At 45.1% G+C, this 288,358-nt stretch overlaps 1 protein-coding gene across 1 annotated transcript; it reads right to left on the reverse strand.

Moving 5' to 3' along the window:
- Window positions 1–148,519: 148,519 nt before the first annotated feature.
- LOC137376776 (5-hydroxytryptamine receptor 1B-like) lies at window positions 148,520–149,653 on the reverse strand. The gene has a single exon (XM_068045784.1). The coding sequence runs from the start codon at window positions 149,651–149,653 to the stop codon at window positions 148,520–148,522; it is 1,134 nt and encodes a 377-aa protein (XP_067901885.1).
- Between the last annotated feature and the right edge of the window lie 138,705 nt (window positions 149,654–288,358).

A 288,358-nucleotide genomic window follows, 5' to 3' on the forward strand; every position in this document is an offset into this window, starting at 1 on the left:
TTCATAAAACCATGTTGACTATGTTTGATTGCATTATGTTTTTCTAAATGTCCTGCTACTTCTTCCTTAATAATGGACTCTAGCATTTTCCCAATGACAGATGTTAAGCTAACTGGTCTGTAGTTTCCTGCTTTCTGTCTCCCTCCTTTCTTGAATAGGAGTGTCACATTAGCAGTTTTCCAATTCGCTGGTACCCTACCAGAATCCAGTGAGTTTTGGTATATTATGAACAATGCCTCCATTATCTCTGCAGCCACTTGTTTTAAAATTCTTGGATGCAGGCCATCCGGTCCTGGCGACTTGTTTGCCTTTCGTCCCATCAATTTATCTAGCACCTTTTCCCTCATGATAGAAATTGTTACAAGTTCCTCCCTCCCATTTACACCTTGTTCATCTATTATTGTCGGGATGTTTATAGTGTCCTCCACCATGAAGACCAATGGAAAATATTGGTTTAAATTAACTGCCATTTCCCTTTTCCCTGTTATTAATTCCCCAGTCTCATCCTCTAAGGGTCCCACACTTACTTTAGCTACTCTCTTCCTTTTAATATCCCCATAGAAGCTCTTACTGCTTGTTTTTATATTTCTTGCCAATTTACTCTCATAATCAATTTTCTCCCTCTTTATTAGTTTTTTAGTCATCCGCTGCTGATTTCTAAAAAATTCCCAATCTTTTGGACGACCACTCGTTTTCGCCGCATTTGATTTGATACTCTCCTTAATTTCCTTTGTTGTCCACGGGTGGTTCATCATTCTCTTCGAGTCCTTCCTTCTGACTGGAATAGATGTTTGTTGAGTGTTATGAAATATCTGCTTAAAAGTCTGCCACTACTCATCTACTGACTTTTCCTGTAGTCTATTTTCCCAGACTGCTTTAGACACCTTTTCTTCATACCTCTGTAATTGCCCTTGTTTAAGTTGAAGACACTGGTTTGAGACCCGAGTTGCTCACCCTCAAACTGAATTTGAAATTCTACCAGGTTATGATCGCTTCCCCCTAAAGGATCCTTAACTACAAGATCTCTTATTAATCCTACCTCATTATACATTACCAAATCTAAAATAGCCTGTTCCCGGGTAGGTTCTGCAATGTATTGCTCTAAGTAACAATCCCTGAGGCACTCTACAAATTCGTCTTCCATGCTACCCTTGCCAAGTTGATTTGCAGTCTATATGCATATTAAAATCACCCATGATAATTGCAGTGCCCTTCTTACAGGCTTCCATTATTTCCTGATTAATAGCTTGTACTACAGAGAGGCAACTTTTCGGGGACCTAAAGACGACTCCCACCCGTGATTTCCTTTCCTTGCTATTCCTTATTTCCACCCAAACTGATTCTACATCATGATCTATTACACCTATATCATTACTCACAACTGCACTGATCCCTTCCTTTAAAAGCAAAGCTACCCCACCTCCTTTTCCTTTCTGCCTATTCTTCCGGAACGTCGAATATCCTTGAAAATTTAGATTCCAGTCCTGGTCATCCTGCAACCACGTCTCAGTGATAGCTATCAAATCATATTCACTTATTTCTATCTGTGCCGTCAGCTCATCTATCTTGTTACAAATGCTACGTACATTCAGACAAAAAGCCTTAAGCTTTGACTTTTTGCCATTTTTACCTACACTGGTTCTAATTCTGCTGTACTCTTCTGCTTGTATTCTCCGTCCCGTCCTGTCACTCTCTGATTAATGTATGCTCCTTCACTATCTTGCATCTCTGCTCTCTCGTTATTTTTTGACTTTTTAAACTTCCTTTCAATTGAACCCTCCTCCCCACTATTTAATTTAAAGCCTTATCTAAAACCTTTGTTATATGATTCGCCAGGATACTGGTCCCAGCATGGTTCAAATGAAGCCCATCCCAACGGAAGAGCTCTCTCTTTCCCCAGCACTGGTTCTAGTGTCCCATGAATTGGAACTCATTTCTCCCACGCCAATCTTTGAGTCACACATTTACCTCTCTAATCTTATTTACCCTATGCCAATTTGTACGTGGCTCAGGTAGTGGAGGATATCCACCTTTTCTGGGAAAGATCCAGGAACCAAGTGGAAGTTGCTGGAGTGCAGAAATTCTTGTCGAAGGAAACAAGACACATTTTAAAATGAATACTCGAGCAGCAGTTCCAGCTCTTTCCGATGCCGAACTGTGGTTAGAGAAGAACATTCTTCAGCCATCAGGCAACAAATTATATGGGCCAGGAGGATTGGAACTAAAAGTCATAGGGGAATTGAAGGCAGCCCTCAAATATCAGGAAAAAGAAATCACGGAAACATTATACATGATTCAAAATCAAAATTGCTCACTCTTGAGAAGGAAAGCTTGCACCAACTTGCATTTAATCTGCAGAATGGAGGAACTGGAAAGCAGAGAAGATCAGTCCAACAATTTTAAAGCTGAATTCCCAAAGCTGTTTGCAGGACTAGGGAAGCTGAAGACAGCATACCATATAACCCTACAGCTAGAAGCAAAGATTGGGTGCCTGTTTACACCCAGAAAAGTTCCTCACCTACTCTTGCCAAAGGTAAAGGAAGAAATTGATTCTATGGTGAAGCAAGGAGTTATTTCACCTGTGACCGAGCCTATAACTGGTGTTCAGCTATGGTCCCAGTGCAAAAACCAAATGGATTTATTAGAATTTATGTTGATCTCACACAGCTAAACAAAGCAGTGGAACGCAAAGTCCATCCAATGTCATCTGTAGATAAAAGCTTGGCTAAATTGAGGAAGAGCTCAATCTTCACAAAGCTGGATGCAAATGATGGTTTTTGGCAACCACCCCTAGATGACGAGTTTAAGTTGCTCACAACCTTCATCACTCCATTTAGAAGGTTTTGTTTCAACAGATTACCCTTTAGTATCATGTCAGCGCCTGAAATTTTCCAAAGGACAATGTCAAGAATTCTAGAAGGACTAGATGGAGTCGTATGTCATATGGGTAATGTCCTGATCCATGGATCCACTCAGACAGAACATGACACTAGTGTGAGAGCAGGACTGCAACACTTAGAGAAAGCAAGACTTACACTCAATAACAAATGTGAGTTCTCACAACCAATTGTCAAATTCCTTGGACATATTATAGATGGATATAGTGCAAGAGTTGATCCACAGAAAACAAAAGCAATCAAGGAGTTGCCAGCTCCTGGGAATGGACTGAACTACAGAGATTTATGGGAATGATGAATCAAGTGAGAACCGAGCTGTAGTCAATGAGCCACTATGTCAATTGTTAAGACAAGGCAATACATGGTGTTGGGAGGAAGCTCAACAGAGATCTTTTGAAAAAAATCAAAGAAATGCTGATATCACTGGATGTGATAGCTCACTTTGACCCTGAGCTACCCACTATCATCGTTGCAGATGCATCTTCTACAGGACTGGGAGCTGTACAGTTTTAGATACAGATAGAGGGAAAGTGCAGACCAGTTTACTACGTATCCCATTCTGACAGAGACAGAACAGAGATATGCAGCGATAGAGAAAGAAGCATTAGTGGTTACATGGGCATGTGAAAAGTTTGCAAACTATGTTATCGGTCTTAACTTCAAGATAGAGACAGACCACAAACCATTGGTAATTCTCCAAAATGCGAAGGAGTTAGCAAAGATGCCTCCACGAATACAAAGATTCAGACTGAGGACAATGAGGTTTGATGCAAAGACAGAGTGTGTTCCAGGAAAGTAGCAGATCACAGCAGATGCATTGTCTCATATCCTAGTTGCAAGACCTGAACAAGGTGATGTGTCCCTTATTGAAGAGGTAGAAACCTTTGCATTAACAACAGCCACAACTCTACCAGCCACAACTCAGAGACTGAATGAAATCAGAGATCCACAGAAATCTGATGAAGAATGTGTTCAAGTCAGAAAGTACTGCATCAAAGGATGGCCAGTATACATGCCACATACTCCTATTCTCAGACAGTACTATAAACAGAGAGGACATTGCAGTATAGTTGATGATTTACTCATTTATGACAAGAGATTGGTCATTCCGAGAGTTCTGAAATTCGACATATTACAAAGATTGCACCAAGGATATTTGGGGCATCACAAAATGTCGAGTCGGAGCAAGAAATGCTGTTTGGTGGCCAGTCTTTCAAAATCACTGAAAGAGATTATTTCAACATGTAACAATTGTGCTATTCATCACGGGAGACAAGAGAACCACTAATGCCATTTTCTTTTCCATCAAGACCATGGGAACGTCTTCAGATGGATCCTTTTGAATATAGAGGTAACATGTTCTTGATTGTAGTAGATTATTACTCAAAATGGATAGAAGTCAAGCAACTGCAGGGTCAAATTTCTGAAGCAGTGATTACATCGTTGAAGGAGATATTCGCAACACATGGAATCCCAGACATTGTAATTTCAGATGATGGGCCGCAATTTGCCAATGAATACTTCCAAGAGTTCACAGTATCATATGGATTTGTTTATACCACTAACTCACCAAAATACCCTCAAGTCAATGGTGAAGCTGAAAGAGGAGTGTGCAGGGTAAAATAATTGCTGAGAAAGAATGAGGATGTTCAAATTGCACTTTTGAGCTGTCATTCAACCCCCACTACAAAATGGGTTAATGCCATGTGAACTCCTAATCAGGAGACTGAAAACTCAGCTATCTACTCTCACACATACACTCATGCCACATGTAAGAGTTGAAGACTTGGAAAAAGTGAGGGCGAGAGAGGATAGCGATCATTCCAAACAAAGGCGGAATCATGACAGATGTTGCAGGGCACAAACCCAACCAGACATCCAACTAGGAGAGCCAGTTTGGATCAAAGATCAAAATCAATATGGAGAAGTGGTACAGAGACACCACATCAAAGGTCCTACATTGTCCAGACAGAGCATGGAAGAATGAGACAAAATCGCTTTGGTGGCAATACAGAAGCAGCCTCGATCCAGAGAAACCAGTTATCTCTAAAAACTAATGGATCAGAGATGCTGCATTCATCCCCCAATCCAGAGGACAACCCGAATGATGAACCTGAGTCATCTACCAATTCCACTCTTGTACAGCAGAGTCAGAGAGACCACTCAGAGGACTCAAAACCTCAATCCCCTTCAAAGGAAAAGAGGGCTCGTTATGGTAGACTTAAAGTGCCACAGCAATTGTCTATGTAAAAAGTGGACGGCAGAACCTTGGGGGAGATGGGACATTGAATTGTTACTGGGTAAAATGTGTTAATCATGCTGTGTACGTCATCACAGGAAGTGATGTAACACAACGTGTGTGGGACCCTCATGTTCAGACTTGGAATATGTAAAGCATAGCAGTAAGACGTGTTTAATGAAGTTCTTGTTTCTTTTAACCCATCTGACTCTTCAGATATTCTGTACTAGTCTAACAGTAAGCAGAATATTACAGTAGTCACATGGCAGCAGTTGTATGTGTCCTCTGCCTGTGTGTTGGGTTGTGTACAGGGGTCAGAAGCCGTGACTTCAGTGGATACCCCTTGTCCCCCAGGATCCAGCCACAAAGGCATTTTGTGGCCTGAACAGCTGAGACACCTGGGACTGTCTAAGGATGTAGGAGGCATGGCAGCTTCCCAGAAATTTCGCACACTCCTGCATGATTGGCTTACGGTGGTAGCAAATGACTTGAACATACAGGGAGTGGAATCTATTCCAATTCACAAAGGCACCTAGCTGCTCTGAGGGAGCCTTAGTGGCCACATGAGTATAGTCAATAACTCCTTGCAGCTTGGGAAATCCGGCTATGGCCCTGAAGCCAACTGCCCTCTCGTCTTAACTGGCCTGATCAGTTGTGAGCTTGATCTATTGGCCAGCCTGATGGCCCATGGTATCCATGACCTTCTTTATGCAGTGATGGGCCACTGACTGAGAGATGCCACATAGATCTCCATACAAACCCTGGAATGAACCACAACTCAAAAAGTTGAGCGCCAATGTCACCTTTAATACTGCTGGCATTGGGTTCTGGCATCAACTCCTGGTTCAGCATACCGCACAGCCCCGCCATCACCTGCCTGGAGAGACACAGTCTTCGTAGACATTGGTGCTCAGCCATCTCCATGAAGCTGAGCTTCTGACGGTAGCACCTTCTGCGACCATGAGACTGCCTGCTTTCGTCCATGCGCCCACCTCGACCACATCCAATAGCTTCCTCAACCCAATGGAGTTTCTCTGGTCACTGCACAGGCACTCCAAGTGGCTGCATATCCATCTCCTCACTGAAGAAGTCAAAGTCTGAAAGCAATGACCCATAGCCAAATGAAGCCTCTATGATGAGCCTCTCAAGAACCTTGTCTTGCCACCAGTGGCTGCTGTGGACCTGGGAGACAGCACTCCACTTTGGCCCCACCCTCTGCAGTGCCTCCAAACTTCTTCAAGATACAGCCTCCAGACAGCTTCAATCTATGCCAGCCAGTTCCCTCCACAACTCAATTGCCACTCAGATCTCGCCTCCTTTAAGGAGGTAAGACTCTGAGCCTCCATGCATCCCGTGCACTGTTCATAATATCAGAAAAAGGTAGGAAAATACCTGACAATTGGCTGTTTAATAGCATTAATTACCTGCCTGCCACCAATGTGTCTGCCACTGATCCATCCTGTTGTCTGCATCTCGTAAAATTGGTCAGGGAAGGGCGACATCGGGGAGACAGCCCAGCACTGGCTCATACCATTTTACTGGCCCCGCCCATCCCCTGCCACTGCCTCCATTCCCGTCCATCCCCTGCCACCGCCTTCATTCCCGCCCATCCCCTGCCACTGCCTCCATTCCCGCCCATCCCCTGCCACCACCTCCATTCCCGCCATCACGGGGCTGGTAAAATTCTGCACAACGAAAAGGTTTTTTAAAAATTAAAGGCTTCCATACTCAGTATAAAGCCTTATATTCCAAAACTCGCCTCCAGGGACCCTAACAATTTATTTGTACATGCAATTCTTTTCATGAAATAATAGACATCTGATTCCTTGAATTTATCCATATGATTTTCTTTCTCACCGGCATTTGTTTCAAGTCAGCAAGGTCAATCCATAATTTTTCTCACTCACTTTTTCAGAGTGTACATTATCCCACACTAAAAGAAAAAAAGTTAACAATTACCTACATAACATTCAATGGGTATATCGTCTTTGTAACCCCCATTGTACTGATGTCATTTAAGATTTTTGCCAAACAGATTACCATATCCACAGCCTACACAATAGACAGTGCTGTGGCAGCCACAGTACTTTTAATATTTTTTTATTTTCTTAGTTTCCCAAGATAAAGGTCAGCATTTCTCATTCTCACCCATCAATAATATTATGAAACGAGCTGCACTGGAATATCCATCAGGTAGATTAGCATGTGAAGTATCGCTAAAGATAACTAGCAACATATTCTTTGGGTCATCTGAGGATGGGGACCTAAGTACGTATTTCTTCAGATTTGATTTTCATGGAGCTAAAATCGGTTTTGTCTTATTTTCAGGTGCAGGGATAACGATGGAGATCTAGCCACGCCTGGTCCTGTCAAGACAGGGAACACACAAACTTTGTGCTGCCTGCTCACTCCCATAATTGCAGAGTTCAACTGAGCACAACTTGTGCTGCTGGATAGCTGAATGCTCAACAGGGGACCTAGTAGAGTAGGAGGCGAGCATGTGTTCCACCTCGTCTCCAGCTCTTAAAGGCAGCCAGCTCTTCTTAAAGGGAAGTTGCACTGACTGAAATGAAGCTGCTGCTGACTGCCTGTGCTGCAATTGTCTGCAAGTGAAAACATGAAAAATGGAGCACCTGGGAAGAGAGAGGGCTCCCAGATTCACAGATGGAGGTTGACAAGAGGAGAGAGGCCATGTTTCTGAGGATGGGAGCAGGTTGCCAGGGAAGTGAATTCCCAGAATCTCATCCCAAGGATCTGATGCCATGCCAAAAGAAGTTTAATGACCTCACACAGGTGATCAAGGTCAGTAAATGCATCTTCACAATCTTCACATGGCATTTCATGTCCACTGCACCACCAACCTCTGACGCTCCTCATTGCAACACACCCCATGACTGAGGGTGTCACCCCAGCAACAATCTCCGCACTCAGGACTCACATCTAACATTCAGATACTCTACCTCACCCTTACAATCTTTCAAATGCTGCCAGCCTCACACCAACCTCTTGCTGCCTCCACAAAGCTCCAGCTATTCAACTATGTCTGGCACATCACCCAAACACAGAGCATCACACTCACTGACATTGTTCCCTCCTTTTTGCAGGACAAGGTGGCACACAATAGAAGGGAGTAGAGCAATTCCAGCAGGGGACAGGCACTTCTGCACTCCTGATCCATATGGAGGAGATGGAGACAGAGCTCATTGCATCCGGTGTCGCTGAGAACATGAAGATGATGTATGTTACTGCCTTATGCCCCTTCTCAATTCCCACATCGCCCTCATCCTCATCCTGCTATCTGGTGTGAAGTGCAAGATTTTGTGACCATGGACCTCTTCCTTTCCACCAATTCCTTCCTTCAGCTCAACCCTCCCCTTCTGATTTTATACTTTCAGATACCCAAGACCTGCCACCTGCCCAGTCACAGCAGCCTCAGGAAGAAGAGAGAAAGAGCACCACTACGTATCTGATGAAGAAGCATCCTCACTTGATCTGATGCTCGCATCCACCAGCTCTGATACTGACTGCGCAAACTTTAGCAGCTAGTATAGAGTTGGGATCTGCACATAAGTCACCTGGCACAAATGGGCTGCAATCAGAACAGGGGGCAAGGATAGTTTATATGCCAGCTCACCGGAAGGTGAGCTCACAGACGAGTTCTGCTGCAGGGGACTCAGATGAGAATTTTGATGGGAGGGCATACAGGAGAACACTGATGATGTATGTTACTTTCTTATGCCCCTCCTCAATTCCCACATCACCCTCATCGTCATCCTGCTATCCTCATCCTGATGAGGATGCACACTGAGATGCTTGGTGCACAGGCAGGCCTCGCAAACAGCCTCCTGTCACTGTCAAAGAGAACGGAGGAGTCTGGCCCAATGTGGCAGAGGGCATCACACAGAGCTTAAAACATTCTCTACTTTAGGGTGTTTCATCGTACTGCTTAACTCCAACAGATCGAAACTAGCATCTGCTCTAGTCTGTGTGTAAAATCAGTTCAATTGCTTTGTCTCTTCCTTAGATATAACATCATCTTTCTGTATGATTAAATTTCTGTATGAAATTCTGTACAGAATGGGATGGGAGTAAATTTCACTTAAAAGGATAGTTGATTTAAAGTTATACCAGACCCACCTTGCTTAATATCTGAACTAATATATATAAAAGCCCCACAAGCCTGACTCCCAATTTTAAGTTTTACTCTAATCTTATTAATGATGCATTTCTAAAATTCCCACAAGAATCATCAACATGCACCATGAAGATGCCTGAAAGTTTTCTTTTATGGTACCAGTATAACATTGCGTGATCTACTTTTAGTTGAACATAATTTTCAGCAGAACAGATCTCACCAAAAAATACCACACCTTGGAAACATCATTCAGGCCACTGACTCATCTGTTTAGTTTCCTTCCACATCTGCTGCCTCGTTAGGCGGTATATAAAACACTTTTCTCTGAAAAGTATCGCCCTGTAGAAAAGCAGCTTTTATGTCAATTGACTACATGGCTGGTCCAGTTAATTTTGCTGTTGTGAGATTCAACGATGGTAATGCCATCGAATACCAAGGTAAGGCTGATGAAGGGTTGCAAAGCTGAAACGTTATCTCTGTTTCTCTCTCCACAGATACTGCTAGACATCCTGAGTATTTCCAGCAGTTTCTGTTCTCATTTCAGAGTTTCAGCATCCGCAGTATTTTGCTCTTATTTTGGTGAACAGGTTATTTGTGAGTAAGTGCTGGATGACAGCACTATTGATGACACTGTTGACGACACCATCCATCATTTTGCTGATGATTGAGAGTAGCTTAATGAGACGATAATTCACTGCATTGGATTTGTTGTGTTCTTTGTGGACAGGGCATACCTGGGCAATTTCCTACTTTGTTGGGTAGATACCAGTGGCCAGTGTTGTAGCTGTACTGGAACAGCTTGGCAAGAGGTATGGCTAGTTTTGAAGCACATGTCTTCGGCACTACAGCTGGAATGTTGTCAGAGCCCACAGCCTTTGCTGTATCTAGTGTGCTAAGCCATTTCTTAATATCATGTGGAGTGAATTGAATTGGTTGAAGACTGGCATCAGGAATGATGGAGACCTCAGGAGGAGTCCACATGGCATTTCTGGTAACACTCTGAGATTAAGCTAGTCTGTTCATAACCTTGATGTCACATTTGGCCCCGAGGTGAGCTTTCAACCTTACATTCGTGCCATCACTAAAACCGTCTATTTCTGCCTCCTTAACATTGCCTGACTTCACCCTAGCCTCAACTCATCTGCTGCTGAAACTCTCATTCATGCCTTTGTTACCTCTATACTTGACTAATCCAGTGCACTCCTGGCTGGTCTTCCACATTCTACTCTCTGTAATCTTGAGGTCACCCAAAACTCTGCTCCCTGTGTCTTATCTCGCAACAAGTCCCAGTTCCCGATCACCCCTGTGCTCGCTTAGCTACATTGGCTCCCGGTCAAGCAACATCTTGATTTTAAAATTCTTATCCTATTTTCAAATCCCTCCATGGCCTTGCCCCTCCCTATCTCTGTAATCTCCTCCAGCCCCATCATCCTTCAAGATATCGCAGCTCCTCTAATTCTGGCCTGTTTCATGTAGTATAAGGATCTGAAAGGGTTAATATTGAGACAGTGTAAGGAATACCTCCCACACGATGATGTAAGAGATCACATGTGAGAGAGACTTAGAGGGAGATGCAGCGTGGCCACAGAGGAGTCACACAGACTAGTGTGAAGCTGTACATAGTTAGAATGTAATAAAGAATTAATGTTCAAAGTACAGAAGACTCAGTAATCTCTCCATGCTCCACTAACTAGGTGTATTAAACTGGCAGCAGACAAACCAAACATACATAATGGTGAACAGTGGTGGTATGGTGACCAACGGTGGTTCTTACCATGCGACACCCAGAAGAAGAATTTGAAGAAATACTTTGAAGAGGGCTGATCTCGAAAAAAGCGCCAAAATTGCAGAACTCGAGTAAAGGCTGTGAAAAAGCTCTGCAGAGAGTCAGGGAAATCACCTTGGAGAGGCATTCAGGCTGCACCACAGAGGTGGGTATCTGTGAAAAATATCCAGTACAGCGATCGCAGGCTTCGAGTCAGAGAACCACGCAATGATTGGGGATCTGGTGAGCAACGGTAAAGAGGGTAAAAAATTTTTGTTCCTAACAGCACGAGACAGGCAGCACCAGGAAAACAAAAAGTCCTTAGTGAGGGCAGATCCGAGTTCGGCGCCATTACACGTGGCGACCGGAGTGAGCGAAAAGAAAAACAAAGGGGCTGCAAATAATCAATACTCTAAGACAAGCAAAAACACTACAAAACTGTGTTTAAAGAAAGAGATAAATACAGAGTCTTGTGGAGAGATTTCAAAAGGAGAAACGGTGACCATTGCACAGAGCCAGTGCGAGGCTGAAAAGCATGGGAAATGTCTGATACTGGAGGAAAATTTTTTAAAAAGAAAGTAAACTGCATAGAAAGCCATGGATCTTAAATTCACAATACCAGAGAGGTTTGGGCACATGGAAGGACCAAATGTAACACAAAATTGGTCACTGTGGAGAAAAAGATTTCTGAGATGCAGAATTGCTTCCAAATTAGACAGCCAGTATGAGGCAGAGCAAGTTAAAACATTGCTGTGTTCCACTGGGGCAATAGCAGACTGTGTTATTGCAGTACAAGGCATTAATGAGACAGAAGACAAATTTGATAAAGTTTTATAAGACTTTGGTAGTTACTTCAACCTGCAGAGCAATAAGATTCTGAAAAGGGCAAGATTTAACAGAAGGGTCCAGAAACCAGGTGATACTTTTATTAATGACCTTTAAAGACTAGCTGAAGGGTGTGAATATGGAGACCTAAAAGCAGAATTAATAAGAGACCACATTGTAGTAGGTATTACTGATGAATCCTTATCAGATTTATTGCAGTCTAAAGAAGACCTCATTGTGGACAAAGCAATTCAGCTTGTGAAACAAGCAGAGGTCTAGAAGAAGAACAGAGCAATCCTGAGTGGTGAAGAAAGGCCTTGGTTCAGGAATCCTCCAGCCACTGCACAATTTCTTAATCAGAGGGTTATAAAAAAAACACCAGGAAAGAAGGTAAACTGGGCAGGGTTGGGGGTGGGAGGGGGGGGGGGTGGTGCTGGTGGGTGGTGAAAGTGCAAGACACTAGGAAACCCTGCCAGTGCTGTGGCACCATAAAGACCCACAGGCATGAACAGTATCCTGCAAACAAAGCAGAATGCTTCCATTGTAACAAAATAGGCCGTTTTGGGAAGATGTGCCAAAGTAAAATCTCTACTCCCACAAGTTTGAAAGGAAAAGTCTTCAAGCATAGAGTTGTTAATAAAGTTGAACAATCTCAATCAGGAGAGAAAGCAGAAGACTTCCTTGGTGAGATCAATGATCCTAATCAGGCATTTTGGTCTGCAGATTTATATGTCAACGGGCATATCAGTAGTTTTAAACTAGACACCGGATCAAGTCTTATCAAAGAACTGTGGTTATTAAAGCATTACCTGCAACCACCAGAAACTCAATTACTTGGCCCAGGAGGGGTTGAACTGGAAGTTAAGGGTGCCAACACTCCAGTATAAGGGAAAGCAGATATTGGAAACACTGTAGTCCTAAGGAATCAAGAATTATCTCTCTTAAGTAGAAGAGCTTGTATTGATCTTCATCTTATAAGAAAAGTGGAAGTTAAACAACAAGAAACCAGGAGTCACTTCCAAAAATTATTTACTGGTCTAGGAAGACTGAAGACCGAATTTAGTATTAATTTGCAAAAAGATGCTAAACCAATATGTCGTTTCACACCTAGGAAGATACCACACCCACTAATGAAGCAAGTCCAACATCAACTGGAAGACATGACCAGGATGGGAATCATTTCTCCTGTCACTGAATCTACAGAGTGTTGTTCAGGAATGGTTCCAGTTCCTAAACCTAACATTAATCTTCGCATTTGTGTAGACTTAATTCACCTTGTGGCAAGAGAAGTTCAGTAGACAAAAGCTTGGCAAAGTTGTCCACAAGTATCGTGTTCACGAAGTTTGATGCGAATTGTAGCTTTTGGCAAGTTCCATTGGATAAGAAGTCAAGGTTATTGACAATCTTTATTACTCCATTTGGAAGATTTTGTTTTAATCGTCTACCATTTGGTATAACATCAGCACCAGAAATATTCCAAAAAACTATGTTGAATATTCTACAGGGCCTTAAAGGAGTAATGTGCCATATGGACGATATCTTAGTCCACGGTGAATCCATTGAAGAACATGACCTGAGGGTTAGAGTGGTTTTGAACCATCTACAAAAAGAAGGCCTCACCATTAATGAAAAGTGTGAATTTTCAAAATTGTTTACTCATTTGTTAGGGCACATTGTCAGTAGCAAAGACATAATGGCAGACTCGCAAAAGATGAGAGCCATTAGCGAATTCCCACTTCCTACTTCTGTCCAAGATCTTCAACGATTTCTTGCAGTGGTTAATCAGTTGGCAAAATTTTTACCAAATCCAGCACAAGTTACTGAGCCTTTACAACAACTATAAGGAAAGCTCAGGCATGGTGCTGGGATCCACATCAGGAGCAAGCATTTCAAAGGATCATGGAGATGCTGATATCGCAATTGCAGCAGAAGCCTCATCTACAGGGATAGGGGCAGTCCTTTTCCAAGAAGAGCCAGATGGAAGTCGAAGACCGGTTTACAATGTGTCACGAGCATTGTCTGACACTGAGACAAGGTACGCCATCACAGAGAAAGAAGCTCACAGTCACGTTGGCGTGTGAGAAGTTTTCAGGTTACATTATCAGCTTAAAGGTTGTCAGAGAGACAGACATCGAACCCCCTAGTTTCCTAACTTGATGAAAAGGAACTTGCTAGGATGCCTCCACGAATCCAGAGATTCCGATTGAGGCTAATGAGGTTCACGTATGAAATGGTATATATAGAAACATAGAAAATAGGAGCAGGAGTAGACCATTGGGCCCTTCGAGCCTGCAAATGCCACTGCGAGGACAGCAGTTCCAGTCCTGCTTGGGTGTAACCCATCCCACTTGTACAGGTCCCACCTTCCCCAAAACTGGCCTTGATGTCCCAGGAATCTAAATCCCTCCCTCCTGCACCATTTCTCCAGCCATGCATTCATCTGGTCTATTCTGCTGTTCCTATAGTCATTAACATGTGGCACAGGAAGTAATCCTGAGATTACAACCTTTGATGTCCTGCTTTTTAATTTAGCTCCTAACTCCTTAAATTCATCTTGCAGGACCTCATCTCTTTTTCTACCTATGTCGTTGGTACTGGCATGTACCACGACCACTGGCTGTTCATCTTCCCCCTTCAGAATGTCCTGCAGCAGCTTTGAGACATCCTTGACCCTAGAACGAGGGAGGCAACACACCATCCTGGAGTCTCATTTGCGGCCACAGAAACACCTGTCTGTTCCCCTTACAATTGAATCTCCTATCACTATGGCTCTCCCAGTCTTTTTCCTTCCCTCCTGTGCAGCAGAGCGATCCGTGGTGCCACGAACTTGGTTGTTGTTGCTTTTCCCTGGGAGGCCATCCCCCCAACAGTATCCAAAGTGGTATATCTGTTTGAGAGGAGGATGGCCAAAGGAGACTCCGGCACTACCTGCCTGCGCCTACTACTCCACCTGGTAGTTACCCATCCCTTTTCTGCTTGTGCAGCCATTACCTGTGGTGTGACCACCTCAGTAAATGTGCTACCCACGATGTCCTCAGCAACGCGGATGCTCCACAGTGAATCCACCCGCAGCTCCAGCTCCATAATGCAGGTAGTCAGTAGCTGCAGATGGATACACTTCCTGCACACATGGTCGTCAGGGATACTGGAAGCTTCCTTGATTTCCCACATAGCACAGGACGAGCATATCATGGGTGCGAGCAATACAGGGCAAGCAACAAACAACAGCAGATGCATTGTCCAGAGCTACTGTCAATCATCCTCCACAACAGGTTGTTAATTTTATTAATGAAATTGAGACATATTCTTAATTCACCACATCACAATGGCCAACAAGTTCAAAAAAGCTCAAAGAAATTCATCATGCTCAGATGCAAGATGAAGAATGTATCTATATCCATCAATATAGCCATCAAGGCTGGCTGCAGCAGCATCCCAGTGGTAAGGGGATGAAAATCTGCTTCAAACACAGAAGGCACTTTACTACTGTGGATGATTTGTTGGCATATGATGAGAGGCTGGTGATTCCAGAGTCACTCCGGATAGACATCTTGGATAAAATACACCAGGGTCATGTATGTATAATGAAATGTAGAGCGTGGGCTCAGGCATCTGTGTGATGGCCACGAGTATCGAGACATATAGGAGAAATGATTTCTAATTTCCAAGTATGTGCAGTGTACAGACAGGATCAGGGGTCAACCCCTTATCTCGACCCAATTCCCAAGCAGACCGTGGGAACGTCTATTCATATTTAATGGAAAATCCTACCTGATTATAATCGACCACTTTTCAAGGTGGATCATGGTCAAATGTTTGTACACAATGACAACTGAGATAGTCATTCGAGTGTTACAAGAAATCTTTGCAACACATGGTATACCTGACCAGATAGTTTCTGATAATGAACCACAATTTGCAAACGACTACTTAACGCACTTTGCGGAAAATTGTGGATTCGTACATCTTACAAGTTCCCCTAGTTTTCCACAATCTAATGGAGAAGCTGAGAGAGCAGTCAGAACTAACAAAACACCGTTAAAGAAAAATCAAAATTTTCAAACGGCATTTCTGAACTACAGAACTACAATACGAACATACGAATTAGGAACAGGAACAGGTCTCTTGACCCCTCAAGCCTGCTCCGCCATTCAATACGTTCATGGCTGAACTGATTACTCCATATTTTCACCTACCCCCAATAACATTCCATCCCCTTGCTTATCAAGAATCTATCTACCTCTGCCTAAAAATATTCAAAGACTCTGCTTCCACTGCCTTTTGAGGAAGAGAATTCGAAAGACTCATGACCCTCTGAAAGAAAAAAATTCTCCTCATCTCTGTCTTATTTTTAAGCAATGACCCCTAGTTCTAGCTTCTCCCACAAAGGGAAACATCCTTTCCACATCCACCCTGTCAAGACCCCTCAGGATCTTATATGTTTCAATCAAATTGCCTCTTACTCTTCTAAATTCCAGTAGATACAAGCCTAGCCTGTCCAATCTTTCCTCCTAAGACAGTCCACCAATTCCAGGTATTAGTCCTGTAAACCTTGGCTGTAGTGCCTCCAATGCATTTACATCATTCCTTAAATAAGGAGACCAGTCCTGTACACAGTACTCCAGATGTGGTCTCACCAATGCCCTGTATAGCTGAAGCATAACCTCCCTACTTTTGTATTCAATTCCCCTCACGATAAACGATAACATTGTATTAGCTTTCCTAATTACTTGCTGTACCTGCACACTAATCTTTCGCAATTCATGCACTAGGATACCCAGATCCCTCTGCATCTCAGAGCTCCACTGTCTCTCACCATTTAGATAATATGCTTCTTTTTTATTCTTCCTGCCAAAGTGGACAATTTCACACTTTCCCACATTATACTCCATTTGCCAGGTCTTTGCCCACTCACTGAACCTATCTATATCCCTTTGTAGCCTTCTTATGTCCGCTTCACAAGTTATTTTCCTACCTATCTTTGTGGCATCAGCAAATTTAGCAACCGTACCATCGGTCCCTTCATCTAAGTCATTTATATAAATTGTAAAAAGTTGAGGCCCCAGCACAGATCCCTGTGGCACACCACTTGTTACATCTTGCCAACCAGAAAATTACCCATTTATGTCTACTCTCTGTTTCCTGTTTGCTCGCCAATCTCTATCTATGCCAATATGTTACTCCCTACACCATGAGCTTTTATTTTCTGCAATAACCTTTGATGTGGCACCTTATCAAATGCCTTCTGGAAATCTAAATACCATACATCCACCGGTTCCCCTTTATCCACAGCACGTGTAACTCCCTCAAAGTACTCCAATAAATTAGTTGAACATGATTTCCCTTTTGCAAAGCCATGTTGACTCTGCCTGATTACCTCAAAGTTTTCTAAATGCCCTGCTATAATATCTTTAATAATAGCTTCTAATATTTTTCCTAAGACAGATGTTAAGCTAACTGGCCTGTAGATTCCTGCTTTCTGTCTCCCTCCCTTTTTGAATAAAGGAGTTACATTTGCTATTTTTCAATCTGAAGGAACCTTCCCCAAATCTAGGAACTTTTGGAAAATTAAAACTAACGCATCAGCTATCTCACTAGCCACTTCTTTGAATACCCTAGGATGAAATTATTCAGGACCTGGGGACTTGTCAGCCTGCAGCTCCAACAATTTGTTCAGTACTACTTCCCTGGTGATTGTAATTTTCTTGAGTTCATCCCTCCTTTTCATTTCCTGACTTACAGCTAATGCTGGGATGTTACTTGTATCCTCAATAGTAAAGACCGATGCAAAATATCTGTTCAATTCATCTGCCATTTCCTTATTATCCATTATTAATTCCCCAGACTCACTTTTTATAGGACCAATGCTCACTTTGTTAGCTCTTTTCTTTTTTAAATATCTATACAAACTTCTACTATCTGTCTTTATATTTCTAGCTAGCTCTCTCTCGTACTCTAATTTTACCTTCCTTATCAATCTTTTAGTCCTTCTTTGCTGTTTTTTATATTCTGTCCAATCTTCTGACCTGCCTCCCATCTTTGTGCAATTATAGGCTTTTTCTTTAAGTTTGATACTATCTTTAACTATCTTAGTTAATCACGGGTGGCGGGTCCCACCCTTGGAATTTTTCTTTCTTGTTGAAATGTATCTATTCTGTGTATTCTGAAATATCCCCTTAAATGTCTGCACTGCATCTCTGTTGACCTATACCTTAACCTGATTTGCCAGTTCACTTTAGCCAGCTCTGCTTTTATGCCCTCATAATTACCCATATTTAAGTTTAAAATACTTGTCTTGGACCCACTCTTCTCTCCCTCAATCTGAATGTAAAATTGAATCATATTATGATCACTGCTACCTAGGGGTGCCTTAACTATGAGGTTATTAATTATTCCTATCTCGTTACACAATACCAGGTCTAGTACAGCCAGCTCTCTGGTACACTCCAGAATGTATTGTTCCCAGAAGTTATCCCAAAAACATTCTATGTACTCCTTATCTAGGCTACCTCTGCCCATCTGATTTTTCCAGTCTCTATGTAGGTTAAAATCCCCCATAATTATTACTGTACATTTCTGACAAGCTGCCATTATTTCTTCCTTTATACCCCATCTCACAGTGTAGTTAATGTTAGGTGGCCTGTACACCACTCCCACAAGTGACTTCTTGCCTTTATGATTTCTCATCTCTACCCAAACTGCTTCTACATCCTGTTCTCCTGAACTTAGGTCATCCCTCTCTATTGCGCTGATACCATCATTAATTAACAGAGCTACCCCTCCACCTTTTCCTAGCTTCCTGTTTTTCCTAAATGGCATGTATCCTTCAATATTCAGGTCCCAATCTATGTCGTCCTGCAGCCAGGTCTCTGTACTGGCTATCAGATCCTTCTTATTTATTTCTATTTGTGCTCTCAATTCATCTGTTTTGTTTCGAATGTTACGTGCATTCAGATACAGCGCCTTTAGTTGTGTCCTTTTATCGCTTTTGCAACCTCTAGCCTTATCTGTTAATATACTCTTAGATTTGTATGCTCTGTTCCTTCTTGTCACAGTCTGTTTATCATTTCCCATATTAATACCTTTCTCTCTTGCCTTGTCTCGACTCCTTAATTTACTATATCTTCCCAAATTTGACTCCTTGCCCCCCATTACTCAGTTTAAAACCGTCTCTACTTTCCTAGTTATGCGGCTCGCTAAAACACCGGCCCCAACACGGTTTAGGAGTAGACCATCCCAACAGTACAGCTACCACTTTCCCCAGTACTGCTGCCAGTGCCCCACGAACTGGAACCCACTTCTACCACACCAATCTTTGAGCCATGCATTCATTTCTCTAATCTTATTTGCCCTATGCCAATTTGCACGTGACTCAGGTAATAATTCAGAGATTATTACCTTTGAGATTCTGCTTCTTAATTTGGCACCTAGTTCCTCATACTGACTATGCAGAATCTCTTTCCTGTCCTGCCTATGTCATTGGTACCTACATGGACCATGACAACTGGATCCGCCCCCTCACACTGTAAGTTTTTTTCTAGTCCTGAGCAGATGTCCCGAACCCTGGCACCGGGCAGGCAACGTAGCCTTCTGGACTCTTGCTCTTTGCTGCAGAGAACAGTGTCAATCCCCCTAACTATACTGTCCTTTACTACCACTACATTCCTTTTTTCTCCCTCCACTTGAATGGCTTCCTGTACCATGGTGCCATTTTCAGGTTGTTCATCCCCACTCTCATCCAAACAACCTGAAAGAACCTCAAACCAGTTGGACAATCGCAAAAGCTGAGTCTCCTGCACTCCTGACCACTGGGTCCCCTTAACTGCCTCAGCTGCAGCCACACTCTCCTGTCCCTGACCACTGACCAAATCAGAAGACCCTATCCTAAGGGGCGTGACCGCCTACTGGTACAAAATGTCCAGGTACTTTCCCCGTCCCTGATGTGTGGCACTGTCTGCAGCTCGGACTCCAGTTCAATGACTCTGAGCCGAAGCTCTTTCAGCCGCAAACACTTACTGCAGACCTGGATCACACTGGCATCCAGGAGCTCCCACATGCTGCAGCCATGACACATCACCTGTCCTGCCATCCTTAATGTGTTTTAATTGACTACTTAATTATTTTATTCAATTATTTATTTTATTTTCCACTTTTTAAATATATTTTATTAAGCTTACCACTAGTTCCTTTACTATTTTAAATGTTAGGATTAGAATAGACCTTAATCACTTACCAGATCCTCACCAAACAGGTCGCTTCTTCCCTGCTCTCTCTGTTGATTGTGACATCACTCTGATGTCACTTTTTGATCTTTCCCCTGCTCCCATTGTTTTGTGGATTAGCACCATCAGAACTGTTGATGGAAAGGAAGTTTAGAACACAACTTCCAATCCTGGGTCACTGACCCGAAACGTTAACTCTGCTTCTCTTTCCACAGATGCTGCCAGACCTGCTGAGTGATTCCAGCATTTCTTGTTTTTGTTCCAATCCTACCCATTGTTTTGTGGATTAGCACCATCAGAACTGTTGATGGGAAGGAAGTTTAGAACACAACTTCCAATCCTACCCATTGTTTTGTGGATTAGCACCATAAGAACTGTTGATGGAAAGGAAGTTTAGAACACAACTTCCAATCCTACCCATTGCTTTGTGGATTAGCACCATCAAAACTGTTGATGGGAACGAAGTTTAGAACACAACTTCCAATCCTACCCATTGTTTTGTGGATTAGCACCATCAAAACTGTTGATGGGAAGGAAGTTTAGAACACAACTTCCAATCCTACCCGAAAAGTTACTTCCAAGGCTAGACGTCCAGGAGTATCAAAGAGTTCAAGACAGAGAAAAGTCTTACCAAAAGCTACAAGCCTATAATTATAATAGGAAATACTACACCCGGAACCTACCTAAGTTGACAGAAGGACAAAAGCTATGGGTACGAGACCAATGCAGACAAGGAGTAATCGTCCAGTGAGATGAAAATCAACAGCCATCAGAAGGTACAATAAGAAGAAACAGAAGGAATCTTATTCGTATTCATCAAAGACATCAATCGGTCATACATTTGGATGAACCAGATGTTGAACCTGAAGTTCAGAAAACCCCGGAGACTACAAACTTCAATGAAGACTGTCCAAGTCAAGAAACAAGAAAGACTACTGATCTTCTGAGTCTGACAAAAACTGTTGACTTGGTTTCACACAATGACCACATCGGAGTTTAGTGCAATTCTATTTTTATTCGATTTGGATGCTCTCGTGAGACAGTTAAATTGATTTTGTACATGTACGAAACTTCACTTTCAATCCACATTAAACACACTTCACTTGAGTACTCTAAGTGCTAGCCTCTTGGCGTAGCTGATGCAAGTCCCTGATTTGTCACTTAAGCAATTCTAACTAAAAGCTCAAATATTACCCGTAACCGGAATGGCTGACCAGGCACGATATCCGATGGGCGATCCTCCTTCGATCCTTTGGCTCAAAGTCCGTAGTTCTTGTGCAATGGTTGGTCTGTACAGTTGTCGCTGAAGAGAGGTTCCGAACCTCCACTTTTATATGGTTTCCTTCAGTATCCAATATGTTCAAATATGCCCCCTCTAGTTATGAGGTCATCCGTGGGGCTCATTAACTGTTCGTTGTCACTTATCTGACTTTCTTTAAACAATTTAATGCTGTGTTTTCAAAAGATATCAGTTCTATGCAAAACAGGATAAACTGTTTACCACCTCCATTGTTTTAGTACCTCTCGTCTGTCCCTGAGCGGCTGAGTTCGTTATCCTTTGGCTACAGACATGATGTAAATCACCCATATCAGGCGTCTGCAGTTATCCACTGATTGATTTACACGGGAATAAGTTCAGACTTGTTTCAGACTGTTGGGTTCGCTTTGCTTAGCCATTCTCCTTCCCAGCATGCTTCAGAAACTTCCCTGACCAGCCATTTTAGGTTACAGAACACAATCAGGGAGAGTTGTGAAGCCTCCTGACAGATTGAATCTGTGATGTCAGAGACATGGGGGTAGATGGGGTAGTATGTGAAAATATAAAAAGTTAATGTATAAATATGTGAATATATAAATAAATATATATATATATATATCCATATATATATATTGATAAAGACTTGGAGGGGGGGGGGGAATATAGTATAAGGATCTGAAAGGATTAATATTGAGACAGTATCAAGAATACCTCCCACCATGGTGATGTAAGAGATCACATGTGAGAGAGACTTGGAGGGAGATGCAGCATGGCTTCAGAGGAGTCACACAGACTGGTGTGAAGCTGTACATAGTTAGAATGTAATAAAGACTTCATGTTCAAAGTACAGAAGACTCAGTAATCTCTCTAAGCTAGACTAACTAAGTATATTAAGGTGGCAACAGACAAACCAAACATATAACATTGTGCATCCCTGATTTTAATTGCTCCACCCATTGGTTGCGCCTTCAGTTGCCTAGGCCCCAAGCTCTGGAATACCCTCCCTACACCTCTCTGCCTCTCTACCCCCTTTCTTCCTTTAAGACACTTCTTGAAACCTAGCTCTTTGACCAAGCCTTTGGTCATGTTTAGTTTAGTTTAGAGATACAGCACTGAAACAGGCCCTTCAGCCCACCGAGTCTGTGCCGACCATCAACCACCCATATATACTAATCCTACACTAATCCCATATTCCTGCCACATCCCCACCTGTCACTATATTTCCCTACCACCTACCTATACTAGTGGCAATTTATAATGGCCAATTTACCTACCAACCTGCAAGTCTTTTGGCTTGTGGGAGGAAACCGGAGCACCCGGAGAAAACCCACGCAGACACAGGGAGAACTTGCAAACTCCACACAGGCAGTACCCAGAATTGAACCCGGGTCACTGGAGCTGTGAGGCTGCGGTGCTAACCACTGCGCCACTGTGCCGCCCAATCTGACCTAATATCGCCTTTCGGTGTCATACTTTGTCTTATAATGCTCCTGTGATGTGCCTTGGGACATTTTATTACAGGCACTATATAAATATAAGTTGTTGTTGGTGTTGAAAGTGCTTGCAAACACTTCAGTCTTGTCTTTTGCACTGGCATGCTGGGCTTTGCCATCATTGAGATTGTTTGTGGAGTCTCCTCCTCCCGTTAGTTGTTTAATTTTGCACCATCGTTCACAACTGGATGCGGCAGGACTTTGATCTGATCCATTGATTGTGGGATTGCTTAGCTCTATCTATCGCATGCTGCTTCTGCTGTTTAGCATGCATGTAATCCTGTGTTGTATCTTCACCAGGTTGATGCCTCACTTTCAAATATGCCTGGGTGTTGGTCCTGACATGCTCTTCTACTCCTCATTGAACTAAGGTTGATCTCCTAGCTTGATGGTAATGGCAGAGTAAATGATATGCCAGGTCATGTGGTTACAGAGCGTGGTTGAATACAATTCTTCTGCTGCTGATGGCCCACAGCACCTCATAGATGCCCAATTTTGAGCTGCTAGATATGTTCTGGATCTCTCACATTTAACACGGTGGTAGTGCCACACAGCACAATGGAGGGTGTTCTCAGTGTGAAGATGGGACTTTATCTCAACAAGGACTGTGCGTTGGTCACTTCTATCAATACTTTCATGGACCGAGGCACCTGTGACAGGTAGATTGGCCAGGCTGTGGTCAAGTAGGTTTTTTCCTCAGTTCTCTCACTACCTGCTGCAGGCCCAGTCAGGGAACTATGTCCTTCAGGATTCAATCAGTTTGGTCAGTTGTGGTGTTACTGAGCCACTCTCGGTGATGGACATTGAAGTCCCCCACTGACAGTACATTCTGTGCCCTTGCTACACTCAGTGCCTCTTCCAAGTGGTGTTCAACATGGAGGAGTACTGACTCATCAATTGAGGGATGGCAGTCGGTGTAATCAGCAGGTTTCCTTGCCCTGATTTGACCTGATGCCATGAGACTTCATGGGGTCCAGATTCAATGTTGAAGACTCCCAGGGCAACTCCCTCAGACAGTATACCACTGAGCTGCAAGTTCTGGTGGGTCTTTCCTGTCTGGGACATTGGCTGTAAGGTATGATTCTGTGAGTATGACTATGTCAGGCTGGATTAGGCAGGAAGAATAAAAAAGCAGAGTATTACTTAAACGGAGAATGCCTGAAGAACTCTGAGGTGAAGAGAGATCTAGGTGTTCTCGTGCATGAGTCACAAAAAGTTAGTATGCAGGTACAGCAAGTAATAAAGAAGGCTAATGGAATGCTATCTTTTATTCCGAGAGGAATTGAAAATAAAAGTAAGGATGTGATGCTTCAGTTATACAGGGCATTGGTGAGACCACATCTCGAATATTGTGTACAGTTTTGGTCTCCTTATTTAAGGAAGGATGTGAATGCGATGGAGGCGGTTCAGAGGAGGTTTACTAGATTGATACCTGGAATGAGCAGGTTGTCTTATGAGGAAAGGTTGGACAGACTGGGCTTGTTTTCACTGGAGTTTAGAAGAGTGAAGGGAGACTTGATTGAAGTATATAAGATCCTGAACAGTTTTGACAAGGTGGATGTGGAAAGGATGCTTCCTCTTGTGGGGGACTCCAGAATTAGGGGCACTGTTTTAAAATTAGGGATTGCCCTTTTAGGACAGAGATGAGGAGAAATTTTTTCTCAGAGGGTTGTGCGACTTTAGAACTCTCTGCCTCAGAAGGTGGTGGAGGCAGGGTCATTGAAAATTTTTAAGACGGAGGTAGATAGATTCTTGTTTGGCAAGGGATTCAAAGGGGTAGATAGGAGTGTGAAATTTGAGACACAAACAGATCAGCCATGATCTTATTGAATGGCGGAGCAGGTTAGAATGGCCTACTTCTGCTCCTAATTCGTATGTTCATATGTTCGTATTTATTGTATTCAGATTTTCAAAAAGCATTCAATAAGGTGCTCCACAAGAGGTTATCATACATTGGGGTAATATGGTTTGAGGATTGATTAATGGACAGAAAACAGAGAGAGTAGTAATAAACAGATCATTTTCAGGTTGGCAGGTTATAACGAGCCTGGTACCACAAGGATCAGTACTGGGATCTCAGCTGTTTACAACCTGTATTAATGGTTCAGATGAGGAGACCAAGAGTGATGTATCCAAGTTTGCTGGTAATACAAAGATAGTGGGAAATTAAGCTGTGAGGAGGATGCAAAAAGATTGCATAAGGATTTATCAAGGTTTTAAGTGAGTTGGAAAGAATGTGGCAGTTGGAGTACAATGTGGAGAAATGTGAAGTTATCTACCTTGCTGGGAACAATAGAAAAGCAAAATATGATTTAAAAGGTGAGAGACTGGGAAATGTTAGCATCCAAGAGGGACACGAATCACAGGATGTTAACATGCAGATACAGCAAGCAATTAGAAAAGCAATGGTATGTTAGTTTTATTGCAAAGGAATTGTAGTAGAAGGCTAAAGAAGTCATACTGCAATTGTAAATGGTCTTGGTGAGTTCACACCTGGAGTACTGTGTACATTTTTGGTCACCTTCTCTAAGGAAGAACATATGGAGATGAGGGGATTGTCGTCTGAGGAGAGATTGAGTAAACCTGACCTATATTCTCTAAAGTTTAGAAGAATGAGATGATCTCATTGAAATATATAAAAATCTTAAGAGGCTTGACCGGGTAGATGCTGGGAGGATGCTTCCCCTGGTGTGGAGTCTAAAACTAGGGGTCACAGTCTCAGAATAAGGAGTCAGACATTTAGGACTGAGATGAGGAGAATCAATGGATATGGGGACAGTGCAGGAAGGTGTAACCATGATCTTATTCAATGGCAGAGCAACCTCGAGGGGCTGAAAGGCCTACTACTGCTCCTATTTATGTTCTTAGGTTCTTGATCGACAGGCTTACAAAAGTCAAGCTTGACATTACCTGATCATTGAGATGGGGAGCAGTGCCATGAATGGAGAAAGTGCACATCCCATGTGGTCTTGCAGCTGGGGGAAGGTGGGGGTTAGTAGAAAGAAAGAGACTTTTGCAGTCTCTCAGCCTAGAACAGGACTGGAATAATTGGGATCCAATCTGAATCTCTCCTTCATTGTCTTCAGACTCAGTAAATATAATATTTGACCAAAGGTGTTATCACAGTTTTCCTCAGATTCAGAGCTTTAGATTCATAGTTATGTGCTTTTTTGATGGATGGATAGGCCTAGTCTGGGCGCTTGTGTTCTTTGAGATATTACCAGCTATTTATGAAGCGGTTGGGGAGGAGGAAAGAGGGAGCTGCCTTTGTCATCAAAGGATTTACAGCAATGAGGTCAGGTGGGCAAAGTCACTCAGGGCCATTTGTTTTTTTCATTTCTCTCATGTGCCATCTGCCTCCGCTATTGCTGGTGTTGTTAATTTGAGTTGATGGCTTTAACTGCCATGTTAGGGTTTGGTATTAAAATAAGAGGGTTGTTCTGTTTCCAAAATGGATAACGTGGGCCTGGAATTTTAGCCCAGTCCAACTGAGTGTGCAAAACGAGTCTGTAGTTAGCACTCCATTTGTTGCTCTTGTTCATTTCCCGTTAAAGTTCATGGGGTGGAGAAGAGCTTGGGCAGCAACTGGGCACATAATGTAAATTTAGCACTTAATACATTCTTTTTATAGGGTGTACTAGCTCTATTTCAGTGGGACCGAGAAAAGTTTGAAAGAGCAGGAAGAATTGTTAGAAACACATACAATAACTACCAGATATGGATAACTAGTTAATGTGACCTTTTAGATTCAAAACAACAAAATCCATAGAGTAATGATACAGAACTTTCTTCGTCAAGTTCAGCTGTAAGGGCTGAAGAACACTGCAGAGGTGGTGGTGTGAGTAAAATATATAAAGCTGCCATTAACCCTGCAAAAGGAAATACGAGGACTTGAAGTTCAGTTTTATTTGTACTGGAAGTGGAGATATAACTTAACCACAGTGTGTAATTTGTGCACAAGCACTGTCCAATGAATCTTTGAAAACCCCCAAATTACAGAAACATTTAATTATTTAGCATGAAATATATAATTTTTCTGAGTGAAAGGCGAAGGAACTGATCAGTAATGAAATCTACAACAATTACTCATAAAATGCTTGTAGACTCATCCGACATAATGGCACAGAAAATTGCTAAAGCAAAAAAATTGCATTTGATTGTTGAGGAGTTGATAATGCTGTATGCCATTGAAATCGTAAGGGAACTGTTTGGAGTGCAAAAGGTCAAGGAACTGGAAAAACTACCATTGTCAAATGACACTGTCAAACAACAGATGTATTTGATGTCAGAAGACATTATTTTGTAGTGCACTGATCAGCTGTGTGACAATGACTGCTATACAACTTGATGAATCCAGACATTTCGAAAATGTCTGTATGTGTGGAATAAGAAAATGAAAAACTTTTAATTTGCAAAGAGCTCAAGAAAACAAGTCAGACAATATTTTTGAATTATTGAATAGTTCATGGCTTCAGCAGAAATCAGCTGAACAAATTACACAGGAGTCCTGCACTGATAGTGCTGCAGCAAACAGTGACATTAATAGTGAGATTAAACAGCTGTTCCAGCTGATTTGATGCATATATTCCAAGCTTGGATCGCACAGGTCTATTGAATGCTTTCACTTGTCACTCAAAGGTGATCATGTGTTCAGCTGCAAGTGGGACACCCCACTGGCACTATTTAAAAGGGCCAGGCATCCAACTTGCAGGTGAGATGATCTTAAGTCACTTCTGATATTTGAATGTCTGTGGAAGTACTTTGCAGTGTTTTTGGAGGTGTTGCAGTGAGTTCCTGGATTTGGCAGGGAATGTTGCTGCGCCCTCACGGAGAATGCAGGGAAGCTCAGCACAGAGGGAGGAGGAGGAGGAGAGGAGAAAGCAATGAGGAGGCTTACAGAGCACCTTCACTCCAGATGGGCTGCCTGTGAGCTACCACTCAGACTCTGCTTCCCTTAGGACACAGTATCTCTTAAATTCATTGGTCCACTATACTCCACCTTCCCATTCATCTGTGGCGTCCAAACAGAGTGTCCTCTTGGTCAGAATCTTGCAATAAAAGCCACCAACAAAACCTTTGCCAAAACATCTTTATCAAACAACACATCCAATGATACAGGCAAAAATGAATTATTCAGCCTTGTGCATTCCTGTAGTGCCTGTCTTGTAGGTGACTTTGCCTGTCCTTGTTCTCCTACACAGTGCTGCACCAGTGGCGAGAGCATGGCTCGTGGAAGGCTGCTGACTTTTACTAGGGGAGACTGCAGATGCCATTTCAGGACACCCTCGAGCAGCTTTAGAACTTGAGGGCCTGGCTTTGGACTGCACCACCTTGGCACTGGCAGCAGCAAACTGGGCTGGCTGGCTAAGAAGCAACAGCAACGGCACTGGCAGAGTGGCAGTGCTGGGAGCATGAATGCTGTCATCTTGAGAGAGGACAGGAGGTTTGTGCTCTACCGTGGAATCCCACAGGGTGGCAGCTCAGCAATCCTAGCAATCTGCTGGAGAACAGATTGCTGAAGTGCAGGACAGCATGTTAGGAGCAGCAAAAACAAGAAATGCTGGAATCACTCAGCAGGTCTGGCAGCAGCTGTGGAAAGAGAAGCAGAGTTAACGTTTCGGGTCAGTGACCCTTCTTCGGAACTGAAAAATATTAGAAAAGTCACAGATTATAAGCAAGTAAGGTGGGGGTGGGGCAAGAGATAACAAAGGAGAAGGTGCAGATTGGACCAGGCCACATAGCTGACCAAAAGGTCACGGAGCAAAGGCAAACAAAACAGGTAGAGGGAGAATGCTGGAGGCGGGTGAATGGGTCTGCTGGTCGGGGGGAGGAGTCCTGGTCAAAGAAGTGAGCCCGGAGGCGGAGGCGACGGAAGAAGAGGTCAACGTCATGCCGAGCGTGAAATTCATTGAGGTGGGGGCGTAAGGGGATAAAACTGAGACCTTTGCTGAGTACAGAACGCTCAGCATCAGAGAGGGGGAGGTCAGAGGGTATAGTGAATACATGGCAAGGGGTCAGATCAGAAGGGGTGGGGTCAGAATTTCCTTCAAGTAAAAGGTGTCGCTATGGATACCCGCATGGGTCCTAGTTATGCCTGTCTTTTTGTGGGATATGTCGAGCATTCTTTGTTCCAGTCCTACTCAGGCCCCCTCCCCCAACTCTTTTTCCGGTACATTGATGACTGTATCGGCGCCGTTTCCTGCTCCCGCCCCGAACTAGAAAACGTTATCAACTTTGCTTCCAATTTCCACCCTTCTCTCACCTTTACATGGTCCATCTCTGACACTTCCCTTCCCTTCCTCGACTTCTCTGTCTCCATCTCTGGGGATAGGTTGTCTACCAATATCCATTATAAGCCCACCGACTCCCACAGTTACCTCGACTACACTTCTTCACACCCTACCTCCTGTAAGGACTCCATTCCATTCTCCCAGTTTCTCCATCTCCGACGCATCTGCTCTGATGATGCTACCTTCCATGACGGTGCTTCTGATATGACCTCCTTTTTCCTCAACCGAGGATTTTCCCCCCACTGTGGTTGACAGGGCCCTCAACCGTGTCTGACCCATTCCCCGCACCTCTACCCTCACCCCTTCCCCTCCCTCCCAGAACCGTGACAGTGTTCCCCTTGTCCTCACTTTTCATCCCACCAGCCTCCATATCCAAAGGATCATCCTTCGCCATTTTCGCCACCTCCAGCGTGATGCCACTACCAGTCGCATCTTCCCCTCCCTTCCCCTGTCAGCATTCCGAAGGGATCGTTCCCTCCGCGACACCCTGGTCCACTCCTCCATTACCCCCACCACCTCGTCCCCGTCCCAGGGCACCTTCCCCTGCAATCGCAGGAGGTGTAATACTTGACCATTTACCTCCTCTCTCCTCACTATCCCAGGCCCCAAACACTCCTTTCAGGTGAAGCAGCGATTTACTTGTACTTCTTTCAATGTAGTATACTGTATTCGCTGCTCACAGTGTGGTCTCCTCTACATTTGGGAGACCAAGCGCAGACTGGGTGACCGCTTTGCGGAACATCTCCGCTCAGTCCGCAAGCAGGACCCTGAGCTTCCGGTTGCTTGCCATTTCAACACTCCCCCCTGCTCTCATGCTCACATCTCTGTCCTGGGATTGCTGCAGTGTTCCAGTGAACATCAACGCAAGCTCGAGGAACAGCATCTCATCTACCGATTAGGCACACTACAGCCTGCCGGACTGAACATTGAGTTCAATAATTTCAGAGCTTGACAGCCCCCCATTTTACTTTCATTTTTAGTTATTTTTTCGTCCTTTTTTTTACATTCTTTTTTACATTTTTTACAATTTTTTTTGCATTTATTTCATTTCATCTTAGTTTGTTCAGTTTGCTTACCCACTGTTTTTTTCAGGTTTTTTTCAGGTTTGCACTTGCTGCTGTTCCATATTCAGTGTATTTACACCTAATCTGTACTAATGCTTTGTCTTTCAGCATACCATTAACATATTGTTTGCCTTTGCTCCGTGACCTTTTGGTCAGCTATGTGGCCTGGTCCAATCTGCACCTTCTCCTTTGTTATCTCTTGCCGCACCCCCACCTCACTTGCTTATAATCTGTGACTTTTCTAATATTTGTCAGTTCCGAAGAAGGGTCACTGACCCGAAACGTTAACTCTGCTTCTCTTTCCACAGATGCTGCCAGACCTGCTGAGTGATTCCAGCATTTCTTGTTTTTGTTTCAGATTTCCAGCATCCGCAGTATTTTGCTTTTATGTTAGGAGCAGCACCAGGCATACCTAAAAATGAGGTGCCAAAATAGTGAAGTTACAACACAGTACTAAATGCATGCTAAACAGTGGAAGCAGCATGCAATGAATAGATCTAAGCAACCACACAACCACCAGATCAGATCAAATCTCTGCAGTTCTGCCACATCGAGTTGGTCGACCATTAAACAATTAAACAACTAACAGGAGGAGGAGACTCCATAAATATCCCCATCCTCAATGATGGTGGAGCCCATCATGTCAGTGCAAAAGACAAGGCTGAAGCGTTTGCAACCATCTGCAGCCAGAAATGCTCAGTAGATGATCCTCCTCGGCCTCCTGCTGTGGTCCTGACCAACATAGATGCCAGTCTTCAGCCAATTCGATTCGCTCCACGTAATATCAAAAACTGCTGAGCACACTGGATATGTTAAATTTAAAACTGAGATAAATAGATTTTTGAGAACCAAAGTATTAAGGGATATGGGGCAAAGGTCGCAGATCACCCATGATCTCATTGAATGGTGGAACAGGTTCCTACGTTCAATCATCAGCAAAGTGATGGAAGGTATCATCAACAGTGATATCAAGCGATGCTTACTCACCCTTAACCTGCTAACAGATGCCCAGTTTGGATTCTGTCAGGGTCACTCAGCTCCAGATCTCATTACAGTCTTGGTCCAAACATGGACAAGAGCTGAATTCCAAAAGTGAGGTGAGAGTGACTGCCCTTGACATCAAGGCATATTTGACCAAGTGTGGCAGCAAGAAGCTGAATAAAATTGATGTCAGTGGGGATCAGGGGAAAAGTCTCCACTGGCTGGAGTCATATCTAGCACACAGAAAGATGGTTGCGGTTTTTGGAAGCCAATCATCTCAACCCCTTGTGGCAAGAGTTCCTCAGGGCAATGTCCTTGGCCCAACCACCTTCAGCCACTTCCTCAATGACATTCCCTCCAACATCATAATGTCAGAAGTGAGTATGTTTTCCAATGCTTGCATAGTATTCAGTTCCATTTGCAATTCATCAGCTAATGAAGCAGTCCATTCCCACATGCAGCAAGACCTGGACAACATTCAGATTTGGGCCGGTAATTGGCAAATAACATTTGTACCACACAAGTACCAGGCAATGACCATCTCCAAAAAGGGAGAGTCTATCTGCCTCCCCTTGACATTCAATAGCATTACCATTATTGAATTCTCCACCATTCACATCCCGGGGATCACCATTGACCAGAAATATAACTAGACTTATCATGTGGTTATAACAGTCAGTTAGAGACGGGGAATTCTGCAACAAGCGACTCATCCGCTGACTCCCCAAAGCCTTTCCACCCTTGACAAGGCACGATTCAGGAGTGTGATGGACTACTTTCCAGTTGCCTGGATGAGTGTAGCCCCAACAACACTCAAGAAGCTCAACACCATCCAGGCGAAAGCAGCCGGCTTGGTCGGCACCCCAACCACCACCTTAAACATTCACTCGCTCCACCATCGAAGCACAGTGACTGCAGTGTATACCATCCACCAGATGCACTGCCGCAACTCACCAAGGCTTCTTCAACAGCACTTCTTAAATTCATGACTTCTACCATCTAGAAGGACTAGGGAAGCTTGAGTAAGGGAACATTGCCACCTCCAAGTTCCCCTGCAAGTCACATCTTGCCCTGATTTGGAAATATATCAGCGTTCCTTTATTGTCGCATGGTCAAAATCCTGGAACTCCCTACTTAACAACAATCTGGGAATTCCTTCAGCACTTGGACTAGTGAGGTACAAGCAGGCGGCTCGCCAGCAACTTTTGAAGGCCAATTAGGGATTGACTATAAATGCTGACCTTGTCAGCGATGCCCACACCTCATGAATGAATAAAAAAGTGAATCAGGCACTGTGAAATTGGCAAAGCACCTCCAATTTTTTTTTATTTGGGATGTGGGCATCGCTGGCGAGGCCAGCATTTATTGCCCATCTTTAATTGCCCTTGAGAAGGTGGTGGTGAGCCGTCTTCTTGAACCACTACAGTTCTTTGTGTGTAGGTACACCAATAGTGATGTTAGGAATGTAGTTCTAGGATTTTGATCCAGCAACAGTAAAGGAATGGCGATATAGCTCCAAGTCAGAATGGTATATAGCTTGGAGGAAAACTTGCCGGTGGTGGTGTTCCCAGGCATCTGCTGCCCTTTTCCTTCTAGGTGGTGGAGGGCGCAGGTTTGGAAGGTGCTGTCAAAGGAGCCTTGGTGAGTTGTTGCAGTGCATCTTGGAGATGGTACACACTGCTGCCACTATGCAGCAATGGTGGTGGGAGTGAATGTTGAAGATTGTGGATGGGATGCGAATCAAGCAGGATTCTTTGTCCTGGATGGTGTTGAGCTCCTTGAATGTTGTTGGAGCTTCACCTATCCAAGTAATGGAGAGTATTCCACCACAATCCTGACTTGTGCCTTGTAGATGGTGGACAGGCATTGGGAAGACAGGAAGTGAGTTACTCGCTGCAGAATTCCTAGCCTCTGACCTGCTCTTGCAGCCACAGCATTTATGTGTCTGGTCCAGTTCAGTTTCTGGTCAATGGTGACCCCCAGGATGTTGATAGTGGGGGATTCAGTAATGGTAATGCCATTGAATGTCAAGGGGACATGGTGAGATTCTATCTTGTTTGAGATGGTCATTGCCTGGCACATGCGTGGCCCGAATGTTACTTGTCATTTATCAGCCCTAGCCTGAATGTTGTCAGAGTCTTGCAGCATTTGGACATGGACTATTTCAGTATCTGAGGAGTCAAGAATGGTGCTGAACATTGTGCAATCATCAGCGAACATTCCCACTTTTGGACCTTATGATGGGGGGAAGGTCATTGATGAAGAAGCTGAAGACAGTTGGGCCAAGCACACTGCCCTGAGGAGCTCCTGCAATGATGTCCTGGGACTGAGATGATTGACCTCCAACAACCACAACCATCTTCCTTTGTGTTAGGTATGACTCCAACCAGCAGAGAGTTTTCCCCCTGATTCCCATTGACTCCAGTTTTGCTAGGGCTCCCTAATGCCATACTTGGTCAAATGCTGCCTTGATGTCAAGGGCAGTGATTCTCACCTCACTTCTCGAGTTTCGCTTTTTTGTTCATGTTTGCACCAAGGCTGTATGAGGTCAGGAGCTGAGTGGCCCTGGTGGAACCCAAACTGTGCATCACTGAGCAGGTTATTGCTAAGCAAGTGCCGCTTGATAGCACTGTCGACGACCCCTTCCATCACTTTGCTGATGTTCGAGAGTAGACTGAAAGGGTAATAATTGGCCGGGTTGGATTTGTCCCGCCTTTTGTGCACAGGACATTCCTGGGCAATTTTCCACATTGTCGGGTAGATGGCAGTGATGTAGCTGTACTGAAACAGCTTGGCGAGGGGTGTGGCTAGTTCTGGAGCACAAGTCTTCAGTACTATTGATGAAATGCTGTCAGGGCCCATACTTTGCAGTATCCAGTGCCTTCAGCTGTTTCTTGATATCACGTGGAGTGAATCGGATTGGCTGAAGACTGGCATCTGTGATGCTGGGGACTCCAAGAGGAGGCCGAGATGGATCATCCACTCGGCACATCTGACTGAAGATGGATGCAAATGCTTCAGCCTTGTCTTTTGCATTGATGTGCTGCGCTCCCCCATCATTGAGGCTGCAGATATTTGTGGAGCCTCCTCCTCCTGTTACTTGTTTAATTGTCCACCACAATTCATGACTAGATGTTTTCAGCACTGCAGAGCTTAGATCTGATCCGTTGGTTGTAGGATCGCTTAGCCCTGTCTATTGCATGCTGCTTCCACTGTTTTGCATGCAAGTAGTCCTGTGTTGTAGCTTCACCCTGTCCGAGGAACCGAGGCGGAACACAGATGGGGAGGGGGTAGTAGGTAAGTTTGTCAGTGCGGAAGGTGGGGGAGCAAGTTCAAAGTCAAATTATTGCTGTTGGAGATAGTGGGAAGGGTTATAGTGTAAAGTTTATGCACTTTGGGGTGGGGGGGGGGGAAGGTCAGCTGGATAAGGTAAGTATTTTGGGTGGGGAGAGGGCAAGTATTTAATTCTATGGTTATTGGGAGGGGGTGGGAGAGAGGAAAGATAAATTAATTTAACTTTTTTACATCAATGTGCCTTTAAATATTTAAATAGAACGGTCGGGCTCGAAGCTGTTTAAAAATGGCATCAGTGCCTGCGCACAGGCAGCTGACGCTATTGCCGGAGACAGACAGCCTGTACCCCCACCCCCCTCCCATGTCACTGGGGGAGGCGGTCCGCCCTGGCTATTTAAATGAGCTGCCGTGCTTAATATCATTGTTTTCATCCACCACAATGTCAACAGCGGGACTATAAATTTCAGTCCATTGTATTAGAAATTAAGCAAAGTAGGTCAGGATAACTTTAAATTAACAATCCTGTTTAGAGAGAGTTATTCCCATCCCGGTTAATCATACTAGGTCATCACAGCCAAATGATATTATATCGACAGAAGAGACACAGCAAATGTGAAGCTAGATTGGTTATGTACTCAGACTAGACCAGATGCTAATTTTGATGTGTTGGAGTTAAGTACAACAATGAAACAACCCAAAGTCTCGAATGTTTTAAGGGCAAATAAAACATTAAAATAACTAAATCTGGATAAATGCATATTTAGGTTTCCATCCTTAGGTGACCCAAAGAACATGAAGCTATTCCTTTTTAGTGATGCTTCACCTACTAATCTTCCTTATGGGTATTCTAGTGCAGTTGGTTTCATAATATTTCTGATGGATGAAAATGGAAAACTTAGCTTTAGCTGAGGAAATTAAGAAAATTAAAAGGGTCGTTAAAAGTTATTTCGCTGCCAGAACACTGGCTTTTGTAGAGGTAGTGCGTATGGAATTTTACTTGTTAAATATTTCAAGTGTGATTCTGTACAATGGACATACTGAAGATAGTATATCCCTTGAATGAATCGAAAATCATTCCTTGTGGGATAACATAAAGTCCACGAAAAATGTGTGAGTGAAAAAAGGTTAGATTGACTTTGCTGGCATGAAACAAATGCTGGAGAGAAAGGAAATCTCTAAAATTAAATGGGTGGATGCAAGTTTTCAACTGTCAGACTGTTTTACAAAAAGAATTGCATGTACAAACAAATTGTTAAGGGCACTAGAGGAGGGACATCTCACAATATAATGCTTTGTACAGAATATGGAGGTCTTTGATTTAATTTGATTTGAAATTTTTGTTGTACATATAAACTCTAATTTTTATTTAAAGAGAGAGAAAGGAATCTGTTAATTGGATATAAATTGTATGCAAGAGGTGGGCATTAACCAGGGATTCACGTGTGCCATTATAGATAGGAACAGACTGACATTGTGTTTGTTGGATCAGGAAGTGCATGCTTGTAATGTGTATCTTCATAAATAAATGTGTGCAATGATTACCTCCAGTTCTATTCTTCGCCAGCTGGAGTATAACTCAGAAGACCATGTATCCTCCTTGCAAACAAGACACATGCCAACTGCAGTGGAAATCTAGATTATGCCACATCAAAACAAAAACTGCATAATACACAATGTGTCACCTCACTTGACTGCAGAATTGAGCCCATGTGCCCACCTCAGTACCCATATGAAGTTATATGAATCCAAAAATAATTTCCAAAGGGTCATTAAAACGTGGTTGCACATTTGAAGCAACATTGAAATGATTTTGACTCATTGAAAAATTCATTAGGTCATCCAGACTTTCACTGGCTTCCTTCTTAAATAGCAGTAAATTAGAATATATTAAGATGAATTAAGCTGTTGTGCCAAGCCTACAATATGAATCATTAATGAAAAAAAACTTATGGTAACAAGTTGCACAAAGAGGAATTTTTTTGATAATGCGAGTGTATCCTGAATCAAAAAGTGATAGAGGATTATGAAAGAAAAACAGAGATTTGTTGACAGTTTAAACACATCTGTTGCATTCTTCAACAGTCAGGAAAAAGGTCATAAAACTTCTTGAATATTTTGCACTACCAGTTCACTAAAAAGATAGAGCATGTTACAGCCATGTGATGAGGGGTGTGGGTGGGTCCCACTTTTCTATTCCCACCTGACCAAAGCAAGTGTTTGTTATTGGAGTTTTAACTCCTTCGTGTTTTATTTGTCAAATAAACAGACAGTGACATAGAACATAGAACATAGAACATTACAGCGCAGTACAGGCCCTTCGGCCCTCGATGTTGCGCCGACCTGTGAAACCATCTGACCTACACTATTCCATTTTCATCCATATGTCTATCCAATGACCACTTAAATGCCCCTAAAGTTGGCGAGTCTACTACTGTTGCAGGCAGGGCGTTCCACGCCCTTACTACTCTCTGAGTAAAGAAACTACCTCTAACATCTGTCCTATATCTATCACCCCTCAACTTAAAGCTATGTCCCCTCGTGTTTGCTATCACCATCCAAGGAAAAAGACTCTCACTATCCACCCTATCTAACCCTCTGATTATCTTATATGTCTCCATTAAGTCACCTCTCCTCCTCCTTCTCTCTAACGAAAACAACCTCAAGTCCCTCAGCCTTTCCTCGTAAGACCTTCCCTCCATACCAGGCAACATCCTAGTAAATCTCCTCTGCACCCTTTCCAAAGGTTCCACATCCTTCCTATAATGCGGTGACCAGAACTGCACGCAATACTCCAGGTGCGGCCGCACCAGAGTTTTGTACAGCTGCAGCATGACCTTGTGGCTCCGAAACTCGATCCCCCTACTAATAAAAGCTAACACACCATATGCCTTCTTAACAGCCCTATTAACCTGGGTGGCAACTTTCAGGGATTTATGTACCTGGACACCAAGATCTCTCTGCTCATCTACACTACCAAGAATCTTCCCATTAGCCCAGTACTCTGCATTCCTGTTACTCCTTCCAAAGTGAATCACCTCACACTTTTCCGCATTAAACTCCATTTGCCATCTCTCAGCCCAGCTGTGCAGCCTATCTATGTCCCTCTGTAACCTACAACATCCTTCGGCACTATCCACAACTCCACCGACCTTCGTGTCATCCGCAAATTTACTAACCCACCCTTCTACACCCTCATCCAGGTCATTTATAAAAATGACAAACAGCAGTGGCCCCAAAACAGATCCTTGCGGTACACCACTAGTAACTAAACTCCAGGATGAACATTTGCCATCAACCACCACCCTCTGTCTTCTTTCAGCTAGCCAATTTCTGATCCAAAGCACTAAATCACCTTCAATCCCATACTTCTGTATTTTCTGCAATAGCCTACCGTGGGGAACCTTATCAAACGCCTTACTGAAATCCATATACACCACATCCACGGCTTTACCCTCATCCACCTGTTTGGTCACCTTCTCAAAAAACTCAATAAGGTTTGTGAGGCACGACCTACCCTTCACAAAACCGTGCTGACTATCGCTAATGAACTTATTCTTTTCAAGATGATTATAAATCCTATCTCTTATAACCTTTTCCAACATTTTACCCACAACCGAAGTAAGGCTCACAGGTCTATAATTACCAGGGCTGTCTCTACTCCTCTTCTTGAACAAGGGGACAACATTTGCTATCCTCCAGTCTTCCGGCACTATTCCTGTCGACAATGATGACATAAAGATCAAGGACAAAGGCTCTGCAATCTCCTCCCTGGCTTCCCAGAGAATCCTAGGATAAATCCCATCTGGCCCAGGGGACTTATCTATTTTCACACTTTCCAAAATTGCTAACACCTCCTCCTTGTGAACCTCAATCCCATCTAGCCTAGTAGTCTGAATCTCAGTATTCTCCTCGACAACATTTTCTTTCTCTACTGTAAATACTGACGAAAAATATTCATTTAACGCTTCCCCTATCTCCTCTGATTCCACACACAACTTCCCACTACTATCCTTGATTGGCCCTAATCTAACTCTAGTCATTCTTTTATTCCTGATATACCTATAGAAAGCCTTAGGGTTTTTCTTGATCCTATCCGCCAATGACTTCTCGTGTCCTCTCCTCGCTCTTCTTAGCTCTCCCTTTAGATCCTTCCTGGCTAGCTTGTAACTCTCAAGCGCCCTAACTGAGCCTTCACGTCTCATCCTAACATAAGCCTTCTTCTTCCGCTTGACAAGTGCTTCAACTTCTTTAGTAAACCACGGCTCCCTCGCTCGACAACTTCCTCCCTGCCCGACAGGTACATACTTATCAAGGACACGCAGTAGCTGCTCCTTGAATAAGCTCCACATTTCGATTGTGCCCATCCCCTGCAGTTTCCTTCCCCATCCTACGCATCCTAAATCTTGCCTAATCGCATCATAATTTCCTTTCCCCCAGCTATAATTCTTGCCCTGCGGTATATACCTGTCCCTGCCCATCGCTAAGGTAAACCTAACCGAATTCTGATCAATATCACCAAAGTGCTCACCTACATCTAAATCTAACACCTGGCCGGGTTCATTACCCAGTACCAAATCCAATGTGGCATCGCCCCTGGTTGGACTGTCTACATACTGTGTCAGAAAACCCTCCTGCACACACTGGACAAAAACTGACCCATCTAAAGTACTCGAACTATAGTATTTCCAGTCAATATTTGGAAAGTTAAAGTCCCCCATAACAACTACCCTGTTACTCTCACTCAAGAAACATGGTTAGGCATATTGCTCAATCTTCTGTTTTAAACCTACAAGAAACATGGTTTCTTGTAGGTTTAAAACAGAAGATTGAGCAATATGCCTTATCCCGAAGTTATTGCAAACACACCCACTCACACATTCACTTGCATGCACATACACAAGAGACAGATAGACAGAAAAAGGGGTAAGTGGTTTGAAGTGAGGTAGGGTTTTGGGGTTCATGGTAAAACTGTTGAATTCTCTCCGAGGTCAAGTTTTCATTAGTTGCAGGCCTGAGGTGTTTGTAGATTTCTCTGTTTGTTGAAAGTTCAGTTTGAAGATAGGGGATCAGTTCCAATTCTCTGCTGCACATGTTGAAATATAGAATTCGCAGCAGGGCACCTTCCTTTTAGCTTGTTGGATCTTCTCCCAACTCTCAGCTGCGCAAGCTTTTGTGATGCTTCTTCTTGATTTTCTCTATCTCTCTCTCTCCAGAGAGCTACCTTTAAAGCTAAAAGTATCTCACATCTCATCTCTGCTGGGAGACAGGGATTTTTCTCCTGTGGTGGCCGACAATGGCCCAGGATGTGGCTACTTCACACCTTCTTTGTTTCAGAAGAACCCATCCAATTCAAGAATGTCTCTTGATGGATTCAGGATGGGTGTAATTAATACCTCTTAGCTTTGAATGTATTCCTTTGTCCTTGCCAGGCAGTTTGAATATACAAAGGCAAGGTCTTTGGACCTTCAGCAGCCATTTTTTAAGCATATTATCCACTTTTTATAAAAGAAAAGTCTATTTTTATAACTCTTTAGGTTGAGTTCTTGTAGTTTCAATCACTGCACTTCACATGAGCGTCACAAGCATAAGAACATAAGAAATAGGAGCAGGAGTAGACCATATGGCCCCTCAAGCCTGCTCTGCCATTCAATATGATTATGGCTGATCTTCTGCCTCAACTCCACTTTACTGCCCACTCCCCATATCCCTTGATTCCTTGAGAGACCAAACATCTGTCTATTTCAGCTTTAAATATATTCAATGACGGAGCATCCACAACCCTCTGGTGTAGAGAATTCCAATGATTCACAACCCTTTGAGTGAAGTAGTATTACCTCATCTCAGTCTTTAAATGATCAATCCCTTATCCTGAGACTGTGGCCCTGAGTTATAGATTCCCCAGCTGGAGAAAACAACCTCTCTGTGTCTACTCTGTCAAGCCCTGTCAGAATCTTGTATGTTTCAATGAGATCATCTCTCATTCTTCTAAACTCTGGAGAGTATAGCCCCAATTTACTTGGCCTCTCATCAGGAATGAATCTAGTGAACCTTTGTTGTACTGCCTCCAATGCAAGTATATACTTCTTTCAATATGGAGACAAAACATTATTTTAGGTATGGTCTCACCAAAGCTTTGTACAACTGTAGCAAGACTTCTTTATCCTTGCATTTCAATCCCCTTGCAATAAAGCCAACATGCCATTTGCCATCCTAATTGCTTGCGGTAACTGCTGGCTAGCTCTCTGTGTTCCTTGTATAAGCACACCCAAGTCTATCTGAACATCAATCTAGAAATTTCACACATTTTTGAAAATATTCTGCTTTTCTGTTCTTCCCACCAAAGTGAATAACCTCACACATCCCCACATTATAATCCATCTGCCACCTTGTTGCCCAGTCTATATCTCTTTGCAGCCTCTTTGTGTCCTCCTCACAGCTTGCATTCCCATCTAACTGTATCATCAGCAAACTTAGACACATTACTCAGTCTTTTCATCAAAATCATTAATATAGTTTGTAAATAGCTGAGGCTCCAGCACTGATCCTTGCAGCACTCCACTGGTTACAGCCTGCCAAGTTTGAAAATGCCCCATTTATCCCTATCTCTCTGCTTCCTGTCCTGGGTGGCACAGTGGTGCAGTGGCTAGCACTGCAGCCTCACAGCCCTAGTGACCTGGGTTTGATTCTGGGTACTGCCTTTGTGGAGTTTGCAAGTTCTCCCTGTGACTGTGTGGGTTTCCGCCGGATGCTCCGGTTTCCTCCCACAGCCAAAGACTTGCAGGTTGATAGGTAAATTGGCCATTGTAAAATGCCCCTTGTGTAGGTAGGTGGTCGGGAATATGGGATTAATGTAGGATTAGTATAAAATGGGTGGTTGATGGTCAGCACAGACTCGGTAGGCTGAAGGGCCTGTTTCAGTGCTGTATCTCTAAATAAATTAACCAATCCTCTATCCATGCTAATATATTACCCCCAACCATATTCACCTTTTGTGTGGCACCTTATTGTATGCTTTTTGGAAATCCAAGTATACTACATCTGCTGATTCCCCTTTATCTAGCCTGCTAGTTACATCCTCAAAAAACTCTAATAAATTTGTCCAATGATTGACGACTCAGCATTACAGAATCACTGAATTATTACAGCACAGAAGGAGGCTATTCAGCCCATCATGTCTGCGCTGGCTCTCCGAATGAGCAATTCACCGAGTACCATTCCTATAGCTCTTTGAGAGATGTTTTTGTGTGTAAAATGCCTTCCAAGATTCCTTACAAATTGCTGCACTTCAAAAAATGATTCACTATATTTGAAGCCCTTTGAACTATTTCTAAGAGAAGTCATTAGGTGTGATATAAATTCTCCTTTCTAACTGTTGTAATGTGATTTGCTATGCTGAAGTAGCTTAGTTTAGATAAAGATGCTTTGAACAACACAATGCAGTGTACAAGTTGGTAAATTATCTGGGGTGAATTATGGTGGTGAATTTGCTCAGTGCATTACAGAACTAATTAGAGGTATTTTTGACTTTAACCAATAATGTAAAACAGGTGATAGAGGATCAACAACCTGCAGATGACTTCGCTGAAAATAAAAATAGGGAGAGGTATAAAATGAGCTGCCAATTCATTATCATCCATTTTACATTATCGGCCAAAGTTAAATTTACCTGTATGGTGTGTTCAGATGCAACAATTTTGTGAATTATCGTTAGTTGCTAATGTTTGCCCAAATCTCTAATTTTGCTCCTGAAAGTAACAAGTAACAATGCACCAATCCTGGGCTAATGGTGTTTTTGATTGGAGCAATTGAAGGGTTTCTCCCTAAATTTAGCAAACTTGACTTTTAATAGAGAAGATACTGTTGATGCCTGTTCAGAGCAATGGGATGAATTAAAAGATATAGGAAATGCCCTGAAAGAAACAAGGCCAAATCATGTGGAAGAACAGGAATGCTGGAATAAATACATACAGCAGCACATTGATGTAGAAAGCCTTAGGACTGTCCTGCTGAGGCAGTGCTTGCAATTAAATATTGAGATGATCAAAGCCTTGTACAAGTTGTCCCCTTTAAGTTACCATGCAAGTACGGCCAGATAAAAAACTTGCACACTCCAAAAAATTTTTTAGAGGGAACATTGCCTCTGAAATATCTGTGGTCCTCTAATTCTGTATTGGCGAGGGAAAAACTAAAGAGAATTTGTGGAAAAATCCTTTAAAAATTGTGAACTTTCTGTTCTGAATGAATATGCATGGCAGATTAGTGTTGCTGTCAACGGAGCTATCAAAATTTATCATACCTACTTGACATTTCTCTTGGTGTTAACAAGGTCTGATTAAAATTGATTTATTTTTATACAATACAGGCATCAGAATTAGGGACCTGAAAAGGACACCTGAGTATTAGATGTCTTTCCAGGTTTTGATGTGTCAAAAGGACATTTTATGTACTGAATACAGAACCTGAAGACTGCTACTGGAAATTGGAAATTGTGAATTCATGCACGCTTTGACACTTTTCCATTACTTACAGTACAATACAAGAAGTTTACAAATTGTTGTTGTTGTACTTACCTAGCCTGGCCTACATGTGTCTCCTGTCTCACACCAACGTGGCTGACTCTTACATAAAAGAAAAATATTGCAGATGCTGGAAATCTGTAATAAAAACAGAAAGTGCTTGAAATACTCTTGAGGTCTAGCAGCATCTGTGGAGAGACAAACAGAGTTAATGTTTCAGATCTGTGACCTTTCATCAGACTGACCCTTAACAGCCCTTAACAAAGCCTAGAAAGCCAAACAGTTGTAGCAAATCATTACAAAGCCACACAGACATCAGCATTTTAAGGAGAAGTAACCAGGGATGGGCAATAAATGCATCCTGAGAATGAATATATATAGATCTATAAATTAACCCTGTATTTGCATATAGAACTGGCCATTTTCAAAGGTAGGGTGCAGGGCCTAAACCAGAAAAGAATAAATAAACTAACCTCGTTTTGGCAATACAGGGCCGGATTTTTAAAGTCGGGTGGGGGTGGGGGTGGGGGTGGGGGTGGGGGTGGGAGTGGATGTGCGCACGATTTAAAGATCGTGTTCTCAGAGGTTGGTACTGGGTCCTGCCGCCTCTGGAATGCAACGCCATTTTTAAAGGGATGCCAGGAGGGAGGGAATGATAACTCCACATGTCTCCAATTAAGTGCCTGTTGAGCTCATTGAGGAGCTCATTAACAGGCTTGTCAGCACTAGTTTACAATTTTCAAAGGAACGGAATGAGGAGAATGCCATGTCTGGAACACAGCAAGGTGTAGAAGATGTAAACAATGTGAGGGGCCATGTGGACTTTGGGAAGGGCTGATTAAAATAATGCAGATGTCCAAAATAAAGCTCAGTTACTCCAAAAATGTCACAGCATAGCCCTTGCTGGAGCTGTAAGACTTGCTTTTCTCAGTGGTGAGCGGTAGGAATCCAGAGAGGGACTTGAGCCTGCTGGCTTCACTGGGACACCTGGAAATTTTTTTTTATTGGTTCATGGGATGTGGGCATCACTGGCGAGGCCAGCCTTTATTGCCCATCCCTAATTGTCGTTGAACTGAGAGGCTTGCTCGGGCATTTAAGAGTCAACCACATTGCTGTGGGTCTGGAGCTACATGTAGGCCAGACCAGGTAAGGACAGCAGATTTCCTTCCCTAAAGGACATTAGTGAACCAGATGGGTTTTTACAACAATCGACAATGGTTTCATAGTCACCATTAGACTAGCTTTTAATTCCAGATTTTTAATAATTGAATTCAAATTTCACCATCTGCCATGGTGGGATTCGAACCCATGTCCCCAGAGCCTGGGTTGGTAGGGGAAGGCCTGGTGACTGCACAAAGCCCAGCTGAGGGAGTTCAGATGAGTACAGGCTGCTCTGACATTGGACACAGCATCTAGAAATAGCTTCAGCAGATGCAACCTTCTGAACAGCAGGAGGTCAGAGGAGCACAGTGGGGGCTGCAAGGGGCCAGCCCAGACATTGGGTCCACCATCCAAGAGTCAGCTACCTAAAAATGACAGAGTGCTAGTGCTGTAGGAGTCTGCGTCTATCCAGGCAGATGGTCTCGAACCTGAGTGCTCTGATCCACAATGACCTGAGGTCTCCTGGCCCTCACGGCAGTCCCTTCCTACAACCATCAAGGTCACCGTCACCCTGAATTTCTATGCATACAGGCCACTCCAGAGATCAGTTGCGGACCTAGGTGGCATCTCGCAGCCAGTAGCTCATCACGTCATCAGGCATCATGGATGTTGTACTCCAGAAGGCGGGGGACTACATCCACCTTGACACAGATGGGCCTGTGCAGGCACAGAGGGCATTGGGTTTTGCCTCCATCATTGGATTCCCCCAGCTGCAGGGCAATCATCGATTGCACTCATGTGGCCATCAAGGCACCCAGTCACCAACCAGTGAGATCCATCAACAGGAAGGTGTTCCACTCCCTCAATGTCCAGCTGGTCTGTGAGTACAATAGCTTTCTTGATGTGTGTACTCACTTTTCTGGCAGCTAAATTGACTCCTTCATCTTCCGCCAGTCCAGACTGCCTTGGATCATCACTCCATCCCCCAAAGTGCATGGGTGGATCCAAAGGGACAATGGAACTCTCCTGAAGAGATGGTTACCAACCCCTTTACGGGAGCCCCAGGCAGAGGCACAAAGGAGAAACAACCAATGCCACCTGCTCAGCAGGCCAACCATTGAGCTGGCCATCGGGTTTCTGAAGATGCAATTCCAGTGCTTGGATCAGTCAGGTGGCACCCTCCAACAACCTTCTGCAAGGGTCTTGATCATTGTAGTGCTCTGCTGCATTCTCCATAACATGGCCCTCCAGAGGGATATGGACCTTGAGGATAGTGAGGCCCTGGAAGGAGACAGCTCATCAGGGGAGGAGCAGGAGGTAAGAGAGGAGGAGGAAGAGGGGGCAGATGGGGATAACACTGAACAAAGTGATATCCCTACTGCACATCAAAGTGGCCTCCTCCTGCCACCCTCCAGGAAGATGACCTCTCTCCTCTCCTTCATAGCCTCCAGCATTAGATCCAAGTAGGCAGCGATTAAGCACTTGTGTATCAATTAAATATTATTTACATTACTCTGCACTGATGGACTATATTCCATTGACAGTATGATCCCAACAATCCTTATAACCTTTGATTCTGTCCTTCATACCACAGATGTTGAGCTGGATCTTGAAGTTAGATCATTGTCATTTTATCTGTGGAAAAAAGACCAGTTAAATCAGCTAGAATTTTTTTGAGATTATGAAAGTGAATAGCAGTCGAGCCAGGTGAATTGTTCATTACACTGAATGGTTCAATTATCAAGGGTCACAAGTCATTTACAAAATCAGGAATAAGAAGGGTAGTTCTGCTGAACTTTCTCATGAAAGTTAGTAGAAGTTAGCAAGTAAGGGTATTAAAGCAGCAGTATAAGTGGGTTCAGTATACAATTGATCTCTTTCTGGAATGAAAGGACGAGGCCTGCAATGAGATGGTTGGTAGTATGGTTACTATCTGTAAAGGATGAGGTTATTGGCTGGATGGTACATTCTGTTTTTGCCAAAAACTAATTCTGTTCTGTTCCCTGCCAAAGAAAGCTTTTTGTTAATTGCATTCTATCCCCAAAGTATGCATTAAACCAAGGTATCAATATCTTCTTTTTTCTTTGGCCTCCTTATCTCGAGAGACAATGGATACGCGCCTGGAGGTGGTCAGTGGTGTGTGAAGCAGCGCCTGGAGTGGCTATAAAGGCCAATTCTAGAGTGACAGGCTCTTCCACAGGTGCTGCAGAGAAATTTGTTTGTCGGGGCTGTTACACAGTTGGTTCTCCCCTTGCGCCTCTGTCTTTTTTCCCGCCAACTACTAAGTCTCTTCGGCTCGCCACACTTTAGCCCCGTCTTTATGGCTGCCCGCCAGCTCTGGCGAATGCTGGCAACTGACTCCCACGACTTGTGATCAATGTCACAGGATTTCATGTCGCGTTTGCAGACGTCTTTAAAGCGGAGACATGGACGGCCGGTGGGTCTGATACCAGTGGCGAGCTCGCTGTACAATGTGTCTTTGGGGATCCTGCCATCTTCCATGCGGCTCACATGACTAAGCCATCTCAAGCACCGCTGACTCAGTAGTGTGTATAAGCTGGGGATGTTGGCCGCCTCGAGGACTTCTGTGTTGGAGATACGGTCCTGCCACCTGATGCCAAGTATTCTCCGGAGGCAGCGAAGATGGAATGAATTGAGATGTCGCGCTTGGCTGACATACGTTGTCCAGGCCTCGCTGCCATAAAGCAAGGTACTGAGGACACAGGCCTGATACACTCGGACTTTTGTGTTCCGTGTCAGTGCGCCATTTTCCCACACTCTCTTGGCCAGTCTGGACATAGCAGTGGAAGCCTTTCCCATGCGCTTGTTGATTTCTGCATCTAGAGACAGGTTACTGATGATAGTTGAGCCTAGGTAGGTGAACTCTTGAATCACTTCCAGAGCGTGGTCGCCAATATTGATGGATGGAGCAATTCTGACGTCCTGCCCCATGATGTTCGTTTTCTTGAGGCTGATGGTTAGGCCAAATTCATTGCAGGCAGCCGCAAACCTGTCAATGAGACTCCGCAGGCACTCTTCAGTGTGAGATGTTAAAGCAGCATCGTCAGCAAAGAGGAGTTCCCTGATGAGGACTTTCCGTACTTTGGACTTATCTCTTAGATGGGCAAGGTTGAACAACCTGCCCCCTGATCTTGGGTGGAGGAAAATTTCTTCTTCAGAGGACTTGAACACATGTGAAAGCAGCAGGGAGAAGAAAATCCCAAAAAGTGTGGGTGCGAGAACACAGCCCTGTTTCACGCCACTCAGGATAGGAAAGGGCTCTGATGAGGAGCCACCATGTTGAATTGTGCCTTTCATATTGTCATGGAATGAGGTGATGATACTTAGTAGCTTTGGTGAGCATCCAATCTTTTCTAGTAGTCTGAAGAGACCATGTCTGCTGACGAGGTCAAAGGCTTTGGTGAGATCAATGAAAGCAATGTAGAGGGGCATCTGTCGTTCACGGCATTTCTCCTGTATCTGACGAAGGGAGAACAGCATGTCAACAGTTGATCTCTCTGCACGAAAGCCACACTGTGCCTCAGGGTAGACGCCCTCAGCCAGCTTCTGGAGCCTGTTTAGAGCGACTCGAGCAAAGACTTTCCCCCTATGCTGAGCAAGGAGATTTCACGGTAGTTGTTGCAGTCACCGCGGTCAACTTTGTTTTTATAGAGGGTGATGATATTGGCATCGCGCATGTCCTGGGGTACTGCTCCTCGCCCCAGCACAGGCATAGCAGTTCATGTATGGCTGAGAGTATAGCAGGCTTGGCACTCTTGATTATTTCAGGGGTAATGCTGTCCTTCCCAGGGGCTTTTCCGCTGGCTAGAGAATCAATGGCATCACTGAGTTCCAATTTGGTTGGCTGTATGTCCAGCTCATCCATGACTGGTAGAGGCTGGGCTGCATTGAGGGCAGTCTCAGTGACAACATTCTCCCTGGAGTACAGTTCTAGGTAGTGCTCAACCCAGCGGTCCATTTGTTTGCGTTGGTCAGTGATTATGTCCCGATTTAGATTTGAGGGGGGCGATCTTCTTGATGGTTGGCCCAAGAGCTCTCTTAATGCCATCATACATTCCTCTGATGTTTCCGGTGTCTGAGGCCAGCTGAATATGACTGCATAGGTGTTGCCAGTAGTCGTCTGCGCAGCGCCTGGCTGTTCTTTGTGCAGTGCTTCTGGCTGCTTTAAGTGCTGCGGATGTTAAGATAATGGGCTGAATTTAGTGTGGCCATTTCGAACAGGAATGGAGGTGTTGGGGGAGTGCGGGGGCTGGTGGCCGGAGAATTGTGTTGAAAGTTTCCGCCCAGAAATCCAGATTCGTGACGTCTGGATTTAGTCAGTGGCGGGAAAGCACCAAGGGAGCATCACCCCCCCGACACGACGGGAATGTCTCAGTGCCGCAACAAGTAGGAAGCTATGACCAACATCACATAGGGAGAGGGAGGGGAGCAGAGGCCATTGTCGACATATAGTGCTGTGCACTCTGCAAGGGGGGGTTGGGGTCTCAGCCGCTGTGCAAAGGGTAGTCAGGAACTCAGTTGCTGTGCAAGTGGGGGGTGTCGGGCATTTGGCTGCTCTGCAAGGGGCGGGGGGGTCAGGCTCTCAGTGGCTCTGCAAAGGGGAGCCGGGCTCTCGGGTGGGAGTGCCAGCTGACCAGGGTCTCGGATGGGAGTACCGGAGAAGAACTAGGAGTCTGGAGAGGCTGATCTTCACAGCTGGGAGTTTCCTCCGGCTGCTCCAAGTGTGAACACCGGCTCCTCAGCCCCTTTGTCAGTGAGCCCATCACCAGTAGCCGTGACACCAGAGGAGAGTCCTGTAACAGTGCAGGAAACTCTAAGGCAGCCGGGGCCCTCCTGGCCTGAGACAGCCAGAGGATGGCTGCCGAAGTCATCACAGGCAAGGGACAGTGTGAATCATCAGCCTGCCTCCAGCCCAGCTGCTAGCACAGAGGTTACACCTTGTGGAAGCACATGTAAACATATAAAGAAAACCAGCTAAAGACACTTGGGGGTTTCACGGGTGTTTGAAATTTGACATTTGCTTCATCATATGAAGTTCTTTTGTTGACCTTCGTTGTGTAAAAGTGATTATTCTATCATGCATTAATTGTGAGCCGCTGACCACCATTCCCCCTTAGTGGATGCCATTGTAGGCATAACCCTCATTTAATTATGATCTCCCTTGGGCTATAGCACATGGTTCAGCTGGGTGCTAGGCACAGAAGACAATTGGACAGGAGGTGACAGACTGCATACTTGAGGTGAGTCTTTATTGTTTTAACTTTGAGTAGCCATCAGGGTGGCTGGAAGTGGGTAAGTATGGCCTGTCACTCAATCTGCCTGGCCTGCGGTGCAAGGGCTTCAACATCCGGTGCCGCTTGCTCATCTCCCTCTTCCGCGTCCTCCTCATCGGAGGAGGAGTGCCGTTCAGTGATGTCAACGTCATGCAAGGCCCCCCGCCTTTACAGTGCTAGACCGTGCAGAGCATAGCAGACCACAATGATATGGGAGATTCTCACTGGGGCATACTGCAGGCCACCACCCAATCAACCCAGTCAATGGAATCGCATCTTCAGCAGCCCAAACCAGCTCAATGGTCACTTGGGTGCAGCCATGGCAAGTGTAGTACCTCTCCTCTGCTGCATTGTGAGGGTTTCTCATCGGCGTCAATAGCCAAGTCTTCATTGGGTAGACCTTGTCCCCATGAATATATCCCTGAAGGTGAGTGGGGGTTTGAAACGTTGTAGCACCTGTCATTGTCGAAGTATGTAAGCATCGCAGCTGCTTCCCGAGAAGTGGGCACAAACCTGCAGGAAATGCTTTCGGTTGTTGCAGACCAGTTGAATGTTGATTGAAACAAAGCCCTTCCGATTGATGAACAAAGAACAAAGAACAAAGAACAGTACAGCACAGGAACAGGCCATTCGGCCCTCCAAGCCTGCTCCGATCTTGATGCCTGCCTCAACTAAAACATTCTGCACTTCCGGTGACCATATCCCTCTATTCCCATCCTATTCATGTATTTGTCAAGATGCCTCTTAAACGTCGCTATCGTACCTGCTTCCACCACCTCCCCCGGCAGCAAGTTCCAGGCACTCACCACCCTCTGTATAAAGAACTTGCCTCGCACATCCCCTCTAAACTTTGCCCCTTGCACCTTAAACCTATGTCCCTTAGTGACTCTTCCACCCTGGGAAAAAGCTTCTGACTATCCACTCTGTCCATGCCGCTCATAACTTTGTAAACCTCTATCATGTCGCCCGTCCACCTCCATCGTTCCAGTGAAAACAATCAGAGTTTATCCAACCTCTCCTCATAGCTAATGCCCTCCAGACCAGGCAACATCCTGGTAAACCTCTTCTGTAGCCTCCACGTCCTGCTGGTAGTGTGGCGACCAGAAATGCACGCAATATTCGAAGTGTGGCCATCTAAAGTTCTGTACAGCTGCAGCATGACTTGCCAATTTTTATACTCTATGCCCCGACCGCTGAAGGCAAGCATGCCGTATGCCTTCTTGACTACCTTATTCACCTGCGTTGCCACTTTCAGTGACCTGTGGACCTGTACGTCCAGATCTCGCTGCCTGTCAATACTCATAAGGGTTCTGCCATTTACTGTATACTTCCCATCTGCATTAGACCTTCCAAAATGCATTACCTCACATTTGTCCGCATTAAACTCCATCTGCCATTTCTCCGCCCAAGTCTCCAACCGATCTATATCCTGCTGTATCCTCTGACAATCCTCATCACTAACCGTAACTCCACCAACCATTGTGTCGTCCGCAAACTTACTAATCAGACCAGCTACATTTTCCTCCAAATCATTTATATCTACTACAAACAGCAAAGGTCCCAGCACTGATCCCTGCGGAACACCACTAGTCACAGCCCTCCATTCAGAAAAGCACCCTTCCACTGCTACCCTCTGTCTTCTATGACGGAGCCAGTTCTGTATCCATCTTGCCAGCTCACCTCTGATCCCGGCTGGCTAGACCGTTAGTGCCTTGATGGCCACATGCCTACAGTCTATCACACCTTGTACCTGGGGAAATCCAGGGATGGTCCCAAATCCAATGGCCCTCTTGGCCTGACTCTCAGTGCCGATCCAATAGCATACATAATCGCCGGCCCTCTTGAACAGAGCATTGATCACGTCCTTGATGCAGCGGTGGGCTGTTGCCTGGGAAACCCCACACATGTCCCCGGTGGATCCTTGGAATGATCTTGACAGATAAAATTTGAGTGCCTAGGTGATCTTCAGGGCCACTGGCATGGGGTGAGCCCCAAATCCCATAGGTCACAACGCGTCCTGTAGCAGGGCTCATAAGTCGATGACAGCCCCCTGGAGAGCTGTAATCTTGACTGACAATGCTGCTCAGACATTTGGTGATCGCTGATTTGAGATGGTACACTCACTGGTGCAGGTGAGCCCTTCTTCGCATGGCTGGCTGCTGCTGCTCTTGTCGTAGAGTTTCATGGGCAGGCAAAGCTGCCTCCTGGCCCTCCCTCCATCCAAGGTGCTGCATCATGCCATGGGGTCCAAAAAGACAGGGTGTATGAGACCCATACCAGGTGATCAGTGGGCCTCCAGAGCACTGTCGGTGCAGGGACAACCCTGCCTTGGAAGCTGTGCTTATCTACTTCTCCTGGCAGACTCTCTGATGACCCTCAGTGCCCATCCTTGCTGATAGCCGACCCTCTCGACCATCTCAGCCAACAATTTGGTCACCTGATGCAGCCATCCAACCTCAAGACCCCCTTCAGACCACCAGAGCAGGTGTCCACACTTGGAACACCCTGAGGAAACCCCCAGCTGTGAAGATCAGCCCCTCCAGGCTCCTTGTCCTTCTCTTGCCTTGCCACTGCTGCGTTGAGCTCATAGCCAAGGTGATAGTGTGCAGGCCTGTGTGCATTTGTGGGATCTGGCTCTCCATGACGGTTGCCAACCTATCCAGGGAGGAAGCCATGTGCTCACATGCCTGAGACAGCAGTCATGGCATGGATGGACAGCTCCATCATCTGCTCATGGCTATGCATGGTCTCTGGCATTTCCGCCAGATGTTGCCTTACCTCTCTCTGCAACTACAGCATGCTCTGTGTTGTCGACATTAGAAACTCATCATCAGCCTGGGGCTCAGCTTGGGCCTGGCCACCCACAGTCCTCCGACTGTCAAAGGCCTTAGCTGTGTCAGCCTCAGCCAGCTGCTCGGGTGCGTGTACAGTGCTCTCATTAACTTGTTACCCTGATTCTACAAACAAGTGGAAACCCACCGAGGTGGAAGTGTCTGCACTGGTGGAAGATGCAGACTATGGGATGGTGCTTCCACTGACTGTGGTTCCTCCTCAGTGGTTGACGGCTGTCCCCCTTCTGCAGGAGTCTCCTGCAGACAGTGACCTGCATGAGAGAACACAAACATAGGATTAGGCTGCACAGATCTCGTCATGCCAACCATATGTGATTTGGGTATCCAGAAGTGAACTGTACGTCGATGGAAGACAATTTTTACTCTCTCCATCTGATATGGAGCGGCCACTTTGGGTCCCTCTGATTCTAATGCTGTGGAGAGAGGCCGAAGATCTGGATGCCTCCGCCAGTCCACGATGTCTCCCTGATGTTATGGGCCCTCTTATCCTACAAGTGGAAAGAAGGAGGTAGGCATACTTCACAGAGAGATCAACATGACAGTTCTGCTAGTGTCAGCACCTCGTCACTTACTGGGGTATCAGATACAGCTCATGCTCCCGCCCACTCTCAGGGGAGTTAATGGGGGTGAGCTGTGAAAGATAGTGGCCTGTGGCTAAGGTGCAACCATGCATCTATCAAGATGAGGTGATGCCTAACCCCCTCCGTCAGTGCTGTTGTGGTGCCTCCCTCCCCATGTCCCGCTTCCTCCTGTGTAGCCACTTGCAATCACTAAAAAGGAGAGAGTGCGGAGCACTCACCTTGGTAGAATGAAGGAGATGGTTAACTCTCTTGGAACAGTGTACCCAATTCCGGGGGCTGACCCCACAACTGCTGACCTCCTCAGCGATCTCTATCCATGTTTGCTTGGTCAGGCGGGAGGACCTCTGCTTGCCACCACTGGGGAAGAGGACCTCCCGCCTTTCCTTTGCAGTCTGGAGAAAAATCCAGAGGGAGGCATCACTAAACCATGGGGCCACCCTGTGTCTTGCGTCTGCCATCCGGCAGAGTCCACCTCAAGGAGGGGAGTGGTGCAGTGTCCAGGAGGCAGTCCAAAACCAGTCTCAGTAGTAAACAGCAAGCAGCAAATGAGTCCAAGGCAGCAATGCAAGCAGGGCTGGCTTGGACTTTAAATGTGGTACCAACATCTGCTCCAGAGTCTTCCGACACCATATTTGGCGTCTCACATCCCGCCCCTGCTGTGTGATTGGCCAGGCCCCGCGCTTCCATTATGGAACATGGCTGCCCGCCGCGTGATCGCCCACTTGACTAGCAGAAACAACGCCCACTTCCAGGTCCGCCGCCAGGACCCGTGACAGGCTCACTAAATTCAGCTCAATTCTTGCCTCATGTTTCTCTTGAATCTTGTTTACTCTTGTCCATTTAACACATCTGTCTCCTCGCCTAAGCAGGGCAGGCTCTTACCCCATTAACAACCTTGTACAATGACTTCAGTATTTTGTGCACACTATCCTATGCTTGCGCTATCCTGCTCTCTGTGCACATTTTGGAGTCCAAAGCATTAAATATACTTCATTTTTTTTTGTTTAGATATTGAGATTGATTCAATTTAACTGCATGCGTTTGTAATACTATATACTCTGTTTCAATATGGTTCCAGTGATCCTTTAAATCACAGACACTTTTGTTTTAAGATTTTTCTGTTTGCACTGAATCAGTTTCAGAATATGTGCTTTCAGAATCTTTATGCATGTCAAGTAGATCATTGCACATTTGGGAATTTTGGTATAGAGTGAGCTGGTTGGGAAAGTGGCAATCAGCCAAGGGACTAAGTAGGTTTGATTAACAGAATTGGAAATTACTGCTTGCTGAGGTATCATTTCAGAGTCCGCTTTGAGTTGGAAAGAAAGCTCATGTTGTGTAAAACTACAAATGGTTCGAACTAGTGAAGTGCTGCTAGAGTGAAAGTGAAGCCAGTCAGGTTCCGATCTTCAGAGATTCAATCAGGTACTGGTATGTTCCTCCCAAACAACGTCTCTTTGTTCCAGCTTTGAATGAGCCTGATTCTCCCAATTAACTAAAATAAAAGCAAAATACTGCGGCTGCTGGAAATCTGAAATAAAAACAGAAAGTGCTGGAAATATTCAGCAGGTCCAGCAACATCTGGGGAGAGAGAAGCAGTGTTAACGTTTCAGGTCTGTGACCTTTCATCAGAACTGGCAACAGTTAGAAATCTAATAAGTTTTAAACAAGTAATGTCGGGGGTGGGGGGAAAGAGAACAAAAGGGAAGGTGTGTGATCGTACAGAGGGCCGGAGAGATGAACTGACAAGGAGGTCATGGGGCGAAGGCAAAGAGAATGTGCAAATGGTATGGTGAAAGACAAAGTATTAGCGCAGAGAGAATGTTAATGACAGAATAATGAACAGCCCGAGCAAAAAGTACAAACATGAAAAACCCAGGTTAAGGCAGGCACATAGTAAAAAAAAAGTAATAAAAAAGGGCCAGTCATGCTCTGAAGTTATTGAACTCAGTGTTCATCCCAGAAGGCTGTAGAATGCCCAATCAGAAAATGAGGTGCTGTTCCTCGAGCTTGCGTTGACGTTCACTGGAACACAGCAGCAAGCCAAAGACAGAAATGTGGGCATGAAAGTGGTGGGGTGGGGGAGTGTGGGGGCCGTGTTGAAATGGCAAGCAACTGAAAGCTCGAGGTTATGCTATCGGACTGAGCAGAGGTGTTCTGCAAAGTGATCACCCAATTTGCGTTTGGTCTCTCCAGTGTAGAGGAGACCACAATGGGATCAGCGAATAGAGTATACTAAATTGAAAGAAGTACAAATAAATCGCTGCTTCACCTGAAAGAAGTGTTTGGGGCCTTGGATGGTGAGGAGAGAGGAGGTAAAAGGGCAGGTATTACACCTCCTGCGATTGCATGGGAAGGTGCCGTGGGAAGGGGACGAGGTGTTGGGGTTAATGGAGGAGTGGACCAGGGTGTCACAGAGGGAATGATCCCTTCAGAATGCTGACAGGGGAGGGGAAGATGCATTTGGTGATGGCATCACGCTGGAGGTGGTAGAAATGGCGGAGGATGATCCTTTGGATGTGGAGGCTGGTGGAGTGGAAAGTGAGGACAAGAGAAATCCTGTTGCAGTTCTGGGAGGGAGGGAAAGGCGTGAGGGCAGAAGTGTGGGAAATGGGTCAGACACGGTTGAGGGCCCTGTCAATCACAGTGCGGGGGGAGAATCCTCGGTTGAGGAAAAAGGAAGACATATCAGAGGTGCTGTTGTGGAAGGTTGCATCATCAGAACAGATGTGTCGGAGACAGAGAAATTGGGAGAATGGAATGGATTCCTTACAGGAAGCAGGATGTGAGGATGTTTATTTGTGGTAGCTGCAGGAGTCGCAGGGCTTATAATGAATATTATCCCAATTAACTGCTCCTATTACCTTATTTGTGATCAGGGACAGTTTAGAAAACTCCACGGACTGTTTCATTCACACACTTGCTCTTTAAAACACACAGGGACTAATTTTCAACATTTGAGTTATTATCTGGACAGTTACAAATTTTTTACTACTAAAACAAATGGTAGACAAAGAAAAGCTTTTCCCATTAGCTGATGGTACAAGAACTAGGGACACAAATTTAAGGTGGAGCTATGGGGAAGAACTTGTTTTACACAGTGAGTGGTAATGACCTGGAACTCACTGCCTACGTGGGTGGTTGAAGTAGAGACAATTAATGATGTCAAAAGGAAATTGAGTGGTCTCACTATGCGAGCCTATAATAAATTGAAAGGACATTGGGAACATTTCTGAGATTTGGAGCAGTGGATACAAAAGGAGGAGGAGACATTGCTTGACCTATGCTTTCAGAGAGAGGAATATAGCCTGCAAGTTTGTGAGCTGCTTCAAAGGTTTCTGAGTCAAATTGTAAAAGCTAGTCATGTTTTGGAATCCCTTTGCTGCTCGTATCAAGAACACTGTGCGAGAGATTCAAATGAAACTGATGACGTTCCAATGTAATAAGCAACTCAAGAGGGAGTTTTATTCAGTTGGCATTCTATGAATGCCTGACAGAGACATTTATAAGCCTGTGTTGTTAGGCCCAGAACATGCATTCGCTGTTGGGCAGCCCATGTGTGTGCAAGCTTGTCTTATCAAGAACCAATCTAGAGAAATCCTGTTCTATTCCAGCTGTTTAACATAAGGCTGACAACTTGAGTTAAGAAGCTAGAAAAACTAAAGCAAGCTGAGATCTCACGCTGGGAAACCGAAAACGTAAAATGTTGTGGAAGAAATGCTGCTCCAATAAATGTAAAATTTCTGTTGTCAGTGTGTTGTTGGATGTTTTAATCATGATTCCAGCTGATCCAAAAACAAATTAATCATACATGGCCCATTCACTAGTTGTGGCACATCGATCCTGCTCCCTACTCTGAACGATATTAATAACCTTGAGCTGGATTTTGTTCACCCCCAGGAGTCGGGTTCTGTAGTGAGGGGGCCTGAAAATGCCTCCAGGAGAGGGCCGCCATGCACCAAGGCCCTTATTACCATTGGCGGCAAGGCCTCGTGGCGGCCCCCTGCTGCTCGGCGACAGGAACCCATTTGAATATTTAAATAAATTAAAATGAATTAATTAATGAAATTCACATCGCCACCTGATGTCTCACTGTGATCTTCGGCCTGGTGGCCAGCACTCCGGCGCCTTCGGATCCCCGTCCAGGGAAGCAAGGCACCACACTGGTGGAGAGGAGGAGCAGGTAAGTTTATCAGTAATGGTGGGGGGGGGGGCAACAGGGTCAAATTAATGTCATAGGCGTAGGGGATGGTGGAAGGGTTGGAGTTCAAAGTTTGTGCAGGTTGGCGGGGGGGGGGAGGTCAGGTGGTAAAGCTAAGTGTTTTGGGGGGAAAAGGGCAAATAATTAATTTAATAGTTATGGGGTGGTTGGAGAGGGGAAAAAAATGTATTTATTTTTATTCACTTCACCTTTAAATATTTACATTTCCTGGGAGGGCTGATAACCCTTTAAAAATGGCGTCGGCACCTGCGCACAGACAGTTGACGCCATTGCTGGGGACAGACTGCTCACCCCCTCCAGGTGATCGGTGGGGGGACAGGGTGACCACCCCGCCCCCCCCCCCCCCCGGCTATTTAAATGACCGCTGCGCAGAAGATTGAGGCGGCTCTGCGGCATGCGGCCCACGCAGGCAGCCACTGGTTTATTCACCCGCCGCCAACATCGGCAATGAGCACATAAAATTCAGCCCCCTGTTGTGCGTGGTTGGAATTCCCTGACTCCAGCTGATAATCCTGCTTCCTTAGTACAATAGGCAGTAGTGGCAGTGGACCTAAGGCCACATTTTATCTGACTTTACCATCCGTGGAAGCAAGATTAAGCAGAAATATGGAGAATCATACCATGGCTCAACAGTTCCCTAACTTGCCTAATTCCTCCAGCCCTGGTGACGGCTCAGTAGAGCTGATGCCAGAAACAGGAGAAAGTTACATAAAATTATGTAGAATTTATAGCACAGAAAGACCATTTGGCCCAACTGGTCTACACTGGTATTTATGCTCCACACGAGCCTCCTCCCACCCTATTTTATCTAACTGTATCAGCATTTCCTCCAATTGAGTTGTGTCAGCCATGGGTCAGTTGGTAGAAGTTTTGACACTGAGTTACAACATTCTGTGATCAAGTCCCACTCCAGATCCTGAGCACAAAAATCAAGGCTGACACCCCAGTATAGCGCTGAGGGAGTGTTGTGATTCAGATAATACATTAAATTGAGGCCTACCTGCCATCTCAGGTGGCTGCAAATGATCCCATGGCACTGTTTTGAAGAAGAGCAGGGGATTTATCCCTAGTATCCTGGCCAATATTTATCTTTCCATTACAAAAAACAGATTATCTGATCATTATCACATTGCTGTTTGTGGGAGCTTGCTGTGCTCAAATTGGCCACCACATTTCTTACATTATTTATTTATTTAGAGATACAGCACTGAAACAGGCCCTTCGGCCCACTGAGTCTGTGCTGACCAACAACCACTCACTTATACTAACCCTACAGTAATCCCATATTCCCTGCCACCTACCCACACTAGGGGCAATTTACAACAGCCAATTTACCTATCACCTGCAAGTCTTTGGCTGCAGGAGGAAACCGGAGCACCCGGCGAAAACCCACGCGGTCACAGGGAGAACTTGCAAACTCCGCACAGGCAGTACCCAGAATCGAACCCGGGTCCCTGGAGCTGTGAGGCTGCGGTGCTAACCACTGCGCCACTGTGCCGCCCCTATCACGATGACAATAGTGATTACATTTCAAAAGTACTTCATTGGAAGTAAAGCGCTTTGAGACAGCCAGTAGTTGTGCAAAGCGCTATATAAATGCAAGTCTTTCTTTTTCTTTTTATTCCTTTCTCCCTCATGTACTTTATCTAGATTCCCATTAAATGCATCTATGATATTTGCCTTAACTACGCCGTGTGGTAGCAAGTTCCACATTGCAACCACTCTCCAAGTAACAAAGTTGGAGTCATGGCATTAATGGTTAAAGTAGACGACCACCTGCTAAAGAAAAATTCTGGCAGCTGTTACTGCCTCCTCCTCTTCTAAAACACCAATGGAAAAGCATAGCCATAGACTCTCACTTCTCCATTTTTTAACTAACTGAAAGGAAGTCTTGCATTAATAGTGCCACTTTCATGACCTCAGGACAACGCACAGTCACAGTGCTTTACAGCCAATTAAGTACTTTTCAAGTGAAGTTACAGTTGTAATGTAAGAAACATCAGATAATGTGACACAGTAAGTTCTATGACACTGGTTAGACACTGTTGCCCTTGAGAGGGTTCAGAGACATGCAGCAATGATAATTCTGGATATCAGCAATTCAAGTTATAAGGAAAGGTTAAGGAAGTTGGGTTGGTTTTCAGTTGAAATAGAATTTAAGATGATATAATTGAAGTGTTAAAAATATGCATGGACATGTCAATGCAAATAATTGTTCACTATGGCAAAGGGCACAAATGCTACAGAATTTGAGCTAAAAAATAGTTTAAAAGTAAGAAGGGAGTTGGTGAGAACTTTTTCACTGAACAGGGAATAAAATAATGGGACAAGTTACCAGGAGTGGCTATTTGGTTTATGTGACAATTAAATACTTCACTGGAAAGAGAAGGGATTTTAGTAGTATGGAGAGGAGATGGGTAGGTGGGACTAATCTTTGAAAAAGAGTTAGGCCTAATACTATGTTTTAAGAATGATGTTCTAGTTAAACCTGTGTTCCCAAACCATAGTGCAGGTGAAATTGGTCTTTGCTGGTAGAGAAATCAATATAAGTCAATGGAAAAGAAAATCGGTGCATTGGGTAAAACAAGTTGCTGGTTTGCTATGAGAACATTACTACTTTTTAAGGCTTTTTCATGGGATGTGGGCATCGCTGGCAAGGCCAGCATTAGTGGCAGATCCCTAATTGCCCTTGACAACTGAGTGGCTTGCCATGCCATTTCAGCAGGCAGTTAAGAGTCAAGCACATTGCTGTGGGCCTGGAGTCACATGTAAGCCAGAACAAGTAAGGACGGCAGATTTCCTTCCCTAAAGGACATTAGTGAACCAGATGGCTTTTTACAACAATCAATGATAGTTTCATGGCACAATTACTGAGACTAGCTTTCAATTCCAGATTTTTATTAATTAATTGAACACATCAATTAATTGAATTTAAATTCATCAGCTGATATTGTGGGATTTAAACCAAGCATTAGCCTGGGCCTCAATTACTAGTTCAGTGACATTACCACTACAACACACGCTACTAGCATAGACCAATTTCACCTCTGTATACCTTGTGATAGTCCCAATATCTTCTTGACATGTCAACCTGCAATCATGTTATAATGTTGAATTTGAGACAAAATACCTTGAAGAGTTAATGCCAATTCTAACTAGTCATTGCTATGAGATGCTGGCGCTTTCAAAAATGTAATTGCTATAGTGTTACAATTCCAGAAGGTGTAAGCTGGTTAAGTAAGATTCTGAAAGTGCTGCTCTTTCTAAGAACAAAGTTTGAAAATAATTGGTTCACATTTAGTTACAATGAATGGAGGTTAGTTTCAGGTCTTCCATCAAAAAGCCAATTGAAGATAAAAATGAGCAGCAGAAGAGGGAAAGGATAACAGAAAAGCAGACTGCAGCTATTAGAATTAGAACATTACAGCGCAGTACAGGCCCTTCGGCCCTCGATGTTGCGCTGACCTGTGAAACCATCTGACCTACACTATTCCATTTTCATCCATATATCTATCCAATGACCACTTAAATGCCCCTAAAGTTGGCGAATCTACTACTGCTGCAGGCAGGGCGTTCCACGCCCTTACTACTCTCTGAGTAAAGAAACTACCTCTCACATCTGTCCTATATCTATCACCCCTCAACTTGAAGCTATGTCCCCTCGTGTTTGCCATCACCATCCGAGGAAAAAGACTCTCACTATCCACCCTATCTAACCCTCTGATTATCTTATATGTCTCCATTAAGTCACCTCTCCTCCTCCTTCTCTCCAACGAAAACAACCTCAAGTCCCTCAGCCTTTCCTCGTAAGACCTTCCCTCCATACCAGGCAACATCCTAGTAAATCTCCTCTGCACCCTTTCCATAGCTTCCACATCCTTCCTATAATGCGGTGACCAGAACTGCACGCAATACTTCAGGTGCGGTCTCACCAGAGTTTTGTACAGCTGCAGCATGACCTCTTGGCTCCGAAACTCGATCCCCCTACTAATAAAAGCTAACACACCATATGCCTTCTTAACAGCCCTATTAACCTTGTTAGCAACCTTCAGGGATTTATGTACCTGGACACCAAGATCTCTCTGTTCATCTACACTACCAAGAATCTTCCCATTAGCCCAGTACTCTGCATTCCTGTTACTCCTTCCAAAGTGAATCACCTCACACTTTTCCGCATTAAACTCCATTTGCCATCTCTCAGCCCAGCTCTGCAGCCTATCTATGTCCCTCTGTACCCTACAACATCCTTCGGCACTATCCACAACTCCACCGACCTTAGTGTCATCTGCAAATTTACTAACACACCCTTCTACACCCTCTTCCAGGTCATTTATAAAAATGACAAACAGCAGTGGCCCCAAAACCCTCTGATCCTTGCAGGACACCACTAGTAACTAAATTCCAGGATGAACATTTGCCATCAACCACCACCCTCTGTCTTCTTTCAGCTAGCAAATTTCTGATCCAAAGCTCTAAATCACCTTCAACCCCATACTTCCGTATTTTCTGCAATAGCCTACCGTGGGGAACCTTATCAAACGCCTTACTGAAATCCATATACACCACATCCACTGCTTTACCCTCATCCACCTGTTTGGTCACCTTCTCGAAAACTCAATAAGGTTTGTGAGGCACGACCTACCTGTCACAAAACCGTGCTGACTATCTCTAATGAACTTATTCTTTTCAAGATGATTATAAATCCTGTCTCTTATAACCTTTTCCAACATTTTACCCACAACCGAAGTAAGGCTCACAGGTCTATAATTACCAGGGCTGTCTCTACTCCCCTTCTTGAACAAGGAACAAGCTAGCAATGAGAGGAATCCAAAGAATTTATTCAATGAGGTAACAGTTGGTTTACTAAAGACCAAATGAGTCCCTTAATGAGGACTGTTATAGAAAATAAGTTAAATGAAGTCTTCATATTAGGTTTCAAAAATTGAGTCATGTTAGCTTAAGAATTTTAAAAACAGACATCAGTGAAGGTATGTTAGCGATAAACTGTAAGAATTAATGTCAGACAGGCAGTTAATCAAGGTGAATGACCCCTAGATTTCTCAAGAAAATTAGCAAAGAAAAAGGTGAGGCTCTGGGTGGTATTTTTGGAGCTCCAAAAAATTCAGCTGTGTCTGAGAACAATGATAATAAATATGTTCCAATCGTCAAAATAAGCTTACTCCTCTTTTTGGCAACATTATTAGCCTCTTACTTTGATCTAATACTATCTTTAACTCCTCTTGTTAGCTATTTGGTTGGACCACTTCTTCTGAGCAGTTTTTGTGCCTTAAAAGTAATGTAAACTTGTTGGAAATTATTTATTAATTATTTAAATTGCTTGTCTACCATCACATCTTTTAATGTACCCGAATCTACCTTAGCCAATACACCCTTCATAGCTAGGTAGCTTGCTTTGTATAAAGGCCCCCTTAGTTTTGGACTTAACTAAATTACTTTCAAACTCAATATAAAATTCCCTCAGGACCCCTTTGCTACAAGTTTATTAAATAACATGCATGCGTGCTAAACAGTGAAAGCAGCATGCAATAGACAGATTTAAGCAATCCCACAACTGACAGATCAGATCAAAGCTTTGTAGTACTGCCACATTCAGTCGTGAATGGGGGTGAACAATTAAACAACTAACAGAAGTTGGAGGCTCCACAAACATCCTCATCCTGTATGATGGCAGAACCCAGCATCTGAGTACAAGAGACAAGGCTGAAACTTTCGCAACCACCTTCAGCCACAAGTGCCAAATGGATGATCCATCTCAGCCTCCTCCTAAGGTCTCCAACATCACAGATGCCAGTTTTCAGATGGTTCAACTCACTCCACATTATATCAAGAAACAGTTGAGTGCACTAGATACAGCAAAGGCTATGGGCAACAAAAACCACCCAGCCGGTCTTGACATCAAAGCATTTTTGACTGGGTGTGGCATCAAGGTGCCCTAGTAAAATTGAAGTTAATGGGAATCAGGAGGAGTCATACCTAGCACAAAGGAAGATGGTTGTGGTTGTTGGAGACCAATCATCTCAGCCCCAGGACATTGCTGCAGAAGTTCCTCAGGATAGTGTCCTAGGCCCAATTATCTTCAACTGCTTGACCTTCCCACCATCATAAGGTGAGAAGTGGGGATGTTTGATGTTGATTGCACAATGTTCAGTTCCGTTCGCAACTCCTCAGATAATGAAGCACTACATGGCTACATGCAGCAAAATCTGGACAACGTTCAGGCTTGGGCTGATTAGTGGCAAGTAACATTCATGCCACCCCAGTGCCAGGCAATGACCATCTCCAACAGGACAGAATCTAACCATCTCCCCTTCAGAATCAATGGCATTACTCTCGCTGAATCTCACACTATCAACATCCTAGGAGTTGCTATTGACAGGAAATGTAACAGCATCAGCTACATAGATAGTCTGGCAGCAAAAGCCGGTCAGAAGCTGAGAGTTCTGCGATGAGTAACTCACTTCCTGACTCCTCAAAGCCTGTCCACCAACTACAAGGCACAAGTGCAATGGAATACTCTCCATTTGCCTGCATGAGTGCAGCTCCAACAACATTCAAGAAGCTATACACTATTCAGGGCAAAGCAGTCCACTTGATCGGCACCCTATCCACCACCTTAAACATTCATCACCCCCACGTACAGTGATAACAGTGTGTATGAGCTACAAAATGCACTGCAGCAACTCACCAAGGCTCCTTTGACAGCACTTTCCAAACTAGCGAACTCCAGCACCTAGGAGGACAAAGACAACATGCATATGGGAACACCACCACCTGCAAGTTCCCCTTTCAAGTCACACCTCATCCAAACTTGAAAATATATTGTCATTCCTTCACTGTCACTGGGTCAAAAACCTGAAACTCCCTCCATAGCCTCACCGTGGGCGGACCTACATCAAAATGGACTACAGCAATTTAAGAAGGCAGCTCACCACCACCTTCTCAAAGGCAATTAGGAATGGGCAAGAAATGCCGGCCTTGCCATTATCAATGAAAGAAAAGTGTCTTTGACAAGTTATACAACAGAACTCTTCCTCATCAGTTAAGGCATTTGAACCTATACTTAAATATGTCAATGGTGTATTCAACCAAGACCCAGTAACTATTTGTGCCTATTCATAATTTTATTCAGCTCTTATCGTTTGGTTTCTCAATTGATAAGCAGCCATTACTGTACTGATTTTGATCCCAGAATGGGTTATCAGCCATGGTTTAGTCTCCCAGTAGCATCCATCCAGTTCTCTCAGCCCTTGAAATACGATGAAACCATGAATTAGCCAATGATGAAAAATCCCTTCCTCCTCCAGAACCGATGAAAGGGATACCCATAGATTCTCTCAAAGCAACACAGAATGACTGCTTGATTCAGAAACTGGCTCAATAACAGATTTCAGAGTAGATCTAAGAAGCCTTCAGTAAGTTTAAGAAACTTACATTCTTTCACAACAGCAATGTAGACAGAAACAGAGAAGAGCACAAAGCTACACAGAAATAAGGAAAATAAAACCTTCATTAGCAACAATTCAATGAACCATCATTTTGTGTGGGTGTTGAGCATTTGTAATGATCTTCTGGCACTCTGAACATCTAATGAAGCCCAGTTGAAAGTACTTTTTCTTGAAGTAGCATAGCACAGAACAAATGCACAGGCTTTGATGCCACAAGCACTAATGGAACCAAGTAACAAGAGTCAATGCCAATGGTCACGCACATCTGAAATGATGCAACATTCACATGGGCATGTCCAGGCCAATTGTTGGTAAACCAAAAAACCAACACGAGGTGCTGCAGTCAAGCCTGTGTCTGTGGCTTTGAAAGAGGTAAGCCTGTGTTCTATTATAACACAAGAGCACATATCAGAACTTTTTGCACCAAAGAAAATGATGCCTTTTGTGTCCTAGGCACCAGACAAAGAGATAACCATCCTCAAGCATACCGGTTGTTTTCAAACTCTACTGGCAGCCAAACTGACAGAAATGCCACCGGAAAGCAAAACAAATACCACGGTATTGGTAAAAGGGCTTACTGGCAAATGCTTGAAAATTCCCTTATTTAAAAGTTACCTACAGAGTAAGTTGGTCACTGGGATAGTGACAGTCGGAATCATTCCGAGTTTACCCATGCAGGGGGTAGACCTATTGCTGGGCAATGACTTGGCAGGCAGCACAGTATTATCCCAGAGGGTCTAGAGCAGTCCATGGAGACTGGAGAAACTGAGGGAAGCAAACAAAACTCTGTACAACTGCAGAGAGCTGGGCAAGTCCCAAAAATCCCACAGGGGAGGTGATAGAGCCATATGAATTTAGAAGGGCCCAGATAGAGCCAAAAAGATTTAAAGAAGCTCAAATAAAGCTGGAAAAACTGAAAGAAAAGCATTCGAGATCTGGTTAGCTGAAACCTTTTTTAAAGATTTAAATAGGGATGAGGAAAGTTCCCAAACAGGAAAGCCAAGAGTGAGGGAGATGCCACACCTAGGTGAAGTGCCACAGGGGACTGCAATGGAAGTTGGACAGCCACCTGTGAGCAGTAGTGTCCCTGAGGACATGGGGCAGATTAGGCAAACATCTATCTCTGATGTAAAGGGAAAAGGGAAGGTAACATACCCGAAAGTGAACTACACTTGTGAAAATCACAAGAGAACTAAAAGTAAGGTCAGCATGGATCTATCCACCACAGAGTCACCCAATCAGGTTCCAAATCCATAACTAATCAAACCCAACAATTTAGAGGCAGAACCAAGCCAGATCAAGGGGCAGGAAGAAATCCCAGATGCCTCACAGGGAATAAAAAACAATGTATCACCTACTATCACCCTAGAAATAAAAACCATCAATGTGCCATGTATTGTGGAAACAGTAGTCAAGGGGTTGAAGCTTGTGCAAAAAGAGAACCTTGCCACAAGCAGTAACAGAAATTTGCATACTATAAGCTTCACCAATAATCACATGGTCCTGGAGATTAACATTCCTAAAGCAGTACAAACTGGTGTGAAAGAAACTACAACCCCATCTGACAACACCTGACCAAAAGAAATGCATTTTTTTGATGGTACTTCATCCAAAGGAAAGATAATGGAAAAAAAACATAGGCTGGAAGCCTGAAGAGTGAAGTGTAAATGTGTAAAGTGGTGTGACCCTAAACTGTCTTACTGTTTCTTTTTCCCTCTTTCTAAAACCAAAAAACAATCAACATAAAAATGAAATCCAAGGAATTTCATTTTTTTCCCTTTTGGGGAAGATATCACATACATTGGAAGTGCAATGATACAACATTCACAGACTAATTCTGAAGAGTTATGAAACAATGAACTTTGTCTTTAAAAAATTAGCCTTTATTTTAAAAAATGAACAATGGTCCAAAATGGCCACCGAAGCAAACGAGGATTAGTCTTTTGTGTATCCAAACAGCCTGACAGAGACAAAAGACAAATCTTCAAAGCCAAAAAGTATTAATGAAACCCATCTTACAGCTATCCTAAAACATACCAGAATTGAATATCTTCTTCTAAAATAAAGGAGGTGTGAAGTAGCCACATCCTGGGTCATTGTGCGATCACCATGGGGAAGAAACCAGAATGTCTCCTAACAGGAGGTGAGAAGTGACACAGTTTTACTTTTAAACAAATGCAGCCAGAGAGAGAGAGTCTGACCCAGAAGGTGAAGCTGCTTGTAACAGGTGGCATTCCAGCACGCCAGAAAGCACATGGCCTGCTGAAAAATCCAACATCGACATTATACAGCAGAGAGAGCTGGAGGTGACCCACCATCTTCAACAGAACCTTCAATCGAGAGAGAAAGCTACAATCATTTCAGGTCTGCAACCTTCTAGAACTTGAGTCCTGAGAATTTAACAGGTTTATCGTAACCTTTCTCCCCCACTAAAAAAACATCTTCCTCTTTCCCTTCTAGATTAGATTAGAGATACAGCACTGAAACAGGCCCTTCGGCCCACCGAGTCTGTGCCGAACATCAACCACCCATTTATACTAATCCTACACTAATCCCATACTCCTACCAAACATCCCCACCTGTCCCTATATTTCCCTACCACCTACCTATACTAGTGACAATTTATAATGGCCAATTTACCTATCAACCTGCAAGTCTTTTGGCTTGTGGGAGGAAACTGGAGCACCCGGAGAAAACCCACACAGACACAGGGAGAACTTGCAAACTCCACACAGGCAGTACCCGGAATCGAACCCGGGTCCCTGGAGCTGTGAGGCTGCGGTGCTAACCACTGTGCCGCCGTGTGTGTGTGTGTGTGTGTGTGTGTGTGTGTGTGTGTGTGTGTGTGTGAGTGATAAAGCATATTGATCAATAAACAATTGACTTTCTGTTTTTAAACCTTGAAGAAAACTTGTCACTGTGCAGATATTTTAAGAAGAAAACACCAAGGGGCTAAACTCTAAAACAAATACACTTGCTGTGGTCAGGTGGGGAGTTGAACAGTGGGAAGCCCCCATGTCACACTACGTGGCCGTAACACAACCTTTCCCTTTGTTTTGCCTCTCATATTAATTTATTAATATTAATTTATCCTCAAGTTTATTGGCAGCCACCAAAATGTCACAATCATGAAAACTTCTGTTGCTGGTCCTTTTCTGTGGCCTTTATTTGTCTATTCAGGTTACGACCTCTACTTGCACTTTTATGTCCGTCAGGACTACTATGGTGAGATCACCCTCTTGCATTATTGAAGGGTCATTATGTGAGAATTCTCTGACAGAACAGTCACTTATGGACCCATTATCAGTACTTGCACTGCACTTTCTTACTCTCCACTCTTTCACTCCATTCTGCCAGTCCATGGACTTGGCTTCGTGGCCATCATTCTGAACGTTTGAATATTTAAACTTGCCAATAGCTCTTCCTGCACATTCTATAATTGTTGCATCCCTCCATACGCTAGCCTCCTCTGGAATATATGTTATTTGAGTCCCCATTCTGTTGGATAATTGGCCTTTGGATATCATGATCACTCACATTACCACTATCTAGCCTTTGATCAACCATATTCTGTTCCTCAGGACCTTCATCGCAAAACACATGAGCACTTGAGGTACAATGTGCCTCATTTACTTCGATCAGCTGCCCAGAGTCTGAGATTTTGTAATTAATTCTGATTAATCGTAAGGAATGAACCTGAACAGTTTGATTGCCGTGTTTGATATCAGTAAGGCCTATTACCTTACCAGGACCTTTCCATTCCCTAAGCCCTCTCTTTTATAATACACCAAATCTCCTGAATCATATTCTGTCTCAGATGGTTTGATACTATTCTTCGAATTCTCCGAATTTTCTCCGAGACCTCAGCCTTGATGAAAGCTCCCTGCATGTAAGGCATTCAACTGCACAGAATAAAAATGCAACTAATTGTAGTACCTTCTAAAGCAGGAGGACTATCGAATAGCCCAGAAGGCAATTTGGGATTTCGCCCATAGATCAGTTAATAGGGACTATGTCCTCCAACCATCTGGAGTGAATACCTTGCATGAACCACGCAAGTCAGGGAGGTTGTCAACTTGAAATCTGGTTCATCAACTAAATTTTTATGCAGTGATCATTGAAATGCTGCATGATTCCTTTCATCTAGTCCATTGCTGAAAGGACTCTCAGCTGCTGTTTTCCTGAAAATGAGATCCCTATCTTCACAAATGTCTCTAAACATGTCATTGGCAAATGCCCTCCATTATCAGTCAGAATGTTCGCTGGTGCCGAAAGCACAGTCCCTATCCATTTCTCCATGATTTTGTCTGTGAAAACCCTCTTGTCCTTACTAAGTATTATTGTAGAAAGATGAAATCTGTTTGCCAGGTCTACAAAATGTAGAATGAAAATATTTCTGTCTTTATTTGATACATTTAGATCTGTGGTAATGACCTTGTTATAGTCAGGTGCCAATAGAAGGCTTACAATAGGATGTGGTGGAGTCCTCTGATACTTTTTACAGTGCGGGGGGGATGAGCACACAGAGACAGTGGGGGGGGGTGGTGAGCACAAAGAAACATTGGAGGGGCGAGAGCACACAGAGACAGTGGGGGGGTGGGTGAGCACACATGACAGTGGGGGGGGGGGTGGTGAGCACACATGACAGTGGGGGGGGGTGAGCACAAAGAGACAGTAGGTGGGGTGAGCACATAGAGGCAGTGGAGGGGTGAGCAAATAGACAGTGGGAGGGGAGCACAGAGAGACAGTGGGGGGGGGGTGAGCACAAAGAGACAGTGGGGGAGTTCGAGCACACAGAGACAGGTTGGGGGTGCATGAGGACTCAGAGACAGTGGGGCGGTGAGCACACAGTGTGTGTGGGGGGGTGTGAGTACACAGAGACAGTGGGGGGGGGTGAGTACACAGAGACAGTGGGGGAGGTGAGCACAGAGAGACAGTGGGGGAGGGGGTGAGCAAACAGAGACATTGGGGGGGTGAGCACACAGAGACAGTGGGGGGGTGAGCACACAGAGACAGTGGGGGGGGGTGAGCACACAGAGACAGTGGGGGGGGGTGAGCACACAGAGACAGTGCGGGGGGGTGGTGAGCACAAAGATACGGCGGGGGTTGAGCACACAGATACAGTGGGTGGGGAGCACAGAGAGACAGTGGGTGGGGGGGGTTGAGCACACAGAGACATTGGGGGGAAGCACAGAGGGACAGTGGGGGAGGGGTGAGCACAAGGAGACAGTGGGGGGGGGCGTGAGCACACAGAGACAGGGTGGGGGGTGAGCACACAGAGACAGTGGGGGGGGGGTGAGCACACAGAGACGGTGTGGGGGGGTGCGCACAGAGAGACAGTGTGGGGGGGTGAGCACACAGAGACAGTGGGGGGGGGGGGTGGTGAGTACACAGAGACAATGGGGGGGGTGAGTACACAGAGACAGTGGGGGGTGGTGAGCACACAGAGACAGTGGGGAGGGGGGTGAGCACACAGAGACAGTGGGGGAGGGTGAGCACACAGAGACAGTGTGGGGGGAGGTTAAGCACACAGAAACAGTGGGGGGGGTGAGCACACAGAGACAGTGGGGGGGGTTCGCACAGAGAGACAGTGTGGGGGGGTGAGCACACAGAGACAGTGGAGGGGGGTGAGCACACAGAGACAGTGTGGGGGGGTGAGCACACAGAGACAGTGGGGGGGGTGAGCACACAGAGAGTGTGGGGGGGGTGAGCACACAGAGATAGTGGGGGGGGGGTGAGCACACAGAGACAGTGTGGGGGGGTGAGCACACAGAGAGTGTGGGGGGGTGATGAGCACACAGAGACAGTGGGGGGGTGAGCACACAGAGACAGTGGGGGGGGGGGGTGAGCACACAGAGACAGTGGGGGGGGCGGTGAGCACACAGAGACAGTGTGGGGGGTGAGCACACAGAGACAGTGGGGGGGGGGGGCGGTGAGCACACAGAGACAGTGTGGGCGGGTGAGCACACAGAGACAGTTGGGGTGTTTGAGCACACAGTGTGTGTGGGGGGGCATGAGCACACAGAGTCAGTGGGGGGTGGGGTGAGGACACAGAGACAGTGGGGGCAATGATTACACAGAGACAGTGGGGCAGGGGGTTGATCACACAGAGACAGTGGCGGGGGGGGTGAGCACACAGAGGCAGTGGGGGGGGGGGTGAGCAAGCAGGGATGGGGGCAGTACTGGTGGAGGGAGGTGATGCGTGATTCAGAGTGCAGGGCTGCGCCCAGCAGCAGTGTGTTTCCGCTCCTGGTGCATGGTGGGCGAAGGGAGGGATTCTTGGAAAAGAAAGGTTAGTAATTTTTTTACCCAGTATGCCCTATTTCTAATGCATTTATGTTTCCGAAAATTTGCTCACCGCTCCCCTATGTAGGACAACAAATGTAATGTGGCCCCTCACATGAAAAGGTTGGACATCCTTGGTCTATACTATTTACCTCAACTTATCCCTGTGTTAGCGAGTTCCACATTCTCGCCACTTTCTGGATAAAGACATTTCTTCTGAATTCCCTATTCAATTTCTTAGTGATTAGTTAATATTGATGGCCTCGAGTTTTGCTCTTCCCGACAACTGCCAATACTCTCTGTGGGGACTAAATTATCTTGTGTCATGCCACTTGCAGCTACAGAGGCCTTCCACCGCTCTATCTGTCCTGCTCCACCTGCCACTTTCTGCAGGGCCCATGCTGTGTGGCTGTATAAGAAAGCTGCACGTTGGTGCGTCCCCATCAAGTGCTGGAAGACCTTGAATGGGCGCTATCCAGATGTCACAGAGCCCAACAGACTGATGTGATGCCAGGATTATAAGTTTGGTCAATGTATGTGCAGGTAGCCTCTTGATTATTCATTCTGCAATCAACAAGCATGAAGCTGCAAGATGGGCCCTGTACTTGCATTATTTAAAGGGCCACACACCCAAGTTGCAGGTAAAGGAAGATTTTGGAATTTTTCCTATTGCAGAGTGTCTGGAAGTACACCAGTGTGTTCTGGAAGGTGTTTTGGTGAGTTCCTGGATTTAATAGACAGTATTGCTGCATTCGCAGGGGGCCAAAGGTGTAGGTGACCTTTTCACACAAAGGCTGTAACAGCTTATGGGGGCAGCAGTGGCAATGCCTCTGGGTCTGCAGCACCATAGGGAAATACAGCAGAAGCTGCAGAGAAGACAAGCTCTGCGCCATCCCCTTTCCCACAGTGGAGCCGGACTCCTCCATACTTCTCGACAGTGACAGGAGGCTGTCTGACAGGCCAGCCAAAGCACACAGTATCTCAGTACGCATGTCCATCAGCATCTCCTGTAATCTGCCTCATCAAGATCCTCATCTGAGTCCTCCACAGCTGTATTCGTCTGCCACCTCACCTTCCAGTGAACTGGAAAGCAAACTATCCTTTATCCCTAGCCTGGCTGCATGCCACTCATGCACAATGACTCACCACATGCTGATCCCAACTCTATATTAGCCTTCAAGGTACATGCAGTGCAGGATATGAGATGGTGACTGTGAACATCAGATGAAGTGACAGGGCCTCTTCATTAGTTCTGTGCTGTTGCTCTCTTTCCACCTCCTGGGACTGCTGTGGTTGAGCTGACAGCAATTCTTAGGTGTCTGAAAGCAGGAATTCAGAATAGAAAGGTTGGTGTGAAGAAAGCGGATTGGGCTGTGAAGCAAGAGGTCCATGGTCACGAGATCAGCAGCTTGCTCATCAAGCCAGAAAACAGAATGAGGTTGTGCTGGATGCTGTGGTATGACATTAAGAGCGGACCACCTTCAGGAGCTGTAAGTGAAGATCACCAGAGGAAGTGATGTTGTGTCACACATGATCAGTCAGTTGTGGGTGGAGCCCGACAGAGCAAGATGTGTTTAGATGTGGCTCGTACAGTAACTGTTTGTATATATATATATAGATATACAGATATATATGTATATAATTCCAGTTAAGTTATAATAAAACCCACATTTTCTTCGGATATTACTTGTAGACCTGTGAGTCTTACAATAGATCACACACATAAGGAACAAATAATATTACACTGGGAGCTGAGAAAGGCCATTAGGCAGGAATATGCCATCATCCTCAATGTTCTCAGTAACATTGGATGCCACGTTGCACCAGCCCCAGAAAGCAGACAACTAACTCCTTCAGAGATTCAGGTGTCTTTATCCTGTGCTCTGCTTCCATTTATTGTGCACCACCTTGTCCTGCAAGAAAGAGGACAGAATGTCAGTGGTTGTGTAGCACTGTGTTTGGGTGATGTGCCTACCATAGCTGAATAGCCAGCAAGAGCTGAGTGTGAGGCAGGCAGCATTGGTAGGTGTGTGAGGGTAAAGTGGAGCTACTGGATGTTAGGAGTAAGTCCTGAGTGCCAGGGAATGCTGCTGGGGGGGTGAGGTGCATTGAGCAGCGTGAGAGACTGACGTTGTGGTGGATAGGAAATGTCATGTGATTCACTGACTAACATTCACTGAAGTGACCGGAAATCAGCAGGTTCCTGAAGATTCCTGGCACTTTGGAATTTTTTACTCTTTTAACCTGCTACTCACAGAGACATCAGCCCACCCTGGCAGGATAAAATTTCTCCCACAGTGTCAGCTGCCAACTCCAACTCCTTCCACAGGAACTCCCACTGATGGTGTGTAACCAATAGTGTAACCTGTCTCCAGGTGACATCACAAGAAGCCAGCAGACAATCACAACAGCTGCCTGGAACTATGTCACAAAGCAGCCCAAACACTTCCAATCAAGGATGCAGAGTTTTAACCTGTTTGGGGTGTGCGGGGGGTCAGGTGATGGTGTATGTTAAAACATCAAAAATGCCAACATGTTGGAAATCCAACGTAATCTCATTCAGTTTCACATTTAACTGATGCGCATCTGAACGCACACAGGAAATCCTCATGAAAATGGTGGGTCTGAGAATTAAATATGTAAAAAGGCAACTGAAAGCAGATTTAACCCCATATTCTGGCTGTAACTGCCAGCACACGGGTTTCCCCGACTGTCAAAAACTTGCCAGGTTTAACAAGGGGAGAGCACAGCGGGGATAGACAGGACTATGAAATTGACAGGCTGCAAAGCCTTTAAATACTAAACCAGGACAGTTGCTTCCTTGCCTAAGTGAAAGGCTTTTACTCAGAGGACTTGTTCTGATAGTATGCCTTCACTGCTTTAGAAATGATTTCAAACACTTTGGATGTTATTTCTACTACCTTGGACATTTTTGATTTTGATCTACACTTCCCTGCTGTCAGTCTTCACAGTGGCACAGGAACAGCTTATGCAGCACTACCTTGGACCTCTGATCAGATACAAGAGGAGCAGCAACACCAGCAGCACCAGCTGTCTTCTCCTCAGCCACCTTCCACTCAACAGGATGAACACAGAGTTCCAGCTTGTAGCAGTGTCCAGACTAGTAGTGGTGTGCTGTGCCTTGCTCAATATTGCACTGCAGAGAGGATTGGAGCTGCACCAGGAGGAAGGTGATGATCGCTCTGCATCCTCAGAGGAAGAACAGGAGGAGGATGAGCCTGATGTGGCCAGGATCGCTGCAGCCTCTCCTCTAGCTGCCAGTGAAGGCCGCAATGGATTGATACATGCACAATTCAGCTAGCCTGAGTGTGTGAAGCCATATGGCACACCAATGCTTAACCAACTGCCCCACCCCACAGCTCCAATGCCCCCATAACCTCCTCCAACACAAAGCATTCCCACAGTCAATAATCCTTCCATCTTATAAGCACCCTCAAGGCTAATGGCTTTTTGGCAGGCAAGAGGCAACAATGGAGACTTCAAATAAGGTTTATGGTTCATTAACATTCACAATAAAATTAACACAGTGACAGACTTGTAAATGCCCAAGTGATTCCCTGAGCAAAACTACAAATTCTTTTTCTCCTTTTCCTATTACCTCTACATGTTGCTACCCCTATGGCTTAAGCAGGGCTAGAGGCAGGCTGCTTATTCTTATGCTTTAATAATTAAGATGTTCATGGAAAACGTTCTTTGGATTTTATGACCCATCAGGGCCCTGCCAAAGACTGCCCCACCTAAATCTGTGCATGGGCAGACTCAGTCATAGGGCAGGAGGTGAGGCTCTGACTGAGGAGTGGGGCAAGGGAGGAGAAATGGGAGCACCTTGAGCAGAGTCCATCTTCCCTCTTATGGTCGACCTGCACTTCCCTGCCAGCCGAGAGCTGGACAGCACTTTGCTGCAGTTTATTGAGGCACTGATTGGCCAGGGCAAGGCTTTTCTCCATCCTATTTAAACCAGCAGACTGAGTGTGCAGCTCATTGGTCAGGGTCAGCATGCACTTGGTTCCCTGTCACATCTGATGTTCCTGCAGGTGGACAGCAGTGCAAATGCCTGAGACATCATGGCACTCATGCTAGAAATGGATTTCTCTAATCTTTTTCCAGTGGTATGCAGTGCATCTAGAAACACTGGCAGAAGATCACACATTTTCTGCTGCTGCTCCCAAATAGTCTTCTTCGTGGATGACTCCCGAGGCTCAATATCTGTGCCCAGCTGAGCAGAGCTTGGAGTATCCTATGCCCTCCAACAGGAACTCGCCACTGCTCTCCCTATCTCCAACACCTGCTGCCTGCTCAGTTGTGATGTGTAGCTGATCATGTGTCAATGTAGCTACCTACCTTGGAGGCCCCACCGAGGTGCATTTATGTGAGTTGGTGGAAAGTGCGCATGAATTCAGTGACTGTGCTTCCTTGGATTGCATGACCTCCTCTGAGGGCTGCTCCATCTCTTCATGTACAAGCTCCATCGTTACACTCGAATGGCCTGTAGGAGATGAAAGACATGAATTTGTACTGGCAAGGGGGAAAAAGTTCAAAGCTACCATTGTACAGATGATCACTTAGCAGTGACATCAATTCAACATGAGTGAATGGTGTCTGCCATGTGGCTGTATGATATTGTATCTCTCATTAGGTATGTTGGAGATGCCCATCTCTCCATCTAATGCATCAAATGATCATGCACTCTGCCACACTGCTGATCTCCATAGTTTCCTCCTCTGCAGTGGTCAAGTTGACCTATACTGGAGGACCATACCCACTTCTCTGCCTCTGCCTGACATTCTAAGCTCTCTTCTGCAAGGGGAGAAAGCAGAGAGTTCTGCGTGTAAGAAATGTAATGTTTTGAGAGGATGGAACAACAACATTTGTGCAGTCTGACTGTGAGGGAATGGGTGTGAGATGGCAATAAGATGAAGGTGAGTGTCAGTGGTGGCTGTTTAAATGGGGAGGTAAGGCATTCCCTCGAGAGAGAGGAATGGGTTAAGCTGCAAGGTATGTTGTTCTGAGGAGTGCTGTGCAGGAGAATGCTGGTGAAATCAGAGTGGGGGGGGGTTGGCACTTGATTGTGGGATGCCAGTCACCTTTCCTGCCCTGATGATGTCATTGAATCTGTTTTACCACACTCCTGCTGCTCACCTCCTCAACCACTTCCAGCCATGCCTGCTTCATTTCAGAGACTGGCCTCTTCCTCCTGTCTGCAGGGAACAGTGTTTCTCTGTAGGTCTTTATAGCCTGTAGCATGACTTCCAGGGATTCCTCAGAGATCCAGGGAGCAGTTTTCCCTCGTTGAGCCTTCAACAGTATGCTTGCTCTCTTTTTCCTCTGGCAATGGAGCCATTCTGGCCTCTGGCGGTGTCCCTTTAAATAGGGAGCCTTCAACTATTATGTATGGGTTGTCGTCACACCCACCTGCTCTGATTGGTTGTGAAACCTGGAAGCTGGATGCTAATTCTGTAGCTGAGTTAAAAAGCCACAGCAAAATCTGCTCCACAAAATTCCTGTTTCCAGACCTGTTGCCAATTTCCCCACCACTGTGAGTAGGTCCAAAGGTAAAAATTCTGCCCAAGGTATTGTAGGGTCACTTGGCCAGGCTTTGCTCTTGATGTGTATTCTCACTGACACAATCAGTCCTGTCACTAACCCCACACCCATGTATTGAGAATTCAGGCAGGGTGTACAGCCTCCCAAATTATGAATTCTCTCTCCCATCCTCTAAATGTGAGGTACAACTATTCAATGGCACCCATTGAATTATTGACTCAGTTAGGAAATTGACTCGCAGCAGAGACAAAGAATGGGGATAACAGGCGGGTACTCCAATTGGCAGGGTGTGACTAGTGGTTTCCTGCAAGGTCCTGTTTTGGGGCCTCAACAATTCATTGTGTTATGAACAACTTACATGATGGGATAGAAAGTCACATATCCAAACTTGCCAGTGACACAAAGGCAGGCAACATTATCAGCAGTATAGATGGGAGCATAAAATTACAAAGAAATATGAATGGATTAAGTGAATTGGCAAAACTGTGACAAATGGATTTCAATGCAGGTGACTCTTACCTTCTGGGAGTGGAGTGGAGCTGAGCGGAGTGGACCTGTGGGGAGAACGCCGAGAGCAGATCCTATAAATCAAACCCGAGGATCGAGGCCCAGTCTCTTACCTTCCGGGAGCGGAGAGGACCTGTGGGGAGAAGGCTGAGAGCGGAGCGGAGAGGAGCTCGTCTAGCACGCCGGAGTTTTGAAAAAGAAAAGCCAACAGTGACGTCAGAGGAGAGCTGTAAGGTGATTGGTTGGGTGAGTCACTGCTGTTAGTGCATTTAAATATCTTTAAAAAAATAAGGGGAAAGTTTTTGTTTGAAAAAAATCCTCTGGTGATAAGGTGAGTACTACTAAAGTGTTTTTTTTTTAATTCAGTGTAGCTTACTAAGTACTTTAGATTGGAGTGGGTAGAACAAGTGTAATTAGTATTTTTTAATTCAGGGAGTAACCAATTAATCTAAGGGTAAGTCATGACAGGAGAGCTCAGCCCCATGATATGCTCCTCCTGCGCTATGTGGGAGTTCAGGGATGCTTCCAGTGCCCCTGATGACCAAGTGTGTAGGAAGTGTATCCATCTGCAGCTACTGGCTACCCGGATTACCGAGCTGGAGCTGCAGGTGGATTCACTGTGGAGCATCCGCGATGCTGAGGACGTCGTGGATAGCACGTTTAGTGAGGTGGTCACACCACAGGTAATGACTGCACAGGCAGAAAAGGGATGGGTGACTACCAGACGGAGTAGCAGGTGCAGGCAGGTAGTGCAGCAGTCCCCTGTGGTCATCCCCCTCTCAAACAGATATACCGCTTTGGATACTGTTGGGGGAATGACCTCCCAGGGGAAAGCAGCAACAGCCAAGTTCGTGACACCACGGAGGGCTCTGCTGCACAGCAGGGGAGGAAAAGGGGTGGAAGAGCAATAGTGATAGGGGATTCTATCGTAAGGGGTGCAGACAGGCGTTTCTGTGGCCGCAAACAAGACTCCAGAATGGTATGTTGCCTCCCTGGTGCTAGGGTCAAGAATGTCTCAGAGTGGCTGCAGGACATTCTGAAAGGGGAGGGTGAGCAGCCAGAGGTCGTGGTCCATATTGGTACTAACGAAATAGGCAGGAAGATAGGGAGTTAGGCAGAAGGTTAAAAAGCAGGACCTCTAGGGTTGTAATCTCAGGATTACTCCCTGTGCCACGTGCTAGTGAGGGGAGGAATAGGAGGATAAGGCAAATGAATGCGTGGCTGAAGAGCTGGTGTAGGCGGGAGGGCTTCAGCTACTCGGATCATTGGGATCTCTTCTGGTGCAGAGGTGACCTGTACAAGGGCGGGTTGCATCTAAACTGGAGGGGGACCAATATCTTTGCGGGGAGGTTTGCTAGTACTACTCGGGACGGTTTAATAGAATAGAATAGAATAGAATAGAACATTACAGCGCAGTACAGGCCCTTCGGCCCTCGATGTTGCGCCGACCTGTGAAACCATCTGACCTACACTATTCCATTTTCATCCATATGTCTAACCAATGACCACTTAAATGCCCTTAAAGTTGGCGCGTCTACTACTGTCGCAGGCAGGGCGTTCCATGCCCCTACTACTCTGAGTAAAGAAACTACCTCTGACATATGTCCTATATCTATCACCCCTCAACTTAAAGCTATGTCCCCTCGTGTTTGCCATCACCATCCGAGGAAAAAGACTCTCACTATCCACCCTATCTAACCCTCTGATTATCTTATATGTCTCTATTAAGTCACCTCTCCTCCTCCTTCTCTCTAACAAAAACAACCTCAAGTCCCTCAGCCTTTCCTCTTTAAACTAGTCTTGCAGGGGGGTGGGACCCAAAGTAGTAGTTTCTCCGGTGAGATAGTTGAGGCAAATGTAGAGGTTAAAGCAAGCAAGTCCAGTAGGCAGGCCGGGCAGGGGCAGGACAGGGAGCGTGGAAGGTCTGGTAGGCTAAACTACTTTAATGCAAGAAGCCTTGCAGGTAAGGCAGATGAACTCAGAGCATGGATCGATACATGGGATTGTGATATTATAGCTATTACGGAAACGTGGTTGAGGGATGGGCAGAACTGGCAGTTCAATGTTCCGGGGTACCGATGCTTCCGGCGTGACAGAGGTGGAGGTAAGAGAGGATGGGGAGTTGCACTATTGATTAGGGAGGACATCACGGCAGTACTTAGAGAGGATATCGCGGGGGGAATGTCCAGCGAGGCCATATGGGTAGAATGAAGAAATAAGAAAGGGCTGATCACTTTGATGGGATTATACTGTAGACCTCCCAATAGTCAAGAGGGAATTGGAGGAGCATATATGTAGGGAAATCACAGATAGGTGTAGGAATTATAGGGTTGTAATAGTAGGTGATTTTAACTTCCCTAATATTGACTGGGAGTGCCTTAGTGCTAAGGGATCAGATGGGGAAGAATTTGTTAAGTGTGTCCAGGATAGTTTTCTGAAGCAGTATGTGGGTGGCCCTACTAGAGAAGGAGCTGCACTCGACCTCCTCTTAGGAAATGAGGCTGGGCAGGTGGTTAATCTGTCAGTGGGGGAGCACTTTGGGACCAGTGACCATACCTTCATTAGCTTCAAGATAGTTATGGAAAAGGATATTACTGGTCCTCAGGTTGAAGTCCTAAATCGGGGGAAGGCTAATTTCGATGGCATCAGACAGGAACTCTCAAAAGTTGAATGGGAGAGGCTGTTTACAGGTAAAGGGACATCTGGCAAGTGGGAGGCTTTTAAAAGTGAGATAGGAAGAGTTCAGGGCCGGCATGATCCTGTTAGATGGAAGGGCAAGGCTGGCAAGTTTAGGGAACCTTGGTTGACGAGCGATATTGAGGGTCTGGTCAGGACAAAGAAAGAAGCATATGTCAGGTATAGGCAGCTGGGATCAAGCGAGTCCCTCAAGGAGTATAGGGGATGTAAGAATACACATAAGGAGGAAATTAGGAGGGCGAAAAGGGGCCATGACATTTCCCTGGCAGATAAGATAAAGGAGAATTCTGAAAGATTCAATAAGTATATTGAGAGTAAAAGGGTAGCAAGGGAGAGAGTAGGTCCTCTTGAGGATCAGTGTGGTAATCTATGTGTGGACCCACGGGAAATGGGCAAGGTCTTAAATGAATACTTCTCGACTGTACTTACCGTGGAGAAGGTCATGGAAGCCAGTGAGTTCAAGGGAGGGAACAGCGATATCCTGGAGCATATCAACATTACAAAGGAGGAGGTGTTGGAGGTATTGAAGCACTTTAAGATGGATAAATCCCCAGGGGCTGACCAGGTGTATCCTAGGATGCTATGGGAAGCAAGGGAGGAAATTGCAGAGATTTTTGTATCATCGTTAGCCACGGGTGAGGTACCGGAAGACTGGAGGATAGCTAATGTTGTGCCTTTATTTAAGAAGGGCAGCAGGGATAAGCAAAGGAACTACAGGCTGGTGAGCCTTACATCAGTGATGGGAAAGGTATTGGAAGGGATTCTGAGAGACAGGATTTATATGCACTTGGAAAGGCAAGGTCTGATTAGGGATAGTCAGCATGGCTTTGTGCGTGGGAAATCATGTCTCACGAATTTGATTGAGTTTTTTGAGGAGGTGACCAAGAGGATTGACGAGGGAAGGGCGATGGACGTTGTCTACATGGACTTTAGCAAGGCCTTTGACAAGGTCCCGCATGGTAGGCTGGTCCAGAAGGTTCAAACACATGGGATCTAGGGTGAGCTAGCAAATTGGATACAAAATTGGCTTGGTGATAGGAGGCAGAGGGTGGTAGTGGAGGGTTGTTTTTCAGATTGGAGGCCGGTGACCAGTGGTGTGCCGCAGGGATCGGTGCTGGGCCCTCTGTTGTTTGTCATATATATTAATGACTTGGATGTGAATGTAGGGGGCATGATTAGTAAGTTTGCAGATGACACCAAAATTTTTGGTATAGTGGACAGTGAAGAAGGTTGTCTAAGGTTACAACAGGATATAGATAAACTGGGAAAGTGGGCAAGGGATTGACAAATGGAATTTAACATGGACAAGTGCGAAGTGATGCATTTTGGGAAGTTAAACCAGGGCAGGACATATACAGTGAATGGCAGGGCCCTGGAGAGTGTTGTTCAGCAGAGAGACCTTGGGGTGCAAGTACATAGTTCCCTGAAAGTGGCAACACAGGTAGACAGGGTGGTGAAGAAGGCATATGGCATGCTTGCTTTCATCGGCCGAGGCATTGAGTGCAAGAGTTGGGACGTCATGTTACAGTTGTACATAACGTTGGTTAGGCCGCATTTGGAGTACTGTGTGCAGTTCTGGTCGCCGCACTACAGGAAAGATGTGATTAAGCTAGAGAGGGTGCAGAAAAGATTCACAAGGATGTTGCCTGGTTTGGAGGGCTTGAGTTATAAAGAGAGATTGGATAGACTGGTTCTGTTTTCCCTGGAGCGAAAGAGGCTGAGAGGGGACATGATAGAAGTATATAAAATTATGAGAGGCATAGATTGGGTAGATAGCCAGAGTCTGTTTCCCATGGTGGGGGTGACTAAAACTGGAGGGCATCGAGTTAAGGTGAGAGGGAGGAGGTTTAAAGCGGATCAAAGGGGTAAATTTTCACACAAAGAATAATGGGTATCTGGAATGAGCTGCCAGAGGAGGTGGTGGAGGCAGGAACAGTAGCAACATTTAAGAGGCATCTGGACAGGTACTTGAATGAGCAAAGCATAGAGGGATATGGAATTAATGCAGGCAGGTGGGATTAGTATAGATAGGCATTACGGTCGGCATGGACACAGTGGGCCGAAGGGCCTGTTTCTATGCTGTTTGACTCTATGACTCTATGACTGTGAAGTAATCAACTTTGGACCTAAAAGGATAGAACAGAGTACTGTCTAAATTGTGAATGATTGCAGGCAGTGGAGCTCCGAAGAGACTTGGGAGTTCAGGTACATCGATCATTAAAATGTCACAAACAGTTACAGTAAATAACCAAAAAGATTAATTGAATGCTGGCTTTTATATCTAGAGGACTAGAATACAAGTGGGTAGGAGTCATGCTTCAGCTATACAAAGTCCTTGTTCGACCACACCTGGAGTACTGTGAGCATTTCTGGGCACACACCTTAGGAAGAATATATTGTCCTTGGAGGGAGTGCAGCATAGATTTACTGGAATAATACCCGGACTCCAAGGGTCCAAATTCAAGGAGAGTTTACACAAGATAGGGTTGTATTCCCTGGAACCTAGAAGGTTTAGGGTGTAATTTGACTGAAGTTTTGAAGATATTAAGAGGAACAGATAGGGTAAATAGAGAGAAATTATTTCTGCTGGTTGGGGAATCTAGCACTAGGGAACATCGGCTAAAAATTAGAGCCACTTCTACACATAAACGGTACTCGAAGTTTTGAACTCTCCTCCAGAAATAGCAATTGATGCAAAATCAATTGTTAATTTTAAATCTGAGATTCAGAGATTTGTTAACCAAAGGTATTAAAAGATATAGTGCAAAGATGGGAGGTGATGACGTAGTGGTATTGTCACTGGACTAAACCCAGAGACCTAGGGTATTGCTCAGGGGACATGGGTTTGAACCCCACCATGGCAAAAAGGTGGAATTTGAATTCAATTGCTAAAAAAGATCTGGAATTAAAACAGCTAGTTTAACGATTTTCATCAAACCATTGTGGATTGTTGTAAAAAACCATCTGGTTCACAAATGTCCTTTAGGGAGGGAAATCTGCTGTCCTTACCTGGTCTAGCCTACATGTGACTCCAGACCCACAACAACGTGGTTGATTCTTAAATGCCCTCTGAAATGGCCTCGCAAGCCACTCAATTGTATCAAACTGCTACAAAGTCAATAAGGAATGAAACCAGACGGGCCAGCTGACAATGACCTCGGCACTGGAAATGACAACGGCAAACTCAGCCCTGTCGACCCTGCAACATCTGGGGGCCTGTGCCAAAGTTGGGAGAGCTATCCCACAAACTAGTCAAGCAACAACCTGACATAGTCATACTCACCGAATCATACCTTACAAACAATGTCCCAGACACCGCCATCACCATCCCCGGATATGTCCTGTCCCACCAGCAGGACAGACCCAGCAGAGTTGGAAGCGTAGTGGTATACAGTCAGGAGGGAGTTGCCCTGGGAGTCCTCAAAATCGACTCTGGAGTTGCCCTGGGAGTCCTCAAAATCGACTCTGGAGTTGCCCTGGGAGTCCTCAACATCGACTCATGAATTCACATGGCATCAGCTCAAACATGGGCAAGGAAACCTTCTGCTGATTACCACCTACTGCTCCCTCTCAGCTGATGAATCAGTACTTCTCCATATTGAACACCATTTGGAGGAAGTGCTGAGGGTGGCAAGGGTGCAGAAAGTACTCTGGGTGGGGGACGTAAATGTCCATCACCAAGAGTGGCTCAGTAGCACCACTACTGACTGTACTGGCCGAGTCCTAAAGGACATATCTGCGAGGCTGGGTCTGTGGCAGGTGGTGAGGGAACCAACAAGGGGGAAAAATATACTTGACCCCGTTCTCACCAATCTGCCTGCCACAGATGCAGGTCCTTGACAGTATTGGTAGGAGTGACCACCACAGTCATTGTGGAGACAAAGTCCCATTTTCACATTGAGGATACCCTCCATCATGTTGTGAGGCACTACCACCGTGCTAAATGGGATACATTTCGAACAGATCTAGCAATGCAAAACTGGGCATCCATGAGATGCTGTGGGCCATCAGCAGCAGCAGAACTATACTCAACCACAATCTGTAACATTACCATCAAGTCAGGGGAACCAATCCTGGTTCAATGAAGAGTGCAGGAGGGCATGCCAGGAGCAGCACCAGGCATACCTCAAAATGAGGTGTCAACCTGGTGAAGCTACAACCCAGGACTACTTGAGTGCCAAACAGAGGAAGCAGCATGTGAAAGACAGAGCTAAGCGATCCCATAGCTAACAGATCAGATCTAAGTCCTGCCACATCCAGTCGGGAATGGTGGTGGACAATTAAACAACTAACTGGAGAAGGTGGCACCAAAAATATCCTCATCCTCAATGATGGGGCAGCACAGCCCATCAGTGCAAAAGATAAGGCTGAAGCATTTGCAACACTCTTCAGCCAGAAGTGCCAAGTGCATGTTCCAACTCGGCCTCCTCCTGAAGTCCCCGGCATCGCAGATGCCAGTCTTCAGCTATTTCGATTCACTCTGCGTGATATCAAGAAATGAGTAAAGGCACTGAATACTGCAAAGGCTATGGGCCCTGACAGCATTTCGTCAATAGTACTGAAGACCTGTGCTCCAGAACTTGCCGCACCCCTAGCCAAGCTGTTCCAGTACGGCTACAACACTGGCGTCTACCCAGGAATGTGAAAAATTGCCCAGGTATATCCTGTACACAAAAAGCAGGACAAGTCCAACCCAGTCATTTACCACCCCATCAGTCTGCTCTCAAACATTAGTAAAGTGATGGAAGATGTTGTCAAGTGCTATCAAGTGGCACTTGCTTCACAATAACCTGCTCAGTGAAACTCAGTTTGGGTTCCACCAGGGCCACTCAGCTCCAGACCTCATTACTGGAGTGCTGACTTGGGGCTGCATTAGTGTGCTAAAGTGGGAGTTTTGCGACTGAGGGAGTTCGGTGAGGAGGGAACGAGGAGCTCCTTTCATTTTCTACCTGTCCTCAAAGAGCGTGAGGGGTGCCGAGAGTTTCCAAAGAGCACAGCCGACTGGTGAGTAAGTCCTGGTGGTTATTTTTCAAACTGGATTGTATTGTAAGTCATTGTTTTAGCAAGACTTAGTTGATTTTTTTTATTATAATAGTCTTCTAAAGTTCTAAATTTAAAGGGTTTAGTCATGGCAGGAGAGCTTAAAGCCATGGTTTGCTCCTCTTGCTGCATGTGGGAATCCGGGAACATTTCCAGTCCCGGGACCAGCATATGTGCAAGAAGTGTGCTGCAGCTCCTGGAAGCTCGGGTTTCAGAGCTGAAATGGCGGCTGGAAACATTGTGGAGCATCCACGAGTCTGAGAGCATCGTGGATAGCACGTTTAGAGAGGTGGTCACACTGCAGCTGAAGGGACTTGAGGAAGGAAGGGAATGGGTGACCACCAGGCAGTCCAAGAGAAACAGGCAGGTAGTTCAGGAGTCCCCTGGGGTCTTGCTTGTAAATCGGTATTCCATTTTTTTTTAGAGATACAGCACTGAAATAGGCCCTTCGGCCCACCGAGACTGTGCCGACCAACAACAACCCACTTATACTAACCCGACAGTAATCCCATATTCCCTACCACCTACCTACATTAGAGGCAATTTACAATGGCCAATTTACCTATCACCTGCAAGTCTTTGGCTGTGGGAGGAAACCGGAGCACCCGACGAAAACCCACGCGGTCACAGGGAGAACTTGCAAACTCCGCACAGGCAGTACCCAGAATCGAACCCGGGTCCCTGGAGCTGTGAGGCTACGGTGCTAACCACTGCGCCACTGTGCCGCCCTGATGAGGCTGGTTCCTCCAGGGAGTGCGGACACAGCCAAGCTTCTGGCACCACAGGCAGCCTGTCTGCACAGGAACGGGAAAGAGAGGGAGAGCAACAGTAAGAGGGGATTCTATAGTCAGGGGAACAGATAGACGCTACTGTGGCCGTCAATGTGACTCCAGGATGGTGTGTTGCCTCCCTGGTGCCAGGTTCCGGGATGTCACTGAATGGCTGCAGGGCGTCCTGAAGGCGGAGGGTGATAAGGCAGAGGTCATGGTACATGTTGGTACCAATGACATAGGTAGAAAGAGGGATGAGGTCTTGCATCAAGAATTCAGGGAGTTAGGCAGCAGACTGAAAAGCAGGACCTGTCAGGTTGGAATCTTTGAATTACACCCAGTACCACGTGCTAGCAAGTATAGAACAAAGAACAAAGAACAAAAAACAGTACAGCACAGGAACAGGCCATTCGGCCCTCCAAGCCTGCGCCGATCTTGATGCCTGCCAAAACTAACACCTTCTGCACTTCCGGGGCCCATATCCCTCTACTCCCTTCCTATTCATATATTTGTCAAGATGTCTCTTAAACATCACTATCGTATCTGCTTCCACCACCTCCCCTGGCAGCAAGTTCCAGGCACTCACCACCCTCTGTGTAAAAAACTTGCCTCGCACATCCCCTCTAAACTTTGCCCCTCGCACCTTAAACCTATGTCCCCTAGTAACTGACTCTTCCACTCTGGGAAAAAGCTTCTGACTATCCACTCTGTCCATGCCGCTCATAACTTTGTAAACCTCTATCATGTCGCCCCTCCACCTCCGTCGTTCCAGTGAAAACAATCTGAGTTTTTCCAACCTCTCCTCATAGCTAATGCCCTTCAGACCAGGCAACATCCTGGTAAACCTCCTCTGTACCATCTCCAAAGCCTCCACGTCCTTCTGGTAGTGTGGCGGCCACAATTGCACGCAATATTCTAAGTGTGGCCGAACTAAGTTTCTGTACAGCTGCAACATGACTTGCCAATTTTTATACTCTGTGCCCCGACCGATGAAGGCAAACATGCCGAATGCCTTCTTGACTACCTTATCCACCTGCGTTGCCACTTTCAGTGACCTGTGGACCTGTACGCCCAGATCTCTCTGCCTGTCAATACTCCTAAGGGTTCTGCCATTTACTGTATACCTCCCATCTGCATTAGACCTTCCAAAATGCATTACCTCACATTTGTCCGGATTAAACTCCATCTGCCATTTCTCCGCCCAAGTCTCCAACCGATCTATATGCTGCTGTATCATCTGACAATCCTCATCATTATCCGCAACTCCACCAACCTTTGTGTCGTCCGCAAACTTACTAATCAGACCAGCTACATTTTCCTCCAAATCATTTATATATACTACAAACAGCAAAGGTCCCAGCACTGATCCCTGCGGAACACCACTAGTCACATCCCTCCATTCAGAAGAACACCCATTCACTGTTACCCTCTGTCTTCTGTGACCGAGCCAGTTCTGTATCCATCTTGCCAGCTCACCTCTGATCCCGTGTGACTTCACCTTTTGCACCAGTCTGCCATGAGGGACCTTGTCAAAGGCTTTACTGAAGTCCATATAGACAACATCCACTGCCCTTCCCTCATCAATCATCTTCGTCACTTCCTCAAAAAACTGAATCAAATTAGTAAGACACGACCTCCCCTTCACAAAACCATGCTGTCTCTCGCTAATAAGTTGGTTTGTTTCCAAATGGGAGTAAATCCTGTCCCGAAGAATCCTCTCCAATAGTTTCCCTACCACTGACGTAAGGCTCACAGGCCTATAATTTCCTGGATTATCCTTGCCACCCTTCTTAAACAAAGGAACAACATTGGCTATTCTCCAGTCCTCTGGGACCTCACCTGTAGCCAATGAGAATGCAAAGATTTCTGTCAAGGCCCCAGCAATTTCTTCCCTTGCCTCCCTCAGTATTCTAGGGTAGATCCCATCAGGCCCTGGGGACTTATCTACCTTATAGAAATAGGAGAATAGCACAGATGAATGTGTGGCTTAAGAGTTGGTGCAGGAGGGAGGATTTTAGATTCCTGGACCACTGGGACCGTTTCTGGGGAAGGTGGGACCTGTACAAGTGGGACGGTCTACATCTGAACCAGAGGGGGACTAACATCCTTGCTGGTGGGTTTGCTAATGCTGTTGGGAGGAGTTTAAACTAATTTGGCAGGGGGAGGGGCCGCAGACTCCTAGCAGAATAGGGACACAGCTAAACATAGGAAAGCAAACAAGTCAGAGGGGATACAGCGGAAGTAAGTTTCAAGGGAGTAAGACCAGGATGGATGGCCTCAACTTTAATGCCAGGAATATTACAGGTAAAACGGATGAGTTAAGGGCAAGGATTGACACGTGGAATTGTGATATAGTAATCATCACGGAGACATGGTTGAGGGAGGGGCAGGATTGGCAGCTCAATATCCCGGGATATAGAATCTTCAGGCGAGACAGAGGAGGGGGTAAAAGAGGAGGGGACATTGGAGTCAGTTACTGCAGTAGGGAGAGATGATATCTTGGAGGGGGCATCAAATGAAGCTTTATGGGTAGAGTTTAGGAATAAAAAAGGGACAGCCACATTGCTAGGTGTTTATTATAGACCCCCAGATAGTCAGCGGGAAATTGAGGAGCAAATATGTGCGCAATTTGAAGAGGTGTGTAAAAATAATAATAGAACAAATAACAAAGAACAAAGAAAATTACAGCACAGGAACAGGCCCTTCGGCCCTCCAAGCCTGCGCCGATCCAGATCCTCTATCTAAACATGTCACCTATTTTCTAAGGGTCTGTATCTCTTTACTTCCTGCCCATACATGTATCTGTCTAGATACATCTTAAAAGACGCTATCGTGCCCGCGTCTACCACCTCCGCTGGCAACGCGTTCCAGGCACCCACCACCCTCTGTGTAAAGAACTTTCCACACATATCCCCCCTAAACTTTTCCCCTCTCACTTTGAACTCGTGACCCCTGGTAATTGAATCCCCCACTCTGGGAAAAAGCTTCTTGCTATCCACCCTGTCTATACCTCTCATGATTTTGTACACCTCAATCAGGTCCCCCCTCAACCTCCGTCTTTCTAATGAAAATAATCCTAATCTACTCAACCTCTCTTCATAGCTAGCGCCCTCCATACCAGGCAACATCCTGGTGAACCTCCTCTGCACCCTCTCCAAAGCATCTACACCCTTTTGGTAATGTGGCGACCAGAACTGCACGCAGTATTCCAAATGTGGCCAACCCAAAGTCCTATACAACTGTAACATGGCCTGCCAACCCTTGTACTCAATACCCCATCCGATGAAGGAAAGCATGCCGTATGCCTTCTTGACCACTCTATTGACCTGCGTTGCCACCTTCAGGGAACAATGGACCTGAACACCCAAATCTCTCTGTACATCAATTTTCCCCAGGACATTTCCATTTACTGTATAGTTCACTCTTGAATTGGATCTTCCAAAATGCATCACCTCGCATTTGCCCTGATTGTACTCCATCTGCCATTTCTCTGCCCAACTCTCCAATCTATCTATATTCTGCTGTATTCTCTGACAGTCCCCTTCACTATCTACTACTCTACCAATCTTAGTGTCATCTGCAAACTTGCTAATCAGACCACCTATACTTTCCTCCAAATCATTTATGTATATCACAAACAACAGTGGTCCCAGCACGGATCCCTGTGGAACACCACTGGTCACACGTCTCCATTTTGAGAAACTCCCTTCCACTGCTACTCTCTGTCTCCTGTTGCCCAGCCAGTTCTTTATCCATCCAGCTAGTACACCCTGGACCCCATGCGACTTCACTTTCTCCATCAGCCTACCATGGGGAACCTTATCAAACGCCTTACTGAAGTCCATGGAGATGACATCTACAGCCCTTCCCTCATCAATCAACTTTGTCACTTCCTCAAAGAATTCTATTAAGTTGGTAAGACATGACCTTCCCTGCACAAAACCATGTTGCCTATCACTGATAAGCCCATTTTCTTCCAAATGGGAATAGATCCTATCCCTCAGTATCTTCTCCAGCAGCTTCCCTACCACTGACGTCAGGCTCACCGGTCTATAATTACCTGGATTATCCCTGCTACCCCTCTTAAACAAGGGGACAACACTAGCAATTCTCCAGTCCTCCGGGACCTCACCCGTGTTTAAGGATGCTGCAAAGATATCTGTTAAGGCCCCAGCTATTTCCTCTCTCGCTTCCCTCAGTAACCTGGGATAGATCCCATCCGGACCTGGGGACTTGTCCACCTTCATGCCTTTTAGAATACCCAACACTTCCTCCCTCCTTATGCCGACTTGACCGAGTGTAATCAAACATCTGTCCCTAACCTCAACATCCGTCATGTCCCTCTCCTCGGTGAATGCCGATGCAAAGTACTCGTTTAGAATCTCACCCATTTTCTCTGACTCCACGCATAACTTTCCTCCTTTGTCCTTGAGTGGGCCAATCCTTTCTCTAGTTACCCTCTTGCTCCTTATATATGAATAAAAGGCTTTGGGATTTTCCTTAACCCTGTTTGCTAAAGATATTTCATGACCCCTTTTAGCCCTCTTAATTCCTCGTTTCAGATTGCGCCTACATTCCCGATATTCTTTCAAAGCTTCGTCTTTCTTCAGCCTCCTAGACCTTATGTATGCTTCCGTTTTCCTCTTAGCTAGTCTCACAATTTCACCTGTCATCCATGGTTCCCTAATCTTGCCATTTCTGTCCCTCATTTTCACAGGAACATGTCTCTCCTGCACGCTAATCAACCTCTCTTTAAAAGCCTCCCACATATCAAATGTGGATTTACCTTCAAACAGCTGCTCCCAATCTACATTCCCCAGCTCCTGCCGAATTTTGGTATAGTTGGCCTTCCCCCAATTTAGCACTCTTCCTTTAGGACCACTCTCGTCTTTGTCCATGAGTATTCTAAAACTTACGGAATTGTGATCACTATTCCCAAAGTAGTCCCCTGCTGAGAATTCAACCACCTGGCCGGGCTCATTCCCCAACACCAGGTCCAGTATGGCCCCTTCCCGAGTTGGACTATTTACATACTGCTCTAGAAAACCCTCCTGGATGCTCCTTACAAATTCTGCTCCATCTCGACCTCTAACACTAAGTGAATCCCAGTCAATGTTGGGAAAATTAAAATCTCCTATCACCACCACCCTGTTGCTCCTACATTTTTCCATAATCTGTTTACATATTTGTACCTCCATCTCACGCTCGCTGTTGGGAGGCCTGTAGTACAGCCCCAACATTGTTACCGCACCCTTCCTATTTCTGAGTTCTGCCCATATTGCCTCACTGCTCGAGTCCTCCATAGTGCCCTCCTTCAGCACAGCTGTGATATCCTCTTTGACCAGTAATGCAACTCCTCCACCCCTTTTACCTCCCTCTCTATCCTGCCTGAAGCATCGATATCCTGGGATATTTAGTTGCCAATCATGCCCTTCCCTCAACCAAGTCTCAGTAATAGCAATAACATCATACTCCCAGGTACTAATCCAAGACCTAAGTTCATCTGCCTTACCTACTACACTTCTTGCATTAAAACAAATGCACCTCAGACCACCAGTCCCTTTGCGTTCATCATCTGCTCCCTGTCTACTCTTTCCCTTAGTCACGCTGACTTCATTATCTAGTTCCTTACAGGCTTTAGTTACTACCTCCTTACTGTCTGTCCACTGACCTCCTCATTTGGTTCCCATCCCCCTGCCACATTAGTTTAAACCCTCCCCAACAGCGTTAGCAAAAGCACCCCCAAGGACATTGGTTCCAGTCCGGCCCAGGTGTAGACCGTCCAATTTGTAATAGTCCCACGTCCCCCAGAACCGGTCCCAATGTCCCAAAAATCTGAACCGCTCCCTCCTGCACCATCTCTCAAGCCACGCATTCATCCTGACTATTCTTTCATTTCTACTCTGACTATCACGTGGCACTGGTAGCAATCCTGAGATTACTACCTCTGAGGTCCTACTTTTTAACTTGGCTCCTAACTCCCTAAATTCTGCTTGTAGGACCTCATCCCGTTTTTTACCTATATCATTGGTGCCTATGTGCACAACGACAACTGGCTGTTCACCCTCCCCTTTCAGAATGTTCTGCAGCCGATCCAACTTTCCCCACATTAATTGGGATAGTCACCGTGTTAAGGACTTAGATGGAGTGGAGTTCTTAAAATGTATACAGGAGAACTTTTTAGCTCAAATTGTGGAGGATCCAACACGGGAGGGTGCGTGCTGGACCTAATTCTGGCGAATGAAGCCGGACAGGTGGTTGATGTGTTCGTGGGGGTGCATTTTGGTGATAGCGACCACAACATGGTACAATTTAAGCTTGTTATGGAGAAAGAAATAGACAAGTTGCAAAAAAAGGTTTTGGATTGGGGGAGAGCGAATTTTAGTAAAATAAGGCAGGATCTGGCCAAGGTAGACTGGAAAGAGTTACTTGTCGGGAAATCTACAGAAGAGCAGTGGGGGGCATTCAAAAAGGAAATGGGGAGGGTACAGGCCCAACATGTTCCCTCTAGGGTAATAGGTAGGAGCAACAAGCCCAGAGAACCATGGATGACCAGAAACATTCAGGGTACGATGAGAAGGAAAAGAGAGGCTTTTAGCAAATACAAGGAGAGCAAATCAACGGAAGCATTAGTGGAGCACAGAAAGTGTAGGATGGAGCTTAAGAAAGCAATTAGGAGAGCAAAGAGGGAATATGAGAAAGCTCTGGCTGGTAAAAGTAGGGAAAATCCCAAGATATTCCATAAGTATATCAATGGGAAGAGGATAACCAGGGAAAGAGTAGGACCCATCAGGGACCATGGGGGAAATCTGTGGGTGGAGCCAGAGGACATTGGTAGGGTGTTGAATGAATACTTCACATATGTCTTCACCCAAGAGAATGAGGATGTAGATATGGAACTCAGAGAGAGAGACTGTGAGGTTCTTGAGCAAATTGTCATAGGGAGTGACAAGGTATTGGAGGTTTCGGCAGGCCTAAAAGTGGACAAATCTCCAGGTCCAGATGATTTGTGCCCCAGGATGCTGTGGGAGGCGAGGGTGGAGATTGCAGGGGCACTGACCCAAATTTTTAATTCCTCTCTGGCCACGGTGGAGGTGCCAGAGGATTGGAGAACAGCTAATGTGGTCCCACTATTTAACAAAGGTTGTAGAGATAAGCCAGGGAACTACAGACCAGTGAGTCTCGCGTCAGTGGTAGGGAAACTATTGGAGAAAATTCTGAAGGAGAGAATCTATCTCCACTTGGAGAGGCAAAATTTGATTAGGAATAGTCAGCATGGCTTTGTCAGAGGGAGGTCATGCCTAACAAATTTGATTGAATTTTTTGAGCATGTGACCAGGTGTGTAGATGAGGGTAGTGCAGTTGATGTAGTTTACATGGATTTCAGCAAAGCCTTTGACAAGGTCCCACATGGGAGACTTATCAAGAAAGCAAATGCACATGGGATACAGGGTAACTTGATAAGGTGGATTCAAAATTGGCTTCGCTGTAGGAGACAGAGAGTGATGACAGACGGCTGTTTTAGTGACTGGAAGCCAGTATCCAGTGGCGTAGCACAGGGATCTGTGCTGGGACCCCTATTGTTTGTCATTTATATAAACAACAAAGATGACTATGTGGTTGGTAGGATCAGTACGTTCGCGGATTACACAAAGATTGGCCGAGTGGTTAACAGTGAGGTTGAGTGTCTTGGGTTACAGGAAGATATAGACGGGATGGTCAAATGGGAAGAAAAGTGGCAGATGGAATTTAACCCTGAAAAGTGTGAGGTGATACACTTTGGAAGGATTAATATGACACGGAATGTTTCAATGAATGGCCTGACACTGGGAAGTTCCGAGGAACAAAGGGACCTTGGCGTGTTTGTCCATAGATCTCTGAAAGCGGAAGGGCAGGTTAGTAGGGTGGTGAAAAAGGCAATTGGGACACTTGCCTTTATCAATCGAGGCATAGATTACAAAAGCAGGGAGGTCATGTTGGAGTTGTACAGAACTTTGGTAAGGCCACAGCTGGAGTACTGTGTTGCCTGGGATGGAACATTTAAGCTATGAAGAGCGGTTGGATAGGCTTGGGTTATTTTAACTGGAGCAGAGAAGACTGAGGGGTGACCTGATCGAGGTGTACAAGATTATAAGGGGCATGGACAGGGTGGATAGGGAGCAGCTGTTCCCCTTAGTTGAAGGGTCAGTTATGAGGGGACACAAGTTTAAGGTGAGGGGCAGGAGGTTTAAGGGGGATTTGAGGAATAACTTATTTACCCAGAGGGTGGTGACGGTCTGGAATGCACTGCCTGGGAGGGTGGTAGAGGCGGGTTGCATAACATCCTTTAAAAAGTACCTGGATGAGCACTTTGCACGTCATAATATTCAAGTCGATGAGCCAAGTGCTGGCAAATGGGATTAGGTAGACAGATCAGGTGTCTTTAATGCATCGGTGCAGACTCGATGGGCTGAAGGGCCTTTCTGCACTGTATTATTCTGTGATTCTGTGATACAGCCTTGGCTCAAACATGGACAAAAGAGCAGACCTCAAGAGTGAGGTGAGAGTGACTGCCCTTGTCATCAAGGCAGCATTTGACAGAGTCAAAGGAGCCCTAGCAAAACTGGAGTCAATGGGAATCAGGGGGAAAACTCCCGCAAAGGAAGATGGTTGTGGTTGTTGGAGGTCAATTATCTCAGCTCCAGGACATCACTGCAGGAGTTCCTCAGGGTAGTGTCCAAGGCCTAACCATCTTCAGCTGCTTCATCAATGACCTTCCTTCAATCATAAGGTCAGAAGTGGGGATGTTCACTGATGATTGCACAATGTTCAGCATCGTTCATGACTCATCAGATACTGAAGCAGTCCATGTAGAAATGTAGCAAGACCTGAACAATATCCTGGCTTGGGTTGTTAAGTGGCAAGTAACATTCGTGCCACACAAGTGCCAGGCAATGTCCATATCCAACAAGAGAGAATCTAACCATCTCCCCTTGACATTCAATGGCGTTATGATTTCTGAAACCTCTACTATCAAGATCCTGGGGGTTACCATTGGCCAGAAACTGAACTGGAATAGCCATATAAATACTATGGCGACAAGAGTTGGTCAGAGGCTAGGAATTTTGCAGCGAATAACTCACCTCCTGACTCCCCAGAGCCTGTCCACAATCTACAAGGTACAAATCAGGAGTGTGATGGAATACTCTCCACTTGCCTGGATGGGTGCAGCTCCAGCAACACTCAAGAAGCTCGACACTATCCAGGACAAAGCAGCCCGTTTGACTGGCACCCCATCCACAAACATTCAACATTCTCTCCACCACCAATGCACAGTGGCAGCAGTGTGTACCATCTACCAGATGCACTGCAACAATGCATCAAGGCTCCTTAGACAGTGCATTCCAAACCCGCAACCTCCAGCACCTAGAAGGACAAGGGCAGTAGATGTCTGGGAACACCACCTCGAAGCCACACACCTTCCTGACTTGGAACTATATCACCATTCCTTCAGTGCTACTGGGTCTATATCCTGGAACTTCCTTCCTAACACCACTGTAGGTGTACCTACCCCATTTGGACTGCAGCAGTTCAAGAAGGCAGCTCACCACCACCTTCTCAAGGGCAATTAGGGATGGGCAATAAATACTGGCCTGGCCAGAAATAACCACATCCCAGGAAAGAATAAAAAAAATCGAATCAGGTTGCAGATTAGCCAAGGATTGGAAAGTAGCAAATATAACCTCGCTATTTAAGAAAGGAGAAAGAGAGACAAAGAGGGACTATAAATCCATTCGCCTAACATCAGATTAGATTAGATTAGATTAGAGATACAGCACTGAAACAGGCCCTTCGGCCCACCGAGTCTGTGCCGACCATCAGCCACCCATTTATACTAATCCTACACTAATCCCATATTCCTACCAAACATCCCCACCTGTCCCTATATTTCCCTACCACCTACCTATACTAGTGACAATTTATAATGGCCAATTTACCAATCAACCTGCAAGTCTTTTGGCTTGTGGGAGGAAACCGGAGCACCCGGAGAAAACCCACGCAGACACAGGGAGAACTTGCAAACTCCACACAGGCAGTACCCAGAATCGAACCCGGGTCCCTGGAGCTGTGAGGCTGCAGTGCTAACCACTGCGCCACTGTGCCGCCCGTAATCATCAAAATGCTAAAATCTATTAGGGATGTGGTAGCAGGACAGAAATCTTTGTATCTTCATTGGCTACAGGTGAGGTCCCAGAGGACTGGAGAATAACCAATGTTGTTCCTTTGTTTAAGAAGGGTAGCAAGGATAATCCAGGAAATTACAGGCCGGTGAGCCTTACGTCAGTGGTAGGGAAACTATTAGAGAGGATTCTTCGGGAGAGGATTTACTCCCATTTGGAAACAAACGAACTTATTAGCGAGAGACAGCATGGTTTTGTGAAGGGGAGGTCGTGTCTTACTAATTTGATTCAGTTTTTTGAGGAAGTGACGAAGATGATTGATGAGGGAAGGGATGTTGTCTATATGGACTTTAGTAAAGCCTTTGATAAGGTCCCGCATGGCAGACTGGTGCAAAAGGTGAAGTCACACGGGATCAGAGATGAGCTGGCAAGATGGATACAGAACTGGCTGGTCATAGAAGACAGAGGGTAGCAGTGGAAGGGTGCTTTTCTGAATGGAGAGCTGTGACTAGTGGTGTTCCGCAGGGATCAGTGCTGGGTCCTTTGCTGTTTTTAGTATATATAAATGATTTGGAGGAAAATGTAGCTGGTCTGATTAGTAAGTTTGCGGACGACATAAAGGTTGGTGGAGTTGTGGATAATGATGAGGATTGTCAGAGGATACAGCAGCATATAGATCGGTTGGAGACTTGGGCGGAAAAATGGCAGATGGAGTTTGATCCGGACAAATGTGAAGTAATACATTTTGGAAAATCTAATGCAGGTGGGAAGTATACAGTAAATGGCAGAACCCTTAGGAGTATTGATAGGCAGAGGGATCTGGACGTATAGGTCCACAGATCACTGAAAGTGACAACGCAGGTGGATAAGGTAGTCAAGAAGGCATACGGCATGCTTGCCTTCATCGTTCGGGGCACAGAGTATAAAAATTGGCAAGTCATGCTGCAGCTGTACAGAACCTTAGTTAGGCCACACTTGGAATATTGCGTACAATTCTGGTCGCCACACTACCAGAAGGATGTGGCGGCTTTGGAGAGAGTACAGAGGAGGTTTACCAGGATGTTGCCTGGTCTGGAGGGCATTAGCTATGAGGACAGGTTGGATAAACTCAGATTGTTTTCACTGGAATGACGGAGGTGGAGGGGCGACATGATACAGAAGTTATGATTGGCATGGACAGAGTGGATCGTCAGAAGCTTTTTCCCAGGGTGGAAGGGTCAGTTACCAGGGGACATAGGTTTAAGGTGAGAGGGGATGTGTGAGGCAAGTTTTTTACACAGAGAGAGGGTGGTGAGTGCCTGGAACTCGCTGCCGGGGGAGGTGGTGGAAGCAGATACGATCGCGACGTTTAAGAGGCATCTTGACAAATACATGAATAGGATGGGAATAGAGGGATACGGACCCCGGAAGTGCAGAAGGTTTTCGTTTAGACAGGCATCAAGATCAGCGCAGGCTTGGAGGGCCGAATGGCCTGTTCCTGTGCTATACTGTTCTTTGTTCTTTGACACTTAGAAAATCACAATATGACAAAGTTGAATCAACCCCGTTTTATAAATGGGAAACCATGTTTGACAAATTTGTTCGAGTTTTTTGAGGATGTTATTAGAAAGATGAATAAGGGGCAACCAGTGGACGTAGTGCAAGTGAATTTTCAAAAAGCATCCAATAAGGTGCTGCGCAAGAGATTATTACATAAAATTAGGACTCATGGGCTTGGAGGTGACATATTAGCATAGATTGTGGATTGGTTAATGGACAGAAAGCAGAGTAGGAATAAATGGTACATTTTCAGGTTGGCAGGCTGTTACTAGCAGGGTATCTCATGGATCAGTACTTGGACCTGAGCTATTTACAATCTATACTAATGACTTAGATGAGAGGACTATATCCAAGTTTGCTGATGATGCAAAGTTAGGTAAAGGTGAATGGTAAGGAGAATACAAAACGGCTGCAGAGGGATATTGACACATTTGGTGAATGAGAAAAAAACATGACTTGTAAAGGTATACACCTTGGTAGGAAATGTAAAAAGCAGAATGTCTTTTGAATGGTGAGAGCCTGGGAAATGTTTGCATTCAGAGGGACCTGGGTGTCCTTGTACATGAAGCACAGAAAGTTCATAGGCAAATACAGCAAGCAATTAAGAAGGCAAATAGTATGTCATATTTTGTTACAAAAGGATTGGAGTATAAGATAAAGAAGTCTTTGTACAATTATACAGGTCTTTGGTGAGGCCATACCTGAAGTTCTGTGTGCAGTTTTGGTCTCAGTATCTAAAGAAGGACTTACTTGCTCCAGAGGAATTGCAACAAAGTTTCACTGGACTGGTTCCTGCGATGAGGGATTGTCCTATGAGGAGAGATTGTGTAGACTCGGCCTATATTCCCTGGTGTTTAGAAGAATGAGAGGGTATCTAATTGAAACATATAAAATTCTTAAAGGGTTTGACAGGGTAGACACTGACAAAAGGTTTCCCCTGCCTGGGGAATCTAGAACACCATTCACAGTCTTAGAATAAAGGATCAGACATTTAGGACTGAGATGACGAGAAATTTCGTCACTCAAAGGCTTGTGAATCTTTGGAATTCTCTACCCCAGAGAGCTCTGGATGCTCAGTCACTGAGTAAAATCAGGACAGAGGTCAATTGATTATTGAGTACTGAGGGAATTAAGGGATATGGGGATAAAGATGGAAGGTAGAGTTGGGGTAGATCAGCCATAATCTTGTTGAATGGCGGAGCAGGCTCAAAGGGCCAAATGTCTTACTCCAGCTCCTACTTCTCCTGACTGGTGCTGCTCCTGTCATGCTCTCCTTCACACATCAGTCAACCAAGGTTGGTCCCCTGGTTTGATGGTAATAGGGGTACAGTGAGCAATATGCTGGGCCATGAGGTTCCAGATTATGGTGCAATACAATTCTGCTGCTACTGATGACCCACTGTGTCGCATGAATGCTCAGTTTTAAGCTGGCAGATCTTGTCTATATATTTAGTACAGTTCTAGTACCACACAACATGATAGAGGGTGTCCTCAGTGTGAAGACGGAACTTTGCCTCCACAGTACTGTGCGGTGGTCACTCCTACCAGTACTGTAATGGATGGATGCATCTGCGACAGAGAGATTGGTGAGGACGAGGTCAAGTAGGCTTTTCCCTATTGTTGATTACCCTCACTGCCTGCAACAGGCCCCATCTAGCAGTTAAGTCCTTCAGGACTCAGCCAGCTTGGTCAGTAGTGGTAAGAGGGTTCTAGGTGGCTGCTGATATGAAACCTACATGACATGAAATGCAGTACTGAGGGAGTCCTGCACTGTTGGAGGTATTGTCTTTCAGATGAGATGTTAAACCGAGCTCCATCTGCTAGCTCGGGTGGATGTAAAAGATCCCAAGGCACTAACTTGAAGAAGAGCATGGGAATTATCCCCAGTGTCCAGGCCAATATTTATTCCTCAATCAACATGATAAAAACAGATTATCAGTTCATTATCACATTGCTGTTTGTGGGAATTTGCCATGCACGTACAGGCTGCCGTTTTCCTGCATTACAACAGTGACGACACTTCAAAAGTACAATAATTTCAGAGCATGACAGCCCCCCATTTTACTTTCATTTTTAGTTATTTTTTTCTTCCTTTTTTTTTACATTCTTTTTTACATTTTTTACAATCTTTTTTTGCATTTATTTCATTTCATCTTAGTTTGTTCAGTTTGCTTACCCACTGTTTTTTTCAGGTTTTTTTTCAGGTTTGCACTTGCTGCTGTTCAATATTCAGTGTATTTACACCTAATCTGTACTAATGCTTTGTCTTTCAACACACCATTAACATATTGTTTGCCTTTGCTCCGTGACCTTTTGGTCAGCTATGTGGCCTGGTCCAATCTGCACCTTCTCCTTTGTTATCTCTTGCCCCACCCCCACCTCACTTGCTTATAATCTGTGACTTTTCTAATATTTGTCAGTTCCGAAGAAGGGTCACTGACCCGAAACGTTAACTCTGCTTCTCTTTCCACAGATGCTGCCAGACCTGCTGAGTGATTCCAGCATTTCTTGTTTTTGCTTCAAAAGTACTTCTTGGCTGTAAAGTGCTTTGAGATGTCCAGTGGTTGTGAAATGCAGCATAAAAATGCAAGTCTTTTTTTTAATGAGTGAGTGTTGTCTGCCATGACATTTAATTCTGTCACCATGTACTTGGGAGACGCCCATCTCTCTATTGCCAACGGCCAGCATGCTGAGACTCTGCTGATGTCCAGTGCACCCTGCTCCGTAGCTGTGAAGGTGGGGATGACTGGATGACTACCCCAGGTTCTCTGCCTCTCCCTGGTGTTCTGTGCTCTCTTCTCTTGCAAGGAGTGAAAGAAGATGCCTATGAATGTGAGAAGTAGAATGTTCGGAGAGGATGGAAGGACAACATTTGTGGATGGTCACCATGAGGGTTGGGTAGGACATTGCAGTAAGGTGAGCGTGAGTGTCAGTGGTGGCTGGTCAGATGGGGATGCAAGGTGGTGCCTTGAAAGACTGGGATGGGTGAACCTGCAAAGTGTTTTGATCTGAGGAGTGATGTGTAGGAGAAGGCTGGGAACGTCAGAGTGAGGGGGTTTGCACTTGAATGTCGGATGCCTCTCGACTTTCCTGCCTTGATGAGGTCATTGATCCTCTTGCCGCACTGCATCCAGGAGTGGGAGACCACGCTCCTGCTGCTTACCTCCTCTGATACTTTCAGCCATAACTGCTTGTTCTGTGGGGCAGGCTTCTTCCTGATGTCTGCTGGGAACAGAATCTCACTGAAGGCCCTTAGCCCACAGCATGATGCCCAGAGATGCAGCTGAAAATCATGGTGCAGCCTTCCCTCGTTGATACTCCATCTGTCAAGTAGCTGGATCTGTTTTGAAACTTGTAGAATGCTGAAAGGGTCCCTTTAAAATAATGGATCTTCAACAGTCAACTGTCATCATCACACCTGCCCGCTCTAACTGGTTGGGAAACTCAGCAAGCAAATGCAAATACTGTGGCTGAGTTAAAAAGCCACTGACAAGTACACTGCTCAAACCTCCAGGTTACTGACATGCAGCCGACCTCCCCTGCTGCGAGCAGGTCTGACAGTTAAAGTACAGTCCTGTGAGTGAGTTTAGCTCCTATAAATAGGACAAAGGAAATTAAAGAACAAGTTCGTATTAATTAAGTAATTCAAATGGCATTAATTGAAAATATGGTTAAATTAAATATAATAGCTAGGGAGAGAGTAGGTCCCCTTAAGGATCAGTGTGGTAATCTATGTGTGGAGCCACGGGAAATGGGCAAGGTCTTAAATAAATACTTCTCGTCTGTATTTACCGTGGAGAAGGTCATGGAAGCTAGTGAGTTCAAGGGAGGGAACAGCAATATCCTGGAGCATATCAACATTACAAAGGAGGAGGTGTTGGAGGTTTTGAAGTGCATTAAGGTGGATAAATCCCCAGGGCCTGACCAGGTGTATCCTAGAATGCTATGGGAAGCAAGGGAGGAAATTGCTGGGGCCCTGGCAGAGATTTTTGTATCATCGTTAGCCACGGGTGAGGTACCGGAAGACTGGAGGATAGCTAATGTTGTGCCTTTATTTAAGAAGGGCAGCAGGGATAAGCCAGGGAGCTACAAGCAGGTGAGCCTTACATCAGTGCTGGGAAAGTTACTGGAAGGGATTCTGAGAGACAGGATTTATATGCATTTGGAAAGGCACTGTCTGATTAGGGATAGTCAGCATGGCTTTGTGTGTGGCAAATCATGTCATGAATTTGATTGAGTTTTTTCGAGGAGGTGACCAAGAGGATTGACGAGGGCAATGGATGGTGTCTACATGGACTTTAGCAAGGCCTTTGACAAGGTCCCGCATGGTAGGCTGGTTCAAACACATGGGATCCAGGATGAGCGAGCCAATTGGATACAAAATTGGCGTGGTGATGGGAGGCAGAGGGTGGTAGTGGAGGGTTGTTTTTCAGATTGGAGGTCGTTGACCAGTGGTGTGCCGCAGGGATTGGTGCTGGACCCTCTGTTGTTTGTCATATATATTAATGACTTGGATGTGAATGTAGGGGGCATGATTAGTAAGTTTGCAGATGACACCAAAATTGGTGGTATAGTGAAGAAGGTTGTCTAAGGTTACAACAGGATATAGATCAACTGGGAAAGTGGGCAGCTGGAAAGCTATTCTGTGACCTTGTCCTATCTCCACCTTCTCCTTTGTTATCTCTGCCCCACCCCCACTTTACTTGCTTATAACCCTTTACATTTCTAATATTTGCCAGTTCTGAAGAAGGGTCACTGACCTGAAATGTTAACTCTGCTTCTCTCTCCACAGATGCTGCCAGACCTGCTGAGTATTTCTTGTTTTTATTACTGAATTAAATGATCAGCCATAATCTTTTTTGAATGATGGAGCAGGCCCAAAGGGCCGAATGGCCTACTCCTTCTCCTATTTTCTATGTTTCTATGTCACTGGCAGAGGATGGATCAGCCTGATGCTTCTCTTCCCTTTGAAAACACAATTGGACCTCCCTGCTCACCTAAGGGGCTCGAGGACCTGGCAGCCAATCCAGGCACTTCTCCCCACTCTTGCCCATGGAGCAAATGGCGATGTTGATCAGGTCCGAGTGCATCTCCTGCATCCACACAGTGACCTGCTATATTTGACTTTCCCTCAGAGTCACCACCTCTGAATGGGGGATGCCCAGCTCATGCACTCAAGTTAAGGCTGCACTCAAGGCTTGGATGGACTCCTCAACTGTCCATGCCAGGGTGCACATAGCCTCTGGCAGCTCTGCCAGAAATCCTCCGACCTCACACTGCAGATCCAGCAGCTGGCACCTTGCGTATGGCTCCAGGAGCATGTCACCAACCTGTGGCCCAGCATTGCCCTGGCTTCCCGTAGTCCTCCAAGTGTCAGTGTCCTGGGCTGTCACAGCTTCTGTCATCTGCTCTGGTGTGTGTGTGCTGTGCTCACCAGGTTGTGATCCCACATCTAAATGCGCAGGCCTACCCACTGAAATGAGAGTGCCTGTGCTGGTGAAGAGTGCAGGGGAATGGTGTGACGGTGCACCCTCTGAGGTCCCCTCCTCCTCCTCAGAAGTGGACGGCTGTCCCCAGGTCATGGCTGGTGACTGCTCTTGACTTTGACCTGCATGAGAAAGAAGAGTAATTAGTAAGTTACAGGAATACCAATGCCCCCTAGAGACTGCCCTGTTGTGGTGCTCAGTACCACCAGTGGTGGACAGAGGAGCACCATTCCTCCCCTAATTCAGACATGATATCCTGCCAGTCCCTGTGCCATTCACTCCCCCCTCCCCACTGACTCCTGTCTCCCCATCGGCAATGGAACAGCCCCCCTGTCGCCCTCCAAACTCCAGGATCTCCTCCATCAGTGTCAGGATCTGCAGAAAAAGGATACCATCACCCGTCTTTGCCCTTTCTCTGGAGTTATGCAAGTTTTCTTTCCTTCAAGCATAGAGAAGAGCATAGAAAAGCACAATGCCTGTGCAGATAGTAGCATCCCTCGACAGGATGGAGGCAGCAGCATGCATCGTGCATGTTGCCACTCAGCAGCCACTGCACAGTTGTCAGCTGTGTCTGCCTGGGGCCTTTCACAGAAAGACTGCCATGCCTCTCGCAGCCAGTGCTGCTGCCAGGGCATTGATAGTGCCTGACTGGGCAAACTATTGTTGGCAATCTCACTTGAACCCCATAACACTTGTAAGACTGAAGGGTTCACGCTGTGTTCGGCCCTCACCTTGGCAGCGCCCAACAGGTTGTCTATCCTCCGGCACTGGAGCCAGGTGCGGAGGGGGAATTCGTGGCTGCTGACCTCCTCTGCAATCTCCAGCCAGGCTTGCTTGGTTTGGGAGTCTGGTCTCCTCCTGTCCCTGGGAAAGAGGACTCCCTCTCATGCTCACAAAGCCTGGAGAAGAACCTGCAGGGAGGCATCACTAAAGCATGGTGCCACATTGGATGCTGCTCAGCCATCCTTGGTGCTGCTGCTGTGGCTGGAACCTCTTGCTTACCTCTCCAGTTGTTATTTCATCTTTTCAACAAGTGCTGGCAGCTCTTTAAAGATGTCACTAGCATTTCCTGTGGTGTGACCTGATGCTGCATGGGTTGCTAGGGACGCTGGCTTTCACACCTGCCAGCAGTTCATTGGCCAGCACCGATGTAATTTGATTCATCCGGCCACCACCACCACCACCACACCCCGCCCACTCACAAAGGCCTCCCGCTTCTGGGCCCAACATCGGGACCTAGGGCGGGAGGGAAAAGTTCAGGCCCTTGTGTCCATCATGGCTATTACATCAATCCTATTAATTTTTAATTATGCTATTAATTCATCAGATTTAGTTTAGTTTAGTTTAGAGATACAGCACTGAAACAGGCCCTTCGGCCCACTGAGTCTGTGCCGACCATCAACCACCCATTTATACTAATCCTACACTAATCCCGTATTCCTACCACATCCCCACCTGTCCCTATATTTCCCTACCACCTACCTATACTAGGGACAATTTATAATGGCCAATTTACCTACCAACCTGCAAGTCTTTTGGCTTGTGGGAGGAAACCGGAGCACCCGGAGGAAACCCACGCAGACACAGGCAGTACCCAGAATTGAACCCAGGTCGCTGGAGCTGTGAGGCTGCAGTGCTAACCACTGCGCCACTGTGCTGCCTTGTGAATCCTTCATGCATTCAGATATAGTGCCTTTAGTTTTGACTTTTTTCTGATTTTCCTTGACACTATCTTAGTCACTGTATTTTTATTTTTACCCAACTCGCTGCCTTGCTCGAGAGCCTTAACATTTCTCTTTCTGCTTTTGAATTTACCTTTAACTGGACTTTGGGGAGTATGGGGAAGGAACCCCAATCCCACAGACAATAATACTGTGAATGAGCCAAACCTCAACACAAAGCAGACAGAGGCAAACTGCATTCCGATGGGTCAATTTCAAACATTCCAACATCACAACAGAACCGATACTGTTAAAGGACTGGAATTTGGTACATTATCATAACAGTGGCACAGGATAACTGCCATCATGATAAGTAATTGGGGAGGCCATTTTTACAATGAACCGGCCCCACATCACAGCATTCAATCCTGTCGAGACAGGAGAGAAACCTTTGTCGTGTATATCAGCTCTGGAGCCTGGGCTACCTCACCTTGGTGGCGTTCCTTATTCTCGGTCATGAAAATAACATCAGCACTAAATGGATCTGTCTGGACCAGGCAGGTAACAGAGGAGAGATTAAAAGGTGCTAAACGCTGACCATCCAGCAGGATGGCTTCAGGAGATGTGTTTATGATACTTAATAAGGATCATCATAAAAATGACAAGATCGAAGGGTTTGACGCTGCAGTTATGTGAAGAAGGACGGGGACTGGTCATCTCAGGTCCAGGCCTACATACAACATTGGTAATGACCAGCCATGTGGGTGATTGTAAGTTTTTCAGTCAAATCATAGTGATCTTGGTCTGAGGGATTAGGACAAAAGCGTAGTGTTTTTGCCTGAAATTTGTAAGTTTGAGCCAAGTCGTAGTGACTTTGTTTTGGGTAACTGGGAACAGTGGGCAAATCGCTGAAGGGTTCAGCTGGGAATGGGGGTGTCAATTTTAAGTCACTGCAGGAGGCTTTGGACTGAGGACAGTTTTGTTTTATATCTGTTTCAATTAACCATAGAGGTGTCAGTATTAGGGATATTATTGGATTCAATAAAACAACAATTCATGGTTAAGCCAAACCCTGTGACGTGTGCAATTTTGTTCTTGTAATTCCTAAAGTCCAAGAACTGTAGTAAGGGGATACAGAAACGGAACCTCTTACAGAATCAGGGGGAAAACTCTTCACTGGTTGGAGTTATACCTCGCGCAAAGGAAGATGGTTGTGGTTGTCGGAGGTCAATCTTCTGAGCTCCAGGACATCACTGCAGCAATTCCTCAGGATAGTGTCCTAAGCCCAACCATCTTCAGCTGCTTTATCAATGACCTTCCTTCAATCATAAAGTCAGAAGTGGGGACGTTCGCTGATGATTGTACAATGTTCAGCACCATTCATGACTCCTCAGATACTGAAGCAGTCCTTGCAGAAATGCAGCAAGACCTGGACAATATCCAGGCTTGGGCTGATAAGTGGCAAGTAACATTCGCGCCACACAAGTGCCAGGCAATGACCATCTCCATCAAGAGAGAATCTAAACATCTCCCCTTGACATTCAATGGCATTACCATCACTGAATCCCCCACTATCAACGACCTAGAGGCTACCATTGACCATAAACTGAACTGGAGTAGCAATATAAATACCATGACTACAAGACCAGGTCAGAGGCTGGGAGTCCTGCGGCAAGTGGCTCACCTCCTGACTCCCCATCGACAAGGCACAAGTCAGGAGTGTGATGGAATACTCTCCACTTGCCTGAATGGGTGCAGCTCCAACAGCACTCGGGAGGCTCGACACCAGCCAGGACAAGGGAGCATGCTTGATTGGCACCCCATCTACAAACTTTCACTCCCTCCACCATCGACGCACAGTGGCAGCAGTGTGTACCATCTACAAGATGCACCGCAGCAACGCACCAAGGCTCCGTAGACAGCACCTTCCAAACCCATGGGTTCTACCAACTAGAAGGACAAGGGCAGCAAATGCATGAGAACACCACCACCTGCAAGTTTCCCTCCAAGTCACACACCATCCTGACTTGGAACTATATCACCGTTCCTTCACTGTCGCTGGGTCAAAATCCTGGAACTCCCTTCCTAACAGCACTGTGGGTATACCTACCCCAAATGGACTGCAGCAGTTCAAGAAGGCAGCTCACCACCACCTTCTCAAGGGCCATTAGGGATGGGCAATAAATGCTGGCCTGGCCAGTGATGCCCACATCCCCAAATGAATAAAGAAACATGGTTTATGACCCTGGTGCATAGCCCACATTTATAATGAAAGCCATGTTACAGACAAAATATGATAGAGTAGACTATCGCCATGCTGAAACAACAATTATGCTGTCTGGACCTTTGACCTGTCACTGACCAGCACAGTCATCATGTAAAAATAAAAGCAAGCACAAAATAAACATTCCAAACTAAATTTATAAATCAAATCATGTGACATTTTATACAAAAGTCAACTGATCACCTTTGTGCATTCCCTTAGTTCCTGTCTTCTCTGTGCCTTTGCCTGGCTTAGTGCTATTCATGGCCCTGGAGGATGACCTCAGGAAGCTCTAGGCCTAGATGGCCCAGCTTCAGTTTGCACCATTACAGCATGAGTAGCAGCAGTCTGGGCTGGCTGGCTGAGAGGCAACAGCAAGAGCATTGACAGACTGACAGGAGTGGGAGGACGATTGCTGTCTTCCTGAGAGAGGACAGCATGGTCATGCTCCACAGTGCCACTGCCATTCCCCCAGGGCAGCACCTTAACAATGCTAGTAATCTGTTGGAGGACAGATTGCTGGACTGCTGTTACACCCTGCGAACCCCTTTGCATACTACAATCCATAGCCATGATGGCAGCAGTCTGACCTTATAGGACATCAGTCTGAGCTTCTACTGCAATACTCAGATGTGGGGTAGCTGCAGCATGTGCAGCAATAAAAGCTGCAACATTGGTTATCAGACGCTGCATCATTCATGGTTGGGTCACCACTTCTCCACTTCAAAAGATGGTCTCCAAGCTCTGTGCAAAGCTTTGTACAAAGTTGGTGCCAGACTCCTCCATGCTCCTTGGCATTGAACACAGATTTTCTTTCAGGCTTCCCTATGCACCAAGAATTTCATTATGCATATGTATCAGCCTTCTTCTGTAACCTGTGCCATCAAAGTCCTCATCTGTGTCCTCTGCAGCAGAATTCGTATGTGACCTCACCCTCCAGCGAGCTAGCACCTACGCCTTCCTTATGCCCTGCCATGGCTTCAGGCCACTCGTACACCACATGTACATCCTGCCCTTATTCTCTCCTCTAAATTTTGTGCAGCGTCAATATCTGAGCCAGTGTCTGCGCATGTGAAATCAAGCGATCGTGTGTCTTCATCATCACTGCCTTCTTGCTCTTCCATCTCGACCTGGCCAAGTTGCACTTCTTAGGTATTTAAAAAGAGAAAGGCATCAACGTAAGGTTGTGTTGCAGGGAGGAAGTAAGAGGTGCATGCTTACATTATCTGCAGATTGTAAACTGGAAGAGAGTATGGGATGAGGGGAGATGGTAGGTTAGGAGGAGGATGAGGTACGGGAATACCATTATCTTCAAAGGTTTTGGCCCTGCCAAGCTTCAGCAATGGCCATCCCAATAATGGACAGCAATATTTCCTCAATAGGCATGCCTGACCCCTCCAGTTAGCTCCTGCTGCCTCCTGTTATGCACTACCTTTTCCAGCAAGAGAGAGGAAAGAGTCAGGGAGTGTGGTGCAATTTGTTTGGCTGATGTGGCCGTCATGGTTCAATAGCTGGCAGTGTGTGCAAGCTGTGAGATATGCATGTGAGGGTGTAGTGAAGCATTTGAATGTTAGCTGTGAGTTCTGATTGATTGAGATTGTTGAAGAGTGACCACTCATGTAAGGTCATTGAACTTCTTGCCACATTGCATCCCGCTTGACTGGTACCCCATCTACAAACATTCACTCCCTCCACAACCGACGCACAGTGGCAGCAGTGTGTACCATCCACAAGATGCATTGCAGCAATCCTTAGGCAGCACCTTGCAAACCTGCAACCTCTACCAACTAGAAGGACAAGGGCAGCAAATGCATGGGAACACCACCACCGGCAAGGTCCCCTCCAAGTCACACACCATCCTGACTTGGAACTATATCGCTATTTCTTCACTGTCACTGGGTCAAAATCCTGGAACTCCCTTCCTAACAACACTGTGGGTGTACTTACCCCACATGGACTGCAGCGGTTCAAGAAGTCGGCTCACCACCACCTTCTCAAGGGCAATTATGGATGGGCAATAAACGCTGGCTTGGCCAGCGACGCCCAAATCCCATGAAAGAATTTTTTAAAATCCAGGTTCTTGGGGCTATACTCCTGGAATTGACATCCACAGCTATCTGTTCCCACTGCTGTTTTGATCGTGTGTCTGGCGGGTCTCCTGCCCCTTTTCCCACCTCCACCAAGGCCTCCAGTGCAGCTTCCAAAAACCTTGGAGTCCAGTCTCTCCCATGTTGTTCCATTTTTCAAAGTTTTCCAGGTCAGAGTCACTTCTGCATGACTAGCAGAACCTGCTCAAGCCAGAATGCCCCTCTGCTTTAAGAGGCACAGGCTACCTTTAAAGAGCGTAAGCTACCTTTAACTTGTGCTAGCCACTCACAATATTGCCCCGAATAGTCTCTTTAAGCTGAGCAGGTGTTTAGCCGTGCAAAACAATTGAAAGATAAACCACACATTGAAATGATCAGGTTGCACACAATGAGAAAACTTTAGAGGGGGCATTGATTGGCCACCCACTGAAGCGGCCAGTCAATCAACAATATTCTGGCTGGATGTTGAAATCATTTAAATCAGCAGGCAGCACAAAGTTACTTTTGTGATTCGAGCACCCGTTTTCAGGAACTATCCAATTTAGCCCTCAGTGAGTTGAAATTCCTTTCTGCACTATTTTATGGTTAATACCTTCACATCAAATCCCTCTATGTGGTATCTCAATAAAGTTGATAACCCTTTTAACATAAATGTGCTATTGCCTTTATCAAATAGTTGACAAAGGAATTTCACACAAATACATTGCAGTATAAATTGTTGCCCAGATCAATTTAAACCCCCAAGTGTTTATCAGGTTTTTTTAAAGGAATTAAGTGCCACAGGCCAAGTCTTCTTCTTCTTCTTCTTAGGCAGTCCCTCGGGAACAAGGATGATTTTCTCCCACTCCAGGGTTATGGGTCCTGAGGTGACCGAATAGTCCAATCCTGATTAGTGGTGTTCCACAGGGATCATTGCTGAGACCTTTGCTCTTTGTAGTATATATAAATGATTTGGAGGAAAATGTAGCTGGTCTGATTAGTAAGTTTGCGGACGACACAAAGGTTGGTGGAGTTGCGGATAGTGATGAGGATTGTCAGAGGATACAGCAGGATATAGATCGGTTGGAGACTTGGGTGGAGAAATGGCAGATGGAGTTTAATCCAGACAAATGTGAGGTAATGCATTTTGGAAGATCTAATGCAGGTGGGAAGTATACAGTAAATGGCAGAACCCTTATGAGTATTGACAGGCAGAGAGATCTGGGCGTACAGGTCCACAGGTCACTGAAAGTGGTAACGCAGTTGGATAGGGTAGTCAAGAAGGCATACGGCATGCTTTCCTTCATCGGTCGGGGCATAGGGTATAAAAATTGACAAGTCATGCTGCAGCTGTACAGAACTTTAGTTAGGCCACACTTAGAATATTGCGTGCAATTCTGGTTGCCACACTACCAGAAGGACGTGGAGGCTTTGGAGAGGGTACAGAAGAGGTTTACCGGGATGTTGCCTGGTCTGGAGGGCAATAGCTATGAGCAGAGGTTGGATAAACTTGGATTGTTTTCACTGGAACGACGGAGGTGGAGGAGTGACATGATAGAGGTTTGCAAAGTTATGAGCGGCATGGACAGAGTGGATAGTCAGAAGCTTTTTCCCAGGGTGGAAGAGTCAGTTACTAGGGGGACATAGGTTTAAGGTGAGAGGGGCAAAGTTTAGAGGGGATGTGCGAGGCAAGTTCTTTACACAAATTCATTTCAAATTGCATGTTTGTATTTCATTAACAAGCCATGAATTATGGAGAAACATGCTATTATCCAGTTTTCATTTAAAATACATACATTTTATAAAAGAAAATACCCTGAAATTATTTAGAGAATGGTACTCCTTGTTCACTTTAGTAATACATTAGGCGTAGTTGCCTCAATGGTTCTGCCTTTCAAAGGGAACAGGTTCTTTGAAAATAGTACAGTCCTCTGAAGGCTCTCTTAACTGTTTTGGCCTAAAAGCATTGTTTTATGGTACAGTCTTTGCACCAAAAGACTTCTCATCACCAATATTTGGACTTCTGTTATACATTGAGAATCTCTTTTATCTGTGCCTGGAACTTTCTGCCGAGGGAGGTGGTGGAAGCAGGTACGAGAGCAACGTTTAAGAGGCATCTTGACAAATACATGAATAGGATGGGAATAGAGGGAAACGGTCCCCGGAAGTGCAGAAGGTTTTAGTTTAGGCAGGCATCAAGATCGGCGCAGGCTTGGATGGCTGAATGTCCTGTTCCTGTGCTGTACTGTTCTTTGTTCTTTGACTACCACACGGTCCGAGCGAAGCAAGGTCTTTGTCCAATGGCAGGGATAACTGAGCCAATTGGAGACCACGATCCGCAATTGGAGACCACGGACGGGGACTAATACACACGCATGGCCTGCATGTCCAGCTGGCGAGCCCGGATGCAGGCCGTGCGGATTTGCGTCAGGGTGTTCTTGAAGGGGTAGCTGAAAGCCTGCTCCAAGGGCTCTAGTGACAAGGGCCCCCCGGGACCCCTCATGAAGTTGGCAGAAATAGGCTGAAGCGGAAAAACCAGTATAACCAGTGGCCAGTCACAGACTCAGCAGGAGACTGAAGTTTCTCAATCACAGCAGTGGTGGGGGAAGGGCAGTAAACTGATCAATGTTATTTTAAATATCACAACAGAACAGCAATTCAGAGACAAAGTTGGGTCTTATATTATAACCAAGTACCTCAGCCTTAGCTGACAGTCTGTTACACCCAACCCTCACGCAACATCCAAACACTCCAGCTGGGGTCACTTAGTAGTAATCAATAGTGAGAACTCTGGCTGTTTTCTTCATCTCCTTATCATGGGACAGTGAGGCCTATTGCTGCACTACCATCACTGGGATCAAAAAACTCAAAACAGACCAGGGATTCTGCAAGCTTCTTAGTGGCGATGACTCAGTACCGCACCACATAATGCAATTACACATGAAACCATTCAGCAGCTACTAAAGTAAATATTTGCATCTAAAAATCTAAAAGGGCAATGCTTTGTGTGCAAAATGTTGTATGAAAAACACTTTAAAAGATATATCTGGGTGCATAAACCAAGATCAATATTTATTGCTGGTAAAGTTTGATTTTGATGAGATCAGGTGTCATCCATGATACAGTCCATTATGGTGTAACTGTGCAGAGAAGCCATGCAGTTCATGCGGAAAAATAATGCTGTGGGAATAATAGATGTCTCTATTCAGCCATTATTTTCTTCTCAGAGAAAACGTTGCAATAATCTTCTCAATCTCATATGGACTGCTTGACTGCTTCAAGTCAACGCCAGTAATCATTAGGTAGTTTGCACAGCTCATGCACAATAAACACTGTTTACTTGACTCTATAACTGACTTCTCTGTATGTTGACTGACAATTGATACCATTCTCAAGTGTAATCTGTGGCTCAGTGGTAGCACTCTTGAGTCAGAAGATAGTGGGTTTAAGTCCCACTCCAGGTTCTTGAACATAAATTCTATGTTGACATTTGAATGCAGTACTGAGGGAATGCCACCTTTCAGGTGGAAGTAAAAGATCGATGGGACGATTTCAAAGAGCAGTAGAGTTTTCTCCAGTGTTCTGGCCAATCAACATCACATTCTGCCATAGAAGCTTTCTGTAGCTATTTCTACCCTTCTTAAGGAGCAAAACAGCTTTAACGATGACCAGCAGCATTTTAAAGCCTGCTGATGCCCACTGACTCTGAGGGTCTCCCAGCACGTATTTCACAAGTGCTGGGATCATATGCAAATGATTGATCTCACATTATAATGTGAGGTGAGTTCTCCGCACTGCAATTATGATGTCATTAGGGAGTAAAACCCAACAGGATAATTGGATAATCTAATCCCATCAGTTTCAGGTGCCAGCTAAGTCGCCAGCTGAAACTGGCTTGCTGCAGCGATAATGCCTATTTGAGGTGTGTAGTCTATCAGCAGCATGGAAATGGCTCAGGCCTCTTGCCTGCAGGAATCACCAGCAGCCAGCGTGCTCTGTTTGAAAATTAAAATCTACCTAATTGAGTCTTAGAAATTCAAGCACAGAAGGTTACTTGGTTCATTGTACCTGTGGCAGTGCTAGCTGTTCAACTGGAGCTATCGATTCTAATTATAGGTCAATGCATATCCTGTTAGGCTGTTTATTGCAGCCATAAATTTTATGCACAATGTACACAATACTGAAGTATGATAATGCAGCATCCAGTAGTATGATGGTAAGAGCATTGGTTTATTCCCATAATAGCTCATGAAATTATGTGAATTATCACATTTCTATATTATTTTCAATGGACACTGGGAAAGTGTTAACAATTGAGCATATTGCATAAATATGGAAGTATAGTTGGTTTTTGCACCATATTATTTGCCCTTGAGGTCAAAACCAAGAGGAGCAACAGCATAAAAGGTGACACGTTCACCTCTGGGATCTTAGTATAAATTCAACCCAGACTGATGGGATGAAAGTCTCTTTCTGTTGGATGTAAGGGTTCAATGTGATGTGTTAAACAGCTCCCAGCGATCGTTTGCTTTTGGCAAAAAACTGTCCCCAATTAAATACTAATTTACAGTTTAACTTAAAGAGGCCACACAATGGCTACTATGGGAACTAGTAGTGATGCAGAAAGGGGCACTCTTCCAATGTTGGGGATAAAGGAACTTTCTGGACCAAAGTAAAGGGAGGATCACTCTGCATCTAGCTGTGTTTATAATAACCTGGGGATGCTTGATACTGGCTTTTGATGGACAAAATGAAAAGTGTTCTATTCACCAGAATTAGCATTCCCTACCTTGCTAAGTATGATTTTTTAAAAACAGTTTAGAAAGACTGTCTAGAGAGCCTCCGGACACAGGTCACCATTCCTCCACCAAAGGCCTCCAGTTCAGCATCCAATAAACTTAATTTCCATTTTATCCCATGTTGTGCCATTCTTCAATATTTCTCAGGTCAGATTCACTTCCTGCCTGACAATCAGCACCTGGTCCAGCCGCAATGCATCTCCCCTTTAAGAGGTGAAGTTAGCTTTTAGCTGTACAGGCTAACTTTAATTGGAGCTAGCCATTCACGATATTGGTGTAGTATAAGGGTTTGAAAGGGTTAATGTTTGGGACAGTGTGAGTAACATCCCCCACTGTGATCATGTCAGAGACCACATGTGTAAGACACTTGAGAGAGACGATGCATCGTGTCAGCAGAGGGTTAGACATGCTGAAGTGAAGGTGTATATAGTTCCTGTAATGTAATAAATGAGCTATTGTTTTTACTAACCAAAGTCTCAGAAATCTATGCAAGCCAGACCAACCAAGCATCCAACATGCTGACAGCAATGTACAACAATTGGCCCCCTTGCTGATGCACCCAGTCATGTAAAAGTAGTTAAAATGGAGTTGCTGGACAAAAAAGTCCATGATTCATCTAGTTAGCCGCTACCATCCTGGGAGTCACATAAAACAACTATTATGGAGCTCTTAACTAATCATAGCGATCAATCTCTATCAATTAGTCTACAACAGACCCAGAAATGACACGAGGAAAATTGTAGGTAACATTTTCCTCCCAAGCATGCTACACTTACCATGTCATATTGCAAATTACTCACATACTGTATCCTAGAATGTTATTTTCTGAAAGAAATCTAATAAGAAAGGGGTCTAGGGTTCCCTCTCAGCCATCACCTGGTCTTACCATAACAGGGTTTTATTTTTAAACACACTGTTTTTTTCAGCTCCCCCTTAGTGAATCCTTGTTCACTGCTTTCCAATTGTAAGGCAAAGAAACCAGCCAAACAGGTTTTCTTAGGTTTAAAGAAGAAAGGTTGAACTTTATTAAACTTAATTCTAATTCAGTTAACACCTACAGATAGGCGACGCGCACACGCGGGCATGCATACATGATACACATGCAGATAAAGACAGAAAAGAGCAGAAGAAATAAACTGGAAAAGTTTGAGGCAAGATCTGAAGATGGTTTTGGTTTCTGTTCTTCGAGCTCGCTACAAATTCCTTGATTGTAGGTAGGTTTTGCTTTTCATTGGGGCCCAGTAATCTTCTTAAACTTTGTTCGATGTAGGAGACTTTTCTCTTACACCTTTGGAGTTCCGTGAGAAAAAGATGGGAGCAGACAGGAGAGGCTGTGGCAAGCTAGCCAGGAGAGGTCTTTACAGTCCAGGATAAAACAGTCTCTCTCTCTCTCAAACCGTCTGTACAATTCAAAAAACTCAGGTTGCCCAGCAGGTTAGTCATGTGACTAGCTGTTTGTGGATTCGGCCATCTTAGCAGTCATCCTGGAATGTGAGCTTCTTCTCTTTCAATGTCTGGTGATCAAAGTTCATTGTGGGTTGAATGTGTCAGGTTATGGTCCTTTGCCTCCACAAACACTGTCTGTTAGTATGTAAATGTTTTTTCCAGCCACAGCTGATCTGTTTCATAAGTCATTTCCTCGCTCCAGCAGCAGTTTAAAATCAATGTTCATATGACAAAATTAATATGCCTCATTCTTGGCAGGTGGGGGCCTGCATGACACCTCCACACCCAGCGGAATGAAATGCGATTTGAGAAAAGTGCATTTCATTGAAAAAGGTCGAGAGAGAAAATATAAGATACAGGGGAAAAACATGCGTCTCTCTATCGCATTCATTCACATTCATTCATAATTCCTAAAACTTATTACAGCCTTTCTTTTCTTGGTGGTTGTGCTGCTTTAAACTGCCCTTTCTGGCATCCCAATAAACATGTGGTTTTTGGGGAAGTTTTTTTTCCATTTGCCCATTTCCATGACTGCCTAGAGTCTTTGTTCCTGTTGTGGTTGCCCAAGGGAGAGGGTTAGATTTAATTAACCCTAAGTTAGATTAATTTTTTTCAGGAGAGTCAGTATTGGCAGGTCTATCCTGAACTCTCTTTCAGTGCTTTGCTGAGTCATGCAAAGGCTTTTGGCTTCAGGGAATGGGTGGGTTTTTTTTCGGACTGTGGGGGAGGATTCTTTGCTAATCACTTTGTCCTCGGACACTCTCCTGCCTGCAGATATTTGTGCAGACAATACTGAACTCCCCTGGGCACTTTGACAAGGTGAGGCATCATCGTCATGGTTTCTTGGCCCCCTAGTGGTCTTTCTTTGTCTCTGCGTGTTCCTGTAGATGCTGTTAGCAACTTACACAGGAGGATGTGGGGTCTAATTTTTCAAATTTTTCGGGGTTGGCTGACCGGACAGTAAGGGTTTTCATCTGGGATTCCTCCCGGCCCTCTTGATCACTTTTTCCCCTTCCCTTTCTAACCTTTTGCCAGCTGTGTACCTGCCTGTCCCCTTTTGTTCTCGGCGGGGGTCCCTTAAACTTCACCAGCCCTCTGCTGGAGGGTCCTCCTATCAGAGTACAGGACTTAGAGGTGCAGGTTTCACTTTAGTTTGGGTTTTCCCCTCAAACTGGCACATGTGGCAACACTTGCAGTACTCCACCACAACTTTGTGGAGTTTTGGCCAGTCAAACTGCTGTCTTATGCGGGCTTTGGTCTTTCGTATACTGGCATGTACAGCCACTGTAGTCTCGTGGCACTCTGTGGCACCACTAACTAGTGAACTTACTGTCCACTCCTTGCTGTCAGGTCTGTGAGGAGAACTCCATTTTCCCATCAGTACCTTATTCTTTAAATAGTAGCAATCAGGGACTCCCTCTGCTTCACTTTCAGACTGGGCAGCCTGTGCTAACTCTTGTAATATTGGGTCGGCCCCCTGCGCCTCAGCTAGGGAAAATTCATTTAACTCATTCCCTGGGTCTCCTAACTTTCCAAAGAAAGTCTTGGACAGACAGAAAGACTTCATGGTCATCTGCTGTGCAGTGCCAATTCAGTCTCCTCTGGGGGAGCTGGTTTGATCATGGACTGATTCATTACACAATCAGGGAAACTGCAGTGGAACGTCTCCTGCCACGGCCTTGTCTCTCTGACCTCCTGCGGTCTTTATTTCACTACTGGGGGGGTGGGGGGTGGATGGTGGGGCTACCACCTTCACCCCCGCCAGATCATTACCTAGGAGCAGCTCAACCCCGTCCACAGGAAAACTAAGACAATCCCTATGGTCACCGGTCCCGAAATTAGGTCACCCTCCAGGTGCACCCAGTGTACAGGTACAGGCATACACTGCCCTTCAATACCATTCACCACCATTCTGGTGTTCACTGAACTCTCTGGGGGAAAGGTCAGGCGTTTTCCCAGTAAAAGGGATCTAGTGGCCCCTGTATCCCTATGAATTACTATGGGCTTGCTTGCCCCAGCTGATTTCCAGCAATCAGCTTTTAGATGACTTTCCTTATTACAATGGAAGCACACAGATCACTGGGTCTCACTCCTATTCACACTCACAGCACCTTCCTTTTGGCTAGAGGAAGGCCCCCTGCGTCTCCTGCTTTTTCTTTCTCTCCCAGGACTGCTTGGACTCCTATCACCTTCCCACCCTTTGTCCTTTTCGGATTTGTGGGGGTGACTAGGAAAAGTTCGCCCCTGGGAAACCGACTTATAAATTAAAGCAAACTCATCAGCCAGAATGACACTTGCCAGGCTCTCTGAACCCGCTGCTCCTCTAACATGGATCTTTGTGGAGAGTGGGAGAGGGTGTTTAAATTTCTCTAACAGAATTACTTCTCTCAGATTCTCATAGCTGAGTTGTACTTTAAGAGTCTTCAACCATTGATCAAAAGCCAGCTGCTTACTTCTTTCAAGCTCCAGATAAGTTTTATCAGCTTGTTTCTTGAGGGATCTAAAGCTTTGGTGATAGGCTTCGGGGACAAATTCATATGCTCTTTGTCAGTTCATAATTTGATGAACTTTCATCTGGCAACAGGGAATAAAACTCATGGGCTTTTCTGGTTAACTTGTTTTGCAATAAAAGAGGCCAGGTCTCAGCTAGCCATTTTAGCTACCTCGCCAGTTTCTCAAAGGACACAAAAAATGCTTCCACATCTTTCTCATTGAATTTTAGGATTAGTTGAGATAGTTTTAACAATTCTGTGCCCAGCCCTGAATTACACTCCTCCATATTGGCCATGCTTTCAATGGAATTACCCTGTCACCCCCTAGTTAACTCTTTCTTCGCATTATTTCTAGAAGGTTCTTTCTAGAATTTAGAATTTAGAACATTACAGCGCAGTACAGGCCCTTCGGCCCTCGATGTTGCGCCGACCTGTGAAACCATCTGACCTACACTATTCCATTTTCATCCATGTATCTATCCAATGTCCACTTAAATGCCCTTAAAGTTGGCAAATCTACTACTGCTGCAGGCAGGGCGTTCCACGCCCTTACTACTCTCTGAGTAAAGAAACTACCTCTCACATCTGTCCGATATCTATCACCCCTCAACTTGAAGCTATGTCCCCTCGTGTTTGCCATCACCATCCGAGGAAAAAGACGCTCACTATCCACCCTATCTAACCCTCTGATTATCTTATATGTCTCTATTAAGTCACCTCTCCTCCTCCTTCTCTCCAACGAAAACAACCTCAAGTCCCTCAGCCTTTCCTCGTAAGACCTTCCCTCTCTCTTTCTCCTCCCTCTCTTTGTTATCAATGTTCCTTCTGGAAGGCTCTTTCTTTCTCTCTCTCCTGTCTCTCTCTTTCTCTCTCCTGTACCTTCTCCTGTCTTTCTTTTTCTTCATGTTCCTTCTGGAAGGCTCTTTCTTTCTCTTTCTCCTGTCTCTCTTTCTCTTTCTCCTGTCTCTTTTCCCTTTCCTGAAATTCAAGTTTTCTCTATTCCAATTGTATCTTTGCTATCAATACCTTGCCAGAGTCTACTTCTAACCCTGTTTCTGCTTCTTCAGAATCAAGGGAAAAATGGTTGACCACTAGCCTTATGTGTTCAGACTTCCTAGCCTTGCCATGTACAGTGATCCCACACTGCTCAGCCATTTTCCTCAACTCCTCCACAGACAGAGCCTTTAACTTATCCCAAGGTACTTCACCATGGCTTGGGGAGCCACTAGCTTCAGTCGCAGACATGTTTGTATTTTAGCACACACAACCACAAGGAAACCTGTATTGAAATCTTGCTCTTTCTTTGATTAGGAATGATTTGGCTTCCCACTTACAATTTCTCTCATTTGTCTGTGGGTCAAAGCCCGGACGAGCCCCCAAATTTCTGTTATGACCAGGTGAGAAAGTGGTCTAGGGTTCCCTCTCAGCCTTCAGCTGGTCTTACCATAACAGGGTTTTATTTTTAAACACACTGATTTTTAGCTCCCCGTTAGTGAATCCTTGTTCACTGCTTTCCAATTGTAAGGCAAAGAAATCAGCCAAACAAGTTTTCTTAGGTTTAAAAAAGAAAGGTTGAAATTTATTAAACTTAACTCTAATTCTGTTAACGCCTACAGATACGTGATGTGCCCACGCTAGCATAAACACACAATACACACATGCAGATAAAGGCAGAAAAGAGCAGAAGAAATAAACTGGAAAAGTTTGAGGCAATATCTGAAGATGGTTTCGGTTACTGTTCTTCAAGCTTGCTGTAGAGTCCTTGGTTGTAGGTAGGTCTTGCTTTTTGTTGGGGCCCAGTATTCTTCTTAAACGTTGTTCGATGTAGGAGACTTTTCTCTCTTGTGGTTCACGTCTTCAGTGGATTTGAAGTTCTGTGAGAAAAAGATGGGAACAGACAGGAAAGGCTGTGGTGAGCCAACCAGAAGAGGTCTTGACAGTCCAGGAGCAAACAGTCTCTCGCTCTCAAACCGTCTGTACAATTCAAAAAAACTCAGGTTGCCCAGCAGGTTAGTCATGTGACTAGCTGATTTGACCACGTCTGTTTATGGATTCGGCCATCTTAGCAGTCATCCTGGAATGTGAGCTTCTTCTCTTTCAATGTCTGGTGATCAAAGTTCATTGTGGGTTGAATGTGTCAGGGAATGGTCCTTTGTCTCCACAAGCACTGTCTGTTAGTATGTACATTTTCTTTCCCAGCCACAGCTGATCTGTTTACCAAGTCATTTCCTCACTCCAGCAACAGTTTAAAATCAATATTCATATCACAAAATTAATATACCTCATTCTTGGCAGGTGGGTGCTTGCATGACACATTGCATTGTATTGTTTCCCCAGCAAAAAGGCAGCTTCAAATGTATATGGAATCTCCCATAATCTGAAGCCTGTACCCCTATGCAAACTGTGATTGAGATAGTATGCCTTCGGGGAAAGCATTATCTGAATCATCGTATATTGTATCAGAAGCCAATGGAATAACAGTGCATCTTCCTGTTTGTTTTGAATGATGATTAATATGGCACTGTCAGATCATTGCATTCAGCTTAGAACTAATAGTCAGAAGATTTATTTTCAAGTAGGCTATTACACAGAAGCAGAAAGCAAGAAAGTAGAACAATTCTTGAATTATACAGTACATAACAAGAGTCCAAACTTTTGTAATCATTTTCAATAGCTTTTTCACTGCATCTGTCATAAAACATTATGCAAAATATGACTTTATGTAGTTTAGAAAATGTCAAGCATGAAACTGGAGATCACAGCACTGTTCCTCAATTACAAATATCAAACTGGATACTTACAGTTGATAATTAAATGAACTCTTCTCAATAGTCGAACAAATAAGTAATTAATTATTTGTATCAATTACATGACACTTACCCTATTTTAAATTAGGGTAAACAGCAGTGTCCCAACCATCTGACAGTCACTTTCCCTTTGAAACTTGACAGCAAATTAAATCACATGTTGCCAGTTTTGTTATATCTGCCAATGATTTGAGCAACGCATATTCTGAACTTCTTCTGGAGCAATGCTTCCTTGATGTTTCAGCTATTTAGAATATAATGCAAGTGTCCCTAAACTCACATGTCACTTGCCAACAATTGAAAATATTCCTATGTCTGACTGTCATGTGTTCAAGTCTTACACATTGCAAAACATTCATAGTTTTTTGAAGGAGCAGCAATTAGATTCACATTTCTGCATCCTTGTTAGTCTACAAAATAAAGAACCTGCCTGCATCTTGTAGACAGCAGGGCTCCAAACTTCGTTCTCAAATTTAATAAAGAAATACATCACTATCTAAATCTAGCTATTTCTAAACCAAATTTACCTTCTAATTATATGGTATGATGACCATTATTTTGCACAGGTTGAAAGCAAAGCTTTTGTGCCAGAGACATTTTGCTGCGTTTTCCAAACTCGATGCATAATTGGTATGAAAAACTGATAGGGAGGACTGAGTCTGCTATGAACTGAAACCTATACTTGTCTGCATTCTGTGCTTCAGATAGCATGTTGTAAGGGCTTAAAACTACCTGTGAACTATTGTAGATTGAATCATAGATCACATAGAGATGGAAGTGAATAAAAAAAGCTGAAAGTAGCTGCTAAAATAATAAGTACGTTCCAGTATTTTTTCACACAAAAGACTTCATTTTCTATAAGAAGACGAGGGGTGGATCTGACTTAATGCACGTGCTTGCCTGCACCTGCAGCCCAAAGGGCTGGGCTGGCTGAATTTATTTATCCCCTAATTTGAATACACCACACCTTGAGGGGCCTATAAAAATGGATCTTAAAGTAGTCACAAGTTCAAGCACAACAATAGCTTATATTTATATATGCCTTTAACATAATAATACCTCCATACCTTCATACCAAAATATGACACTGAGCCACATAGGAAGAAATTAGGGCAGTTGACCAAAAACTTGGTCAAAGAGCTAGGTTTTAAGGAATCGTTTAAAGGAGGAAAGTGAGGTAGAGAGGCAGAGAGTTGTAGGAAGGGAATCCCAGAGCATAGGGGCTAGGTAACTGAAGACATGGACACCAATAATGGAGCAATTAAAACTGAGGATGCTCAAGAAGTCAGAATTAGAAGAGCACAAGTAACTCACAGGGTTGTGGGCTTGAGGAGATTACAGAGATAGGGAGGGGTAAAGCTGTGGAGGGATTTGAAAACAAGGCTGAGAATTTTAAAATTGAGGTGTTGCTTAAAGAGGAGCCAATGTCAGTCCAAGAGCACAGGGTTGATGGGTGAACAGAACTTGGTGTGAGTAATGACATGGACAGCAGCGTTTTGGATGACTACAGGTTTATGGAGGGTAGAGGGTGAGAGGCCGGCTAGGAGTATGTTAGAATAGTCAAGTCTGGAGGTAATAAAGGCATGAGTGAGGGTTGCAACAGCACATGAGCTGAGACGGGGTGAAGTTGAGAGATGTTATGGAGGCATAAATAGATGGGTGGCGCAGTGGTTAGCACTGCAGCCTCACAGCTCCAGTGACCCGGGTTCAATTCTGGGTACTTGCCTGTGCAGAGTTTGCAAATTCCCCCAGTGACTGCGTGGGTTTTTGCCAGGTGCTCCGGTTTCCTCCCACAGCCAAAGACTTGCAGGTTGATAGGTAAATTGGCCATTGTAAATTGCCCCTAGTGTAGGTAGGTGGTAGGAGAATTGAGGGAAGGTGGGGATGTGGTAGGGAATATGGGATTAATGCAGGATTAGTATAAATGGGTGGTTGATGGTCGGCACAGACTCTGTGGGCCGAAGGGCCTGTTTCAGTGCTGTATCTCTCTATGACTCTATATGTAGTTGGAAACTTAGGGTGGAATTTTATGAGTTCAGACCCACTGTTCAGTGATGCCTCCCTGCAGGTTCCCCTCCAGGCCATCAGGGAAAGGCGGAAGACCCTCCCGCCTCACAAAAGCAGCCTGGATGAAGATAGCAAAGGAGGCCTCAAACTGTGGGGTGACACACAGAATATGGGTGCAGTGCCACAAACGCATTAATGACTTGCTCAGATCGGTGAGGGTAAGTAGTTTTATCAAAGCAGCTCCATTGTTTTCTTCCGTGGCTTTGTGTCTTGAAGGCAGAGGATACACAAGGAATGCATGAGCAGTCTTAATGATTTAGCGCCAAGATGATGATAGGCATTGTTTAGGTGCTTGGCTGTGTCGTGCGAAAGCCACTGCAGATTGAGTGATGTTGTTGCATGTATGCAATGGTTGTGATGCATCATTTTCCATGTTATTAATTCTGCACTGTCTGCTGCAGGATAAATGAAACCACAACCAGCATTAGTGTGCTAGAACAGGAGGAGGGGAACCCGACATGAGGCTGCTTACCAAGGCTGCGGAGGAGGCGTCAGAGATCACGAGAGAGGAGGGAGACAACCTGAGCGGAGATGGTGAGGCAAGATCCACTAGGCGTAAGGATAAAGTGTCATCTCCACTACTGCAGCCATATGTGGAAACTAAAGGAAATTGTGTGAACTCATGTGAATCAGATGTTTAAAGTGCCTCTGTTTGTGTCTCCACTGCAGGTGCCTGTCCTCGAGTTGTGGAACACCACATAGCCCAAGAATCCTCCTCTGAGGAGGAAGAAGAAGCCAGTACCCAGAAGGTGCACCGTCACCTGCCTCTTGTTCCACCTCTGCCAGTGCAGTTACATCCACATGGTACGCGGGGGGTTTGAGATTAGAATCTGGGTCACAGGCTGGTGGTCACAACACCGGTACGTCCCAGCAGCTGAGGAGGCATGTGCCAGCCAAGTTCCCTGACAATCGGAGGACTGCTGGAGACCAGGCCCCTGCTCAGCCCCACGCTCATGATGATCCTCTGTTTGTAGCTATGAGACGTCTGCTGGATGTGCAGCAAAGCAATGTGGAAAATATGTTGGAGATGCCTGAGGTCATTGGTGGCTTAGGTGTGCCATGGAGGAGTCCACGTAATCCATGACATCTGCCATATCCCATGCATTTGACCATATGGATTCCTCAGTTGAGAGTCTGGTGAGCTCTGTGGCGAGTCTCGTTGAGCACACAAGCCATATGCAATCAGACCTGCGCTCCATCGCTGTTGCCGTGGGCTCCATGCAGCAGAGTCTAAGCAAGAGGGGCACGGGAAACTTGGACCTCTCTCTTGGTGCCTCGTCCCCTCAGGGAGCAGGCTGGTACCATCGTGCACACAGATGGAGGAACAGTGCATGCCAGCGGCCTGGGGCCCTTATCTCAGGGCATCCCCAGGGTAAGCGGCATCTCGATACTGACCCCCTTACCTCCAGCAGGCGAGCACACAGGGTATACTCAAGCACAATTGCTGCAGACACCCAGTAGAATAGAGCCATCAAGGCCCCATTCCTCCAGAGGACACCTGCCACAGTCATCCACAGCAACTGGGCAGCGCACTGAGCAGACTGCCTCCACCTCAGCTGCTAATGTTGGGGTAGAGCCTAGACGTAGTGGTAGAAAAAAGAAATTGAAACAGATTTGATAAGAAGGCATACGGCATGCTTGCCTTCATCGGTCGGGGCATAGAGTATAAAAATTAGCAAGTCATGTTGCAGCTGTACAGAAACTTAGTTAGGCCACACTTAGAATATTGCGTGCAATTCTGGTCGCCACACTACCAGAAGGACGTGGAGGCTTTGGAGAGGGTACAGAGGAGGTTTACCAGGATGTTGCCTGGTCTGGAGGGCATTAGCTATGAGGAGAGGTTGGAAAAACTCGGATTGTTTTCACTGGAACGACGGTGGTGGAGGGGCGACATGATAGAGGTTTACAAAGTTATGAGCGGCATGGACAGAGTGGACAGTCAGAAGCTTTTTCCCAGGGTGGAAGAGTCAGTTACTAGGGGACATAGGTTTAAGGTGCGAGGGGCAAAGTTTAGAGGGGATGTGCGAGGCAAGTTTTTTACACAGAGGGTGGTGAGTGCCTGGAACTTGCTGCCAGGGGAGGTGGTGGAAGCAGGTATGATAGCAACGTTTAAGAGACATCTTGACAAATATATGAATAGGAAAGGAATAGAGGGATATGGGCCCCGGAAGTGCAGAAGGTTTTAGTTTAGGCAGGCATCAAGATCGGCGCAGGCTTGGAGGGCCGAATGGCCTGTTCCTGTGCTGTACTGTTCTTTGTTCTTTTGTTCTTTACATACTGTGAGAATAGAAAAGATTTATCATTACATATTTATTTCATTTAAAATTTGATCCACTCTCGTTAATGTTTTCACCGAATTGTTACAGTGCAGAAGGAGGTCATTGGCTTATTGTGTCCACACCTGCTTTCTAAAAGAGCAATTCACTCAGTTCCATTCCCTGCCTTCTCCCTGTAACCCTACACATTCTTCCTTTTCATATAACAGTCTAATTCCCTTTTGAATGCTTCAATTGAACCTGCCTCCACCACACTCTCAGGCAGTGCATTCCAGACCTTAACCACTCTCTGCGCGAAAAAGTTTTTCCTCGTGGCACTTTTGCTTCTCTTACCAAATACTTTAAATCTGTGCCCTCTCATTCTCGATCCTTTCACGAGTGGGAACAGTTTCTCTCTATCTCCTCTAACCAGACCCCTCATGATTTTGAATACCTCTATCAAATCGCCTCTCAGCCTTCTCTTCTCCAAGGAAAACAGTCCTAACTTCTCCAATCTATCTTCATAGCTAAAGTTTCTCATCCCTGGAACCATTCTCATGAATCTTTTCTGTACTCTCTCCAATGCCCTCACATTTTTCCTAAAGTGCGGCGCCCAGAACTGGACGCAATACTCCAGCTGAGGCCAAGCGAGTGTCTTACATAAGTTCAACATAACTTCCTTGCTCTTGTACTCTACGCTCCTATTAATAAAGCCCAGGATACTGTATGCTTTATTAACCGCTCTCTCAACCTGTCCTGCCACCTTCAATGACTGATGCACATATAGACCCAGATCCCTCTGAATTGTACCCTTTATTTTTTATTGTCTCTCCATGTTCTTCCTACTAAAATGAATCACTTCACATTTCTCTGCATTGAACTTTATCTGCTACCTGTCTGCCCATTCCACCAACTTGTCTATGTCCTTTTGGAGTTCTGCACTCTTAGGCAGTCCCTTGGGAATGAGGATGACTTTCTTCCACTCCAGGGTTGTGGGTCCTTAGGTGACTGAATAGTCCAATTCTGGTTCCGCACACTCTGCCAGAGGTGGGGCAGGTGGTGTTTGGTGAGGCAGGTGAATGGGATGCTCGAATTTTCAAATGCTTCTTCTGCTGTTTGCACTTGGTCGCTGCCTAGGCATATCACCGTTGTTTGAACTGGCCGCACCTTCGCGGATGCTTCTTCTCCATTTTGGGCGGTCTCAGGCAAGAGATTCCCACGAATCAGTGAACATAGAACATAGAACATAGAAAATACAGCACAGAACAGGCCCTTCGGCCCACGATGTTGTGCCGATCCTTTGTCCTCTGTCAAGGACAATTTAATCTATACCCCATCATTCTCCTTTATCCATATACCTATCTAAAAGCCGTTTGAAAGTCCCTAAAGTTTCTGACTCAACAACTTCCCCAGGCAAGGCATTCCATGCCCCGACCACTCTCTGGGTAAAGAACCTTCCCCTGACATCCCCCTTATATCTCCCACCCTTCACCTTAAATTTATGACCCCTTGTAACGCTTTGCTCCACCCGGGGAAAAAGTTTCTGACTGTCTACCCTATCTATTCCCCTGATCATCTTATAAACCTCTATCATGTCACCCCTCATCCTTCTCCGTTCTAATGAGAAGAGGCCTAGAATGTTCAGCCTTTCCTCGTAAGACTTATTCTCCATTCCAGGCAACATCCTGGTAAATCTCCTCTGCACCCTCTCCAAGGCTTCCACATCCTTCCTAAAATGAGGCGACCAGAACTGCACACAGTACTCCAAATGAGGCCTTACCAAGGTCCTGTACAGCTGCATCATCACCTCACGGCTCTTAAATTCAATCCCTCTGCTAATGAACGCTAACACCCCATATGCCTTCTTCACAGCCCTATCCACTTGAGTTGCAACTTTCAACGATCTATGCACATAGACCCCAAGGTCTCTCTGCTCCTCCACATGCCCAAGAACCCTACCGTTAACCCAGTATTTTGCATTCGTGTTTGTCCTTCCAAAATGGACGACCTCACACTTTTCAGGGTTAAACTCCATCTGCCACTTTTCAGCCCAGCACTGCAACCTATCCAAGTCCCTTTGCAGACGACAATAGCCCTCCTCGGTATCCACAACTCCACCAACCTTTGTATCATCTGCAAATTTACTGACCCACCCTTCGACTTCCTCATCCAAGTCGTTAATAAAAATCACAAACAGGAGAGGACCCAGAACTGATCCCTGTGGCACGCCACTGGTAACTGGGCTCCAGGCTGAGTATTTACCATCTAAGACCACTCTCTGCCTTCTATCAGTTAGCCAATTCTTAATCCAACTGGCCACATTCCCCACTATCCCATGCCTCCTGACTTTCTCCATAAGTCTACCATGGGGGACCTTATCAAATGCCTTACTAAAATCCATGTACACCACATCCACTGGTTTACCCTCATCCACTTGCTTGGTCACCTGCTCAAAGAATTCAATCAGGCTTGTGAGGCAAGACCTACCCCTCACAAAACCGTGCTGACTGTCCCGAATCAAGCAGTGTCTTTCCAGATGCTCAGAAATCCTATCCCTCAGCACCTTTTCCATCAACTTGCCTACCACCGAAGTAAGACTAACTGGCCTGTAATTCCCAGGGTTGTTCCTATTCCCTTTCTTGAACAGGGGCACAACATTTGCCACCCTCCAATCACCTGGTACCACCCCCGTCAACAGAGAAGATGAAAAGATGTCACTTTTTTCAGGTAGGCTTTAAGGACGTCCTTGTTGCATTTCCTCTGCTCTCCTGGTAGTCTCTTGGCATTCTACACTATCCTCCTCACATTTCACAATGCTTCCAAGTTTCGTATCATCTGCCAACTTTGAAATTGTGCCCTGTACACCAAGGTCTCGGTCATTAATATATATCAGGAAAAGCAAGGATCTCAACACTGGCCCCTGGGGAACTCCACTACAAACCTTCCTCCAGCCCAAAAAAACATCCATTAACCACTACTCTTTGTTTCCTGTCACTCAGCCAATTCCGTATCCATGTTGCTACCGTCCCTTTTATTCCATGAGCTCTTACCTTGCTCACAAGTCTGTTGTGTGACACTGTATCAAACGCCTTTTGAAAGTCCATGTACACCACATCAACAGCATTGCCCTCATCAACCCTCTCTGTTACCTCCTCAAAAAACTTCAGAAAGTTAGTTAAACATGATTTTCCCTTAAGAAATCCATACTGCCTTTCCTTAATTAACCCGTATTTGTCCATGTGACTATTAATTTTGTCCCGAATTATTTTTTCTAGAAATTTTGCTTCGTTCCAGATGGATACAAAGAGGCATTTTGGAGGTCTATGGCAGGAAGGCAATGATGTTTGCAAAGCATCTCAGAAAATGTCCAGTGTTTATTTCTCATTGGAATTTCAGCCTTCATTCTTCAATGATGGCTGTTTTCCTATTCATGATTATTAACTTTTTCCGATACTGCCTTACTTTTGTCTTCTGTAGTGATGCTGCTTGCAGTGGTGTGCAGTCACATTCATTGTAGCCCATAGATGATTTCAAATGCCAATCACATGAAAATGCAGCAATGCTTCTTTAAGATTGCCGTGATGAAGACCTCATGCAAAAGAGAATTTCTGTGGGAAATTGTTGTTTCTCCTCCCAACATTGTTTATTGTTGGCTGAAACGTGCATAAATTCGGTTCTGATGTCCCTTGCAAGTTTCTCCGTGGCCCTCATATCAATGATGGCATCATTGGCATTGTTGTCCTCCTCCTCACCATCTTCATAGTCTTCCTCATCTGAGAAGGACTGGTGTTCCTCCTGTTCTCCACCTGCAGTATGTTGCCACATCTAATTGCAAGCCTAAGCAAGGCACAGCAGACAACAATTATTCATGCCACCCTCTGTGGCGTGTACTGAACAGCCCCTCCAGACCGGTCAAGACAACGGAATTGGATTTTCAACATGCCACTGGTGTGGTCAATGATGGCTGTGGTGGATACATGTGCAGCATTGTACATCTCATCAGCAGTGCTTTAAGGATGATGTACTGGTGTCATCGACCTTATGCAAAGGGGATAACCCTTGCCACCCAGGATCCAGCCGTCCACTTTGCCTGGTTCCTCAAAAACTGCTGGCAGCTGGGAGTTCCTCGAAATGTAAATTTCATGTCAGCTCCCTGGGAATTGTGCGCAAACATGTATGATTCTTCTCCTGTGGTCACAAACCAGTTGCATGTTTAAAGAGTGGATACCTTTTCAATTAAACAAGACTAAAGTAAACGTTGATCCTTTAGAGGATGAGAAGGGGAATTTAGTTATGGGATATGATGAAATGGCCGAGGCATTGAACAGGTATTTTGTATCGGTCTTCACAGTGGAGGACATTAATAACACGCCAGTAATTGACAAAGAGATGAACGTAGGTGAGGACCTGGAAACAATCATTATTACAGAAGAGGTAGTGTTGGGCAAGCTAATGGAGCTAAGGATTGATAAGTCTCCTGGCCCTGATGGAATGCATCCCAGGGTACTAAAAGAGATGGCGGGAGAAATAGCAGGTGCACTGACGGTAATTTTCCAAAATTCGCTGGACTCTGGGGTAGTCACAGTTGATTGGAAAACAGCAGATGTGACGCCACTGTTTAAAAAGGGAGGTAGACAAAAGATGGGGAATTATAGACCTGTTAGCTTAACCTCTGTAGTGGGGAAGATGCTTGAGTCTATTTTCAAGGAAGAAATAGCAGGGCATCTCGATAGAAATTGTCCCGTTGGGCAGACGCAGCATGGGTTCATGAAGGACAGGTCATGCTTGACAAATCTTTTGGAATTCTATGATGACATGACGAGCAAGGTGGACAATGGGGACCCAGTGGATGTGGTGTACCTAGATTTCCAAAAGGCCTTCGACAAGGTGCCGCACAAGAGGCTGCTGCATAAGATAAGGATGCATCGCGTCAGGGGTAAAGTATTAGCATGGATAGAGGATTGGTTGACTAACAGGAAGCAGAGAGTGGGGATAAATGAGTGCTATTCTGGTTGGCAATCAGTCACTAGTGGTGTACCTCAGGGATCGGTGTTGGGACCGCAATTATTTACAATTTATATAGATGATTTGGAGTTGGGGACCACGTGTAGGGTGTCAAAGTTTGCAGATGACACTAAGATGACTGGCAGAGCAAAGTGTGCAGATGACTGTGAAACTTTGCAGAGGAACATAGATACATTGAGTGAGTGGGCAAAGGTCTGGCAGATGGAATACAATGTTAATAAATGTGAAGTCATTCATTTCGGTAGGAGTAACAGTAAAAAGGATTATTACTTGAATGGTAAAAAGTTGCAGCATGCTGCTATGCAGAGGGACCTGGGTGTCCTTGTGCATGAATCGCAGAAGGTTGGTCTGCAGGTACAGCAAGTAATTAGGAAGGCAAATGGAATTTTGTCCTTCATTGCTAAAGGGATTGAGTTTAAAAGCAGAGAGATTATGTTGCAGCTGTATAAGGTACTGGTGAGGCCGCACCTGGAGTACTGTGTGCAGTTTTGGTCTCCTTACTTGAGAAAGGATGTACTGGTACTGGAGAGGGTGCAGAGGAGGTTCACTAGGTTGATTCCGGGGTTGAGGGGGTTGGCTTATGAGGACAGACTGAGTAGATTGGGATTATATTCATTGGAGTTCAGAAGAATGAGGGGGGATTTTATAGAAACATATAAAATCATGAAGGGAATAGAGAAGATACAAGTAGAGAGGATGTTTCCACTGGCAGGTGAAGCTAGGACAAGAGGGCATAGCCTCAAGATTAGAGGGAGTAGATTTAGGACTGAATTAAGAAGGAACTTCTTCACCCAGAGGGTTGTTAATCTATGGAATTCCTTGCCCAGTGAAGTAGTTGACGCTTCTTCAGTAAACGTTTTTAAAGCTAAGGTAGATATCTTTTTGAACAATAAAGGAATTAAGGGATACGGTGAGAGCACTGGTAAGTGGATCTGAGTCCACGAAAAGATCAGCCATGATCTTATTGAATGGCGGAGCAGGCTCGAGGGGCCGGACGGCCTACTCCTGCTCCTAGTTCTTATGATCTTATGATCTTATGAAGACAGCAGCCTGGTCCCAGGGAGCTCTAATGGCCACATGATCATCCCTTGCAGTCTAGGGAACACAGTGAAGGTGCCAAAGGCTGCAGACCTTGCTGCCTGACTGTCCTCATCTACAGGTAGGTAGATTAAATCATTGGCACATCAAAATAGGGTATTGGGCGCCTCTTTGATGCACCTGTGGGTCGCAGATTGCGAGATGCCACATATGGCACCTACGGATCCCTGGAAGGAGCCACTAGCAAAACAATTGAGTGCAGCTGTCAGCTTGAGGGAAACTGGCATGGCATTCCCACCAAAGCTGAGTGGCTGCAGGTCATGCCACAGGATCCTACAAATTTCTGTGACCATTTCATATGAAATCTTCAGGCATCTCTGGCATTGCCTCTCTGACATTTCTAGGTAACTTGTCCTTGTCCAGAGGATGCGATGACGTGCCAGTGCCCATCTTCAATAAGGCTGCTTCTGGATGTTATCATTCAAAGAATCCTTACCTTCCTGTTCTGCCTGTTGCTGGCACTCAGGCATCATGAGTTGAGGGAAAAGAGCTCCCTTTAGTGTCTCCCTTTGCTCTTGTTCCCATGGTACGAGACAAATTGGGTGTATGAGACCCATGTCAGCTTTATCACAAGAGGATTTGAGTACAGGAGTAGTGAAGTCTTGCTTCAATTGTGGAGAGCCTTGGTTAGATTGCACTTAGAGTACTGTGTGCAGTTTTGGTCCCCTTACCTTAGGCAGGATATTATTGCCATAGAGAGAATGCAACGAAGGTTCACCAGACTTGTTCCCAGGATGGCGGGACTATCCTATGAAGAGAGACTGGGGAAACTGGGCCTGTATTCTCTAGAGTTTCGAAGAATGAGAGGTGATCTCATTGAAACATACAAAATACTTAAAGGGTAGATGCAGGTAAGATGTTTCCTCTGTTAGGGAGTCTAGAACCAGGGGACACAATTTCAAAATAAGGGGGAAGCCACTTAGGACAGAGATGAGGAGAAATTTCTTTACTCAGAGAGTTGTGAATCTTTGGAATTCTCTACCCCAGAGTGCTGTGGAAGCTCAGTCATTGAGTATGTTTAAAGTAGAGATTGATAGATTTATAAATACAAATGAAAAAGGGAATATGAGGATAGTGTGGGAAAAAGGCATTGAAGTGAATGATCAGCCATGATCATATTGAATGGCGGGGGAGGCTCGATGGGCTGAATGGCCTACTCCTTTTGCCCTCCATATGAAGTTGTCGATTTCCCACCCATTAGTCTTGACCATATCCCCTACAGAATCTATTTGCCCCCATTAACTGTGACTGTTCCCTCTGCTAGTCAGTACCATCAATTTTCCCCACAGCCCCCCGACATTGATAGCACCTTAGGCCCTTGCCAAATATCTTCACAATGTAATGCTATAATCCACCAACCACTCCCAGAGCTGGCAGCATGCATCTTCAGCATCAACAGCAACCATTCAACACCCTGGATGTTCCACTCCACCCTCCTCTGATCCTCAATGCACCCAATCAGCCCCAATCTTCCCTACTACACTACTCTGCTCCTCCATGCAGCCCCTGTCCAAGTCTTTGCTGCCATCCCCTGAGAAGATTCACTCTTGCTGGTGCCAAGCCTAGAGGCAAACATCCATTTCAATGCTGGCCTGGAGGTAAAGATCCATTCCAATGTTAGTGTGAAGGACAACATCCATTCTAATGCTGGTGTTAGTTTAGCGGATGAGTTAAAGAGAGAAGAGCACAGACCTGACACTCAACTGCACAAATCCGACTGCTGCACACCACAGTGAAGTAATCATTCAATTAATCTGGGAGGTAGGCCTAAATTGTAATTATGTGAAGGGTAATGAGAATTCAAGTTATTTAAGCTGCAATCCGCCACCGCACTGGGGGAACCCTGGAACGGCGCAAACCCGCTGCCAACCTAATTTCTCCAAAATATCCCGCTGTCAGGAATCAGATAAAATACCTCCCACCTAATTATGTCACCCCACACACCACCAAATCCACCACAGGGGAGAGAATAAAATTCCCCCCTTGGGGTCAAATATGACACCAAGGTTGCAAACAGTCAGGTTCAGCCGTAGCCAGGTGCCAGGGAGAGGAATGGAGTCAGTGGTGCCGGAGCAGAGTTTGTGGCTGGGAGAGAAGAAAATTACTTTTGTCTTCTCAATATTTAATCTCTAATCATTTAAATAGTAAAAGGGTAGTAAGAGGAGGGATGGGTCGATTAGGGACCAAAAAGGGGATTTATGCATGGAAACAGAAGGCATAGCTGAGGTCGTATGTGAATACTTTACATCTATTTGCATCAAGGAAGAAGATGCTACCAAATCATAGTGAAAGAGAAGGTAGTTGAGGTACTGGAAGGGCTAAAAATTGATATAAAAAGAAAATATTAGAAAGGTTGGCTGTACTTAAAGTTGATAAGTCACCACAACCAGATGGGATGATACTGAAGGAAGTAAGGGTGGAAAATTGCAGAGGTACTGGCCATAATCTTCCAATCCTCCTTAAATAAAGGGGTGGTGTCAGAGGACCGGAGAATTGCAAATGTTACATCTTTGTTCTAAAAAGGGTGTAAGGATAAACCCAGCAACTGGAGGCCAGTCAGTTTAATCTCAGTGGTTTAGTTTAGAGACAGGGCTAAATTGTGGCGAGTCGAAGAGACTTAGTAGTTGGCAGGAAAAAAGACAGAGGCGCAAGGGGAGAGCCAACTGTGCAACAGCCCCAACAAACAAATTTCTCTGCAGCACCTGTGGAAGAGCCTGTCACTCCAGAATTGGCCTTTATAGCCACTCCAGGCGCTGCTTCACAAACCACTGACCACCTCCAGGCGCGTATCCATTGTCTCTCGAGATAAGGAGGCCCAAAAGAAAAGAAGTTTAGAGATACAGCACTGAAACAGGCCCTTCGAGTCTGTGCCGACCATCAACCACCCATTTATACTAATCCTACACTAATTCCATATTCCTACCTCATCCCCACCTGTCCCCTATATTTCCCTACCACCTACCTATACTAGGGGCAATGCTAATGGCCAATTTACCTATCAACCTGAAAGTCTTTGGCATGTGGGAGGAAACCGGAGCACCCGGAGGAAATCCACGCAGACACAGGGAGAACTTGCAAACTCCACACAGGCAGTACCCAGAATTGAACCCGGGTCACTGGAGCTGTGAGGCTGCGGTGCTAACCACTGTGCCACTGTGTGGGAGAGCTTTTACAAGATGATGATAATGTAGGAGAATTTTAACATTCACTTGGATAAGTGAAAATTAATTAAGGAAAGCCAGTACAAATTTGTTAAAGAAAAATCACATTTAACTAATTTGATTATGTTTTTTGATGAAGTAATGGAGATGGTTGATGAAGCTAATCCAGGTGAACATGGACTTCCAAAAGATGTCTGATAAAATGCCACATAATAGGCTTGTCAGCAAAGTAGAAGCCCATGGATTTAAAGGGAAGTGGCAGCATGGATATGAAGTTGGCTGAGTGACAGTAAACGGAGAGTAGTAGGACCAATGCTTTTCTTGATATATATTAATGACCTAGACTTGGGTGTACAGGGCACAATTTCAAATTTTTCAGATGCAACATAACTTGGAAGGATAGTGAACAGTGAGGAGGATAGTAATAAACTTCAAAGGAACATAGATAGGCTGATGGAATGGTTGGACATGTGGCAGATGAAATTTAATGCAGAGAAATGTGAAGTGGTACATTTTGGTATGAAGAATGAGGAGACCCAAAATAATTTAAAGGCACAATTCTAAAGGGGGTGCAGGAACAGAGAGACAAATCTGCACAAATCATTGTAGGTGGCAAGGCAGGTTGAGGATGTGGCTAAAAAGACATACAGGATAATGGCTTTATAAATAGAGGCATAGAGTATGAAAGCAAGGAAGTTATGAGGAACTTTTGTAAAACTCTGGTTCAGCGTCAACTGGAGTATTGTGTCCAATTCTGGACACTGCATTTTAGGAAGGATGTAACAGCTCTCGAAAGGGTGTAGAAAAGATTTATAAGAATGGTTCCAGGGATGAGGGACTCCAGTTACATGAATATATTGAAGAAGATGGGGTTGTTCTCCCTAAAGAAGAGAAGGTTGAGAGGTGATTAAATAGAAGTGTTCAAAAGCATGATGGGTCTAGACAGAGTAGAGAGAAACCATTCTCATTGATGGCAGGGTTGAGAACCAGAAGATACAGACTTAAGGTGATTGGCAAAAGAATCAACAGCGACATGCAGAAAAAAATGTTCATGCAGCGAGTGGTTCGTATCCAAAATGCGCAACCTGAGACTGGATACAGTCGCGCTTTCAAAAGAAAATTGCATAAGCACCTGAAGAGAAAAAATTTGCAGGGCTACGGGGAAAGGGTGTGGGAGTGAAACTAACTGAGTTGCTCATGCAGAGAGACAGCATGCACACGGCAGGCCGAAGGACCTCCTTCTGTGCTGTAGCCATTCTATGATTCTACTCGATGAAATTTCTGCTCATCCAGTACTGGATGCCAGACAAGCAGTTCGTCTGACAATTTAAAAACAGTGGTGGGGTCAAGGGAGGTGGTGGTGAAACAGAGCTTGGTGTCATCAGCGTACATGTGGAAACTGACATTGTGCTTATGGATGATGTCGCTGATCGGCAGCATGTAGATGAGAAATAGGAGGGGGCCTTGGGGTCACCAGAGGTAAAGGTGCAATAGTGGAAAGAGAAGCCTTTGCAGGTGATACGTTGTCTAAAATTAGATAGATAAGAATGGAACCAGGCCAGTCTGATGAAAAGTCATTGGCCTGAACATTAACTCTGATTCTCTCTCCATAGATGCTACCTGGCCTGCTGAGTATTTCCAGCATTTTCTGTTTTTTTTAAAAAAAACAAATGCTTTAACTGGAAACTGGAAATCTATCTACATTTAATGGGCCTGATTAGCAGGTCAGGCTGAGATTCCCCAATTCAACAGTCAAGAAGGGTGTCATTTTTGCATAATTATACAATGTTAATGAGGCCTACATATGCTGGCATCATGGCCTAATTTTTGCACCAAAAGACACAAGTTAGGAAAGCCATAAATTAGCTGCAATCTCCTGACGTCCTGACCTCCAATCATTTCCATGATACCAGTGAAATCTGATGTAATTTATTCCAAAATATGAGTATGTCATACAATTGACATTACTGCATATTGATTTCCTAGTCTTTACATGCACCTATAAAGCTCAAAAAAATAATTTCAGCGTAATATATGGAGGCATATTTCTCAGTCCTACGGCTGAAGTGTTGGGACCAGAGCATTGTGAACTTATTCATTCATACAAATCACAAACAGCCAGACCTGCTGGATCATTGTGACCAATTATCATTTAGTATTAATAGTGAACAACCAGCCTATCATTTGCCTTATGTAAGGAGCTCACCAATGTGGGGGAGTACGGTGGGAGGCTGGAATTCTTCTTGTCATTAGCCTAAAAAGGGCTGCAGAATGGAATTAGAAATTTGCAGCAACTGAATAATTTCCAGCATTTTCATAGGGTGTACATGTCTAAAGGAAGTGGATGGCAAAAGAAATATGGAGTCAGGAAACAGAGTCTAAGGGATGAAATGGCACACCATTCAAAACCTTTGTTTGATGGTGAAGTGGAACTCCTGCTGCACGAGGTGAGTGCGAGGACAGTTGCCCTGTGTGGCATTTCAGGCCATCATCCCAAGAGCGCAACAGGCCTGACAGTAGCAGATAGCTATAACATAAAGATGCTGCCACGATAAAACTGCCCAACAGTGCCATTTGTCAAGTAGATTTCTTGCGAATGAATGCTCCAAATTTACATATTTATTGATGTCCTGTGCAAAACCCTCATTCAAAGCTATGGCTTTTTTGTTGCTTACCATGCATGCCTAAATTCTGGCATGAAAACACATTCAAGCTTTTTTTTATTTGTTCATGGGATGTGGGCAGCGCTGGCTAGGCCAGTATTTATTGCCCATCCCTAATTGCCCTTGAGAAGGTGGTGGTGAGCTGCCTTCTTGAACCGCTGCATTCCTTGGGGTGCAGGTACACCCACAGTGCCAGGATTCCAGGATTTTGACCCAGCGACAGCGAAGGAATATAGTTCCAAGTCAGGATGGCTTGGAGGGGAACTTGCAGGTGTTGGTGTTCCCATGCATCTGCTGCCCTTGTCCTTCTAGTTGGTAGAGGTCGTGGGTTTGGAAGGTGCTGTAGAAGGAGACTTAGTGAGTTACTGCAGTGCATCTTGTAGATTATACACACTGCTGCCACTGTGGTGAGGGGAGTGAATGTTGAAGGTGGTAATGGGGTGCCAATCAAGCGGGCTGCTTTGTCCTGGATGGTGTCGAGCTTCTTGATTGTTCTTGGAGCTACATTCATCCAGACAAGTGGAGAGTATTCCATCACACTCCTGACTTGTGTCTTGTAGATGGTGAACATGCATTGGGGAGACAGGATGTGAGTTACTCGTCGCAGAATTTCTAGCCTCTGACCTGCTCTTATAGCCACGGTATTTATGTGGCTAGTCCAGTCCAGTTTCTGGTCAATGGTAAGCCTGGGATGTTGATGGTGGGGAATTCAGTGATGGTAATGACATTGAACATCAAGGGGAGATGGTTAGATTCTCTCTTATTGGAGATGGTCATTGCCAGGCAGGTAGTGCAGGTTTCTGTTGAGTGCGTCTTGCTCTCTAACAGATCTAACAACTCACAATGGGGCATCCATGAGACACTGTGGATGATCAGTGGCAACAGAATTGTATTCAACCACAATCAGTAACCTCATGGCCGGCATATTCATCACACAACTATTACCATCAAAGTAGGGGACCAACCCTGGTTCAATGAAGAGTGCAGATCAGCATGCAAGGAGTCACACCAGGTACACCTAAAAATGAGGTGCCAACCTGGTGAAGCTACAATACAGGACTACTTGCATGCTAAACAACGAGACAACATGCAACAGACAGACCTAAGCGATCCCAAAACCAACAGATCAGATCAAAGCTCTGTAGTCCTGCCACATCCAATTGTGAATGGTGGTGGACAATTAAACAACTAACAGGAGGAGGAGGCTCCACAAACATCCCCATCCTCAATGATGGGGGAGCCGAACACATCAATGCAAAAGACAAGGCTGAGGCATTTGGAACCATCTTCAGCCAGAAATGTTGAGTGGATGATTCATCTCGGCCTCTTCCTGAGGACCCACCATCATTGACATTGGCTTCAGCCAATTCGATTCACTGAAAGCACTGGATACAGCAAAGGCTATGGGTTCTGACAACATCTTGGCTGTAGTAATGAAGGCTTGTGCTCCAGAACTAGCTGCACCCTTAGCCAAGCTGTTCCAGTACAGCTGCAACACTGGCATTTAGCCAACAATGTGGAAAATTGCCCAGATATGTCCTATCCACAAAAAAAAGGACAATCCGGCCAATTGCCATCCCATCAGTCCACTCTCAATCATCAGCAAAGTGATGGAACATGTAATTGAGAGTGCTATCAAGCAGCACTTCCACAGCAATAACTTGGTCAGTGACACTTAGCTTGGGTTCCACAAGGTGCTCTCAGTTCCTGAGCTCCTTACAGCCTTGGTCTAAACATGGTCGTGAGAGCTGAATTTCAGAGGTGAGGTGAGAGTGACTACCCTTGACATCAATGCAGCATTTGATTGAGTGCGATATCAAGGAGGCCTGGCAAAATTGAAGTCAATGGGAATCAGGGGTGAAACTCTCCACTGGTTAGACTCTTACCTAGCACAAAGGAAGAGGGTTGTGGTTGTTGGAGGTCAAACATCTCAGCCCCAGGGCATCACTGCAGGAGTTCCTCAGGGTAGTGTCCTAGGCTTAACCATCTTCAGCCGCTTCATCAATGACCTTTCCTCCATCATAAGATCAGAAGTGGGGAACTTTGCTGATGGCTGCACAGTGTTCAGTATTATTCACGGCTGCTCAGATACTGAACCAGTCCATGCCCACATACAGCAAGACCTAGTCAATATTCAGCTTGAATTGATAAGTGGCAAGTAACATTCATGCCAAGCCAGTGCGAGGCAATGACCATCTCCAACAAGAGAGAATCTAACCATCTCCCCTTCAGGTGAAACAGCATTACCATCACTGAATCTCCTGCTGTCACGATCCTGAAGGTTGCCATTGAGCAAAAACTGAACGGGACTGAACATATAAATACTGTGGCTATAACAGCTGGTCAGAGGCCGGGAATTCTGTGTCAAGTATCTCATCTCCTGACTCCCCAAAGCAGGAAGATATTAATGGTCTGATCAAGTGAGCAGTAAAGTGCCAAATGGAATTCAATCCAGGGAAATGTCAAGTAATGCATTTGGAGAGGACAAACAAGACCAGGGGATATATAATAAATAGTAGGATACTGAGCAGTGTAGAGGAACAAAGGGACCTTTTTTGTTTTTTTTTACTCTGTATCTAACCCCTTTTTTTTTAAGGTAGCCTTTCTACCCCAGGCCCCTTTTATGGGTATGTTATGTCGAGGGGACCTTTATTCCTCAAGTCCCCTTTATATACATTTTAAAAATAATTTTATTAAAATCGAATAAATTAAAATGCCATTCTCGGCGTCAAAGATGCACTCCAGTCCCTGTGGTGCCCACCGGTTGCGGAAGGCCTCAAGCATACCGGCAGACACCGCTCCTTCTCCAGGGACACCCGGGCGCAAACGTAACCAGGGAAGAGGGGCAGGCAATCAGGGCGGACGGACCCCCTCGACGGCCCGCAGCCTGGACCTGTGAATTGCCACCTTGGCCAGGCCCAGGAGCAGACCGACAAGGAGATCCTCCTCCCGGCCCATGCCCCTCCGCACCAGGTGCCCAAAGATCAGGAACATGGGGCTGAAGTGCAACCAAAACTTGAGGAACAGCCCCTTCAAATACTCAAAGAGGGGCTGCAACCTTGCACACTCCATATACACATGGAACACGGACTCGTCCAGGCCGCAGAAATTACAGGCGGCCTGAGAGTTCGTGAACCTGCTCAAAAGCCTATTGCACGGGACTGCCCTGTGCAGCACCCTCTACCCCAGGTACCTGATGTAAAGGGGAAGAATTCCCGCGTACAGAGACCTCCACCGGGATTTCCCCTCGCCGCCAGATGGCAACACGGACCACCAGCTGATGAGGGCGAGGAAGTGGAGAGTGTGCAGGAGCAGCCCGTACAGGAAACCCCTACGACAAAAAGACTTTGGAGTGCATGTTCACAGATTTCTGAAGCTTGCACAACATGTAGATGAAGTGATTAAGAAGGCATATGGGATACTTTCCTTTATTCACTGAGGCATAGAATATAAGAGCAGGGAGGTTTTGCTAGATCTGTATAGAACACCAGTTAGCCCATAGCTCAACTACTGTATACAGTTCTGGTCACCACAGTATAGGAAGGATGTGAACGTTGAGGGGCTGATAAAATTCAGCCTCGAGTATATAAAGTGTATCATCAACCTATTGCCATCAAAACACAGTCCAATTAAAAACACATTTCTCCCTGTAAGTAAAGTAGCTAAGCATACAAACATCAATGGAGAGCAGCACAACTGTATTAGCTAGCTAGCAAGGAAAATAGTATTCAATGCCAATGTGAATTATTTTTGTTGACAAAAATTCAGTTCATCACAGTGTTCCCTGAAATCTAAGTAATCAAATTTCCACACTTGGCAATAGAGTCCTTGGTTTACTGCTTATAATCATTTTTTACAACCAGTGCTAATTTTTTAAGTTTGATAAAACTTGTATTAACTATGTTTAAACTTAGTCTGATGACTAAGTGGTTAGCACCACAGCCTCACAGCTCTGGCAACCCGGGTTCGGTTTTGGGTACTGCCTGTGGGGAGTTTGCAAGTTCTCCCTGTGACCACATGGGTTTCTGCCGGGTGCTCCGGTTTCCTCCCACAACCAAAGACTTGCAGGTTGATAGGTAAATTGGCCATCGTAAGCTGCCCCTAGTGTAGGTAGCTGGTAGGAGAATGGTGGGGATGTGGTAGGGAATATGGGAGTAATGTAGGATTAGTATAAATGGGTGGTTGTTGGTCGGCACAGTCTCGGTGGGCCGAAGGGCCTGTTTCAGTGCTGTATCTCTCTATGACTCTATAACTTTAGCAACCAGACAGAAACCGATAATAATAACTTCTGTAGTTTTGTTTTGAAAACTTCTACCTTCTCATAAAACTCAAATCAGTTTCCATCCTAGTGGTTAAGAATGTGCATCCACCTATGCTAACCAGATCATCAGTAGCCGAGGAATCCCTCAAATTTTGGGGAGATGGGAGAAATAAAGGGAAAAGGGGGGAAAGTCTTTGAAGCAGCTTATTAACATGCAGATGCACAAGATTGGGATTTAATTTGAAATTTCATAACTTTAATTTCATTATTAGAACATCAAACCATGGCCAGTTTTACTGACTTTTACACATTGGCATAAGTTTTTTTTTAATACTTTTCTCTGAAATTCTCTTCCTTTCTGAAGGCAATGATTCTCTTTAGGAGAGTACAGTTCCATGGGAAATGGTTACTCTTCACCGTGTGATTCAAAACTACAATTTTCATCAAATTACCACCTTCTGCATTGTTTAGCATCCATTGAAGGGAGTTCAATACCTGCTGAGAGTAAATTTGCAGGACTTCCATGCATGCACCAGTACTGAGAAGAATTAGCTGAGCAATTATAGCAAGGGGTGTAATCAAGGGACACCACTCACAAAATAAACAACAGTCTCTTCATCTGCTCTCGCCTCGGCCTCTCTCTCTCTTCCCTGCAGCATCCATTTGCATTCACTCAATCACTCCCTGAAACACCCGAAAACAGCAGGGGAAACCGATCCCAGTGCGCCTGCTCTGCGAGCTGCCAATCAGCGCTCACCCCGCCTGGGTAACCCACCGTCAGACACACAGGATTGGCAGATCCATATGTTGGGCAACCCTGACCTAGCCCGATGCCCTGATGATCTCGATCCTTTCTTACTGTCACTCCTGGTAATGTTCAATGTCTTGTGCAAGCCTTTAAACCTGCATTTTAAAATAATCTAGCTGCTAGGCTATTTTAAAACACAAGTTTAAAGGCTTGGAGCAAGACAATTAAAATTACCACAGACCTCAAGATTTTTACCATATACACTGATATCCGTGTACGGACACGTTGCCGACCCCTGCTCTAAACCCCTTCATAAACTCTGTTCCCTAACCACCAATTCAATTCCCCTCTCCGACCACCGTCTCAGGTTGGAAAAGACTGTTTGTGCAACCTTGGCGTCCCATTTGACAAAAAAGCAGTTTGAGCTTGCATAACAGCTTTTGGTGGAAGCTACTTGTGCTGGAAGCTGAGACATCAGCCATCAGATACTGTGTCATGGTTGGACCCACAAGAATGTTGATGGAGTTAGCCACCAGTACCATGCTAGAAAGGAGAGATTCCTAAGCTGAGAACAGAAGGTGCCAGCAAAACTCAACAGATCTGGCAGCATCTGTGAAGAGAGAAACAGAATTAACATTTCAGGTCTGCGACCCTTCATTAGAATTGGCAGAAGTTAGAAATGTAACAATCTTCGAGCAAGTGCAAGGGACGGGGGGTGGTGGGGGGGGGGGGGGTGGGGAAGAAGAACAAGAAGGAAAGGACTGTGATAGGGGGTAGAGATTAAATGACAGATGTCATGAAACAGAATGCAAATGGAGTACTCAATAGTTGAAGCAAAAGACAAAGCTAATGGCAGAATAATGGACAGCTCTGTACGAAAGCAAAAACATGAAAACTAAGTTTAAGACAAGCACATGGTTAAAAAATAAATAAATAAAAGAATATATATAAAAAGTTAAATAAAATAACAAGAATAAATAAACAAAAAATAATGGGGCCCATGGTCTGAAATCATTGAACTCAATATTGAGTCCAGAAGGTTGCAGAATGTCTAATAGGAAGATGAGTTGCTGTTCCTCGAACTGCTTTTTTTTCTGTTTTCCATGACTCTTCTGATGCCCTACATCATTTTGACAGTTTCCAGTTTCCTGGCCCTAACTGTCTCCTGTTCACTATGAATGTCCAACTTCTCTATATCTCCACCCCGCAGGATGGTTTGAGGGTTCTCTGCTTCTTCCTTGAACAGAGGTCCAACCAGTCTCCATCCACCACCACCCTCCTCCACCTGGCTGAACTGTTCTCACATTGAACAACTTCTCCTTCAACTCCACACACTTCCTTCCAGTAAAAGGTGTTGCTATGGGTACCTGCATGGGTCCTAGTTATGCCTTTTTTTTGTGGGATATGTCAAATATTCCTTGTTCCAGCCCTACTCAGACCCCCTTCCTCAACTATTTTTCCAGTACATTGATGATTGTATTGGTGCCGCTTCCTGCTCCCAGAACTAGAAAACTTTATCAACTTTGCTTCCAATTTCCACCCTTCTCTCACCTTTACATGGTCCATCTCTGACATTTCCCTTCCCTTCCTTGACCTCTCTGTCTCCATCTCTGGGGATAGGCTGTCCACTAATGGTCATTATACACCCACCGACTCCCACGGCTACCTTGACTACACTTCCTCACACCCAGCCTCCTGTAAGGATTCCATTCCATTCTCCCAGTTTTTCTGTCTCCGACGCATCTGTTCTGAGGATGCAACCTTCCACAACAGCGCCTCTAATATGTCTTCCTTTTTCCTCAACCGAGGATTCCCCGCACTGTGGTTGACAGGGCCCTCAACTGTGTCCCACCCATTTCCAACACTTCTGCCCTCACCACTTCCCCTTCCTTCCAGAACCACGACAGGGTTCCCCTTATCCTCACTTTCCACGCCACCAGCCTCCACATTCAAAGGATCATCCTCTGCCATTTCTGTCACCTCCAGTGTGATGCCACCACCAAACACATCTTTCCCTCCCCACCCCGGTCAGCATTCTGAAGGGACCATTCCCTCCGCGACATCCTGGTCCACTCCTCCATCACACCCAACACCTTGTCCCTTTCCCATGCAATCACAGGAGGTTTAATACCTGCCCTCTCACCTCACCATCCAAGGCCCCAAACATTCCTTCCATGTAAAGCAGTGATTTACTTGTACTTCTTTCAATTTTGTATACTGTATATGCTGCTCACAGTGCAGCCGCCTCTACACTGGGGAGACCAAACGCAGATTCGGTGACCACTTTGCAGAACACCTCTGCTCAGTCTGCAAGCATGCTCCTGAGCTTCCAGTTGCTTGCCATCTTCATTCTCCACCTTGTTCCCATGCCCACATTCCTGTCCTCGGCCTGCTGCAGTGTTCCAGTACACATCAATGCAAGTTCGAGGAACAGCACCTCAATTTCTGATTAGGCACTCTACAGCCTTCTGTACTCAATATTGAGTTCAATAATTTCAGACCATGAAGTCCATTTTTTTGAATTATTTTTATTTTAATACATATATATTCTTTTTTTTAAATTTATTTTTTTTAACCATGTGTGAGTCTTAAACTTATTTTTCATGTTTTTGCTTTCGTACAGAGCTGTTCATTATTCTGTCATTAGCACTCTCTCTGGACTCGTGATTTGTTTTTTTGCTGCAACTATTTAGCACTCCATTTGCATTCTGTTCTATGACCTGTGTCATTTAATCTCTACCCTCTCCATCCTATCATAATCCTTCCTTCTTTTTCTTCTTCCCCCTTTCACTTGCTCAAACTTTCTAACTTTTGCCAGTTCTGATGACGGGTCACAGACCTGAAACGTTAACTCTGTTTCTCTCTCCACAGATGCTACTAGACCTGCTGAGTATTTCCGACACTTTCTGTTCTCATTTCAGAGTTCCAGCATCCGCAGTATTTTGCTCATCTATTCGGATAGATTCCTAGTTCTGCACCATGTTGGTGCCAGATTCCAGCATGTGCATTGTGGAACAACAGTGATGTACTAGCAATGGCACTGGATTGGTAAGTTAATACCTAGGAAATATGAGTTCAGATCTCACTGTGATAGGTGGGGGCTTTTAATTAACTAGGAATTGAAAACTATGATTGATTATTATTAAAAACCCATCTGATTCACTAATGCCCTTCAGAATTGGCTCTTAACTGCCCTCTAACAAACCACTCAGCTCAAGGGCAATAAGGAAGAGACAACAAATGCTAGCCTGCCAGTGATTCTTGCATTGCATGAAAGAATTAAAAAAAAAACAAATGAATGCTAGCTTTCTGGTAGGCTTTGAAAGCACCAAGCATCTCATTGTACATCCATCTGTGTGCTTTTATAGCCTGGCCATCGAAGTCCTCATCTGAGTCCTCCACAACAGAAATCCTGTATGGCCTTGCCCTGCAGCAAGCTGGCACCCGCACTCTCCTTGCCCCTCACCTGGCTGCTGTGCACTCATGTCCATTGTCTCACACATGCAGATCCCGCCTTTATGCTGTCCTCCAAATTACATGCAGTGTCAGTGTCTGAGATAGTGGCTGTGAGTGTGAAATCAAGTGACGGTGCAAATTCATCATCACTGTCTACTTGCTGTTTCTCCTCTGCCTGGCCGGGTTGCTCCTCTTGGGAACCTGAAAGGAATAAAGCACAAGGATAAGGTTGAGGGGAGAGGTGAATCTAAGAAGTACATTCTTACACCATCTGCAGCTTGTAAGTCATAAAAGATTGCAGGATGTGGGAAAGTGGGATATGAGAAGGAGAATTAAGTGTCAGAATACCATCAATTTCAATGGATTCAGCACACCTGGCAGCCACAGACTTGGCAATGACAGTTCTGATAATGGACAGCACCATCTCCTGCATGGGGATCAAAACATGCAGGCTCACCTTTTCCCCTCCAGTTAGTTCCTGCTGCCTTTGATTGTGCACCACCTTCTCCTGCAAGAGAGTGGGAAGTGTGTCAGTCAGTGTTGTGCAATCTGTTTGGATGATGTGGCTGTTATAGTTGAATAGCTGGCAGTGGATGCAAGCTGTGAGATGTGGGTGTAAGGCTTGCAACAGTGCTAGGCATGAGGGTGAGGGGAAGCACATGTAAGTTAGGTATGAGTCCAGATTGATGGGAATTGTCGGTACGTGAGTGAAGAGCATGTGGTGAATTGAGCAGTGACTGAGGCAAGTGGTGCAGTTGGTTAGATGGGGCATTTGAAGATGCATTCATTGACCTTGACCATTCATGCAAGATCATTAAACTCCTTGCAGCACTGTATCCAGGTCCTCAGGGCTAAACACCTGCTGTTGACCTCCATGGCTCAGTGCTCCTATTGACTTCTGACCCTGTAGCTGGAGGGCCTCCTGCTCCCCTGCAGATAAAAGACATCTCTCCTCCTTTCCATCTCTTCCACCAAGATCTGCAGTGCAGCACTGGAAAACCTTGGTGCACGCTCTTTCCCATGGTCAGCCATTGTTCTTTGTTTTAGACGATGTTATCACTTCCAGCAGCCACAATGCACTTTCAATTTGATGCAGGCCAGCTTTAAGCAGTATTGATTACATTTAAGTAGTGCTAGCAAGTAATGATATTGGGCCCCCTGCTGACGCGTGCAGCCAATGAACAGTGCAGTTAGTGATGGCGACACACAGAAATCATGCACAGGCAGCATGAAGTTGGTGTGCTGCTGCATTACATTGAAAAGGCAATTGCACTTCAGGGGACAATTTTATGCTCTCCCCCGTGTCAGGTTTGGAGGTGAGGAGAGTGTATAATCGGGTGGGATAGTGGTGGTGGGAGTGGAACCCGCCACCTTCCCACCACTATTCAAATTAAGGCTGGGGAGGGAAGGCCTGTGACCAGCCTTCCCGCCCCGCTGTCAATTGAGACCCTCAAGTGGGCAATTAATGCCCAATTAAAGGCCTTATCCCGCCATTGCCAGAATTAGCCCAGTGACGGGCAGGCTTGTCCCTGCACAGGGAGCATGCCAAGCAAACCGGTGCAGGTTGCTTGCCGGCTCCAGGTTGGGGAGGTCCCTCGTTAAAAGGTACTTAGTGCCTGAACGAGAGACCCAGCATTGGGAAGGGTTGCCCGCTGAGAACCATCACCCTGCCCTTACTGCTGACCCCCCTACACCTGCCTCCACCGTGACCCCCAACCTGTGAAACTCCTACAACTAAGACTTACCTCTGGCCTGGTTCCGGGGCCTCAGGTGGGTGCTCTACCAGCGGCAGCCACCGCCTCTGTGGTGATGCTGCTCAGTGAAAGAGCTGGCGACCTCTGATTGGCCAACAGCTCTCAGCAGGTGGGACTTACATCACCGCCATGCACTTGAGTACCCAATGGGCACTTGATTCAGCAGGCCTTCCCCAGATGAGGTGATGCAGGGCTCTCGCCAGCGCTTTTGCCTGTGGTCAAGTACCCCATCACCAAGACAGAACCCTAGCACATGATCCTCGTGCCTTTTCAAAGTAATGCAGCAGCACACCAGATATCATTTGTCACCACGAAACTGAACCTTTTACCTGACAAACTGTAATCATATTAGAATCTGGTGTTCAGTAATGAATCAAATTAAAGTTTGCTTTCTCCGTATTTATTAAGTAGCTCCAGTCCCTTGTTTACATGCAGAACATTGCAGTCTCATATTTGTTAGGCAATCTACATAAAGATAATTTTGTATAGACAGTTTTAAAGTGAATTCACATTTTCTGTATGTTGCATATAACCCAGTTCTTTACGCTAAAATGCTTAGCATAATTAAAAAGCAATAATTGTATTACAATATTCATGGTAATGTAAGTTTCCTCTACAAAGTATATACCCTTTCATTTTTTTATGTTGTAATCCTTCAAGAACAAATATCCACACAATGTCCTTTCCTCCAATTTGACTATTTCATCTGTTCTTGTATATTTTATCCCAAAGGTTCTAGGTGTAAAAAAATAGAGCTTTCTTGGGTTGATTGAAGAGAACTGGAGAGAAGATAAAAGTCTGTTATTTATTTAAATGGATTTATCTAGGGTTCTGTTCACCATCTGAAAACGTTTATGAACGATTTGTCTTGGTCTTTTTAAATATTATTTATCAATCTTCAATCATCAGAAGCAAAAACAAGAATTAGCAAAAATGCACCTTCCATGTTCATGTATCAACAGCCATTGTTTTATTTGTCATAAACCCATTGCTTTATTTGTACTGTCAGTACTAACCTGCAATAATACAATTAAAATAAGTATTTAAGATAGCACAAACACCATGTTGGAAAGATAACGATTTCTATGGTTGGACCGAGATCCGGTTTTCCGTGATTTCAAACTACAGGTAACCAAGTAGCAACAACACGTAGAGATTATAGGTTACTTATTAAAGCTTGTTTTGTATCGAGGTTTTGTCATGTACTGACATTCAGTAATGTGCGTTTTAAATGCAGAATACTTTCAAAATACTCAATTGGCATATGGGATCAAAGCAATATAAACGGAGAAATGCTGCAGCATCCTTTTTGTTAGCCTTCTTATGCTTCATTTTCAAACAACAAAAACTTCAGTTTAAAACAGGCTAAGCTTTGAAAAGGCGCAATCTCAGAGTCGGCCAAAGCTATTTGAAATGCATCAGTTTAATGCTGCGGTGTCTACCGATGGTCATTTCCAGAAATGTGCTTTAACATTAGTCCAATGTGCCACAGACTTCAAATATGGAATTTCCTAGATATCTCACCATCTAATGATCATAAATAAATTCAGAACGATTTTATGCAGAATGTTATGCAGAAAGGCCATAGCAAGCCCACAGCATAAAGATCGCTCCTTAACGTTTAACTACAAATATATTAGATACTTTAGATTACAAGAATCTGTCTTAGATCAATAAAAAGTACAGTGCATTCGTCCAATTTACCACTAGATTAACGCAGCAGGTACGTCTAGCTTATTCCCTGACAATGCTATGCGTACGTATATTTTCGAATAAAGTGCGAAACCAAATGCTCCAAATACCTGGTGTGCTTGCTGACATGTGCGTGAAGCGCTGTCATATAACCTTAACTTTCGATACCGTTTAAAATAAAATACAGCGTAGAGAAAGATCGGCTAAAAGGGCTGGCGTTTCAGTGATCTTGCACAATTGTGAGACTGGCTCATGATGCAGTCATCTAAACCGTATCAGTTTCTGGAAAGCCTGCTTGAAGTCTTCGTTGGACATGGTGTATATGATAGGATTGATGAGTGAATTTAGATATCCCAACCAATTGAAGAAGTCAAAGATGGCATGATGGAACCAGCAAGCTTCCTTGCAGATGGGCAGCACCAGGGTGATGATGAAGAAGGGCAGCCAGCACACAATGAAGGCCCCTAAGATTATCCCTAAAGTTTTCGTCGCCTTCCTCTCCCTGGCCGCCGAGATCCGCTTCCGTTCCAACAGAGCATCAGAAACTTTGACTTTGACGTAGTTTAAATAAACAGGAGAACCGGAGTCGCTGGAAGGCTCGTTAGCCCGAGAGTTTACCGAAGAAAGTGAAGATGATCCCGGAGAGTCGTTGACCAGTTGAGCGGTGGTCAGCCTCTTGCCTGTCTTCTTTGGTGTCTGTTTCAGGATTCTGGACCTCGCCTCCACGTAGATTCTCCCATACAGAGCGATTAGCAGCAACGTGGGGATGTAGAAGGCTCCGAAAGTTGAGTATATGGTGTAGAAGATTTGGTCGGTGTTGACCATGCAGTGCATCAGCTCTCCTGCTTTGGCTTGTCTCCAGAATAAAGGTGGGATGGAAATACAAATGGAGATCACCCAAACGGTGACTATCATCCCAGCGGCTCTCTCCGGGGTTCTCTTAGTCGAGTACTCAACGGCATCTGTGATGGCCCAGTATCTGTCCAAAGCGATCACACATAAATGGAGGATTGAGGCGGTGCAACAGGTGATGTCTGAGGACAACCAGATATCACAAACTATCTGCCCTAAATTCCAGGTCCCGCTGACAGTATAGACAATGCTTATAGGCATCACTAATATAGAGACCAGGAGATCAGTGACCGCCAGGGAGGCGATCAGGATATTGGCAGGAGTGTGCAGCTTCCTGGCTTGGTAGATTGTGGCAATTACAAACCCGTTGGACAATACAGTCGCCAGGGTTATGAGGCATAGGAAAACCGAGACAGAAATGCCCAATGCTGAAATGCCACCCCCACCAGGAGTGTCTAATTTTGTGCTGCAGTTTATGTTCTTCGAATGGGTTTGCAAATCAACGCTGTTTTGTTCCAGACACCCGGTTGATTGGTTCATCATTCCCCAGATTGGGAATCACAAAATCGATGAGAACAATAAACCGCGCCTCTTGGGATGGATACGCACGTGCATTACTTCCCAATATTCAGTGACAGTTACGCTAAGATGTCTTGTGGACAAAATTGCACGGTGCCACTTATTGGCAGCGAGCAAGTGAGAGTCTGCATCAGAGTGACTGAATCAAGTGGCCGTGTTCAGAATCGTTCGTGTGCAGCACATACTGTCTGCAAGAAGAAAAGGCGAACGGCAGGTACTCCCAAACACTTCGGTTACCCGCTCTGCTGCAGAGTGGCGCGACAGCCTGAACACCGTGCAACTGCTTTAATATGTAAACTTCTTCATGCTCAAATTAATCCTTGCTGGGCCATTCACTTTCATCTCACTTGAGAACAATTGTTCGACTGACTTTCGCCTTTCAACTGTTCAACACAGTTTTTATTAAATAATCTAAATAAAGATTAATTGCCACTTCCGGGTGAATATACTTCATCTGTAATCTTCATCTTAAATGCTGACAATATCCAGGGTCCATCAAGTTCTTTTTCATTTATATGCCAGTTTGCATAGCGTTTGTAGATCTCGACACAAGTCAAATATTTTCTTTGGGTTCTTGGAGTGTTTTCCTCTGAACTGGTTCAGATTCAGCCGCTGGTGTATTTTGGGTTAGAATACAACGGTATTTAGTGCAGCTTGTAGGTAAATGTGTCTGGTCCGCACTCTTCACGTTGTTTTATAGCGTCCCTCCCACACGGATAGGGAGTCTGAGCAAACTGAAACACTCCCTCCGCTTCCAGTCCTACTGCATAACAAAGCGCCTCCTCAGGGTCATAGTGCTCCTTCATCTTTCTTCATCTGCTTTCTGGACCAGATTCGTTGGGGAAATGACTATCAGAAAGGCTGCGCTGGTTGGCGTACAGAGACTGTAGTGAGGATTCTGATGGAAGGATGTTTACGACAGTCCACTGGTAAATTATCCTTTTGCACGTTTTACCATCTACACTTTTCAGTTACTCCCGCTACCCAATTCCCCCTTTCTCCCCTGAAAGCGGAATTAAACACACAAATCAAATTCAGTGTCGTTCACCGTGTTGTATGTAGGTTTACCTGAGGCTGTTAGGAATTGATGTTGAAATTAGGCAAAGCATCAATAACGATGCATTAAACTTGGATCCCATAAAGGAAATTTAGTGGTAATGTCAATGTGAAGCTTAGACTTTTGTGCATCCTCCACTGTTTATAGATTTCCGCTTCCTTATTTATCATACTTAGTTAAGGCGTTTCTTGATAAATCCCTGAAGATATAGTTAGTCAAAGTGGGAAAGTGGCTAACTGCATTACGGTTCAGCGAAGCTGCAACGCCACGTCAATACACCTTGCTGTATATATTATACTCGGAGTGTCAGAAAGGGGGAAATGCCGTATAAGTCGCTAAAAAAGAACCGTGTGAGAGCCACACAAAACTTGAGGGCTCCAGGGTAAAGCAGAAAGCAATCACACCCGAATTTGTCCAGTTTCCTGTAAATGAGTTTCTTTATAATTCACATTAAACTGCTTGAATCAACACTTTGTGCGTCTCGTTACTTTCCTGGTTGCTTTCTTCTCTCCTGCTTGGCCATTTACATTTTACCTCCAAATGTGAAACGAGAGAGGTTGCAGAGTGGACTCGTTACGGGGCACATTGGATGGTATTGTCTCTGGACAGGACAGGTCCGTCTTAATCACTCAGCACTGCCACTGGGTCTCTCACATCTCTCAATCTCTTGTACTCTGCCGACAGTCTAGACGTTGCCTGTTCTCGGAAATGCTTTTAAATAGGCTGACATAACCGAGCTATTTCGCAGACATTGAGCAATTTTTGTTGCAAAAATAGCAATAATAAAATTCGGAAAGCCGAAAATGGTCAGAGGCGATTGCCTGTCTGGCAAGCAAAATAAACAAACAGATAATCTGTGGCATTAATGAGTAAATATTATTCTCAATACTATTATAAGAGTGTCCGTAATTATAAAATGACCTTAATGCGCTGAAGCACAAAATAAAGCAAACAGCTTAGTAATATCCAGTATATATCATTTCGAAAGTTCTGTTTTAAGAACATGTTTCCCTGGCTCTGTTAAATATTTTGCAACTTTCCTTTTTTATTTAGACTTTCCCGAAAATATATTTGGGGTCAGATCACGTACTGCTACTGTTGAAAACATGTCTATCTAATAAACTGCGTCCCTAAATAATTTGTTGATCATGATATACAGGCTGACAGAATCAGAGGTAACTGTAAACGTGTTCATTCAATACTGTTTGTTAATTTGCTAACTGTCGAATTCATAAACTCCAGCACTGGAAAAATATAACCTATCAGCACTCAACAGTTAAGTTAAAAAATCCAAACTCAACAATAGTGCTGTGGGGGAAAAGTAATGGCAATTCTCTGATTGACATAATTGATTTCAAAAATGGGCACTGGTGATGAGACGCCCTCTTCAGCAAACATCGGATCTACTGATAATGGGACGCAAACTTCAAGCCCCATTCTATACAACTTTCGTATGTTTGTATCATGGGATATCTCTCCCTGCTGCACAAACTCCTTAGCATTAAATGTGGCCATTTCTTTTGTTCCTAGCACTGTAGAGGAAAACAGAAGAGTACAAGAAAACCTGTTTGTTTACCCTTCCACAATTTAGAGGTCAATTTTCCCTCCCGTTTTCCAAATTTCCCGTTTGTCTGGCAGTTCAGATCCCAGACAAGCCCCCAATTGGTTACGGCCACCTGGTGAGGGTGGTTTGCACTGTCAACTCCCACCTGACTGCAGCAAGTATTTTTTGGTTATGAGGGTATAACCCTAACTTGTTTTATTTGTCAAATGAACAGCTGCCTTGTGGGCGTCTCGGGAGAGACCACGGCTAAGGGAGTAAACCCTAACAGAAAATCCGGAGTGGAACCCCGTAGGCGGTCATGTGTCACCTTTGGCATGTTTCCGGCAGTTCCTGCAGCCATACCGGTGCCAAACGTCGTGCTCTGCACTCCTTTGGACCCCACCAGAAAGGCCGAGAGGGGGGTTTTGACGCTTGGGCAACTCTCAACCTCCATACATTCGCCCAGGCATGCGCCATGGAGAGGTCACTCCATAGTTGCCTCACAGCGACTGACACCACTGACCACCTCTAGGCGCTTACCCATTGTCTCTCGAGACAAGGAGGCCAAAGAAAGAAAGAAAGAAAGAAAGATACGCAGAATGAAAAGCCTAGCAAGACAGAAGTTGAGCAGGGGCAGAAATTTGCTTTTGTTCCGTTCTAAGTCTAAGATTTCGTGACTACAGACACTATACGGCATTGCCATCCTAAGATTTATGCAAAACACGCTGCTCACATTCTAACTCGCAGCAAGTCGTGTTCATCCATCACTCCTTCATTCGCTGACCAACCTTGGCTTGCACTTCCCCCATGCCTCAAATTTAAAATCTTCCTCCTTGTGTTCAAATCCCTCCATTGCCTCGCCCTTTCCTATCTCTCCAACCTGCTCTAGCCTTACAAACCTCAGAGAATTCTGCCTTCATCCAATTCTGACCTCTTGTGCATCCTCCAATTACTTCACCCCACGATTGGTGGCTATGTAGACTTCAGCTATGTAGGCCCTAACTTCTGGAATTCTGTCCCTAAACCTCTCTCCACCTCTTTTTGCTCTTTTAAAATTCTGCTTAAAACTCTCCTCTTTGGCCAAGGGCTTGGTCAGTTGTCCTAATATCTCCTTACGAGGTTTGGTGTAATTTTTTGTCCGATTACACTCCTGAGAAGTTCTTTTAGACATTTTATGCCATTGAAGGTGCTATATAAATGCAGGCTATTGTTACTCGCTACCTGCAGAACTGATAACATAATGAACAGCACAGATCTGCAGTGCTTAAAACTACAGCACAAAGATTGTTGGGCAAATACTGAATGTTAATGTTATAGGTTGATGGCTTTAAAAAAATGAATCTCTATCTTTATAGAATTTGCAAATATTGAAGAAACTTGAACTCCTTTAACATCTCACAAGAATGCACAGCATGATATATTCAGAGCAGAATGTGTAAAAGAGTATTCATGCCCAGAAGTTTATCACACATTCTATTTACACTAATAAAGTATAAATGGGAGGTGGTGGGGTAGTGGAATTGTCACTGGGCTAGTAAGCCAAAAACCCAGGGTATTGCTTTGGGGAAATAGGTCTGAATCCCACTATGGTAGAAGGTGGAACTTGAATTCAATTAATAAAAATCTGGAATTAAAAAAACTGGGATGCCATGAAGTAATTGTTGATTTTTGTAAAAACCCATCCCCGGTCACTAGTGGCCTTTAGGAAAGGAAATCTCTTGGCCTTAGCTGGTCTGGCCTACATGTAACTCCAGACCCATAGCAATGTGGTTGACTCTTACATGCCCTCTGAAGTGGCCACTCAGTTGTATCTAACCACTATGAAGTCAATAAGGAATGAAACTGGACAGACCACCTGGAAATGACAATGGCAAACACAGCCCTGTTGACCCTGCAAAATCCTTCTTACTAACATCTGGTGGATTGTGCCAAAGTTGGAAGAGCTGCCCCACAGACTAGTCAAGCAATAACCTGACTCACCGAATCATACCTTACAATGTCCCAGACACTGCCATCACCATCCCAACAGCAGGACAGAGGTGGCAGCACAGTGATATACAGGCGAGAGGGAGTTACCCTGGGAGTCCTTAATATCAACTCCAGCCCCCATGAAGTCTCATAACATCAGGTCAAAGATGGGCAAGGAAATCTCCTGCTGATTACCACCTATTGCTCTGTCCATCAGCTGACGAATCAGTACTCCTCCATGTTAAACAGAAGTTGGCGGAAGCACTGAGGGTGGCAAGGGTGCAGAATGCACTCTGGGTGGGGGACTTCAATGTTTACTACTGACCGAGCTGGCTGAGTCCTAAAGGACATAGCTGATAAAGTGGGTCAGCGGCAGGTGGTGAGAGAACCAACAAGAGGGAAAAATATACTTGACTTCGTCCTCACCAAACTTCCTGCCACAGATGCATCTATCCATGCATTGGTAAGAGTGACCACAGCACAGTCCTTGTGGAGACGAACTCTCACCTTCACATTGAGGATACCCTCCATCGTGTTGTGTGGCACTACCACTGTGCTAAATGGGATAAATTTCAAGCCGATCTAGCAATGCAATACTGGGCATCCATGAGGCGCTGTGGGCCATCAGCAGCAGCAGAATTGTACTCAACCACGATCTGTAACCTCATGGCCCGGCATATCCCCCACCCTACCATCATCATCAAGCTAGGAGACCAACCCTGGTTCAATGAAGAGTGCAGGAGGACATGCCAGGAGCAGCACCAGGCATACCGCAAAATGAGGTGTCAACCTGGTGAAGCTTCAACCCAGGACTACTTGCATGCTAAACAGCGTAAGCAACATGTGATAGACAGAGCTAAGTGATCCCATAACCAACGGATCAGATCTAAGCTTTACAGTCCTGCTACATACAGATGTAAATGGTGGCAGACAATTAAACAACTAACAAGAGGAGAAAGCTCCACAAATATCCCCATCCTCAATGATGGGGGAACCCAGCACATCAGTGCAAAAGATAAGGCTGAAGAATTTGCAACAATCTTCAGCCAGAAGTGCCGTGTTGATGATCCATCTTGGCCTCCTCCTGACGTCCCCAGCATCATAGATTCACTCTGTGTGATACCAAGAAATGACTGAAGGCACTGGATATTGTAAAGGCTATGGGCCCTGACAACATTCCGGAAATGGTACTGAAGACCTGTGCTCCAGAACTTGCCACGCCCCTATCTAAGCTGTTGCAGTACAGCTACAACATTGGTATCTATCCAGCAATGTGGAAAATTGCCCAGGTATGTCCTGTACACAAAAAGCAAGACAAGTCCAACCCGGACAATTACCGCCCCATCAGTTTACTCTCAATCATCAGTAAAGTGATGGACAGTGTCGTCGACAGTGCTATCAAGTGGCACTTGCTAAGCAATAACCTGCTCAGTTACGCTCAGTGTGGGTTCCGCCAGGGCCACTCAGCTCCAGACCTCATTACAGCCTTGGTTCAAACATGGACAAAAGAGGTGAGGTGAGAGTGACTACCCTTGACATCGAGGCAGCATTTGACAAGTATGGGATCAAGGAGCCCTCGCAAAATTGAAGTCAATGGGAATAAGGGGGAAAACTCTCCGCTGGTTGGAGTCGTACCTAGCGTAAAGGAAGATGGTTATGGTTGTTGGAGGTCAATCATCTCAGCTCCAGGACATCACAGCAAGAGTTCCTCAGGGCAGTGTCCTAGGCCCAACCATCTTCAGCTGCTTTATCAATGACCTTCCTTCAATCATCAGGTCAGAAGTGGGGATGTCCACTGATGATTGCACAATGTTCAGCACTATTTGCGACTCCGCAGATACTGAAGCAGTCCGTGTACTAATGCAGCAAGACCTGAACAATATGCAGGCTTGGGTTGATAAGTGGAAAGTAACATTTGCTCCATACAAGTTCCAGGCAATGACCATCTCCAATAAGAGAGAATCTAACCATCTCCCCTTGACATTCAATGGCATTACGATTGATGAATCCTCCACTATCAACATCCTAGGGGCTACCATTGACCAGAAACTGAACTGCAGTAGCCATATAAATACCGTGGCTACAAGAGCAGGTCAGAGGCTAGGAATCCTGCAGTGAGTAACTCACCTCCTGACTCTCCACTTGCCTGGATTGGTGCAGCTCCAACAACACGCAAGAAGCTTGACACAATACAGGGCAAAGCAGCCTGCTTGATTGGCACCCCATCTACAAACATTCACTCCCTCCACCACTAACGCACAGTGGCAGCAGTGTGTACCATCTACAAGATGAACTGCAGCAAAGCACCAAGGCTCCTCAGACAGCACCTTCCAAACCCGCGACCTCTACCACCTAGAAGGTAAAGGGCAGCAGATGCATGGGAACATCACCACCTGCAAGTTCCCCTCCAAGTCACACACCATCCTGACTTGGAACTATATCGCTGTTCCTTCACTGTCGCTGGGTCAAAATCCTGAAATTCCCTTCCTAATTGCACTGTGGGTGTACCTACCCTATATGGACTGCAGCATTTCAAGAAGGTAGCTCACCACCACCCTCTCAAGGGCAATTAGGGATGGGAAATAAATGCTGGCCTAGCCAGTGACCCCCACATACCAGGAATGAATAATAATAATACAAAAAAATGAAGTGTGATGGCAACAATGGGCTGAATTTTACAGACCTCCTGATGTCGGGGGTTGTGGTTGTGCGGGTGCCTGAAAATGCTTCCAGGAGAGGTCCGCCAGAACCCTCGACATCGGGAAGGCCCAGCCCCATATTGCTGGTGGCAGCGAGGCCTCATAGCGGCTCCCCCATGACGGGAGCCCAATTTAAGTATGCAAATTAATTTTAATTAATTAATTAATTACCATCGAGCTCCCACCATCAGTCCCGGAGCAATATTGGTGTCGGTGGCCGGCACTAGCATGACTTCAGATCCCCCTCTGGGGATCTGAGTCGGAACACTGGTGGGGAGGGAGGAGCAGGTATGTTTTTCAGTGTGGGGGTTGGGTGGAAGGGGTGTCAAACTCATCTCATTGGTGTAGGAGATGGTGGGCAGGGTTACAGTGCAGTTTATGAACTTTGGCGGGGGGAAGGTCAGGTCCACAAGGTACGTATTTTGGCGGGGGAGAGGGCAAGGGATTAATTCTGTGGTTGTTGGGGGAGTGGGAGAGGGGCAAGATCAACTTAATTAATTTTTTAAAATAGCTTTAAATATTTATATTGAAATCTGGGGCTCGAAGCCCTTAAAAATGGCGTCAGTGCCTGTGCAATGGCAGCTGATGCCATTGCCGAGGATGGACAGCCTGCCCCCTTTATGTCATCGGGGTGGGCGGTCCACGCCGGATATTTAAATGAGCCGCCGCTCTTTATATCGCGTTGGCTCCGCGACTTGCAGCCTGCACGGGCGGACCGTCATTGTTTATGTCCATTGCTGATTACGGTGGCAAAAGTATAAATTTCAGCCCATACTATCAATTATCTGACCAATCAGATAAATAACATATTCGATTTTCTCAGAAACATCTTCGAAACGTGGGAAAACAAATCTGCTCTTGTTACATTTTGTGGTTTTTATTATAAAGACTGTCCAATTGCCATCCCTGTCAAATGTTATCACTATAACTGTCACTGGCCAAATTGATAGTAACAACAACAAGTTTTCTTGATGTCAGCATTTTCACATAAAAAATAGCTTATGTAGCCAATTCTTGCCCTTCCCCAACCTGTCAGCAAGAATGGGTGAGTTTTTTTATGTGAACACCTGAGATAAAAATTCCATGGTCGCATGAGGTTTTTTCAACAGAATAGGTTCACTGGGAAACCAATAGCTCTTGCTAAAGGACAAGAGGAAGAACCTGCTGAGAACATGCATCCAAAGCAAATGAATTCTCACAATTTTGTTTACATTAATACATGAGCAATATTGAAAGATATAAATAGTAAAAGTTAGCTGGAATTGTGTCCTACAAAGAGGACATTTCACGAATTATCATCTATTATAAAACCAGCAATATAACTCTTTAATGTGTATAATTCTGGTGTGGGTGTGACATTGGGCATTCTGATTACTTCTCCCCACATTTATGTCTAACATTTATTATGTAAATCACTTTTTTAATCCCATGAGCTCCTTCCAGCACACCCGCTACTTCTCAAGAATTTAATTGAGCTGTTGCAGCTGTTCAAAAAGCTACAGCCACCATTTACAGGATAATATTCTGGGTTGAGGAGGAAACTTTCAGAATTGAAGCCACAGCCTACAGTTAAATGGAGGTGTTCTTACCAGGCAATGGAAGATTTACTGATAACTGCCCTTGGCGTGCTTCTCCATAAGGTGAGGCTAAAGATGGCTGCCCTGTTTGATACTTGAAGTTTCCAGAGAAAAGCTATACTCTTGACAGGAGAAATAGGGAAATTCAAGAAAGCCTCCAAAGTAAGGCTGTCCAACAGCTTTCTACAGCAAGAACCTATCCCAAGTGTACACGTCACAAAGTGTGACTCTTTTACTGCAGTTCCAGAGAAAGCACACAGATCACATTTACTGCTTGCAGGGCAATGCAGTATTGGATTTACAGAGCTTTTCTAACACAACTAAGCTGTACCATGCATGCACATTTACTTACACATGATGAGCTGCACCATGGGCGTTTGTTTGTCATTGTACATGTCTTGCAAGACGAGATGGCAGATAACAGGAACAGCAGAGCCAAATTAGAAGAGAGCTAATAATTTCAAGCCCTTGAGTCCCATCAAAGAAGCATTCTGGACACCAGAGGGGATAAAAAGAGAAAGTGTCGAGTGAAAGACAGAGGCCTCCTCTGGGTGTTGCAGAAGGTACTTGAAGTCCATTGGGTTCAGTGAATTTACTCTTGAGCTGAACATCGATTGGATGAGCCCATGTCACACCAGTTCTCCTGGTTGCATTGATGCTTCTATTGTGGTATTTTCTTGGTCAAAGTATATGTGCAGCTCTGACCTTTATTTGTGGGTTGTCCATCTCCTTCTCTATGGTTAAGCCTCTTTGGTTTGGAAGGTTATGCAAATTGCAGTAGATGGTAATGATAGAAAAGCATAGAAACATAGAAAAATAGGAGCAGGAGTAGGCCATTCGGCCCTTCGAACGTGCACCACCATTCAATACGATCATGGCTGATCATCCAAACTCAGTAACCTGTTCCCGCTTTCTCCCCATATGCCTTGATCCCTTTAGCCCGAAGAACTTTATCTAACTCTTTCTTGAATATATATGTATATTTGGTTGCATGATAAGATGCTCTGTGTTCTGTTGAGCCATGCACGATGCTGTTTCTAGATGCCTATGGTATGTTCCATAATGCTTCTGGTAGCCACACGGGCCTTGCTGTCTTTAGGCAGGGTTGAAGAGGGCAGCTTTGGTTTCAAAGGAGATATCTTTGCATTCTTTCTACTCCTTCATATATGCCTGGCACAAATGATGACCTTAGAAGTGAAGTATTATTCCTTACACCTAGGAAGTCGCCACTGACCTGCAATTCAATGTTCCTATTAAAGCTTTTCTCTTCTTGTAGGCGATAGCATTGTACTGAGGTCCTTGGATGGCCACATGGGAACTATAAATGAATCTCTGCACTTTAGGAAATGCTGTATTATAGTGAATTTGGATGGCTTTGTAAGGCAGCTATTGTTGTTCATTAGAAAAAAAATGTCCTTGCTGAAGAATGCATGAGTTATTTGTCTGATACATCTATGGACAGCAAATTGGCTGATATTTCAGATGTCTCCTGTGGCAGCTTGACAGCAGCAGGAGATAAAATTAATAATGGTATTGATGACTCAGATGGCTATTGACAGTGCTATTCCAAAGCTCAAGGTGGGCTGCAGGTATTCTTGAAGCAGAAGCCTCTCTCCTCAACCAGAGCCTGTGGAAGATTTTCTCCTCCATCATTGCAGAGTCTTGTCAATATGTTTGGTAGTACAACAGTAGTTATGTGCATTGCAGCTCTGGTGCCAACTGAAATTCCCAGTCTCCCTTCTATGTCCTCTTTGCTGAAATCTTGTGAGAAAGAAGGACTGAATGCAACCTTCATAGTTTGCTATTCTCTGGCTGGGGGGAAAAAGTATAGTGTACCTTTAAATAACCTTACTTGCCTTTAATGTTCATTTGAAATAAATATTAGCTTAAACTGTTTGGGAAAATATGAATTTCATTGATTGGCTGATTATTATCTGATTTAGATAAAATCTAGCTACCTTTGCATATTCTGTGGAGAAAAATGTACTGTTGGTGTACAACCAGGTTTGGAAACTGTTGTGAAATGTGGGGAACTCACAATATTCTGGGCCTCACTTGTCCAGTATTGTCTATAGTCATCAAGGCCAAAAGAGAGATATGAACATTTTCTCCACCTATCAGTGAAGCTGATTAAATAGGTCACAATGACTGGCAAAATATGATATATTTCACCAATGAGAGATTACTATCTCACTTCGGATTAAGGCAAATCCTAGTTCCTTTTATACCACTCTGTAAAAATGTGTAAAGTAATTGACTATTTTGGTTTTTATAATTACACTTCATATTCATTTTAATAATAGTATTAATAGAGCAAAGTGTATTTAGATAACCTTTTTTTAAGATTATGTTGGCTACCTCTCAACCAGATTATAATATTACAGCCCTAATTCAATTTTCTCAACTTATAACATTATCACTTTACTTAAAGAAAATTCAAGGCTAAAATCCTACAATAGTCTTTAAGTATTTATCTAAGAACACAGCATGACTGGAGAGAAGGTGATGTAGTGGTAATGTCACGAACCTAGATGTCCAGACTAATGCTTTGGGGGTTCAACTCAACTCCTACCATGACAGCTGGAGGAATTTAAATTCCATTAACGAATAAATTCAATTAGTTAATAAAATAACTGGGATTGAATAGTGCTATAAAGCTATCATCAATTGTTCACTAATGCCATTTAGGGAAGGAAATCTGCTGTCCTTACCCCGGTCAGGCCCATATGTAATTCTAGATCTACAGCAATGTGGCCGAGCAAGCCACTCAGTTGTCAAAGGCAATTAAGAATGGGCAACAAATGCTGACCTTGCCTGCAATGCCCACATTGCATGCAAGAATAAAAACAAATCTCAGATTTAATTTCAGAAGGTAAACCAAATGAAGTGGAAATTCCAAAACAAAGAGCTTCCACATCCCATGACTGGCTTTGTCATCAAGGCATCCATTTTGGTATGAATTTCAAACCCCTTGTTGTTGCTCGTTATTTTCATTGGGGTCAGATAGATGCTGGGTTAAGTGAATAAATTGCATGATTCAAATGTTAAATCTCGCAGTGATGCAAAGATGGTGGTTAGATTTTGAAGTTAAGTGATGAGACTAATTTTTTAAAATGTCATTGGAAAATTATTGTTTTTAAAGAATATAATGGAACATTATCCTGCAATACTTAAGTAACTTTGCAAATTGGCAACTCACTGTTTGTGCTTACTTCTTGATCTCTCTATGTTCAGTGATAAAGTGAAGATGACTGCTTATGTTAATTAGGTTTCACAATGCAAAATACTGGGGACACACACAGTTGAAGTGTCAGCATTGGTAATTTTATGGTGATTCAGCAAAATTCTACTTTAGTCACTTAATAGTTTGGATGGAAAATAGTCATGGAGCTAAAAACTTAAACTTGATATATGACTACGATTATGAAGCCTCGACTTTGCAGCATGATTATGGAGATCCAACCCATTACTACTGGGAGGAGTTTGGGAGGTTTTCAAGTATTTTAATCGGTAAAGAAAATATCTTTTCTATAATCTGGCATGTCAGCGACTTACAAAGTACTATTTTTGTAATGGGGATTTCTTTTAGTTTCATTGTTAGAATAAAAGTCCTAAAACGTGAAATCTTGTGTAATTCTTTAAATTGGTCTGGGGGTTCATATCTCGTATTTTAACGTTAACGGTCTCACTGAGGTCATAACAAATTGAAGGATCGAGTCTGGTATATAAATTCAGAGGCTGTAAAATGGGTACATTAGAATTTGCTTAAATTTAACCGAACAAGATTTCACAATTACTTTTGCTATTCTCGTAAAGAAAAGTCAGCATGTCTACTCTTAATGCTCAAGCCTTTGTGGAGAGAGAAGACTTGACTCTCAATGATTTAACATAGTGAACAGTGGATGCATTAATGGCTGTAACAGAGCAAGTGGGGGTTAGTTTAAAATTAAAAGTCAAAAAGGCAGAAATTATTAAAGTATTGGCTCGACATTTTAACCTTGAGGAAGAAAAAGGTGATCCTGGTAGAGCTCAGATTGACTTAGCCAGAATTCAGTTACAAATAAGGCAACTGGAAAAAGAAGAAAGGGGGAAAAGACAGACAATTTTAACTTCTACTGAGCAAGCTTGAATTCAAGGAGAAATAAAAAGAGAGTTACAAAAAGAAAGAGAAGCTAGGAAATTTGAACTGGACAAAGAGAAGCTTAGATTACATGGGCAAGGAGTGACAGGAAGGTTTGAGGATGAATCCGATTTAATTCCTGGTTTTGATCTGGCAAGGAATAGTCACTTAGTGCCTAAATTCAGTGAGGAAGGAGTTGAAATGTACATTGTGTCCTTTGAAAAAAATTGCTATGAAGTTGCAAAGGCCAAAGGGAGGTTGGACAATTTTATTGGAAAGTGTGTTCACGGGAAAAGCATTAGAGATATATTTAACACTTTTGGAGGAACAGTCAAGTGATGCTGAAGTGGTGAAAACTGCAGTTCCCAATGCATATGAGTTGGTACCAGAGGCTTACAGGCAAAAATTCAGGAATTTAAGAAATATACAGGGCCAGACATTTGTGGAATTTGCTGGAAAGAAGGATATGGTATTTGATTATTGGTATTGGTCCCTGAAGATTGAACACGATTTTGAAAGCATTAGGGAAGTAATCCTAATGGAGGAATTTAAAATTAGTATCCCTTCCAGAATAAGGTTGCACCTGGAATAACATAAAGTTGGTAAAATAAGGAATGCTGCAGAAATGGCAGTAGTTACAGGCCCCAGTTTGGGAACTTCCAAAGAAGTTGGAAAGCTAGGAGAATGGATAATGAGAAGAGATTCAGTTTTAGTGAGAGAAAGGATACAGGCAGTCCTCAGAGTGGTAACAAAAGATAGTCTGGAGACTAAGTTTGAGTCAAAAGAACCAACATGTTATTTTCATAATGTGGGAGAAGTTTTGCTGAGCTTTGCTATTATGACTTAACTTTGTAGAAACAGAAAAACAGGACACAGCTTGTAGCTAATTTAACCAATGGTCATAAAATGTAGACAGTGCAGCTAACCACAATCAGACGTTATGGCCAGATATGGTGTCTGGAGTGGGCATTGAATTAAGGAACTATAGTTTGTTATTGTCTAACCTAACGCTTTATTCATAACGGACTCTGCATGGTGCACCGTCACGTAGGCAGTCTTGTGACCATCTTATGGGTGTTTATCTAATTGTGAAACTGTCTGTTCGGCATCTTTTATACTATATAAGTCCACGGCGATCTGTAGCTCTTTGGAGTAGCACTGGACTGCCTTTAGGTAAGGTGTGCACCCCATGATATCATGCAATAAAGTGTTTATTCTCAACGTCTGAGTCCGGAGAATTTGTTCAACAATTGGGCATAATCTGGATTTCTCCAACACATAATAAAAGAGCACATATAAAATCAAAATTCTCCAAGTTAAAAGGCAAGGCAGTAGCTCTCGTAGGTTTACTGAAAGCCTGTCCTAAAAGGGATGCCCTAACAGGTGGTGCTGTTGACAAGCTAGTGGCTTTGGCAATGTTGTCTAGTGAACAGAAGTGTTCTCCCTTGTGTGCTAATGAATTAAGTCAGGTCCCTGAAGGGCATAAGTTTTGTACTCAGGTTTAGGGTGCCCCCATATTTGTCGAATGAGGCAGGTAAGCCGATTGTGCTGCTTAGAGATACAGGGGCAGCTCAGTCATTAATGGTAGCAAACGATGTAGATCATCCCCCAGCTAGTGCTATGAATGTGAAAGTCATGGTGAGGAATATTGAGAGGGGTTATTTATCTGTTCCATTGCATAAGGTTAGTTTGCAATATGATTTAGTCACCGGTACAGTAACAGTGGCCGGAATTTTACACCACCCCAGCGAGCCGGATGGTGGCTGTGGGGGGTGGGGGGGGTGGTGGCATAAAATGGAGCGGGAGGCTCCGGGAGGCCTTCCCAACCTGCTCCCACCTCCGGCCCACTTTACGTAGGGCAAGGGGCAGAAAACACCCACCCGCACCAGGCCAATCAAGGCCCTTAAGTGGCCAATTAATGGCCACTTAAGGGCCATCGCCTGCCTCCACGAGGATTTTACCTATGGCAAGCGGGCGTCCTGGAGCCGGGAAAGGCCGCCCAGTGAAAGCTGTTGGCCTCTCTGTGCCTCGGGGAGGGCCTGACAATCGGGCACAGAGTGCCCTATTGAGGGCTGCCCCCACTTCCCCAACCACCCAGGACCCAAGACGCCCCCATTCCCCCAAACAACCACCTTTTCCTCGCCGGGGCACGACCAATTACCTCCAGTGAGGCAAACCAAACTTACCTGTCCTCCTGGCTCCATGTCCTCGGCTGGGCTGCAGTCTCAGCAGTGGCCACCGCTCCCGGTGGTGCTGCTGGGACTAAGAGCTGCCAGCCCGATGATTGGCCGGCAGTTCAATAAGGCAGGACTTCCTCCCTCAAGCGGGTGGAAGTCCCACCTCGGAACAATAAAAGCCTGGGGACCCGTAAAATATGGAACAGATACCCAGGCTAGGTGGAAGCAGGTTCGCCACCGCATTTTACATCGGTGGCCAGCTCCCATCCACCCGATGTAAAATCCAGCCCAGTGGGAATCAACACAGATTTGCAAATTGAAAGGGTGGATTTGTTGCTGGGAAATGATTTTGCTGGGGATAAGGTATTGGTGTCTCCAGTAGTTTCAGAAAAGCCAGCTGATGTTGCTGAAACTGAAGTTTTGCAGGAAGAATTTCCTGGAATATTCTGAATATCCTGGAATATTCCTGGAATAAACTGAAAGTGGCAACGCATGTGGATAAGGTAGTCAAGAAGGCATACGGCATGCTTTCCTTCATCGGTCAGGGCATAGAGTATAAAAATTGGCAAGTCATGCTGCAGCTGTACAGAACCTTAGGCCACACTTAGAATATTGCGTACAATTCTGGTCGCCACACTACTAGAAGGACGTGGAGGCTTTGGAGAGGGTACAGAAGAGGTTTACCAGGATGTTGCCTGGTCTGGAGGGCATTAGCTACGAGGAGAGGTTGGATAAACTCGGATTGTTTTCACTGGAACGATGGAGGTGGACGGGCGACATGATAGAGGTTTACAAAGTTATGAGTGGCATGGACAGAGTGGATAGTCAGAAGCTTTTTCCAAGGGTGGAAGAATCAGTTACTAGGGGACATAGGTTTAAGGTGCGAGGGGCAAAGTTTAGAGGGGATGTGCGAGGCAGGTTCTTTACACAGAGGGTGGTGAGTGCCTGGAACTTGCTGCTGGGGGAGGTGGTGGAAGCAGGTACAATAGCGTCATTTAAGAGGCATCTTGACAAATACATGAATAGGATGGGAATAGAGGGATAAGGCCCCCGGAAGTGCAGAAGGTTTTAGTTTAGACAGGCATCAAGATCGGCACAGGCTTGGAGGACCGAATGGCCTGTTCCTGTGCTGTACTGTTCTTTGTTCTTTGTTCTTTATTCCCAGATTGTGTAGTGGCAAGATCCCAGGCCCATAAGATTAAAAGAACAGAAGGATTCAGTTTTGCAGAGGAAAGTTCGGGTGATTGGTTAGCTGAGGATTTGGATGCTGATGTTGGTGGAAAGGCCTCCAAGGCTAGCAAGGGTGAATTGTTTAGCAGATTGTCTTTGATTGAGCCCAACAGGCAGACCCTGACTTAGGAATTTTGTCTCAAATAGCCTGTTTTGAGGCAGAAGCTGCAAAGGTCTACTATATTAGGAATAACATTCTAATGAGAAAGTGGAGGCCTCCCCAGAGGTCCGCTGATGAAGATTGGGCTATAGTTCATCAGGTTGATATTCCCCCGGGGTACTGTACTGAAATTTTGAGAATTGCCCATGAGGTCCCAGTGGCAGGTCATGTGGGTATTCCGGCCAGAATAAGACAGCATTTTTACTGGCCAGACTTGTGTAAAGATGTGGTTGAATTTTGCAGAATTTGTCATACATGTCAGGTACTTGGGAAGCCACAGCCTTTGATTAAGCCAGCCCCATTGATATCGATACCTGCTTTTGAAGAACAATTTAGTAGGGTTCTTGTGGAGTGTGTCAGACCCTTATCCACAACTAAATGAGGTCACAAGTTTCTCCTAACCATCATGGATTTTTCCACTAGGTTTCCAGAGGCAATACCTTTGAAAAGATCACAGCAAAAGTTGTGATTGAGGGGTTAATTCAATTTTTCACTAAATATGGATTGTCAAAAGAAATTCAGTCAGACTGTGCGTCAAATTTCATATCGGGGTATTTCAAGACGTCATGAGTAATTGGGAGTGAAGCAGCTCAAATCGTCCGCTTATCACCCACAGTCACAAGGTGCTTTAGAAAGGTATCACCAAACCCATAAAGTATGTTTTGACTATCTTTATGATTGGGATAAGTGGTGTCATTTTTATTATCCGCCACCAGGGACACACCAGATGAGTCCACCAGTTTTAGTTCATTTGAATTTGTCGATGGGCATGAGTTTAGGGGTCCCCTTAAACTCATTAGGGAGAGATTTTTAGTACAGAATAGGAAACTACCCTCTTAGATCATGTGTTAGAATTTCGAGAGAGACTCACAAAAGCTTGTGTGGTGGCAGAAAACATCTCAAAATTTTGCAGCAAGTGATGAAAACCCAAGGTAAGGCAAGTTTGCAGCCTGGAGACAAGGTGTTAGTTTTGTTCCCTTTGCCTGGGGAACCATTGAAAGCTAGGTTTAGTGCACCTTACTTCATTAAGAGGAAACTTTGTGAGATGAACTATTTAGTTAGCACCCCGGACAGACGGAAAAGGCAACGGTGTGTCACATGAATATGTTGAAAAGATACTATGACTGTGAAATGCATGTCAAATGACAGAAGAGGAGTTTAAAGAGTGTGTTACTTTTGACGAACTGGAGGAAGGGGCAGAGACTGAGAACTCTCAGGTTGGACATCCTACAGTGAAATTGGCCAGCACAGAAGTGTTTGAAAATATCGATACAGTTCTACACTATCTGTCCGAATAGCATAAAAGGGAGATAGCTGAGCTTTTAAAAGAATTTATAGCAGGATGTGCAGATACGCCAGGTTGAACTCCTTTGACTATTCATGGGGTTGATTTAGGGGTAGCTACACCCATTAAACAAAATCCTTCTTGACTCAATCCTGATAAATTGGCTCAGGTCAGAGAGGAGGTTCAATATATGCTAAAGAACGATATAATTGAATCTAGTCAAGGTAGCTGGTGTTCATAAGTGGTGCTAATAGCAAAACTGGATGGTCCAAAAGATTTTGTATTGATTATCAATAAGTCAGTGCAGTAACTAAAACAAACTCTATCCAATCCCATAATTTAAGATTATACTGACAGAGTTGACTTGCTGAAAGGATATTGGCAAGTCCCCTTAACCAATCAAGCTAAAGAAATTTCCACCTTCATGAACCCAGATGGCCTATTTCAGCATAAGGTCATCCCGTTTGGTATGAAAAATGCACCAGCCACATTTCAAAGTTTGGCTAACCAGGTGATTACTGGACTGAGCAATTGTGCTATGTACCTTCATGATCTGTTGGTATACAGTGAAGTCCAGGAAGACCTGTTAAACAATTAAAGGCTCTGTTTGACAGGTTAGAGAGAGCCAATTTAGTAGTCAACCTGGCAAAGAGCAAGTTTGCTAAGGCTAAGATCACCTATTTAGGATATGTAGTGGGTCAAGGTCAAGTGTTACCTAGGGAAGCAAAAGTTCAGATGATAATAGACCTTCCAGTCCCCAAGACAAAAAGGGAGATACTATAATTCCTAGGGATGTGTGGGTTCTACCAAAAGTTTGTTCCTAACTTCAGTACAGTAGTAACTCAGCTGACAATTTTTTTTTGAAAAAGGGCATGAAGATCCAGTGGACAGAATACTTCAAATGGCATTTGAAAAGTTAAATGCCATTTTCATAAATTAACCATACTAGTGGCACCAAATTGTGGCAAGCATTTTAAAGTGGTTATTGATGCCAGTGATGTCAGAGTAGGAGCAGTGTTACTCCAGGATAATGATATTGGTGTCAAACAACCAGTCAGTTATTTCTCTAGCAAACTCAATAAGTACCAGAAGGACAGAAGAAATGCTCCACTATTGAGAAGGAGGCTTTAGGCCTCATATTGACTCCTCAACATTTTGAAGTATATGTCAATAATGGCCAAGGGAAAATAACAGTTTCCACTGATCATGATCCATTAAGATTTCTAGAAAGGTTCAAAGTCAAGGACGCTAGATTATTTTGTTGGATTTTAATGTTGAACCATTTACCCTAAAGCTTGTACATGTTGCAGGAAAGTGCAATGTAATTGCACATCCTCTGTCCAGAATTTAAATAAGGGTATAATGGAGGCAAGCAACTCATAACTTTAAAATATTATTGTTACCTGTGCAAAGTGTAAAATGGTAATAATGGAAATGTTTACAAGGCTATATGTGATAATGTTGTAAGAAAAATCATTACTATGGTAATGGCTTTTCTATTTTTAGTGGGGAGGTGTTACGAATGCTGGACTTTGTAACATGCCTATGTTTTTAGAAATTGTGATTTCTGCCAAAGGACAAATCCAATACTTTTTTATAAAACAAAAGAAACTGCAAGAGCAACACCTGAAAAATAATGTGTTTTGCCCTCCCAGACTTTCAGGTTGTAAACAATGGAGTCAGTGATTCTGAAGATGCAAATGTACCAAGCAGCTGTTAACACCTGGGAACAATGTAAGGCCCAGGTAGCTCTGGGAAACCAGACTTCTGGACTTTGTATTTTGGAACAGGACAATAAGCTATTGACTTTTGAGTCCAGATAAATTTAGCAGAGTTTCTGAAGGCAAACAGGCTATAAGAGAGGAAACCCACAGTTGCGGCCTCAAGGCAGGCTGTGAGAAGGGAACCCAATGGTTGCAGCTGCGAGAGACAAAGAGAAGGGACACCTACTCTAGGAAGCCTCATACAGCAAAAGGCTGCAAAACCTGAACCTGTTTTGAAAGTTGAAGCTTGCAGAGAAGTAGAAAACCAGCAGGATCACCAGGAATCACCTTATTCACAGATGTCCGGGTTGGAAGTGCTCAGAGAAGTGAGTAAAGAGGACATTGATTTTTGAACAGGTCTTGGAGATCTAACTTGGTACTTGGAGGTGTTTGGAACTTTTAACTGCAAAGGATTTCACCATCAAGGTGTCTTTATATAATGTATAATTGTGGTGTGAGGTTTTCAAGTATCTTAATCAGTAATGAAAATACCTTTCTTTGTAATCTGGGGTATCAGCTACTTACAACATACTATTTAGTTAATGGGGATTTCTTGTAGTTTAATTGTTATAATATATGTCCTAAAATGTGAAATCTTGTTGTGTAATTCTTTAAATTGGTCTGAGGGCTTGTAACTCATATTTTAACCTTAAAGGTCTCACGGAGGTCGTAACACTACTTATTTAAAATATGTCATCTGACACAATTAAGACCAATGGGAGTCACTGTTGGCACTCAGGTTGGGCCATGTTATTGGGATTGCATTTAATGCATCTCTGTTGTGTACATTATTTTATATTTCAGAGGTCAGTATTATTGAATATGGGAAAATAATTAAAATATTTAATAGGGTTTACACAAAGGTATTTGGCAACAATTATCTTGTCATTGCTTCTGATACCTTTCAGTTACATAGGGCTGAAGTTTTCGGGCCCCCCAAAGTTCCGAACGGAGGTGGTGGGGCCTAAAAATACCAGCACAGGTGGCCTGTTAATTTCAAGGTGCCGATCCCAGCGCCGGCAATAATCACCAGGGCAGGGGGATGGCGGAACAGGAAACCCACTCTCCTCCCAACTGAGGGCAGTTAAACTACTTAAAAAGCTCTCAAAGAGCTTGATGAAGGTGGAGGGTGGAATATTTATAGGTGCAAATGGGTTTTAGAAGCAATCAGTTTCTGAACAGCTGAGGAGAGGCAGGAACAGAATGGGTAGCCAATCAAGACTGCCCCAGGGCATCACTCGATCCTCATAAGAGAGTCAGTGGGGCAAAGGGGACTTGGCATTAGGTAAGTAGGTGCCCTTGGCATATTACAGTGGCAGGGACAGTGGGAACCCAGTGCTTGGGAATCGATCGGGGTTATCACTGGCATTGTGGGGTCAGAGGAACAGAGAGCAATGCTGCTAATCACAATAGGATGGCCACCTGCCTAAAAGAAAGGCTGCAGCTGACATTGGGGCCACAACTATCAGATTTTGTGCCCAGTGGCAATGAGGCACAACATCCCTCAGTAGGAAGCGTGGAACCCCAGATATCAGGAGGGCATGGGAGAGAAAAGGGGGCAGGAAGGACACAGAGGCCATATACACTCAACAAAGGATCTACCGTCAAAGGCGGAGCTACCTGAAGCTGATCACAGGAGACTCTGACTCTCCAGGCAGATGCCAATAGATGTCAAAGTCACTGCGGCCTTGAACTTCTTCGCTGCTGTCTCCTTCCAAGGATCAGCTACAGACCTTGGTGGCATCTTGCAAATGGCTTCACACCACTGCATCTCTCTGGTCAATGATGCCCACTTTGCCAGAGCTAGACAGCTCATTCATTTGACAACGGATATGGCCTCGCAGGGAAAGAGGGCATTGAGTTTTTCCTTTATCGCTGGATTTCCCCAGGTGCAGAGCATCATTGACTGCACCCATGTGGACATCAAGGTAGCCAGTGACTGGCCAGTGAGAGCTATCAACAGAAGGGGCTTCCATTCCCTCAACAACCAACTGGTCTGTGACCACAACAAGAGCTTCCACCATGTGTGTGCTCACTTTCTGGCAACTGCCATGACTCCTTCATCCTCTGCCAGTCCAGGCTGTCTCAGATCTTCACTCCAATCGCCAAAGTGGGTGGATGGATCCTGGGGGACAAGGAATATCCCTCGAAGAGATGGTTACTCACCCCTCTGCAGGAGCCCCAGACAGAGGCACAACCAATGCCACTTGATCAGTAGGACAACCTTTGAGCAGTGCATCAGGCTTCAGAAGATACAATTCCAGTGTCTGGAACGCTGGAGGCCCTGAGGGAGAGGAGGGAAATTCTCTTCCTGAGTTGGGGGTGGGGGGGCGGAGTAGCAGGAGGACTCCACGTCGTCGTTCAGCCGGCGTACCTCTCTGTGCAGAAAGTGCCTTGAAGACCATAAGACCCTGGAAGAAGACAGCTCATCGGGGGGAGGAGCAGCAGCAGGAGGTAAGAGAGGAGGAAATAGATGAGGTGGAGGGAGATCATGCTGAATGGTGAGGTGCCCCGACTGCACGATGAGGTGGATTCCTCCTGCAACACCCCCCTCTCCCTGCACCCCCCCTCCCCCGGGAAGAGGACTTCCCTCCTCTCCCTCATGGCCTCCAGCATTAGATCCAGGTCAGCATCAATGAAGTGAGGGGTAGTCCTGCCCTGGATGCCAGGCATCCCGCTCTCCTGTGACATCTCATTTCTCTCTGGTGCTGTGGAAGGCTTTGGCACAAAATGCGGATTTCTCCTTCAGGACAACGAGTAGCCTCAGCTGGGGTATCTAAATGAGCCCCACACGTTCAGACCCACCTCATTTTCCACTCCCACTGGCTCTCAGTGGACAGGAAACCTGTCTCCATATCATTTAAAGGCTCACCTCCATGAAAATCTGAATTTTAAACAGTTTCTCGCCAGAGGCAGGTTTCTGAGCCAAAAAGAGGCCCGGCTTCTGTTTCCTGCCTCCATGGCAAAAATTTAGCCCAAAGTATCTGCAGTAACTGCCAATCAACCAACAAGATGCAATGCATTTTTATGGTGTTCCTGTTTATGCCAAGCTGTGAGCTGCAAATTACAGGGGTGAATTTTATGCAGGTGGCGAAGGTCCCAATGCCAGACCAGAAAGGTGAGAGGTGGGGAACCCCACCTCAACTGTTTTGGGGACTCCTGACTGCATTTAAGGCACTCAGGCAGTTAACTGCCCATCACTGGGGTCCTTGTCCCTTTAAGGATGGGAGGCACTGCCTCCAAGATCTGCCAGCCAATCAGAAACCCGGCAGCTCAGCAGTCCCAGCAGTGCCACCAGGGGCTGGTACTGCAAGAGGCCCGGGACCAGGAGCAGTGCTGAGACCTATGGCTAAATTTAGTCACACCGACGGGGCTCCCGGCACCGGGCCAAAAAGGCAGTGAGAATTCCGCCTCGGCTATTTGGAGCCCCACCCCGGCATGCTTCTATGGCACTTGGGCAATTAACAGCTTGGCACTAGGATCCCCGTCCCTTTAAAGATGGGGATTCCACCTCCAAGAGCTACCGACCAATCAGAGGGCTGTCAGCTCAGTAGTATTGGCTGTGGGAGTGGTGGCCACTGTCATTACTACAAGAGGCCTTGGAACCAGGCCCAGCGTTAGCAACCTGGACTAAAGGTAAGTGAGGCGGGGTCGCCGGGACCAGATCGGCAGGGGTCAAAGTCCTGGAACTCCCTTCCTAACAGGACTGTGGGTGTACCTACACCACATGGACTGCAGAAGTTCAAGAAGGCAGCTCACCACCACTTTCTCAAGGGAAATTATGGATGGGCAACAAATGCTGGTCTAGCCAGGGACGCCCGCATCCCATGAAAGAATAATTTAAAAAAAGTATATACTGGCCTTATATCTAAAGCTCTAGAATACAAGAGCGTAGAAGTCATCCTTCAGCTGTACAAAGACCTGCAGTCCTGTAAGCAATTCTGGGCATTATACCTTAGGAAGAATATATTGGCTTTGGAAGGAATGCAGCATAGCTTTACCAGCATAAGAAATAGGAGCAAGAGTAGACCACATGGCCTGTTGAGCCTGCTCTGCCATTCAATACAATCATGGCTTCCACCTCAACTTCACTTTCTTCCCACTCTCCATATCCCTTGATTCCCTGAGAGATCAAAAGCCTGTCTATCTTAGCCTTGAATATACTCAACGATTGGCATCCACAACTCTCTGCGGTACAGACTTACAAAGATTCACAACCCTCTGAATGAGGAAATCTCTCCTCATCTCAGGTGGTGGTAGTGTAGTGGTAATGGCACTTAACTAGTGATCCAGAGGCCCAGGAACACGGGTTCAGGAACTCTGGGAACACGGGTTCAAATCCTACCATGACAGCTGAAGGAATTTAAATTCAATTAATTAATTTTAAAAAATCTGGAATTGGAAGCTAGTCATGAAACCATCATCAATTGTTGCAAAAACCCATCTGGTTCACTAATATCCTTTAGGGAAGGAAATTTGCCATACTTACCTGGTCTGGCCTACATGTGACTCCAGACCCACAGCAATGTGGTTGGTTCTTAACTGCCCTCTGAATTGGCCTAGCAAACCATTCAGTTGTCATGTGCAATTAGGGATGGGCAAAAAATGCTGGCTTTTCCAGCGATGCCCACATCTCATGAAAGAATTAAAAAGTCCTAAATGATTGACCCCTTATCCTGAGACTGTGCCCCCGGGTTCTAGATTCCCCAGTCAGGGGAAACAGCCTCTCAACCTTGTAAAGTCCTTTCAGCTTCAATGAGATCATCTCTAATTTTTCTAAACTACAGAGGGTATAGCCCCAACACACAGAGCCTCTCATCATAGAACAAGCCTCTCATTCCTGAACCCAATCTAATGAACCTTCAAGGCAAGTGTATCCTTCTGTAGATATGGAGACTAAAACTGTGCATTCCGGGTGAGGCCCACATTTGCAGGAAGTGCATCTAGCTGCTCACATTAAGGGTTGATGAGCTTGACGAGCAGCTGGATTCACTATAAGGCATATGGGGTGGCTAAATGTTTCCAGGAATGTAATTTTCAAGAGGTGGTCACTCCAGTCAGATAGGGTTCAAAATAACAAGTAAGCAGCCATCAGGAAGATTTGGAAGAGGAAGCCAGGGCAGGAATCCTCCAGGAGTATGGTACTCTTAAACTGATATTCAGCATTTAATACCAGTGAGAGTGACAACACCACAAAGGAGTTCAGTCCCGAGCTTCACACCATGGGGCACAGCAGGTTACAGCAAAGTGTAGAAATGCAGTAGTAAGTGTGGATTTGATAAGAAGACAGACATGCAGTTTTGCTACCATCCATGTGAGACCTGTATTGTGTGATGGCTCTCTGGTGCCAGGGTAAGGGGCATCACAGCTAGGGTGCAGAGCATACTGCAAGGGGAAGTGGAAGAGCCAGAAGTCATGACTTATATCAGCACCAATGACATTGGGAAGAAGAGGGTTGAGGCCCTGCAGTCAGACTACAATGAGCTAGGGAGGAAGTTAAAAAAGTAATCTCTGGATTACTCCCAGTGCCATGTGCTAGTAAGAGTATAAATGGGAGAACATGGCAGGTTAATGCATGGCTAGAGACATGGTACAGGAAGGAGGTCTCCAGATTTTTGGGACATTGGGACCAGTTCTGTGGCAGGAGTGACCTGTTCAAAATGGGTGGGTTACATCTGAACAGAGCTGGGACAAACATCTTTACAGATAGGTTAATTAGTGCTATGGGGGAGGGTTTTAGATAATTTGGCAGGGGGTTGGGCACCAAGATGCAGTATGACAAAGTAGAAACAGGGTGTACAGAAGACTGGGAGTAACAGCTAGAGTTAGAAATAATACAAATAATGGTTGGGATCATTGAAAATTCAAAGAGATCCAAGATAGATTTAGAGCGCATGTGTGTAATTATTAAGTTTGGCGAGCTGCAGGCACAAATTGCCTTGTGGGAATATTATGTAGTGGTGATAACTGAGCCCTGACTCAACAGAGGAGAGGATTCGATGCTTAATATCCCTGGGTAAAAGGTATTCAGGTAAGTTAGGGAAGGAATAAAAGGAGGAGGAGTATCAATGTTGATTCACAAAAATATTAGAGTGCTAGAAAGAGAGAATGTCCTTGACAGGTTAAAGATTGAATCTGGTTGGAAGTAAGAAAAAATAAAGGTGCTATTACACTACTTGCTGTATGTTATAGGCACCAAACAGTGGGAAGGAGATAGAAGAGCAGATTTACAAAGAAATTACTGAGGTTTGTGAATTATAGGGCTGTGAAAATGGAAGATGTTGAATACCCCAACATTTAATGGACCAATGATTATTATAGTCCAGAAAGCCATTTGATAAAGGATAGAACTGAAGCCAATCTTTACGCACTTTTATAAGCATTTATTTAGAGTTGCACATTACAAGCATACACCTCCTCACCCAACAACCAGCAATTCAGCCTGTGTCTATTTATGTCTCTTTTGGCCAACGGGGAGGTTGTTAATAAAGAGGAGCTAAGTGCCCCTTCTGAAAGGGACACCACTAATATACTGTAGCAATAGACCCAAAAACATTAAAGGAAAATTAGCTATTCAGACTAAGATGACATTAGCAGGGGTGATGATACACTGGTGCCCAGTGGTCACAGAAGGCCTGAAGCGCACCAGTGGTTACCATATGTTCCCTCTTCAGCGGCACTCAGGTGCAAAGGAGAATGAAGAGAATGACCCCCTTAACTGCAAACTTCCTGGACCTGTTGATGCCGTCTTTGCCAGGCCCAGGAGCAGTCCAACGAGGAGGTACATCGATCTGCCCACTCCCTTCCACACTGGCTGGCCAAAGACCAGGAGTGTGGGACTGAAGTGCAGCCAGAAATTAAGCAGCAGCCCCCTCAAATAGAGGAAGATGGGCTGCAACCTCTCTCTATGTATATGTATGACGTACGGACTCCTACAGGCTGCAGAACTTACAGCTGTCCTGGGAGTCTGTAAATCAACTTAACCGCATGCGACACCCTTCACGACAAAGCCAAAATGGACAAAGTGACGACTCCCAAGTAGACAGCCTTGGGCCCCTTGCTTCCTCCAGATGGCAGGATGGAACACCATGGCCTGTCTCAACAGCTGACGAGGGTGAGTAAGTGGAGGATGTGCAAGAGCAGCCCATATTGGAAACTCCTCTACACAGAGTGAAATGGCATCGAGGGGATTTTCGGAAAATGGCTCAGGTTGTGGGGCAAAGGCTCCTGAAGGCGGTTTTGGAGCCTGGCACCGATGAGAAATTCCATCCAAATGGAGGTCAGCTCAGACAGGAGTGCTCCACATGCCTGAGTCACCTCGACACCTCAAGTGAAGTCGGGACCGAGCACTGTTGTTTTAAGATTCTCAATGTCTTTGGCCACAAGCTGGATGCTACCCAAAGACACATGTCATCCCAGCTCTTCTGGCAACATCCAGCCCACTCCTCTATCATCCAGAATGTCCCTGACTCTGATCACCTTGGCAGTCAGAGTCCTCTCCTACACCAGCCTCGAGAACCTGTACTGAAGGAGGTCCGGTTTCCTGAGTAATGACTCTTGGAGGATAGTCGCCACTCCAGACAGGGGAGAGCTCCAGCTGGAGGCGACCATGTTCCAGACCCTGATCAGTTCCTAATAAAAGCCAGGTAGTTCCCGCAGGGAGACCGCGGCCTACCCCGTCCACCCTCCCCAACCCCCAGGTTTATAAACAGGGGTCATGTGTCGTAGTTGAGGCCATGCAGCTGGTGAAGGAAATACATCACCAGCTCACACCATCTGGGAGGAGGCTTCATGTACAGGCATCTCTGCAAGGTCTGAAGGTGGAAAGTCACCGCCTGCCTGGGTGCAAAGGCACACCAGCGTCTGATCACCCTCCCTAAGTAGGAGACTCAGCACAGTGGCAGAGACCCAGTGCGCCCTTCTGACCTAGAAGAAGTAAACTAGTTTCTTCTGCATCTTGATGAGAAACTCAAGGGTGGGGGGTGCGGAGGGATCAAAGTGACCAACTGGTACCACTACATCATGGCCACCAGTTGATTTATGACTAGCACTCAACCCCTGTAGGACAGCACTCGCAGCAGTCCTGTCCAGCGCCCAAGGCGAGTGGTGACCTTGGCCTTCAGCTCTTGCCAGTTTGTCAGCCAGGCGTCATCAGCAGGGCTGAGATAGACTCCCAGGTAGAGGAGGTGGGTGGTGCTCCAGGCAAAAGTCCAGTAGGCAGTCCAGCTCCCACTGGCCTACCAGAAGTCCAGAACTTATCTCCCATTTTTACCTGGCGGAGGATGCAGCAAGGGTAGATTTGCTGATACTTGCGCATCCTCCACGGGTCAATGGGATCTGTGACCATGAGAAGCATGTCATCGACATAAGCTGATAGGACGACCTCCATGCTTGGGCCGCGCAGAGCCAGTCCCATCAATCCCATACACAAGAGGCACAGGACAGGCTCTACGCAGATGGCATATAACTGGCCGGACATGGGGCACCCTGATGCACTCCACACCAGGAGTGAAAGAACGCCATTAAAGACCCGTTCATCTTAATCAGAGACTCCATGGCGGCATACAAAAGTCAGACCTGGGCGACGAAGTGCTTCCCGGACCCGAAAACTCGCAGAGTTCTATTTTTTTTAAATTTAGAGATACAGCACTGAAACAGGCCCTTCGGCCCACCGACTCTGTGCCGACCAACAACCACCCATTTATACTAACCCTACAGTAATCCCATATCCCCTACCACCTACCTACAATAGGGGCAATTTAAAATGGCCAATTTACCTATCAACCTGCAAGTCTCTGGCTGTGGGAGGAAACCGGAGCACCCAGAGAAAACCCACGCAGACACAGGGAGAACTTGCAAACTCCACACAGGCAGTATCCAGAATCGAACCCGGGTCCCTGGAGCTGTGAGGCTGCGGTGCTAACCACTGCGCCACTGTGCCACCCTTTATGCCTTGCTCATTCAAGTACCTGTCCAGATGCCTCTTAAATGTCGTTACTGTTCCTGCCTCCACCACCTCCTCAGGTAGCTCATTCCAGATACCCACTATTCTTTGTGTGAAAAATTTACCCCTTTGATCCCCTTTAGACCTCCTCCCTCTCACCTTAAATCTATGCCCTCTCGTTTTAGTCACCCCTACCATGGGAAACAGACTCTGGCTATCTACTATATATATACCTCGCATAATTTTATATACCTCTATCATGTCGCCTCTCAGCCTCCTTTGCTCCAGGGAAAACAGGCCCCGCCTATCCAATCTCCCTTTATAACTCAAGCCCTCCAAACCAGACAACATCCTTGTGAATCTTTTCTGCACCCTCTCTAGCTTAATCACATCTTTCCTGTAGTGCAGCGACCAGAACTGCACACCAGTACTCCAAATGAGCCTAACCAACGTCATGTACAACTGTAACATGACGTCCCAACTCTTGTACTCAATGCCTCGGCTGATGAAGGCAAGCATGTCATACGCCTTCTTCACCACCCTGTCTACCTGTGTTGCCACTTTCAGGGAACTATGTACTTGCACCCCAAGGTCTCTCTCCTCAACAACACTCCCCAAGGCCCTGCCATTCACTGTATATGTCCTGCCCTGGTTTAACTTTCCAAAATGCATCACTTCACACTTGTCTGCGTTAACTTCCATTTTCCAATACCTTGCCCACTTTCCCAGTTGATCTATATCCTATTGTAATCTTAGACAACCTTCACTGTCCACTATACCACCAATTTTGGTGTCATCTGCAAACTTACTAATCATGCCCCTACATGCACATCCAAGTCATTAATATATATGACAAATAGAGGACCCAGCACAGATCCCTGCGGCACACCACTGGTCACCGGCCTCCAATCTGAAAAACAACCCTCTGCCTCCTATCACCAAGCCAATTTTGTATCCAATTTGCTAGCTCACCCTGGATCCCATGTGATCGAACCTTCTGGACCAGCCTACCATGCGGGACCTTGTCAAAGGCCTTGCTAAAGTCCATGTCGACAACGTCCATCGCCCTGCCCTCGTCAATCCTCTCGGTCACCTCCTCGAAAAACTCAATCAAATTCGTGAGACATGATTTCCCACTCACAAAGCCATGCTGACTATCCCTAATCAGACCATGCCTTTCCTGATGCATATAAATCCTGTTTCAGAATCCCTTCCAATAACTTTCCCACCACTGATGTAAGGCTCACCGGCCTGTAGTTCCCTGGCTTATCCCTGCTGCCCTTCTTAAATAAAGGCACAATATTAGCGAAACTACAAGGAGCAATTACACAAATATTCATGATCCACCCTGTTGGACGCCTTCTACTGATCCAGGGAAAGGAAGGCAACCGACAGAACAGCCCTCTTGGAAAGGTGGGCCTGGTCCCATACCAAATGGATGTTGACGTGGATTGTCCGGCCTGGGACCATGTAGGACTGTTCAGGGTGGATTATGTGGGCCAGCATGGTGCCAAGGTGAGCAGACATGGCCCTGGCAAAGATCCTGTAGTCTGTGCTGAGGAGGGACTCTGGGCGCCACTTCTTAAGCAGGTGGAGATCGCCCTTCTTGGGTAACAGAACAATGACAGTCCTACAATGAGAGTGCGGCACCTCCTTGGTCACCAGACTTTCCCCCAGGATGTCCTAGAATGCCCTGTGGAACTCCATGGTCAACACATCCACCCACAGGGACTTGTCCGTCAAGAGCAGGCAAGGACTCCGGTCAGTTCCTCCAGGTTGAGTGGAATGTCCTCCGGGCTGACCTTCAGCAGCTCCTCCCACAAAACTCTGCGAGCATCCTCACCGGATGGATGTGGAGAGAACAGAGCACCATAATAAGCCCGGTCCGAGGCACTGATGCCCTTTGCTCTGAGAATAGGAATCAGTCATTGGCCAGCAGCCCCAGGATTTGCTTATGGACCCCCTGCTTTTTTTTCAGTGGGTAGAAGAAGGGGACATCATGGTCCAGGTCCTGAAGGAACCAGCTCTGCCTCATGGAAGCCTCCAGAATGCAGGAGACGTACGCCAGAGAAATGTAAAGCCATTTGATTCTGGACCCTCCTCTCCCAGACGTCATTAAAGTGAATGTTCTGGAGGCGGTTATAGAGATTTCGCCAGACGTCCACCAAGTCATAGGACCTGACCAGGTCCCTCAACTTCCCCATCATTGCCCAGTGGTGCGGAGTACCCGAGTGGTCCCTCTCCTCGAAGGTGCAGTTGAAATCCTCCCCAAGGATAATGTACTCGTCTGCGTCAATGGAGCCAAGATGAGCAGATGTTTCTTTGAAGAAGCTTACCAGCTGTGCACCAGTCTGGCGAGTTACATAATCCTTAAGTGAAGCAGACTATGAGATAGAGAAAGTGGTCTGGCACAGGCTTCCTAACCCCCAGGATCTCTGGCTGAAAATGTGGGGTCAGCAAGATAGCCACCCCGCCTGAGTTGGAGACCAGATGGCTCATGTGGACCTCTCCTTGCCACTCCGGGAGCCGCATGGCTTTGTCTCCTGGAATGGTGTGGGTTTCCTGCAGGAAGTACACTCCATACTCCATCTCCTTAAGGAGCGAGAAGTTGAGAAATCTGTTTGCCTCTCTGCTGCCTCATGTTGCGACTGGTTATGGTAGTCTTCATGGCAACAGTCCAGTGCAGCTACCACCTACACCCTACTGTGGGGAGAGAGCGGAGTCATTCATGATCCTTCACTCCCTCAGCAGCCCAGTGAGAAATGTCTTGAGCTAGCGCTGCTGGAGTCGGTCCACGTCCTTGCTCATGCTTGCGACCTTTGCAGCAGAGCAGATGGACTTGACAAGCAGCAGCAACTCCAACCATCAGTCCAGGGCTAGTTGGACTTTGACAGGTGACCCAGTTTGTCAGCCATGAATTCCCAGAGTTCCTCAAGGGGAATGAGAGCAGACTCAGTCGGGGGCATGAGGGTGCCCACCACCTCACCGGTGATAGACTTCAAATCAAGTTTAGTGCACCCACAGAGTCACTATCCTCCACCAGATCATCATCATCAGTGACCAACCCGCTCCCCTGGACAGGGTGCAGCGGGAAGCCCAGCCACAGCATCTGGCTCTATCTCTGATACCATCCCACCCCTAGAAACGACCAAAGAGGGATCCTCCCTGGGCCTCTCTGGGGGGGGGGGGGGGGGGGGTGGTCTGGGCCAGAGAGTGGCAGTGGCTTGGGATTCTGCTCCGCCTCAGACACTGGGTCATGCGGGAACATAGGGATAAGCTCCATCCCGAGGACCCAAAGTTAAAGACAGAAAAATGGGGCTTTCCACTCTCTCACCACCGCTCAGTGACACAGTGCATAGCGCCTTTTCATTCAGATCCTCCGCTGGGTCAAGCAGGTCCTGGGGGGACATCAGCACACAGCCAGCAGGCTCAGCCTCATCGACTTCACCCGCCACACACGCAAGGATGCCTGACCCAGTGACAAGTGCTTGGGTTTTATTAGGTGGATCCTCACCCACCTCCCTCAGGCGGAATACAGGTTGAACAGAGGAATCTGTCTCGCTCTCCCGAGGATGGACAACCCGCACTGAGGGAATGTGATGGTGGGATGTGAGGTTGGATCCGCGACCCCTTTTCTTTGGAGGGTCATTCCTTCTCCGGGCTGTCCTCCACTTCTGAGGAGTGGCGTCTCCTCCTTCTTTTCTGGGAGGGATCTTCACCATCCAGCAATGGTTGTTCTACTCCAGAAAGCCAGGTGGTGAAGTATACAATTGGAGCCTTAACTTTACTTACTTTTTAATAAGCTTTAAACTGTATAGTGTTGCAGAATGCAAGCCTGCGCCTCCAAACCCAACAGCCAGAGTTTCAGTTTGTGTCTATTTATACCTCTTTTGAAATAGGACTTTCAAATGTTAAACACATCATGTAAAAAGGTCAGCATGAATTGCTTGTGTTACATGAATGAGGGAGTTGAGAATTTTGATTTTAAAGCAGCACCCAAAGAGAGACTTGAATCCTGGGCCTCAAATTAAAAGTCTGCTGCTCTACCGACTGAGCTATCCAGGCTCACCTATGTCCATTTAGAGGGACGCAAGTGAATTTCCAGTTTATGCCCACCACCTGCATACAATTAAACACAATTAACATACAATTAACAGATTACCTCCTCTTTCTTTAATTAAAATTAGAGTTTATATGTACAACCAAAATTACAAAACAAATTAAATCAAAAACCTCCATATTCTGTACAAAAAAAAATATTACGAGACAGCCCTCCTCCCAGCAATTTCTTTGTACATGCAGTTCTTTTTGTTGATGACTTGCATCCACCCATTTAATTTTAGAGATCTCCTTTCTTTCCAGCATTTGTTTCAAGCCAGCAATGTCAATCCATAACCTTTTCTCACTCACACTTTTTACAGATTGTACATTATCCCACAATGTATGATTAGCTAGATAACATTCCATGGTGTACTATCTTCTACTATCTTGTACAGAATCTCACTTACATTTTTGACAAAATCATATATTCACTGCCTCCACAAGAGTCAGTGTTTCAGTATCCAAAGTACTTTTAACAACCCTTTTTATTTTCTTAGCTTTTCCCAATATTTCCCATTTTCGCCCATAGGAAATATTCTGAAACCAGCTATACTAGAACACCCAGCAGGAAGATGTGAAGCATTGCTAAAAGTGACTTGTTTCATGTTCTGTGTGTCACCTAAGGATGGGAACATAACTATGCATTTTTTCATGTATAATTTTTAAAAATGTTTTATTTGCCTTAAAATATTTTTGACTTTGAGGTGATTCATCACAGTATTTAACATCAGCATATCAAAACTAACATTTTCTAGTCTGAGATTGTTCTGTAGCCTTGGTATCATTGTCTAATCTATTCAAGCTATGACCTCTAGTTGCACTTTTAAGTCTGTCGGGACTACTACTGCGAGATCTCCCCTTTGCACTTTCGGAGGGGCTTTCTCCGGTACGTGATTGTTTTCTGGCACAAGAGTCACTTCCGACCGCACTATCAATACTTACACTGTGCTTTCTTACTTTGGAAGTATTAAGGTTAACAAACCTGTTAAGTTGTGAAAGCTTGCATTTCATTGAGGCCACAGTGAAATTCTGGTTATTATGACAGTATATGCGGGGTCTTTAGATCCAGACTTAAGATTTTCACATATAACATTGGCAGTTTTGAATTTCTTAATTGTTTCATCAACCGAGGATTCCCCCCCACTGTGGTTGGCAGGGCCCCCCCATGTCCGACCCATTTCCCACATCTCTACCCTCACCGCTTCCCCTCCCTCCCAGAACCGCAACCTCACTTTCCACCCCACCAGCCTCCACATCCAAAGGATCATTCTCCACCATTTCCGCCACCTCCAGTGTGATGCTACCACCAAACGCATCTTCCCCTCCCTTCCCCTGTCAGCATTCCAAAGGGATCATTCCCTCCGCGACACCTTGGTCCACTCCTCCATTACCCCCAACACCTCGTCCCCTTCTCACAACACCTTTCCATGCAATCGCAGGAGGTGTAATACCTGCCCTTTTACCTCCTTCCTCCTCACTATCCATGGCCCAAAACACTCCTTCCGGGTGAAGCAGTGATTTACTTGTACTTCCTTCAATTCAGTACACTTTTTTCGCTGCTTACAGTGCGCTCAGCTCTACATTGGGGAGACCAACCGCAAATTGGGTGACCATTTTGCAGAACACCTCTGCTCAGTTCGAAGGCATGACCCCAAGCTTCCGTTTGCTTGCCATTTCAACAGCCCCCTCCCCCCGCCCCACTGCTCTCATGCCCACATTTCTGTCCTTGGCCTTCTTCAGTGTTCCAGTGAACAACAATGCAAGCTCGAGGAGCAGCACCTAATCTTTTGATTAGGCACTCTACAACTTTACGGAGCGAACATTGAGTTCAATCATTTCGGAGCATGACTGGTGTTTTTTTTATTTTTCTATTTTATTATTATTTTATTTTATTTTTTAATCATGTGCTTTTTTTACATCTGGACAAAGGTGCTCATTATTCTGCCATGAACATTCTCTCTGGACAAATGTTTTGTCTTTCACCACAAGCATTAACACAAATTTTGTCCCTGGCAGCTTTGTTATTTAATCTCTCCTGCCCTCTGCCCTATCACACACCTTCCCTTTTTCCCTCTTCCCCACCAACACCACCTCCCCACCCCCCCACCCTTCACTTGCTTAAAACCTAATTTTTTTCTAACTTTTTCCAGTTCTGATGAAAGGTCACAGACCTGAAAAGTTAACTCTGCTTCTCTCTCCAAAGATGTTAACTGACCTGCTCAGTATTTCCAGCATTTTCTGTTTTTATTTCAGATTTCCAGTATCTGCAGTATTTTGCTTTTATATTATGATGGAAGGTGTCATTGACAGTGGTATCAAGCAGCACTTGCTCAGCAATAACCTGCTCACTGATGCTCAGTTTGGGTTCTGCCAGGGCCACTCAGCTCCTGACCTCATTACAGCCTTGGTCCAAACATGGACAAAAGAGCTGAACTCCAGAGGTGAGGTGAGAGTGACTGCCCTTGACATCAAGGAGCCCGAACAAAACTGGAGTCAATGGCAATCAGGGGGAAAACTCTCCGCTGGTTGGAGTCATACCGAGCACAAAGGAAGATGGTTGTGGTTGCTGGAGGTCAATCATCTCAGTCCCAGACATCACTGCAGGAGTTTCTCAGGGCAGTGTCCTCGGCCCAACCATCTTGAGCTGCTTCATCAATGACCTTCCCTCCATCATAAGATCAGAAGCGGGGATGTTCGCTGATGATTGCACAATGTTCAGCACCATTCACGACTCTTCAAATACTGAAGCAGTCCATGTAGAAATGCAGCAAGACCTGGACAACATCCAGATAATAAAAGCAAAATACTGCACATGCTGGAAGGCTGAAATAAAAACAAGAAATGCTGGAAATACTCAGCAGATCTGGCAGCATCTGTGGAGAGAGAAGCAGAATTAACGTTTCAGGTCTTTCTTCACAACTGGCAGAGGCTAGAAATGTAATAGGTTTTAAGCAAGTAAAGTGGGGGTAGGGCAAGAGATAACAAAAGAGGTGTTGACAGGACAAGGTCACAGAGAATAACTGACCAGAAGATCATGGAGCAAAGGCAAACGATTTCTTAATGGTGTGCTGAAAGACAAAGCATTAGTACAGAGAGGGTGTTAATGGACTGAAAACTGAACAGCCTGGCCCCAAGCATAAACATGAAAGAAACCGTGGGTAGGCACAGTAGAAACAAACTAAAATAAAATAAACACATAAAAAATAAACAAGAAAAATGAAAAAATAACAAAAAATAAAAATAAAAAAGGGACCCATCATGCTCTGAAATTATTGAACTCAATGTTCAGTCCAGCAGGCTGTAGCGTGCCTAAGTGGTAAATGAGATGCTGTTCCTCGAGCTTGCATTGATGTTCACTGGAACACTGCAGCAAACCCAGGACAGAGATGTGAGCATGAAAGGTTCTGGGAGGGAGGGGAAGGAGTGAGGGTAGAGGCACAGGAAATGGGCCGGACACCGTTGAGGGTCCTGTCAACCACAAGGTTGAGGAAAAAGGAAGACATATCAGAAGCATTGTCATGGAAGGTTGTATCATCAGAGCAGATGCGTTGGAGATGGAGAAACTGGGAGAATGGAATGGGCTGATAAGTGGCAAGGAACATTTCCACCACACAAATTCCAGGCAATGACCACCTGAAACAAGAGAGAATCTAACCATCTCCCCTTGATGTTCAAAAGTTACCATCATTGAATCCCCCACTATCAACATCTTGGGGGTCACCATTGACCAGAAGCTGAACTGGACCAGACACATAAATGCTGTGGCTCCAAGAGCAGGTCAGAGGCTAGAAATCCTGTGGTGAGTAACTCACCCCGTGTCTCCCCAGTGCCTGTCCACCATCTACAAGGCACAAGTCAGGAGTGTGATGGAATATTCTCCAATTGCCTGGATGGGTGCAATTCCAATAACACTCAAGAAACTCAACACCATCTAGGGCAAAGTAGCTGCTTGTTTGGCACCCCTTCCACCATCTTCAACATTCACTCCCTTCACCACCGACACATAGTGGTAGCACTGTTAGTGTACCTACACTCCAAGGACTGCAACGGTTCAAGAAGGCAACTCACCACCACCTTCTCAAGGGCAATTAGGTCTGGGCAATAAATACTGGCCTAGTCAGTGACACCCACATCCCCTGAACGAATAAAAACTAATGGGATGCCCCATTTAGAATTAAAGATAGAGATTGGAAAATCACACCACCAAATGGGAATTAGAAAAATCACCTGGGTGCGATCCAACAAAAGGTTTCCCATTAAGCCACAGGAATGGCAAATGGGGAGCCAGGTGACGGTACAAAACTATGTGAGGGTGGTTGTGTTTCAGATCCTCTACAAGGGACCATACATAGAAACATAGAAAATAGAAGTGCGGTAGGCCATTCGGCCCTTTGGGCCTACTCCACCATTCAAAAACCATCATGGCTGATCGTCTAATTCAGTACCCTGTTCCCACTTTCTCTTCATATCACTAGATCCCTTTGGCATTAAGAAATATATCGATCTCCTTCTTGAATATACTTAATGATTTGGCCTCCACTGCCTTCCGCGTTAGAGAATTCTACAGATTCACCACCCTCTGAGTGAAGAAATTTCTCCACATCTCGGTTCTAAATGGCATACCCCGTATCTTGAGACTGTAACCCCTGGTTCTGGACTCCCCAGCCATCGGGAACATCCTTCCTGCATCTAGCCTGCCTAGTCCTGTTAGAATTTTACAGGTTTCTATGAGATCCCCTCTCATTCTTCTAAACTCTAGTGAATATAGGCCTAGTCGACCCAATCTCTCCTCATATGTCAATCCTGCTATCCCAGGAATCAGCCTAGTAAATCTTCTTTGCACTCCCTCCATGGCAAGAACATCCTTCCTCAGATAAGGAGACCAAAACTGCACACAATACTCCAGATGTGGTCTCACCAAGGCCCTGTATAACTGCAGTAAGACATCTTCGCTCCTACACTCAAATCTTCTTGCAATGAAGGCCAACATACCATTCATCTTCCTAACTGCTTGCTGCACCTGAATGCTTGCTTTCAGTGACTGGTGTACAATGACACCCAGGTCTTGTTGCACCTCCCCCTTTCCCAATCTATCACCATTCAGATAATAATCTGTAATCTGTCTTTCAGTTTTTACAACCAAAGTGTGTGGAAACAACCAGAACTGAGAGTGGATAAATCCAGCATGAGGCTCGGGGGCTTCACTTACCTTCAGGAATGGAGAGCAGTCGGAACTCTTCCAGTGCGCTGGAGTTTTGAAAAAAAAGAGAAAAAAAAAACCCAACAGTGATGTCACAGGAAAGCTGCAAGGTGATTGGTTGGTGAGTCACTGCTGTTAGGGAACAGCTCTAAATAGCTGGGTAAGTATCAAAGGTAAGAAAAGTTTACAGTTTATTTTCATATATAATAAGGAGTGTTTTTTTAGGGAGTTCTGTAGTAACGAGGACCAGGACTGAAGGGCCCGAGAGTAACTGATATTACTTGACATTAAGATTTTCCAAAAGGTTAATTTAAAGGGTTAAGTCATGGCAGGAGAGCTCAAAGCCGTGGTGTGCTCCTTGTGCTCGGAAGCTGGGAGCATTTCTAGTGCCCGGGTCCAGCATGTGTGCAGGAAGTGTCTCCAGCTGCAGCTCCTGGAAGCCCAGGTTTCGGAGCTAGAGCAGCAGCTGGGGACACTGTGGAGCATGCACGAGGCGGAGAATATCGTGGATAGCATGTATAGAGAGGTGGTCACACCGCAGGCTCAGACTCCACAGGTAGGAAGGGAATGGGTGACCACCAGGCAGGCAGTTCGGGAATCTCCTGTGGCTATTCCCCTGCAAAACAGATATACTGCTTTGGATACTGTTGGGGCGAATGGCCTCTCAGGGGAAAGCAGCAACAGCCCAATTCGTTGCACCACAGTTGGTTCTGCTGCACAGAGGAGGAGTAAAAAGTGTGGGAGTGTAATAGTTAAAGGGGATTCAATTGTAAGGGGAATAGATAGGCGTTTCTGTGGCTGCAAAAGAGACTCCAGGATGGTATGTTGCCTCCCTGGTGCTAGGGTCAAGATGTCTCAGAGCAGTTACAGGACATTCTGAAGGGGGAGGGTGAACAGCCAGTAGTCGTGGTACACATTGGTACAAACGAAATAGGTAAAAAAAAGGATGAGGTCCTAAAAGCAGAATATAGGGAGCTAGGAAGTAAGTTGAAAAGTAGGACTTCAAAGGTAGTGATCTCAGGATTATTACCAGTGCCACGTGCTAGTCAGAGTAGAAATAGCAGGATATATCGGATGAATACGTGGCTGAAGAGATGGTGCGAGGGGGAGGGTTTTAGATTCCTGGGACATTGGGACCGGTTCAGGGGGAGGTGGGACCAGTACAAACTGGACGGGTTACACCTGGGCAGGACCTGGACTAATATCCTAGGGGGAGTATTTGCTACAGTGGTTGGGGAGGGTTTAAACTAAAATGGCAGAGGGATGGGAACCTTTGCAAGGAGTCAGAGGAGGGTGGGATCAAAGACAAGAACAAAAGACAGCAAGGGGAATAAGAAAAGTGATAGGCAGAGAAATCAAGGGCCAGAATCAAACAGGGCTACAGTGAAAAATAGTGGGAAGGGTACAAATAATGTTAAAAAAGACAAGCCTTAAGGCTGTGTGACTTAACGCAGGGAGCGTTCGCAATAAAGTGGATGAATTAATCGCGCAAATAGATGTAAACAGGTATGATATAGTCAGGATTACGGAGACATGGCTGCAAGGTGACCAGGGATGGGAAATGAACATCCAGGGGTATTCAGTATTTAGGAAGGGCAGACAAAAAGCAAAAGGTAGTGGAGTTGCATTGCTGGTTAAAGAGGAAATTAACGCAATAGTGAGGAAAGATATTAGCTCTGACGATGTGGAATCTGTATGGGTAGAGCTGAGAAACACTAAAGGGCAGAAAACGTTAGTGGGGGTTGTATATAGACCCCCAAACTGTAGTGGTAATGTTGGGAATGGCATTAAACAGGAAATTAGAGACACATGTGATAAAGGAACATGTGTAATTATGGGTGACTTTAATCTGCAAGTCGATTGGGCAAATCAAATTCATCACAATACCGTAGAGGAGGAATTCTTGGAGTGTATCCGGGATGGTTTTCTGGACCAAAACATTGAGGAACCAATGAGAGAATAGGCCATCCTAGACTGGGTATTGTGCAATGAGAGAGGAATAATTGACAACCTAGTGGTGCAAAACCCCTTGGGGATGAGCGACCATAATATGACAGAATTCTTTATCAAGATGGAGAGTGACATCGTTTCTTCTGAATCTTAGGAAAGGAAACTACGAAGGTATAAGGCGCGAGTTGGCTATGACGGATTGGGAAACATTACTTAAAGGGATGACGGTGGATAGGCAATGGTAAACATTTAAAGAGCGCTTGGATGAACTGCAACAATTGTTTATCCCTGTCTGGCGCAAAACTAAAACGGGAAAGGTAGCCAAACCATGGCTTACAAGGGAAATTAGAAATAGCATTATAACCAAGGAAGAGGCATATAAATTTGCCAGAAAAAAACAACAGACCTGAAGATTGAGAGCAGTTTAGAATTCAGCAAAGGAGGACCAAGGGATTGATTAAGAAGGGGAAAATAGAGTACGAGAGCAAGCTTGCGGGGAACATAAAAACTGACTGTAAACGTTTCTATAGGTATGTGAAGAGAAAAAGATTGGTGAAGACAAATGTAGGTCCCTTACAGTCAGAAACAGGGGAATTTATTATGGGGAACAAAGAAATGGCTGACCAACTAAATGCATACTTTGGTTCTGTCTTTACAAAGGAGGACACAAAAATCATACCAGAAATGTTGGGGAACACAGGGCTTAGTAAGAGAGAGGAACTGAAGGAAACCAGTATTAGTAGAGAAATGGTGTTGGGGAAATTGATGGAATTGAAGGCTGATAAATCCCCAGGGCCTGATGGTCTGCATCCTAAAGTACTTAAAGAAGTGGCCCGAGAAATAGTGGATGCATTGGTGGTCATCTTCCAAGATTCTATAGACCCTGGAACAGTTTCTACAGATTGGAGAGTAGCTAATTTAGCCCCACTATTAAAAAGGGAGGTAGAGAGAAAGCAGGGAATTATAGAACAGTCAGCTTGACGTTGGTAATGGGGAAAATTCTAGAGTCCATTATCAAAATTTTTATAGCAGAGCACTTGGAGAACAGTGGCAGAATCGGGCAGAGTCAGCATGGATTTACGAAAGGGAAATCATGCTTGACAAATCTATTAGAATTCTTAGAGGATGTAACTAGTAGTGTTGATGAGGGGGAGCCAGTGGATGTGGTTTATTTGGAAGTCTTTCAACAAAGTCCCACATAAGAGATTAGCGTGTAAAATTAAAGCGCATGGGATTGGGGGTAGTGTATTGTGATGGATAGAAAATTCGTTGGCAGACAGGAAACAAAGAGCAGGGATAAATGGGTCTTTTTTCGAATGGCAGGCAGTGACTAGAAGGGGTACCGCAGGGATCGGTGCTAGGACCCCAGCTATTCACAATATATATTAATGATTTAGATGAGGGAACTAAATGTAATATCTCCAAATTTGCAAATGAAACAAAACTGGGTGGGAGGGTGAGTTGTGAGGAGGATTCAGAGAGGCTTCAGTGTGATTTGGACAAGTTGAGTGAGTGGGCTAATGCATGGCAGACGCAGTATAATGTGGATAAATGTAAGCTTATCCACTTTAGTAGCAAGAACAGGAAGGCAGATTATTATCTGAATGTATATAAACTGAGAGGGGGGAATATGCAGCGAGACCTGAGTGTTCGCGTACACCAGTCGCTGAAGGTAAGCATGCCGGTGCAACAGGCGGTAAAAAAGGCAAATGGTATGTTGGCCTTCATAGCGGGAGGATTCGAGTACAGGAGCAGGGATGTCTTGCTGCAATTATACAGGGTCTTGGTGAGGCCACACCTGGAATATTGTGTGCAGTTTTGATCTCCTTATCTGAGGAAGAATGTTCTTGCCATAGAGGGAGTGCAGCGAAGGTTTATCAGACTGATTCCTGGGATGGTGGGACTGACGTATGAGGAGAGATTGAGTCGGTTAGGATTATATTCACTGGAGTTCAGAAGAGTGAGGGGGGATCTCATAGAAACCTATAAAATCCTAACAGGACTTGACAGGGTAGATGCTGGAAGGATGTTCCCGATGGTGGGGGAGTCCAGAACCAGGGGTCATAGTTTAAGGATACAGGGTAAACCTTTCAGGACTGAGATGAGGAGAAATTTCCTTACCCAGAGAGTGGTGAGCCTGTGGAATTCACTACCACAAAAAGCAGTTGAGGCCAGAACATTGTACGTTTTCAAGAATGAGTTGGATATAGCTTTTGGGTTTAAAGGCATCAAAGGGTATGGGGCGAAAGTGGGAACAGGTTAGAGTTGGACGATCAGCCATGATCATAATGAACGGCGGAGCAGGCTCGAAGGGCCGAATAGCCTACTTCTGCTCCTATTTTCTATGTTTCTATGTGAAGCAACATGTGGAAATACATGGTGAACTTGCACTGAAGAACATATCTCAGCTTCTTCAACTGCTTCATCAATGACCTTCCTTCAATCATAAGGTCAGAAGTGGGGATGTTCGCTGATGATTGCACAATGTTCAGCACCATTCGTGACTCCTCAGATACTGAAGCAGTCCGTGTAGATATGCAGCAAGACCTGGACAATATCCAGGCTTGGGCTGATAAGTGGCAAGGAATATTCACGCCACACAAGTGCCAGGCAATGACCATCTCCAACAAGAGAGAATCTAACCATCTCCCCTTGACATTCAACGGCATTACCATTGCTGAATCCCCCACTATCAACATCCTAAGGGCTACCATTGACCAGAAACTGAACTGGAGTAGCCATATAAATACTGTGGCTACAAGAGCAGGTCAGAGGCTAGGAATCCAGAGGCGCGTAACTCACCTCCTGACTCCTCAAAGCCTGTCCACCATCTGCAAGGCACAAGTCAGGAGTATGATGGAATACTCTCCACTTGCCTGGATGGGTGCAGCTCCAACAACACTCAAGAAGCTCAACACCATCCAGGACAAAGCAGCCTGCTTGATTGGCACCCCATCTACAAACATTCACTCCCTCCACCACCGTTGCACAGTGGCAGCAGTGTGTATCATTTACAAGATGCACTGCTGCAATGCACCAAGGCTCCTTAGACAGCACCTTCCAAACCCGCGACCTCTCCCAGCTAGAAGGACAAGGGCAGCAAATACATGGGAACACCACCACCTGCAAGTTCCCCTCCAAGTCACACACCATGCTGACTTGGAACTATATCGCCGTTCCATCACTGTCACAGGGTCAAAATCCTGGAACTCCCTTCCTAACAGCACTGTGGGTGTACCTACCCCACATGGACTGCAGCGGTTCAAGAAGGCAGCTCACCACCACCTTCTCAAGGGCAATTAGGGATGGGCAATAAATGCTGGCCTAGCCAGCGACGCCCACATCCCATGAATGAATTAAAAAAAAACATGCTCGATTACTTGACAACCCACAAAACATGAAATGATTAATGTGGCCAGTCAAGTGAGGCATCTTAAATTATCAAGGCATACACATACTCCATACAGAAACTGATCTTAAACTATCAGGATATAATTAAACATACTAGTAATGTTCAGAAGGAGTAAAATTAAAGTAAAAGGGACTCAAAATTTGGATTGGGACAATTAAGGGCTGGGGAAAAATAATACATCGGGTTGGATTTTATGCATGAGGCTGGGCTCCAGGCAGTGGGCCAAAAGTCAGGGGGAACCCTGCCTCTGCATTTTTTTAGCCCCCTGGAGCGATCCTCCAGTCTTTTGGGGTGAAAGTTAAAAGACTTAATAGAGACGGGGATCCTGCCCCCAGGAGCTGCCAGCCAATCACAAGGCTGACAGCTCAGCAGTATCAGCAGCGCCACTAGGAGGGATGGCAGAGGCTTCGGACCTAGGTCCAGCACTGGAACCCCAGAGGCGGGGTCGCCAGGGCCAGTCCGGAAGGGCCCGGTGGGGAGGGGTTAAGGGTTGGCATTTGGTCCAGAGGGAGGGGGTCCCAGGGGGTGAATTGATTCCCAGTGGGGGTCCTGCTTAGGCCACAGTTCGCCCACAAAAGAGGGACCTCCCTGCAAGCCTACAGGGATGGCGCCTTGTTTTCCAAGGCGTCCTCCCCGCGTGGCAGAGTCCACGGCCACTGGTAAGATCCCATTGGTAGCGGGAAGAGGCCGTTATTTGGCCTGTGGGTGGGAAGGCTATTGCGGCCTATCCCACCCCCGGAAAAATTGGAACTGGCAATCCCAGTGTCGGGTTCCGTGGTGGCCACTGCCATTGCAATTCTGTGGCCCCCTGCCACGAAACCACCATCAGGAGGAGAACAAGATCCAGCCCTAGGTAAGAACTATCCACAAGATGGATAGGGGTAAAGGGAGAGCAGGATTAATTCATGATTTATTGATGATATGGTAAACTGTACAATGTATAATGATTTTTTTTGCCTGTATCATAATCTGTTGCCTGAATTGTATGTACTTATGTGCCAATAACTTAGAATTAGCAGCCCTCCTGCAAAAGACAAGGGATAAAATTGAGTGAGGTGATCTGCAGGCGTGGCGTGCCAATCTATACATCTGTTTGCAATAGCTAGGTTCATAAGGGGCTGATTATGAGAAGTCAATAAGGATATGTCCTTATCAAGTATATTCATTCGCTGTCTATTAGGATAAGCACTTAATTAGAAAACTGCCTCTTTTAGATTACTGCTCATGAGTTAAAAGAACAAATACCCCCGTATGTGACTCAGTCCGACTATGATTAATTGCAGGCACTTGATAGTCAATAGTCGTGTCGAAGTAGCTAAGCAGTATGCTTGATGAATATTAACAAAACATGCTGGAAATACTCCAGTGAAAGGTCACTGACCTGACACGTTAACTCTGCTTCTCTCTCCACAGATGCTGCCAGACCTGTTGAGTATTTCCAGCATGTTTTGTTTTTATTTTGGATTTCCAGCATCTGCAATATTTTGCTTTTATTATATTATTACTTGATGAATATTGTTGGAGCATGCCACTACCATCATGCTTGAAAATAATGCGCTTTGATCCAACTTGCTCAAATATGTTATTAAATTTGGTCAAAACATTCTATTCCTGTCTGGATCATTTAGGAAAGCTTAATGGGACATTAACCAATCTAGAACAAACCTTACTACAGCCAAGATATAATAATATTGATACCACTACTCATGGGAAAAGCCAAAAAGAAATATCCGTTAGAAGTGTCACAGTGTGTCACATCACACTAGACACTTGAGTGGGGTAAATGCAGGACAAAAAAACCCTTTTTAAACCAATTCACTGCAAGGAAAAGCCTCACCATATTACCCATCATGCTCTGCATGAACCGAACTGGGCTGGAAACAAAATCTCATGTAAATTTCAGTCTTCCTAAAATAAACCTGTTGAACTTCGATTCCGGGTACTGCCTGTGTGGAGTTTGCAAGTTCTCCCTGTGTCTGCGTGGGTTTTCTCCGGGTGCTCCGGTTTCCTCCCACAAGCCAAAAGACTTGCAGGTTGATAGGTAAATTGGCCATTATAAATTGTCACTAGTATAGGTAGGTGGTAGGGAAATAAAGGGACAGGTGGGGATGTTTGGTAGGAATATGGGATTAGTGTAGGATTAGTATAAATGGGTGGTTGATGTTCGGCACAGACTCGGTGGGCCGAAGGGCCTGTTTCAGTGCTGTATCTCTAATCTAATCTAAAACTTGCTGAGCTGTGCGACGAAAACAAATGCTATCAAGAAAAACAATAGCAATAGCGCAGACAAGCGAGAGACACTAGTGTTTGAATTTGTAAAGACTAGGCCTTGGCAAGACAGTACAACTTTGATAAGATAAAGCATAGTGTTCCAGCAAAACACAAACATCTTTTTCTGGAAGACTGACTGGAAGGGGCTTCACATAATGGAAAATTAATGGAGAAAATAGAACAAAGAACAAAGAACAAAGATAATTACAGCACAGGAACAGGCCCTTCGGCCCTCCAAGCCTGCGCCGATCCAGATCCTCTCTCTAAACATGTCGCCTATTTTCTAAGGTTCTGTATCTCTTTTCTTCCTGCCCATTCATGTATCTGTCTAGATACATCTTAAAAGACTCCATCGTGCCCGCATCTACCACCTCCGCTGGCAATGCGTTCCAGGTGCCCACCACCCTCTGCGTAAAGAACTTTCCACGCATATCCCCCCTAAACTTTTCCCCTTTCACTTTGAACTCGTGTCCTCTAGTAATTGAAACACCCACTCTGGGAAAAAGCCTCTTGCTATCCACCCTGTCTATACCTCTCATGATTTTGTACACCTCAATCAGGTCCCCCCTCAACCTCCGTCTTTCTAATGAAAATAATCCTAATCTGCTCAACCTCTCTTCATAGCTAGCGCCCTCCATACCAGGCAACATCCTGGTGAACCTCCTCTGCACCCTCTCCAAAGCATCCACATCCTTTTGATAATGTGGCGACCAGAACTGTACGCAGTATTCCAAATGTGGCCGAACCAAAGTCCTATACAACTGTAACATGACCTGCCAACTCTTGTACTCAATGCCCCGTCCGATGAAGGAAAGCATGCCGTATGCCTTCTTGACCACTCTATTTACCTGCGTTGCCACCTTCAGGGAACAGTGGACCTGAACACCCAAATCTCTCTGGACATCAATTTTCCCCAGGACTTTTCCATTTACTGTATAGTTCACTCTTGAATTGGATCTTCCAAAATGCATCACCTCGCATTTGCCCTGATTGAACTCCATCTGCCATTTCTCTGCCCAAATCTCCAATCTATCTATATTCTGCTGTATTCTCTGACAGTCCCCTTCACTATCTGCTACTCCACCAATCTTAGTGTCGTCTGCAAATTTGCTAATCAGTCCACCTATACTTTCCTCCAAATCATTAATGTATATCACAAACAACAGTGGTCCCAGCACGGATCCCTGTGGAACACCACTGGTCACACGTCTCCATTTTGAGAAACTCCCTTCTACTGCTACTCTCTGTCTCCTGTTGCCCAGCCAGTTCTTTATCCATCTAGCTAGTACACCTTGGACCCCAAGCGCCTTCACTTTCTCCATCAGCCTGCCATGGGGAACCTTATCAAACGCCTTACTGAAGTCCATGTATATGACATCGACAGCCCTTCCCTCATCAATCAACTTTGTCACTTCCTCAAAGAATTCTATTAAGTTGGTAAGACATGACCTTCCCTGCACAAAACCATGTTGCCTATCACTGATGAGCCCATTTTCTTCCAAATGGGAATAGATCCTATCCCTCAGTATCTTCTCCAGCAGCTTCCCTACCACTGACGTCAGGCTCACCGGTCTATAATTACCTGGATTATCCCTGCTACCCTTCTTAAACAAGGGGACAACATTAGCAATTCTCCAGTCCTCCGGGACCTCACCCGTGTTTAAGGATGCTGCAAAGATATCTGTTAAGGCCCCAGCTATTTCCTCTCTCGCTTCCCTCAGTAACCTGGGATATATCCCATCCGGACCTGGGGACTTGTCCACCTTAATGCCCTTTAGAATACCCAACACTTCCTCCCTCCTTATGCCGACTTGACCTAGAGTAATCAAACATCTGTTCCTAACCTCAACATCCGTCATGTCCCTCTCCTCGGTGAATACCGATGCAAAGTACTCGTTTAGAATCTCACCCATTTTCTCTGAGTCCAAGCATAACATTCCTCCTTTGTCCTTTAGTGGGCCAATCCTTTCTCTAGTTACCCTCTTTCTCCTTATATATGAATAAAAGGCTTTGGGATTTTCCTTGACCCTGTTTGCTAAAGATATTTCATGACCCCTTTTAGCCCTCTTAATTCCTCGTTTCAGATTGGTCCTACATTCCCGATATTCTTTCAAAGCTTCGTCTTTCATCAGCCGCCTAGACCTTTTGTATGCTTCCTTTTTCCTCTTAGCTAGTCTCACAATTTCACCTGTCATCCATGGTTCCCTAATCTTGCCATTTCTATCCCTCATTTTCACAGGAACATGTCTCTCCTGCACGCTAATCAACCTCTCTTTAAAAGCCTCCCACATATCACATGTGGATTTACCTTCAAACAGCTGCTCCCAATCTACATTTCCCAGCTCCTGCCGAATTTTGGTGTAGTTGGCCTTCCCCCAATTTAGCACTCTCCCTTTTGGACCCTTTTGTTTAAGAAGGGTAGCAGGGATAATCCAGGTAATTATAGACCGGTGAGCCTGACGTCAGTGGTAGGGAAGCTGCTGGAGAAGATACTGAGGGATAGGATCTATTCCCATTTGGAAGAAAATGGGCTCATCAGTGATAGGCAACATGGTTTTGTGCAGGGAAGGTCATGTCTTACCAACTTAATAGAATGAAAGAAAGATGGACAGTTTTCTGGGCAGATACAAATCACATGTTTAAACACAGGGCACAGAATATAATTGGGTGTTGTGCTTTTAAAAGAAGCTTGATAGGATGGTGTGGCCTGTCAACATAGTAACAAAGGCCCATCCCCTGAAAAGGGGTATAAGACGTTGAACACATTGGAGGTCTTTACTGCAGTTGTGAGAGACCAGCACTGCAGTCAAGGGAAGAAGAAACCCGATTGAGTGTCAGAAGCCCAACTGAACATTTGAAGCAGAGTCTGCAATCAATGGGAGCTGGTCACTTCAGGTGATTGTACTTCTAGTTAGTCATATATTTGAGCATTCTAATGCAAAATATTATTGAAGCATCCATTTGCTGGGAGTAAAGCAACAAAGCAGTTTTGTTGTTTCTTAAATTTATTATTTTCTTGCTCAACCTGTTAAATTTTATTTTTATTTAGAGATACAGCACTGAAACAGGCCCTTCAGCCCACTGAGTCTGTGCTGACCATCAACCACCCATTTATACTAATCCTACATTCCTACCACATCCCCACCTGTCCCTATATTCCCCTAACGCCTACCTGTACTAGGGGCAATTTATAATGGCCAATTTACCTACCAACCTACAAGTCTTTGGCTGTGGGAGGAAACCAGAGCACCCGGTGAAAACCCACATGGTCATAGGGAGAACTTGCAAACTCCGCACAGGTAGTACCCAGAATTGAACCCGGGTCATTGGAGCTGTGAGGCTGCGGTGCTAACCACTGCGCCACTCAATAATCTGTAATAATTTTCTGAACCATTTTATTTTATCTCCTTTGTTATCTCTTGCCCCACCCCCGCTTTACTTGCTTATAACCTTTTACATTTCTAATATTTGCGAGTTCTGAAGAAGGGTCACTGACCTGAAACGTTAACTCTGCTTCTCTCTCCACAGATGCTGCCAGACCTGCTGAGTATTTCCAGCATTTCTTGTTTTTATTTCAGATTTCCAGCATCCGCAGCATTTTGCTTTTATTTTATCTGTAATCATTTTAAACCTGTGCATATTTTAAATCCATTAAGTATAAGAATCTATTGAGTGAGTCATGAATTTCTTCTCTCGTAATTTGCAGGTCAAAACGTACTATAAGTGTGAGTGAGTGTTTAAAACAAGAAAGCCTTACAATCATGATTCAAGAAAGGAGGGAGAGAGCAAACAGGGAACTACAGTTCAGTTAGCCTGACATCAGTTGTTGGGAAAGTGCTGGAACCTATTATTAAGGAAGTCCTAACAATGCACTTAGAGAATCATAGTATGATCAGACAAAGTCAACATGGTTTTAAGAAAGTGTTTGATAAATTTATTAGACTTATTTGAGGATGTATCTAGTAGGGTAGATAAAGGGGAACCAGTAGATGTAGTATACTTGAATTTCCAAAAGGCATTCGATAAGGTGCCACACAAAGGGCTGGATTTATTCCTCCCCCAGAGGTTGGGTTCTGTGGCGGGGAGGTGGGCTGATAATGCTCCAGATGAGGCCCACCACGGACCTCGATGCCATAAGGACCCAGCCCAATCCTTCTGGCGGCGGCGAGGCCCTGTGGCGGACCGCCCGCTGCTGGGTGATGGGACCTCAATTAAAATATTCAAATCAATAAAATTAATACATTTAAATAGACTTGCCTGCGATCTTGAGGACCGGCTGCAATCTTCAGCATGGTGGTCGGCACTCCCACACCTTCAAATCCCCGTCTGGGGAAATGTGGCACCACACTGGTGCGGTGTGGGGAGGAGGTAAAGGCCAGCTTGGGTCTGCAAATGAAACCCCACCCGAGCCCGACAGAACCACATCCAAGCCGAGCTGGGTGGCACAGTGGTAAGCACCGCAGCCTTACAGCTCCAGCGACCTGGGTTCAGTTCTGGGTACTGCCTGTGTGGAGTTTGCAATTTCTCCCTGTGACTGTGTTGGTTTCTGCCAGGTGCTTTGATTTCCTCCCACAGCCAAAGGCTTGCAGGTTGATAGGTAAATTGCCTCTAGTGTAGGTAGGGAATATGGGATTAATGTAGGATTAGTATAGATTTAGATTTAGAGATACAGCACTGAAACAGGCCCTTCGGCCCACCGAGTCTGCGCCGACCATTCACCACCCATTTATACTAATCCTACACTAATCCCATATTTCTACCACATCCCCACCTGTCCCTATATTCCCCTACCACCTACCTATACCAGGGGCAATTTATAATGGCCAATTTACCTATCAACCTGCAAGTCTTTGGCATGTGGGAGGAAACTGGAGCACCCGGAGGAAACCCACGCAGACACAGGGAGAACTTGCAAACTCCACACAGGCAGTACCCAGAATTGAACCCGGGTCGCTGGAGCTGTGAGGCTGCGGTGCTAACCACTGCGCCACTGTGGTTGTTAGTCAGCACAGACTTGGTAGGCTGAATCTGTGATTCAGTGCTGTATCTGTCTATGACCCGGCCCGAATTCTTTCATTTTTTCCCAACCTGGCCAGACCATCAGTTAACCTACCTTCACTTTGTTGTTCATCTGCACAAACTTAAAATAACTGTAACAAAGCCACTTTTAAAGTCCAAAAAGTATATTAACATTAGAGCCACTTACCTGAGGCAGTGAGAGAGCGAGTCTGATCCGGCCCCACCCGACCCGAGCCCGAATGCCGGACCTGGAAGTGGGACCCGACCTGAACCCGACACATGTCATCGGGTCCCATCGGGTTAGGGTCGGGTCACCGGCTTTTAAGAGGAGATAAAATTTTCAGTACAGGAGGTGGGGGGATGGGGTCAAATAAACGTAATGGGTGTAGGGATGGTGGGAAGGGTTGATCTTTAAACTTTGTGTAGCTTGGGGGGAGAAGGTCAGATGTAAAAAGTAATTGTTTTGCGGGGAAAAGGGCAAATAGTTACTGTAATTGATATTGGGAAAGTGGGAAAGGGGCATAAGAAATTTATTTATTTAATTTTGTGGGGGTTACTTCTTTAAAAATGTAAATGTGCTGGAAGGGCTGGCTGCCCTTTAAAAATGGCACCAGCGCCTGCGCACAGGCAGCTGACACTATTGCTGGCGACGGACAGCCCGCCCCCTCCATGAGATTAGGGATGGGGGTGGGCCGCCTCGGTGATTTAAATGAGCCGCCACGTGGGAGATTGCAGGGGCTCTTTGGCATGTGTTCCGCATGGGGGGGGGGGATGCCATTTTATGAGCTCACCTCCAAGATCGGCGATGAGCTCTTAAAATCCAGCCCAAAAGTTTAATAAGCAAGATAAGAGCTCATGGAGTTGCAGGTAATATATTAGCATGGATGGAGGATTGGTTAATGGGCAGGAAGCAAAGAGTAGTGTCGAATGGGGCATTTTCAAGTTGGCAGACTGTAACTAATGGAGTGCCTTAAGGGTCAGTGCTGATTTACAATCTAAATGATTTAGACAAAGAGACTGAGAGTAATGTATTTAAGTTTGCTGTCGGCTGAAAGTTAGATGGGAATGTAAATTGTGAGGAAGACATAAAGCGACTGCAGAGAGATATAGACAGGTTGGGCCGGATTTTATGGAAAATGGCTGCTTGCATGTGCGGGCTACACATCGCCATGCCGCCGTGATCTAGCACACGGTAGCTCATTATAATACACTTGTTAGACAACCCCCCCATCATGTGGAGGAGGCGGGCTCTATGATGTTGACAACGTCCTCAGCTACCTCTACAGGCTGCCAGACCTGCTGCAAAAACTGCACATTTAAACCCGTACCTCCCCCAACAGTACATCGCAAATAAAATGTTGCCCTTCCACCCCCCCCACCCCACCCCACCCCACCCCCAAAACACTTACATTGCATGGTTGCCCTCTCCCCTACAAAAACACTTAAACCACCAAGTTGACCTCTCCCCCTCACAACTGCGCAAAGTGCAGAGGTCACCCTCACCCCCACCCCTCAACCCCACTGCACTGGAAAACAGATTTGATTCCGTCCGACCCCTTCCTCCTCTCCTCCCCATTACACTAAAAAACCTAAGTTACCCTTTTCCCCACTTCAGTGGGGTCAGCTTTTCCTGGACGGGAAAGTGAAGGCGCGTGAGTGCCAGCCGTCACACGGAAGATCCCGGGCAGCCGGTAAGATCGCTGTGAATGTTATTTAAATGTATGCATTTCCTTTATTTAAATACTTGAAGTCAGGTCCTGTCGTCGAGCAGTGGCGGGCCATTGCCAGTACGATCCTTCGCCCCCCCTCCCCCCGCCTCCACCCCAAACCACAGAGCCCAACGTCGGGAGCTCAATAAAATCCAGCCCATTGAGTGATTGGACAACAAGGTGACAGATGCAGTATAATGTGGGAAAATGTAAGGTTATTCACTTTGGTAGTAAGAATACAAAAAAATATTTTTTTAAAGGCTTGAAACTTCTAAAAATTGATATACAGAGAGACTTGGTTGTACTTGTACAAGGAACACAGAAAGTTAGCAAGTAGGTACAGCAGGCAATTAGGAAAGCAAATGGCATGTTAGCTTTTATTGCAAGAGGATTGAAGTATAAGAATAAGGAAGTCTTGCTACAATTGTAAAGGGATTTGTTGAGTCCACACCTGGATTACTGGGCACAGTTTTGTTTTTCATTTCTAAGGAAGGATATACCTGCCTTGGAGGCAGTGCAGCAAAGCTTCCCTAGATTGGTTCCTGGGATGAAAGGGTTGTTTTATGATGACAGGCTGTGTAAATTGGGCCTATATTCTCCGAGTTTAGAAGAATGAGAGGTGATCTCATTGAAACATGTAAGATTCTGAAGGAGGTTGACAGAGTAGACACTGAAAGTTGGTTTCCCCTGGCTGGGGAATCTAGCACATGAGGGCACAGCCTCAGAATAAGGGGTCAGCCATTTAAAACTGAGATGAGTAGAAATTGCTTCACTCAGAGAGTTGTGTATCTTTGGAATTGTCTACCCCAAGGGTTGTTGAGTATATTCAAGACTGAGATCAATAGAATTTTGATCTTTCAGGGAATCAAAGGATATGGGAGTGGGTGGGAAAGTGGAATTGAGGTAGAAGATCAGCCATGATCGTATTGAATGGTGCACCGATAAGGGACTCAGTTCCTGCTTACTCAAACTAAAAAAAATAAAATGTTTAAAAGAAGAAAATAAAATGATTAATAATAAACTGCTTGGTTTACTCAGGAAATATAGAAATATTAGTGATTTGGGACATGCAGACATAAACTCTACTAAATATGGCCAATCTGGGTGACACAAGGGGCAGAAGGGTTCACTTCTTTTGGTGTCAGTCACCTAAGTGTCCTGGAAGGTGTCAAAGCTAATGAGGCACATATACCGAGACATGGTGAACAATTTACACTCTCTTATGTCCCAATCTTTCTTTTAGCAAACGGTCCTGGGCTCCGCAGCATATTTATGCCCCACCAGCTCTGTCTGTTATCAATAGTAAGGGGTATTTTGTTTAACTAAACCGCATTATTATTTTAATTTGTTTTGATTTCCCTGCATTGAGTTAAGTATTGTCTCCACTTTGTGTGGACACATATAAGCAGAAACTCCATTTTGAGAACACATTTCAGGAAAGTCACAAGGCATTTTCTTCACATCTCAGAGGTAAAAGGATAGTGTTATAATCTACTCACTGTGCCACCTAGTTTCCTTCAGAGTACAGTACTGTTCTTGTATATTTCACACTGGGTCAGTCACGGTCGTCGGCATGGGTCAGGCATCTGGGACAACCTAAGGGTTTGGTCGCATCAAGATCTAGGTTAGCATTAGGGTATTTGGGCAACAGGGGTTTGTCTAGGGTTATACCATGATGTGTGTAACTAATTATGTCTTTTGTCATATTCAGCCTAGTCCATTTAGGTTTTGGGGTTTTAGATTGTTAAAATTGTTCAATTGGGTTGCCCAGTCCACCAATTTGCTTTGGATAGATGGGCTACTTGTAAGGCTAGCGTTAGTGTCCGAGATGGTTACGGATGGTGTACTGTGTTCCCATGGGTGTGTGAAGATCAGGATTGTTGTGCATGTGTTACATTTTAAGTACAGGTACAGAAATCTTTTGCTGTCCAGACCCTTTAGTAATCGGGTTTGTAACATTAAAATCCACCATCTCTCTTTTCTTTTCCTTTAGTATTGGTGTCCAATTCAAGTTAGTTTCAAGTCTCATGATTTCCAGGGACTGAATTCCATGTTGTATAAAATGTCTGGTTATCGCCTTTTCCTCCTTCCCTGTCTGGATGGAACTAAGGTGTCCCGTAAATCTAGTTCTTGAAGTGTTCCCTGTTTCTCCTATATATGTGGCACAGTTTACATCGAATTGCATAGACTACATTTTGTTGCTCGCATGTAATTCTTCGCTTTATTAAAGCGGTTTTTCCTCTGTTCTCGTTTTGTAACATTTTTAAGACCTTTAGGTGCTTACATGTTCCACATTGTCTGTCACCGCAATTTGGTACGACTTGTGCTTTTACTCTGCTACTGACCAATCATTTAGGTTTTTGCCTCTTTTGAAAGCTGATGTTACACTATATTGGCTCAGTGAATTAACCTCCCCTTTTAACTTACAAAATGGTTTCTCAGTGCCCTATTTATCTGTTGGGTTGTTGTGCAGTGTGTTGTAATCATCTTGTAGTTGGCCTATTTCGAGGCTGTGGGTTCTCTATTTCTGTCAGGAAATTGGACTTGATGTACCTGAGGAATCTTTTTGTGTACCCCCTCTGTCTCAGTGCAGTGAAAAGGGTAGTGACCACTTTGTTGAAATCTTCCAGTTTTGTCGCTATGCGGTGGAACCGCATGAGCTGTGACTTTACCAGTCCCCTAAGTGTCAGTTACCTTCAAGAATACTTTTGTTGCTAAGTTGTGACTGTTGTTCTCTAGTGGCAACTTGAAAACTGTAGTATCGAGAAAGTCAATGCTTTCCTTGTGTGTTGTGGCTTTGATTTTAATGGAGGGGTGATGATTATTGAGAATATTGATAAAATCTTATAATTCTGATTCTGTGTGGGTCCAAACACCCCATATATCATCCAAGTACCTATAATAGTGCCTGGGACACTTTTTGAAGACACTCTTCTCCCAGAACACCATGTAAATATTTGCATAAGCCGGGGCAAACTATTTGCCTTTAATTTGGAGGTAAGATGTCCCATCGAATTCAAAGCCATTTTTGTTAAACCCAGATGTAGTAGCTGGATTATAGCTCTATTTGGTCTGTTCGGGTGGGGAGATTTAGTGAGGGCATTTTTAACCGTCTGTATGCCTCTGTTTGTTTCTATATTTGTATATAGGCTTTCGATGTCCATCATAAAAAGTAGGGCAGTCGGGGGTATCGTCAGAGAGTTAACTATTTCTGTGAAGTGATATGTGTCCCTGATGTAACTGGGATGCTTCTGAGCCAAGGGGTTTAGAAAGGAATCAATGTATTCAGCTACCCTGTAGGATTCACTACCTCAATGTATTCAGCTACCCTGTAGGATTCACTACCACAGTCTGGCACAATGGGTCTTCCCGGTGGTATCTCCCCTGGAATTGTCCATGTAGCTGGATGTTTATGTATTTTGGACAGTATGTAAAACTTTCTGGGCCATGGTTGTTCCCCCTCTCAGGTACTCAACCTGTTTCTGTTTAATGCATTTCGACTTTTTGAGTTGCTCTAATATATTCTCAATTTCTTTTTGTGTTTCGTGGAAAATGGGTTTTGTTAATTTTAGTGTAGAGGTCCTTATTGTTTAATTGTCTGTGTGCTTCAAACAGGTACTATTGCTTGTCCATTATAACTATTCTCTTTGGCCTCCTTGTCTCGAGAGACAATGGGTAAGCGCCTGGAGGTGGTCAGTGGTTTGTGAAGCAGCGCCTGGAGTGGCTATAAAGGCCAATTCTAACTATACTGCTGTCCTTATCTTTTTTTTAGAGATACAGCACTGAAACAGGCCCTTCGGCCCACCGAGTCTGTGCCAAACATCAACCACCCATTTATACTAATCCTACACTAATCCCATATTCCTACCAAACATCCCCACCTGTCCCTATATTTCCCTACCACCTACCTATACTAGTGACAATTTATAATGGCCAATTTACCTATCAACCTGCAAGTCTTTTGGCTTGTGGGAGGAAACCGGAGCACCCGGAGAAAACCCACGCAGACACATGGAGAACTTGCAAACTCCAAACAGGCAGTACCCGGAATCGAACCCGGGTCCCTGGAGCTGTGAGGCTGCGGTGCTAACCACTGCGCCACTGTGCCGCCCTGCTGGTTTTATAATGATCGCCTGCCTTTCTCTTCTGGTGAGATTCTGTTTATCTTTCAATATGGGGATTTTTTCTATTTCTGATTGAGTTGCTCTCATAAAATTTAGTATCTCTGGGTGTATTTCAGTGTCTTGTGGGGTCCACTCTGATGATGGCATGAATGGTTGTTTGTCTGTAAATGAGTTACTGAAATAAACTGTCAGTTTAATTCTTCTGTAAAAGCTTTCTAGGTCATTCTGAATCTGCTTTTTACATAACTTTGTGACCGGCACAAATGTAAGACCCTTGTTTAGGATCCTTTTCTGTGTTTCCGTGGGGTTAAAAAGTTTGGAAATATTGACGATAGCTTCTCCTAAGTTAAGGAACTGTTTTTCTCGGGTTGCAGTCTTATTTAGTTTAAATGTTTCATCCATTTATTGATCATGATAAGTGCCGTATTATCTATCCAGTGAATGTGATCACTGCCTACCCTGAAGGACCTGGCAGTTATGGCTGGTATGTAAGACCGGGTTTTAATAAATTGATTTAACTGCCGGATTGTATCCATCTCCCCTTCTGGGAGTGATTGGCTGAAATTTATTTCAGGCACCCAATGCAACCTGTGCATTAAGAAATTTATTTTTAGCCACTTTTAGTAGAGTTTGTAGTTGCTTAATTGCAGTCAGTGGTCTTTGCATGCGGTGGTTAATGCCAATTGCCAGCACCACTTTTTTAATTTCTGGGGAAGGTCGTAATTTGTTTAGGACAGCTGTGGCATGAATGAATTTGGCTCCTGGAAAGCTGTCAATTTGTGTGATTGGGTTTGGTCAGCTTTTTATTTGGGAGAGATTAAAGTCCCCCATGATCAAGATTGGTTTAACAGGCTTGATTTGCCAAATTTTGTTTTTCTGGCAAGTATTAGGGTGCCTTGTCACTGGCTGTGGGTTGTCCCCATCAGAGTCAGACTTGGTTGCCATTCTGTCCCTGTGGTGGGGGTGAGCGTGCCATCATTGTCTCGGAGTCTACCCTGATAGGCACAGGGTCTGCGAATGCAGTCATAGGATTCGTCGGTGAGGTCGAGGATGTTGCCTGAGTTCGGCTCCTGCTTTGTCTCTGTGGTGGGGGTGCCCCTGTAGCCCTGGGGTGTAAACCTGTCAGGGTTCATCTGTCCGGTGGAGGAGGCCGTTGGCTCATTTCGGCCCTCTCTTAGTCTCTGTGGGAGGGGTTCATGCGTCACTGTAATGTTGGGGTACAAGTCAATCAAGGGGGTTGCCAGTGGAGTTGTAACGGTTGGCCTGGTTTGGTTCTGTCTCTGTGGCAAGGGCTGTTCTTCTACCATGGCCTCAGGGAACCAATATGTGGGGGAGCGATTCGTTGATGGGCTGGGGGTTGGGGTGGGGGATGATTCAGTCTGGTGGAAGTAGGGGCTTGGTGTGTTCAATTAGTCATAGTCTGATTTGGTATAGCCTGCTGTTGGCAGTTCCCCTCGCCATGCTGAGGCCTATGGGGCTCGGACTCCAGGGAAGCAGGCATGATGTCGAGGTCCAAGGTGGTGACCACATTAGGGGTTCGAGTACCCGGTCTATGGGGCGAGGCAGTCCTGGTCTGTGTGGCCAGATGGAGGATGTGTTTTCTTACCACATCCATTGTTTGAGCTTCAAATCTGTTCTTAAGGTTCTTTTTGTTCCAATTTATTGCTTTGGCAATGGCTTCCTGGAGCCGGTCAGTAATTTCTGTCATATGTCAGTCATCATCCAATTTCTTGAGGCTAAATTTATAATGCTCAATTAGAATTTGTCTTGTTTGTTTTGCCCAGTTTTCAGAATTTGAAGCCAATTTTCTCAGCGTTTCCTGTGATGGGTTTGCTAGTTTTATGAAAAATGTTAGTTTATCTGATTGTTTTATAATGCCTTTAGGAGGCTCACTTTGGCTCTCTAGTAACACCAGATGGTGAATCGTCTGGGCTATTTTATAGATTAGTCTAACTGTTGTAGCAAAACTATCTCTAATTAAGTTATCTCTAACCACTGCAAATATGCGTAAGCCAGAGCTATAATTCCTATACGCTGGGAAAGGCCCACGTTTTCTTTGCATATTACGTTGCATTGTCTGGGTGTAAAATGGTCAAGAGAAGTTACTGTGTGATGTCCCCTCGTAACAATACCCTACCGCAAGAAGGTTCTCCGGTATCCTGAAGTCCCTCTGCCCGGTCGCTCCTTCTCTCTCTCCTTCTTCAGGAAGGTTCTCCAGTGTCCCGAGGTCCCTCTGCCCGGTCGCTCCTTCTCCCTCTCCTTCTCTGGGAAGGTTCTCCGGTGTCCCGAAGTCCCTCTGCCCAGTCACTCCCGCTCTCTCTCCTTCTCCAGGAAGGTTCTCCGGTGTCCTGAAGGCCCTCTGCCCAGTTGCTCCTTCTCTCTCCCTTGCTCTCCCTCTCTTTCTCTCCAACCTGTGAAAAAAATCTCTCTTTGACTCAACGAGTGCTCCAGCTTGGAACAGCATTTCCCGACATTTCACTGTTCACTGCAGCTTCATCAGGGGAAATGACTGAATTATTCCAGAATCTGTTGAATAAAGGTGAGTGAGCTGGCTGACCCCTCCCCATGTTAAATGTGATTGGTGGGAAAAGTCCCCTTGTCCTGAAACAATTGGGCTGTTTTTAAATTTAATTGACCCATTGAGAAGTGTGGTCTGTGCATTGAGCCCCTGCAAAAAAAACACCCGAGTTACCATAGTAGCAGAGCCCCACCACATGTTGGGTCCACCCTGTGCTCCCGAACCTCTGCAGAAAAACCCAGTCCTGAAACAAAAGGAAACAATTGGACTGCTTTTATATTTAATTAGCCCACTGGGCTTGAAACAATTGCGCTGTTTTTAAGTTTAAATTTAAACAATTGGGCTGTTTTTAAATTTAATTGACCCATTGGGAAGTGTGGTCTGTGCATTGAGCCCCTGCAAAAAATATACCCTAGATACCATGGTAGCAGAGCTCCACCACATGTTGGGTCCACCCTGTGTTCCCGAACCTCTGCAAAAAAACCTCCCAGTCCTGAAACAAAAGGAAACAATTGGACTGCTTTTAAATTTAATTAGCCCACTGGGCTTGAAACAATTGCATCGTTCTTAAGTTTTTTAAGTTTAAATTTAAATGACCCAATGGAAAGCCTGGTCTGTGCATTTGTGTCCCTCCAAAAAAACCTGGTTGCCATGGTAACTGAACCCTGCCACATGCTGGGTCACCCTGGGTTCAACAAGAAAAAAAACCACAAAAAACCTCCCAGTCCCGGGACATTCATCTGCAGTCAGTCTGGCCAGAGAGTCACCAGACAACTGCAGCACCTCCCCGAGACCCAGATCCTGACCCAGGCACCGGATCCTCACCCGACATGCCCGAGGCCGAAACCAATCCCCCAAAAAAGAAATCCATGGCCCTGCCGGGAACCCCGTCCACATGACCACTCTCCCGGCAAGTAAACTGATCGGTTGCCTTCGTAACCCAGCGCAACTATGTGGTAGGCCCTTGCAGCATCTATAAATTTAGATTCTAAATTTAAAGTGTAGAAGTAGAAAAGGATTGAATTATAATTAATATTGACCTGGCTATCTAAGAGGGGGATTTGGTTATAATTAAAATTGACCTGCCTATCTAAGAGGGGGGATTTGATTATAATTAAAATTGACCTGCCTATTTAAGAGGTCTGTGACCCTACACCTGTTACACTCAGGTGTTAATTTAAAATTTTGATTTATCTGTTGCATAATTATTTGGAAATGGAATGGGAATTGGATGTATCCCTGGGGGTGAAGGGCATACAAGGTTGGTGCAGGGGTGTGAGGTTAGGCACGACTGTGTGAGGACAGAATAATGGGGACATTTAAGGTGAAATAATTAATCAATTATGTACTACCAACAAACTAACCTCGGAGCTGCAGAGACAGCTATCAGAACTAATAAAGTAACTTCAGTGCTGCATAGACAGCTTATCAGTAGAAGCAGACTAACAAGCAGAAACTAACAGGACAGCTGCAGACTGTTTAATAGTAAATTGTATAGTAATCAGCCTAACGGTCCAAGGAGATAGAGGGATGAGAAACTGCTAGAGTAAGGAGGTGGAAAGGGCTATCACCAGGGGGCATAATTTTAAGGTGATTGGAGGAAGGTTTCGGGGAGATGTCAGAGGTAGGTTCTTTACACAGAGAGTGGTGGGTGCGTGGAATGCGCTGCCAGCGGTGGTAGTAGAAGCAGTTACATTAGGGACATTTAAGCGACTCTTGGATAGGTCCATGGATGATAGTGGAATGAAGGGTAGGTAGTTAGTTTGATCTTAGAGTAGGTTAAATGATCGGTACAACATCGTGGGCCGAAGGGCCTGTACTGTGCTGTACTGTTCTATGTTCAAATATGTTCCCACCTGACTGCAGCAAGTATTTTTTGGTTATGAGGGTATAACCCTAACTTGTTTTATTTGTCAAATGAACAGCTGCCTTGTGGGCGTCTCGGGAGAGACCACGGCTAAGGGAGTAAACCCTAACAGAAAATCCGGAGTGGAACCCCGTAGGCGGTCATGTGTCACCTTTGGCATGTTTCCGGCAGTTCCTGCAGCCATACCGGTGCCAAACGTCGTGCTCTGCACTCCTTTGGACCCCACCAGAAAGGCCGAGAGGGGGGTTTTGACGCTTGGGCAACTCTCAACCTCCATACATTCGCCCAGGCATGCGCCATGGAGAGGTCACTCCATAGTTGCCTCACAGCGACTGACACCACTGACCACCTCTAGGCGCTTACCCATTGTCTCTCGAGACAAGGAGGCCAAAGAAGAAGATTATACACTTGCCGATGCCAGCCTCAGGAATTGCTGCAGGGCGCATTTTTCACATCGGTGGCCAAAGTTGCAAACCACTCCGCATATCAATACACTTGGCTGCTACTGCATCCAATTTAAAAATACATTTTCAGTGTATTTTTCAATAATAAACATAGGCCTTATTAATTATACATTTATGTGTTAAAGGTGCAACAAGGACTGGATATGTGCCACATAGATCTGGTTTTATTTTATGTAGTTATGTAGGATATGCTTTGGAAAACAGTAGTCTTTATTTCCATGACTGATATGGATACGCACTTGCCACATGAAAGGGAATATGATTCACATTTAAGTGCCCTTTATGGCTTATCTGCTATTTCTAATGATCATCAGCTTTAATAGGAGAGGAAATTCTGGATTTTGGTCTGTCACAGCCACAGAGCTTCCAAACACATGGGAATGTGAAAGGTTCTGGTCAGTAGTTACCTTTCAGCAATTTAAAGCGCTCAACAAGAAATCAACTGCCAACAATTACATCCAGATGTGTTATTTGGAGACTCTATCTGCAAGAAATAGTAGAGGTGAATTTTACAGACTTTATCTATTCAGTTGAGAAGCAGTCATTGGCAAAGGAAGTCCCCAGCCCCAACAACCCCAGACCAATCCCCAAAGGAGACCACCAAGCAAATATTTACCTTTAACTGCAAGATCATGCACACCACTGTGGAGTGACTTTTCATAATGGCCTACCACCTCTGCAGCATCAAGTAATTACTTTCCCTCAGCAGAAGAATCTGGACTACCTGGATTACAGCTCAACATTGCACCAAAAGCCATGCACACAATGATCATTGTTGTACTAAACAGCAGCCTATTTCCAAAGTTACTGTATCTTCACGACTACTCACTGAGCATGGAGGATGCAGAGTTTGCTAGTTTGGGCTTATTGCAGTGGACATGGAGATGGTTGCCAGCATCCTAAATCCAATTTACAGTTGCTGCTATGCCTAATTAAACAAAAAGTGGCCTTGAAAATAAGGCAACTACAATTTCAATGAGATGTCCACAATATGGTAGCCAGTATAAGTAAAGAAAGAACTTACAATTATATATGGCTGAATTTTTATGTGCAGATGTACTGGCTGTGGGAGAGGCCAATAACGTTTCGTTTGACCCAGAAATATGTGAAACGTGCCTGTCAGCGGCTTTGTAATGCAGCCACTTCATCAACATATGATTTCAGGTTTTCCATCTGCCAGCAGGCGTATGACATATTCTGAACTCCAGTATTTAAAGGACACTCCAAACATGCAAGTTGAAGCATTTGGAGGTGGGAAGGAGAGCAAAGAAGGGGAAGTAGAAGGTCAAAGGTTGTGTGCTCTTGTTCCTCCTGCAGGTCCAAACTTCGTTGCTGTGCAGAGCCCAACACAACACGCCCATTCTGGAGATTTTAGCTGGTCCATACTGATGGGCAGCTCCGGATCTGCCCAGGCATCTGATGCGCATCTTCAGTATACCAATGGTTTGTTCAATCGCACTTCAGGTGCTCATATGGCATTCATTATATTGTTCCTGGGACTCATTCCTCAGATTCTTGAAAGGTCATCAGACATGTTTTAAGTCGGTTTCTGAGCAACCAGCGGTAGGTACGCTCTGAGGTAAGAAGAGATCAGAGAGGGTGGATTGTTGCAGGACAAAAGCACGGTGGCATCTTGCGCACACCTGCATAAACATCTTAGTATGGTTGCACACCTGCTGCACATTGATGGAGTGGACACCCTTGAGGTTGATGATACCCTGGGCGATCTGGAGGGGTGCCTTAATTGCCATATGTGTGCAGTTGTTGACACCCTGTGCCTTTGGAAGCCAGTCAGAACTGCAAAATTGAGCAACCGTTCATTTTGGCTGGCATCATCACAGGCAAACTGATCGCCCTGGCAAACAAGCCAGTAGTCACCAGTCTTATGCATTTGTGTGCTACCAAATGCAAGATCCTGCAAATCTCTTCGGCATGGCCCTGGAAGGAAAGTTTGAGGGTGGTGGTGACTTTGACAGTCACTGGTGAAGTGTGGCCACCAAGTTCAGTTGGCAACAGGTCTTGTTCCAACACGCAGGCCCAGTGGCGCAGTGGTTAGCAGTGCAGCCTTACAGCTCCAGTGATCCGGGTTCAGTTCTGGGTACTGCCTGTGCGTAGTTTGCAAGTTCTCCCTGTGACCGTGTGAGTTTCCGCTGGGTGCTCCGGTTTCCTCCCACAGCCAAAGACATGCAGATTGATAGGTAAATTGGCCATTGTAAATTGCCCCAAGTGTAGGTGGGTGGTAGGGAATATGGGATTAATGTAGGATTAGTATAAATGGGTGGTTGTAGGTCAGCACAGACTCAGTGGGCCGAAGGGCCTGTTTCAGTGCTGTATCTCTCTATGACGCCACAAATGTCTGTTGCCACCTGATGTGACTCTGAGCCTCTTGAGACAGTGATATTCTGACATGTCGAGGTAGTTTATCCCCTGCCTGTACCCACTGTATGCTGGGTATGGCTCCTGCAAGCTGCTCATCCCCTCTGTCCTGTTGAAATGAAGGTCTTTTAGTGGCATGCTGCTGCTCCTGCTGCTTGTGCTATTACTGGTCATCTTGATCCTCATCTGAAGTCCAACGTAACACAGCATATGCAGTCTCTTACTGATCTGATAGATCAGAACTCCAAAATGCATATCAGAGCACAAACCCTCCAAAATGTAGATTACACCTCCAATGTGTCTAGAGTATCTTACAAAATATGCAAGTAACTTCTTAGCACAAGTACTGTGAACAAACCCTTTCACACATGCAAGTAAGACAGTACAAAAGCAAATTACTATGGATGCTAGAAATCTGAAATAAAAACAGAAAATGCTGGAAATAGTCAGCAGGTCCAGCAGCATCTGTGAGAAAGAAACAGAATTAACATTTCAGGTCAGTACAGGTTCTGATGAAAAGGCACAGACCTGAAACATTAACTCTGTTTGTTTCTCCACAGATGTTGCCAGACCTGCTGACTATTTCCAGCATTTTCTGTTTTTATTTCAGATTTCTAGCATCCATAGTATTTTGTTTTTGTACTGTATTTCCAGCATTTTCTGTTTTTATTTTAAGTAAGAAAGTAGCTGAGACTACTGAGTGCTTACTGACATATTTCCCTGTCATGGCTTCAGCCTTTTCAATAGGATTTGTGTTCTCACCTGACATTCACTGGCAAATTCTAGAAAGCTCAGGAAACCCATGAAGCCAAAGATAAACTGTAAAGCTGTAACTGAGCGATTACCATATCAAAACTGAGAACCCTGTTCGCCCAAGGGGCTGCACGCATTCAGCCTATCGCACTGCACTGTCATGTAAAAGTTGGTGGGTTGGAGCTTCCCAATGTGCATGCATTTTTCTTGGATTTCACACCACATCAGCACCCAAACCATGGGAGGAATTTTATGCTCTCCCCAATGGCAGGTTTGGAGGTGGGGAGAGTATAAAATCGGGTGAGATGGTGGCCAGGGAGGTGGGGGGGTTGCCGGCACCATCCTGCCTCCGCCAAAGTTTCGTACAGGGTGTGAAAGCCTGTGAACAGCCTTTCTGCCCCGCTGCCAATTGAGGTCCTTAACTGGGTAATTAACACCCAATTAAGGACCTCTTCCTGCCACAGCCACAATTACCCAGGCGGCAGATGGCCTGTCGCTGCATGGGAATCATGGCATGAAGAACTGCGCAGGCTGCTTCCTAGCTCTGGGGGTGGGGGATCCCTCATTCAAAGTGCCTGAATGAGGGGCTCGACATGAGGAAGGGGGGTGGGGTCCACTGAGGGCTACCCCCCTGCCCTTGCTGTCGACCCTTCACCCCCTTCTCCCCTCCCCCGCAACCCTGCGAGATTCCTCCTGCCTTGACCTACCTGGCTCCAGCGATGTTCCTTGGCCTCTGGTACGGTCACTCCAGCAGCAGCCCCCACCTCCCTGGTAGCGCTGCAGCTGCTGGCCTGTGATTGGCCAGCAGCTCTGCAAGGGCAGAACTTCCGACAACGAAGTCCTAAATCCTACGGAAGGCCCACTGCTGTCCACTTAAGTGACTGATTGGCACTAACTTTGGCAGGGGCCTTCTGGAGAAGAGGTGACGCGGGGATCTCAGCTTTGATTTCCCCCAACGTTGAGACCCCCGCCTCCAGCATAAAGATCCCCCCCCCCCCACATTAAAATTCCCCCCATAGTGTCTTACCATGTCCCCAACAATGCTTCCTCTAAGCTGCATGGCACAGCCTGAAAGATCCAAAACAGGCTACACACAAGTCGGCCCCTTTAAGTTATCCGGCATGTGTGGCTGCACGAAAAAATATAAAGGGCCTGCGCACTTAAACAAATCACCTGCGTACCACAGAAAAAAAGAGGGTACATTGGTCCTCAGGATGTCCTGAAGCACTTTACCAGCAATTGATTACCTTTGAAACAAAGGGCTGAATTTAATGGAGTCAGTGGGGGTCCTGACACCAGGCAAGAAAGGCAGGTGGGGGCGGGGGAATCCCTCCTCAGCCATTTGTGGGATCCCCAGCTGCATTTTACCGTGCTCAGCCAGTTAACTGTCTGATGCCAGGGTTCTTGTCCCTTTAAGGACGGGGATCCCGCCTCTGATGGGTCGGCAGCTCAGCAATCTCAGCAGCACCTACGGGAGCAGCAGGCACTACTAGGACTCCACCCAGGTAGAAGAGGCAATATGGACACCGGCTGGCCTCAGAAGCAGGTAAGTGGGGTCAGGTTCACTGGGGCCAGTCAGGCAGGCCCTGGCAAGCGGTGGGTGGGGTTGTGGTTGTTGAGGGTGGGGGCAGTGTTGACGCAAGGGCAACCTTTGCTATTGGGGGCCCTCTGTGGGTCACAGAATGTCCAAGTAGAAGGCTCCCCACCCACCCTTCCCCCACCCCTGCTGGCCCCCAGCCCACAGGGATGGGAGACTCCCACCAGCTGCTGGTAAATTAAGGGCCTCAATTGGCCTCTGGGTGAGAAGGCCGTCCTCGACCTTCCCCAACGCCTGACAAAATTTAATGGCATTGGGAAGGTGACAGTCACTCTCTCGCCATTTTATGTGCTCCCCCACCTCTCTGCCCATCCCTAGAGGGCTGATAATGTTCAGCCCACAGTCATTGTTACAACATGGGCAAACATGACAGTGTACTTACACACACCGAGATCACACAAATAGCAAATGAAATCGTCACCAGATAATTATACTTTATGAAGAGTCTTAAAAGCTGAAGGTACAACTACCAATCATGGTACAAAGGCAGGGGGAATGCAGAAGAAGTAGAAGTCAGAAAAATGGCAAGTTCAGGAGGGATGCAGTGCTGGACAATGTTTAAGAAGTAGGGAAGGAAGGCCTTGGACGATATTACATGTTGATAAGGCAAACAAATAAAATAATCATTGATTGTGGATAGAGATCCCCAGTTTCCAACAATGGTTTATGATAAGCGTAACACAAGAATGGAAATTTTAAGCTTGAGATTTTAAGGGACCATATATAGGACAGTGAGGACAGGAGTGATGGGCAAGCATGATATAATAGGTTAGCTGAAAACCTGTTGACACAAAGGTTTTAAGAATTAATGTCTGTATATACTCACGTACATGCATATGTGTCTGGGTTGCCCAAGTGAATCAACTTGATTCATGAAATTTGCATCAAGTAAAAATGTTTGATTTGGGACTCACTGTAACAAGCAAAATCTGTAAGTTTGGAGTTGGCTTCATTAATAAAAAGACCTGCTCTTACCACGCATTAAGTGTGGTTCTACTGTTGTAAACTGCTTGAATATAGTCAAAAGAACAGTTCTATAAATCTTCAGTTCAGAACCAGGCTGTCTTCTGGGCAAATAGTGTTGCTTAATTGGCCAGTAATATGACAACTACATCATCTCTAGCTCAATAGGACTTGGAGAATACAGTTGGCAACCCTACATGGGTGAAGGTTTCTTGTTATTGCTTTACAAGAAAACACCAGTTATGACCTTTCCAGTGCCTTCTTGACTATTAATTCAACTTGTACAACCTAAGCAGTATTTTTACAAGTATCATTATATTATCGTTTGAAACACATGGGACTGGCTGGTTGAATAATATTATTGGCACCCACCCTGTTTTGCCTAAATAAAAGGGAGCTCTGCACTCTGGTTAAATTTTAGTATACCAGCAACCTACTAACATGGCAACTAAATAAAAATGAAGTCAGAAATCTTGTCAAACTTTGCTTCACAGCAGGCTGGATTTACTGCGCAGAAAAATCGAAAATGAAGGGGCTTGAGAATATTGCCTGCAGGCAATCTTACTACTAGTACCGCTATTTGGCTTTACATAGTACCTTTAACAGAGAAATATATCCCAAAGCACTTTGCAAAGCCTTTATCAAAGAATAAACCACAAGTCAAAGAAGGAGATGTTAGGAGGGGTGAGCAAAAATTTTGTCAAAGAGTTGGGTTTTAAGGTAGATCTTAAAAGAGGAAATTCCAGAATGTGGGGCCTAGTGGCTGAAGACACAACTGCCAATCATGTGATGAGGAGAGGGAAGATGCAAAAGATCCTATCTACACTTTTAACAACTTCATATCAAAATTACACTGCACAGATTGTGTTGTTTTAATAATAAGCAAATAAACATTGCTCAGGGACCCCCACCCCCCCTCCCGTGCCTCCATACTTCCTAGGGAAATTTTACATTTATATATGTCTTATCATGTCCTCAAAATGTCTCAACAACCAATAAATTACCTTACTTTTGCAGTGTTTGTTTATCAGTCAGAACAGTTCGAACTAAAATCATAAACTGTGATTATAGTGCACTATCCCTCCTCACCCTTCTTGACCTCAAAATCAAATTAATTATTTTGAAGTGTAATCACTTTGTTATTTAGGGAAATGTGACAGCCAATTTGTCACAGCAAGGTCCCACAAGTAGCAAATGACCAATTAACCTATTTTTGTTGGTGTCGGTTAAGGGTTAAATATTATTTTTCCTGTTCTTCTCCAGATAATACCAGAGGATGTTTTACATCCAGCCCAACAATAGGAAGTAGTTTCAATTTAGCATTTTACCAGAAAAACAGCATCAATGAATATGCAGCCCCCACAAAGTACATAAAATTTAAACTATAACCCTTCCCACCATCCCCTACACCAATGATATTGCTTTGACCCTGCTCCCCACCACCACCCACCCACCCTGACACTGAGAAACTTACCTCCTCCCCCCTCGGTTCTCTGGACAGGGATCCAAAGGCACGGGAGTGCCGGCTAGCAACACGAAGATCGCGCCGGGACAGACGGTCTCAATAATTCATTGGTTCTAATTAATTTATATATTTAAATAGCGGTCCCATCGCCGAGCAGCAGGGGTGCCACCATGAGGCCTCGCCACGCCGGCAATATCGGGCCGGGCCTTCCCGACATCGGGGTGCGTGGTGGCCCTCTCCCAGTGGCATTTTCCATATGGGCTGAATTTTACAGACCCCCCGATGTCAGAGCAATGTTGTGGAAGGCTACATCATCGGAACAGATGCATCGGAGGCAGAGAAACTGGGAGAATGGGATGGAGTCCTTACAGGAAGCAGGGTGTGAGGAAGTATTTTTTATTTTATTTAGAGATACAGCACTGAAACAGGCCCTCCGGCCCACCGGGTCTGTGCCAACGAACAACCACCCATTTATACTAATCCTACACTAATCCCACATTCCTACCAAACATCCCCTATACCTGTCCCTATATTTCCCTACCACCTACCTATACCAGTGACAAATTATAATGGCCAATTTACCTATCAACCTGCAAGTCTTTTGGCTTGTGGGAGGAAACCGGAGCACCCAGAGAAAACCCACGCAGACACAGGGAGAACTTGCAAACTCCACACAGGCAGTACCCGGAATTGAACCCGGGTCGCTGGAGCTGTGAGGCTGCAGTGCTAACCACTGCGCCATGGGAATCGGTAGGCTTATAATTAATATTGGTGGACAGCACATCCCCAGAGGTGGAGACAGAGAAGTCGAGGAAGGGAAGGGATAGACCATGTAAAGGTGAGAGCAGGGTGGAAATTGAAAGCAAAGTTGATAAAGTTTTCCAGTTCGGGGCGGGAGCGGGAACTGACACCAATACAAATTATCAATGTATCAGAAAAATAGTTGCGGGAGGGGGCCTGAGTAGGACTGGAACAAGGAATGTTCGACATATCCCACAAAAAGACAAGCACAACTAGGACCCATGTGGATACCCATAGCAGTACCTTTGATTTGACGTTCTGTTTTTATTTCAGATTTCCAGCATCTGCAGTATTTTGTTTTTATTTACAAGAACTTTGTAACCTTCTTCAAATAGTGTTGTCTTTTATGTCCATCTCCCCAGGCAGGGAGGATGCGGAGAGCTTTGATTTAATATCTCATTTGAAATATGGCATATCCAATATTGCAGCAGAACAGTTCATATCATCAGGATACCCCAAAGCACTTCATTATCAAATTAATTATTTGAAATGTCATGGCTGATATGTTTTGTAAGATTTCTCATGTTATAATTCAGCATCAATATTCAGATAAGTAATGTTACAATTTGAATATTTCCCACGTTTCCCACTGAGGGATCTGTCACCTATCACAGCTTATTTTGGCATACATCATAAAATGTAATGGGGGGGAAAAATTTGATTGCTCACATTTTCAGGCGCAGGGGTCAATATTCACAATTAGCTGTTACTGGACCAGTTGAGCAGGCAGCATGCAAACTTTGTGCTGCCTCCTTATTTCAATGATTTCAGTGACGAATGTGCTTCTGACTGGCTGCACACTCAAAAGGGGACCAAGCAGCATGTGTAACTAGCATGGATTTCAGTGAGCCTGCACCTCTTAAAGGCAGCCTGTCCCTCTTAAGGGGGAGCTGCACTCATTATGCAGAAGTGGAATTGGCTACAAGGAGAAACATACCAAATGGAGCAACAGGCAAAAGAGAGTGAGAGCTTCCAGGTTTTCCAATCTGGCATTGGAGGCATTAGTACAGTAGGTAGAAAGGAAGAGAGAAGCAATGTTTCCGCAGGGGACCAGGAAGCCCTCAAGACACACCCTGAGAAGGAAATGGGAGCAGGTGACCAGGAAGGTCAATTCCCGGAGTCTGGCCCTGAGGACGTGGCAGCAGTGTTGGTAGAAGTTCAATGACCTCACACATGTGGTCAAGGTCAGTGAATGCATCTCCAAAGGACATCTGTAACCCACCACATCACCAACATCTCAAACTGCTCAATGCACCACGTGCCCATCACTCACCCATCAACAATTTCCAGCAATCAGGATCACGCCTAACATCCAAATACTCCACCTCGCCCTCACACACCTTCCAATGCTTTCAGCCTCACAACCACCTCTCTCTGCTTCCATGTACCTCCAGTTATTTGGCCATGGCAGATACATCATTGAAATACACTGCAACTCAATCACTGACATTTTTTCTTCTCTCTTGCGGGACAAGGTGGCACATAACCAGAGGGAACAGACCAGAAGTGGAGAGAGACAAGCATGTCTGGATCACCTGAACCCTCTGGAGGAGACTGTTCTCCGTCATGGTGCCAGCTGCAACTGAGGCTGTTGCTCCTGCTATCTTGCATGAAGTGAAAGCTGCAGATAGTGGGCTGGATTTTGTACTGCAGATGCCTGTCCCACTGTCGGGACCAGAAACGGGAACACAGCACATCAGAGGCTGGTGCGGCCGGCCTGCCGCATGTAATCCAGCGGCACCCGGCCAATTTAGGGCCTTGAGGCGCAGGGGCTAACCAATTACATTGTCGGAGTTGAGAGCGGAGGCGGAGAGGCCGACAACAGCTGACTTCATGGCAGGTGCTGGTGCCATTTTTAAAGAACAGCCAGCCCTGCACTTAATCTTGCTGTCTACAGGCATAGGAGAGGCAAAGTTCACAGAGGCTGCAGAGTGATGGCAAAATGTAGACCCCGAGCAACCCCACCCTTCAATAATACCTCCATCCAGGTGCTCCCACAGACTGCCTTGGAAAGGAGGCATGTGCTATTCCCTAGGGATGGGAGGAGGACACCTGGGATCCTCAGCAAGCAAGTCTGGCTGCGGATAACGGAGGAGATCAGCAGCTGTGAGGTAACTCCAAAGCCTTGAATACAGTGCCACAAGTGGCTCAATAACCAGGCAGTGAAACTGAGCACCTCATAATGCCTTAACCTTTTGGGCCATGCATTTGGCAAAGCAGGAGGATGAGTTGGGCAGAGAGGAAGTACTCACCCGGACGCGGGCAAAGGGTGAGGGGATGCATGCAATCTGCCTGAGGCATGGCGCAATGGTCCTGAAAGGAGGCCATTTGTCAATACACACCCTCGTGAGGTCCCATTAGTGGCAGCTGGACTTCCACCAGCCTATGTCTTGGGGTTGTTTTTGCTGGGGGCCCAACAGCTTCCATCCCCCTGTCTGCCGGAGAAGATTGCACAATCGGAGAGAACGGGCCAAGACCGGCAGTAGGCTGCCAGTTCTCCATGACTTGACCCTGGTGGAGGAGGAGGTCATGAAGCTGGTTGGGCTGCAGGATGGATGGAGCTTTGCAGATGGAGTAACAGGAGCACCTTCCCAAGACAGTAAGTAAGGTCGTCATGGGGCACAAGGGTACATCTGCAGCGATGAAGCCATGCTACTCATCAGGCATGTGGTTCCTACAGGGCTGTTCAAGATGGCTGTGTGTGCTATATCGGGAGGGGAGGCCCTTGACCCTTCAGTGTCTCTGTTCTTCCATTCAGGTCACGCGGTGCCTACTGGAAGAGCCTCCGAGACTGTGAGAGCGTCTGCCACCTCTGAGAGGGAGGACCGAGCCTCAGAGGGTCCAGCATCACTTCATACCACGGCATCTTCCACCAGAGCAAGTACTTTCACGTCATTGGGTCTGTGCTCACAGTTAGATTTGGGCATACAAGCTGATATGCATATCATAGACTCGCTCGAGTAGCTGTTGTAGGCTGTGGGAGGCCAGGTGCATGCTGAGCCCCAGATTCATAACATGCCTCTGGTGTTGCCAGCATCATGGGAAATGCTGCAGCTGCGGCAAGAGGTCAGACAACATCTGGCAGAGATGCCAGAGGCTATGTGTGCCCAAGCATGGAGGATGGAGGTGTCCATACAGGACTTGGAGCTGCACAGTCTCAGATTGATGCACAAGTGCTGCCTCTATTGAGAGATTTGCAGCTCTGATGGAAAGCCACATTCAGCAGAGCACTCAGTGTCTGCAGGATATTCCTGCAGACCTGCATACCCTCATCTTGATCATGGGTGCAAGGCACTTGCAGCAAGGTGAGCAGGTGGCAGGGGACCTGGAGCATACGAACATACATACAAATTGGGAGCAGGAGTAGGCCACTTGGCCCCTTGAGCCTGCTCCGGCATGATAATCTCTTACAATCAGATCAGCCATGATCTGATTGTAGCCTTGACCCCACATTCCCACCTACCCACAATAACCTTTCACCCCCTTGCTTATCAAGAATCTATCTACCTCTGCCTTAAAAATATTTAAAGACTCTGCTTCCACTGCCTTTTGAGGAAGAGAGTTCCAAAGACTCACGACCCCTGAGAGAAAAAAATTCTCCTCATCTCTGTCTTAAATGGGCATCCCCTTATTTTTAAATAGTGACCCCTAGTTCTAGATTATCCCACAAGGGGAACATCCTTTCCACATCCACTCTGTCAAGACCCCTCAGGATCTTATATTTATTTAGAGATACAGCACTGAAACAGGCCCTTCGAGTCTGTGCCAACCAACAACCACCCATTTATACTAACCCTACAGTAATCCCATATTCCCTACCACCTACCTACACTAGGGGCAATTTACAAAAGCCAATTTACCTGCAAGTCTTTGGTGATGGAAGGAAAGCAGAGCACCCAGCGAAAACCGACACAGTCACAGGGAGAATGTGCAAACTCCACACAGGCAGTACCCAGAATCGAACCCAGGTCTCTGGAGCTGTGAGGCTGCAGTGCTAACCACTGCGCCACTGTGCCACCCAAGTTGCCTCTTACTCTTCGAAACTCCAGCAGATACAAGCCTAGCCTGTCCAACCTTTCCTCATAAGACAACTCACCCATTCGAGGTCTTAATCTAGTAAACCTTCTCTGAACTGCTACAAATGCATTTACATCCTTGCTTAAATAAGGAGACCAATACTGTACACAATACTCCAGATGTGGTCTCACCAATGCCCTGTATAACTGAAGCATACCCTCCCTACTTCTGTATTCAATTTTCCTCGCAAAAAACAATAATATTCTATTAGCTTTACTAATTACTTGATGAAGCTGCATACTAATCTCATGCACTAGGGCACCCAGATCCCTCTGCATCTCAGAGCTCTGCTATCTTTCACCATTTAGATAATGTGCTTCTTTTTTATTCTTCCTGTCAAAATGGGCGGCACAGTGGTTAGCACTGCAGCTTCACAGCTCTAGGGACCCGGGTTCCATTCTGGGTACTGCCTGTGTGGAGTTTGCAAGTTCTCCCTGTGACCATGTGGGTTTTCGCCAGGTGCTCCGGTTTCCTCCCACAGCCAAAGACTTTAGTTTAGTTTAGTTTAGAGATACAGCACTGAAACAGGCCCTTCGGCCCACCGAGTCTGTGCCGACCATCAACCACCCATTTATACTAATCCTACACTAATCCCATATTCCTACCACATCCCCACCTGTCCCTATATTTCCGTACCACCTACCTATACTAGGGGCAATTGCTAATGGCCAATTTACCTATCAACCTGTAAGTCTTTGGCATGTGGGAGGAAACCGGAGCACCCGGAGGAAACCCACGCAGACACAGGGAGAACTTGCAAACTCCACTCAGGCAGTACCCAGAATTGAACCTGGGTCACTGGAGCTGTGAGGCTGCGGTGCTAACCACTGCGCCACTGTGCCGCCACTGTGCCTCACTTGCAGGTGATAGGTAAATTGGCCAGTGTAAATTGCCCCTAGTGTAGGTAGGTGGTTGGGAATATGGGATTACTGTAGGGTTAATATAAATGGGTGGTTGTTGGTCGGCACAGACTTGGTGGGCCAAAGGGCCTGTTCAGTGCTGTATCTCTAAATAAATAAAAATGGACAATTTCACATTTTCCCACATTATACTCCATTTGCCAGATCTTTGCCCACTCACTTAACCTATCTATATCCCTTTGTAGCCTCCTTATGTCCTCTTCACAAATTACTTTCCTACCTAGCTTTGTGTCATCAGCAAATTTAGCAACCATACCTTCGGTTCCTTCATCTCAGTCATTTATATAAATTGTAAAATGTTGAGGCCCCAGCTCACATGCCTGTGGCACATCACCCGTTACATCTTGCCAACCAGAAAATGTCCCATTTATGCCTACTCTCTGTTGCCTGTTAATTAGCCAATCTTCTGTGCATGCCAATATGTTACCCTCTACACCATGAGCTTTTATTTTCCACAATAATCTTTGATGTGGCGCCTTATCAATAGCCTTCTGGAAATCTAAGTACAGTACATCCACTGGTTCCCCTTTACCACAGCACATGTTACTTCTTCAAAGAACTCCAATAAGTTGGTTAAACATGATTTCCCTTTCACAAAACCATGCTGACTCTGCCTGATTACCTTGAATTTTTCTAAGTGCCCTGCTATAACGTCTTTAATAATGGCTTCTAACATTTTCCCTAAGACAGATGTTAAGCTAACTGGCCTGTAGTTTTCTGCTTTCTGTCTCCCTCCCTTTATGAATAAAGCAGTTACATTGGCTAGTTTCCAATCTAATGGAACCTGCCCCAAATCTAGGGAACTTTGAAAAATAAAAACCAACGCATCAACACTTCTTTTAGGACCCTAGGATCCCTCCCTTCCATTTCCTGGTTTACAGCTATTTCTGGGATGTTACTTGTATCCTCTATAGTGAAGACCGATGCAAAATACCTGTTCAATTCATCTTCCATCTCCTTATTTTCCCTTATTTATTTCCCAGACTCACTTTCTATAGGACCAATGCTCACTTTGTTAACTCTTTTTAAAAAAAATATCTATAGAAACTCTTACTATCTGTTTTTATATTTCTAGCTAGCTTTCTCTCATATTCTAATTTTTCCCTCCTTATAGTCATTTTAGTCATTCTTTGCTGTTTTAGATATTCTGTCCAACTGCTAACGTTACGCCCATCTTAGCGCAATATATGCTTTTTCTTTAAGTTTGATACTGGGCTGGATTTTACAGCCCCCCCATTGTCAAGGATTGTGACAGGGGTGGGGGGGGGGGTGGTGTTGCTGAAAATGCTTCCGGGAGAGGCCCACCGTAGGCCCCATGTTGCCGTCGGCGGCAAGGCCTCTTGGCGACCACCCCGCTGTTAGACGAAAGGAGCCAAATCTGAACATGTTAATTTATTGAATTCAATGAATAAAGTATTTACCCGCTCCTGCCGTCCGTTTTGGTGCCGGTAGCCGGCAATCCCTCGCCTTCAGATACCAGTCTGGATATCTGATGCGGGACACTGGTGGGAAAGAGGGATCAGGTAAGTATCTCCGTGCGGGAGTGGGGGAGCAGGGTCAAACTCCTCCGATTGGTGTAGGGGATGGTGGGAAGGGGTAAAGTGCATAGTTTACAGACTGGGGGGGTTGGAAAGGTCAGGTGCACAAGGTAAGTATTTTGGGGGGTGGGGGAGAGGGCAAAGGATGAATTGTATGGTTATTGGTGGGGTGGTGTGAGAGGGTGTGGATAAATTTATTTCTTTGTTAAATTTCATTCTATCTTTAAAAATGTAAATGAATGGAAGGACTCAAAGCCCTTTAAAAATGGCATTGGCACCTGTGCAGTGGCTCCTGAGGTGGAGTTTTCATTGGCACTGCCTCATGGACATCTGCAGGATATTAAGCCTCGAACAGTCGACACTTTCTAAAGGATACCTCCTTCTGTGTCAGGCAGCCATCTGTTATCCTCCTCTTCCCCCTTCCCCACTGTCTGGAGGCCGCTGCTGAACCTCCTGTGGCCTCACAGGTTCTTGCGGTGCCACTGCAGGTACCTGGACCTCCCTCATGCTCTGCTGTACCTCCACTTGAACGGAGTCCCCAAAGCCTGGATACCTCCAAAAAAGACTTGCGGGTTGATAGGTAAATTGACCATTGTAAATTGCCCCTAGTGTAGGTAAGTGGTAGGAGAATGGTGGGGATGTGGTAGAGAATATGGGATTAATGTAGGATTAGTAGAAAATGGGTGGCTGTTGGTCGGCACAGACTCGTTGGGCCGAAGGGCCTGTTTCAGTGCTGTATCTCTATAAAAAAAAAATGAGGCCCATGATAGGTGGCCTCTCCCTAAGTACAAATCCTTCCCTGCCAGTGGCCCCTCTTCTTCCCTCAACTTCTCACCTTTGACCAGGTGGCACCTGCCCGTTGCCCCCCTTGAAATGCCTCACATCCAGTTCTGGGACCTTTCCCCTCGCTCCTCACACTATGCCTGATGCCCACTGTTGCCTGGCAGTCAATGCTGCCGCTCCCGATGGCCTTCCCTTGTAATCAGCAATGAACTCTGGCCTCCATGTTGTCTCCATGAAGCAGGTGAGGCTCTAAATCTCTGTGAAATCCTGTGCAACTTTTATAAAATACAAATCCACAAATAAAATCACTGTCAATAGGCCTTCAATAGGCCTTGTAATTACCTGCCCACTGTATCGCCATCTGAAACGTGCCCTCCATCTCTGCCACTATCGATAAAATCAGGATAAGACCTCACGACGTCAGACTTCGATGTCTCACGTCCTGATTGTATGTCCCCCCACCTCCGTTCCCATCCCCAAGGTCCACATAAAATTCTGCCCAGTGTGACCATGGACATCTTGCTTTTCACCCCATTCCATTCATCCTAAACATCTCATTCTGCATTTATGCTTTCCGATACCCAACAGCAGCCACTGCAGCCTCATGAGGAAGGGCAAGAGTTGCTACAGACCTATGAGTACGAAGTAGCATCACTTGATATGACAGTCACAACCACCAGCTCATATACTGGCACAGCGCATACTTTAGAAGGTAGTATAAAGTCAGGATCAGTATGCAGTGAGTCATCGGGCATGAGTGAACTGTAGCCAGATTGAGGGAAAGGGTAGCTCATGTACCAGCTCCCTGGAGAATGAGGTCACAGATGAGTTCTGCAGGAGAAGACTCAGATGAGTTTAGTTTTTTTAGTTTAGAGATACAGCACTGAAACAGGCCCTTCGGCCCACCGAGTCTGTGCCGACCATCAACCACCCATTTATACTAATCCTACACTAATCCCATATTCCTACCACATCCCCACCTGTCCCTATATTTCCCTACCACCTACCTATACTAGGGGCAATTTATAATGGCCAATTTACCTACCAACCTGCAAGTCTTTGGCACGTGGGAGGAAACCGGAGCACCCGGAGAAAACCCACGCAGACACAGGGAGAACTTGCAAACTCCACACAGGCAGTACCCAGAATTGAACCCGGGTCGCTGGAGCTGTGAGGCTGCGGTGCTAACCACTGCGCTACTGTGCCGCCCATAATGAGGGCTTTGATTGGGTGGCCTAGAGGAGACCACTGATGGTCATGCACACCAAGGGGCTTGGTGCATTGGCAGGCCTTCCAGATAGCCTGTTGTCACTGTTAAGTAGCCTGGAGGAGTCCAGCTCCAACTTAGCATAGGGCTTCGTGCAGAGCTTGGAGCCTATCCTTTCCAGCATGCAAGTGGTGGCCAACTCCACGGCAGCACTTGCAGAAACAACTGTGATGCAGCGTCTGGTGGCCACTATCTCAGCCTCCGCTGCAGCACAGGCTGAAGCCACCCAACATCTCATTGCTGCATTGGAAGCTTAAATGGAGGCCATGAGATCAATTATTGTTCCTATGCAAGCTCAGACAGCTGTAATAATGGCTGTGAACCTGTTGGAGAATTTTCTGAGCTTTGCTAATTATTACTTAACTTTGTAGGAATAGAAAAACAGGACGCAGCTTGTAGCTAATCTAACCAATGGTCAGGAAATGTAGACAGAGCAACTGACCACAATCATCTGGCTTAGGAAGGGACTATGCTCGAACTAACGCTCTACTGACCTTGGACTTTGCAAAGGGCACAGAGCTGCAGGCGGTCTTGTGGTTGTCCTGTGGTTTATGCTTAATTGTGAAACTGCTAGCTCTGCTCCTTTTATACTATATAAGTCCACAGCGATCTGTAGCTTGGGGGGGCGGGTAGCACTGGACCGCCTTTAGGTAAGGTGTGCACCCCCATGAAAGCATGCAATAAAGTGTTTGTTCTCAACGTCTGAGTCCGGAGAATTTGTTCAACAATTGGGTACAATCTGGATTTTCTTCAACAGATTTGGCGTAGTCGGCAGGATCCCTTTTGTAAGGGATCCTGAATGAACCTAACGGGGATTAGGAACCTAAAGTAGAAAATCCAGTAAAATGTGGCGAATTCGGTGTAGTAGTAGTACCAAATTCCGGGAATTTGGTGATCCTAATTTGAGTTTGCACGAGCTGTTCCTCCACCGGGTGGAGTAAAGAGGCTGTGGGACAAAAGGAGTTAGGACAACCGTCTGGGACGGTGAACGACTGGGGCTGTAACTAAACTACCAAATTGACCCGACAGGCACGTGATCGTTGCTCCTGAGTACACGAGCCAGAATCTGGCCCTAGAGAGAGAGGCTGTGGGACGGAGGGAGAACGAAAGAGTGTTGGCCTGAGAGACAGGGGTGTGCCGGTTAGCTGACCTTGAGAATTTAACATTAACTGCGCCTGTTCGTCTCCTTGTGTGTGGTTTTGTCTTTTGTTTGTGTTAGTGTTGTATATTTCATAGAAAGAACTCGTAAAATTTAGAAGGTTTTGAGAAAGTAGAAGTAAGAGTGGACTCAACGGCTTCCAAGAAGGAAGGGTTGCCCCCGGGGACAAGTAAGCCATGTCCTCTGGAGAAAGGCGACCCACATCTGTTTCCCCCCCCGAAGAAGACGCAGAAGCGCCACGGTAAATATGTGTTTTAAAGATAGGTATGTTTTAGAGTAAAAACAAGTAACTGTGTCTTTGATTCGACTGTGAGAATGTCGGAAGCTTCCGCGAATGAATTGAATATCTGGGAAGAACAGCTTGTATTCTGCAGAACTGACTGTCGTTAACTCTTTGTTGTCTGGCTTTAATGTTAAAAGCATGAGTCTATTAAGTTGTTTGGAACTGAATGAGTGTGAAAAGTGATTGTTGAGTGTGTTCATTTCGATTTAAGATTGTGCACCCAGGAATGGGATATAAAATTGAATTATATTTTAAGTTAAAGTTTTATTTTTAGTTGGTTTTGCAACTGTGAAAAGGCAATGAACAATTTTCTGAGGGATAAGCTTCAGCCTTGAAGGTCTGAAGATGTCTGGCAGAAATCTAATTTGGGGTTTGGAACATTGTTTTAATTGGAAACTCTGCTATTGTTTTATTTTACAGTCTAAATTTGAAGACATGTTTTACTGACTGTTATATTGTTTTAAGGGAAAGAAAGGATAGAAAAGGAGATATAGGAAAGATTCTGTCTGTTTAAAAAGATTAAAGTTTGTGTAAGGACCTAGTGTTAAGTCTTTTGTTGTAAGAATGTTAAATAACTTTTTCTTTAGTTTTTGGTTTTATTACAGTCATTTGAAAAGGCGCCTGAAGAAAGAGCAAGAAAATGATGTAATTTACCTATCTTTTAAAATAAGCACGCGCTATTCTGTTCTGTTGTGTGTAGTTAATAAGTATTATAAGTTAATAAGTCTGAATTGAATTAATACTGTTAAGGTTAATTGACCTGTTTAAGTTGAAGAACTGGAAATTTCATTTGTTGCAACAATGAACTTTCAAGTTTATTATGTCATGTTTTGGAGGAGTCTTAAGTTCCAGACGTGGGACTCACTCATATAACATCGGCAGTTTTGATTTTTAAAAAAAAAATATTATTGCAGTGAATTGGAATTGGAATCATCTTTGTTGTAAAATTCCTTGGATTAGGAACCTCTTACAAGAGATACAAAAAGTTTGGAAACAATTGGAGTTTAATCTAAAATGCTGTCTTTCCTGATGGAGATGCTTTCCTTTGAAGTTGAAAAATGTTACACATGATTTTGTTGTTTTTAAACCCTAAGGATACCAAAAGGATTGAAAAGGTTTAAAATAGATAGTTCTTTTCGATCAGAAAAGAAAGGTTTTGTAAAGTGACGTAGCTGAGAATGTTTTGCTCCGCCCCCTTGGAGACAAACAAAGAACTTAACCCGCTGCAGCTTTTTGCATTGCTGAGAGTCAAATTTATACATATTGGACATTGCCAAATTTTACATTTCTAAGTTGACAGATAGAATTGGACAAATTAACCCATTGGGCTCAGGGGCAGAGCCACAATGGATTCTTTTTAAGCTGGTGACGGCAGGTTCCAAGGCCACATGAGAACTAATGCCACAACAAGATTTCCAGCAGCTTTGAGAATTTAAAACTTAATTGCAGACATCAAATATCATAGCATCTTTATCAATGAGACAAAATGCTTGAGAAGGAAAGCATTTCTGTCCTTAACGTACAAAAAGTACAACCAAGTCTGGGCATAAGAAATTGGAATCAATAAACAAAATTTAATTGATATGAGTGGTTATTTAAAGCACTCAAAGGGAAATCTATCTGATATTTAAGAGGACAATCAAAGTTTTAGAAAATAACAAATCAGTGGTTGGACATTAGCAATGGGTTCTGGTCCATACAGTTGGCACAAGAGTGTCAATATAAATTTGCATTTACGTTCAAAGGACAACAGTACATCTGGACATGTCTCTCCCAGGGATTTTATAATAATCCATCGATATTCCACCTTCCTTCAGAAGGTCAGAGTGAAAGTTAGGCTGAAAATGGCACCGATAATGAAGGAAAAGGTTTCTTATTTGGGAATAGTAATAACACAGGGAAAGCATGAGACAGAGCAAAAGTGAGTGCAGACAATCCTCGAACACCCCCTAGCGCAAGATATTAAAGCTCTAAGATAAAAAAAAAGGACAGTTCCTATTTCAGGTTGTGAGATTAAACAGACAAGAAGCACCAACCCCATGGTTATCCCCACATCCGAATTACCGACGAGTAAGGTTACGACCCAACAGCCACAAGTCACTGGTCTCCCTTGCCCGGTCTTGACTACAGGACTAGAAAATGGACTTGCGATAATAAAACCTAATAAAATTGTCTATGATAATGTAAAGCTTTGAGTTGGTAGCGGGAATATTGATTTTCTCAGATATCCAGCTACCTGGCTGGTGCCCTGAGAAGACCCGAGAGTTGTACAAGGTATTACTGTAACAATTGTTGAGACAGGAATTTGGTAATGAGAAAATGATAAATAGATTACATAAAATACAATGATATTTTACCCTATGTTATGGAAATTGGAAAAGAGGTAATTGGAACAACATTGTCCATTGTCTGAGTGCAGTCTGGAAAACCAGGTGGTCATATGTCCTCGTCCTTTAGATAAATTGGCAGAATCAAAATGTGGATTTAATGCCACTGTAAATTGCACCATGGAGACTAGGAGAGCATTGTCAGGACTAACCCATGTGGCCTATATGGGAAAGGGGAGATATTGCTTAACCACCACAGCGAAGGAGTACCAGTATGGACATAAACGAACTTGTCCGGTGAGCAACAGTACATTTTGGTTCAACCCACAAATACCAACCCGAGTAAGGAAAATGGAGTTGGTAGATACATAAACAAAAGACAGAAACGATAAATGTGACAGAAAGTATTAAGGAGGATTTGACATATTACCTCCGGGACTATGAATATACTATTCAGCCATTGCCCACACGCTTGGGTAAAGAGAGACAGCAGCTAGAAGTCATTGCTGTAGTGTACTACAATCTGGAACAACAGTCGAAGATGCTGCAAGATGAGATTGACGAGATAAATGATTCTACCTGGCTGGAGGACTTATGGAACTGGGGGTCAGACGTGCAGGTACACCCCTGGTTTAGAATTATCTCCCATGTCCTGATAGTGGTTTTGGGTATCATAGTGTTAGGGGGCAGGTTGTTCAACCTTGCCCGTCTAACAGCGAAGTCCAAAGTACGGAAAGTCCTCATCAGAGAACTCCTCTTTGCTGACGATGCTGCTTTAACATCTCACACTGAAGAATGCCTGCAGAGTCTCATCGACAGGTTTGCGTCTGCCTGCAATGAATTTGGCCTAACCATCAGCCTCAAGAAAACGAACATCATGGGGCAGGATGTCAGAAATGCTCCATCCATCAATATTGGCGACCACGCTCTGGAAGTGGTTCAAGAGTTCACCTACCTAGGCTCAACTATCACCAGTAACCTGTCTCTAGATGCAGAAATCAACAAGCGCATGGGTAAGGCTTCCACTGCTATGTTCAGACTGGCCAAGAGAGTGTGGGAAAACGGCGCACTGACACGGAACACAAAAGTCCGAGTGTATCAGGCCTGTGTCCTCAGTACCTTGCTCTACGGCAGCGAGGCCTGGACAACGTATGCCAGCCAAGAGCGACGTCTCAATTCATTCCATCTTCGCTGCCTTCGGAGAATACTTGGCATCAGGTGGCAGGACTATATCTCCAACACAGAAGTCCTTGAAGCGGCCAACATCCCCAGCTTATACACACTACTGAGTCAGCGGCGCTTGAGATGGCTTGGCCATGTGAGCCGCATGGAAGATGGCAGGATCCCCAAAGACACATTGTACAGCGAGCTCGCCACTGGTATCAGACCCACCGGCCGTCCATGTCTCCGTTATAAAGACGTCTGCAAACGCGACATGAAATCGTGTGACATTGATCACAAGTCGTGGGAGTCAGTTGCCAGCATTCGCCAGAGCTGGCGGGCAGCCATAAAGACAGGGCTAAATTGTGGCGAGTCGAAGAGACTTAGTAGTTGGCAGGAAAAAAGACAGAGGCGCAAGGGGAGAGCCAACTGTGCAACAGCCCCAACAAACAAATTTCTCTGCAGCACCTGTGGAAGAGCCTGTCACTCCAGAATTGGCCTTTATAGCCACTCCAGGCGCTGCTTCACAAACCACTGACCACCTCCAGGCGCGTATCCATTGTCTCTCGAGATAAGGAGGCCCAAAAGAAAGAAGTGTTAGATGTGACATACTTAATTTGGCAACTTAAGAAATTAATTAGGCAATGCAAGAGGATGTATGAACACAGGTTGGACAGCTACCCGAAAAGCAATTAGTGTTCGAACTTGCTCTGTCAAAGGAGGGACAATTAGTTATGCCATAAAAAGGGGTAATTGTATAACCTTTTCATATATACTTAAAGTGAGCTAATGAATGATCAATGTGCTTTATGAAATTGTATTATGTTTGTACAATCGATTATGTAACAGTGATGCTTAAATGAGATAGTAATTGTACAAGGATACCACCTTTTATGTTGTAAGCAAGTATTTGAAGCCCCTGCAAAACTTATGCCTTTACAGAGTTCCCGCTGCCCCCTTGTGATATAAGCAGGCGACGTATTGAGTGCGACCCCTCCGAGTGTTTAAGGCTGTTTCTAGACATGTAGAGACCATTAAAGGCACCTAGGTGGGATCAAGGGAAGGATTCTTAAAAAGGTTGTAGAAGAGTCAAGAGGGGACTGTGAGAATGGAATTTTAGAATTTTAAGAACAGAGTTTATGGGGACATTTAAGCTGAGATTAATCAATCATGTATTGCTAGCTTGGCCTTGCGGCTGGTACAGCGCAATGGCAGGAAAGATATTATGCTTCAATGACTACTTTAAATACCTCTCCCCTCCACATACGATGATATTGTGTTATCATGGTATGATAAAAGGAGGGATTGTTGGAGAATTTTCTGAGCTTTGCTAATTATTACTTAACTTTGTAGAAATAGAGAAACAGGACGCAGCTTGTAGCTAACCTAACCAATGGTCAGGAAATGTAGACAGAGCAACTGACCACAATCATCTGGTTTAGGAAGGGACAGAGCTCATGATGGATTTTGGGGAAGTGAACGCAGACTGTTCGTTACTGACTCTTCCCCTTTTATCATGTTTGTGCAACCTAGCCAGAAGTAACGGCCAAATATAGTACCTGGAGCGTGTACGTTAAATAGGGAACAATAGCTTGTTATGCTCGAACTAACGCTCTGCTGACCTCAGACTTTGCAAAGGGCACAGAGCTGCAGGCGGTCTTGTGGTTGTCCTGTGGTTTATGCTTAATTGTGAAACTGCTAGCTCTGCTTCTTTTATACTATATAAGTCCACGGCGATCTGTAGCTTGGGGGGGGGGGGGGGTAGCACTGGACCGCCTTTAGGTAAGGTGTGCTCCCCCATGATATCATGCAATAAAGTGTTTGTTCTCAACGTCTGAGTCCAGAGAATTTGTTCAACAATTGGGTACAATCTGGATTTTCTTCAACTGAACCTCAGTGTTCAAAAGGGCAGAAAGGCTGTCACAGCAGTCCTCCAACAGATTACTAGGACTGCTGAGCTGCCCTACCCCACCACGCCCACCATTCCCAGGGGAGTGCCAATGGCTCCATGGTGCACAAACCTGCTGTCTTCTCTTAGCATGACAGCATTCATTCTCTCACCACTGCCACCCCACTGGTGCCCTTGCTGTTGCCTCTCAATCAGCCAGCCCAGACTACTGCCACCCATGCCAAGGTGCTTCAGTCCAAAGCTGCACCTTCAAGGCCCAGAGCTGCTTGAAGGCATCCTACAAGGCCATCTGCAGTCTCCTCCAAGGAATGTCAGCAGCCTCCCACCAGCCATGCTGCAGGAGTACTGGGCTAGCACTGCATAGGAGCACTAGGAAAAAGACCTGCAAGACAGGCAAGAAGGGGATGCACAAGGGGGAACAGTTCCGTTTTGTATGTATTATTGAAAATGTTGTTGGATAGAGTTTTTTTGGAAAGGATTTTTTTGTTGGTGATTTTTATTCGAGGCTTTTAACCAAGAGGATGCTGTGATGGTACAGCAAATGGATTGTAGATGAATTGTAGACCAATGGTGACAATGGGTTGAGCTCTTAGAGGGACTTTTGTCTCAGCAGCTGTTCATGGGCAGCCCATCCAGAGTGAAGGGATCCTGGATGCCTCCTTCTTGCCTCCTCCTTTTGCTCCTCCTTCTCCAGATCTTCAACCTCCACTTTTTCCTCCTTCCCCTCCTCCTCCTCCTCCTTCAGAGGTGGCCTCTGAATGGTTGATGGCAAGGGATGGATCCTAATGATAACAAGGATGTGGGGAAAGTAGCAGCCACCACACACTTGGACACTTGTTATGGCGATTACTGGAGGGCTGCCCCCGAGCAGTCTAGGCAGCAAAACAATTTATGATTTGCTCCATGACATTCCTTGTGTCTGTATGGACCTCTATATAGGTGTGTGGTTCTCATGTGATTGTGTGGTGGAGGGGAGTCATTAGTCAGGTGTATAGAGGGTATTCCTTGTCACCCAGCAGCCAACCTCTGATTTGTCATGGTGACCCAAAGACAGCTAACTGCCTCAGGATGAAGGCATCATGGCTGCTGCCAGGAGAGTGGACTTTAACCAACAAGATGTCTGTGCATGGTCACACACCAGCTGTATGTGGGTAGAATGGTAGCCCTTGTGGTTCCAGTAGATCTTGCCATCTACATGTGGATCCCACAGAGCCTCATGTGTGCAGCCGATGGCTCCCTACACCATTGGGAATTCTGCTACCCTGGCAAATTCACGTGCCCACTCCTCCTGCTTCTGTCTGGTGAGGGAGAAGACAATCATCCCCTCTCCTGGTGTACAGGGCCTCTGTCACCTCTCTGATGCAGCAACAGATGGCGAACAGAGAAATATTGATGATGTTACCTTCCTCTGTCTAACAAGATCCACTTGCATGGAGGTTGAGGGCGAGGGTCTCCTTGATGGCCACTGCCAATACTGTTCTTACCCTGTTGTGCAACTATAGGTTCAGTTGAAGGAGGTGGCATAGTTCAGTGAATCTTAGGTACCTCACACATTGTTCCTGACCAAAGTGGAGGTAGGAAAAGTGCTCCCTGAAGGCCCTGGGTAAGTAAGGTTTTCTGTCAAGAGCCCTCCTCCTCCTCCCTCTGATCTTCCTGTCAGGATGCAGCAACACTCCCTTCAAGACAGGTCACCAAAACTCCTTCAAGAACACACCACAGTATTTACAGAAACTTTGCAAGAGAACAAATTGAGTCAGGAGCACCTCATCTGCAAGTTGAATAGCTGACCCTTTAAATAACCTGAGTGGGAGCTGGGAGGGTTCCCTCATGCAGCTGGTCACATGTTCAGGTGAGCTTGATTCGGAGAGGGTGTTAACTGGACCTATATGGTCCAATTGGCACAACATGGCCTTAGAAGCTATTTGGCATCATAATCTGCCTGCTCTGTATGCTTCTAGCGCATGCACGGCACACCCATGCTAGCACCCTTATAAGCACGATGCGCTGTATGGGTCACAGTAGAAGTGGCCAGAAGCTGTGCGCCAACCATTTTCAGCTTCTCTGACTTCTGTAGCACTGGGTCCAGTGGCACTATTTAGCCAAATTTTGCAGCCATTGTGTTTTATAGTTTATTGCTGTGAATTAGTTGAGTAATAGTGAAGAAGTGAAAATCTGCAGAGGAACAATTTGTGTTTAAGTACATTTTTGATAACGTTATACACCAGGATATAACTTCAGCTGTCATCACTTTTCCTTAAAAAAAGCTGTTTGACAATCTTACTGAATTGTGAGGTTCTGAATTTCTCATATTTCAGCATGTGGTACACTATTTATAGTTGGAGAGAGACATTTGTATATTACTCTTTTTATCCAAATCTATTGTCCTCATTTAGTATTTTTATTAGCTTTACACCTCATCTGTTGTGAACACCTAGTTAGTTGATCAAGACAGCAGCATTATAAGGAATTCAGGGGAAACTTCTTTCCCCAGAGAGTGGTGAGAATGTGGAACTCACTACCACGGGGAGAAGTTGAAGCAAATAGTGTAGATGCATTTAAGATAAACACATGAGGGAGAAAAGAATGGAAGGATATGTTGATTGGGTAAGATAAAGAGGGGTGGAAGGAGGCTCTTGTGGAGCATAAACACCGACATGGACCTGCTGGCCGAATAACCTATTGCTGTGCTGTAAATACTATGTACAGTTTCTGTGTGTGCGTGTTTGTGTAATCAGGGTGTTATCAATTTGAACACAAATCCTGTCGTAAGTCTCAAATGACATTTGCCTAAAAGTTTTTATATGTGTGGCACAGCATTCTGTGAGTTTGGTGGCAGACAAAGTGACACTTTAGGCTAATTTTTCTGATGTTATGGTACTGGTGGGGAGCTTCAGACAATGGTAGTGCCTACTGGAAATGCAGGCATGGGCTGTGTATTCCCTTCTGACCTTTGGTTATCAGGTCAGAAAGACACACGTAGATCCCATCCGAATTTCTGTAATGTGCTACAGACAACCAAGGCTCCTCATCAGTGGCACAAATTTGAAAAATTCCTCCTTACAGGTGGTAGTAAGGTGTTTGTGAGCAGAATTCCAACCCAATGAGCAATGTAAATGCTGAATTTGATTGTGAAAACAACCCAGATTAGTGCCAGATAAAAAAGAAAGGTGTAAATTGCATGAAAAAAACAAGATGGCCACTGCCACATACAATTCCAGCCCATAATTAATTGGGAGGCTGACGATGTCGTGGAAGCATTTGAAAAGTTTAAGCAAAAGTGCAAATTGACATTCAGTAGTTTTCTGAAAGGCACGAGTGAAGAGGAAAAGTTCAGCTACATCCTTTTGTGGATAGGAGAGAAAGGATTAGATCTTTTCAATAGCTGGGAGATGAATGAAGATGGCAGAAAAAATACAGGCAAGATTTTTGAGAAATTCAGCACATATCTTCAGCCAAAGTCAAGCCATTGGATCCACTGTTATGAATTTCAGAGCCTGAGACAGGAACTAGGTGAGCCTGTTGACAATTTCTTAACGAGATTGAGAAACGTAGCCAGCAAGTGTAAATTCAAGGACACGGATGACAAGCTGGAACATCAGCTCATTTGGGGCTTTGCACAGCCTGATGTACAAAAGACTCAAATTGCAAAGGACAAGCTTACAATATTGCAGGCAATAGTGTAGACACTGCCAGAGCACATGAAGCCACAAGTAGACTGACGAAGACACTGACTACCCAAACTACCCTTCAATTAAGTCAAGGGAAAGGAAACAGTGTTGCTGTAGTGAAACAGCAACAAAGGAATGCAAACCAGGGAGAGAGAAAGATGTGCACGAGTTCACAGACAAAAAGAAATGTCCCACATACGAATCAGATTGCAGAACTTGTGGAAAGCCCAATCACTGGAAGAAGATGTGCAGGACAAAGAACATAGATAGCAAAGGAATAGCAGAGGTTGGGTAACAGGGCAAATGAGAAATAAAAGAAACCAAAACATCTATACCATGGAAGATGATGGGGAGTTTGAAGACATAATAGACATAGGAACCATAGACCTACATGAAATGTCTGGATGTGAAAATTCCCAAAGAAAAGAAATTCATACAAGCATATGGATCAGGAAGAAGTTGAGAGGTAAGCCCAAAAGCATAATTCTGAAGCTGAAACTTGATACTGGAGCACAGAGTAATATCATCCTGCTCAGACTATAACAGAAGATCCTTCCTGAAATAAAAGCAAAATACTGCAGATGCTGGAAATCTGAAATACAAAACAGAAAATGCTGGAAATACTCATGAGGTCAGGCAGCATCTGTGGCGAGAGAAGCAGAGTTAACATTTCAGGTCAGTGACCTTTCATCAGAACTGGCAATGGTTAGACAAGTATTAGGTTAAAAGCAAGTGAAGGGGGGTTGATGGTGGGGAAGAGAGCAAAACAAATATATATATGTGTGTGTATCTATATATATATATATATATATATATATATATATATATATATATATAAATAAATAAAGGCCAGTCATACTCTGAAATTGTTGAACTCAACGTTGAGTCCGGAAGAGTGCCTAATCGAAAGGTGAGGTGCTGCTCCTCGAGCTTGCGTTGATGTTCATTGGAACACTGCAGCAGGCTAAGGACAGAAATGTGAGCATGACAGTGTGTTGAAATGGCAAGCAACCAGAAGTTTGGGGTCCTGCTTTTGGACTGAGCAGAGGTGCTCTGCAAAGCGGTCACCCAATCTACATTTGGTCTCCCTAATGTAGAGACGACCATGTTGTGAGCAGCGAATACAGTATACTAAACTGAAGGAAGTACAAGTAAATCGCTGCTTCACCTGGAAGGTGGCCTTGGATGGTGAGGAGAGCGAGGTAAAAGGGCTCCTCCTGCCATTGCATGGGAAGGTCCTCTGGGAAGGGGACAAAGTGTCGGGGGTGATGGAGGAGTGGTTCAGGGTGTTGCGGAGGGAAAAATCCTTTTGGAATGCTGATAACGAAGGGGAGGATAAGATGTGTTTGGTGGTGGCATCACACTGGAGGTGGCAGAAAGGGCCGAGGATGATCCTTTGGATGTGCAGGCTGGTGGGGTGGAAAGTGAGAACAAGGCGGTTCTGGACGGGAGGGGAAGGGGTGAGGGCAGAAGTGCGGGAAATGGGTCAGATATAGTTGAGGGCCCTGTCAACCACAGTGGGGGGGGGATCCTGGGTTGAGGAAAAAGGAAGACATATCAGAAGCGCTGTTGTGAAGGTTGCATCATCTGAACAGATGCATCAGAAACAGAGAAACAGGGAGAATGGGATGGAGTCCTTACAGGAAACAGGGTATGAGCAAGTGTAGTCAAGGTAGCTGTGGGAGTCGGTGGGTTTATAATGAATATTAGTAGATAGCCTATCCCCAGACATGGAGACAGAGAAATCGAGGAAGGGAAGGGAAGTGTCGGAGATAGACCATGTAAAGGTGTGAGAAGGGTGGAAATTGGAAGCAAAGTTGAAGTTTTCCAGTTCGGGACGAGAGCAGGAAGCAGCACTGATACAGTCATCAATGTACTGGAAAAAGAGGTAGGGAGGGGGTCTGAGTAGGGCTGGAACAAGAAACGACATATCCCACAAAGAGAGGTATAATTAGGACCCATGCGGGTACCCATAGCAACACTTTTATTTGGAGGAAGTGAGTGGAGTTGAGGAAGAAGTTGTTCAATGTAAGATCAAGTTCAGCCAGGTGGAGGAGGGTGGTGATGGATGGGGACTGGTTGGACCTCGGTTCAAGGAAGAAGTGGAGAGCCCTCAGACCGTCCTGGTGGGGGATGGAGGTGTAGAGAGATTGGACGTATATAGTGAAGAGGAGGCATTTAGGGCCAGGAACCTGGATCTTTCCTGAAATCCTGAAAGAGTATGGTTACCCAAAGAAAGAAGCTCTGAAACTGAACAACATCATGCTGACGACATATGGTGGAACAGAGATTTGACAGCTGGGAATGCCGCAAATAAGAGGAACGCAGAAAGGAAAAGACGTTAACTGTATTTTCTACGTCACTAAAACAGATGGTCCAGCTATCCTGGGGTTGACCAGCTGCGAAGAGGCTGATCGCAGTAAACCATGTGATAAAGGAGGCATCAATGAAGGTTGCAAGTGGCACACCCATTGAAAAGCACCCTCCAATCAGAAGCAAGGAAGATCTGGTCCGAATGTATCCAGCATGTTTTGGTGAAGCGGTTCGATGCTTTGAAGATTTTGAGTTTCACATCACCTTTGACTCAGAGAAGAAACCAGTGATTCATCCCCCACATAAAGTGCCAATAGAAGTGAAAGGAAAGCTTGAGAGAGAACTCAAAGAGATGGAAGACAATAAAGTGATTGCCAGTCACGGAGCCTACAGATTGGGTAAATTCCATTGTTGTGAGAGAGAAGCCAAATGGACAGCTACGAATTTACCTGGATCCCAAAGATCTTAATCATGCAATAAAGAGAAATCACTACCCTACTCCAACACTGGAAGAGATCACGCCAGCACTGACAAGAGCAAAAGTTTTGAGCAAGCTTGATGCTGGAAACTGCTACTGGACCGTGATGCTTGACAATGAATCTTTGCTGTTCATAACATTCAACAACACCCTTTGGACAGGTCAAATTCTTAAGTCTACCTTTTGGCTTTAAAGTGAGCCAGGATGTGTTCTAGCAGAAAAAAGGCGTAACATAGAGGGGATGCAAAGGAGCAATCGGAATAGTTGATGATATCCAGATATATGGTTTAGATGAGAAAGACCATAACTATCACTTACATGAAGCCATGGAGCGAGCCAGGAAATCTGGGATCAAGCTAAATGAAGACAAATGCATTATAAGGGTGACAGAATGCCTGCTCTTTGGAATGGTGTACACACCGAGCCCTGAAAAAGTCACAGCTATCTATGAGATGGAAGATCTGAGAGACAAGAAAGAGCTGAGCAGTTTTCTTGGCTTGATCCAGTACATGAGCTCTTTCATAACACACATGTCAGAGCACACAGCAAACCTATCAGAGCTGATAAGAGAAGGTGTTGAATACCAGTCGTCAGAGTCACATAAGAGGAGTTTCAGTAAACTCAAAGATAATACACAAGCAGACAAGTCTGTCATACTACAACAAAGCTAAAGCTGTTACTCTGCAAGTAAATGCCTTTACGAAATTACTGGAAACGGCCCTGGTACAAGAAGGAAAGCTGATAGCATTCACATCATAATCTCTAACATCAGCTGAGACCAGTTATTCCAACATAGAAAGAGAGCTTTTGGCAGTGGTGTATGGATGTGAGAAATTCCATACATATCTCTATGGGAGAAAATTGACAGTGGAGAGTGATCATCATCCATTAGAACAGATCTACAAGAAAATCCTGTGTACAGCACCAGTAAGACTACAGAGGTTACTCTTGAGGCTTCAGCGTTACAACTTCTCCCTGAAATACAAGCCAGGAAGAGAAATAGTGTTTGCGGATACCCTATCTCGTCTGTCGCCATAAGAGAAACACAAGATAAAAGATCTAGTTATAAAGATGCATCACAAACGTGATGCCACCAAAATTGAGTCAAATCAGAGATGAGACCAGTAAAGACAAAGAGTTACAGATGCTCTCTCAACAAGTGACTCTGGGATAGCCAGATAAAATGCAGCAAACCCAACCAGTAATACAGCAGTACTGGTCAATCAGAGATGACATCTCGCTAGAAGATGGTGGTCTGCTGGCCGGATCCAGAATCATCGCAACCAAAACGATGCAGAGAGAACTTCTCCAGAAGATACATGAAGGCCACATGGGAATGGAAAAGTGTAAGCTTAGAGCGAGATCAGCTGTGTACTGGATAGGCATCTACAAAGCCATTGAAAAAATGGTATCTACATGCAGTGTATGCCAGAAGTACAGGAATACACAACCAAAAGAGGAAATGATGGTTAGTGAGGTGCCACCCAGACCATGGCATTCTGTGGGAGCCGACTTATTCATGCACAACCAAGAATGGTACCTTATAGTAGCAGATTATTTCTCAAAGTTCCCATCCATCAGAAAGGGAAAAGATTCGAGAGTGAAAGCAATCACTACAACAGTACGAGTCCTGTTTGCTGAGCAAGATATTCCAGAAAGGATGATATGCGATAATGGAACCCAATTCATCTCTAGAGATTTTAAGGAGTTTGCTGAACAGTATGGATTCAACATCACAGTCTCATCAGCACATTAGCCAAGGGAACACGGTATTATAGAAAGACATGTCCAGACAATCAAGAGGAGCGTCATAAAATGCTGGGAGACAAAGGAAGACCCAAACCTTGCCTCATTGTCACTTCTCAAGGCTGACATGAAATTGCCTGCAGAGCTAATGAATGGCAGAAAATACAAGACAACTCTGCCAAGCAAGATACGTCCTCCAAATGACCATTAGGAAGTAAGATGACAAATCACTGATGCACAAGTAGAAGGAAGTCAGCACTTCAACAAATATGTCAAATCATTGCCTTAGTTGTTGAGAGAACAAATTGTGCATGCAGAAGACTCAATCCAGAAAACCTGGAATACAGCAAAAGTTGTTGGTGAATCTGAGACTCCGATATCATACATCAAGACTGAAACCAGTAAGCAGATGAAAAGGAATAGAGGCCATGTTCGGCCTACACCAGAACTGGTAAACCAGAGAAGATCATCAGCAACATCACCAGCAAATAGTGCAACATTACCAGCAAATGACATAACATCACCAACATCAAGTACAACTTCTACAACACCAGGGGCAACACGTACAACACTGCCAGTACAGTATGCCATCATCTCAGAAAGGGATGATGGCAACCAAATCAACGAGTTGAAGGCACAACATCTGACCACTGGAACAATATCGTAAATAAGGTATTCGGAATTACAAGGTAAATTGTAAAAGTTGCTGGTCAGCATCTGTAAGCTAAGAAACTACAAATATTCTGCAGCTGAAACCTGAAGGCTTCTTTTCTCTTCACAGCTGCTCATTGATCTGCTGTGCCTCATCTGAAATATGACACCTGTCTTGAAAATTGAGCATCTTTAGGCAGACGGAACCAATAAAGATCTTGGAATTAAAATAAGGGTAAAAGGAGCAACACTATGATGTGCTGATCTGCAACCTTTGGACAATGTCAGGAAATGTTAAGGCTGCAGAATTGCTAATGAACTGAAGGTGGCAAACAGGCTGCATTTCAGAAGATGTTTTTTACTATTTTATATCATGCTTTTTATTAAACCAAAACACAATTTTCTGTATAAAATGGTCTGCTTCTGATACTTAGTATTTATCAGTTTTACTGACAAATTTATTATTATGTTTGAACAGTGTCTTCTTGATTATATATTTCAGTTTTACATTTGAGTGGTATTCTGTGAATTAAGCACATGTAGGTTGCAAATCAATCAACATTTAAGCAAAATAATTACTGTTCATAACTGAAAAGTTATGGGACTGGGCCATCAACCCAGAGATCATGAGTTCAAATCCCATCACAGTAAGTTGTGAAATTTGTGAGCATGCATAACTAACTGAGAAAGCTTCCAGCTTGCTACAAAATCCTTCAGCTAGTCAAGTCCACGTGTGACCTCAAGTTTCATATCACATAGTTAATTATTAATGCCCTCTGAAGTGGTTATTTTAAACAATTGCTACAACGTTCAATCCTAAGAAAAACAGATGGATCCATCTGTAACGACTCAGACATCAAATCAGGATAAGACTAAGGAAATTTCAAAGAACAAAGAACAAAGAACAGTACAGCACAGGAACTGGCCATTCGGCCCTCCAAGCCTGCGTCGATCTTGATGCCTGCCTAAACTAAAACCTGCTCCATTTCCAGGAACCATATCCCTCTATTCCCTTCCTATTCATGTATTTGTCAAGATGCCTCTTAAACGTCGCTATTGTATCTGATTCCACCACCTCCCCCGGCAGCAAGTTCCAGGCACTCACCACCCTCTGTGTAAAGAACTTGCCTCGCACATCCCCTCTAAACTTTGCCCCTCTCACCTTAAATCTATGTCCCATAGTAACTGACTCTTCCACCCTGGGAAAAAGCTTCTGACTATCCACTCTGTCCATGCCGCTCATAACTTTGTAAACCTCTATCATGTCGCCCCTCCACCTCCGTCGTTCCAGTGAAAACAATCCAAGTTTATCCAACCTCTCCTCATAGCTAATGCCCTCCAGACCAGGCAACATCCTGGGAAACCGCTTCTGTACCCTCTCCAAAGCCTCCACGTCCGATTGGTAGTGTGGCGACCAGAAATGCACGCAATATTCTAAGTGTGGCCTAACTAAAGTTCTGTACAGCTGCAGCATGACTTGCCAATTTTTATACTCTATGCCCCGACCGATGAAGGCAAGCATGCCGTATGCCTTCTTGACTACCTTATCCACCTGCGTTGCCACTTTCAGTGACCTGTGCATTACCTCACATTTGTCCGGATTAAACTCCATCTGCCATTTCTCCGCCCAAGTCTCCAACCAATCTATATCTTGCTGTATCCTCTGACAATTCTCAACACTATCCACAATTCCACCAACCTTTGTGTCGTCCGCAAAGTCCATCAAAGTCCTCATCAATAACTGGTGCTCAAACTGTGGGAGCTGTTAAAAGACAGTGTGATATTGTCAAACTCATAGGATCATATCTATCAGTCAACATTCCTGACTCCTCCGTCACCATCCTGGATCCCAGTGGAAGGTTAGATAACACACTAGAGGTGGGAACAGGGTAATATACAGACAGGTGGGAGTGGCCCTGAGAGTCCTCAACATTGAGTCTAGAAGTATCATAGCTTCAGGTTAAAAAGACACAAGCAAACCTCCTGCTGATTACCATTTACTGCCTCGCTCAACTGATGAATCTGTACTCCTCTATCTTGAACATCATTTGGAGAAAACAAGGGCACAGAATGCACTCTGGGTGGGGTATTTCAACATCCACCATCAAGAGTATCTCTGTTGTACCACAAGGTCCAGTTTCTTAAGAACCTAGCTGCCAGACTGGGCCTCTGATAGGTGCTAATGGAAGCAACATGACCAAGTAATCCACCCGTCACAGGCAGATCTGTCCACGATAGTATTAGAAGAAATGACCAGTGGTCAGTCCTTGAGAAGACAAAGTCTTATTTCCACCAATGAATACATTTTCCATCATGTAGTGTGGAGCTACCACCATGCTAACTAGAATAAACTAAGGAGAGATCTAAAAACCCAAAATTGAGCATCCATGAGGCACTATATGCAATCAGCAACAGAATTGTACACCAACACAATCTGCAACCACATGGCCCAGCACATCCCTCACTCTTTGATCAGCATCAATCCAAACCAACCTTGATGGAACGTAGAGTAAAGAAGGGTATGAGAAGAATGGCATCAGAATGAGAAATGAAAGCGAAGCTACTACACAGGGATGACAGAATGTTGAACTTTAAAATGAACAGACTATAGGCACAGCTAAGCAGTCCCACAAAGCTCTTAAGGCCTATCACATTCAGTCACGAATGGTGGTGGGCGATAAGGCTACTAACAGGAAGAGGCTGCATGACCATCTCCATCCTCAAATATGGTGAAGTTTTGCATATGAATGAAATAAACAAGGCTGAAGTATTTTCAAAAGTGCTGAGTGGGTGATCATACATGGCCTCCCTACACAGATCCTCACCTTGATGGATACCATTGTCCAGCCAATTCCATTCACTCCATTAAGAAACTGTTGAGTACATTGGAAACAGCAAAAGCTATGGATTCTGGTAACATCCCGAACGGTGGTGCTGAAAACCTATGTACCAGAGCTAGCTGCTTTTCTAGCCTAACTATTCCAGTATAGATATGACAGAGGCAGTGAAGTGACAATATGCAAGAGTGCTTAGGTATGTCCTAATCACAGAGAACAATATAAATCGAATCCAGCCAACTACTGCCCTATCACTTTCTTACCAAACATCAGTAAAGTGATGGAAAGAGTCCATCAATATTGCCATGAAGTAACACCAACTCAGCAATCATCTGTTCACTGATGCTAAGTTTAGGTTCTGCCAGAACCAGTCGGCTCTTGACTTTATCACAGCCTTGATCCACGCTTGGATCAAGAGAAGAGGTGACAGTAGCTGCATTCAACAAAGTAAGGCACCAAGGATCCCCAGCAAAACTGTACATTTGGGGTTGAAGCAAGAAAAAATAATACTTGTAGTTATATAGTGCCTTTCACAACTGGGACAACCCAAAGTGCTTCACAGCCTATCAAATACAAAAGGCTGGCATTGGCGTCATACCTGACAATCTTCAGCTGCTTCATCAATGATCTTCCCTCTGCCATCAAGTCAAGAATGGGGCTGTGCAACTCCACTCCCGGCTCCTCTGATAATAAAGCAACCCATGCCACCCTATAGCAGTACTTGAATAATATCCAGGCTTGGGCTGACAAGTGGCAAGTAACATTCACACCACATAAATACCAGATAGTGACCAACTTGAACAAAAGATATCCCAGCTATCTACCTTTCATCTTACACAGCAATGCCATTGCTGAGTTCCTCCATCATTAGCATCTGAGGACTCACATTGATCAAACACAGAACTTGGCCAACTACATCAATGCTATAGTTACAAGAGAGAAGCACAGACTGGGTGCTCTGTGATGAATGGTTCATCCCCTGAATCGTCAAAGCCTCTTGAATATTGATAAAGCTGTCAAGTCAGGAGTGTGATAGAATATCCACCATTCATCTGGATGGGTGCAACTGCAACAATACTAAAGAAGCTCAATAGCAATCAGACAGAGAAGTTCACCCGATCGATGCCCCTGCAATTGAACTCAACATCTATATGAAGGGATCTGATGACGGGCCACTGACCTGAAGCATTAACTTTGCTTCTCTCTCCACAGATGCTGCCAGACCTGCTGAGTATTTCCAGCATCTCTTGTTTTTATTTCAGATTTCCAGCATCTGCAGTATTTGCTTTTATTATCAACATCTATATGTAACTGCAGTAAATACTATCTACTGCAGTAACTCACAAAGGTTGCTTCAACAGCAGTTCTCTGAGAAGAATAATAGCAGAAATATTGTGTAAAACAATATCACATCCAAATTCCCCTCCAAGTCACTCAATATCCCACGTTGGATATATCAAAGTTCCCTCATTGTTGCTGAATCATTATAATGGAATTCCATACTGAACACTATAGTGGAGGATGATCCCAACAGGGCCTACAATGGTTAAAGAATGGAGGCTCACCACCACCTTCTCAGGCTGACTAAGGATAAGCAATACACACAAACTTGGCATATTGTCAATATTCCAAGAACAAAAAAAATTGCATTCACAGATCACTACTGAGTTATGTTACCACTTTTGTACCAACTTCCAATGAAACCACTTGCACCAATGCAAAAGGAGTAGGATAATGGTAGTGTTAATAACAAATGGCAACTATTAAACAATTCCCTGTTAAACCACAGTGGTCTCATAATAAAGATAATTTCCTTTTTCATTTGTTGTCACATAGTCTACATACAAATCCGTTTTAATTAAACTACGAAGGCACGAAGAAAAAATTATAATCACTCGGCTTTCTGTGTGAACCTTGTCATGAATTATGAAAATAAAGCTAGTTTTTGTCTCAATGACACAATCTCATTAATGGCTGAGCTGAGATCTCGGGCCAGATTTTTAAAGGTGGCTGGGGCGGGAGCAGGTGCATGCATAATTTGAAGATCACATTCTTGGAGGTTGGCATTGGGTCCTGCACCTACGAAATGTGAAGCCATTTTAAAGGGACACTAGGAGGGAGGAAAGGCAACTCCACACACCTCCAACTAAATGCCTGTTGAGCTCATGTGGAGCTCATTAATAGGCTTGTCAGCAGCAGTTTTGAATCTTCAATGGAACGACATGGGGAAAACACCATGTTTGGAACACGGCAGGGTTTAGAAGACATAAACAATAAGGAGGCCATGAGGGCTATGGGAAGGGATAATTAACATCATGCAGAGGCCCAAAATAAAGCTCAGCAGCTCCAAAAGTGCCACAGGGTAGCCATTGCTGGAGCTGGAAGACTTGGTTTTCCTCAGTGGTGAGTGGTGCAAATCTGGAGTGGGACGTGAGTTGGCTGGCATCACTTGGGCAGCTGGGATTGGCAGGGGAAGGCCTGGTGAATACACAAAGCCCAGCTGTGAGAGTTCAGATAGGACCCGGCTACTCTAACATTGGACAGAGCAGCCAGAATGAGCTTCAGCAGATGCATCCTGCTGAACAGCAGGAGGCCAGAGGAGCACAACAGTGGGGCTGCAAGGGGAAGAATGCACTACTCTAGACATGCGGTCTGCTGCTCAAGAGTCAGCTACCTGCAAATGACAGAGTGCCAGTGCCATAGGAGGCTGCATCTATCCAGGCAGATGGTCTCGGACCTGTGTCCTCTGATTGCAATGATCTGAGGCCTCGTGGAACCAATAGCAGTCCCTTACCTCCAGCCATCAAGGACACAGTCGCCCTAAACATCTTTGCGACCAGCTCATTCCATGGATCTGCTGTGCACCTAGGTGGGATTTCACAGTCGTCAGCTCATCATGCCATCAGGCAGGTCATGGATGCCATATTCTGGAGGGCTGGGGACTATATCTATTTTGACACAACGGGCCAAGCAGCAGAGGATGCCTGTCGAAGCCTTCCCAGACCTTAGGGTGAACTGCAGGTTGGCATGGCAGCAAGGGTCACACTGAATCAACAGAGCTTCACCTGATTGCTCCCGAACCCTTGCGGCTGATGATCTCTAAACCCAGCTCCCAGCATGGAGTGCTATTTGACAGCTATATCCAAAATTGTGACATCCCATTACCAGCCATGAGCATGCAGATTGAGGGTTCCTCCACTAAGGTTGTCCAACATTATAAAGCATGGTCGCATAGCATTCTCAGGACCCACATTCCCGCCACCCGCCCCACAATGCTACGTCCCCCTTCTGAGATGAGACATCAACAACACACCTGTCAGAGTGATGACATAAAGAAGTTATATTGTGTTGTAAACAAAATAACAGACAGATGTCGACAATCACACCCAGGTCACCCATTAAGTGTGGCACCTTCCTCTCCCTAACAATTCTACGGGGTGCTCCCCATGGCAGAGGATGAAGTGGAGGCAACCTGCTCCCTACTATCTGCCACTGGCTGAAATGCCCCTGGCTTCCATCCTCATCTTGGAGGTGCCCATTAGGGCTCCTCCACAGGTTGCTGTGACTGCATCATGGGAGGGGCTGCCTCTGTCTTGAAGCCTTGGCACACAGTTGGCTCCTGAGTTGAAGAGGACGAGGGTTGAATGGTGATGCCGGTGCCCTCTGAGAGGTGGCCCCTTCGCCTGCCACCACAACTGTCTCAGACCTTTCCTGCTGCCCTCAGATGCTGGATATGGCCACTAACTAGAATGCAGTTGGCATTCACTCAGAGCACTTCTGCAGCTTCAGTGACACTGAGCGGTCAATGCTACATAGAGTTTCACTCTTTCTGTGCATATCAGTGCACTGCTCCTGTACCCACTCTGATGCTTCATATGACTCTCTAAGAGGTTCCTCAATCTCTCAGTGGAGGAGCTCAAGCGATCAAATCCCTGAGTCATGACAGAGCACATGCGCTGCATGGACTCCTCCATTGTCTGCCTATGGCTATGCAAGGCTTCAGGGAACTCTGACAAATTGCCCTTAGTGACCTGTTCCTGCCTCCGGGATGTTTCAGAAGCTCTAATTGGGCACTGGAGTCGCCCCCAAGCCAATTAATGTCTTTCAATTTCAAAATCACATCGTGTCACTGATGTTGACACGACGCGGGGTTGGAACCCAGAAATGTTCTAACTAAGGGAAGGGTAGGGCCTATCGGAGATGTACAAGGCAACTTATGCGTGGATGCAAAAGATGTGGGCAGGATTCTTAATGAGTACTATGTCTCTGTCTTCACAAAGGAGAGGGTTGTTTTCGACATTGTAGTTAATGAGGAGGAGTGTGAGATATTAGATATGATAAGCATAATAAGACAGGAAGTACTAGAGGGTCTGACGTCCTTGAAAGTGGATAAATCACCAAGGCTGGGTGGATTGAATCCCAGGCTGTTAAAGGAAGCAAGGGAGGAAATAGTGGATGCTCTGAGGATCATTTTCAAATCCTCTCTAGATACGGGCGAGGTACCAGAGGATTGGAGGTCTGCGAATGTTGTACCATTGCTTAAAAAGGGTGCGAGGGATAGGCCAAATAATTATAGGTCGGTCAGTCTGACCTCGGTGGTGGGCAAATTATTAGAACCAATTCTGAGAGATAGAATAAACTCACTTAGAAAGGCATGATTTAATCGGGGATAGTCAGCATGGATTTGTTAAGGGAAGGTCATGCCTTACTAACTTAATTGAATTTTTCGAGGAAGTAATAAGGAGGATTGATGAGGGTAGTGTAGTGGATGTTGTCTACATAGATTTTAGTAAGGCATTTGACAAGGTCCCACATGACAGACTGGTCAGAAAAATCAAAGCCCATGGGATACAAGGGAATGTGGTGAGTTGGATCCAAAATTGGCTCAGTGACAGGAAACATAGGGTGATGGTTGACAGATGTTTTTGAGAATGGAATTCCAATGGCATTCCACAGGGCTCAGTGTTGGGTCCCTTGCTGTTTGCTGTGTATATTAATGATTTGGACTTAAATGTGGGAGGCATGATTGGGAAATTTGCTGATGACACAAAAATTGGCCTTGTAGTTGATGTGAAGAGGATAGCTGTAGACTCCAGAATGATAGCAATGGTTTGGTTGAGTGGGTGGAAAAGTGGCAAATGGAATTCAATCCGGAGAAGTGTGAGGTAATGCATTTGGGCAGGGCAAACAAAGCGAGGGAATACACAATAAACGGGAGGGTATTGAGAGGGGTAAAGGAAGTGAGAGACCTTGGAGTGTATGTCCACAGGTCCCTGAGGATGGCAGGACAGGTAGATAAAGTGGTGAAGAAGGCATATGGAATACTTTCCTTTATTGGCCGAGGTATAGTATACAAAAGTAGGGATGTAATGCTGGAAATGTATAAAACGTTGTTTCGGACACAGCTGGAATACTGTGTACAGTTCTGATCACTACATTGCAGGAAGAACATAATTGCTCTAGAGAGAGTACAGAGGAGATTTACAAGAACGTTGCCAGGGCTTGAAAGTTGCGGCTATGAGGAAAGATTGGATAGGCTAGAGTTGTTTTCCTTAGAACAGAAAAGGCTGAGGGGTGACTTACTTGAGGTGTACAAAATTATGAGGGGCCTAGATAGAGTAGACAGGAAGGACCTGCTTCCCCTAGCAGAGAGGTAAATTACCAGGGGATACAGATTTAAGGAGATTAGTCGAAGGATTAGAGGGGACAAGAGGAAAAACTTTGGTGGTGGGTGTCTGGCATTTGCTGCCTAGATTGGTGGTGGAGGCAGAAACTATCAACTCATTTAAAAGGTACCTGGACCTGCACCTGAAGTGCTGTAACCTGCAAGGCTACAGACCAGGTGCTGGAAGGTGGGATTAGAATGGGCGGCTAGTTTTTTCATCCAACACAAACATGATGGGCTGAATGGCCTCTTTCTGTGCCGTAGCCTTTCTATGATTCTATGGTTTCTTAGTGTTCTGGGCATTGGGTTCCTAACGCTGTAACAAAAATTCCAGCCCTCTTGTCTGAATAATATACTCATAACATTTCTGTGTCGGTGTACATTTGTTACCTGGGAGTGCATTGCTTGTTATTATCCGAAGGTGAAACAAGCTATTTTTTTTTACCTTAAGATGCCATAACGTCAAAATACAATCATAGGGAATTGTAACAAAGGCAAGTGTCTAAAAATAAATGACTGGTGATTGCTGAACTGATGTGAGACTTGGAGGGAATGTATGTTGGATTGCTAATAGGTGACCCTGAACTTCAACTGCAGAATATAAAAACTCTGGTTTAATTTGTCAATCTAGCTAGACTACAAAAAAAAAGAGCCTGGGAATTCCTTCAGCATTCACAGATGTAAACTATTATTGGTCTCAACCTCATATACAACTGTGTTAATAAAAACAATTAAGGCAGCAAAAATAATACTTGCAGTTTTGTATCAGAAGAGTTATGGGGCATTAAATAATTAAGCTTATTTCTTTTATATTACTCAAAAATAAGTTCTGATGCCATCAATAAAGTTGATGGAAATAAACATCTCTGGCAAGAGATGCATTCCTGAAGGACTGTTACATAGATCCTGCAATAAGAAGAAAAGCATCCACTTCTGATGGATAAGCTGAGGATGTCAAATATCCAATTGAACAATTCATCAGATAAATCACAGCTTTACAATAAACCCAGATGACCTGCCCTATTGATTGTTCTGAAAATGAGAGATACTGCTCAGACTTCATGTCAATCATTGAAAGAATCATTATTTTTGGACAATGAAATTGAGGGTATTGCTAGTCTTTTTCCTGTGAATCAAAATTGGCAACTGGAAAGCAAACTGCTGCAATTGAGATGGTTCAGCAGCTTCTCACTTATCAGTTTCCCTGACAGAAGCGGTGCAGTGGAGGGTGTACTGAGTATGCTCACATGTTCACTTCTTACGTTTGGAGGTAAGAATCCACTTTGTGGCAGAGTGTAACTGAAGGGAGACTGAGTGTGCCCTTTTTTAATTTTTGGAGGTAAGAGTTCATTTTTGAGAGGCTAAAGGTATATAACATTTTTTTTTTCCGTGTACGCCAAACCAGATATTAGGTGGTGTGTCAGTTGTGCCCAGCCAACATTCAGACTGCTAACCCCAGGTGAATTTCTAGGGTAAGCCTAATTATAATGATGTGGGTGCACTCAGGGACTGAAGAATTCCTACACTTCTTGCAGGACCCATTCTTGATTTTCAAATGTCCCAGCACATTACTCACCATGTGGACAGCACAACAACAAGAAGGTTACCATATTTACTTGAATGTGGATCCAAGAGGAGCAGAAGTATTCTTCCTGACTCCACATTAAAAGAATACAGAGCATTCCCTACCCCTGGCTACTGATGCCTGATCGCACACCCTCAGCCTGTCACAATTGCTCACCTTTTCCTTACTGACTTGAAGGGTGCTGCAACACTAACAGTGGCCCAACCTTCAGGTATGATTTGCTAACAGCTTAATGCAGCACACCAGTTACATGGAAATGAGGCCCAAGGCCCAATATTGGATGTGATTTGGTCCTCAGCATTCAGGTACAGAGACTGTAAAATGTCCTCTGTGTACCCAAAAATGTTCATGCACAAATTTTAAGAAACTATGTAAATGTAATATAACCTCTCTGCTTTCATATTCTATTTCTTTAGAAATGAACCTGAGTACTTTGCACTCTTTATGGCCTTATCAACTTGTGTTGCTATGTTTATCAATTTATATCTCTGTATTCCCATATCTTATTGCTCTCAACCCCATTTAGTTTCTTACATTCCAAAGAGTAACGAGTCTCTTTATTCTTCCTACCAAAATGAACCATCTCACACTTTGCTATATTGAATTTCTTTTGAATTTCTTTTGCCATTTATCTACAAACTTTTCCAAACTGTTGATGTCTTTTAGGTCAGTCCTCCAGATTATTAGTTATACCCACCTCAATTTGTTGTCATCTGCAAATTTCAAAACCATTGCTAAATTTCTGAGTCCAAGTCATTGTGACGGAAACCACACCTGCCAAAATGAGACATATTAATTTTGTTATATGGAGCATTAATTTTGAACTGTTACTGGACTTACTGAGCTGTTACTGAACTGTTACTGGACTTTCAACAGTGGCTGAAAAACATGGCTGCACATTTGCATTCTAAAAGACAGGTACCTGAAGAAGACAATGTGACCACTTCCTTGATTCAATTAGCTAGATGGATTTTTGATCAAGCGACATTGAATGTGGAAGAGCCAGCATTCCACTCCCCCCACCCCCCGCACTAAGAGTGTCTGCTAAGCTTGGGGGAAATCCACAAACCTCGCCAGAGAAGTTGTTCCAAATAAGTGGCGCAGTGGTTAGCACCGCAGCCTCACAGCTCCAGCGACCCAGGTTCAATTCTGGGTACTGCCTGTGTGGAGTTTGCAAGTTCTCCCTGTGTCTGAGTGGGTTTCTTCCGGGTGCTCCGGTTTCCTCCCACATGCCAAAGACTTGCAGGGTGATAGGTTAATTGGCCATTATAAATTGCCCCTAGTATAGGTAGGTGGTAGGGAAATATAGGGACAGGTGGGGATGTGGTAGGAATACAGAATTAGGGTAGGATTAGTATAAATGGGTGGTTGATGGTCGGCACAGACTTGGTGGGCTGAAGGGCCTGTTTCAGTGCTGTATCTCTAAACTAAACTAAACTAAGAAGCTAGTCACATGGCTAACCTGCTGGCCAACTTGGAGTTGTTTGAATTGTGCTCACAGAACAGTTTGGGAAGAGAGTGCAATTTGAAGACCAAAGAGAAGGAAAGTCTCTCCCTGTCTCTTTCTCTCTCTCTCACGCAGAGTTCCAGGGACCCAACGAAGTAACTCAAGTCTCAAGACAGAAGACCATCAAAATAAGTTTGAAAGTGTGCACTGGGCCCCAACGAGAACTGCAAGACTTAACTGCAATCAAAGACTTTACATCAAACCCAAAGCCAGTAACTGAACTCCAGCTATTGCTTCAAACCTTTTCCCTTCTTTCTCCTCCTCTGCCTCTATTTGCGTGTGTGTTTATCGCGTATACATGCTAGTGTGGTCACATCGTGTATTTCTAGTAGTTTTAACTGAATTAGAGTTTTAAGGTTAATAACCTTACACCTTTCTTGTTTAAATCTGAGAAAACCTGACTGGTTGATTTCTTTGCCATTTCAATTAGACAGCTGTGAGCAAAGACTCACTGAGATGGAAGCTAAAACTTAATTAAAATTAAACCCCGTTACGGCCAAACCAGAAAAGGCTGAGAGGGAACCCCTAGACCACTTTCTCACCTGGTCGTAACATCACTGATGCATATGATGAACATCAGTTTTCCAACACAGATCTCAATTATAGGCTACTCCCCACATTCTGAAAAACTTACCTTAACCTGTTCTCTGACCAACTTTCAAACCAACTGCTAGCTGCCCCCTGGCTCCAAACACTCTGACCTTTGTCATGAGTCTCTTCTGTGATAACCTTAACAAAATTCCTGTATACCACATCCACTGCATTTCTCTTGTCTACTCTTTGTTATTTATTCAAATAATTCAATGTCAGTTTGGCGCGGACTTGCTTTTCAAAATCTATGTATTTTTCTTTGGATTCAATGTTATCCTCACCTGAATGGCATCTTATTCTTGGACTAATTTGTTCATATTTTTTAGTGGAAATTATTTCACTTGAACACTATGCATATCTCCTGTAATGTATATGAGGCAAAAGTGATATTTCCATCTGACAGACTCCGAGAAACCAGCTCATCCATGGCAAGGGGGCCTTTTTTTTATTCATTCATGGAATGTGGGCATCATTGGCGATTCCAGCATTTATTGCCCATCCCTAATTGCCCTTGAGAAGATGGTGGTGAACCGCCTTCTTGAACCGCTGCAGCCCATGTGAGGTAGGTACACCCACAGTGCTGTTAGGAAGGGAGTTCCAGGATTTTGACCCAGCGACAGTGAAGGAACGGAGATATAGTTCCGGGTCCGTATGGTGTGTGGCTTCGAGGGGAACTTGCAGGTGGTGGTGTTTCCATGCAACTGCTGCCCTTGTCCTTCGAGGTGGTAGAGGTCGCGGGTTTGGAAGGTGCTGTCTAAGGAGCCTTGATGTGTTGCTGCAGTGCATCTTGTTGATGGTACACACTGCTGGCACTGTGCGTCGGTGGTGGAGGGAGTGATTGTTTGTGCATGGTGTGCCAATCAAGCGGGCTGCTTTGTTCTGGATGGTGTTGAGCTTCTTGAGTGTTGTTGGAGCTGCACCCATCCAGGCAAGGAGTATTCCAGCACACTCCTGACTTGTGCCTTGTAGATGGTGGACAAGTTTTGGGGAATCAGAAGGTGAGTTACTCGCCGTAGGATTCCTAGCCTCTGACCTGCTCTTTTAGCCACGGTATTTATATGGCTATTCCAGTTCAGTTTCTGGTCAATGGTACCCCCTAGGATGTTGATAGTGGGGGATTCAGTGATGGTAATACCATTGAATGTCAAGGGGAGATGGTTAGATTCTCTCTTGTTGGAGATGGTCATTGCCTGGCACTTGTATGGCGCAAATGTTACTTGCCACTTATCAGCCCAAGTCTGGATATTGTCCAGGTCTTGCTGCATTTCTACACGGACTGCTTCAGGATATGAGGAGTCGCGAATGGTGCTGAACATGGTGCAATCATCAGTGAACATCCCCACTTCTGACCTTATGATTGAAGGAAGGTCATTGGTGAAGCAGCTGAAGATGGTTGGGCCCAGGACACTACCCTGAGGAACATCTGCAGTGATGTCCTGGAGCTGAGATGATTGACCTATAACAACCACAACCATCTTCCTTTGCGCTCGGTAATAGTCCAACCAGCAGAGAGTTTTCCCCCTGATTCCCATTGATTCAAGTTTTTCTAGGGCTCCTTGATGCCATACTCAGTCAAATGCTGCCATGATGTCAAGGGTAGTCACTCTCACCTCACCTCTTGAGTTCAGTCTATTGTCCATGTTTGAACCAAGGCTGTAATGAGGTCAGGAGCTGAGTGGCCCTGGCGGAACCCAAACTGAGCGTCACTAAGCAGGTTATTGCTAAGCAAGTGCTGCCTGATGGCACCGTTGATGACACCTTCCATCACTTTACTGATGATTGAGAGTAGACTGATGGGGCGGTAATAGGCCGGGTTGGACTTGTCCTGCTTTTTGTGTACTGGACATACCTGGGCAATTTTCCACATTGCCGGGTAGATGCCAGTGTTGTAAGTGCACAGGAGTAGCTTGGCTCGGGGTGCGGCAAGTTCTGGAGCACAGATCTTCAGTACTATTGCCGGAATATTGTCAGGACCTATAGCCTTTGCAGTATTTGCCTTCAGTCGTTTCTTGATATCACGCGGAGTGAATCGAATTGGCTGAAGTCTGGCATCTGTAATGCTGGGGACTTCAAGAGGGGGCCGAGATGGATCATCAACACGGCACTTCTGGCTGAAGATTGTTGCAAATGCTTCAGCCTTATCTTTCGCACTGATGTACTGGGCTCCCCCATCATTGAGGATGGGGATATTTATGGAGCCACCTCCTCCAGTTAGTTGTTTAATTGTCCACCACCATTCATGACTAGGTGTGGCAGGACTGCAGAGTTTAGATCACTTAGCTCTGTCTATTGCATGCTGCTTATGCAGTTTGGCATGCAAGTAGTCCTGGGTTGTAGCTTCAGCAAGTTGACACCTCATTTTGAGGTATGCCTGGTACTACTCCTGGCATGCCCTCCTGCACTCTTCATTGAACCAGGGTTGGTCTCCGGGCTTGATAGTAATGGTAGAGTGGGGGATATGCCAGGCCATGAGGTTACAGATTGTGGTTGAGTATAATTCTGCTGGTGCTGATGGCCCACAGCGCCTCATGGATGCCCAGTTTTGCATTGCTAGATCTGTTCAAAATCTATCCCATTTAGCACGGTGAAAGTGCCACACAACACGATGGACAGTATCCTCAATGTGAAGGTAGGACTTCGTCTCCACAAGGACTGTGCGGTGGTCACTCCTAACAATACTGTCATGGACAGAAGCATCTGCGGCAGGCAGAATGGTGAGGACAAAGTCAAGTATGCTTTTCCCTCGTGTTGTTCCCCCACCACCTGCCGCAGACCCAGTCTAGCAGCTATGTCCTTTAGTACTCGACCAGCTCGATCAGTAGTGGTGCTACCGAGCCACTCTTGGTGATGAACATTGAAGTCCCCCACCCAGAGTCCATTTTGTGCCCTTGCCACCCTCAGTGCTTCCTCCAAGTGGTGTTCAACCTGGAGGAGTACTGAGTCATCAGTGGTAATCAGTAGGAGGTTACCTTGCCCATGTTTGACCTGATGCCATGAGACTTCATGGGGTCCAGAGTCGATGTTGAGGACTCCCAGGGCAACTCCCTCCCTACTGTAGACCACTGTGCCGCCACCTCTGCTGGGTTTGTCCTGCCGGTGGGACAGGACATACCCAGGGATAGTGATGGCAGTGACTGGGACATTGTCCATAATGTATGATTCCGTGAGTATGACTATGTCAGGCTGTTGCTTGACTAGTCTGAGGGACAGCTCTCCCAACTTTGGCACAAGCCACCAGATGTTAGTAAGGAGGACTTTGCAGGGTCGACAGGGCTGGGTTTGCCGTTGTTGTTTCCGGTGCCTAGGTCGATGCCATGTGGTCCATCCGGTTTCATTCCTTTTATTGACTTCGTAACGGTTAGGTACAACTGAGTGGCTTGCTAGGTCATTTCAGAGGGTAAGTAAGAGTTAACCACATTGCTGTGGGTCTGGAGTCACATATAGGCCAGACCAGGTAAGGACAGCAGATTTCCTTCCCTAAAGGACATGAGTGAACCAGATGGGTTTTTACAACAATCGACAATGGTTTCATGGCCAACATTAGACTAGCTTTTAATTCCAGATTTATTAATTAAATTCAAATTCCCCCTTCAGCTGTGGTGGGATTCGAACCCATGTCTCCAGGTCAATACCCTGAGTCTCTGGGTTACTAGTCCAGTGATAATACCACTACACCACTGCCTTTGAGGTAGCACCCAGCATCTTTAGATTGCAGGATCATAGAAAAGACTGCCAGAAACCTCCAGACATGTAAGTTTATTTTTATTTCAGATCAGCATAAATGTTCAACCAGGTTGGAGGTTATCTGGTCACTGTCCAAAATCAGCAGATGGAGGACTTTGAAATCCATTGTCGAGTTTCTTCCTCCAATTTTGGGTGGACACCTATTCTAAGGGGCACTCTTGCGTAGAGGCGGTTGGGATCAGGTAAGGGGTGGGACGGGAACATGCAGGGCATCTAAATAACCTGAACTAGAGGCAGGTTCAAGTGTGTTCAGGCAGACGCCATCCCACAGCGTACCAGCAAGTTGTGCTCAGGCAGAGACAGATTAAAATTGGGCCATGACCTTTAATGCTGTCATTTTACATAAGCTTGTGTTGTTATGGGTTGTACCTTCTTCTACAAATCTAATTGGTACTTTATGGAATCTTGGGTTGCACTTGAATGTGGCTCATTGATAATACTACACCACTGACCACCTCTAGGCGCTTACCCATTGTCTCTCGAGACAAGGAGGCCAAAGAAGAAGAAGAAGAAGAAGAAGAAAGGGTAGGGTTAGAAAACTGCAAGGTATCAACTTCTGGTTCATGAGGTTCACTTCCAAGAAGTTCAGCAAGATCCACTGTGAACGGGAACAGGCCATTAAAAACCCTAAAATTGCATCATACAGGTGGTATTTAGTTTTGAGAGATACCTGTACTGTTAATGTTCAACAGCCTGCTGTCCACAGAGATGTAACAAGTCACTCAGAGAAGGGAGAGTAGAGGGTTAGACATGATGAATAAAGATCTGATGATCTTCCACTAATTCTTGGAGCCTGGCTGAAGTACATACATTTATGGGAGTTATCCTAAACTTGTTCTGAAGTGCGTGTTACAACATTGTTTGCACCATATTTTGATCATAGGCCTCTATGTCTTTTTGGTTGCCTGACCCCATTTATCAAAGTATTTCTGTGCTTTGGCCAATACTTTGCAGACCTTTAAAGTTCATTGGAAAATCCTGTCATTTTCTCATGTAAAAAAAACATAAAAGGGCCTATCACCTCTACTAAATGGCAGGCTTTCCAAAATTGCTGAGCCTCACTGTAACCATCACAGCCCCCAAAACAACTCCATGGCATTTAGATCAAAGGAAGTGGCTTATAAGGTTGCCAGAAAAAGTGGTAAGCCCAAGATTTGGGAACAATTTAGAATCCAGCAAAGGAGGACAAAGAAACTGATAAAGAAAGGGAAAAGAGAATATGAATGAAAGCTAGTGAGAAACAAGAAAGCAGACTGTAAAATCTTCTATAGGTATATGAAAAGGAAAAGATTAGCAAGCACAAATGTGGGTCCATTACAGGCGGCGACAGGAGAATTTGTGATGGACAATGGGGAAAGGTGGACAGACTAAATAATTATTTTGTGATTGTCTTCACAGAAATACTAGGGAACCAGGGATCTTGTAAAAATAAGAACTGAAAGAAACTAGTATTAACAAAGAGGTAATACTCAAACAATTAATTGGATTGAAAGTTGGTAAATCCCCTGGACCAGATGAGCTACATCCCAGAGTATTGAATGGAGTGGTTATAGAGATAATGGATGCACTGATTCAAAATTCTGTAGATTCTGGAAGGGTTCCTGCAGACCTGAATGTAGCAAATGTAACCCCACTATTTAAAAAGGGAATGAGAGAGAAAACAGAGAACTACAGACCTGTTAGCTTGACGTCAGTAGTAGGGAAAATGTCAGAAATGTGATAACTGGACACTTGGAAAATAATGATTTGATTGGGCAGAGTTAGCATGGATTTATGAAAGTGAAATCATGTTTGACAAACATGTTGGAGTTTTTTGAGGATGTTGTTTATAGCTGAGAGAAAGTTTAAGATAACTCCCATAAATGTATGTAACTCAGCCAGTGGATGTGGTGTATTTGGATTTTCAGAAGCCTTTTGATCAGGTCCCACACAAGGAGATTAGTAAACACAATTAGAGCACATGGGATTGGGAGTAATATACTGCTATGGATTGAGAATTGTTTAACAGACAAAAAGCAGAGAGTAGGAATAAACGGGTCATTCTCAGGATGGCAGGCTGTTACTAGTGGGGTACCACAAGGATCAGTGCTTGAGCCACAGCTGTTCACAACCTATTTAATGATTTGGATGTGGAGGCATCAAAGGGACTTGGACAGGCTTAGGGCAAGAACATGACATAGTGTGAATAAGTGTGAAGTGATCCACTTCGGTAGAAAAAACAGAAAGGCAGAGTATTTCTTAAATGGTGAGAAGTTGGGAAGTGTTGATGTCCAAAGGGACCTGGGTGTCTTTGTTCATGAGTCACTAAAAAATAGTATGCAGGTGCAGCAAGCAATTAGGAAGGCAAATGGTATGTTGGCCTTTATTGCAAGGGGTTTTGAGTACAGGAGTAAATATGTCTTGCTGCAATTGTATAGAGTCTTGGCGAGACCGCACCTGGAGTATTGTGTACAGTTTTGGTCCCCTTATTAAAGGAATGATATGCTTGCCATAGAGGGAGTGCAAAGGAGGTTCACCAGACTAATCTCTGGGATGGCAGGATTGTCTTATAAGGAGAGATTGCAGAAACTGGACCTGTATTCTCTAGCATTTCGAAGAATGAGAGGTGATCTCATTAAAACTAACAAAATTCTTACAGGGCATGACAGGGTGGATGTGGATAGGATGTTTTCCCAGGGTGGTGAGTCTAGAACCAGGGGACACAGTCTCAGAATAAGGGGCAGGCCATTTAAGACTGAGATGAGGAGGAATTTCTTTACTCAGAGGATGGTGAATCTTTGGAATTCTCTACCTCACAGGGCTGTGGAAGCTCACTAATTGAGCATGTTCATGACAGAAATCGATACACTTCTGGATACTAATGACATCAAGAGACATGGGGATAGTGGGTAAAAATGGCGTAGATCATCAGCCATGATCTGTTTGAATAGCAGAGCAGGCTCGGCAGGCCAAATGACCTTCTCCTGCTCCTATTTCCTATGTTCGTATGTTCCGAAATCAGCAAACATGGCTGTGCACTAACAGCCCTCTGTTGCTCATCAGAATATAATGGCCCTGTGACCAATATGTTCTATACAACCCTCATATATTGTTCTGGCCAATATTTATCCCTCAATCAACATCACAAATGACAGATTATCTGGTGACTATCACATTACTTTTTATGGGAGATTGTGTGCAAATTAGCTGTCACATTTTCTCCATTACTACAGTGACTACAATTCAAAAATACTTCATTGGCTGTAAAGCACTTTGGGATGTCCTAGGGCTGTGAAAAGCAATATATGAATGATCCATCTCGGCCTCTTCCTGAAGTCCCCAGCATCACAGGTGCCAGTCTACGGCCAATTTGATTCACTCCATGTGATATCAAGAAATGACGAAAGGCATTGGATGCTGCAAAGGCTCTGGGCCCTGCCAACATTCCGGCAATAGTACTGAAGACCTGTGCTCCAAAACATGCTGCACCCCTGGCCAAGCTGTTCCAGTACAGCTACGACACTGGCATCTACCCAGCAATGTGGAAAATTGCCCAGGTATGTCTTGTACACAAAAAGCAGGACAAATCCAAACTGGCCAATTACTACCCCATCAGTTTACTATCAATCATCAGTAAAGTGATGGAAGGTGTCATCAACAGTGCTATCAAGCGGCACTTGCTTAGCAATAACCTGCTCAGCAATGCTCAGTTTGGGTTACGCCAAGGCCACTCAGCTCCTGACCTCATTACGGTCTTGGTTCAAACATGGACAAAAGAGCTGAACTCCAGAGGTGAGGTGGAGTGACTGCCCTTGACATCAAGGCAGCATTTGCACAAGTCTGGCATCAAGGAACCCTAGCAAAACTGGAGTCAATGGGAATCAGGGGGGAAACTCCGAGCGCAAAGGAAGTTGATCGTGGTTGTCGGATGTCAATTAGCTCAGCTCCAGGACATCACTGCAGATGTTCCTCAGCGTTGTGTCCAAGGCCCAATCATCTTCAGCTGCTTCATCAATGACCTTCCCTCCATCATAAGGGCAGGAGTGGGGATGTTCGTGGATGATTGCACAATTTTCAGCACAATTTGCGACTCCTCAGATACTAAAGCAGTCCGTGTAGAAATGCAGCAAGACCTGGACAATATGCAGGCTTTACCTGATAAGTGGCGAGTAACATTCCCGCCACACAAGTGCCAGGCAATGACTGTATCCAACAAGAGAGAATATAAATATCTCCCCTTGACATTCAATGGCATTATGATTGCTGAATCCCCCACTATCAACATCCTGGGGGTTACCTTTGATGAGAAACTGAACTGGAGTAGCCATATAAATACCGTGGTTACAAGAGTAGGTCAGAGGCTAGGAATCATGCGGCGAGTAACTCACCTCCTGACTCCCCGAAGCCTGTCCACCATCTACAAGGCACAAGTTAGGAGTGTGATGGAACACTCTTCACTTGCCTGGATGGGTGCAGCTCCAACAAGACGCAAGAATCTCGACACCATCCGGGACAAAGCAGCCTGCTTGATTGGCACCCCATCTACAAACATTCACTCCTTCCACCACCGACACACAGTGGCAGCAGTGTGTACCATCTACAAGATACACTGTAGCCATGCACCACGGTTCCTTAGACAGCACATTCCAAACCCGCAACCTCCACCACCTAGAAGGACAAGGACAGCAGCTGCATGGGAACACCACCACCTGCAAGTTCCCCTCCAAGCCACACACCATCCTGACTTGGAACTATATCGCCGTTCCTTCACTGTCGCTGGGTCAAAATCCTGGAACTCCCTTCCTAACAGCACTGTGGGTGCAAATACCCCACATGACTGCAGCGGTTCAAGAAGGCGGCTTACCACCACCTTCTCAAGGGCAATTAGGGATGGGCAATAAATGCTGTCCGAGCCAGAAATGCCCACATCCCAGGAATTAATAAAAAAGAATGTAAATGCAAGTCTTTATTTTCATTTACCACCATGTCTGCCTGTGACATTAATAAGTCCCTCTGAAAATACATGTACATATTACTAGGTACACTTTGTGCCAGTATGTGACCCTTGCAATCTGTGACTGAATATGTGAGGAGTTACACTCATTGTTTCACTCTAGAGAACTTCATCCTGTACTGGTCCCATAACTTATGAATGTGGGAGACTTTATTCACTCTCCCCACAACCTACTATCAGGAATGTTGCACGTTTGATAGTCGGGAAGTGTTCCCATTGGCGCCATATATTCACAGAATCACAGAATAATACAGTGTAGAAGAGGCCCTTCGGCCCTTCAAGTCTGCAACGATGCATTAAAGACAGCTGACATGTCTACCTAATCCCATTTGCCAGCACTTGGCCCATAGCCTTGAATGTTATGACATGCCAAGTGCTCATCCAGGTACTTTTTAAAGGATGTGAGGCAACCCGCCTCTACCACCCTCCCAGGCAGTGCATTCCAGACCGTCACCACCCTCCGGGTGAAAAAGTTCTTCCTCAAATCCCCCTTAAATCTCCTGCCCCTCACCTTAAACTTGTGACCCCTCGTAACTGATCCTTCAACTAAGGGGAACAGCTGCTCCCTATCCACCCTGTCCATGCCCCTCATAATCTTGTACACCTCGATCAGGTCACCCCTCAGTCTTCTCTGCTCCAGCAAAAACAACCCAAGCCTATCCAACCTCTCTTCATAGCTTAAATGTTCCATCCCAGGCAACATCCTGGCGAATCGCCTCTGCACCCACTCCAGTGCAATCACATCCTTCCTATAATGTGGCGACCAGAATTGCACACAGTACTCCAGCTGTGGCCTAACCAAAATTCTATACAACTCCAACATGACCTCCCTGCTTTTGTAATCTATGCCTTGATTGATAAAGGCAAGTGTCCCATATGCCTTTTTCACCACCCTGTTAACCTGCCCTTCTGCCTTCAGAGATCTATGGACAAACACACCAAGGTCCCTTTGTTCCTCGGAACTTCCCAGTGTCAGGCCACTCAATGAATACTTCCGTGTCATATTACTCCTTCCAAAGTGTATCACCTCACACTTTTCAGGGTTAAATTCTATCTGCCACTTTTCTGCCCATTTGACCATCCCGTCTATATCTTCCTGTAACCCAAGACACTCAACCTCACTGTTAACCACTTGGCCAATCTTTGTGTCATCTGCGAACTTACTGATCCTACCCCCCACATAGTCATCTATGTCGTTTATATAAATGACAAACAATAGGGGACCCAGCACAAATCCCTGTGGTACGCCACTGGACACTGGCTTCCAGTCACTTCCAGTCTGTCATCACTCTCTGTCTCCTACAGCTAAGCCAATTTTGAATCCAACTTATCAAGTTACCCTGTATCCCACGTGCATTTGTTTTCTTGATAAGTCTCCCATGTGGGACCTTGTCAAAAGCTTTGCTGAAATCCATGTAAACTACATCAACTGCACTACCCTCATCTGCACATCTGGTCACATGCTCAAAAAATTCAATCAAATTTGTTAGGCATGACCTCCCTCTGACAAAGCCATGCTGACTATTCCTAATCAAATTTTGCCTCTCCAAGTGGAGATGGATTCTCTCCTTCAGAATTTTCTCCAATAGTTTCCCGACCACTGATGCGAGACTCACTGGTCTATAGTTCCCTGGCTTATCGTTACATCCTTTCTTAAATAGTGGGACCACATTAGCTGTTCTCCAGTCCTCTGGCACCTCCCCTGTGGCCAGAGAGGAATTAAAAATTTGGGTCAGAGCCCCTGCAATCTCCACCCTCGCCTCCCACAGCATCCTGGAACACAAATTGTCTGGACCTGGAGATATGTCCACTTTTAAGCCTGCGAAAACCTCCAATACCTCGTCACTCCCGATGACAATTTGCTCAAGAACCTCACAGTCTCTCTCTCTGAGTTCCATGTCTACATCCTCATTCTCTTGGGTGAAGACAGATGTGAAGTATTCATTCAACACCCTACCAATGTCCTCTGGCTCCACCCACAGATTTCCCCCTTGGTCCCTAATGGGTCCTACTCTTTCCCTGGTTATCCTCTTCCCATTGATATACTTATAGAATATCTTGGGATTTTCCCTACTTTTACCAGCCAGATCTTTCTCATATCCCCTCTTTGCTCTCCTAATTGCTTTCTTAAGCTCCATCCTACACTTTCTGTTTTCCACTAATGCTTCCGTTGATTTATTCTCCTTGTATTTGCTAAAAGCCTCTCTTTTCCTTCTCATTGTACCCTGAATGTTTCTGGTCATCCATGGTTCTCTGGACATGCTGCTCCTACCTATTACCCTGGAGGGAACATGTTGGACCTGTACCCTCCCCATTTCCTTTTTGAATGCCATCCACTGCTTTTCTGTAGATTTCCTGACAAGTAACTCTTTCCAGTCTACCTTGGCCAGATCCTGCCTTATTTTACTAAAATTCGCTCTCCCCCAATCCAAAACCTTTTTTTGCAACGTGTCTATTTCTTTCTCCACAACAAGCTTAAATTGTACCATGTTGTGGTCGCTATCACCAAAATGCACCCCCACCAACACATCAACCACCTGTCCTGCTTCATTCCCCAGAATTAGGTCTAGCACTGTACCCTCCCTTGTTGGATCCTCTACATATTGAGCTAAAAGGTTCTCCTGTATACATTTTAAGAACTCCACTCCATCTAAGCCCTTAACACGATGACTATCCCAATTAATGTTGGGAAAGTTGAAATCACCGACTATAATTACCCTGTTATTATTTTTACACACCTCTGCAAATTGCACACATATTTGCTCCTCAATTTCCCGCTGACTATCTGGGGGTCTATAATAAACACCTATCAATGTGGCTGTCCCTTTTTTATTCCTAAACTCTACCCATAAAGCTTCATTTGATGCCCCCTCCAAGATATCATCTCTCCTTACTGCAGTAACTGACTCCTTAACTAATATTGCAATGCTCCCTCCTCTGTTACTTCTTCCTCTGTCTCACCTCAAGATTCTATATCCTGAGATATTGAGCTGCCAATCCTGCCCCTCCCTCAACCATGTCTCCGTGATGGCTACTATATCACAATTCCACGTGTCAATCCTTGCCCTTAACTCATCCGTTTTACCTGTAATACTCCTGGAATTAAAGTAGAGGCCTTCCATCCTGGTCTTACTCCCTTGAAACTTACTTCCGCTGTATTCCCTCTGACTTGTTTGCTTTCCTGTGTTTAGCTGTGTCCCTATTCTGCCAGGAGTCTGCGTCCCCACCCCCTGCCAAATTAGTTTGAACTCCTCCCAACAGCACTAGCAAACCCACCAGCAAGGATGTTAGTCCCCTTCTGGTTCAGATGTAGACCATCCCGCTTGTACAGGTCCCACCTTCCCCAGAAACGGTCCCAGTGGTCCAGGAATCTAAAAGCCACCGTCCTGCACCAACTCTTAAGCCACGCATTCATCTGTGCTATTCTCCTATTTCTATACTTGCTAGCACGTGGCACTGGGAGTAATCCAGAAATTACAACCTGAGAGGTCCTGCTTTTTAGTCTACTGCCTAACTCCCTGAATTCTTGATGCAAGACCTCATCCCTCTTTCTACCTATGTCATTCGTACCAACATGTACCATGACCTCTGCCTTATCACCCTCCCCATTCAGGATGCCCTGCAGCCATTCAGTGAGATCCCGGACCCTGGCACCAGGGAGGCAACACACCATCCTGGAGTCACATTGACGGCCACAGTAGCGTCTATCTGTTCCCCTGACTATAGAATCCCCTATTACTATTGCTCTTCCTCTCTTTCCCCCTTCCTGTGCAGACAGGCTGCTTGTGGTGCCAGAGGCTTGGCTCTGTCTGCACTCCCTGGAGGAACCAGCCTCATCAGCCTCCAAAATGGAATACCGATTTTCAAGCAGGACCCCCGGGGACTCCTGAACTACCTGCCTGTTTCTCTTGGACTGCCTGGTGGTCACCCATTCCCTTCCTTCCTCAAGTCCCTTCAGCTGCGATGTGACCACCTCTCTAAACGTGCTATCCACAATGCTCTCAGACTCGCGGATGCTCCACAGTGTTTCCAGCCACCATTCCAGCTCTGAAACCCGAGCTTCCAGGAGCTGCAGCTGGACACACTTCCTGCATACATGCTGGTCCCGGGGACTGGAAATGTTCCCGGATTCCCACATGTAGCAAGAGGAGCAAACCACAGCTTTACGCTCTCCTGCCATGACTAAACCCTTTAAATTTAAAACTTTAGAAGACTGTTATAATAAAAAAAAAATCAACTAAGTCTTGCTAAAACAATGACTTACAATTCAATCCAGTTTGAAAAATACCCACCAGGACTTACTCACCAGTCAGCTGTGCTCTTTGGAAATGCTCGGCTCCCCTCACGCTCTTTGAGGACAGGGAGGAAATGAAAGGAGCTCCTCGCTCCCTCCTCACCAAACTCCCGCAGTCACAAAACTCCCACTTTAGCACTCTAATGCAGCCCCAAGTCAGCACTCCAGTGCAAACGAAGTAAGCACTGTAAGATGGCCCACTTTTGTACTGTCTGACTCTAGCCCCTGAAAACTGGTTTAAGCTAGTTATCTAATTAACTGGGTGCAGCTGCAAGCAGAGCCTGAGTGAACTTTGTTTAAAGCTGGTCTAAAACTCACCTTCTCCAACCCAAACAACAACTGTTAAGTTAATTTGCTAAATAAAAGAAAGACTAGACTTTAGATAAAACTAACCCTTAATTACCCTCAGTCACAAAACTCCCACTTTAGCACTCTAATGCAGCCCCAAGTCAACACAAAATATAAATATAAAAAAGATAAAATAAATATAAAAAATAAATAATAAATATAAAATAAAAAAAATGTATTGAAACTGTCCTCTGTCATACTTTCTCCGGAACAATACCAAAGATTCTTCACACTGAAGGTGATATTTCTTCCCCTTGCTGAGTTTCCATTTTTGCAGCACAAACTCAATCGACCAAATGAACAGTAGTTCTTTAGCAGCTGTTGCCCTGCTCATCCCTCATTCACTTTCCACTGAAGCGCTCCATGTCCTTGAAGAAAATGGGTGGGAAACACTTAATAATAAAATGTACTGACCTCACTAAATTTAGAGTGGTGCCCATTCACTCTTGCACCAGAAATCTTTTGCATGTAGAAATCCTAAGGCCATTTTTTGGGGATTATCACTTACATTTTCTTTGGGACAACTAGATAACAGTTGATTTACCACCTTCCCTCCCCCAGATTTAACAATCTAGCTTTTGAGGATATACATTTCCTGGTCTAGTGAAGAACCAATCCCATTTCTGGAAATTACTGAGTTCCAGATTAAGAAGGAAATGTTCTTATTGGCATGTGAATAGGGCACACTAGCAGTAATTTTTAAGGTGCTTCTGTCTGAAATATGCATAATATAATGTATCTTATATAGTATCTTATATAGTATGAAATTAGGAACATGTGCCTTTTCTAATCGCAAGCTTAAACAACCAGTGCAATTTTTATTACCTTTATTCTCTTCAATGACTATCATAATTCATATTGTCAAGCTCCTAAGGATGTGTCTATTCCTATTAAAGATTTGCTTCTCGGAGTAAAATGATGGTGTGAACTCTTGTGTTGATGTTGCAGTAATACTGAGGTATAAGTAATTGGTGGGTCACACAGTCTCAACCTGCCCTGCAACCATCACTGATTTGTGCACATGTACCCCCAGGTCTCTCTGCTCCTGCACCCCCTTTATAATTACACCCTTAATTTATATTGTTTCTCCTCGTTCTTCCTACCAAAATTAATCACTTCACATTTTTCAGCATTACATTTCATCTGCCAATTGTCTGTCTATTCCACCAGCCAGTCTATGTCCTCTTGAAGTTTATCACTATCCTCCACACAGTTCACAATACATCCAAGTTTTGTGTTATCTGCAAATTTTGAAATTGTGCCCTGTACACCCAAGTCTCGGTCATTAATACATAATAAAAAAAATAGGGGTTCCAACACTGATCCCTGAAGAATCCCATTATTAAACTATTACTTGTTAGTATCTTTTCTGTAAACTGATGTCACAAAGACGTGCTAGGTCGAATGATGATTTTTTAATCCTCTGGCTGGAAACCTGAATATTAAACTGGTGGAGACAAACCACTCAAATGTTGCAAGCTTTAAACTCTTCCTGTTGACCGTGAACACCAAGAAATATTTCCTGCTGCAGTCTGTAGTGTTTAGTGGTTTAATTGATTTGTGTTTGATTGTGTTAGTCTGTTCAGCGATCAATGCTTACTGTGCTTAATTACTTAAACCTGAGAGGTGAGCTACTGAGAGTAGAGAAGTTTCCAGAAAGAACAGACAGAGACACCCTTAAAGAAAATCAGCTGCATTGTTGTTTCCCAGAAAACCACCAAATCAGCGTCCACATCTTCAAATCCTCAGCACCTCTGAATTCAGCCTGAGGCCGACCAAGTCACCAACCTCCACAGACTGTATACTCCTTTTATTTCTCTGGACTCTAATTCAACCAATCTATCCTTCCCCACTCTGTAACCTATTTGCATGTGTGTGTGTGTGTGTGTGTGTGTGTGTGTGTGTGTGTGTGTGTGTGTGTATGTGAAAGTTGGAGCGTATTTTATTATTTTACTTAGATCGGTTTAAGTACAATTAAGCTGACCTCCTTCTTTATTAAACTCAAGTAAACATGCCTGATTGGTTCTCTTTATGATCATGGCACATAAACAGTTAAACTCACTGTTTGGCAAGTATATCCACTTCAAAGAGAAATACACATGTTGTGGTCAAACGAGGAGAGGGAAAAGAGGGGAGCCCAATAACCCTTCCTCACCTGATCATAACAGAAATTTGGGGGCTCTACTTCTGAGATCAAACCCAAAGACAAATGAAAAATTGGAAGCGGGAAACCAAATTGATCCCCAGCAAGAAAGTTTAAAAAAAACTTCAACACAGGTTTTCTTATGGTTCAGTGCTAAAGAACTAAAATGTCCACATTCAAGGCCAGTACCTTCCTAGAACAGACTGAAGTAACTTGGACTAGTTTAACAGCCCTATCTGTTGAGGAGTTAAGAAGTATAACTGCCTGTGTGGAGTTTGCAAGTTCTCCCTGTGTCTGCGTGGGTTTCCTCTGGGTGCTCCGGTTTCCTCCCACATGCCAAAGACTTGCAGGTTGATAGGTAAATTGGCAATTATAAATTGCCCCTAGTATAGGTATGTGGTAGGGAAATATAGGGACAGATGGGGATGTGGTAGGAATATGGAATTAGTGTTGGATTAGTGTAAATGGGTGGTTGATGGTCAGCAAAGACTCGGTGGACTGAAGGGCCTGTTTCAGTGCTGTATCTATAAGATAAGATAAGATAAGACAACAGGTCCTCCCCAGGCCAAAAAGGAAGGTGCTGATAACAGGAGTGATGCCCGAAAGCCTGTATGCTTCCTTTGCAAACAGTTATGGGGAGATGGTGGCATAGTGGTAATGTCACTGAACTAGTAATCCAGAGGCCCATGCTAATTCCCTGGGGACATGGGTTCAAATCTCACCATGGCAGCTGGTGGAATTTAAATTCAATTAATGAATAAATTTAATTAATTAAAAAAGTCTGGAATTGTAAGCTAATGTCAGTAATGGTGCCATGAAACTATCAATTGTCATAAAAACCCATCTGGTTCACTAATGTCCTTTCAGGAAGGAAATCTGCCGTCCATAGCTGGTCTGGCCTACGTGTGACTCCAGTCCCACAGCAGTGTGGTTGACTCTTAACTGCCCTCCAAAATGGCCTAGCAAGCTACTAGCAAGGGCAATTAGGGATGGGCAACAAATACTGGCCTTGCTAGTGATGCCAACATCCCATGAAAGAATTATAAAAAGTCAGGTCACCTTCGAGCTGACTGCTGGAAGTTATAGAAAAAACCCATAGGTTTAGTCAGGGTACACAATTCTTCACAAAAATGTCAAAAGATTGTGGTTGAAATAAGCTACGGTCTCTATCCATTTAGAACATATATTTCAAAGTGTTTGAGAGCCAGTAACAGTCCCAGTGTTTTCTTCTCCAGGCTGTGGCTCTACTGTGACAGTAAGTCCCTGTAAATGTACCACCGTGAGTGCGAGAGAACTTAACAAAATCTCTGAGAGTTACCAGGATTTTGTATCTAAAGGAAAAGTGACCCCACACCTCTCGAGTGAGGCAAGTAAGTCCATAGTCATACTTAGGGATGCAGGGGCCACCCAATCCCTTCTGCTGGGAAAAGGCATGACCTTTCCCCCAAAGTATTAGTGAACAGCATTGGGTGCAGCTAGAGTGCGACCCTATTTCAGGACTGGTAACCATGGGGTATCCCTAGTTTACCTGTGGAAGGGGTCGACCTGCTCCTCAGTAATGACCTGGCAGGGGCGAAGGTGGTAGCTTCCCTGGTGGTCTGAGAGAGGCTGAACGAGGTCAGGGAGACAGAGCAGTTACAGGAGAAGGTCCCTGACATTTTTCCTGACTGTGTGGTGACTCGGTCCATGGCCAAACAGCTCCGTCGGAGGAGGTTGAACTGGCACTGCAGACAGATAACCCTGCCATCTGGCTATCTGAAACCTTCTTTGGGAATTTAGAGGAACCAAAGAAAGTGTTAAGCTGGTCTTCCTTGGCCGAGGCTCAGCAAGCTGACCCAGTGTTAAAAAAGTTAGCACAGACTGCCCAAATTGAAGCTGAAGCAGAGAGAGTTCCAGAGTGCTACTATTTAAAGAATGAGGTAGTGGAAACCTCCTCACAGACCTGAGGACAAAGAATGGGTAGCGATGGTTGGTGGTGCCACCAAGGTACTGTACGGAAATATTGAGAACAGCCCATGAAATTCCAATGGCTGGTATCGGTATCCAAAAAACCCAAGCCCACATAAGACAGCATTTTTACTGGCCACTGCTCCATGAGGATGTGTTGGAGTTCTGTAAAACTTGTCACATGTGCCAGGTGTGAGGAATCCCCACCCTGCAATAAAACCTGTGCCCCTAATTCCCATATTGGCTTTTGGGTAACCATTCAGCAAAGTGCTGGTGGATTGTGTGGGGCCCCTACTGAAAACAAAAGGGGACTACCAGTATCTTCTCACTATTGTGGATGTGGCTACCTGATTTCCAGAGGCGATCCCCCTAAGAACTATTTCTGCCAAGGTAGTGGTGGAGGGGCTAATCCAATTCCTCACCCGATATGGGCTGTCTACTGAGATCCAGTCAGATCAGGGCACGGATTTTGTGTCCAGTATGTTTCAAAAGGTCATAGGTAATCTGGGCATAGCCCAGCTGAAGTCCTCAGCCTACCACCCAGAGTCACAAGGGGCTTTGGAACAGTACCACCTAGACCAGTTAGAAGTCCACTTCCGAAGGTTACAGTCGACTGACCTAGTGGTAAATCTCGTAAAGAATGAGTTTGCTTAAGCACTAAGTAACACTTAAGTAACCTACTGAGCGCATGTTGTGGATCGAGGGCGGGCGCTGCCTAGAGCAGTGAAGGCACAGGCATTGATGGATTTTTCCATCCCCAGGACCAAACGGGATATAATTCGATTTTTTGGGATATTGGGTTTTACTGCAAGTTCATCCCAAACTTCAGCACTATAGTTGCCCCACTGACCGATTTGTTACAGATAAGAGTGCAGGTGATGTGGTCAGGGAGGTGCCAAACAACTTTTGAGAGGCTGAAAACCATCTTAACTAACACGCCAGTGCTAGCAGCTCCAAACTTTAACAAAACATTCAAAGTGGCAGTTGATTCTAATGATTTCGGGCTAGGTGACATCTTGCTCCAAGATGATGAGTCAGGCATTGAAAGACCAGTTTGATATTTTTCCAAGAAATTAAACAGACAATAAAAGACATATTCTACTGTGGAGAAGAAAACACTGGGACTGTTACTGGCTCTCAAACACTTTGAAATATATGTTCTAAATGGATAGAGACCGTAGCTTATTTCAACCACAATCTTTTGACATTTTGTGAAGAATTCAAAAAACAGAAGGTGCAAGGTTATTTCATTGGAGCCTGCTTTCGCAACCTTACCATACCTTACTAAAGATTACTCATATCACAGGGAAAAGCAATGTGCTAGCTGATGCTTTATCCAGAGTCTAACTCAGCACAGAATCATCCAGATGAAAACTAGACCAGAGCATAGTTATGGCAGTGTGAGATTGATAAGTGAGTGTTTGAGGATGAATGTGTGTGTACAGTTTCTTTTTCCTACTTACAAACTTATAATGAAATTCTCCTGTTGTCGCATTTCATTTTGCATGCTGTGGAGGTGTCACGAAAACAAGCTAGGTTGAATGATGATTTTTAATCCACCAACTGAAAACCTGAATATTAAACTGGTGGAGACGAGCCACTCAAGGGCGGCACAGTGGCGCAGTGGTTAGCACCACAGCCTCACAGCTCCAGTGACCCGGGTTCGATTCTGGGTACTGCCTGTGTGGAGTTTGCAAGTTCTCCCTGTGTCTGCGTGGGTTTTCTCCGGGTGCTCCGGTTTCCTCCCACAAGCCTTGCAGGTTGATAGGTAAATTGGCAATTATAAATTGTCACTAGTATAGGTAGGTGGTAGGGAAATATAGGGACAGGTGGGGATGTTTGGTAGGAATATGGGATTAGTGTAGGATTAGTATAAATGGGTGGTTGATGTTCGGCACAGACTCGGTGGGCCGAAGGGCCTGTTTCAGTGCTGTATCTCTAATCTAATCTAATCAACCTTGCAAGCTGCAAACTCTGCCTGCTGACAGTGAGCACGGAGGCATATTCCATGCTGCTGACTGTAGTGTTCAGTGGTGTAATTGCTCCATGTTTGATTGTGTTAGTCTGTTCACCAATCGATGCTCACTGTGCTTAATTATTTAACCCTGATGGGGGAGAGCTACTGAGAGTAGAGAAGTTGCTGGAAAGAACAGACAGAGACTCCCTTGAAGAAAATCAGCCGCATTACTGCCTCCCAGAGAGTCATTGAATTAGCGACCGTATCTTCAAACCGGAAGCTTCAGAACCTATGAATTCAGTCTGAAGCCAGCTGAGTCACCAACCTCTACATTCTGTATACTCCTTTTATTTCTCTGGATTCTACTTCAACTGATGTATGCTTTCCCACTTTATAACCTATGTGTATGTGTGTGTGTGTATGCGCGCGCGCGCGTGTGTGTGTGTGTGAAAGCTGGAGCATATTTTATTATTTTATTTAAATCGATTTAAGTACAATAAAGCTAACATCTTTCTTTGTTAAAATCAAGACAACCTGTCCAATTTTTTTTTATGATCACTGCACTGAAACAGTTAAACACTCACTGAATTAGCGAGCATATCCACTTCAAAAAGAAATAAAACTGCTGTGGCCATACAAGGAAAGGCAAAAGAGGGGAGCCCTTTGACCCCTCCTCACCTGATCATAACACTGACAATTTCTATTTTTGAGGTAAGCGGCCATAATGTTATTGAAATCATATTTTACTACTTGATAGGAATGTGGCTGATGCAGTCCTGACCATGAAGTTGTGTATAAGTTAGCTGATCGCAGTCAGGCACTGGTGGGTCACAACAATTATCCTCAATATCCCTGGATTAAGAAGGGGCAGATTATGAGCCAGAATTATCGGTCCTGACAATTACCAAGTGACTGTTGCTGGAAAGTGCACACCTTGGGCTGGATGTTGCAGCAAAGGCCACTTGTCCCGACGGTGGGACTGGGAGTGGTTGCCGCTTCCATTTGGGCATTCAGCGGACAGCCGCATGCAATCTCATGGCAGCCGGCCAATTAATTCAGGGAGGCATGGGGGCCATCCAATTGGATTGCAGAGGCAGAATGCAAGATGGTGAAGCTGGCATCAGGTGACACTGCAGGAGGTGCTGCCACCATATTTAAGGGGATTCCAGTCCTGCATTCGCTGTTGCCTGCTTTCAACGAGCCTCTGCCTGCCAGCCTGTGCTGTGCTGTGAAGGAACCTCTGTCTGCCTGACTGCTGTGAAGGAGACGTTGCCTGCCTGCCGGACTGCTGTGAAGAAGCTGAATGGAAGGCTGCAGTGAGAATGGCAGAAGGAAGACCCTGGGTGACCCCAAAGTTCAGCAACATCTCCCTGCAGGTTGTCCTCCAAGTTGCAAGAGCAAGACGGGAGGTCCTCTTCCCCAGGGATGGGAGGAAGAGACTGGCTTGTTTGATTAAGTAAGTTTGGAAGGAGATCGCAGAGGAGGCAAGTAACCATGGGTCACTCAAAGAACCTGGATCCAGTGCCACAAGCACATTGATGACCTCATTCGGTCCGCAAAGGTGCGTACTCCATACCACTTTTCCCTTTGGGGCTTCCATGTGGCAAGGCTAGATAGTGCGTATGGTGGAGAGGAAGTGACCACCCAGTCAGTGGCAAAGGGGTCAAGCAGTAGCACATGTGGCCAGAGGCATGGCTGAAATTTGGTTGGATGCACCCGTCTGTCATTTCTGATCCCCACAAGGTCCTTTGAGATTGGCCACATACAGGAGGCATTGGTGTGCCCCCATCATGAATCACTCAGCTGCCACCAGCACAGGCATTGTGGTTTTCTCCATGGGGAAACGATCAGTGTTCTTTCTTATGCTTGCAGGAGAAGACAGCACACAACAGTAAGGAAAGGGCCAATGGCAGAAGGGTGCCATACCTACACATCCTGGAGCCCTTCACTATGCCCCAGCGAGAGTCACAAGTATCATGGTGGTCTGCTGTGCTGTGAACAACCTGGCGCTGCAGAGTGGGGAGTCGTCGAACAATGTGAAATCATTGATCACAATGCCTACTCCAATGATGAGGATGTGGAGGAGGCAGCTGACCAGGTGAGCCATGGTGAAGGATCCCATGGACCACAAACAAGGTGCAGTGAGATAGGTGCAAGGTAGGCTTGGGATATAGATGTTTCTTGTGACTTTTATGATCCTTCAGAATAATTCTAATAAAGCCTTACCTTTATGCTGTTGCCTCCTTCATTTTGCAATAATCCCTGAAGACACGTGGAGGACCAGAAAATCTGTGGCACCTGGGACTGCCGAAGTCTGTAGGCATCATGGCTGCTTCCTGGGAACTGTGGACACATCTGAAGGATCCGCTATCGGCAGTTGCAGACTAGTTGAACATCAAGCGAGTGGAAACCTTTCTATTCATGAAAGCTGCTGTCTGGTCCACGGGAGCCTTGATGGCCATATGTGTACAGTCATTGACACCTTGCACCTCGGGGAATTCAGCGATGGCCCCGAATCCAATGGACCTCTCCATCTGACTGACTGGATCGATGTGGTAGTACACATAGTCACCTGCCATCTTGAACATGGCATTGGTCACCTCCTTGATGCACTGATAAGCCACAGACAAGGAGATCCCACACATTTTTCCAGTGGATCCCTGGAAAGACCCAAAAGTGTAGACGTTGACAGCCGTGGTGATCTTCGGCGCAACTGGCATTGAATGGCCACCAACCCAAGGGTCTTCGCTTGTTCTGCAGCATGGCACAGAGATCAGTGACGGCCTCCTGGAGAGGCGCAATCTTCACTGACACTGCCGCTCGGACATCTGGAGATAGCTCAGACACGGATAGTCAACTCTCTCTTCTGCACTCAGGAGGCTGTTGGCATGCCTCTCTGTGCCCTTCTCTAGCATGCCCACCCCAAGGCTGGTCCTTTTGTTGTTCTTGAGTTTGCTGATGTGCCCCCACCGGTTCCTGGTTCTCCCTCCCTCTCAGATGCTCTTCCTCCTTAACAGGGACCCAGAAGCCTGGGTGGATGAGGCCCATGGCAGATGGCCTCTCTCCTAGTCCAAGGCCTTCTATCCAGATGACACAATGCCTTTCTGAATTGTGCCTTTGGAGCAAGTGCTATTGCCCCAATGACACCCTGGCAGCATGCCCCCATTGGGCTGGCAACTTTTCTTCCCTTCTGCCATTGTTTGGCAATGCCCTTTGTGCACCACCCTCACTGGCTGTCTTGAGGGCTTGCTGAGAGAGCCAGCACTGAGCTCCTGTTTCCTTGCTGCCTCCTTTAACCAGGTGAGGCTCTAAAGACCCATGGTTCCCATGCGCTATCAGTAAAATCAGAAATGTGCCATAAAATGCCAGTTAACTGGAGTTTTAAATACCTTAATTGCTGTCCCACTGCATCGATGTGTGAAGTCTGAGCTCCATGTTGGCCGCCATCGGTGAAATCTGGAGACAACGTAAAAATGTCAGACTTGTGGTTCAACGTGTTCCATTCAGATTTTATGGCTCCTCCCATCTCTGAACACGTTCCAAGTGGCCCCATTAAATTCAGTCCCTTTCGTATGTCAGAGAATAGTATTGCATTTACTTGTCCAATCAAATAACCTGTCCTATTTAATGCCCAGACTCACATTTGAAGAATGGCTACTTGGATATGGAACCTGCACCCATGAAATTTTTCCCAGTATTGAGGCAGAAACCTTCTGTAATGGAAAGGAGAAAAGGGGAGGAAATTGGAGGAAAAATGTCCAGTTTTTTAGTTTAGCAGGAACACTCATGGGTGGCACAGTGGCGCAGTGGTTAGCACCGCAGCCTCACAGCTCCAGCGACCCGGGTTCAATTCTGGGTACTGCCTGCGTGGAGTTTGCAAGTTCTCCCTGTGTCTGCGTGGGTTTCCTCCGGGTGCTCTGGTTTCCTCCCACATGCCAAAGACTTGCAGGGTGATAGGTTAATTGGCCATTATAAATTGCCCCTAGTATAGGTAGGTGGTAGGGAAATATAGGGACAGGTGGGGATGTGGTAGGAATATGGAATTAGTGTAGGATTAGTATCAATGGGTGGTTGATGGTCGGCACAGACTCGGTGGGCCGAAGGGCCTGTTTCAGTGCCGTATCTCTAAACTAAACTCCTATTCTAGAATCATAGAATCATAGAAAGTTTAAGGCACGGAAAGAGGCCACTTCGCCCATTGTGTCTGTGCCGTCCGAAAAACAATCCGTAGCCCTGCAGCTTACAGCACTTGAGGTGCATATCCAGACTCCTTTTGAATGAGTTGATGATCTCTACTTCAACTACCCTTTCAGGCAGTGAGTTCCAGACCATCACCACCCTATGGGTGAAAATGGTTCTCTGCATCTCCCCTCTGATTTTTCGACCAAGCACTTTAAATCTATGCCCCTCGTCACTGACCGCTCTGCTAAGGTGAATAGACCCTTCACTTCCACTCTATCCAGGCTCCTCACAATTTTGTACATTTCAACCAAATCTCCCCTTAGCCTTCTCTGTTCTAAGGAGAACAACCCCAGCCTTTCCAATCTTTCCTCATAGCTGCATTTTTCCAGTCCTGGCAACATCCTCGTAAGTCTCCTTTGTACCCTCTCTAGCGCAATTACATCCTTTCTGTAATGAGGTGACCAGAACTGCACACAGTACTCAAGTTGTGGCCTAACCAATGAGTTATACAGTTCCAGCATAACCTCCCTGCTCTTGTATTCTATACCTCGGTTAATGAAGGAAAGCATTTTATCTTAAAATGAAGGTACAAGAATATTTGGTTAATATTGTTACGGCCAGCTGAGGAGGGGATCTCAGGCTCCCCTTTTGCCCCTTCTATGGTTTGACTGCAACAGGGTCTACTCTCTTCTAACTCAGTGGATGAATTTACCACCTCAGTGAGCACTTGCTCCTGTTCCTCTAATGTAATTGTAAAAGAACCAATCAGACATGTTTTCTTTCGTTTGGACAATAAAGATGTAAGTTTATTATGCTTAACACTCTAAAATGGTTAAAATTACTTAAATTTACGCTACGCATTCACACACACATTCACACAACAGTTACACACACACAAATAGATTACAAAGAGAATACAGCTTTGGTGGTTGGAGTTGAGTCCGGAATAAATGGAATTTAAATATAGTTTTAAATCTCAAGTCCTCAGCTGAAGTTGTATTCCTGAAGTTCTCACTGGGCCACGTGCATGGCAGTAAGCTTGCTTTGCTCAGGGCTCCTGAAGACAGAAGAGGGGTTCCATCCTTGTCCCCTAATTGCTGGCTGTGGTGGTCAGACTGATGAGAGAGAGAGAGAGAGAGAGAGCGAGAGAGAGCTGCTTCGTTGATGCCTTTTCAGTTACTCCTGCCTGTTTTCTGTGTGGCAAAGCTCTGCAGAGCTGTGCAGGCAGTCACATGACATGATCAAGCTCTTTTGTTATTTTAATGAGGACTTTCTGGAATCTTCTCTGAGATTCAAGGTGCTACACCACAAGCTGTGCAGTCATACTTGGAAGGGGTTGGCTCTTTCAAAGTCAATGGGTGTAGATGGCCGCTGACAACCATGCTGATAAGGCCATTCCAGGTAATTTAATCAGAGAGCAGCCCATTTTTCTGGCTAGGTTGAATCAGTTGTGTTGTCTCCAGTCTGATCTGTTGGTATTTCAAATGTAAATGCAGTGGTCATCTTGGCTGCCAGTTTACTTCTTAAAAAAGTTACTTGTAAGAATTTCCAGTAAATCTTGCATTAGCAAGGTTCCAACTGATGAAATTAATATTTTCCATTTGGCATATAGAGCTTTCATGACAACATTTTACTTCACATCAAAGGAGTGATATGCTTTCCTTACTTACAATGGAATTGCTAATACTACATCTTTACCACCAGTTATTTTTACGGGCATGCATCAGAGATTTTATACGAAAACAAATGCTATGTCAAATCATATTACCAGTGACACTGATTTGTAATTAGGTACAGTGTTGAAATTTGACAACACATGGTTGCAAGCTAGGATGGGGTTTGAGAGTCAAGCAATATGTTTAGGAGATGTTAGGGTCTGGGAGCACTATGAGTTGGAAAGGGAGGGGTAGCAGGAAAATTGGAGAAAGGGCTCGGATAACGCTGGGCAATCACTGAGTTACTGAGACAGGAGCCTGGCATCTGGAAGATTTGTGGGGAGGTGGCGGTGTTCAAGATCTGGGAGCATTGGGGGTGGACCTGGAATCATAGAGTACTGGGAACATGCTTGAGGGATTTATGAACACGGAGACACAACTCTGGGATTGGGATTGGGGAAGTCTGAAGTTGGCTGGCATCCAGTAAATATGGGGAAGGAGATTTGAAGCCTTGGAGCGGCAGAGTCTAAATAATTGGAGGATTGCAACAATCTGACATTATGGAAGGGTGCAAGATCTAGCTGCTTTGTGAGGATGAGGCTCTGAAGAATGGGGCCTAATCTACCCTAGGCCCCTTTTAAACCATTAAATGTCACCATCCCACCATATTCCTACCCATTAGCCTCCTCCCCTGATTCATTTGCAGCTCCTTCTGCACCCTCAGATACTCCCACACCATTAGTAGCATCCATTTTTACATGTTACATGCTGTAAACTCAATGCATAGATGTGGCTGAATTCTCTCTCCAACTTTTCTGAAATACAAACATCACTGAGAAAAAATGTCTTTTTCAAAAAAGGTATTTTGTGTTAAACAAACTCTGGCATACTCACCCTTTAAAATATAGGGCTGGATTTTTTTCTGGCCAGCAGGAGCAGGAGTGGAGGCATGGGGGGCCCAAACATAGTGACGGACGCACTCACCCAGAAACCCAATGTATTGTTGTCGGTTCTGGATTTTTACAACGATGGGAAAGCTCCAAGGTGGCATTACCACTCCATCATGGCGGCACTGTAATTTAAATTGCCGAAGAGCTGGTTGCAATACATTCTCATTGAACTGATTGCAATTTTATGGTGGCTTTAAATTTAGTCAATGGCATGTAGGGATCCCCTTCTGACCCCCAGTCGCTTAAAGGTAGCGGCACCGAGGTGAGGCCTTAGTGACACTGTGAAAAGGCAGTCATCGGGAGCGGTAGAATCATAGAATCATAGAAGGTTTAAGGCACAGAGAGAGGCTACTTGGCCCATCGTGTCGGTACCGGCCGAAAAATGATGCACCTATTCTAATCCCATCTTCCAGCATTTGGTCCGTAGCCCTGCAGATTACGACACTTGAGGTGCATATCCAGACTCCATTTGAATGAGTTGACGGTTTCTGCCTCAACTACCCTTTCAGGCAATGAGTTCCAGACCCCCACCACCCTCTGGGTGAAAATGTTTCTCCTCATCTCCCCTCTAATTTTTCTACCAAACACTTTAAATCTATGCCCCCTCGTCACTGACCGCTCTGCGAAGGTGAATAGACCCTTCACTTCCACTCTATCCAGGCCCCTCAAAATTTTATACTTTTCAATCAGATCTCCCCGCAGCCTTCTCTGTTCCAGGGAGAACAATCCCATGTTGTCCAATCTTTCCTCAAAGCTGCATTTTTCCAGTCCTGGCAACATCCTCATAAATTTCCTCTGTACTGTCTCTAGTACAATTACATCCTTTCTGTAATGAGGTGACCAGAACTGCACTCAAGTTGTGGCCTTACCAATGAGTTATACAGTTCCAGCATGACCTCTCTGCTCTTATATTCCATACCTCGGCTAATAAAGGAGAGGATTCCATATGCCTTCTTAACCATCTTATTGACCTGTCCTGCTACCTTCAGGGATCTGCGGACATTCACTCCAAGGTCCCTTACTTCCTCTACATTTCTCAGTACTTTCCCATTAATTGTGTATTTTTTTTGCCTTGTTTGGCCTCCCCAAATGCATCACCTCACACTTCTGCAGGTTGAACTCCATTTTCCACTTTTCTGCCCATCTGACCAGACCATCAATATCTTCCTGCAGCCTACAGCTATCCTCCTCGCCATCTACCACACGACCAATCTTTGTGTCATCTGCAAACTTCTTGATCATGCCCCCTACATTTACGTCCAAATCATTAATCACAAAAGGCAGGGGACCCAGTACTGAGCCTTGTGGAACACTACTGGAACCAGCCCTCCAGTCGTTAAAACACCCATCAACAATTACCCTTTGTTTCCTGCCACTGAGTCTATTTTGTATCAACCGTGCTACATTTCCCTGGATCCCATGGATTTTATTTTTTTAACCAGTCTGCCATGTGGGACCTTGTCAAAAGCCTTGCTAAAATCCATGTAGACCACACCAACTGCACTACCCTCATCTATCTTCCTTGTTACTTGTTCAAAAAATTCGACCAAGTTGGTCAAATGAGATCTTCCCTTAACAAATCCATGCTGACTATCCTTGATTAACCTGTGCCATTCTAAGTGACAGTTTATCCTGTCTCTCAGAATAGATTCCAATAATTTGCCCACTACTGAGGTTAGACTGACTGGCCTATAATTATTCAGTCTATTCCCCACTCCCTTTTTAAACAGAGGTACAACTCCAATCCTCTGACACCACACCTGTATCCAGTGAGGACTGGAAAATGATGATCAGACCCTCTGCTATTACCTCTCTTGCTTCTTTTAACAGCCTGGGGTACATTTCATCTGGCCCTGGTGATGTATCAACTTTCAAGGATGCTAATTCCATTAATGCTTCCTCTCTCCCTATGTTTATCACATCCAATACTTCACACTCTTCCTTCTTAACTACAGTATCTGCATCATCCCCTCTTTTGTGAAGACAGACGCTAAGTATTCATGAAGAACCATACCAGCATCATCCACCCCGACACATAGGTTACCTTTTTGGTCTTTTATGGGCCCTGCTCTCTCCTTAGTTATCCTCTTACTCTTAATGTATTGATTAAACATCTTTGGGTTCACCTTGATTTTACTTGCCAATGTTCTTTCATGCCCTGTCTTTGCTTTCCTAATTTCCTTTTTGATTTCACCCCTCCACTTTCCATACTCCTCTCGGTTTTCTGTAGTATTGAGTTCTCGGTGTCGGACATGAGCTTTCCTTTTCTTCCTTATCTTAGCCTGTAGACTCCTTGACATCCATGGGGCTCTACATTTGGCCATCTCACCCTTTTTCTTTGAGGGAACATGTTTACCCAGAACCCCTTGAATCTCTCCTTTGAATGCCTCCCACTGCTCTGACACCGATTTACCTTCAAGCAGCTGTTTCCAGTCCACTTTTGCTAAATCACTCCTCAGTTTAGTAAAATTGGCTTTGCCCCAGTTAAAAACTCTAACTCCTGTTCTATCTATGTCCTTTTCCATAATTATGTTAAAACTGACTGAATTATGATCACTACCACCAAAATTCTCTTCCACTACCATTCCTTCCACCTGCCATCTTAATTTCCTCAAACTAAGTCTAAAACTACGTCCTCTCTTGTTGGACTTGCTACATACTGGGCAAAAAAGTTCTCCTGAGTGCACCTCAAGAATTCTGCTCCCTCAATTCCTTTCACACTAAATCTATTCCAGTTAACATTGGGGCAGTTAAAATCCCCTACTATTACTGCCCTATTGTTCTTGCACTTCTCAGAGATTTGCCTACATATCTGCTCTTCTATCTCCCTCTGACTGTTCGGGGGTCTATAGTACACTCCCAGCAGTGTGATTGCTCCTTTTTTGTTCCTTAGCTCAATCCATATGGCCTCATTTGATGAACCTTCCAACATATCATCCCTCCTCACAGCTGTAATAGTTTCCTTGACTACAATTGCCACTCCTCCTCCTTTCTTATCCCCCTCCCTATCACGTCTGAAAACCCAGTAACCAGGAACATTGAGCTGCCATTCCTGTCTTCCTTAAGCCATGTTTCTGAAACAGCTATGATATCATACTGCCACATGTCTATTTGAGCCCTCAGCTCATCTGCTTTATTTGCTATACTCCTTGCATTGAAATAGATACCCTTGAGTACTGCCAAACTCTTTTTCTTATGTTCTAACTTTTGTTTCCTCTGTCTTCCATACTCATCCATTAATGCTCTACCTTCCATTTTCATTTCTGATTTTGTCCCAACTGAGTCTACCCTCAGGTCCCCATCTCCCTGCTAAAATAGTTTAAACCTTCCCCAACAGCACTAGCAAAATGTCCCACAAGGAATGGAGTCCTGGCTCTGTTCAGCTGCAACCCATGCAGCCTGTACAGGTCCCATCTCCCCCGGAGCCGGTCCCAATGTCCCAGGAATCTAAAGCCCTCCCTCCTGCACCATCTTTCCAGCCACGCATTCATCTGTCTTATCCTTCTATTTCTATACTTACTTGCACATGGCACTGGGAGTAATCTGAAGATTACTACTTTTGAGGTTCTGCTAGCTAATTTCTTACCTAGCTCCCTATATTCTGACTACTGGACCACATCCCTCTTTCTCCTTATGTTGTTGGTTCCGATGTGGAACATGACCACTGGCTGTTCATCCCCCCCTCCCCCACTTCAGGATGCTCTGCAGCTGCTCAGTGACATCCTTGACCCTGGCGGCACCAGGGAGGCAACAACCATCCTGGATTCATGTTTGTGGCCACAGAAACGCCTGCCTGTTCCCCTGACTATTGAATCACCTATCACCATGGCTCTTCCAGTCTTCCTCGTACCCTATTGTGCAGCTGAGCCACCTGTGGTTCCATGGACTTGGCTTTGGCTGCACTCCCCAGGTGAAGCATCACTGCTATCAGTATTCAGAACTGTATATCTGTTGAAGAGTGTGATGCACTCAGGGGTCTCCTGCACTACCTGCCAGATTCTTTATGACTGCCTGCTAGTCACCCATTCCCTCTCTCCCTGCATACTCTTAAGCTGTGGGGAAACCACATCTATATATGTGCTATCCATGTAGCTCTCATCCTCATGAATGCACTGCAGTGTTGCCAGCTGCCTCTCAAGTTCCAAAACCCGGAGCTCAAGCTGCCGCAATTGACAAAACTTCCTGCACAAATGATTCTCCAGGATATGGGAAGCACCCTGAAGCTCCCACATAGCACAGGAGGTGCACTCTCGAGGTTGAAGCACCCCTGCCATTCCTTTATTTATTAGTTAACCCTTTGCTACTACTAAACTAAACCTTACCAATACTACAACACCTTAGAATTATGAATAATACCTTACTAGTGCTGATAAAACCTACTAAAAATCAGTATAGTTCACTAGTTAAAATAAACCTTACTCAAAAAAACCTCACCAGCTACTCACTTGTTCCTTATTATTAAAGTGGTGCAGTGGGGTCTAGGAGTTCCAGCTTCAGCAACAGCAACAGCAGTGGTGATGGAGAGGGGGGCAGGAGTTTGAAAGAACATCTGAGGGGTCCAGCAGCACTCTAGGTTCACTGCCTTACTGAAAGGCAACAGTAAAAGCTGGGCTAGCAGGGCTTTAAAAAGGGTGCTACCACCTGTGATGGTATCATTTGACGTTGTCATCAGCGTCTCAGAGCCCAGCCCCATCATGCAATTGGACGGGCCTTAGTCTCTAATGTGTGAATTGGCCGACTGCTGCGCAATCACAGTCAGCCGGCCACACGCGTCATATGTGGTGACGGCACCTGCTGCTGGGACCCACAACAGGCTTCAGCCCATAATATTACATAACTAATTAATTTTACTTAAAGAACTTTAAACATTTGTGTGTAAGAGTCGACTATGACTGGAGAATTGCAAACGTTACACCCTCATTCAAAAAAGGATGTAAAGTTAAGCCCAGCAATTACAGACCAGTCAGTTTAACTTTGGTGGTGGGGAAATTTCTGGAAAGAATAATTCGGGACAAATTTAATAGTCGCATGGACAAATGCAGGTTAATTAAAGAAAGCCAGCATGGATTTCTTAAGGGAAAATCATGTTTAACTAACTTGCTGGAGATTTTTGAGGAGTTAACAGAGAGGGTTGATGAGGGAAATGCAGTTGATGTGGTGTACATGGACTTTCAAAAGGCATTTAATACAGTGCCACACAACAGACTTGTAAGCAAAGTTATAGCTCATGAATATGGAATTGGCTGAGTGACAGGAAACAGAGAGTAGTGATTAATGGATGTTTTCAGGCTGGAGGAATGTTTGTAGTGGAGTTCCCCAGGGATCAGTGTTGGGACACTTGCTTTTCCTGATATATATTAATGACCTAGACCTTGGTGTACAGGGCACAATTTCAAAGTTTGTGGATGATATAAAACTTGGAAGCATTGTACACTGTGAGTAGGATAGTGTAGAACTTCAAAAGGGCATAGACAAGTTGGTGGACAGGTGGCAGAAATGTGAAATGATTCATTTTGGTACGAAGAACATGGAGAGACAATATAAAATAAAGCGTACAATTCTAAAGGAGTTGCAGGAGCAGAGGGACCTGGGAATATATGTGCTTAAGTCATTGAAGGCGGCAGGACAGGTTGTGCGATCCGTTAATAAAACATACAGTATCCTGGGCTTTATTAATTACAGAGTACAAGAGCAATGTTATGTTGAACTTGTATAAGACACACATTCGGCCTCAGCTGATGTATTGTGTCCAGTTCTGGGTGCCACGCTTTAGGAAGGATGAGAAGGTGTTAGAGAGGGTGCAGAAAAGATTCACGAGAATGATCCCAGGGATGAGGAACTTCAGTTATGAAGATAGATTGGAGACGTTAGGTCTGTGTTCCTTGGAGAAGAGAAGGCTGAGAAGTGATTTGGTAGAGGTATTCAAAATCATGAGGGGTCTAGACAGAGTAGATAGGGAGAAACTGTTCTCACTTATGAAAGGATTGAGAACGAGAGGGCACAGATTTAAAATAATTGGGAAAAAAAGCAAAAGCGACATGAGGCAAATCTTTTTCACACAGCGAGTGGTTCAGATCTGGAATGCACTGCCTGAGAGTGTGGTGGAGGCAGGTTCAATTGAAGCATTCAAAAGGGAATTAGGCTGTTCTATGAAAAGGAAGAATGTGATGGGTTATGGGGAGAAGGCAGGGGAATGCAACTGAGTGAATTGCTCTTTCGGAGAGCCAGTGCAGACATGATAGGCCGAGTGGCCTCCTTCTGCACTGTAACAATTATGTGATTCTGAGTTTATACGTTGTATCGGCAAATAGTTTTGTTTACAATGATGCAATTGTAGTGTAACATTGTTAATGGCACTAATCAATAATAATCAAGCAGATGTGTCGGACAAAAGCATGGTATTTGCAGACCAAGCGACAGCCACCGTTCAGGCATAAAATTATACAGCAACACAAATAGTCAAAATTGTTTTACCATAACTAAGTTCACTTATCTAGCATCTTTAATATGTTGTTTAAAAAGAAAGAAAAGCTCCTTCCACCCTAGATTTCAAGGTGATAAATTTCTGTGGGGTTCTCTTACTTGCCTGCTTAAGTCCAGCAGAAGAACTGCAGGAACACCAGAAAAATAGTGTTGGTGATGTTTACACCATTTTTTGGGGTTCCTACAGCTCCTCCACCACAGTTATGGTAGATGCGTGCAGAAATTCATCCTGTCATGCAGGCCCCAACTGCCAAGAATGAGGCACATTAATTTCTCCACATGGACATTAAACTTCAAATTGTTGCTGGGAAGAAGAGAGGGCCTGTTACAAGGAATTGCCAGGCCCCTGGCCGGAAAGACATTTTTGCATATTAGCAGACAGTGTTGGAACAAAG

This window comes from Heterodontus francisci, chromosome 13 (assembly GCF_036365525.1).
Source record: "Heterodontus francisci isolate sHetFra1 chromosome 13, sHetFra1.hap1, whole genome shotgun sequence".
Lineage (NCBI taxonomy): Eukaryota > Metazoa > Chordata > Chondrichthyes > Heterodontiformes > Heterodontidae > Heterodontus > Heterodontus francisci.

Coding starts and splice junctions, on each gene's coding strand:
- LOC137376776 (XM_068045784.1), bottom strand. CDS start 149,653: ATGATGAACCAATCAACCGGGTGTCTGGAACAAAACAGCGTTGATTTG.